The sequence below is a fragment of the Diceros bicornis genome, chromosome 28 (assembly GCF_020826845.1).
Source record: "Diceros bicornis minor isolate mBicDic1 chromosome 28, mDicBic1.mat.cur, whole genome shotgun sequence".
Lineage (NCBI taxonomy): Eukaryota > Metazoa > Chordata > Mammalia > Perissodactyla > Rhinocerotidae > Diceros > Diceros bicornis.
In genome coordinates this window covers 10,337,957-10,626,314 of record NC_080767.1, presented here as the reverse complement: position 1 = coordinate 10,626,314, position 288,358 = coordinate 10,337,957, and the positions used below count along the sequence as shown (strand labels likewise).

Sequence of the window (288,358 nt, the reverse complement as noted above, 5' to 3'; positions counted from 1 at the left end):
CGATGCCAATTTGGAGGAGAGTCCTGGGGCTGCTGGAGCCATTTGCCCAAGCACACAGAAAGCCAGGTGTGCCTGGGAGTTTACAACCCCACAGGGGATGACTGGAGAGTACAGATGTATGAAGGCTCAGCTCTCTCGCTTTGGGGAAAGATAGCATTGAAGCACAATCTGCATTCCCAAGTTCCCCTGCGGTATTGAGCTGACGCTCCCTTCTGCAGCCCTGCCTGAAATTGCACACATGGATGGCTTTGTCCTCCTCCCAGCTCCACTTCCCCCAATGCCTTTCTAGTTTCTCCTGGAAGCACTTCCTTAGTCAGTCACTTACACACAAATCCTCTTTTCAGAGTCTTATTGACAGAGAACAAAATAGGATAAATCCAGTTTCTTAGGAACTGCCACGGATTAAAAGGAAGGAAACCTAAAATAAAAGAGAATGTAAGGATACGCCATGTTCATAGGAGTATTAATGACAATAGCTGAAACTTGGAAGTAACCCATGTCTACAACAGATGAACAGATAAATAAAATGTGGTATACACGTGCAATGGAATATTATTTAGCCTTAAAAAGGAAGGAAATTCTGACATATGCTACAGCATGGATGAACATTGAAGAGTTATGCTGAGTGAAATAAGCCAGACACAAAAAGGCAAATAGTGTATGATTCTACTTCTATGAGGTACTTAGAGTAGTCAAATACACAGAGACAGAAAGTAGAATGTTGGTTGCCAGGGGCTGGGGTGGGGGTTGGGGGAATGGGGAGTTATTGTTTAAGTGGTACAGAGTTTCAGTTTTGCAAGAAGAAAAGAGTTCTTGAGATGGATAGCAGTGATGGTTGCACAACAATATGAATGTATTTAATACCACCGAACTATACACTCAAAAATGGTTATGATGGTCAATTTTACATTATGTGTATTTTATCACAATAAAAAAAAAAGGAAAAAAAGAGAATGTAAGGCTATAGAGCTCATTTGCAGGACATGGGACACTAGACTCGGTGAGAACTACTAAAGGTAGGATACTGTGTGTTGCCTATAGAATACCTCCTGGTGCTGGCTCAGGGAAACAAGCCTACATTCCAGACATCCAAAGAGGGCTATAAAAGGCTGAGAGATTCTAATGGCCCTCCTTGGAATCAATAGGCTTACTAAGCGTGGCTAGGTTAATATAGAGCAAGAGATGCATGATATCAAGATTTCCAGGTGGTGGAATGGAGATCAGACACCAGGAGCTACAAGACAAGACTTTAATAATAGCCAGTGGGAATTTATGAGCCACCCAGAGATAGGCTCCTAGGGATTCGCCTGGGTGTGGGCTCAGTCTGACAGTTGTTACATCTTCTAGGAGAGAGGGCATGCATACAAATCACCCCCCATCACAAGAGGCAAGGCATGATGTACACTGTGAGGAATATGCAAGTTGAATACTATTGAGTAGAAAGAAATTGCTTCCAGATGAGGAGATTTGCAGCAGCTGGGACCACGAGAACAAAAGCATGGAAATGGTGTGTTGCAGGACGTAACCACCTAGAGATTTAGGAGGAGCTGCGAGACAAGTTATAAATGCCATGGTGTATTGATTAAAGCATTTATTGACTCCAGCTAACTCTGGGACTTACTCAAGTGTTACCCACATTTAAATGTCACACACAGACACTCAAGCATTGCAAATGTTCACAAGATACACAAAGTCATTTGTCACACATGCTCATAGGTCACACACCAATTCAAAAGTTTCTGTTCACTGCCTGCTTAGCCAGAGTGCTGGAGGGAGAATTTCAGCAAAGCAGTCAGATTCATTCTCTCATGGAATCTTCCTTCCTCATAAGATTCTGTCTATAGCCTTTTGATCTCAAAGGGAGGGCCCAGTCCAACCTTGGTCTTTCCCTTTTACTCTCATAAAGCACATGCTAATCTACTAGATAGACTTCCAGAAACTCAGAAGGTGATAAAAGCTTCTCCAAAAAGACTAGCTTTTGCTGGTCTGCATAACATTAATAATAACTGTGCACACTTTCTAGCACATACAAACTCAGGACATTAACAAATTCATAAGGTTTTGGTTGAACATAATCCATAACAGAGCCCTGTTTCATAACTTGAAAATAAAAGCTGCAGAGGGAGAAGCTGTTTACACTCAGTTTCCCCAACCAAACCAAACCCTTCTCTCAGGTTGCTCGTCTCAGTGAGCGGCACCACAGTCCACCCAAGTGTCCCCGCAACAGGCTGGATGTCGTCCTTGTCTCTTCCCTATCTCTGTTCACTCACATCCAATTAATTGCCATATCCTGTTATACCTGCCTTACTTATATTTCTCAGTTCTCTCCCCTTCTCTTCATCTTCATTTCCATTGCCCTCGTTCAGGCATGAGCACGGCTTACTGACCACTCTGACAACTTTCTATCTTCTCACATCCATTCTCACCCCCTTCATTTGGTTCTTCATATTACAACCAGAGTAGTCTTTCTAAAGTGCAGAAGTTAAGGATAGATTCCAAATACTTTACATGACAAACATGTAAACCCATTATAAGCGTCCCAACAGGAAACTCATGACACATTCAAACTTGGAAATTGAGAATATAATGAAAAAAATTATTTTCAAAGGAATGGGCAGGATTTAGGAACAGTAGGATAGCCAACTGCCCCAGTGTGACTGGGCCTGAGGGTATCCCAGGACTCAAGACTTCCAGTGCTAAAACCCAGAAAGTCCCAGGCAAACCCAGGATTTGTTTACACTCAGTTATAACCAGGAACCATTACCATCCTAGGTCCGAAGGGGCATGAGAAGGGAGTGGTTACCAGAACCCAGAGAGGAAAGCTGTATGGAGATGGCCACCTCACAAGAGCTGTGGCATTTGGAAGAGGGGTGACACCCAACCTACGGACGCCCAGCAGGAAGGAAGCCAGAAAAATAAAGACCCAAAGCTCACACTTCCATCTCCCATTGGAGCCACCCATTGACCTAACCAGGAGGAAAGAGCAAGAGAGATTACTGGACCTAATTGTATGAGTCAGCCTGGAAAACTAGAGAGATGGCAGCATGAGAAGGATTCAGTCTGATATTTCTGGCTTTGAAGATAGAGGAAGGCGGCCACAATCCAAGGAATACAGGTGGCCTCTAAAAGCTAGAAATGTCAAGAAAATGGATTCTCCCCTGGGACGTCCAAAAAAAATGCAGCCCTGCCAACACCTTGATTTTAGCCCAGCGAGACCCATTTCAAACTTCTGACCTCCAGAACTACAAGAAAATTCATTTGTGCTGTTTTAAGCCACCATGTTTGTGGTAATTTGTTACAGCAGGGATAGGAAACTTAGAGTGCATCTGGTCCAACATCTCAGCCAATACATAAGTTGAACCAGGGCTTTGACTGGTTTGGGAAGTAACTTTGCTAACAGTGTGGAGTTTGTGAAGGTGTGTAACCTGGGAAGTGAGTTCAGCAATAATATTCAGCTCTGTCCTACCTCCAGCATGAGATAGGGAGGAGGAATGACTGAATGAAGGAGAATTGGGTCAAAGACTACTATGAAAGTCTGGTTAAGAGGTCTAGGCTTAAAATAGGATGGAGCCAGCAGGCAAGCTTAAGCCTCATCTATCCAACTGCTTAATTGGTATCTTCACTTGAATATTTTTTAAACCATCTCAATTTTAAAGTACGAAAATTAGAACACTTAATTCTCCACCACATTCACAAAAATCTCTGTTCCTCCAGCAATCTCCCCATCCTATACTTTGCCCCCGGATGGTCAAGACAGCGCTTCAGACTCTCTCTGATTTTTTTCTAAATTCCTGTATCCAATCCCACAGCCTTCTATGTGGGGTATACTTCCAAAATATATCCTGGATCTAGCCACATCTCTCCATCTCCACTGCTGACACCATGGTCCAACTCTAGTCTTTCATCTACATGACTATAATCATCTCCTGACTAGTCTTCCTGCTTCTACTTCTGTCCCCTTAAAATTCAATCTCCACATAATAGCAAGAATGATCATTTAAAATTGGACTCTGCCATTTCCCCATTAAAATACTCTATTGGCTTCTTGTGGTATTTTAAATCCTGTCACTCCCCTGATTAAAATACTTTAGTCACTTCTCATGGCATTTAAAATTAAATACTACAATGTCCTTTGTGACCTGGCCTGTGTCTACCTAAGTTCATCCCGCATTTCCACTGCTCATTTTGCTTGATCACACAGGATTCTGACATTTCCTAGACATCTCTGCACTGGGAATGAACACCTTTAATCCTGTCTCTTCACTGGCTGGCTCCTTCTCATTCTCTTAGGTCTCAGCCTAAACATCATCTCCTTGAAGAAGTCCTCCCTTATCACTCTATCTATCTATTGCTCCCTGCTCCTTTATTATATACAAAAATATTTCTTCTCCAGCACTGATCACAATTTGTACCTATTTGTTTATTGTGTTCCCCACACTAAAAGGTAAGTTCCTTGAGGACAAGTATCATACGTCTTCTTCACTCATTGCATCCCCAGTACCCAACAGTGCCCGATTAGGTGCTGAATAAAGATTTCAAGAGTGAGTGAGTAAATGAAACACAGGCCTGCTACATCTTGTTTCACTTTTGCTCCTAACAACTTGACCATGTGACGTCATTTAAAGTATCATCACTTTATATAAAAGACCTAAGCAAATCTTAGTTATGGCCAAAAACAAATTTGCATTCTGGGGGGAAAAAACTGACACTTTTTTTCCCATGTTGAACTGATCAGTTTAAACAAGGTTAATAAATGCCAGAGAACTGCTCAGAATGGGTACAAGACTCTAACAGACCTTTCCAGGGTCATGTGTTTCTATTGCAGATGGCAATGTAGATAGTTTCACTGAGATATTTTCCAAACTGTTTTATATCCAGGCCTTTTCCTCAACTGCCCTTTTTAATGTCTAGTAGATACAAGGAGACTAAATCAATGGCAACCATTTCTTGAAACTAGGCCGTGGTACTTGATTTTTTCAAAATTATTTTTCTCTTTATTTGAAGTTTTATTTTAGACTCAAAAGAAGATCCAATTTGGATGGTACTTCTTGGCCTGATTTCTTCATTATTCAGTTAAGCTACCTGGATGTGTTAAATGTGTGAAGACTTTAAGAGGATGCAAGCTGCCACTCTTGTTTCTAGGAAATTTGTTCTTTATAGTCTGCATAGTTTATCATCTTTTGTCAACGCTAATTGAGATTAACGACCTGACACTATAGATGCTACTGTTTAATAAAATATGGCTTCTATTAAATACTATTTAGTTATAATTCTGACAATCAAAGTAATACATACTCATTTTAGAAAATTTTCAAAAGGCAGGAAAATTGTTTTTAAAAAGAAAATTTAATCATCTACAAATTCCACCTGCTAATAACCCCATTATTGTGTTTCGTTATGTATCCTTCGAATCTTTTTATCTACACATATACACATTTATTCATTCATTCGTTCAACAAACACTTATTGAGGACCTATCATGTTTCAAAAAGAAGTCTAGATGCTGCTGAACAAGACAGATGAGGTCCATACATTCGTGTGGCTTGCATTCTAGGGTACAGATGACAACACTAACAAATAAGCTGATTTCCATTAGTGACAACAACCATGAAGAACGCAGAACAAGTAATGTGACAGAATGAAGGTCATAAAGGGTGAGGCAGTGAGGGCTGGCAACTTTAGAGAAGGTTAACAGGGAAGAATATTTTCTAAGAAGAAAATATTTGACCTGAGAGCTAAAGAAAAAGGAAGCACCAGTCATGGGAGGCTGTGCAAGGAGAGCCCCCCAGGCAGCGGGAACAGCACACACAAGGGGAGAGTCTCCTTGTTTCTGGTAACTGCCACAGGTAAGTGTGGCTGGGACTAGAGAATAAAAAGACACAGGCAGGGATCTCTCACATTCATACGCATTTGCCCAGCATCCTACACACCTATTTTGTTTATGATGTTTTTGACCTAGAGAATTTAAACTTTTATGTTACCAAATCCACCAGTTCGTTCTTTGTGGCTTCTCCCATTAGAAAGTCTTTTAACTAACCTTCAATCAGAAAAATATTCACGTATCTTTTCTTCAAGTACATTTATTATTTCATTAATACATCCACAGTTGACTACAATACATGACGAGGATTTAAGTGATGTTTTTCCCTAAGTAAATAACTCACGCTCGAGCACACCTTTTTGAATAATCCTTGTTTCTCTGCTAATTTTGATGGCACTATAATCATATACCTATTTCTTATATTGAAGGCTTATGAAGAGACGAGTGACGTGGGTGGAGTGATCTAAACAGTCTTTTAGGACGTTTATTCTGGCAATAGTGAAGAGAGAATTAAATGGTCAAGAGCTTGAAAGGCAGAAGACCGATTGAAAAGCTAGAGTAGTCAACCAGACAAAAGATGCCAAGGGGTTGAGTTAGGGCCATGACACTAAGCATGGAAGAGAAGTCGTGCATAGGAAAACACTGAAGATCTCGAGTAGGCAGAACTCATCAAATGACTGGATGTGTGGCTAAAAAACACAAGGAGGAAGAATCAAAGGTGATTCTGAGTGTAACCCAAAGTGCAGTGCCTCCATATCTTGACTCATGTTGCTTCTTCATACTCAAATGCCCACTCTTACTCATTGTTCAAAACTCAGATTAAATATTAGAACAAGGCAAATCAACCAGTCTTTCTTCTTAGCACGCTAGAAGAAAAATTAAGGAGCCCAACCTATAAATTGAGTCCTACACTGATTTTAAATGTTACTGATCCCATATCCCATCTCCCTACCCCAAACCTTGCTCATCTGGAATTTACCTCAGTGGGCTGACTCATACTTGTTTCCCCTCCGGCTTTCCAATTCTTTACCCCTGCTACTTTTTCTTCAGGGCAACTAATGTGGCTTCCCTCTCTCCCTGACATTGCCTTAGCCTCACCAACAGTAGGAATTCAATTGACCCTTAGGGTTGAGATAAATGCTAAGATGGTTCAGTAATTGTTGGCTATAAGTATTCTTCAAATAACTTGGCCCAAGCCTTTCTTATTCTCCAAACTAACCTCCATAGTACCCTGGTGAATGTCTCTCTGTAGAAATTCCTCCAGCCCAATCACTTAGGTAGAACAGTTCTCCCAGGTATTCCTCCTGGTGGTTTCACAGAGGTGGGAAGCCATCCACCCTCTCTTCTGCCAAGTCAGTTTTTCTAGACAGTCGAAATTATAAAAGATTTGAACATAAATATGAAAACCGTATGCTGCCACCCACTTCTATCTATGGCATTATAGTACATAGGATAATGAAAGTGCTTATCATGTTTACTATAAGAATGTTGTTAAGACAGAAAGGAGACTGGTGGTTGCCAGAGGAGTGGGTATGGGGTTTCCATTTTATGAAAAATTCTGGAACTAGTTAATGGTGGTGAGTGCACAACAATGTAAATGTACTTAATGCCACTGAATTGTACACTTTAAAATGGTAAATTTTGTGCTATGTGTACTTTATCACAATTTTCTTTAAAAATTGTTTGCTTATTTTGTTATTGAGAATGTCATTAACTAGATTTCAAAATGCCCTCTCTATAAATATCCATGGGAAGAATGTCACATCTTATTACCAATATTGTGACTTGCACAATGGACCATAGTTCCCTTTAATGCTGGCCAACAGGAAGGTTTGAGCCCACTTTTGGCCCTTCCCTGGCAAGTGCGTAGGACTTCACAGCTTGTCTTTTCGTACTAAAGTAGTTCCAGGCTCCATTGTACTTTCCTATCTTTATTTTTCCTTTGCTTCATTTTTCATTCCTATTTTCAATTTATTTTATCTTGCTACCCATATGGATCTTTGTAAGATACCTTAAATCATTTTAAGAATCTGCCAGAATATAAATAACCTGAACATCAAAGCATGATGAGATAAAGTGTTTGCTTATTTTGTCTCTCATAATGTGGTCTCTTTTCCTGGCATAAACTCCAGAATAGTCCTTGCATTGAGATCTCCAAGAATTCCTGTTAGACTTGAGACGCATTTTTATTAGATAATTAGCTTCCTCATAGTGAATATCTTCTTTTTCCTGACTTTATTCACACCTGGTATTTTCCTTTGTTAACTGAACACCAACCGTCAAGCACCACATTACAAATGCGTTGACAATGAAGAACTCTCCTTAACTCTGAGTAGCAGCCGCTGCTGAGGAAACAAAGCACACTTACTCTCTGTCAGGTTTTTTACTGCTTTCCATGATTACAAGGAAAAAGAAGCTTAGCAATGCCTTTTTGTCCAAAGTGCAAAAACAATTGCTAGATTTTAGAAAAATAAATAATAGGCAATTATGATGTATATTCTTCTTATTTTTGTGGCAAATTGGGGAGAACATAAGTAGTTCCTCAAAGCAGCAATGCAGCTTTTGCGGGAGGCATCCTTACATAAAACAGAGGCTGATTACAATGGCAGAGAATATTTTTAAATAAAAGTCTCCATGGTTGGTTTGATACAAAGATTGAATAAATGGGTATTTGGAATATACCTGGGATATTAGATGAGATATCAAGGATTTATTGTTGACTGATAATATGGTGGCAATATTAATGAGTTTATTGACTCAACAAATGAGGGTCCATCTGAAAGCCCCCAGTGTCAGTCACCAAGGCCCACTCTGGACCCCAAGAATTTTGGGAGAAGGAGGCAGAAAAAAGTGTAAAGAAAGGACCAGAACCACATACATATACTTTAAACCTTTAAAATGTTTAACTGATCTCTTCTGAATTCTCTCTTAAACCCGAAAGGTAGTGATTAAAGATTAACATCAGCTATATTACCAGGTGTTACCTCATGTTGAAAGAGCATCAAGATTTATAATTGTCAGAAGACACATCGTCGTCCTGTTGGAAGATGTTGGTCTTCTGGTGCAGACACATTCTCATCTGATGCTCACAATAGCCATGTTCAAGCAAATGAGGAAACACTGTCTGAGAAGCAGAATAATTTCTCCACAGTCACACGCAGAGTAAATGGCAAGACCAGCTTCAAAGCAGGATCTATTTGCATTCAGCACCAGAGATCCTAACCATCCCAGCATAGTGCCCACCACCGCTCACCCAGCAACGCTGACAAGATGCTCTCGCACACCTGTGAGGACCACAAACGAAACATTACTGTTGCAAAAGTTAGAAGTTCAAAGAGGCTGTGCTTTTCACTAAGCCATGGGGATTGTGAGTACAGGAAGCAAAAATAAAACCTGGGTTCCTAGCACCCAGTCCATAACTTTTGCACTATAAGACAGGCATGAGTGTGCACACGTGCACACACAAATACAAACGTACACACACACACACATGCATGCACGCGCACACAGAGTAACAGGAACTCAACTTTACAACTGCAGGCTGCTGATGATGCCGGGCAAGAAACGCATCACCTTACACTGAAGAAGCTGTGAAAGCAGAAAAATCAATCTACCATTTTAATAAAAAATGTGAGAAACTGAGAAGATGAGCTATGGTGCAATCGCTCTGGGCGGATCTGGCTGTTTTGCTATTAATCATATCTCTTCCGTGCCGTCAGCAGAACTTTATTCAAGTCTATTCATTGCTTTGTTGGGGCCGCTGCAGAGGCACCGTGACCAAGTGGGATGAGATTATAAAACCACCATTGTATCCTAAGGACCGGGAACTGTGCACGTAATTGCAGTCTTCAAGTGGAAAAGATTAATCCAGGAAAAGATAATCATTTTCTCCAAGACTGGAATATTGAAATTTCCTGACGTGACAACTTACATTCTGGCAATTACATATCTTGGATTTAAGATAAAATCTTATACCATGTCTGGAATCAATCTTCAATCACTGCCTTTCTGTTTTAAGAAAGAATTCAAATAAGATTAGATTAATACCTTATAACTAGGGTCTTAAGTTTTCTTATAGATCTAGTTATTTTTCTTTATCTTTGTCTTCTGCTCCCAAATTAATTTGGGGATATCAGTGACTGCCTCAGAGGCCTTCCTGGCATCTGATACTTAGAGTCATTCTGCTGGTTACTGAGTTACCTACAGGGAATGGGGAGCATTTTCTACAAAGCCTCTTAAATCCACCCACATGAGCCAATTGAATACCTAAAACATCCAAGATCTTGAAGCAAAGGCCTATACATTGGAAGACACTAGTCAAAAAAGAGCAATAATGCCTTCAAGGACCCATCTCCACCAATCCCACTGCAGTACACTCCCCAGGGCCAAGCATCCTCCCTGGGAATGGACGTAGCTGTGGTGCATCCAAATGTTGATGACCCTTCTTGAACAAAGCTTGACTGCCATTAGGTTCCCAACTTTAGGAGCTGTCCAAGGTGGAGGTGTCAAATCTCACCATCAACACAGATAGCATGAATAGGATCCTTTTCCTAAATACCATATTCCTTCCTAAGACAGAGTCATCTGAAGCAGTCCAACGGTTTTCTAGTGCTTAGTGAAGGAAAAACCCGGAACACAAAAACAAAAGGATGCATTTGCTGAGGAGTAGAATATTTTATCTTCTTACTGTCATTCCAATCTTAAACATCATTAACTATTTCGACTCCCGCCCCTTACACTCTGTCCCAAGTTTGAGATAATAATAACAATATTCTTTAAGAAATCTCCTTGTATTGTACAAGTTTGCTCCTCTGATACTTCAGTGGCCCTGGCTGTAGGCTTTTCTAGCCTCTACAAATTTGCTGCACATGCTGTGTTATCCTACTCTGAGCTCAGTCTTCTTTGTGCCCTTTCTTAGCACCATGCTCTCTCTACCCCCTGGAAAGGGTCCTCTTCCTCATTTGTTACCTACCTTCTCCTCAACTGCAGCACCAAAAAGACCTCATGATTCTCTAAGGCCCTAAGCAACCTCACCTTTGGCAATATCGTCCCAGGATAAGACCTGACTAACTACACTTCAGGTCCTCTAGGAGGGCCCATCCCTGGCCCACTGGCCACAACATCTGAGACTTCACTAGTTCTAGATCCCTTCTGGTTTCGCTGTCCACTTTGGTTTCACTGTCAAATCCACTGACTGGTCTAGCCTCAGGGCCAATGTCTTCAGGCTAACTGTTAAATATTTCTGACCTCAAAAACTTGTATAGTATAAGATGAATGTGTCTCCCTGTCAGTCTCTTTTAAGTCAGTTGGGCAGTATTCAAATCTCTAAGCATGCAGATCATGCCATTTATCCCAGTCCTATTGTTTGGGGTACAAAAGAATCTCTTTGGGATAAAGAGTGAGAGAGATTATTCTCTAGAAAACTATCCTTCTTTCTATAGCTCCTCTTTCCCCTTTTCAAAGTATCCATTTACCATATTTAGTATATGGGGGTAAAATTTTGACTTTATATTTAGAACAGGTGAGTGGGGCTCAGAAATAATATTTGCACAGCATAAATTAAATCTTATAATTCCCTCCATCGGCCCCTTCCAAGACATGAATTACATATGCATAGACCAACTGATGAGTTTCTATGCAAGATAGTCATCAATTTTGTACAGATTAGTAAAAGCACATTCATTCGGACCCCATTAATTTGATACTTCTCAGGAAGTAGGACTGCGGTTTAGCTACATTCTGTGGAAAAAATGGCTATCCTAAGCATGTCAAGACAAAGTGATAAGAGGAAAACATAAAGACATCAGTCTTAAATCTCTTCTAACTACATTTTTTTTCAAGAACTCTATAAGTATCAGCATACACATATCACAAAATTCTTCATTCATCAAATCATTGTTGATATTTTGTTTGTGCCACACAGCTGTCCTCAAGGAATTTACAATCTGGTAACTACAAACTATAAGTTCCCTGTTTAGAAATCATTCTTATGATTGGATTTTTAAATTATCTAATACTGGAGGCCTACAAAAGAAAGTCATATATACATAAATTGTGAAGTATAAAAATAAATACCCCGTGATTTCATCACCTAGCCTCAGAACTAGAACATTCCCAGCATCCTCGTATTAACTTGCATGCCCTTCTTATTCCTTCATTTGCCTCTTACCACACCTCCACCAAAAATAACCACTATCCTGAAGTTTGTATTTATCATTCCTTTACTTTTCTTATAGTTTTACTCCATATATAAGTATTCTTAAATACTAAATTAAGTTTTTCTTGTTTATAAACTTTTTAAAAATGTTATTGAGCTGTACAGACTCTTTTGTGACCTGCTTTTGTTCACTCGATATTACGTTTTTAAGATTCATGCATGCTATAGCTGTGTAGCTATGATTTGTTCATCTTCACTACCATATAATGTTCCATTTTATTTGTCTGTTGTCATGGTGATGGACATTTGGGCTGTTTCCAATAATTTTCTATTACAAATAACACTGCTATGAACATCCTTGCATGTATATGGAGTTTATATGCAAGAGTTTCTCTAGAATATACCTAGGAAAAAATGCTGGATGCTGGAGTATATTCAAGTTTACAAGCGAATCCTAAAAATCATTTCAAAAGTGCCTATATCAATTTATACTTTCCTCAGCAAGGTATAATTTTCCATTGATCCATATCCTCTCCAACAGTTAATATTGGCAGATTTGTCTTTTAAATTTTGTCAATGTAGTGAATGTATAATGTCGTACCATTGTGCTTTTAATTTATATTTCCTTTAGTATCAATAAAATTGAGCAAATTATCATATGTTTACTGGCCATTTGGATTCCTTTTGAAGTCTATCCAAGCCTTTTGTTCATTTTATATCAGCTTGTCTGTCTTTTTCTTATTGATGTGTAGGTACTATTTATTTATAAATAAAATCTCAGTGATTTGCAGGTACTCATTCTTTGCAAGTTATATGTATTGCAAATTACATCTCCCGGTTTGTGACTTGTCTTTTCATCCTCTTTATGTTGAATAAAAGTTCTTCATCTTAATGTAATTGAATTTATCAGTCTTTTATTGTTAATTCTTTTTGTGTTTTAAGAAATCATACTCACCTCTGAAACAAAATACATAAGCAATTATTCCACTGATCTATTAAATGTTTGTCCTTACAAATAGTATAATTTAATTTATTTTAAAGTATTCTATTATAAGTATTATAAAGTATTCTATAAGTATTCCTAAGACCACCTGAATCAAAATCACCTAAGTATTTTTAAAATGCTAACTCACAGTCCTTATTTTTTCCTAAATATTTATTGAGTAACTTTTATATGCCAGGTTCTGCTCTAGGCCTGAGGATACAGAAGTAAATAAAACAGACAAAATATCTGTGATATTTTGTGGTTTACCTGACGGGGGAGAAAGAAAATATGCAATAAATGGGTAAAATGCATAGTATGCCTTCTTCTTATCTGTCTTCCTCCTGTTTCTCTATTCTGGGACGCCTAGCTTTTCCAACTCAGGTATGTGACACTGACTGTTCTGCTACGGCAATGATATCTTTGCAGATGCTGTCAGAAAATTTAACCTATGACATATGTTTAGCCTTGATGATTTCATCCTAGGGAGAGCTGCTAGCATAGGGCAATATGTAGGACGCAAGTGAGCTATAAATGCTCACTTCTTCTAACATACAGAGCAAGTTGCTTCAATTAAGTACTTCTCTAAATATGGCAGAAGCCCACCATCTTGTTTGATGTTTGAATACCTGATCATATTAATAAATACACCAAGGCCCTTACTTTTCTCAAAAAAAATAAGCTTTATTCTTATTTGAAAAATCATCTTGCTTTAATGGCAAATTTAGACCCTACACTTTGGATTTACAATAAAAATATTAACCTATTACATCTTTGGATAGCCATAGAAACTGCAGTTTGCGAAAGCTCAAAGTTGGAATCAAGACAGAAAAAAGATCCCATATCTAATATTGCGTAAGGCTTCTGCACAGATTGCCCGTTTACAATCCAGCCCCCATATCCCCCCTTTGTGCTCACCTGCATCTCAGGGGATGACAGCGTGGGAACTAGATCTCCCGAAATCCCTGCAACAGAGTTCTGGGTTAGAGAATGCCAAAGAGGCGTCAGGCGTGCTTAGAAGGTGGGAGGGAGGAAAGTGAAATGTTCCCCAGCTGCAGTGGACGTGGGCCCCCGCACAGGCGGGATTTTATGAACACCTCTACATGTTTCCTCATGAATCTCCTAACTCGGTGCTGCGGGTTTACCAGGTTTCTGCACCATCTGATCCCCTGAAAGCTGGGGGTGAACCTGAGGTCTAGCAACGGCCCTTCTTGACCTTATATACCCTCGGCTCGTGTAATGGTTTTGAAGGCACCTATTTACCTTTACTGAATCTCACTCTTTCTTGAATTACCTAGAGTGGTTTCTGTTTTCTAAACTAAATTCTGAATAATACAACATCCCACTCCACTTCCTTTTGCCTCTTTCTTGATGTCTAATTCCTCAAATCATGATGAATTTGATTGATAGCCTTCAAACACAGAAGAGAAGACACTCCCCCACCCGGATTCCTGAACTGGAGATTGAAACCCCAAAACATCTAACCTTTAAGTAAGCTGATTGGGAGCCCAATAGATCCTTCGAACTATAGAAAAAACAAACATCAACATAAGAATTTACATTTCATTTCACTATTATTGTGGCCATAAAATTTTCAGAATACGTAGGACTTCTGTTCATAAATATGTGTGTGCAAGCACTGAGAAAGATGGCCTTTTTGGGAATTATGTGTTTTAAACATCTGATCAGGTAATTAAATTTACTAAACTTTAAAGGTCACATTTCTACTAAAGGCCAATTTACTGAACATCTGAAATATGCCTTACAATTTAGCACCTGTATTAGTTTGCTGGGGCTGCCGTAACAAAGTACCACAAACTGCGTGGTTAACACAACAGAAATTTGTTGTCTCACAGAAGTCTGAAATCAAGATGTCAGCAGGGCCGTGGTCCCTCTGAAGGGAGGATCGAAGCACTAGAGAAAGATCTGTTCCCAACCTCTCTCCTAGTTTTTGGTGGTTTGCTGGCAATCTTTGTTGTTACTTGGCTTGTAGATCGTCACCCCGATCTCTGCCTTCATCTTCACGTGGTGTTTTCCCTGTGTGTCTCTGTGCCCAAGTTTCCCCTTTTTATAAGAACACCAGTCATACCGGATTAGAGGCCACCTTAATTACCTCATTTTAACTTGATTACCTCTGCAAAGATCCTATTTCCAAATAAGGTCACATTCTGAAGTACTGGGAGTTAGGGCTCCAACATACATTTTTGGGCAGACACAATTCAACCCTTACTGGCATCCTTCAGAACTGTCTCTCAAGGGGCCGGCCCGGTGGCGTAGCGGTTAAGTTCCATGCTGCCAGGGGTTGGCAGGTTCGGATCCTGGGCGCAGACCGACGCACCACTTGTCAAGCCATGCTGTGGCAGCGTCCCACATAAAGTAAAGGAAGATGGGCACTGATGTTAGCCCAAGGCCAATCTTCCTCAGCAAAAAGAGGAGGATTGGTGACAGATGTTAGCTCAGGGCTGATCTTCCTCACCAAAAAAAAAAAAAAAAAGAATTGTCTCTCAATAGTGTCCCCAAGGCAAGATGTAGATATCACCAATCGATTACCAGCCACAGTCTGAATTTAATAAAATTCTAACAATTAAATGCAAGTATAGTTTAGTCCTTTAAATTTTCTTCCCAGTGAAAAGATTCCCAACTCTAGATGACCTAGATCTTTTTTGTTTCATATTGTACATTTAGATCTTTTCTTTAATTATAGAAACAATATATGATCATATAAATTCAAGCCATACAGAAGTGAACAAAGCAAAATGTCTTCTCCAGCCTCCTTCCCTCCCCACCCCAAGTCCCATATTGCAGAGAGGTGCCATTCGGAGTACATTCTTCCAGATCTTTTTAATGTATTTACATATAAAACATTTTCCTTTTTTTTGCTTACCTGAATTTTCTAATGTGTCTGAATGAACACTGATTGCTTACCTAAAAAAGAAAAAATAGAAGCTTCAAAAAAAGGAAATGAAAATTTTATTCCAAGATATCTTAAGTGTATCTCTAGAATTTCAGGGGGAAAGCAAGACAGAAATACCCTTAGTGGGGAGGAAGGCAACTTATTTGTTTGCATATTGCAATAGAAATACCCCTCAAGTTCATTATCAGTTCAGTTACTATTCAATCCAAATAGCGCAGTTCCTGGCACACAATAGCTGCCCAATAAATATTAATTAATAAATTAATTAGACAATAAAGTCATCTCCAGAAGACATCTTTCGGGACTGGAAAGCCTGCATTCGGAATCTGAGGGGGCACAGGTGGTGGTGTCATTGCTTTTTCCAACTAACAGTTGGGAGTTTCAAAGAGAACGGAGGCTATGGGAGATGAAAGGCTGGCTATGCAGATGGTGTCAAAGACGGAAATTTAGATTTCTGGACTACAATCTAAAATACCAAAATGGTAAGCTTTGGGCTAGAGACACAGCACGTGTTAGCAGTACCGGGAAGCATATGTTTGTCCAAAAATGAACTAACCTGATTAAAAGGTCCTGAAAACGGAACAGGAGATTCGGACACTTGTTGAAGCTTTGCCTCAATTAAGCATAATTAAACCAAATCATTGAACCGCCTACATCCTAGTCACTTTTTAAATGACAACACCATGTCTCCAAGCCCTTCTAATGTTAATACTCAATGTATCTCTAAAGAGGGAGGGAGAAAATAAAAAAGCGAGGCATGTATCCACTTACTGAGGAGACCTGGCAGGCGTGACATGGAAGGAATAATGCCCAAGGTACCCAGTGGTATCCACAAGACAATAGTTAAGAATAGATTCAGAAATAATAGTCATAGTCTCAGATGATTATACATCATCATGTACAGTGTGGGTAGAGAACAAAGAAATCTTGATTTTGTTAAAAAAAAAAGACAAATGCAACATTATTGTTGTCCTCAGACTTAATAGGCAGCTGTAAAGAAATTAAACATATTGGTTTACGTAAAGGAAGGAGAGGTAGAATTTTATCGAGTGTAAATAAGACATATATCTGCTCAGAGATTTTTAAATGTGAGGGTGAAAATACCCCAAAGAACATAGGAGTAAGGATAAAAGAAGAGATCAATTCTAATAATTCATTTATCCATTCATTCATTCAACTTGGATGATATCCAAAATAGTTAACACCTAGTCTGGTACAACAAATGAGAAGGTATACTTTGGCCAATCAGAAGAGATACCAGCTGTAAACAAATGGTACAGCGACGTGGAGCACTTGGTGCCTGTGTGTCACTGGCCTGCCATCCATGCATTTAGCAATTGACTACATAAGAACAGTGTGCGTGTGTATGTGTGTGTGTGTGTGTGTGTGTGTGTGTGTAAAAATACATGGAATGCTTTTCACCACATCTTAGGTCCAAATTATTACTAAGAAAATTGTAAGATTATAAATTTTCTCTTCCAAGAAAAAATTTTGGAATTTGCATTTAATTTTAAAACTCATTTTACTATAAATATTTGGCCCAATCCTATGTTTGACTGGTTTCAAATAACCACAAGTTCTTTTGTACCATGTTTTGCTCATTCTTGGGACATTGGAGTAAAACATCCAATAATTTTTTTTTTTGGTGACGAAGATTAGCCCTAAGCTAACATCTGATGCCAATCCTCCTCTTTTTGCTGAGGAAGATTGTCCCTGGGCTAACATCTGTGCCCATTTTCCTCTACTTTATATGGGATGCCACCACAATGTGGCTTGACAAGTGGTGCGTCTGTCTGCGCCCAGGATCCGAACCTTCGAACCCCTGGCTGCTGAAGCGGAGCACGCAAACTTAACCGCTATGCCACCGGGCTGGCCCCCAAACATCCACTGATTTTAAGTGTTTCTCCATGCCTTGTAAATAGGAGGCTGTGTTTCTCTTGCCCTTACACATGAAATCTAACTTAAATAAGTATTAAATTTCAAATAGAAATGTGAAATCAGTGCCCCATTGTTCTCCAGCATTTATCGTTCCTAGGGAGAATTCGGAGCCAGCCAAATTTTTATTCCTTTTCAGGTAAACATTATATGCATTGAGATTTTTCCCTTCATCTGAGTACATTTTGCCAGTAAATATCTGGGTGTGATTCTCTCTTTTTATTTTTTAATTATCTTTTTCATTTTTATAGATTTCTTTCAGGAAACACATCTCCTTTTATGTCTCTGTTATTGCTTCTGTTTCTATTTCTCTATTCTTTCCTTATGTGATTTTCTTTTTCAAAACAGCTATAACTCTTATTAACAAACAGTTTCCTAAAAAATACATATGTATATGTGTGTGTGTTTATATACGTATATGGACATGGATAATATACATATACATGTAAGTTTTAGCCTCAGCCTCTGAGTAAGGCTGTGTTCCTTCTTCCTTTCCCTGGCTCTGCCACAACTTTTCCATTGGCTTCACGTTGTTGTGTGGATGTTGCTGAGGTAGTTGTTGCTGTTGTTTTCACCATCAAATGAGAAGTAGTCTGCCCAAACATCATGTTTGTCAACAGACAGGTTTTTCTTGGATTTCTTTGACTTTGTTCACTATATATTTGGATGCTGATCAAATCCCCTCTCTGGAATCTAAAGTGAAGGGCAGGTTGATGTATTCAGTCATGGCTGATGAATGGTAGATTTGGGATGAGCACACAGCTCTTTTGACTCCATACTTTTTCCCGATGCTACACTCTAAGAAGATGAGTCGAATGTACACTTCATTGTGATGAAGCACTGATGCTGATATTTACAAATGTATGTCTCCATGAGTGCATATGTAAATAAATATATAATTCATAATGACAGTCTATTCTCTAACTACTATCCTATAACAGAGGAGGATTCAAAATAACACTAAAACCAAAGATGAGATACTAAAATATATCGTTACCAGGATGGTGTAAGCAGAGGGCTCAGTACAGCTTATGTAAAGATCAACCCAAAGAGCCTACACAAGAAACTGAAGGACTTCTTTCGTATTCATAATACATGCTTGACAATCCTCCTCGCTTTGGCTTTCTTATTTGCCCTAGAAAAGCCTGGAGAGTTATGTGATTGTAAAAGGAAATGCAGCATGAGGAGTGATTTTGCATTTTATGCCGGCCACTGATTAAGTGATCCAGTTTATGGCAATGTCAACAGTGATTAAGAAAAGTCAGAGATTAGATACTATATAAAAACAAACAGGCTAGGCAAACGAATAAATAGCTTTTAGAACGTGCTGATACTTAATAGTGGCATTTTATAATGAAATTAAAGACTAATTCACCTGTGAATAATGATATTAGTAATTTACAAAAGCATTGCACTGCAGCTCATTTCCTCTATGCCTTCTATGGTCCTTCGGTGGCAAGTCCTTTATGTTATGCATATTTACAGTCTTGACTCTTTGGGGGATCTTTGTCATATAGGATCACCTTGAACTCTTCAACTTTATGAAGAAAAGTCTGAAAGCCACTCATATGATACCATAGCCCTGCTCACTAGAGTCTTGCTAAATATTTAATAAGCAACAAATTGTTAAAAAGGCAATTAGCATGACCTCACAGTCCCTTTAGAAGTTTAAATGAAAGTTTTTGTTTTTTAATTATAGAAAGATAAGTGGATTTTTGTACATGATTCAGTCACCTAACAATCTATCAAAAATTTGCTTCTCAATTCTTGGCAGATTATTTAGCTTATGCTTTTTTAGTTTGAGTAAAAACAAAATAATTCAAAGAAATTACCCCCAAGATGATATAGGCAAAAATCACCTGGATTCAGATACACTGATTTCTTATTATGTTTTACTTATTGTGTTTAATATAAAATATTAATTTAATAATGTCAATTAAAGAAAATTCAGAAAATAAAAAATTATGAAGAAATTATCAGCAGTATTTTCACAATTTAGAAATAATCATGGCTAACATAGACATTTATTCCAGGTAGTCATTCAATAAATTTTTACTGTGACTTTACCATATAACAGATACTGTGCTAAATGCTATAAATACAGCAGTGAGCCCTTGCCCTCCCTGAGCTAACAGTCTGATGAGAAACGAAGACACTTAACAAGTAATTATAAATTTGACCAACAGTTCCATGGTAGTAGTTCTAGATACTTTGGGAGCATTCAAAGATTTATATAGTCTAAGATTTAGAAAAGAGTTCCCCAAAGAACTGATGCTCGCTGCTCCCCCAGCATGTAAGGCCCATACAGGCAGAGATCTGTTCACTGCAGTTCCCAGGACACAGGTGGAAATATTGGATGACAGACAACTTTCCAAATAGATGGGAAAGCTGAAAGATAAAAGGAAAAGGAAAATTACAGGTTAACAAATTTAGTGAAGGGAGGTTCACAGAAGAAGTCTTATTTGAAAACCTCTACCTTCTCTGTGAAGTAGGAGGTATCTTAATCTGCTGGAAATTTAAGAATTGGAAAAAGGAGGTGTCAGAAGTCTGAGGAGAGAAGGGAGAAAGTATGAAACAGGTGTAGATGGCTAGATCTTGAGTTGCTGAGGAAACTGGTGAGTGTAGACCAGCTGAGGTTGGTAACCAAAAATTTATACTGACTTCAATTGGATCAGATTGTGGTTTTCTGCCCACAGGACTAGAAAGGTGAGTACAAGCAAGGCAAAGGCAAATGCTCAGGCTCACACAGTCGGGGTTTTGCCAGATACATTGTAAGGACAAGGGAGAGCAGAGCATAATGTGTTTGTGGTTCATCTGTGGCAGGTAAGAGCAGCTTCCTTCTTTTTGTTACTGAGTAGTATTTGCTTGTATGTATATACTATATTTTGTTTATCCATTGACCAGTTAACAGACATTTGGATTGTTTCCACTTTCAGACTATTACCACTATAAACCACTATATACCACTATAAACATTTGTATACAAACCTTTCCTTGGGTTGCTACATAAGAGTGGAATTGTCAGGACATCCGGAAAATGTATGTTTAAATTTTTAAGAATCTGCAAAACTGTTTTCCAGAATGGCTATACCACTTTCCATTCCCGCTAGTAATATATAAGGGTTTCATTTTCTCCACATTCTTGCCGGTGCTTGATATTGTTGGTCTTTTGGATTATTGCCATTCTAGTGGGTATGCAGTGACATCTCACTGTGGTTTTAATTTGACTTCTCTAATGACATTTTAACATGTATTTTTGGGACATTTTCCTACATTCTTTGCTTTGCTGGGATGGCTCCATTTTTAACTCAGTTTCTAGTTCTAATATCTCGTTAATTAACTCTTGTTTGAAAAGTTCATGTTTTCTTTAATTTAACCTATAGTACAGTATAGGTGCATTTCTGTTTCCTGCTGAAAACTGTTCTCAAAAGTATGTTTTTTTCTCTGCCTCTTTCTGTTTTATTTTCCTTATTTTATCTTTCAGAATCATTTCATAATTTCTGTCAGATTCCATTCTGTTTTGTTTTACTTTATTTCCATCCTCGAGTGAGGATAGCTTTAACTTGAATTGTTATTTACCCTAAAACCATCTGGTTAATTTCTCCCTGAGTCCCTTCCCCGGACACTATTAAATTCCTCTTAAATCCTGACATGAAGGAAAGTTCCCTAATCTAGCAGTCTGAAGAAAGGATCTGGGACTGTGGGCAATCCCAGCAGTTGTCTTCTGGTAACCCCTTCTTTGTTGAGAAGCCATAGCCACCTTCTTGTATTTGATTCTCTGCTCCTTGAACTCAGTATGACTGAGAGAGTCCTTCTTCCTGACGTTACTGCCCCTCATTTTGGGATGACCCCATCTTATTAGTGAGAAGTCATGCCAAGCAAAGCCTGCTACCTGCTGGCTTCCTTTTCGGTGTGACCATATTACTCTTTGAGCCTTATCAGAGCCACTTCCAAATGCTATTGATCTCTAGTGAAAAAAGGAGCTCCAGATGGCATGGCCCTCACTATCGATTCTTCCTTTATCCACAAAATTTATTCATCTTACCAGGATTTTCACTTGAGACACAGTGAGTCTTTTTGGCCTGCAAACTCAGGTGCTTCTCCAGTGAGTAAAAAATTTTTAAAGCAACTTATTTTCCATTTGTCCTGATCTCTTTATATGGCATTTATTCATATTTTTAATACCCTCCCTGTTTTCCATTCCTATCATTTTCCTATCATCTTTACATCTCCATATCCTTTTTTTCTGTATTCCAAGAAAGCATTTCAAAATTGACTTCTGTGTATCTTACACAATTTCCTAAAATCTCTTTTGCCTTGTGTACTCCTAATTCTGATTTTAAATCTGAAGTTATGTTTTTAATTCAGTTAAACTCTAATCCAGGTCTTTATTTCTGAATGCCTTTCAAAAAGCTCTTTTGTTCATCTCAGTGGGCTGTCTCATTATATCATCTTTGACCTTTTACCATAGAGTTGATGAAACGCTAAGAATTTAGTTAATACCATAAACAGATGCTATCAAAATACTTTGTAAATCCTATAGCAAATCTTTACCAAGAAGTTTGTACTTCTGAATTTTTAATGTCTTTGTTTTGCCATCCTATTTTTTTAAGAATCACATATTGGTTTTCTTTTATCTGCTCACACTGGAATTAGAAGAGGTCTACCAAGGCCTAGGCTTTCACTCACTGCCCATCTGGTTGTTGTTGGAATTTCTTCAATCTTATACATGAATGCTGCTTTATACAGCTTTACATCACAGTTCTATGAACCAATGGCAGCTATAGCAAGGATATTTCATGTGTCACTCCTTCCTTGCGTTTGGTTACACAGCTGTGACAGAGGCCAGCTTTCTCTTGCGAGCTTTATGCTTTGCCTGGCCTCTGCACCAGTTACACGGTTTGGCCCTCAGAGGCCTCCTTCCTAGACTTTCTAATCGGTGCAAATGCCCTGCTGTGCTGCCAGCCTTTTGCTTGATTTAGCTACTGCACGGATCCTGGGGCTGCTTTCAAGTGCTGTTGCTCCAAGACAGCTAAAGGGATTCTAAATGGTTTGTTCCCTTTCTATATCCCAGCTCATCCTTTCCTCTCCAAAAAGTGGCATACAAGTGAATTTCTACCAGCTGCTACTGTCTCAGAAAGAGTAATGGTGTCAGCCTTTAGGTTTCCCTCATCTTTAATCCTTTCTTAACTCCCAAAACCTGGAACAATTCGTTTGTTCTAAATTTATTCAGTCCCTAATCTTTATTGGTGGTTACTTATCCCATCCCATCAACAAATCACAGACTCACAGTAGCCCTCTCATGTAATACCATCAAAGCTGACACACACATACAGCACACACATGCACACACACACTCAGAACATACACACAGTTACACACAATTCCTTAAAGTCAAGAACACGATAAAGCTAATATTATCACAATTAATTATCATTGTTCTGGAAATTCAATGCAATTAGGCAGGAAAACAAAACCAGTGGTATAAATATTTGCAAAAATGAGGTCAAAATATGGTTTGGATGTGATAGGTCAACCTGACAAATGCAAGAAAATCAATGGCAAAACTATAGGAATTGATAAGAGTTCATTGAGATCACAATTCGTTGTTGACTGGAACACATCAAAAAACCAGATGAATAGTTTGACTCTCTTTTGACTATTTAAAATAGTGTCTGTGCGTGTGTGCACGTGTGTGTGCGCATGCACGTGTGTGTGCATGTGCATGTGCACGAGTGCATGGAATGAGAATATCAAAATGTCAATAGTGGTTATCTCTTTGGGTGGTAAGATTACAAATTCTTGTTTTTTCCTTATCTGTATTTTCCAAATATTCTAATGTGAACATGCTTTGTTTTTATAACAAAAAGGCAAGTTTTAAAATAGATGAAATGACATAATGAATGCTAACATGCCCTGCTATATTAGTGGCTCCTTTCCTATGACTCACCTTAGTGAATATTTAGGAATGCATTAAGGAAGCCATCCTTGAAATTAAAATTCATGTGAAAATGATTGTTTATTTTTTATAATAGGGCCTTTAACAAAGCACCTCTGAAGAATAAGTCCAACCAGACATAAATACAACCTGAAAAATGAAAATAACAGCAAAGAACTAAAATCCTTCACAAAGACTTTGTAGGTTGGTATATAATGAGATTCAGGTTTTAATAATAGAAAAGAATTTCAATGCCAAATGTGTATATTAATGTTAGGTTGGGATGAAGCGCAAATAGACCAGCAGCTCTGCAGAGTTCTCTCTTCTGTCTTCTAGATTCCGTTTCTCACTTGTCCGTGAATAGCCTGGGAAAATGCACACATCCTGAGGGTTCAACACACGTTTATAAAGATAAATGGCAAAATGACTTTCCAAGGGTCATTCATCTATTTTCCAGGACAGAAGTTAATACTAAGAAAGATACTTGGTGGACAGTTCTCCAAATACAGATTCCATCTTTTTTTTTTTGTCTCTATGTGTTTGTTTATTGTTGTTATTGTCTACTACTTAATGAAGGAAATCATACGGTATTTGACCTTCTCCCTCTGACTTATTTCACTTTGCATAATACCCTCAATGTCCATCCATGTTGTCACAAATGGCTGGATTTCATCGTTTCTTATGGCTGAGTAGTATTCCGTTGTGTATATATACCACATCTTCTTTATCCATTCGTCCCTTGATGGGCACTTAGGTTGCTTCCAAGTCTTGGCTATTGTGAATAATGCTGCAATGAACATAGGGGTGCATGTCAGATTCCATCTTTAAGTTAGCAAATACTTGTCAGATTATACCAAGTGCTCTAAGCATTTATACATACTTTAGCTAATCTAATTTCATAACATCCTAAGAGGTAAATATCTTTTTCCCAGGTTATATACGAGGACACTTAGGCTCTTTAAAGTAAAGGGTCTTGCTCAAAGTGAAGAACAAAGTGAGTAATGCTGTCCCATCTAACAAATGAACAAATAGAGGCGGTTGGGGGAACTTCTGCTGATGCCAGATGAGAGGTTTATTTGATATTAGAATGGAAGTGGTGAGTGTCTTTGCTAAACAAAGCCCAAGAACTAGACATCAGGGCCACAGTGCTTTTCACAAAGTACAAGCCCTGCTTTTTCCTTCATGGTGCTTATGGCCTAGTTGGAAAAACAAGCATTAAGTTGACAATCTTATTAGATTGTCTTATTTTAAAATAGTGAAAAGGAATCTTTTCGGATGACATGCCTACCCAGACTAGGGAAACTAAAGAAAAAATAAACAAGTGGGACTTTATCAGATTAAAGAGCTTTTATAAGACAAATGAAACCAGAATCAAGATGAACAAACAACCAACCAGCTGGGAGAGAATATTTGCAAAACATACATCTGACAAGGGGTTGATCTCCATAATATATAAAGAACTCACACAATTGAACAACAAAAAAACAAACAACCCGATCAAAAAATGGGCAGAGGAAATGAACAGACACTTCTCCAAGGAAGATATACAGATGGCCAATAGGCACATGAAAAGATGCTCAACATCACTAATCATCAGGGAAATGCAAATCAAAACAACACTAAGATACCACCTCACGCCTGTTAGAATGGCTAAAATCACCAACAAATGTTGGCGAGGATGTGGAGAAACAGGAACCCTCATACACAGCTGATGGGAATGCAAATTGGTGCAGCCTCTATGGAAAACGGTATGGAGATTCCTCAAAGAATTAAAAATAGAGATGCCCTATGATCCAGCCATCCCACTACTGGGAATCTATCCAACGCACCTGAAATCAACAATCCAAAGAGGCTTATGCACCCCTATGTTCATTGCAGCATTATTCACCATAGCCAAGAAGTGGAAGCAACCTAAGTGTCCCTCGACTGACGATTGGATTAAGAAAATGTGGTATATATATACAATGGAATACTACTCAGCCATAAAAAAAGACAAAATCGTCCCATTTGCAACAACATGGATGGGCCTGGAGCGTATTATGTTAAGTGAAATAAGCCAGAAAGAGAAAGACAAACACTGTATGATCTCACTCATATGTGAAATATAAACCAACACATGGACAGAGAAAACTGGAGTGTGGTTACCAGGGCAGTGGGGGTGGAGGGTGGGCACAAGGGGTGAAGGGAGTCATATATGTGGTGATGGACAAACAAAAATGTACAACCCAAAATTTCACAATGTTAGAAACCATTAAAACATCAATAAAAAAAAATAGTGAAAAGGATTATAACAGAGAAGCATAGGTGAATAAGTGTTGTCCAGGTGAAGACTGTAGGTGAGATTATTCCAGGCAGATGGCACAGCATATTGGAAGGCTCTGAGGTGGGAAAAAGCCATGATAATCCAAGAGAATGAAAGGGAGCAAGTGGTGTGAGTGAATAGTGACCAAGAGCAAATAGTGGCAACAGATAAGGCTGGAGGGGTAGGCAGGGCCAGATGGATCTTGTAAGGCATGTTAAGGATTATTTTTATCTTTATCCAAGGAGCAAAGTGAAGCCAAAGAGTGGGTTTAAATAAGAGAGCGACACAACAGAATTTCTATTTTTAAACGAACCCACTGCCTACACTGTGGAGAAGAGAATGGAGGGAGGCAAAGGTGAATGTGGTGTGGTGCATAACCCGTGTGTTCTTCACTTCACTTTCCCTCTCAGTTAACAATTCCCAAAAATTCCTTTAGGTTATTTCCCCTGTGACATTCTTCACCTTGTAGTTTGAATGGGATTTCTCTCCCTTAACTCCAAGAGTGAGCCTCCTCAGGGCTGGCCCTGTGGCCTAGTGGTTAAGTTTGGCAAACTCCACTTTGGCAGCCCAGGTTCACGGTTTCGGATCCTGGGTGTGGATCTACACCACTCGTCAGCCATGCTGTGGCAGCAACCCACATACAAAATAGAGGAAGACTGGCACAGACGTCAGCTCAGGGACAATCTTCCTCACACACAAAAAAAAGAGTGAGCCTTCAATAAGCAAAATCCATCCCTCTGACGACATGTAGTGATTGGTTCCAGGAAGGACATGTGACCCAAATTGGGTACATGAGATGAGAGGGGTGTTTTTTAAAGACTACAAAGAAAGAAGCTTTGTCACTATTCTGTGAGAGCTGCTGGGAGAAATGTGTTCTCTTCCCAAAGATCATGAAAAAAGAAGCATGAGGATCTAGGACCTCCTGGCAGCTCCCTTATTTAACAGGGTGATCCAGTTTGAGCAGAAAGGAGAAATTGAAAGATACCGGGATTTTAGTGATGTTGGTGACATTCTCAATCAAGTCTTGCCTGAAGCCAACTCTAACTCTGGCTTTTTCAATTATTTAAATAAAAGCCAACAAGAGTCCTTTGCTGTTTAAGCTGTTTTTTATTATTTGCCACCAAAAGATTCCTTGTGGAAATATCTCGGGAGGCTGTATTCCAGGATAGAGATACCATCAGCATGGGTTAGGGCTGTAGCAGTCAACACAGATGAATGTGATGAATTTGAGATTTATTTAAGAGATATACTCAACAGAATTGGTGACGAGAGGTTTGAGAGAGAAAGAGGTGTCAAGGATGATTGCTAAGTTTCTAGGTGGTAAACAGTGATGATATTTCCTGAATTCAGGACCAATGAAGAGGGAGCAGGCTTCATGTTGGGTTCAGGGTGGGGGAGACAAGCATAGTTTTGCACACATAGAGTCTGAAGATCCTAGGAGCTAGCCAAGTGCAAATGTCAAGAGGCAGATGGACATACAAAACACATAAGAAAGGAGTAATAAAATAGTACTAAATAACAAGTTTTTTCTGCCTCCGTTTCTCACTCTCCTTCAAACAGATGTAAAAGAGCAAGTCTATATAATTTCCTACAGTCAGCCTATTCTCAAGCCTCTAAAATGATAGTCGTAAGAGTGACAAGACAAAAGAGGTCAAGATATTCTTTGTTTAACAAAAGAGACAAAGGAGAGGTTTTCTCATTCTGTAGAAAATGATAGAAATGCTAAGGAAAGTTGGAATTGGATATGAGCCATAACATCTTCAGTGGATGGAGTAGGATCTAGAAGGCAAAAAACCTGAGAACATTAGTAAACTGATGAGTCAGGAGAGAGAAGAGTTTCAGCTAGTAACAATGTGAAGAAGTCTTTCTAGTCCATTAAAATACTATGATGTGTGTGAGATCTGCACATGGCCAGGTGGGGATAAAAATGTACTGTGATGAGCCTTGCTTTGAAGAAATGCCCTTTGTGAATCCTAGGGAAGTAGACACCACATACAATGGAGGAAAAAGATCAAACACCCCAAACTGACAGCCACAGATCCAGTGGTGTCTCCAGTTTGTTTTGTTTTTCTGTTTTTGTACCTGAAGCCAAGATATTTTGATGTGGGAAGTGGGAAGAAATGTATTTGAGTTTTATTGTGATACAATCTTCAAAGCAGCATTTCTGGACCCTGGGCTTTCTCCCTAATAATGCAGTTGATTTAAGGAGTTAAATAATAACTTTTCTATACTCAAGGAAAGAAGGTATTATTTCTGTGGTCAGAAAATATTTAATATTTGGTATTTGATGGAAATAAAATGTTTTGGCAATCTTAATTGTATAAAGTAAGGCAAATTCCCTGTGAAAGAGGAAAAGATATTTATATGAAGCAAAACTTTATATGAAGTTTTTTAAAACTAAAAACAATTAGGGATGAGATTGCAATGGAAAAGAATATGGAAGGAGCAAAGTGCAATGGAGGAATTAAAATCAACTTGGGAGGAAGTTAAGTGCAGAATTGACACTTTAGAAAATGGAATCAATGGTGCAGAAGACAAACTTGAAAATTTTCCACTAATGCAAAGGGTTTTTTCCCCTTTACATTTCAAAGATAAGAAAATTGAAAATATGAGCACATGAGGAAGGCAACCCAAAGAAACTGACTCTGACTAGTATAAGGAAAAGGGAATGATTTCAAAGGATTTCTAGGGGTTCAAAGAATCAAGAAAAGGCTGGAAAACCAGGTCTGGAAACAGATAGGAACCAAGTGAGTTCCAGAGGGTAAAGATACAGGAACTCTGATCCATCCTGTGAACAAAAGAGGTCCAGGGCACAGCCTACCAGAGACTACTACCCATTGGTTCTGTGCCACTCGCTCAAGTTGCAAAGTCCCAGGAAAGAGCATCCAATTGTCTAAGCTTAGACACATGACTTAAGAATAAAACAATATTTCCAAGATCCTTAAATAAGTTCCACTATACTATAAGCTCCTTAAGGGTCAAGACCAAATAACATATACTAACAGTCCCACCATGCTTAAAACATTGGGTTTTTTAAGGCAGCTACTCAATAAATGCTTGTGGAAGGAAGGAATAAATGAAAATCTAAACCATGTGGACACTAAATAGACTATATTTATATCGAGCATCTTTTCACAAAAATTAATGACACAAAATTAAAAATAATTCCTTCAACATTGTCTCCATTCAATCATTCACAAATGCCCATTGCTTTCATTTCTAAGAGACCCTGCAATTCCACTCCTTTCTGTCCATTCTCACTTCCGTGATCTTCATTCAGGCCCTTAGCCTCACTCACTCTAACTATAGCAGTGAGTCCGATGATCGATCCTCAGGTAGGCCTCCACATGGCAACCAAAGTGATGCATTTAAATTTTTTTTTAATGATTTTGTCTGTTCCTGCTTATCGTATGACAACATATCACACACACCTTTTCAGCCTCCATTTGCAATTCCTGAACATTCTCTGCCTTGTCATGCTTCAGTACCTTTGCTTGTCCTGTTCCTCCACTATTCTTAGCCTACTTTCTGCCTACAAAAGACTTATGTACCTGTAAGGCCCAATTGCCTTGAGGTTTATGTTTTACGGGTCTGTATTCCACCGGAACTCTGTGAGCTTTTTAAGGCTGGGAAGTGCGTCTAATTCACTTTCGGATTCTCTCTCATACCTATCATAGTTCCTGGCACATTGTAAATCTCTTGTAGAAGATTTTTAATATCAATTAATTAGCTGATGCAGGTACAGAGTTGTTTTATGATCAGTGCTTCTATGACTTTTCCCAGAGTGTGAGCAAGCTGTGATACTACTAAAATCTCCCACCATTGAAGTGGTGATATCCATAGGGTAGATCTTCAAATAGACAACATTACGTCTGACACAGAATTCTCTTTTTCTCAGTACTCTGGATTTACCTGTCATATAGACACAAACTGATTTTGACCCAGTCGTATAAGATGGTTCGAGTGTTATTCTAAATACAGTGACTTTGTGCAACAGCCACAGACTAATGATTGAAGATACGGAATAACTCACTGGAAAATGACAAATAAAACCCAAGAGAGAAACTGGATTTTATTTGTCTCTGATATTGAGATTCATTTCGTAGGGTTTGTAACTGGAAGTGATAGATATAGTCTTAAAGTCACTCATGCATCCTTATCGGACTCTCTGAGTAACAATTGTCTAAAAGGAGGAGGTGGTGGTTGGCCTCCGTGTACATGCAAATACCGCAGCAGATTTACGGCTTTGACCAAAATCTATCAATATCAAAAACAAGATGTATGGGAGATAGTTCTAGATTTGGAGTGAAACTCCAGAAGTCCTGCTTTGACCGTTATTAGTTGTACAGCCTTGGCTGCAAAACAAACTGTGAGCTTCAGTACCATCTCCTTTATCTATCACACAGGATTATTATGAGAATCAAATAAGTAACAAAAACTAATGTGTCTTATAAACCAGAAAGTGATTATAAAATTTAAAGAAATGAAAAAAATGCCCATTGGCAAAGGTAAGTGAGTAGGTATTTAAGTTCAAAAGTGGCAGGATGGGGGCCGGCCTGGTAGCATAGTGGTTAGGTTCACATGCTCCATTTCAGCAGCCCGTGGTTTGCAAGTTTGGATCCCAGGTGCAGACCTACCCACTGCTCATCAAGCCATGCTGTGGCAGCATCTCATATGCAAAATGGAGGAAGATGGGCCACAGATGTTAGCTCAGGGCCAATCTTGCTCACCAAAAAAAAAAAAGTGGCAGGGTGATCAACTTTTAAAGCAGGTTTGAAGCTCTCAGCAGGGTTTAAAAGTTTGGTATGACAGAGATCTAGGATCTTAAATGAGTGTTTGTTTCCCTTTTGAGCCATTGTCTACCAGCAGCTCACGAAGTTCCATTTTTGTCACATCAGCACAGGCAGGTGGGGACAGTCACTGCCAGGCATCCTTTTCTCACAGGCAGGACAGCAGACCGGTTGGAGCATGCGCTCTGGAGTCAGGTTACCAGGGGTTGGCTCCCAGCTGTTACTCTGCAAACCTTGGCAAGATTCTTCCCCTTGCTGAGGCTTAGTCTCCTCAACCATAAAAAGGGAACCATCCTCTATATTAGTTTCCCATTGCCTCTGTAATAAAAACTACAAATTTAGTGGCTTAAAACAACACAGATTTATTATTTTACAGTTCTGGAGGTCAGAAGTCTAAAGTGGGTCTCACTGAGCTAAAATCAAGAAGTAGGCAGGTTTAGATCCTTCTGGAGATCTAGAAGAGAATCCATTTCCTTGCCTTTTCCAGCTTCTAGAAGCTGCTTGCATTCTCTAGCTTGTGGCCCCCTTCCCTTCATCTTCATAGCCAATAGCAATATCTCTCTAACTCTGCTTATATCCTCACATATCTTTTCCTGACCACAGCAGGGGAGGGTTTTACATGTTTAAGGACCTATGTGATTCGATTGGGCCTGCCCAGATAATCCAGGATGATCTCCTCATCTCAAGGTCATTAATCTCATCACCTCTGCAAAGTCTCTTTTACCGTGTAAGGTAGCATATTCACAGGTTCCAGAGATTAGGACAAGAGCATCTTTGGGGGCCATTATTCAGCCTACCACAGCCTCCCTGGTAGGGTTACAGTAAAGATGAAGTGAGTTAGCATACGTCAATATTTAGAACAGTGCCTGGCATATAGAAAACATTATATTATTAGCTATCGTTGTTGTGACTATTATTATTATTATTATTACTATTATCATTACTATCTGATGTTATCTAATACTATATGATATTACTATCATATTACTGTTATTACTATTATCAGTGTTCAGTCTCGTCTAATAGAGATGTAGGTAATAGAGACGTAGAAGGAGGGAAAACAGGAGGCAAATATAGTTCCAAAACAAGCTGCTACAATGAGTGTTGAATTTGCTCTTAGAAACAAGCAGGCGAGACCCATTGCCGTGCCCCCTCCAGCAATGAGTCGCACGTGCAGCTGGTAATTTTCCAGGCAAACAGAGGAAAGACATTGATTCCTCATGCGGCCTGACACCTGAAAGCAGATGTTGCACAATATCAACTTTCAGGAACCTAACTTGTGCCCAGTGGACCACTTCTTCATATTTTATTTATGCCTTGACTATTTGACTTAATCACTGATGCTCTTCCTCAGGGTAAAGTGTAAAAGAAATAAACATTTATCAAGTACCTACTATAAAGTGGTACTATGTCAGATATTTTACAAACAGTATTTCATAAAGTCTTCACAACACCACTGGGAAGCTGGTTTGTTCCCAGGTTTTAGATGAAAAAACTGAAGTTCCGAGAGGTTAAATAACTTGCCCACAGCCACACAGATTAGTAAGTGGCCAAGCTGTGTTCCCGACGCAGGTCTGTCTTGTCTGCCTGACTGCAATGCTCTTTTCACTGCCCACATCTCCTCATAGACACATGATGTGTGGTAGAGACTCATCTTCCTGAATTCTGCCAGAAAGAAGACAGCAGTGAGTTCGGGGAAGTCAAAGCATCTGGAAGTCAACTTGGCACCTCCAAAACAGGAAGTGGGACCAAATGACCTGTGATATCTCCAAGGGGAAGTTTCTTCATCTCCGCACTATCGACATGTTGGGCCAGATAACTCTGTGTTGCGAGGGGCCATCCTGTGCGTTGCAGGATGTTTATCAGCACCCTTTGCCTCCCACTACCTTTTAGATGCCAGTAGCAGTACCCCCGCCCCAGCTGTCACAACCAAAAATGTCCCCAGACACTGTCAATTGTTCACTAGGGAACAAGATCACCCCCAGCCGAGAAATACCACTCTAGGGCCAACATCTGCAATTTTGAGACAGTCAACACAAGAAAGGAACACAGTTGCTAAATACAAACAGCCTAGGTCAACACTAGTCTGAGACCAATTAAGAACTGAACCTGTAGTGAAAATTAGGAGCTCCGGTTCTGCTCTTCCAGCCTCTCTGCGGGAGAGAGTGAGCTGACTGGCCCAAAGCGAAGCACTGAATCGCAAATGGTGATTGATCCACACAGCAAAACTGTGCTTTATTTATTTTTCTAGTCAAATTAATGTTGGTTGAGCAGACAAATTAATTGGAGAGCTGCTACTTATGGTTCCAGGATTCTCTATTTTTTATAATATTACTTTACAACAAGAATTATTATTCTCTTTATAAATGCTCAGAAGAAAAATATCACCTGTAATCTTAACAACCATATGTGATCACATTTAGCTTTCAGAGGTGGCCTTTTTAGTCTGTAAGAAGCAGTGTTAGTTGTGGTTATTAGCTCAGGCTTCAGAGCAGTTTTTCCCCAACTTTGAATCCCTGTTCTGCCTAGTACCCTTAAGCAAGTTATCTAAGCTTTCTGTGCCTCAGTTTCCTCATCTGTACAATGGGGACAATAATAGTATCTCAAAGAGTTTTGTTAAGGATTAAATAAGTTAATACATGTAAAGCAATATGGACAGTGCCGCACATATAGTATGCACTCCAGAAATATTAACTATTATTATTATACCTACATCAAAAACATCCATTAAAAATACGTATATATTTTTAACCAAAAAAATGTTAATTATGTGGTAGCCTGGTTCTTTTATTGAGTAATGTATCATGGACATCTCCATACCTCTAAATCTTTTTCTACAACATGATTCTAAATAATATGGATGTACCTCATTTAACATAATCTCCTATTTGGGGACATTTAGGACAGTTCCACATTCTGGATATTATAAAGTGTTGCAATTGGGAATGCTTGAACATGCCTCTCATTATTTCCTTCGGAAGAAGTAATGTTGTTGGGATAAAAGGTATATTCACTTTTAAGCCTGTTGGTACCTTTTAGGTCCCAGGATTTATATCATTTGCAATATTTTACATTTGGCTTATTATGAAAGGGGCCTAGGAGACTGTTTCTGAGCAAAGTGGAATAATTAACTCAAGTTAGGGCAGTGTGCTCCTTAGCCACTCTGTACAGCAACATGACGTTGAAATGAAAGATGTGGCGATCTAAGAATCCGATGAAGGTGACTCGCTGGTGGACAAGGGCTGGGTGCCACACCAGCATCTGCAAGCCCAGGCTGCTTGAAGTATCAGCACTCTTCTGACCTAACCAGCTCCAGATGTAAAAGGCATCATCTGATCTGAGTGTCAGGTCAGAATCCTCAGCCTTGAGCTGTGTTGAATTTAGGGAAGTCAGAGCAGCTGCACTGACACACATTTCACAGGCTTTCTCTCTAAATTTATTCCATTCATGGAGAATTCCTCTTGGCAAGGTGTTATGGCCCTTGTGTCAGCAAAACCTTGTATGATTTAGAAGTGTGTTCTTAAAATAGTGAAAGGGCTGAAATGTCTCAGAGGCAGAAAAATTACCTAAGAGGATTCCAGTGGGAGGAACCTTGCCAGAGGGAGCTAAGCACATTGAATCACAGGTGAGGAAGCAACATGACATGGCCATCCCACTCATTAGCCCAACACTCTATGCCTGCCCGTTATTAAAGGGAGAGGCCTTAAAAATGGATCATTAATAAACAAGCGCCTTAATATTGAGAGAAGAAAGATGAAAATCATGGATGCACACACTCCCGAGATTATAGAGGTCTCCGAGATCATCTGTTCTCTCAATGGTCAGCCATTGCTTGAACCTCATTTACAATTGTCCTGACAAGTGAGCCTCAGCCTCTGCTTGGACATCTCCAATAGCAGAGAGCTCGTCACTTGCTGCAGGCCACTATCTCCTTAAGACATCTGTTATAACTAGAAAGTTCATCCTTATGAAGATTCTGAAATCCATCAGCCTAAATAAACAAATAAGTAAATAGATGTTTTTCAAGCATCAATGAGTGATATAGAGTGTTGAAAATGTTATCTTTACAGCTAGCTCCAGAGCCTTTCTTAGGGAGGGAACTAACTTTGTTTAGAAAAATACTCTGAGAAGCCATTTTGGCTGACAAAGATGAGGTGCCAAGGGCTTATAATATAAAGAGAGAGCAAAACCAAACTGTCGTGCCTTACAATTAGTGGAACTTGGAGGCAGGTTGAGCAGTGAAAGGTTGGAAATGGGATTGGAGAAGGGAGAGAGGGAGCAGAACACATCCAGACGCTGGGTCCTGGGGGACAACTGCGGCCAGCTAGAAATTCCCTATGCCTGAAGGTCTTTTAAGAACTATATTCCATTTTAAGCTGATTTCATTTCTACAATACAAAAGATAGGTTGGTATAACACTTTTATAAAGCAATATATAAATTGGCAGTATATATCCAATTTGCTTTAGCCTGATAATCCCAATTTTTGACATCTATCCTGAAGATTCAACTAAATCAAACTGTGGAAATGCAATAAGTTGGAAACAACCTAGATCCTAAAACAGGGATTGTTAAATAAATATGGTAGAGCCCCTTGATGGAGTACTTTGCAACTATTAAATATGATGTTAAAGGTAATTTACGGAAATTGTATGACAGGAAAATGTATGACAAAATGTTTTTTGAAAAAATAAGAAAAACGATCATTCAATAGCCCACTAAGTAAACAAATAAAATGACAAAGTTCTACGCATAGGAAATATTTGGAAGAAATACACCAAAAATGTTAATAATAGTCTTCTGTAAGGGCAATTTCCTCCTATTTTTCTATGTTTTTGAATTTTTTTTAATCGAGGTAACACTGGTTTATAACATTATATAAATTTTGGGTGTACATCATTATACTTGAACTTCTGTATAGACTACATCGTGTTCACGACCAAAAGTCTAGTTTGCATCTGTCACCTTACAAGTGTGCCCCTTTACCTCTTTCACCCTCCCCGCACTTCACTTTCCCTCTGGTAGCCACTAATCTATTCTCTGTATCTATGTGTTTGTTTGTTGTTGTTTTATCTTCCACATACGGGTGAAATAGGACAGTATTTGGCTTTCTCCATCTGACTTATTTCGCTTAGCATAAAACCCTCAAGGTCCATTCACGATGTCACAAATTGCAAGATTTCATTTTCTTTTTTTGTGTGTGTGAGGAAGATTAGACCTGAGCTAACATCCGATGCCAATCCTCCTCTTTTTGCTGAGGAAGATTGGCCCTGGGCTAACATCTATGTCCATCTCCCTGTGCTTTATATGGGATGCTCCCACAGCATGGCTTGACAAGCAGCGTGTCAGGCCAGCCCAGGATCCGAACCTGCGAACCCTGGGCAGCTGCAGCGGAGCGTGCGCACTTAACGGCTCCGCCACTGGGCGGGCCCCAAGATTTCATTTTTTTATAGCTTAGTATCCCCTTGTATACATATATACCAAATCTTCTTTATCTATTCATCCATTGGTGGGCATTTAGGTTGTTTCCAAGTCTTGGCTATTGTGAATAATGCTGCAATGAACATAGGGGTGCATATATCTTTTCAAATTAGTGTTTTCGAGTTCTTTGGATAAATACCCAGAAGTGGAATAGCTGGGTCATGTGATAGTTCTAATCTTAATTTTTGAGAAATCTCCATATTGTTTTCCATTGTGGCTGCACCTGTTTACATTCCACCAGCAGTGTACAAGGGTTCCCTTTTCTCCACATTCTCTCCAACACTGGTTATTGCTTGTCTTTTTAACAATAGCCCTTCTGATGGGCATGAGGTGATATCTCATTGTGGTTTTGATTTGCATTTCTCTAATAATTAGTGGTGTTGAACATCTTTTCATGTGCCTTTTGGCCATGTGTATATCTTTTGGAAAAATGTCTCTTCAGATCCTTTGCCCATTTTTTAATTGGGTTGTTTGTTTTTTTGTTGTCAAGTTATATGAGTTCTTTATAAATTTTGGATATTAACCCCTATCAGATATATGATTTACAAGTATTTTCTCCCAATTGGTAGTTTGTCTTTTCATTTTGTTGATGGCTCCTTTTTGCCATGCAGAAGCTTTCTAGTTTGATGTAGTCCCATTTGTTTATTTTTAATTTTGTTCCTCTTGCCTGAGAAGACATATTCAAAAAGCTACTGCTAAGACTGATGTTGAAGAGCATACTGCCTATGTTGTCTTCTGGGAGTTTTATGGTTTCGGGTCTTACATTTAAGCCTTTAATCCATTTTGAGTTACTTTTTGTGTGTGGTATAAGATAGTGACCTACTTTCATTCTTTTGCATGTGGCTGTCCAGTTTTCCCAACACCATTTATTAAAGAGACTTTCCTTTCTCCATTGTATGTCCTCGGCTCCTTTGTCAAAAATTAGCTGTCCATAGATGTGTGAGTTTATTTCTGGGCTCTCAATTCTGTTCCATTGATCTATGCATATCTTTTTCTGTCAGTACCATGCTGTTTTGGTTGTTATAGCTTTGTAGTATACTTCAAAATCAAGGATTGTGATGCCTCTAACTTTGTTCTTTTGTCTCAGGATTGCTTTGGCTATTTGGGGTCTTTTTTGTTTCATATAAATTTTAGGATTCTCTGTTCTATTTCCATGAAAAATGTCATTGGGATTTCAATAGGGATTGCATTGAATCTATAGATTGTTTTAGGAAGTATGGACATTTTTAACTATGTTAATTCTTCCAAACCACGAGCGTGGAATATCTTTCTATTTCTTTGTATCTTCCTCTCTTTCTTTCAATAATGTTTTATAGTTTTTAATGTACAGGTCTTTCACCTCCTTGGTTAAATTTACTCTAGATATTTTATTCTTCTTGTTTTGATTGTAAATGGGATTGTATTCTTGATTTCTCTTTCTACTATTTCATTCTTAGTATATAGAAATGCAACTGATTTTTGTATGTTGATTTTGTACCCTGCAACTTTACTGTATTCATTTATTATTTCTAATAACTTTTTGGTGGATTCTTTAGGGTTTTCTATATATAAAAGCATGTCATCTGCAAGTGGTGACACTTTTACTTCTTCCTTTCCAATCTGAGTTCCTTTTATTTCTTTTTCTTGCCTAATTGCTCTGGCTAGGACTTCTGATACTATGTTGAATAAGAGTGGCAAAAGTGGGCATCCTCATCTTCTTCCTGTCCTTAGAGGGATGGTTTTCAGTTTTTCATTGTTGAGTATGATGTTAGCTGTGGGTTTGTCACATATGGCCTTTATTATGTTGAAGTACTTTCCTTCTGTACCCATTTTATTCAGAATGCTGAATCTTGTTGAATACTTTCTCTGCATCTATTGAGATGATTATGTGGGTTTTTATCTTCATTTTGTTACTGTGGTATATCACGTTGATTGATTTGCCGACGTTGAACTATCCTTGCATCTCGGATAAATCCCACTTGACTGTGGTGTGTGATGCTTTTAATGTATTGTTGTATTTCATTTCCTAATATTTTTTCAAGGATTCTGCATCTAAAGGCCTGTAATTTTCTTTTTTTGTGTTGTCCTTGTCTGATTTTGGTATCAGGGTAATGGTGGACTGGTAAAATGAATTGAAATCTTCAATTTTTTGGAAGATTTTGAGAAGGATAGGTATTAAATCTTCTTTCAATATTTGGTAGATTTACCCAGGAAGCCATCCAGTCCTGGACTTTTGTTTTTCGAGAGGTTTTTTATTACCGTTTCCATCTCCTTACTAGTAATTGGTCTATTCAGATTCTCTATTTCTTCTTGATTTAGTTTTAGAAATTTTGTATAATTCTAAGACTTTATCCATTTCTTCTAGGTTATCCAATTTGTTAGTGTATAGCTTTTCATACTATTCTCATAATTCTTTGTATTTTTGTGGTATCCATTGTAATTTCTCCTCTTTCGTTTCTGATTTTATTTACTTGAGACTTCTCCCTTTTTTTCTTAGTGAGTCTAGCTAAAGGTTTGTCAATTTTGTCTATCTTTTTCAAAGAACCAGCTCTTAGTTTTATTGATCTTTTCTGTTGTCATTTTAGTCTCTATTTAATTAAATGATATAGAGACTATTTTAATAAAATAGAGACTATCTATTTCCTTCCTTCTACTGATTTTGGCTTCTTTTGTTATTCTTTTTCTAGTTCCTTTAGATGTAATGTTAGGTTGTTTATTTGAGATTTTTCTTGTTTCTTAAGATAAGCTTTTATTGCTAGAACTTCCCTCCTAGTACCGCTTTTGCTGTATCCCATAGATTTTGGTATGTCATATTTTCATTTTCATTTGTCTTCAGGTATTTTTTTCTTTCTCCTTTGATTTCTTTATTGACCCAGTAGTTGCTCAGTAGCATTTTGTTTAATCTCTACATATTTGTAACTTTTTCAGTTTTCTCTTTGTAGTTGATTTCTAATTTTATAGTATTGTGGTCAGAAAAGTTGTTTGATGTTATTTCAATCTTCTTAAATTTATTGAGACTTGTTTTGTGGCCTAACATGTGATCTATTCTTGAGAATGTTCCATGTGCATTCAAAAAGAATGTGCATTCTGCACTTTTTGGATGGAGCGTTCTGTACATGTCTATTAAATTCATCTATTCATTCGTCTACTGTATCATTTAAGGCTGTTTCCTTATTGATCTTCTGACTGGATGATCTATACGTTCACGTAAGTGAGGTGTTAAAATCCCCTACTATTATTGTGTCACTGTCAATTTCTCCTTTTATGTCTGTTCATATTTGCTTTATGTATTTAGGTGCTTCTATGTTGGGTGCATAGATATTTACAAGTGTTGTGTACTCTTATTGGATTGTTCTGTTTATCATTATGTAATGCCCTTCTTTGTCTCTTCTCACAGTTTTTGTTTTACAGTCTATTTTGTCTGTTTTAAGTACTGCTAACCCAGGTTTTTCTAAATTTCCATTTGCATGGAATATCTTTTTCTATCCCCTCACTATCAGTCTGAGTATATTTAGATCTGAAATGTGTCTCTTGTATCCAGCACTTATATGGGTCTTGTTTTTTTATCCACTCAGCCACACTATGTCTTTTGATTGGAGGATTTAGGTCACTTACGTTTAAGGTAATTACTGATAGGTATGTACTTATTGCCATTTTGTTACTTTTTTCTGGATGTTTTTGTAGTTCTCCTCTGTTCCTTTCTTCTTCTCTTCTCTTGTGATTTGATGACTTTCTTTACTGTTATGTTTGGGTTCCTTTCTCTTTATTTTTTTTGTGTGTGTGTGTGAGGAAGATCAGCCCTGAGCTAACATCTGCCAATCCTCCTCTTTTTGCTGAGGAAGACTGGCCCTGGGCTAACATCCATGCCCATCTTCCTCCACTTTATATGGGACGCCGCCACAGTATGGCTTGACAAGCAGTGCATCGGTGCGTGCCCGGGATCTGAACTGGCAAACCCTGGGCTGCTGCAGCGGAGCACATGCACTTAAGTGCCTGTGCCACCGGGCCGGCCCCTTCTTTATTTTTTATGTATTTATTATAGGTTTTTGTTTTGTGATTACCATGAGGTTCATATATAATAACCTACGTATATATCAATCTACATTAGGTTGATGGTCTCTTAAGTTTGATCTCATTCTAAAAGCCCTACGCTTTTACTACCCCCCAAAATTTTATGTTTTTGATGTCATATTTTATCTCTTTTTTTGTATATTCCTTACCCTCTTATTGTATGTATAGATGATTTTAGTACTTCTGTCTTTTGACCTTCATACTAGCTTTATAGGTGATTGATTCACTATCTTTACTGAATATTTGCCTTTACCAGTGATATTTTTTTGATAATTTTCTTATTTCTATTTGTGGCCTTTTCTTTTCCACTTGAAGTCCCTTTATATTTCCTGTAAGGCTAGTTTAGTGGTGATGAACTCCTTTAGTTTTTGCTTGTCTGGAAAACTCTTTATCTCTCCTTCCACTCTGAATGATAACCTTGCCTGGTACAGTATTCTTGGTTACAAGTTTTTTCCTTTCAGCACTTTGAATTTATTATGCCACTCCCTTCTAGCCTGTAAGGTTTCTGCTGAGAAGTCAGCTGATAGCCTTATGGGGTTTTCCTTGTATGTAACTTGTTGCTTTTCTCTTGCAACTTTTTGTGTGTGTGTGTGTGTGAGGAAGATCAGCCCTGAGCTAACATCCATGCCAATCTTTCTCTTTTTGCTGAGGAAGACCAGCCCTAAGCTAACATCTATTGCCAATCCTCCTCCTTTTTTTCCCTTTTTCTCCCCAGAGCCCCAGTAGATAGTTGTATGTCATAGTTGCATATCCTTCTAGTTGCTGTATGTGGGACGCCGCCACAGCATGGCCAGACAAGCAGTACGTCAGTGCGCGCCTGGGATCCGAACCCAGACCGCCAGTAGCGGAGCACACGCACTTAACCGCTAAGCCATGGGGCCGGCCCCCTCTCTTGCAACTTTTAAGTTTCTCTTTTTATCTTTAATTCTTGACACTTTAATTATAATGTGTCTTGGCATAGGCCTCTTTGGGTTCATCTTGTTTGGTACTCTCTGTGCTCTCTGTACCTAGATATCTGTTTCCTTCCTCAGGTTAAGGAAGTTTTCAGCTATTATTTCTTCAAACAAGTTCTCTGCCCCTTTGTCTCTCTCTTCTCCTTCTGGGACACCTATAATATGGATGTTAGTGCACTCAATGTTGTCCCAGAAGTCCCTTAAACTGTCCTTCTTCTTTTTAATTCTCTTTTCTGTTCAGCTTGAGTGATTTCTTCTACTCTTTCATCCAGGTCGCTGATCTGTTCTGTGTCATCTACTCTGCTGTTGATTCCCTCTAGTGAATTTTTCATTTCCATTATTGTATTCTTCAGCTCTGATTGATTCTTTTTCATATTTTCTAATTCATTGTTGAAGTTCTCTCTGTGTTCATCTATTCTTCTCTTGAGTTTAGTGAGCATTCTTATGACCATTAGTTTGTACTCTTCATCAGGTAAGATTGTTCATCTCTGTTTTGTTTAGCTCTTTTTCTGAGGATCTGTCCTGTTCTTTTGTTTGGAACATATTCCCTTGTCTCTTCATTTTACCTACTTCTGTGTGCTTATTTCTATGTATTAGGTAGATCAGCTACATCTCCCGATCTTAGAAATGTGGCCTTATGTGGGAGATGTTTTATGGGCCCCAGTGGCATGCTCCCCTCTTGTCATCCATGCCAAATGCTCAAGGGGTGTCCCCTGTGTGGCCTGCATGTGCTCTTCTGTTGTAGAGGGGCCACTATTACTGCAGATGCATGGGTAGGCTAGGCTGGCCCCCAGTGTGGCTGGTTTTGGGGCCTGGTGGCACGGCTGTTGCTAGCTTGCTCTTGGGTGAGACAGGCCTCAGGTGTGGGCTGGCTATGCGGCCAGGTGGTACACAACTTCCTCAGGTGCACTAGCGGGCAGGGAAGGCCCCCAGAGGAAGCTGGCTGTGTGGCCCAGGGCACACAACTGCCTCAGGTGTGCTGGTGGGTGGGGCAGGTTTCTGGCAGGCTGCACACAACTGTTTCAGGCACATCAGTGGGTGGGGAAGGCCCCTGCACTAGCAGGCTAGAGGGAAGATTCAAAATGGCGCCTGTGAACGTTTGTGTCAACACAGCTGAACTAGGTCACAAACGTGGCTGCTACCAGTGTCTCAATCCCTGGGGTGGAGGGTGGGGTGTCCAAGCCACCTCCTGCCTCTCTGGGATGTGCTACGAGCTTAGTAAGCGAGTCTCTTTTACCAATGGACTATGCACTTTTCTATCTGGCGTTTTTGTGCTGATTTCCATATCTACTGAGTCTATATATGGGCCCTTTAAGAATAGATTTTCCCTTCCTTGGAATTCTATAGTTTTACTGGGCATATTCCCATTGGTTTTCAAAGCCAGGTATTTTGGAGTCCTGTCTCTCTTGTGCTGGATCTAAGGGCCAAGGTACCTAACGTGGAGCTCAAACCTCCTGCTTCTCCAGGAAAAGCTCTGTGTCTTTGAGATCACTCTCAATCATGAAGTGCTGCAGCTAGGGTGTGTTTTTTTCTCAGCAGGACTGAATCTCTGCCTCTTCCACCCCTCTCAGTGTTGTCCCTTGTTGTGAAGGTTCTTTTTATCCAGTTTCCAGGCCTCTCTCAGAGGAAATTGTTCCACAGGTAGTTGTAGGTTTGTTGTGTCCATGGGAGGAGGTGAGCTCAGGATCCTCCTATGCTGCCATCTTCCAAAAACCCCCAACTTTTTGAAATTTTACATAGCAAACATGTTTAACACTTAGAATGGGGAAACCCATACATAATATATTTTTAAACATCAATTTTAAACCTCATTTAAAGTGTCTTCATTGCCGTGGTTCTTTAGCAACTAGATGAGGGAAGCAGTTTCATGGTTATAGAAAAGTAGTCAGTTGTCCTTTCTTTTAGATCCAGCTCTGATTCCTTGGTCAGTTTGTGTCACCTTTCTGAGTGCCTTCTGTGGAACAGGAATAAAGATACCTCTCTGCCTCTTTCACAGGATTGTTGGCATATAATACAATGAATTGGTAAATACGAAAGCCCTCTGCATTGTACATCCTTGTAAAATTATAAAAGATTGTTACTGTTAGATTAGAATCTAGGAGTGGTCACTTCGTTCTTCCATCTTCCAATCCATTCTTCTTTTGCAAATAGCCACTTAATACTATCTAGGAAAATATATTGCATATGGGTCACATTTTTATATAGCACATATTGGGATAAAATTCATCAAGTTCAGTATATTATGTTGAAAACAAAATATACAAAAGGTCCCAAAACCAGTGGTACCATAATTCTCTTTAACAGTGTGTATTCACATGTGGTATGTGTCTGTATGTGATTGTGGGTGTGTGCATATGCTGTGTGTGTGTGTGTGTGGGTGTGGTGTGGTGTAATTGTGTGTGCACATGGATGGTGTGCGTAAGTGTGTGTTTGTGTGAGTATGTGTATACTGAGGAGACCTTGAGAGCCAGAGATGAATTTAGAATTGCTATCATCTTACAAAGAATATGTTTTATTTTCTTTTGTTTTGTTTTGCCTGACTATCCACGGTGAGTCTGGATATTAAAGTAGAAACTTTCAGGACCAAAGATTACAGATTCAAGTTCTAGGGGTGTGAGCCCATCACATGCTGAAGCAGGTCATTCACTGAAACATAATTGCAATGCCTTGATCTGTGAGCAGAATTGAAAATAAGTTCATCTTGGGTGCCTTCCAAAAGTCGGAGGAGGAAGTACTAGGAGACCCACTTATAAGGCAATTTCCTCTCCTCTCCCTAAAAAATCAATATGTACAGTGGGAAGAACATGAGACCTGAGGCAGCAGTTCCAAGTTACATTCCTAGTTTCACTAACTACAAGGCCATCTCTGACCACCAGCTCAGCATGGTGCCACTTTACCCCATTCCACCCTGTTACTTCCCCAAACTCCTGGATCCCACCTGGATCTCCTCTCCCACTGCCAAGCCCTCCCAGCTCACCATCAATTCTTATGACTGGATCCCTCTGCCTCTCAATTCTTACAGCTGTATCCCTCCTAACCCTGGCCTGTACTATTCAAATGAGATCAAGTTTCCAGCCTGGCCCACCTCCCAGTGATTATCCAGGCCACGTCTAAGAAGCCAAGAGTACATTTCCAAATTATTTAACCTCTCTTTGGCCTGAGTTTCAAGGCTAGTGGACTAAATGCCCTCTACTGCCCTTTCTTGATCTAATGTTCCATGGTTTTATCACAACATGATAATAATGATAATAAACATAATAATAACTCCACTTGACATTTGTTTAGTGGGCCAGTTCTTAATTACTCTTTATTCACATTATCTCCTTTCACCTACACAGCAAGTAGATAAACCAGGTGGTATCATCTCCATTCTGCAAATCCATTTTGGAGATTACATGATTTATTTTTCCAGGATGGCGGTACTTAGACTTATATCTTCTAACTCCAACTTCTAAGTTATTTTACCCACAGAATGATAAGATGTAGTAAAGCTCTATTGCTATTTATTCAGAGAGGAAACAAGGGATTTGTGCAATTACAGCAATTCAAAACTTTCAAATATAACTAATGCGACTTTTTCAGATTAGATTCAAATACTTTGGGATATAACAAAGCATTTCAATTCTTGTGAAGCAAACAACATCTCCTGCACAGAACGGAAATTGGAAGGATTTCAATACACTTAACCAAGCTCAAGGGGACTAGAATTTAATACATACCCTAATAGCTTGTCCAAATACAGAGCATCGTGGGTGGGGCCTCATCCTTTCCACAATTGCACAAATCCTTGACATTCTTTTTACTCATGTGTTAGTTTTCCATTATTGCTATATAAGAAATTACCACAAACTTAGTGCCTTAACAACACAAATTTATTCTCTTACAGTTCTATAGGTCAGAAGTCTGACATGGGTCTCACTGGGCTAAAGCAAGGTGTTGGGAGGGCTGGTTGCTTCTGGAGTCTCTAGAGGAGAGTCTATTTCCTTGTCTTTTCTAGCTTCTAGAGGCTGCCCGCATTCCTTGGCTCCTGGCCCCCTCTGTTCATCTTCAAATCCAGCACTGTAGTATGTCTGTGACCCTGCTTCTGTTGTCACATCTTTTTCTCTGACAACAGCAGGAAAATGTTCTCTGCTTTTAAGGACCCATGTGATTAGATTAGACCCACCCACATGATCCAGGATAACGGTCCCATCTCAAGGTCCTTAATTTATTTGTAAAGTTCCTTTTGCCATGAAAGGTAACACATTCAAAGGTTCCAAAGATTAGGATGTAGACGTATTTGGAGGGTCATTATTCTGCCTACCACAATTATTATTTTTCATTAGTTTTAGTAAAAATAACAATAGCTAAAATCTATTGATGTACTTTCTATACGTCAAATACCAATGTAGGAACTTTATATACATTACCACAAATTTTTATAAAAATACCACGAGGTTGGTATCACTATCCCCATTTGTCAGACAGTGAAACTGAGACTCATGGGCTAAGTAACTCTACAAGGTAACCCAGCTAGTCAGCAGGCTCTTAAGCCACTGTAAAGCAACCATATGCAGCAGAAACAGACACTTTTCAATGAAATCATTTACTCTCAGGCCTAAAGCTGTCATGCGGCTAAGCTCAGCTGGAAGCCTCACAAATATCTCTGCAGGAGGGAAACCCTCCCTAGCTACAGAGAGCTCCAGTTTGCAGTCTGAGATTCCTTTGCTGTAGTGTGTTCCATCCACAGCAAAAGGGAAATCTAGAGATTAAGATGGCAAAAGCTTCCTAAGAGAAAAACTCTTCTAAAAACTCTGTAGACTCTTGAGATTTTTGGTGACACATGGCAAATGTGACAGGTTTCCTGGGCATCTGCTAGTACTTGGCATCGTCATACTCCCGAGTCAATTTCTAAATTGTCATTTTTGGCCCACTGAAGCTTTAAATAGTACCTCCTAACAGCCGGGCCAGCTTTTGTAGCTTTCACTTTCTGTTAAGAGCATGTGAGGGTTCACAAGCTATTGAAAATAAATGTCACAAAGTAAATACTTTTATACATTTGGTTTGTTTAAATTGCTTTGAGCACGTTGAGAATGAAGACACATAATCTAAAATTAAATCTTCCAGAATAATGATCCTTCTCCCAAAGTATCCAAAATTTTAGGTACTTGTTTTGCCGCCCAAAACAAGATGCTGGGATAGAAACGCACATGTCCTGTTAATGCCAGGGCCAAAAAGTGAGAGAATAAGAGAAAATAAAATTTCAGAACACTAACAATTATTGAGCATCTTCTGTTTGCCAGGAGTTTTGGAGAACTAATCTCATTGAATCCACACCATAGCTATAGGTAACCCAATTCTACTGGTAAAGATACAAAGCCTTAGAAAAGTTAAGTACTAACAGGTCCAAGGTCACCCTACCGGACAGCTGTGAGACTGGGGTTGTCTGGCCACAGAAAGAATCCACTTCACCATACACCAGACAAAAAAGGCCAGGGTGAAGAGCGTAAGGTAGGAACCAGCCCAGACTCATTTGAAGGCAGCCTGACTTGGAAAATAATATTTATTTGCTTATAGGCTGTGTGGGAAACAGGAAGCATTAAAGCTGATGATAAAAGACAGGCAGGTGCAGCTGATTTACTTCCAGCCACCACAGTCTCAACCTGCCTAACGGGAGTGGTGATAGTAACAACTTGTAATTACACAGCGTTCTTCTCGGGCAAGCTCAGGGCTCTTTACAGACACATTCACATTCGTCTTCCCAACAGCTCTGGAATAGAGGAGACAGCACAGGCACCTTCCTTTTACACAGGGAGAAGCTTACACACTTGTTCAAGGTCATTCAGAGACAGAGAGGCCTGGAGAGATGTAGCCTTGGGATTCTTGTCCAGAGTGCTTACCCATTGGCTATGGGAAAACATATTCAACACCCTAATGAAACATTCGTTTAGTCAGCCTTACTGTACTCTGTAAAATCCCTGTCAAAATGGCCCATACCACTGGAAGCATGAGACAGGAAGGGCCTCTGTATCCTTCATCCCTCCAGACCCCTCCTGGTGGAGAGGGGATCTTTCTTTTGCTAAACAGCACATCTGCATTATTGAAGAAGAATCAGTCTTAACCAGAGAAAGGTTTGATTGAAAGGCCAAATTGATGGTCTACCCCAAGAACCTCAAATCCCGGATCCAGGAAGATCCTCAATCCTTTCCCAGGATGGAATCTAGAATTAGAATTTCTGGCCTTGACTACAAGGAGCAGCAAAGAAAGTAAGACCTCAGGGGAGGGCTAAGAGAGAGAAAAGGAAAGGGAGGGAGACCCTGCAGAGAGGGGACCCTCAAGTGGGACATCCACCCCCAAGGTGAACCATGTGGATGGTAAAACGTTGTTTAGCACAAGCCCTGGACACCCTTGGTGTTTGCAATTGGCTACTGGTATGATTGTGGTTTTATGACGCTTGTATTTGTACATTCTTTCAGATATTTCAGGGATTAATAACAAGGATAGGCAAGATTCAGAACGTGTCTCCTAAAGCACAATACCACACAGCGTAAAAGGAGAAAGAACTCTATCAGTCTTAAACAAAGCTGTGAGTCTTGTTCCAATTACCAGAGTTAAAAAAAAGCTTTCTACTGCACCTCTATAGAAGTCTTCACAATGAAAGATACTCCTCAAGGCACACGGCTTAGCACTGGAGTCTCGGGACGCTAGCTTCTTCAACCACGATCTTGAGCCAACCATTGGGCTGTTCTCAACTCCTAGGGAAGTAGTTCAGTGATATTGTCCCCTCCCTGAGGAAGACACTTTACCATTAGGGAAATTTTGAAAGCTACTACCTGATTTTTAGAAATCCTACAGTCTGAAATGTGAAATCAATGAAAACACTATGTAGTTTTGTTTTGCTTATTGCTCTTAGATTTGAAGCATAAGATCAGGGGCTTGGGATTAATAAAATGGTGGCTACTCCACCCCTTCCCAATTGCTGATTAATAAATCCAAAGGAAAATACAAAAGAAAGGGAAAAATCAGCAATCTGAATTAGAAGAAACCAGGAGAGAAGATTCAAGAAAATTCTGCTACATAGACAATAGATGAAGACAAAATAAAAGAAGGAAAAGAGCATGATCTGTCTAAAAAGAAAGTGACCAGAACCCAAGGAAAAAGTCACAGACTGCCTCCCCACCTGAGCTCGGAGCTGCAGGGGTGGGAAGCAAGAGCCAACCATGGAGTGGTAACTGTGAGGCAAATTCACAGTCGCCTAGGTAATCTCAATTATAACTATAAATACAGATATCATTAATAAAACATTAGAAAATCAAATCTGTCAGGATATTTAAAGAATAATACACCATGATAAAGTAGGATTTATTCCAGCAATGAATGCAATTATGGGCCAATATTAGGAAATCTATAATTCGTCATGTTAATAGGTCAAAGGAGAAAAGCCATCTGATTGCCTCAATAAACGTTTTCTAAAAAGCAATTGATAAACTTTTAAATTTATGACCTAGAATTAGAAGAGTGTTCCTTAATACAATATGGAATTCTATAATTAAATTAATTGGCAACAGAATACTTAAATACAAAACCCTGTGGACATTTTTATTAACATAAAAGAATGAGACAAAAATACCCACCATCACAATTAATATTTTAAAATCCTCTGTTAGTTCTAGGAAATTAAATAAGACCATTAGAATTAAAAAGAAGTATAAATATTAAGAAAGAGGAGGAAATTTTATCCTTACTTGCACATAATAAAATATCTATCTGAAAAAAAAATCCAAGACAATCAATTGAAATAAATATTGGAACTAATATGAGAGCTCAGTAATATGGCTATTTTAAATATATATGTATATTTTAAACAATAAATTTTGTATATATCAGTTACCTTTATTTTCTCCCCAGCTAGAATCCACTTATGTTGAGAAAGCCACCAAAAAGTGAGGGTAAAAGAAAACTAGACACGTGAACATTTCAGGAAATGTAAAGATACCAAAAGAGCACCAGTTCTGTATCTTATAACTTCCAAATGACGATGGCAGGGTTGAGAAAGGTAAGAAACATCTCAAGGATCAACACAAATGGTTACATACAAGTGGAAACAAACAGCATCCCCTTCCCTTTTTGTCAAAATATTCCCAAGTTTCATAGTAAATTGAGTCTTTACCATAGTGTCCCATATCCATGCATCAACCTGCTGATCAGAGCACAACTGTATTTAAACTTGAGTTTATAGATGCCATTCCTAAGTTTGTTCCAGACCCGCAGTCACAAATAGGTCACCTCACTACCAGCCCTTCACAGGTTTCAATGGTAGGCTCCTCTAACCTATATAGCAATGGTTGTCTTCCTCTTCCTAAACCTCTAGGTTTATTCTTTTACTTACTTTTCAAACCCTGGTCCCTCATCAATTCATGAACAAGGAAAATTTTGTCTTACTACTTTTACTTGGGAATTAAAATACGCTACCCACTCACGGTCTGCTCTGTGCATTTATTCATTCATACATTTATCCAACAAATGTCTATCCAGTGCCAACTTGGCTAGGCACTGTTGCTGGTGGCATAACGATGAATAAGTTGGATAAAGTAAAGGCCCTCACAGTGTTTATAGTCTAGTGGGAGATTCAAACAAATTGAGAGGCAATCACGATACACTCAGTAAACATGTGCTAGGGGAAGCACAAGGTGCTGATACAGTAGAAAGTAGGGTCATCCAACCCAGGTTGAGTATGGAGGTGCAGAGAGACCTGAAGAATGAGTAAGAGATGAAAGGCAAAGCATAAGGTGGGGGTGGGGAGTGGAAAGAGCATGCCTCATTTTACTCATTTCTGGCACAAAAGACAGCCATAACTTCACTTAACATTCTCAGACCCAATAGATGAGCTTCTAAGAGTTGGAACAGTTTTAGCTGGTACAGATATCATGTTACATGCAGTGTTTTATAGCTCCTTGGAGATCTCTGACAGCGCTCTAAATAATCCTTGTGGAACTAACAGAAGTTTCAAGTAGATACAATGAATTCTGAGCAGAGTGTTTTTAACAGCCTCTTTCTCCTCTGAGGCTGACACCCCTTTCAAGGGCTGCTGGAGCAATCCTGGTTGTTAGATGACAACCCCCATGGTTACCAAGGATGAGAAAGGCATAGGAAGAAAATACTGTTTCGGTCATCAGTAAATGTTTGAACTCCGCTGGGCCTGACAGCAAAGCCCCAAGGACAAAGATAAATTTTATGATGTAGGCTTTTCCCATCAAGGCTCACGACTAACTAGGTTTTTTAAGGCTCACATCAGGGTCTGCTACCATGGTCCGCGTTTTAAATATGTAGCCTAGAAGAAAGTAGCTTTATAGATTTAGAAAATCTTACTATCTTTTGTCGAGGAGAATCAGAATGTTATAAAGCAAAAATTTTTGCTAATCTCCTAAGAACCAACAATTCTATCTAACTCTAGCTGCTCCTCAGCTACTACAAACACCACTTTATTAATACATTGCTGCTAGCCCCTTCAAATATTGGTTAAATTTTAAATAGGAAAAACATGTTTATTATTGGAAAGTTGTTACTATGATGCCTTCCTAACCTTAAATATTTACATACATTCTGTTGATCCTGAGAGAGAACATGCATTCTGTTCATCCTGAGAGAGAACAAATTCCAACATTCGCTCATATAAATTATGGTAAAATTGGTTTGAAAGCCAATTTTTTTAAACAAAATATATTTATTGATTAAAATGAGACATAATTGTCGACCTCTAGGAATAAGCAATTTCTGTAAATTCCATGACAAGGAGAACATAATTACTTTCCCTCTAAAATCAGGAATAAAATGAGGATGTCTGCTGTTACCCCACGTACTAACATTGTACTAGAGTTTCTAACTGAAGAAGTAACGTTGTCTTTATCCAAAGACAACGTGATTGTCTGTAGAAAATCCTAATGCATCTACAAAAGAAGAAAGAAAGAGAGAGAGCTACTATTAAGTGAATTTATCAAGATCAATATGCAAAAACCAACTGCATTAGTATGTATATGAAATACTGAAGGGTAAATCTGATGAAAGCTGTGTAAGACTTGAATACCGAAAACTACAAAACATTGCGACAGGAAACTAAAATAGATGTAAGTAAATAGAGAGATAAACTGTGTCCATGGATCAAAAGATTCAATATTGTTAAGATACTAATTCTCCCCAAATTGATCTATAGATTTAATGTAATCCAAGTCAAAATTCCAGGAGACTTGTTTGCAGAACTTGACAGGCCAATTATATAATCCATCTGAAAATGCAAATGGCCTTAGAATAGCCAAAACAATTTTTTAAAAGGAACAAAGTTAGAGGACTTACCCTACCTGACTTTAAGACTTATTATAAAGCTACAGTAATCAAGACAGTGTGGTATGGTCACCAAGATAAACAAACAAGTGAAACAGAATAGAGAGTCCAGTAATAAATGCACAGATATATGGTCAGTTGATTTTTTACAAAGATGTAAATACAATCCAGAAAAGAACATATAGACTTAACAAATGGTGCTGGAAAAATATCTATATGAAAAAAATGAACTTCAATCCAGAACTCACAATACAGGCAAATTAACTCAAAATGAACCTAAATGTAAACCTAATACTATGAAATTTGTAGAAGAAAATCTTTGGGTTAAATGAAAATAATTTTGATACAATGCCAAAAGCGTGATCCATAGAAGAAAAAGATGAAAAATTGGACTTTATCAAAGTTAAGGCTTTGGCTCTTCAAAAGACACTGTTAAGAGAAAAAACAAGTCACAGACTGAGAGAAAATATTTGCATATTACATATCCAATAAAGGACTTGTTTCCAGAATACATAAAGAACTCTCAAAACTCAATAATAAGAAAATAATAATAAATCAGCAGAAGATTTGAACAAGCACATCCTCAAAAAAGATAGACAGATGGCAAGTAAACACATGAAAAGATGTTCAATTTCAGTAGTCACTTGGCAAATGAAAATTAAAACTGCAGTGAGATAAGTGCCATACACCTGTTGGAATCACTAAAATTTGAAAGATTGAACATATGAAGTTTTGGCAAAGATATGGTGGAATTAGAACCCTGATAAACTGCTGGTGGGAATGTGAAATGGTACAACCACTTTGGAAAATGCTTTGACAATTTCTTAAAAAGTTAAACATACACCTACTATATGATCCAGCTATTTCATTCCTAAATATTTATCTAAGAAAATGAAAGCATATGTCCACATGAGAACTTGTACACAAACGTTGATAGCAACTTTTTTTGTAATATCTACAAATATTCCTAATGTCCATCAACAGGTAAATAGATAAATTGTTGTAGATCCATACAATGGAATACTACTCAGCAATAAAAAGGAATGAACTATTGATGCAGACCACAACCTGGAAGAATCCCAAAATAATTATGCTGACTGAAATAAGCCAGACAAAAAAGGGTTCATGTATGATTTCATTTACATAAAATTCTAGAAAATTCAAACCAATCTAAAGCGACAGAAATCAATGGTTGCCTTTAAAAGATGAGTTAGGAGAAAGGAATTACACGAGGACAAGAGGAAAGTTTTGGGAGTGATGGATATGTTCATTATCTTGATTGTGTTGCTAGAAATATCATTGGTGGATATATATATCAAAACCCATGAAATTGTACACTTTAAATATGTGCAGTTTATTATATTTAATTATAACTCAGTAAAGCTGTAACAGAAGAACATACATACACATATATATCAAAGTGTTGACAGTGGTTATTTTAGGGTGGCAAAATTAAGACTGATTTTTATTTTATTCTATATACTTCACTTTGTTTCACGACTTATAAATAAACATATCACATTTAAAATCAGAAAAAAAATAGTAACTTTTTCTACTTTATATTGAATTTAAAATCAGAAAAATAGCTTACTGGTTTTGGTCTGTATGCTTTCATTTTTGCATAATTTGTAAACAGTACAAATATACAATTGAATATTCTGATTTTTTCACAAAGCATTGTATTATAATCTTTCTAACATATAACAGATTTTTGGTTATATTTTTTAATAAACCCATAATATTCCCATTGTGTTGCTGGACCACAATTTAGCTAATCATTCTCTTTCATTGGGTGTTTACATTTTCCCCTCTCCTTTTTTTACCCCTCTTGTTGTATAGTTAACTTTTAAAACCACCTTCATGCACATAACTTTTACATTCTTTTAAAATACGTTACCCAATTGTTTGCCCAAAGAGAGGCATCACTTTATATTTCCCTCAGAGATATATGAACGTGTTGCTTTTATCATAATCTTATCAGTATTGCGTGACTTTTTGTTTTGTTATTCTTTGGGTTTTTAGGGGGAGGAAGTGTCTAATTTAATAAGGCACAAAATGAAACATCAATGATTATTAACACGGTTAAGCATTTTCCATGAATTTGTTTACTATCTATATTTTGTCTTGTGTAAATGATATTATCATTGTCTTATTACTACAAGAAAACAGATACAATCAATTATTTCAAAAGGAGGTAAAACAAAGAATGAAAATGCATCTGTATAAAATAAATGAGGGAGGAAATGATATATTTTACTAAAAAGGATTAGTGATGACATCTTTAGGTAGATAGAAGATAACACAACAAACATATCACCTGTCATGAACTTCCTAAATCCAAGAAACACTCTTCTGGGCTAGGGGCAGTGCAAAGTCAAATGCTTCAGAGCTGTGAATAGAGCCAACTTGGGGACGACTGCAGCAAGCCAGTGAGCAAAGCACAATCATCCCTCATAGCTAGTCAATTGTTATCATGTGATAATGTACCATCAGATCTTCTCATTTGTTTTAAAGATGTCTGAATTCTTGATTATAATGTGAACTCTTCCCCATTTTAAAAATAGTGCTAATTAAATAAAGAACAAACTTTAGATATTCCAATAAAACATATCTAGAGACTGTTTTGGACCTGCAGGCTGCCAGGTTTCTACTTCTGGGTTGAGCCTAAGCCTGAACATCTTTCACTTGAGTTCCAACACTGCTCGTGAGCCTCCCCCACTGTGGTGAATTGTCCTCAACAAGAAAGGGACTAAGACTTTCGATGAAGGACATCTGGTTAGTTATGGCATATTGGACACACGTGCTTATCTCTATTCCTTCCTGAAACTCCACTAATGAGAATAAGGAAATAAAGAAGTAGAATTCTACAAGGACTAAGAGAACAGTGGAGAAAACCACAATAATCAAGATAACAGGAAAGAAGACAACACAGATGAGAGTTGCCAACGAAGTTGGGAAAGATGGAAAATAAATGGAGGATTTCTCATAGCTGAGAAAGCTGAATACCAGAACCTGCAATGGAGGGTGAAAGGAGAAGAGAAGCAAACCAATTCATACAACAAGCCCCATAAAAACTTACTAATTGGTGGCACCAAGTATATAAAATTGCATATGAAGTGCAGGAATGAAAATATGAGGATTGGCTGAATGTCTGTACAGGTGCAGTCAGACAGAAAATTAAATCTGTGAAGAAATTATACCAGAGATTCTTCAAACCCGAAGACACTAGACAAAGTGGAAGATGGGGAAGAGGTGCCAGGCTAAAAACAAGGGGCGTAAGTGAAAAGTCTGCATTCTGAATAGCGAGGTTCTCGTCCCACGTCCCCGCATTGCTTAGATCCAAGAGCACTGGAAACCAAGCATATAACCCACAATCTCCAGGCAGAAGTTCACAGAGCCCTGAATAGCCCCAAGAAAAGGCATAGATACTGACATATGAGGATCCTCAGCAAAAGGAATCTAACAACCAGTAATTCTTCACAGAAATCTGCTACACCATTGACCTCAAAAAGTAAATAAATACCTCTAACATAGTATTTCTTATGAAACCCTAGGGTTCTGAAGGTGTCACTAGGGGCTCTGTGAAAGATCATGATTCAAAAAATAATAACAAACATCAGTTATGAACTTCACATGCCTTGTGATAAAATGATGGACAATGACCCAACAGCCTCCTTAGCAATTTAGTAAGAGATCCTCCAGCAGCACACTGTAAGGTAATGTTTATTGCATTAAGACCATTCCCAGTTTTTGACAGGACACAGAAGAGGCTGCTGATAATTGGTGAGTGCTACACTGCCTGGAGGTGACGATGGTAGGCTGATGACATCAGTTTCCCTCCCAAATGACTTTACCCAACCTCTATTCATGGGCTGCTTGTATGAGTAAATAAGTTCTGCTTGTATGATTAAAAAATTAGACGGAAATTTTCATTCTGAAGAATGAATTTTGATGTGCTGTGATTTAATTGCCTCCCAGCCATTTTGCTATTATTTTAAATATTGCAAAATGTGGGTTGTAAAGGTTAGAAATCAATTATATTATGAAGCTTTCGCTTTTTTGTGATATTTTGCATAGTTATTAATTAGGTCTTTCTGTTTTATATTTTACTAGCAGTATATTTTACAAACATGTCTGAAGCCCCAGATGGTTATTTTTGAAGATGAGGCATGAGTTGGAAAAGGAGAATTCTAAACCTAAGCCAATGAGCAATTCCAATAAGATCAGGGATGAAGAATTACAACCTCAAGAGTCATTTCACTGCACTAGTGCAACAGGTGATCCAAAAAAAGTCCCCCCATTCACAGAAAGACAACGAATTTTTTGCTATAGTTTTCAACTTTCAACATGTCTGAGCAAATTTTTCTTATTTAGCAATCATCAAGAGATCATCTCATTTTGGATGAAAATGAAATATATGTGTGCTTATCTCAAATCTGACCTAGACTTGAATATATGTGCAGAAAGAAAGAAGCATAGGTTTCAAATTAGTTAGATAAATTTCATTTTTTATTTTTAGTTTCAAAAATAACTCTTTTATGCCTATATACTCCCCTAAGAGAGATAAGAGAAATCAACACATATTTATAATAATTTGTAATTGCTAAAATTAAAAATTAATCCTGGTCATGAATGCAGTAAGAAAATCTTTTTGCAAAGTCTTGTATAAAGTTGTATCTTACGATCCATTTTATTCATATTGCTTTTGCTCATGGTTGTAAAAGCACTAATAATCAACATTGTCAATAAATTTTCATGTTGTAAATACCATTAATTAAAATAAATTTATAATCTTTTCTGAAATCTACAAAGCCCATATTTAGAAAAATCAACTCCCATGTTGTCTTGAACTAGTTATTGAACAGAATTTTATGTTTGTTTCATGAGTTTTTAAAATTTATTTAAAAAGGGAGAAAGATATTAATTTCAAGAAAAATAAGCTCAGCTTAACTATCTGATTGTTTCAAGAAAGGTTGGATAAATAGCCATTTTTAGTTTAAAATAGGCAGAAAACTATCCTTCCAATACAAGTTATATCACATATCATATCTCATTAGCATTTTATATAGTAGAAATTTGTAATAATACTTTAGGCTACTTGGATAAAGTTTTAAAACTCAAGTAGGCAATGTTTAAAGAAAAAATTCTAAAGTTGCCTCTACCTATATTACTGACTTACAATAGAGTTGATATCCTATACAGGAAAGGGGAACTACTCACAAAGAGTAAGCTAATGTGTTGGACAAAATAAGCAGATCTACAGAAAAATGTTATTCTCTACTCAAAAGAGCATTGGAAATTATTATTAAATTATTATATCAAAATTGTGTTCTCTCAACATTTAAGAAGATGATATATTTCAAATATTTCAATAATTTCAATTCAATATAATTTTCAAAGATTAAGAAAATAATATAAATAGTTGAATGATATTTTTTATTAAGCAAATCATTTTTCAAGCATTCAAACATTTCTGGAGATTCCAGGCTGAACATGCTGGCTGAATTCTACCCAGACAAAGGTCTTATTTGAGCCCTGCTCTAATTTTTTTTTAATTTGAATATTAAGTGGACATTCTAATTAGCCACAAGCCACACAACCACTTTATTGTATTACACAAAATCCATTACACTCAATTACAGTGCCTCAGCCCTGTAAGCATTTGAATTGTTGAACCTTAATTTAAACAAACAAAACAAAACAAAAAGCTATGAGGTAACAAGTATATCCAATCTTTTACAGTGAGTCAAAGGGAAATGAATCTAGAGTGTGACTGGATATATAAGATAAATAAAAGTTACACTCTGTACAAACTCTTCAAAATATATTCAGCATAATCAATGAATATTTATACTCTGTATCTTGGTTAGGGAGAAGGGAACAAGAAAAATCCTACCAGTATGGCCCCATGTTCAAGATACAGAAAACATTGATCATGGTTGGAACTCTGTCTGTATCTGCTCAAGTCATCTACACTTAGAGCTTCAGCATCTCCGTCTGGAAGTAGAGACAAGGGTTACCTTTATTATAGTTGAATTAGGAAAGCTTAGTTTGGAAGAGATGGGAAAGTTCTTTAAAAAGGATACATGAGGGCCGGCCCCGTGGCTTAGTGGTTAAGCGCGTGCGCTCCGCCGCTGGCGGCCCGGGGTTCGGATCCCTGGCGCGAACCAATGCACTGCTTCTCCGGCCATGCCGAGGCCGCGTCCCACATACAGCAACTAGAAGGATGTGCAGCTATGACATACAACTATCTACTGGGGCTTTGGGGGAAAAAATAAATAAATAAATAAAATTAAAAATAAATAAATAAAAATTAAAAAAATAAATAAAATAAAAAGGATACATGAACACTCTTAGTACATATTATAGTCCTAATATTAGTGTATTCAGGAAAATTCAATTAGGTATTAAGACTCTGCTATAGAAAATCCATTTCTCTTTTCTCAATCAAAGGACAATTTTCGAAGGAAAATTACTTTTATCCCTAAATAATCCTTTCAGGTCCCTCTGTCTTGTGACATGTCAGGTCTCAACAGCTTTCAATGTGAGCTCCTCTAGGGTAAGAATTTTTGGTTGTTAGGGGCATTCTGTAGAGCTCCTCAGATACCATAGATGACATTAAGAATTCTTTAAAAAATGTCTTTTTCCAAAATACACTGACACCAGTAGGGTTACAAACCCACAAAACAGAAAAGTTTTAAACGTAGAAAGGAGTAAAAGAAATTTACTACTTTGTAACCACCTGACAACTATTTCCTTTTTCCACTCTCATATTGCTAATGGCAACAAAGAGACTTATCTACTAGTTAATAAACAGGTGAAAAAATACCACCAAGCAACTATTTATTTCCTAGATTTATAAGCTCTGAGCCCATTGGATATGTTGGCAGCACTGGGTACTTCTTGCCACTGATTCTGCTTCAATAAATCCCAAGCAGTTCTAGAATATCAGCATGTCAGGGAGCTAAAACCACTTCCTGTCACATTCATTTGTCATGCTTTTTCTTACCTCCTCAGATGAGGAGACTCTGGAAAAAAGCAACTGGGTTAGAAGATATTGACCTTGCGCAGAGGCTTTCAACGTATATAGTTATTGGTCAAGCAGTAGCAGAGCCGTCAACCCTTCTCAACTCCATGCTGAATTTTAACCTAAAGAAATTCATAGAAAAATATAAAAACAGACATAAAAGTCAAAATTCTTGGCATTTTTTTCAATTTAATTCAAGTATACAAGGGATAAATGCACTGAAAACCTTAGGGCTCGCATTTTAAAAGCTGTCCTAAATTAAGGATGTGGAGAAATTGGAAACTGCATATATTGTTGGTGGGGGGGAATGTAAAATGGTGAGGTCACTTTGGAAAACAGTTTGGCAGCTCTCAAAAGATTAAACTTAGAGCAACTCCAGCAATTCCACCCCTAGGTATATACACAATGGAAATGAAAATGTAAGTCCACACATAAACCTGTATATGAATGTTCATAGCAGCATTATTCATAATTGCCACATAGTGGAGACAAACAAATGTCAATTAACTGATGAATGGGTAAACAAAATGTGATATACACACAATGGAGTACTATTCAACAATAAAAAGAAATAAAGTACTGATATATGCTACAACCTGGACAAACCTTGAAAACATTATGCTCCGTGAAAGAAGGCAGAGGCAAAAGAACACATATTGCATGACTCCACTTATTTGAAATGTCCAGAATAGGCAAATCTATAGAGACAGAAAATAGATTACTGGTTGCCTATGAATGGATGTTGGGACCAAAATGTGGGGGTGACTGTTGCTTTCGGGGGTGATGAAAATGTTCTAAAATAGATCATAGTGATGGCTGCATAACTCTGTGTACTAAAAACCACTTTAAAGTGAATTGTACACTTGAAATGGACGAACTGAATGGTATGTGAATTACATCTCAATAAAGCTGTTACCAAAAAATGAAAAATAAAAAAAATAAAATAAAAGCTGTCTTAGAGTAGGCAGAGATGGAACTCAATTTGACCATGGAGCAAGCTCTATAAAACTGATTTAGTGCTAGGAGAGAGGACTTTGTCTCTGTAGAACAAGTCTTTAACCACTCTTGCAACTTACTTCCAGTTAAAGGGAGAATTCTAAGAAAGGAGTTTAATGTCAGAATATCTGGAATTGTGATGAAATGTACTGGGGCTTTCCAGTAAACTGGGGAAGAATTTGGATAAGAACTTTAGTTTTTGAGAGAGTTTCTTGTTAATTGTTCCATTCTGGAGGGAAAAAACACATGTGTTTCAAGGAATTTATGAAATTAGCAGCTGAATTTGAAGCTACAGATTCTTTGTTCTCATTTTTACTTGCATCAATACAGAATATGAGTTTATGAGTCACATTTACTCGTTAATAGAGCAATGAATTTTCTCTTTAACTATAGATCAAGACACTTTTATAAGCCTACAGCAAAAGAAATCCTCCCACATAGAGAAATCACAAAGCAGAAGGCTGACAGACTGGGCTCCACTGTTCCTGAGCAGGGAGCTTTCCAGACAGTATTAAACAACTACGAAAAGTTCATGTCATGCCTGTCTACTCCATAACACCTTGAAGAATCACAAAAATACCAAATGCTGGGAGCTGGTATTCTTGAAACACGTTTCAAGAATTGGGGGCAACTAAATGATGCAGGCAATCTTCACAGGTGTGAGGGTATTTTGATAAGTCTTACCCCATAGTTTTGGCTAGGAAATCCTCTTTTGTCAAAAGGCTCTGCTTCCCTTTGAGCACCAGTTGGTTATAAAAATAGATTCACCGGGAATAGAATGTAATGGTAAAAGGGAAGCCACTCAACAGTGATGAGATATGATAAAGCAGCTGGTGTGTTCCACTCGGCTCACGAGCTGGGAAGGGACTTCAGAGCTGATTCTGGGAAAAGTTGCCCGCCAACAGCAACAGCATAATATGCTCCACCTACATTATTAAATGTTTTTATAAACCAAATAGATGATGAAGCAAAGTTCTTCTTCATGGAAGAATTGCTGCTAATAACACAAAAGAAATAACAGAATTAGAACAATCACCTTTTATGTAAACCCTAATGAATAGAGGATCTGTGCCTCAATTACCAATGGAAGCTAAAACCATTGAGACAAGTTGATGGTGAACTTTATAACACCCAATCTGGCTTAACCACCTAAATTCGCTAATCAACCTTAAAATACCATGAAAAGTGGAACAACCAGCCACTCTATGCTTCACCACTTGTGAATTATTCCTGCCAAAATAAATGAATCTAAATCTAGTTGAGCCTCTAGATCAGGTTACCAGTCTACGAGAAACATATAAAATTGAGGATGATGTTAAATAACACCGTGAGGATGGAGTCAGCCAACTTAGAAATGAGAAAAGCTCTACAGGAAAAATGTCCCAGTTTCTTTAGAAATAAATAGCATGAAAAAGCAGGGTGGGGAGGCTGCTAGAGATCAAAAGAGACTTCAGAAAGATAGCAAACAAATGCAATGTGTGGGCCTTGTTTGGTTCCTAATTCAAACAAAACAACTATCAAAATTTTGGGGACAAATGTGAAAATTTTCAAAGGGATTGTTTACTATGCAATCTTTGTTAATGCATAGTGGTGTTTTTAAGTCCTTATCTGTTATAAACATACTCAAGTATTTATGGGTGAAATGATATCATGGATTTGCTTTAAATATGTCACCAAAAAATAAAGGTGCAGGGAGGGAATAGATGAAATAAGATTGGCAAAATCTGATAATTGTCGAAGCTGGTTAGTGGGTACATGAAGGTGCATTTTACTATTATACTATTGTGTATATTTGAAATATTCCATAATAAAAAGATTTTTAAAAGAGAGAAAAAGAATTGTTGTGGCAATATGTTCCCTCTGTTTAGTTGTCCTTGACACAACCCGTGGACGGACAGGAAGTTCACAGAGGTGAGAGTGCAAAAAGAGAGGAGACAGAAGCAAGGAGGAGGAAGAAAAACACAACAGCTGGTCACGCAGCTGCAGGTCATTTTGGTCTCCCCAAAAGGAGAAGACTTGAGGGGCTGGCCTGGTGGCCTAGTGGTTGGGTTCATGCACTCCGCTACAGCAGCCCAGGGTTCGCAGGTTCAGATCCCAGGCGCAGACCTACACACCACTTATCAAGCCAGGCTGTGGCAGGTGTCCCACATATAAAGTAGAGGAAGATGGGCATGGATGTTAGCCCAGGGCCAATCGTCCTCAGCAAAAAGAGGAGGATTAGTGACGCATGTTAGCTCAGGGCTAGTCTTCCTCAGCAAAAAAAGGAGAAGACTTGAATTCACCTTTCTGATTGATTCTACCTTTTTTAAGGACAAATAATCTCAGACGAGCCCTTTGGTTAATCAAATGTTCTCACTCATCATTCTTGGGGAAAAAATAACGCAAATACAGAGGTTTAGTTTGAGAAGATACAGTTTCTATTGGTAATACAGATAATTGTAAAAATGTCTTTGCCAGGATTGTGTCTCTAAGGCCCTATTGTTTGTTTTTAGAGTACAATTTCTTTTCTATGCATGGATTTAAATAACACCATTGTTCATCCCATGGAAATAGGTGAGTTCAGGGGTAGGAAAAAGCAGGTGTATTGAGAGTTGCTTGTGTAGATAAGGGTATATGAAACCCCCAGGATGGCAGAAAGACAAGCAGGCATGATCTTCAACTGCTTTAAAAGCCAATTCAACTGGGCTCAGCACAACTCAACCTGGACAGGAAAACTGCCACCTTCCTCTGCTATGCAACGTTACTTAAACCTGAAAATCCCTAAATGCGGTGATGTTGGACTATTGTAATTTGGTATAATTGCCCTGGTGGGAGCCATTGGTCAAGATCGCTTACTTGTAGGATTTCTTTAAAAGGAGTGAATATTCCTGCAGCCAATTGTTCTGAGAAAGAGTAGATTCTGGGGCAGAAAATGAGGATTGAGAAAACAAGCATAGACTAGAGGAAAAGACAAATTCCTTTCTCTCTCTGGAAATTGGATCTGTCCTCCAAAATGTCACCTGCCTTGAGGACACCATCAGGGACTCACCATCATGGATCCAGGTCTATGAGAGCTAAGAAGGTCTTCATGTAGAAGTGGTTTTAGGTTACACATCATGTTCTATACTTCCCTTCCACTGTTCTTGAATCTTCCTTAGAGTTTTGATAACGTTGTGCTCTGGTCTCAGCCATCTGAGGACATACTCTGGGAAGGGCTGTGACCATACTCACGCAAAGAAATAAAAGAAAAGTTGCCAGTTAGGAATTTTACGGTGGCATAAAGCAGAGTGAGCAAAGGCTCACAGAAATCAAAATCACAGAAACCAAAACTCCAAAGCCAGATGGCTTGACACTAGGACAGATTTTTTAGTACAGGTAAGCATCTGGATTTCCAAAGAACCTGGTGAAGACTGTACTGATTGCTGGCAGCCAGTGTGGAAGTAAAAAGACGTTGTAATATAGGGTATTCATGCAAATGTGTTCTCACAAACTGATGAGGCACATAACCAGTTAAAATTATAAAAGGAAACTTTAATTTTAGTTTGGATTTTTAAAAAACCAAAAAAAAAAGCAGTGCATTCAATTGCAAAGAAAAACACGCAGCTGAAGCTCAGACAAAAAAGCTAAAAAAAAAAAAAATGCAAATTAAATTTGTTGGATGTGTGTGTGTATGGGTGTGTGTGTGACACAGAATCACATCAGCCTTCAATATATCCACATCTCTTGACACCAAGGAAATAGAAGAGGATTTTGTTAGACATCAAAATTTGTATCAGATTCTGTTTTTGCTGGTGACCAACTGCTCTGAACATGGTAGTTCCAGTCCATTTGGAGAACTGTGGAGTCCATCAGTTGATGCCTTCAGGCTTCAGGACACGTTAACTTATGATAAATAACAAGTTAAGAATTGAGCTCTTCCAAAATAGGCGATGGTGTGAGCACAAGTGACCAACCTCGCCAGCAGATGCCAATTCAAATGACCCCAGCTCAGCTCTGACTCCACCTTCCCTACTGAGGCCATATTGTGGGGTCTTCTCAGGCATCTGGTCCTAGTCTGCTCTGCATTAGATTGCTTACCCCCATTTCCACAATGCCAGCTGAGAGTCATTTACTTGATAGACTCTAAGACTGAACATTGGTAGGTAGAACTGGGCTTTCTCCCAGCACTCGATTCTCCACCCACCCACCCACCTGCCCTACCCGAGAGGGAAACCCAGTCCTTGTCTCTACTTCATTCCAACATCCTCCACTGTTATCAACACATGCTCAGCCAAGGATAAATTATCCTTTATCGTATCACCTTCTGATTAATTCCCACTCTACTTTTTCCTTGGCCCAAATATTTCTACTGCAGCCCTGTCTAGTTGACTCCAAACAAATCTAACTTCAGTAAAATTACCACCATATACATTTATATGAATCATCAATTGAATCACTTACCAAAAATTTACTGTCCCCTTCTGTGTGCCCAACACCATGGTAGGCCCTAACTACACTTGCCAAAATATACCAGCCACAGGATTTTTTTTAATTTACTCAGTTAATTGAATCATCTTACTTTTTATTTACCGGTTACATATGTTACTTATTATGTCTGGAATTGTTCTAAGTGCTGTTACATAGATTAACTCATTTAATCCAATCAGCTAATATTTACTGATTGCCTTCTGTGTACCTAGGTATTAGACAGTGTAAAAAGAACAGAAAAGTATAATTCCCTAAACTGCAAGACTTTGAAATGTAGTCAAGTAGATGAGACTTCAACACAAAAAAACAACACATCAATCAGTGCCATATAAGTGGTTCAGACAGCAGGTTTTATAGGAGCTTAGGAGAGGGAGAAGATATAACTGACACATGGTAAGTGTGCAATCGATGTTTGATTGAGTTAAATTGAACCAAGGCATTTACTATCGAAAATAACAACAGGTGGAGTGACACAAAAATTTGATAATCTGGAAATGTCCAGGAAAATGCTGAGAGATTACATGCATCTTTTCTCTTAAATAGATTTTCACTTAAAATAATATTAATGTGACATATGATATTGGACAATATCACCACTGCCCATGGGAATCCCTACAGGTGACATATCTGATAATGTGCTGAAAATATGATCATAATTCTAACTTATTCTGTTTTTTGATAGAACATCACTATAGTTGGTGTTTATCTTACAGAGTTTTTCTTAATTTGACCCTTCTGAAAAATATGCTATTATTTGATTAATGAAGTTTCTTCTCTACTGCTAAATTGGTTTTCTTGTTTATTTCAAATAGAAAAAAGAAGCAGAATATGACATTATTCCAAAAGTTCACAATAAAAATTTAAAAAGTAACCTTTGGAGGGAATACTACACAGGAGGTACTACAGACATGAAGAAGTGGCGACAGGACTCTGTCTCACTTCTTTCCCATGACTTTGATTCATAAATCAAGCTGAGCATGCCTAAAACATCACTAACCATTTAGCACACTGGTATGATTTTCAAGGCAAAATCTCAGAACTAAAATATTCATATTAAAATAGCAGGCCCATAAATTGAATCAAAATACTATTAAAATGGGAGGCTCATAATTTAAGATTCTAGGTAGCAACACCAGTATCACACCCTGAATTAGGCCTTGGAATTCCAATTTGCAGTCAGGATGTAAAATAAAAGAAAAGATCTCCCATAAGGAGTAAGAAAGTGTACCTTCTGAGAGAGAAACTAGTAAGAACATAACAAACGTATGAAAGAATAGTGAACTCCCTGGATGAAGTTCTATAATGGATAGGCAGCATGGAGTAGGGAAAAAGACAGTCAGAGAGCCAGGGCACATCCTGGTGTCACCCACAATGAAAGGACCAGGGGCCCTGGACAATTGAGCCACAATGAGGAGGGCTAGATGATACTGTCCATCAAGATCCTTACTACACTTCCTGCTGCGGACTGGCCTCCAAGGAGCCACCAATTTTACTGGACTTCCCCTGAAGTCGCTGCACTGACTCAGCACATGAGGGTTGTCAATCTTCCTGATGGAGGGGTTCTCTTTGAGAGAAATAATTTGAAATGAATAAATAAAATGCAGTTCCTAAATCTGGTTTCCCTGTGTCCAATGCTCTGAGATGTAATAAGAGTGTAACTGCCATTGTTTGTCTGTCCACCCCCACACTGTGGGACCACTTTAATAACGACAATCACAACAGCTAATATCTGTGGAGTTTCTACCACGTGCCAGACACAGTACTAACAGTGTCTGCCCATCCCCAGCAGTGAGAAAACAGCTGTAGATGTACCGATTCCAAGCCCCAAGCACAGTCCCTGGCACATGGCAGATGCTCAATAAACATTTGTGGAATAGGTGAACAAATGAACCCAAGAAACCTAGGGATTTCCTAGCCCCACCTTTCCTGGGGAAAAGGTGATCACAGTGGGAGAGAAAGAGTGTCTGCCCCTGCTTTGTGCTTTACATATAACCGGTTAATGACAAACACATGCCCACATTTCTTGACAGCATCTCGACCTTGGCTCTCTTTAACTTCAACCACTTCCTTGTCCATTAGTTCTAAAACATGCTAAGCATCTCATTCATCTCAGAGTAGAATATTCAGGGTTCCATGCATGACAAATATGTGTAGAATCGAAGGGGTGGTTAAAAAAAGTCAAAGCAAGAATCAAGATTTATCATATAAGAGAAACTTATAAAACCTAAAGTAAAAGACCTTAATTACATCGTGAGAGCACAGCTTCTTCTTCAGCAAGTAAATGAAGACTTGGAAGTGGCTTTAGGTTTACATGTTGCAAAAGCCAAATATGAATGTGAGTACAGAGTCAACTGCCAGTTTCCAAGAAATAGGCACTAATCTGAGTTTGAAACACCCTTTTGGCCAGCAAATCCATGCTGAAAATGAAAAAGGATTTCTCCAGATTTAGCTTTCTTTAGGAGTCATTCTAAGACAAGGGCAAGAAAGAGCCAAAGGGATGACTACAGGAAACCCATTCCAAAAAAGTCCAAACATTCATATATTTATTCACTTAATAGGCACTTTTTGCATGCCATTTCAGTTGGCTCTCCAATGCGAGGGTGGCATTTGAAATATCTTCTCAGGCAATGCCAAAGCCAATGTTGAACATCTTTGGGTGAAAACCACAGGCAGGTAGAGAAAACCCTCCTCCAGCCTCTCATACTTACCTGGAAGTTTGTGCTAAACTAACTCAACCTATCAGAGCAATAACATATCCAAATTTTAAAATGCTCTCCATGTTATAGTAATGTACTGAGTGATATAAGGATGCTTTTGACCATCTAAGAAAGATGTATTCTTATGAAAACTTAGCTAACCTAAGCTTAAAATAACCTGATGGTTTTGGGGGAAAAGATCAAATATACCTTCTCCCACTGCGACCTGAAAAAAATTCCTTGAGAAAAAGAATCTCGTCAGCTTGTTTTCTAATTCCACATCTTAAACTATCTTTAATATGTTTTTAAATGCAAATAGTTCTTTATACCAGAGAATGGCATGAATAAAAATACTGTAAATGCAGTTTCACACACTACAGGCACCATCAAGTATTATACATACTGATGCCATAATACAGATTCTCTCCCACTGGGAAAGAAAGAATGAAGTAGAATATATAACAAAGATTTTATAATTTAATTGTGTTTTCCAAGCAAACTCTACAGATTCCAGTAGCTTAATCTGGCATAATGTACTGGTTTTCTTTTTTTTATTCAATTAGCCTATGATTACGTTAAGTAGATTACTAATACAGCTGAGTAAATGAGGTCCTTTGAAAGGAACTAGTGATTTTAATGCTCCTGGCTAAATAATAAATATCACTAGCGTTAAAGCCTTAAGTATGATCACGTGGCAAGGAAAACAAACGTTCATCAAGGACCGAGCTAGTGGAGAATGGATGGCTCTCCACCACTAATGAAAATCATTTGTTAATATTACAAAACAAAACATGGAAGGTTAACATGGAAATAAATGAATATTTAGAAGCCAATGTTGTGCCAAGTTTTCCAAGAGTGCTAGAGGAGCTGGAAACTCATCTATACAAAGAAAATTATCACAGTTCATACACAAAGTTATTTCTATAAGATTCAAATATTCTCATTTAACATTTAAACACTAGAAAGTCTCCTTTTATAGTTGCATTGAAGTTTCTTATTATCAAAGTGAATGCCAAAAATACAGAAAAAAAAATTAAAGAGGAATTAAAGATTATGGGGATTTCCATTTATGGCAGCATGGTGGATGAGAGTGGATGAACAGCCCTCAGAGTTGAAACAATAACATGTTGGATAAAATTATGAAATATTTTTAAAAATGCAATTCAATTCAAAACTGAGCGGGAAAGAAAGTAAAATACACACAGAGCCCAAAAATGAAGTGACAGCGGGAATCCATGTAGGTAAGCAAACACCAAAGCTGATTTCTACCCTAAGGTTTCTGCTGAACCCTAGGGACCTTAAGCTTCTACTTTGATGGCTGCATGGGTCTCAATGGAGAGAAGATCATTCCTAGGATATACTCAAAATGAGTAAACCAATAAAAAAGTACACATAAAGCTAGAATACCTGTCTCAGATGCAAAAATGAACCCCACTGCATAAAAAGGGATGGCAAAATCTTGCCTGTTTTTACTTTGGCACTAGGTGGAGTGGGGGAGGGGATCCCCTGTTAATTAATAACAAGCTAGTTTGCACATGAGTTTATAGTCCAAATTCACACCATCTGTGAGGACAAAAATCCTCAAGCAGAGAATTTAATTCAAAGGGGCCTCAATTTGGTAATTCTACTAAGCAACTAGCAGAAGCCAACGCTAATCCTGCCTGGGGGAACTCAGCTTCAACCCAGAGCTCAAATATTTCCTAGAGATAGAATTCCAAAGGAAATGAAGAGTCCACAGTGAAAAGAAGTTACTAAACACACAAGGAAAATAAGATAATGAGAGTGAAAAACATGTAACAGATCCCAAACAAGATCTGCCAATGAAATTCTCAGGCACTAAAAATAAAATAACCATGTTTAATATGACTCAAAGAAATAAAAATGAGGCTTGAAAATGAAACAAGAGCTTACAAAGAATAATTAAGCATATGGAATTGGAACCAAGTAGAATTCTAGAAATAGATATTAAAATAAATGAAATTAAAACCTCAATGGAGGGATAAAATAGAGAAGACACAGCTAAAAAAGAGAATTAGGGGACTACAAAATAGATATTTAAAAAATTACCCTAAATGAAATCCAGAGAGATAATGAGATGAAAGTAATGAAACACAGGTTAAAAACATCATCAAGATGGAAACATAGGTTGCTCTTGACCTCAGTCCCCCTCACAGGACCAGCTAGCAACTATCCATAGATAAGACACAATTGGGAAAATCCCAGAGCACTGAGGGTAAGGATGAAACACCCTCAGGAACCAAGAAGGACCACATGAAAAGGGTAAGATGGAGAGGTTACACTTTGAATGCACTGCCCCTCCTCCAAGCCAGCGAGAGGGCCACCCTAGGCCTATGTTTTCTCCAGTGGTTAAAAGAGATCCCAAGGTGGACATTCAGCTTCCCCAGCTTTGTGAGACACTTTCCAGGAGGCCCACTCAGGTCTCACCCCACAGGGATCACTGGGGGAATGTCCTGGGCCCAACCACTGAGGATTAGATAGAGACAGAAAAGGGGTCAAGGCTTATAGCAACCAGCGCTCAGATTGATACTACACAAATACAAAGGAGCATAAGACATTACTGTGCATAATTATATGCCAACAAATTGGACAAGCTAGAAGAAATGGAAAAATTCCTAGAAACATACAACCTACCAAGACTGAATCATGAAGAAATAGAAAATCTGAACAGACCAATAACGAGTAAGGAGATTGAATTAGTAATCAAAAACCTCCCAACAAAGAAAAGCCTAAGACCAGAAGGTTTCACTGGTGAATTCTACCAACCATTCAAAGAAAAATAAATGTCAATCCTTCTCAAACTCTTCCAAAAAGAGTAAGAGGAGGGAACACTCCCAAATTCATTTTATGAGACCAGCATTACCCTGAGAGCAAAGCCAGATAAGGACACTGAAAGAAAAGAAAACTACAGGCCAATACCCCTGATGGATATAGATGCAAAAATTCTCAACAAAATACTAGCAAACTGAATTCAGCAGCACATTAAAAAGATTATAAAATATGATCAAGTGGGTCTCATCCCTGGGATGCAAGGATGATTCAACACACACAAATTAACAAGTGTGCTACATCTCATTAACAGAATAAAAGATAAAAATCAAATGATTATTTCAATAGATGCGGAAAGAGCATTTCACACAATTCAACATCTTTTCATGATAAAAAACAACTCTCAGCAAAGTGACTATAGAAGGATGTACCTCAACATAATAAAGATGATGTATGACAAGCCCACAGCTAACATCATACTCAATGGTGAAAGGTTGAAAGCTTTTCCTCTAAAATCAGGAACAAGACAAGGGTGCCCACTCTCACCACTCCTGTTCAACATAATACTTGAAGTTCTAGCCAGAGCAATCAGGCAAGAAAAAGACATAAAATGTATCCAAATTGGAAAGGAGGAAGTAAAATTGTCTCTATTTGCAGATGATATGATCTTACATATAGAAAACTCTAAAGATTCCACTAAGTCTCCACCATTCTTAGAAATAATAAATGAATTCAGTAAAGTTGTAGGATACAAAAATCAACATACAAAATTCAGTTGTGGGGACCAGCCAGGTGGCCTAGCCGTTAAGTGCGCTTGCTCCACTGCAGCTGCCTGGAGTTCGCTGGTTCGGATTCCAGGCTTGCACAAATGTACTGCTTGTCAGGCCATGCTGTGGTGGTATCCCATATAAAGCAGAGGAAGATGGGCACAATGTTAGCCCAGGGCCAGTCTTCTTCAGCAAAAAGAGGAGGATTGGCATCGGATATTAACTCAGGGCTGATCTTCCTCACACAAAAAAAAAAAAATCAGTTGTGTTTCTTACACTAACAACAAATTATCTGAAAAAAATTAAGAAAACAATCCCATTTACAGTAGCATCAAAAACAATAAAATACTTAGGAATAAATTTAACCAAGAAGGTGAAAGATCTCTACACTGAAATCTATAAGACATAGATGAAAAAAATTGAAGACAGAAATAAATGGAAAGATATCCCATGCTCATAGATCAGAAGAATTAATATTGTTAAAATGTCCATACTACCCAAAGATATCTATAGATTCAATGCAATCCCTATCAAAATTCCAATGGCCATAGATGTGTGGGTTTCTTTCTGGGCTCTGGATTCTGTTCCATTGATCTGTGTGTCTATTTTGGTGCCAGTACCATGTTGTTTTGGTTACCATAGCTTTGTAGTATGTTTTGAAATCAGGGAGTGTGATACCTTCAGCTTTGTTCTTTCTTCTCAGGATTCCTTTGGCTATTTGGGGTCTTTTGTTGTTTCATATAAATTTTAGGATTAGTTGTTCTATTTCTGTGAAAAATGTTGTTAGAACTTTGAAAGGGATTGCATTGAATGTGTAGATTGTTTTAGGAAGTATGGACTATTTAACTATGTTAATTCTTCCAATCCAACAGCACGGAATATCTTTCCATTTCTTTGTGTCTTCAATTTCTTTCAACAATGTTTTATAGTTTTCGGTGTACAGATCTTTCACCTCTTTGGTTAAGTTTATTCCTAGGTATTTTATTCTTTTTGTTGCAATTGTAAATGAGATTGTATTCTTAATTTCTCTTTCTGCTACATCTTTGTTAGTGTACAGAAATGCAACTGATTTTTGTATGTTGGTTTTGTATCCTGCAACTTGACTGTATTCATTTATTATTCGACAAGGGAGCCAAGAACATACAAGGAGAAAGGAAAGTCTCTTCAATAAACGATGTTGGGAAAACTGGTCAGCCACATGCAAAAAAATGAAAGTAGACCCTTACCTTACACCATACACAAAAATTAACTCTTGAGGGTATTATGCTAGGCAAAATAAGTCAGAGGGACAAAGCCAAATACCATATGATCTCACTCATAAGTAGAAGATAAAACAACAATAAACAATCACATAGAAACAGAGATTGGATTGGTAGTTACCAGAGAGGAAGGGGGGAGGGAGGAGGGTGGAAGGGATGATTAGGCACACTTGTGTGGTGATGGATTGTAATTAGTCTCTGGGTGGTGAACATGAAGTAATCTATATAGAAATCGAAATATAATGAAGTACAACTGAAATTTATATAATGTTATAAACCAATGTTACCATGATAAAAAAATCGTTAAAAAAAAATTCCAACAGCATTTTTCACAGAAATAGAAAAAACAGTCCTAAAACTCTTATGGAACCTCAAAAGACCTGGAATAGCTAAAGCAACCTAGAGAAAGAAGAACAAATCTGGAGGCATCAGACTTTCTGATTTCAAACCACATTACAAATCTATAGTAATCAAAACAATATGGTACTGGAATAAAAACAAACACATAGACCAATGGAAGAGAATTGGGAGCCCAGAAATAAACCTATGCATACACTGCCAACTAATATTTGACAAGGGAGCCAAGAATACTCAATGGGGAAGAGATAATCTCCTCAATAAATGGTATTGGGAAAACTGGATAGCCACATGCAAAAGAATGAAACTGGCCCCTACCTTACACCACTCAAAAAAATTTACTCAAAATGGATTAAAGACTTAAATGTAATACCTGAAACCATAAGCTCCTAGAGAAAACATAGAGAAAAAGCTCCTTGACATTGATCTTCATAATGATTTTTTGGATATTAACCCAAAAGCACAAGCAACAAAACCAAAAATCAACAAGTGGGACTACTTCAAACTAAAAAGCTTCTGCACAGCAAAGGAAATCATCAACAAAATGAAAAGACAAACTATGGAATGGGAGAAAATATCTGCAAACCATATATCTGATAAGAGGTTATTTTCCAAAATATATAAGGAACTCATAAACTCAATAGCAAAAAAACAAATAATCCAATTTAAAAATGGGCAAAAGACTTGAATAGATATTTTTCCAAAGAAGATATACAAACGGCCAAGAGGTACAAGAAAAGGCGCTCAACATCATTACTCATCACAGAAGGACAAATCAAAACCACAATGAGATATCACCTCACACCTGTCAGAATTGCTTACAGGAAGTCAGTTAAGGAAGATATTTCTGACATGATAGCAAAACAGAAATCAAAAAGACAAGAGAAAACAAGTATTGGAGAGGACATGGAGAAAAGGGAACACTTACACACTGCTGGTCGGAATGCAAACTGGTATAGCCACTGTGGAAAACAGTATTGAGGTTCCTCAAAAAATTAAAAACACAACTACCATATGATCCAGCAATCCCACTTCTGAGTATATATCTGAAGAAAATTAAATCACTATCTCTAAGATATTATCTGCACTCCCATGTTCATTGCAACATTATTTACGAAAGCCAAGACATGGAAACAACCTAAACTTCTGTCAATAGATGAATGGATTATTCAGCCATATAAAAGAAGGAAATCCTGCTATTTGGGACAACAAAGGTGAACCTTGAAGGCATTATGCTAAGTGAAATAAGTCAGACAGAGAAAGAAATACTGTATGATCTCACTTACACGTGGAATCTATAAAAACTGAACTCACATAAACAGAGAGTAGATTGGTAGTGGCCAGAGACAGTGGGGTGAGTGACATAGGTGAAGATAATCAGAGTACAAACTTCCAGTTATAAGATGAATAAGTTCTGGAGATCTAACGTACGCATGATGACTATACTTAACAATACTGTACTGTATACCTGAAAGTTACTAAGAGAGTATATCTTAAAAGTTTTCTCCACACAAAAAAAGGTAACTATGTGAAGCAATAGATGTGTTAACTAACCTTATTGTGGTAATCACTTTTCAATATATACATATATGAAATCATCACGTTGTACATCTTAAACATACACAATGTTATCTGTCAATTATATCTCAATAAAGTTGGGAAAAAAATACAACAAAGAATCTTTCTAAGAAAATAAAAATAAAAAAGGTTAAGAGCCATGGAGTATAGAGTGAGAGGGTCTAATATATGCCCATTCAGAGTTCCATTTTGGACAGGCAATGGCTGATATTTTTCTAGAATTGATAAAAGACTCCATCTCTCAGATCCAAAAACCCCAGTGTATTCCATGTTCACATACACTCCCAGAATAATATACTCCCAGACACATTACAGTGAAGCTGCAGACCATGAAGAGGGAAAAATAAATTAAATACAGCCAGAAAGGACAAAACACCAACAAAGAAATGATAATTAGAGTGACTACTGACTTTTCAATAACAATAATGGGATACAGAAAATAATTACAATGTGCCAAGAGAAAATAACCACCAATGTCAAATGATATAAAACCAGTAGAACTATCTTTCCAAAACAAAGGAGTTCTTATATAACAAAACTTGTAGTTTACCTTCAAAGAATGAAAGTTTTTAAAAACTCTAAAGGATGTACTTCATTGGAAGGAAGACAATCCCAAGTAGAAAGTCTGAGAAGAAACAGCAAGAAAATATATTGGTAAGTATATAGTTACACCTAAACAAATATTTACTATATAAAATCTAATACATACATATTAAATGACAAAATGTAATTTTAAATCAGTGAGGAGAAATGATGTATTATTCAATAAATGATATTAGGAAAATTGGCCAGATACTAATTAAAAATAAGTAGATTCATATCTTACATCTTACATTTTTAAAATTCCAGAATTATTAAAACTTAAATATAAAACTAAAATGACACAACTATTAAAATGTATGCAAATTTTTGAAAATTTTAACTAGCAAAGATATTTATAACACTATAGCAAAGCAGAAATCACAAAGGAAAATTCTGATTTAATGTTAATTAAAAACTGGCAAAATATAAGAAAGGCAACGTAAAAATGATACTTAGAAAATATTTACAATATAAATGATCAAGAGATAATTTAAGAACTCATACAAATGAAAATGAAAAGGACAATGACCCCATTTTAAAAATGAGCAAAGCAAATGATCAGGCATCTCACAAAAGAGTGAAAGCAAATGCTTAATAAACAGAAAGCAAGAAACTTCCTTATTAATGAAGGCCATGAATATTACAACCATTATGAGCTATCAATTTTGCTTGTGACACGATTAAGATCAAATTGAATAATTCCCATTGTCTACGAAGGTGTGTAGCCACATTTAACAATATGTGTCATATCTTCTGGCTTCATTCCTCAATTTATGGGAATTTAGCCTAAGTAATAAATTGGACAAGAATATAATGATATTACGTAAGGATGTTCATTATAGGGCTGTTTAAAAGAGTAAAAAAATTAAAAATCACTCAACTTGTTTGTGAGTACAAGACTGGTTAAATAAATAAGATAAAACCTGCAGTGGAATATTATACAATCTTTATAAATGTTGGTTCATAAGTTGGTCCCCGTACACAGACGACAAGGAGAAACTAAAGAAAGAGGCAGACCACTCCAGATTGGTAGGTGGCACATTTAATAAGCAAGGGAACTTATGAGGCTTGTCTTGGGCCATTGCAAGGTGAGTAAATCTCCACACCTGCCTGCCAGAATCTTAAAAGTTTATATAGAGGCCTTAACTGAGTTCAGTCACGTCTACCGTCCAGATGGTCTCAACACCACCTTACTCTCTCAAGGCTACATCCTTGAAACACCTCTGGCTATGGGAATGGTGGGTGGAATGTATATTCCAAGGACAGGGGAGGGGATGAGGAGCCTCCAATTGCTCGGATTTAGCTCACAGGTCAATCACTGGTCATGTCCTTTTGATGACCTCCTCCACCAATAAATTGTGATGACAGAAAAAGATGCCAATATAATATTGGTAAATTACTATTATCTTGGAAGTGGGTAAAGCAGGCTAAAAAACTGTAGTTATAGTGTAATGTCAACATGTTTATTTGAAAAATAAATAAAAATACATATAACATATAAATTCATGTAATCTGAGTTACTACTGAAGAATATTTTTGTCATTGTAACTGCACCATCAGAAGATACTCTTATGCAAAACTTTAACTCTAAACCACATTTTTTGACAATGCAATTATGCATAGTTTTATACATTTTAGTTTATACATACATAAATGTATACATTTATACATTATGTTTGATGGCAACTAAGCTGAAAAAATATGCTAATTCTTCCTTCACATCACCTTCACGTGCAAATTACACATCTACTTGATAAATGCATGTTACAAAATTCTGCACGTAAATGATATTTAAGTTTTGATAGTTTCACTGTTTCTTTAGCCATTATACTTCCACAAATTATATACATCTAGAACCTGCACATCTATGCACATCTAGAACCTGCAAAATAAAATTCACAATGTCTGGAATCCAATCAAAGATTACCATGCCTACAAAAAAACAGGAAACTATGATCTATAGTGATGAGAAAAATCTATCGGAACTGACACAAATGTTAGCATTAGTTGACAAAGACATTTGTATAGTTATAACTGTAATCTATAAATTCAAAAAGTTAAGTAGAGACACACAGTATATTTAAAAGACCCAAAGTGAATTTCTAAAGATAACTCTAATGAGTAAAATCAAAATACACTCATGGGATTAATGGAAGAAAAGAAATTGCAGAATAAAAGATTAATGAACTTGAAGAAATAGCAATATCCAACAGGAAAAACAAAGAGAAATTTTTCAATAACATAGCATCAGTGAGCTGTGGGACAAATTCAAGTGGCTTAAGATATGTGTTTTCAGGGGCCCTGAAAAAGAGGGGGAATAAAAACAAGACAAAAAAATATTTGAAAAAATTACAACTGAAATTTTTCAAGTTTGATAAAAACTATCACCCCACAGATCCAAGAGACTCAATGAATTCCAAATAGAAGAAATGAGAACAAAATTACACCAAGGTACATCATAATCAAATTGTAAAAATAAGTAAATAAAAGTGAAAAAGATAAATTTTAAGAGTAGCCAGTAAAAAAAGACACATTATATTTAAAAGAGAGAGAGAGAGAGAGATTACAAAGGTGCACTAGGAAACCCTTGAGGGCGATGGATATGTTCATTATCTTGATTCTGGCTTTGTTTCAAACTGGATTTACATTCACATATAAATGGGTGTCCCAACTGTCAGTTCTCATACTGTGGCAGCTGTGTGTTGCTGTGATACTGAAAGCTATGCCACCAATATTTCAAACACAAACGGGGTCACCCATGGTGGACAGGTTTCAGTGGAGCTTCCAGACTAAGACAGACTAGGAAGAAGGACCTGGCCACCCACTTCTGAAAAAATTGGCCATGGAAACCCTGTGAATCCAGTGGAGCATTGTCTGATAGAGCGCCAGAAGGTGAGAGGATGGCACAAAAAGACAAGGCAGAGTTCCGTTCTGCTCTACATACGGTCGCTAGGAGTTGGAATCAACTCCACAACACTAACAACAAATATCTGGGGGTGCGTGTGTGTTGTGTATTTACATCAAAACTTATCAGATTGTACACTTGAAATATGTGCAGTTTGTTGTATGGCAATGATACCTCCATATCGCTGTTTTTAAAAGGCAGGTCAAAGACAAAAGCATAGGTTTTCACCTTGGTCTCAGATCTCAAGATCCCTTTTCATTTTGTTTGTTTTGCCTTTGCTTCTATGGACAATCTCAAATAATAGAGTCTTCTTGGTAGCGTGGTCTAACAAGAAGAACACGGGATTAGAAATCAGAACCAAATTTTTGTTTTGGCACTGAATATCTGTGTGACCCTGAGCACATTACTCAAACCTTGGACTCTGTTTTTTCATCCAAAAAATGAGGAGGCTGCACTGCATAATCTCTTAAATTTCTTCAGCATCTATGATTTGCTGTGAATCAGATTAGAGGTAACACAGAAAGACTCCTCCCCTCAAAACTGATTCCACAGCAGCAGTAGGACTTGCATCTGGGCACAATTAAATCACTTACCATTCAGATGGATACAGAGAAGCAATGAAAGCAGAAAGAATATTTGGCACTCCATAAGTTTCCATCTGCTGTACGTTCGAAGGTTCCCAGCAAAGGGAAAGTCCTGACCTGTATAGTGGATATCAACTCAGGGAAGCTGTTAAAGCAACAATAACAAAGCAGGCAGCTCCGTCCTGTCATCCTGGGAAAGACACAGACACCTACCCATAGGGCTGGCACAGTGAGGCCCATTTTGAATCACAAATGAGGACTTTGGACTAAACGGTCTGTGAAGCCCCTCCTACTTGCTCCAGCAGTCTGTGATTTGCATTTTTATTGTAGAATGAAGATTAAAATGGAAACAGATGAACACTTTTCACACCCAGTCCCAGTTTCATGAGAAATGTTTCTGCACAAAAATGTTTAATTGCTTTGCAGAAGTCACAAAGATGATTCAATGCCTCTTTCTTCTCCAAATGTATGTAACTATTAATTGTGCTTGTACAATATAGAAAACATGATGTTTGGGGATAATTTGGAAATGAACATGGACAATATTCTCTGAAATAGCTATCACTGTTTCTAAGTCAGCAGGTGCTTGCTGAATCTTGCTATGCTCATTTCCCCTTTTGGCTTTGGCCCTTAAGAATATTTGTATCTTTTTAAAGTGTATTTAAACAAAAAGATGAAGCAATTGTTCCCAAAAATGTCTCTGCAGTTGGTTACTTATATTTATTGGTGGGTGTAGCAGATACTCCCAATAGCCATTCCTGCCTGCCAGTCCCTTACCACTTGCCTGCCTTCATTCAAGTTTGAACACATTCCCAGCCCATTCTTGAAGCTAGGAGTGGCCATATGACACAATTCTAGCCATTGGGACATAAACAGAAGTCAGGTAGCAGCTCCTGGGAACTTTTGCTTACTCTGATGAGGTTTATACATCCCCCATGACCTATCCCAACCCCACAGCATGTTTTTCCTTCCCTGAACACAGGAGCTATGCCTGGACCTGCAACAGCTATCGTGCATCCATAAAATTACTAGTTGACATGCCAAGGGCAGTAGAGGGAAGAGAGAAAAGGCTTAAGTCTCTAATGACATAGTTGAGTCAAAAAGATAAATAAACAACCTATTTGTTTAAGCCTCTGTTAGCCGGGCTGTCCAGTAGCTGCAGCAGAACATATTCCTTATCGATGCAAGCAGGTTTGGGGAAAAGGATTAATTGCCTTTTAGTTTGAGAATATACGTGTAACTTGCAAAACAAATGAACTTGATCCTTGATTGTTTCTTAACATTAAGAACACCGCCATTATTTAACAGGGCTGCTACACATAGTCTTGATTTCCATCAACATCCCAAAGAAGAAATATTAGCAAAATATCACCATCTTTGATAAACAGCATAAGATATTACTCATATATATATATATATCATGATCCAGTTTCTATCATGGTCATAGCTTCTTTCCTATTACCAAAAACCATAGTTAAGTATCTAGCATAAGCGTGTTATCTCCCTCAAAAGTCATGGTGACTGAAATAAGGAGTCTGGGTAAAGGTTAAATGAAGGAGTTCATTGGATAATCAAAGTGAGGAACTGGAGTCCTGCGAAACAGTCCAACAGAGTATTCTGAGGAACTGCTCCGAGGTCTACAGATCTGATGCAGTTTATACTCCCTTTAATGAAGCAGTGTACATGCAGGAAAGGGCTTGCACACCTGATATTCGTACACTTCAAAGACAACATGAACAAGAGCCTTTGGTTATCCATCAAACAAGGCTTGGAATGTCAGTGTTATCAATGTGTGGCGGGAGAGAAGGGCCGGGATCATTACTTTTTTCCCTCAATCTCTAAGAAGTGCAGCTGGGAAATGTGAAGGTGAGGGACTCGTTGTCTCTTCCTGTTGCTGATTCATCCTGCTGGCGTCTCAGTCATGAGACAAGGGGCCGCACGGTCATTTAGACACAGGCTTCCGAGGCCTGTACGGCTGCATGGTTTTTTATTATACTGACTTTGAACCTATGCAGCTAGCTTGCTAGATTCGCCTGTTAGACCAGAGAGAGGGGTCCCAAAGTTTGTTTCCAGTCACAGTCATTTCATTCATTCATTTAATAAATAGTCAAAAGACCCACTATGTATCAGATACTGTCATTTCACATTTTCTCAACTGGTAAGTGCAGGTACTTGCCAATCCTTGGCATCCAACGTGCTTCAAACTCGAAGGATACACATTTTTTATACTTAGGAGAGAATAAAATAGCTATGATTTGTTATGTTATGCTAGCTATACTGAAATCTAGATCAGGGATCAGCAAACTTGTTCTGTAAAAGGCCAGATAGTAAATAGTTTAGGCTTTACATCTATATGGTCTCTGTTGCAACTGCTCAGCTCTGTCCTTGTAGCATGAAAACAGCCATAGACAACATGATTGGGACATGAAAACAGGCAGCAAGCCAGATTTGGCCCACAAGCCACTGCTAAATGAAACCTGTTGATTTGCCCTGAATGCTTCAATCACCTGATTATGCCTTACAGAATAAGCGAATGGAAACTTTCAAAACCTCACTAATGTTTCATGTGTAGTTATAATAAAGTGTTACACAGAATCTCCAATGTGTACTGCTTTACCAATGAGTGATTCTAGATTTCTTAATTCCTCCTTCTATTTATTTGGGGGAAATCAGTCTTGTCGCATAGCAATAGGCAGCATTACCATGAATGCATTATGATCTGAAATCACATTTCCACTGACGACTGATAATCCTCATGGAAGCCGCATCCATAGCACAGGGGAGTACCCCATTCATCTCCATGCTCATCCCTGTTATCTTCCCCCAGAGACCACCCATCACGGCTGTTTTTCTCATGTCACATAAGCACCCTGGCAGGGTAATAAAGGATGGTACTCTTTGGATTGCCTGATTTTAAGTGTCTTCCTTGAGTTTAGTCTGACCACTAGAGATTTACATAGGGTCCTCTTTCATATGGAAGTTAATGGGACATGAGGTTGCAAAAAAATAACAATAATAGCATTAAATAGAAAAAAGTGCTTATCATTCTTGGCAAAGAGGACAAGAAAACATTATTTATAGAGTATTAAAAATGATGGTTCTTGTCGCTGTAGGGCTCAGAAACAAAACTCCAAAGAATGACTTGGCCATTGATGACAATTGCTATTCTTATTAAGATTATCTCCTATGCACATTTGGCAACAATAAATCATATGAATTGTCTTTTTATGATCAAATATCTTCTGATTCCTTCATTTTGCCAGCCAGAAACAGAAACCAGGACATTACGAGAGCCTCAGGCAGCTGCGGCCCACCCACCTTTGTCTCATTCATTCTGACTTATTACCCTTCCTGGGGCTGCAGCCCTTCTTCCAGGACTGGAGCTCTGCCCACATTTCCATTATTTTTGGCTAGTATCCTATTAAATGAAGGTGACTTTGATTTCCAGGCTCAATAAAAAGACTGGAGGATGGCAAGGCGGTGTGGCTAGAGAATGATTTACTGAGAGAATATATTATTAGTAAGGCACTCTGCTAAGCTCTGTATATATTTAATACGTTATCTCATATTACTCCTTTAACCTCTCAACAGTACCCCAGATTGGGTGCTATTATCATCAGTTTATAGGTAAGAAAACTGAGGCTTAGGGAGTTTAAGAGATTTACTCAAGTTCACACTGCTGGTAAGAAGTGGTGCTCCTTCCATTGCACCATACTGCCTCCTGGATTCTGGTTCTTTCCAGCCTCTTCCCCTAGAATCTGAATTTATCGTCAGTTTCTCCAGATGGATATGGGAGGACTTCCGAAAACAGTGATCACTTGGCAGTGGATACTCTGCATTGATTTTGGATTACCTGGAGCTATGCCCACATTTTCCTTCCAGAAGGAACTTGAGACTACAGATCTTCCTCGACTAATGATGGGGTTACATCCCAATAAGCCCATTGTAAATTGAAAATATCATGAGTCAAAAATGCATTTAACATATCTAACCTACCAAACATGATAGCTTAGCCCAGCCTACCTTAAACGTGCTCAGAACACTTACATTAGTGTACAGTTAGGAAAAATCATCTAACACAAAATTTATTTTATAATAAAGTGTTGACTATCTCATGTAATGTATTGAATATTGTACTGCAAGTGAAAACCAGAATGGTTGTACGGGTACAGAATGGTTGTAAGGGTACTGGTTGATTACCCTCATGATGGTGTGGCTGATTGGGAGTTGTGGCTCGCTGTGGTTCGCTGCTGCTGCCCAGCATCACAAGAGAGCAATATACTACATATTGCTAGCCCAGGAAAAGATCAAAATTCAAAATCTGAAGTACAGTTTCTACTGAAGGCACATGACTTTCAAACCATCATGAAGTCAAATCATCCTAAGTTGGGGACCGATGTGTATTGTGTTTGAGCAGCCCAGGTGTTTGCTCCAGGCCAAGCCTCTATCACCGGACAACTTCTCTCCAGCTCCTATCCTGCGCCCTGGTAAACAGATCTCACGCCCTCCCTGACAGCCCAGTATTTCTGGATACCTTGTATACCCAAACCGTGTCTACTCGGGTCACATTTTTTCACTGTAAATCTTTGAATGTTTAAACCTACCAATGAAAAGGAAGGACAGTGTCCCATCTTAAAAAACACTTCAATAATAAATTGTATAATATGAATTTATGCAATTAAATTTTTGTATGAAATGGAACATTCCAATGAAATTATTATTTTTTCATTAATAGTTTTGGAGTTCGAGGTCCTGGAAGGTATAATGGTATGTGCAAAGAGATACATGGAGCTTTTGCTATGTATTTAAATCATGAGACCTAGTCCCAACTCCAAAAGTTTGAATAAATTGGCTAGTGAATTGATACGTACCACAACTGTAAGCGAGTCTTGCTTTATGTTGCATAATGAGGGCATATCAGCTGCAACTCAGTCCGGGCCTATGTCATAGCTGAAATAGTTGAAGGTGTCTTTGATGTCTCTTCACCCCTTCTGTGGTACCTCTCCCTAGACCCTACTACTGTCATGTGTCACCCAGATATGCCCATGAGAACCCCTTAAACTCCAGACCTTTCCCATTCTCATTTTTGTCCCTATCAAAATTATCTGTCTGAGATCTCATTTTCTCAGTCATACTCTCTATTTCCAACCAAAAAAAACAAATCCACGATATATTCTAAGTGCCTTAGTATATCTCCCTTCAAAGGTAACAAATTATCAGTTTGGCTCCCAGGATTGGAGGCTAGAGGACACTGGTCAGAAGGAGGAGAGTTAAGGTAAAGGATTTCAGGTGACCACAAAAGCACAGAAGGTTGGACAGCTTGGAAAACAGCCAAATGATATGGCAGGTACAGATGGCAGCAGTCCAGTACCCAGGGATTCAGATGGCAGCTAATTGACAGGAAAAAAATGACCAGGCAGGTGGCTAATGGCACAGGCCCAGCTACCTAAAGTTAGGTCAGGCACAGGGTCAGAAAGCCAGTAATATTAAGTCTGAGAAATAAGGAAGTCATAGAAACTGAATAATTTTTACCTGAAAAGCCTGGGTTACTGAATCGTTTCCCTCCCCAGCTTTGGCACAGTTTTGTCCAGGTGTGGTTAACCATAAGAGTCTGAGAATGAAAGCGATGTAATAGACTCAGATGATGAGATACTGAACAGCACCTGAGGGGCTAAGGTTAACCAGACCATTGACCAAGCCTCATGAACAAACCTTGATTATCCACCTCCTTCAGGAGAGGGAAGATTTACAGTATAAGGAGAATGGCAATGACTGAATCCATTCTACAGCAAGGGAGAAAAACTCATAGAGATTAATTTTATCTGGGAGTAGAAGGATGGACAGGGAATTGAGAAGCAACAGTCAAGAGAGATTTCACAAAGGAGATGACATTTGAGCTTAATTATGGAGCATAAATAGAACATTATCATAAAGGAAAAAGGACATTGCAATTGGGGGTACAGTGTGAGCAAAGGCAAGGAGGCCTGAAAATATGCATTGTACTTGAGGATTTGTGGGTTGTCTAGTGTGATTACCATATACACAACATGATAGGAAATAGCAAAAACTAAGCTAGACTATGCATATATGTGCGTGTGTGTATATATATGTGTGTATATATATAATGTGTGTACAGACATACAGTCATATATGTATATTTATATATAAATATGCATGTATATACACAAATATATGTAGTTGTTGTTAAACTGTAATCAGATTATGAAGGTCTTTGACTATAACCCCTAGGGAATTGAACTTGACCTTAAGGGAACCCATTCAAAGATTTTCATCAAGCAAAGAGTCATAACCAGTTTTGTAAAATCAGTGGTAAGAATGCAGAGGATGGATTGGAAAGAGAGAGAACCACAGCCCAGAGACCAGACCCATCAAAGGTCAATTGTGACACTCCATGTGAGAGATGACTTGGGCTAGAGCAGGGCAGTGGTCACAGGATGGAGAGGAAAAGGCGGTTTCTGGAGTCTTTGAGGGGTAGAATCAACACAGCTTAATGACCTATTTTACGTGGAGGAAGAGAAACATTGAAACATTCCTAACTATGCAACTGAGGATGGATGAGATGGGAAGGCCGTTAATGAAGACAAAGAAATAAATGAAGATTTGGGGGACAAGACTATAAATTGGATTTAAATTTGAAAAATAGAAAACAAAAAAACCTGGAACATCAGAGTAAGGCTGTGCTCTAGAATTGAGAATCCAGTATATTAGTAATGTTTGAATACTTGGGAATGTACAATATCACCCAGGGAAATGTCTAGGAGAAGGGAGGGAGGAAGAGACAGAACTTGGAGAAGACTAAATTCACCTACGCACAGAAGGATGTGTCCTGACTACAAAGTAACTGTGCAGCCATTTCAGCCAAATGGGTGTTCCCAATCGGGTGATTCTTATACTTGAAGTAGGTGAGGGAGAGGGGGACAGAGCATGCTTAAGCGAGAAGTACTGAGAAGCAGGAACGTTTTTCTGTACTCAAATACACCCACATTGACAGCCAGCCACTCTCGCTATTCAAGTCTCCTTGAAAGAATGAGAAAGCAATAATGGTCTGTGGGGTCCTTTCTAGTCTTTGACTCTGTAGTCCTATAATGCTCTCCTCTTAGAAGCACTTGCTTAACTTCTATGTTGTCTACAGAATCCTGGCCTTTTCATGGGTGATGCTGGACTGGTAATGGCACGGTCACCATCTAAAATGCATCTGAGTTCACGGCAAGCAAGACCACCATTGGCATTATGCAGCAGACCTGGACGACAACTTTCTGGGAACACGCTAGTCCTGTTGTGGCCAAAATACCCCATGCAAATTAAGTTTATATCCATCCTTATTTCCTGGTAACAATTTAGATGTAATTTTTCAGGTCATTCAGCGACATACAGTAAATGACTTCTTCTGTAAGTTACACTGATCAAAAACAAACATCCATGTTAATTAACCTGATTGTGGTAATCATTTCACAAAGTATATGTAAATCAAATCATCACTTTGTACACTTTAAATATATCCAACTTTATTTGTCAGTTATACCTCAGTAAAGCTGGAAAAGAACAAAGAAACAAACATCCAGTTTATTACATGCTTAGAAACCTCAGTAAATAGTAAAGCTGGGATTACAAATGTACCTCACAGGGTTGTTGTGAGGGTCAAATATTTGTGGCAATGTTTTATAAACTTTCAATTACTATATAATTGTTAGTTGTTATTAGTAGTGTCAGACCCCTGGAGTTTATTTAATGATACATAGGATTAAATGGCAAAATGATTTTCATTTCATTTTTACTACAGCTCATAAAAAATAGTAAATGATTAAGACATTAATCCAAAGAAATATGGAACATTTTAACAGACAGAATGTGTATTCTGATGAGCTAGCTGAAAAATATTCATAAAATTGTATGCATTCAATTCAGCACCTACATAAATACAAAGAGAAACTCTAGCCCTTTCATTGTGAATAATGGACTATAGTAAATTAGGCTGCCAACAAGAGCTTAAACAGATGTGTTTCATCTAATCAATAACATCATGTGAATGGCAAAACTATTGAACATCAGTGAATCAAAAAGACATCAATTTCATAGTTCTATTCTTGAAGTAATATTGTATGGGCATTATTTTAGGATAAAATTCTGTCCCAAAATGATTAATCAAAGCTAGATAAAATGCAGAAAAGCATTGTTGTCCCAGATCCGAGGTTTAATAAAGAATCAGCTCATCCTGAGGGAATACATTCTAGTTTCCACATGTCTCTGCAATATTTTACATCTATGCTCAAGAAAACCCTGGGGTGAAGAAAAAGATATGACTGAATGACTGAACATTTTAACAAAACCCTTTAACTCACAGAAGAACGATGAGGAGATTAGATGGTTCAGAAGAAAATCAGAACTACGAAAAGTAAAGAAAAATTTACAGCCAGGGTGAGTAAAGTAAATGCAGGCTCCCACATTTCACAAGAATATACGTGTTCGTAAGGGGAAAAAAATATGTTGACAATGTAATCAACTTCCTATGTATCCCAAGCATTTGAGGGCATCATGGAATGTAATTTTTTGAAAGAAAATTTCTGTTCAAGAAATAAGAATTATCTATAAATGGGGCCTTTGCCTGAAAAGACAGAGACAGGAATCATTTCTACGCTAGAACAAAGCTGCAGGTTTGTACAGTGGTGGTCTATTTGGGAATGCAGACCTAATTCTACTGCTCACAGGGCTTACTGTCTCCAGGAATTTCCAGCCACTTCCTTCTACAGAGGCCCTGGTGTGACACAGGCTGAGTGGGATGGCCATTAACAAGGAAATGTTGGCCCAGGACAAGAATCAATCCCAGCTGTCTTCTTACGTGATCACATGATAATTTTCAAAGCCCAAATATTCTCCTTGATTTGGTGTTATGGCAATTAAGCTCATTTTTCAGTAGCTGAAAATGCATGACTATATATTTACCCCTAAATACTTAAAAAGGAAACAAAAAGCCATATTTCTCAAGAAAAGCAGACTTGGCTTGCCTAGACTATAGATCAAATTAAGTGGAGACCATGAGGCAAATGAGCCCAGATTTGGGACAACAAATTCTGTTGATGGATTTGGCTCCACTAGACTTGGGTACAAACTACACCAAAATAATGGGATTTGGTTCCATGTGAGAACAAAATTATGGAGCTAAAAAAAAATAATAATAGCTCCTTCTCATTACAATCAACTACTAAATGATTCTGCAAGGGAATCCTTGAGTGCAATCCTTGCACTCAAATGAATTAGTTGTATAACTGCTACTCTTTCATTAAAATGATTTAATAGTTCCACAAATGTCATGGTATTAGCATTTTATGCAAAGCTATAAAACAGTAGCAAGTTAAAAAACCAACTGCCTTTAAAAGTCAGCACTTTGGGACTATGTTTATGAGACTACACGGTCACTTTGTGATATGAAATAGCAGCGTCACTAAGATAAATATTGGTTGTTGGCCAGTTTTATTTTGGGCTGGAGGCTATTAAAGGAATGAAGCTGCCGAATTCATCTTTCATTTGGATGGGCTTCAACAACACGTGTACACTGGCTAACTCATCCCAAGATATCTCTCAGGATAAGAGAAGCTTTTTGGAGTATTTCCTTAAGAAATTATTTAATTACATATTTTTACAACGTTTAAACAGCTCCTTTAAGAGCAATCAAAAACATATTTACAGGCAGGTGATAGACATGTCATGGCAAAACAAATGACTTTCAGAAAGACAAAGGGCATATGTGTAGCTGTTGACTCTGTTGACAGTCTATCCCTAGTCCATTGGTCTCTAAATAAATATTAGATGTTTTTCATCCTCAATAGAGTATGGCAGGTGATGTTTATATTTTTTGTTATTGTTTCCAAAATTATTCTTTAAACAAAATTTTGATAAGAATTAGCAACACACTTAGGCAGGATAGTAACCCCCAAGGTTCCACAAGGTTTAAATTATTAATTGGACATTAGCTAATTGCTAAGGTTTAATGATAACATGTGCCTAGTGATATAGTTAGCATTCAGATTAAAAATATAGTTTTGGATTCTCATAATACTGCATGTAAATGGATAAGATTTAAATGGCTAATACACTGTCAATGGTCCTTCGGGAGCTAATGCCACATAAGAGATTGGTTAGCAAAAACAAATGGGGAACAAAGTAAGTCTCCTCTTTTCAGTGCTATTGGCTTTCTTTGCATATTACCTAGGCTACTCTTCAGCTCACATGTTCAATAATATGTATTGCAAAGGAGGCAGCATGATGTAGTGGGAGAAAATTCTATTTGGAATATTAATATTTGGGTTCAAATTCTGGCTTGACCTTGGGAAATTACATAGCTCATCTCTAAAACTAGGAAGCTGGATTGGATGATGTCTAAGATAGTGGATTGGGTGATGTCAGCAAGGAGAGCACCCTGTCATCACAGAACAGTGACAAGCCTCTAGTGGCTTGCCCGACAATTGTCAAGAGAAGTCAGAGGGTATAGGGAAGCTCTGTGTGGCCCCTTAATATGTATCTAATTGAACTGATGTGGAAGTTTCGTCACAATATATTGGAAGCGGACTTTTCTGCCCCCTGTGTGATCTCACTCCAATAATAAGCTAATTTCATTTATTGTCTTAAATTTCTAAATGGTATTTGTCATCACTTTTAAAATTCTATATTCTAGTTACAATTATTAACTGCCACCAATATCTCTGTTCCTTTTCCTTTATTATTAAAATCCCCTCAACTTTACAGGCAGGCAAACTGAAGCAGGAAATGAAGATGCGGTGAGGCGGTGTCAGAACCTAGACAAGTACTCAGGAGACTGGGTCCTAACTCTGTGGGGCCTTTGATTATTACCAGACGCTTTAATTGGAAGTTCCATCGTATCGAGTCTTTCCCGCTATTATATGAATACATTTAATTTTGCTGCCTACATCAAAAATGCAACTATTGAGTAAGCCTGTAGTAAAATGTCTACATGTCTATGCAGACTTTGGGATTCAGAAGGTAGTAGATAACTCCTGATGTCAAAAGTTTACAGTCTGATTAGAGAGGTGACTATAGAAATGAAGAGTCAGCAAAGTGTATGCAGTGGTTCTCGAAATATAGTTTATAAGACTCAATTGAGAAGCTTACTAAGGATGCAGAGTCCCAGGCTCCGTGCCTAGACCCGTGGATTCTAAGACAGTAGATCTGGGCTGGGCTCAGTAATCTGCATCTTTCACAGCACCCACATAGGTGATTCCAACTAACGCACACGGTCAGGGGACCACACATTGAGAAAAACCAGTGGATGGGAGCTCAGGCTCGGGGGTCAACTGGTTTGACTCCCAGCTCGACCACTTTCCAGCTGTGTGACCTGAATTAAGTTACTAAAGTCCTCTGGGCTTTAATGCTCTCGTCCATAAAACGAAGATACTAATAGTACCCATATGAGGTGCTTGTAACATTGGTATCCAGTAAGCACTTAGTAAAAGTTGTTGTTCTTGTTTTTATCATTAATGTTATTATAATACCAGAAACTGACCAAGTGCTGATTGGTCTGACATTGTTCCCAGAATCAATGAGTAAAAAGAGTTCTAGATAAGGGTAGAGAAAGCTCTAAGGAGGAAGAGGAAGTTGAACTAAACCTTAAAATCAATGAAAAGTTTGTATTATCAGAGCAAATAAGAAATTCTGGGTGAGGGAGACGTACTGAGCAAATCATCAAGGAAGGTGGGAATGAGCTGTGTGAGAAGCAGCCCGTGGAGTGAAGGGTCAGGATGGGGAGAAGTGGGAAATAAGCAGCCGGAAGACTGAAGTAGCCCCAGCTTCTTATTTGAAACACCTGTTTTAAGAGGCCGCTACACTAGAGAGAGGCCCCCACAGCAAGAAACAGGATATAAAAAGATCAATTTACAGTAACTCTACTTTTTAGAAAAATAATCCTTTATTTACAAAATACTTTAACACACATAACCTTAATTCGTTGGCTGCCTTCACAGGTTTAAGACACACTTCAATTTACTAAAGATAAATAATTCAACTTTACAATAAACGACTGTGAGCTTTTTTGAAAGCAAGGGACTATTTTAGTCATTTCAGGAACCTCAGACTCTAGCACAAAGCCAGGAACGTAATAGCTCTAAAAACAAATGGTTGCTCAACTAAATAGTTACATATGTATATTGTTACAATATGAAATAGGATATCCGTGAAAAAAGTCTCTTTTCTTTTGAGAGCTGCCACATCCATTTATTGCTCACATTTTCAGCTGAGGCTACTGCTTTGAAAATGCAACCAAATTCATTGCTTTCGTTTATACTGAGTGTCCATAACTATGTAAGCAGCAATAAATTAAATTAAATATTGTACATGTCAATACTCAAGCTGGATAATTCGATTGAAAATACACTGAACTCTCATTTGACTTCATAGGTATCTGAGTAACTTCATTAAATTCATAATTTAGCGGGTGATGAGAAAAGCAGAGTGCACTGAGGTGCTAAGAGCCTGTTTGTTTTTCTTCTCAGGCCTCTGTTTACATGGATCCTTCAGAGGTTTACTCACGGTCGCATCTTGATCCTCCAGGAAACATGCACATCAAACATCTCTAAACCCCCGGAAGGGGAGTATCCCCAAACTGGTTCCCACTGCCCATGAATTTCTTTTCCGATACAGGATATTTCAACTTCTCTTTCTTTATCTTGAGAAAACACTGTTAATAAAGCATATGGGATAGTTCATTTTCTTTTCTTTAACTCCTTGTGTGCTATCTTGAAAATTATGACCATGAGGCACTGAAAACATATGGGCCAGAAGTTCATGAGGGTGTACACACTTCACTGTCACAGAGGCGATCCATGTCCTGCAGACAGAGCTACTTATCACCCAGAAGGCACAAACTAAAAGCAGACCATGGGACTATGTCACTGAGGAATCAGGAACCTAGGCACGAGGAGATGTCCATGCCAGTTATTAAGATAATCATTACAGTCAAAAAGACTTGCCTTAAAAGAACCACAGCAGAAAAATGGGAATTTATCTGAAGTGATACTTTTATATTACTATGCCCACGAAGTAATTACTACTATGAAAATACTGCACTAATACAATTTGTAATCTTTGATGAACTAGAAAATATGTCTTTGCTCCCACTACCATTCACTTGCTGTCTTTGTGAACTGGGAATAAAAGGACCACCTTAAGCTTCACTTCACTAATTTGATTCCGGTTAATGCCCCAAGGGGAGCTATCAGCGTGTCTCTTCCAATTGCCTCCTAGGGAACAAGAGAGAAATATTTGGCCTATTAAAAACAATGGATGCATTTACTTCTGTACTGGACTGATGGGGACCCTGTGCTTCTGTTTACAACTGCCTGGTTCATTCAGCTCTTTGATTACCTTCTATCAGTGTGTTCACAGCCAGGTCAAGCCAATAGTGGGAGACAACTAAATCCACTGAAACAGAGCAGTTTTTATGGTAACACCTGCCTAATGTCCCCCAGTCTATTTTCATGCACATGTAGTTAAAAGTGCTCTATGCCAATAACTCAAACTTCCGTCAACATAGAGTTTGGTGGTGGGGGCTGTGGTTATTGCCTTGGAGTAAGCTCGGCCTGGGTCTGTGTGCCAGCTGATATACTTGGTAGTGGTGGGACCTTCAGCACATTATTCAAACTCTCTGAGCATTATTTTCTCTATCTATAAACAAAGATACTAATACCTCCTGAGAATATTGATATAAAGAATCTAATACTCAGCGTGTACTCAACCAACATTAGTTCATTTATAAACTTTGCTCAAAACTATGTTAAAATAACTATAATTTTGATCATAGGGGACTTAAAGAATGGAAATGAAAACAAGACAATAATGGGTTTAGGATTGTTGGGTTTTAGTTTCACACAAATTAATTTGTCCCATAAGTCAAATGGTAATTAATTGCAACAAATTGATTTCCATCAAGTATAAATACTGCCCTTATATGAGGTTTCTAAAATAACCAAGCTCATAGACTCAGAGACTCGACTGGTGGTTGTCAGGGGCTGGGGGGAGGGGGAAATGGGGACATGTTCAATGGGTATAAAGTTTCAGTTATGCTAGATGAATAAGTCTTAGAGATCTGCTGTAAAACATCGGTGCCTATGGTTAATAATACACTGTTGTGCACTTAAAAAATTTAAGACGGCAGATAATATGTTTAGTGTTTTTACTACAAAAAAAAAAGTTGGGGGGAGGGACATGAGGGACCTTTTGGAAGTGACGGATGTTTATTACCTTGATTGTGGTGATGGTTTCAGGGGTGTATGCATATGTTCAGACTTATCAAATTGTATACATTAAATATGTACAGTTTTTTTGTATATCAATTATACCTCAATAAACCTATTTTAAAAAAGGAAATAGAAACACTTAGAAAGCCTTTACCACAGCAGCTGCTCTCTACCCTAAACTATTTCCTTTCCCTCTACTTGCCTTACCCAATTCTTCCTTCTTGACTCCGCTTGGACATCTCCTTCTCCAGGAAACCATCCCTCGAGGGCTCTCCCTCACGTGCTCCTACAGCACCCTGTTCATACCTCTACGGTTGCACTTAACACTTTCTTATAGTTTAACTCCCTTCCTAAAACCACGTCTTACTTATCCTTGTATCCCTAGCACCTGCCCAGCAGTGTCTGGCACATGGCACGTGGTGACTGACTAAAGAGACACTGGCTTTACAGTCAGGCAGATGGAATCACATTCTGACTCTGCCACTTACCAGTCTGCCTTTCCTAATGCTGTGACTCTGGATACCCTCATTAGTCCTGCCCTCCTATAAAATAAACAGAATGATGACAGAATACCAAGAAAGACAGGACTACATTTGCTTTGGTGTTCAGAGTCACTGCCATTGAAGCACTGTCCTTGAAAGTCACTGCTTTTCAACATAGGCAGGGGCAGAGTGGCACCTCGAACCAGACACTTGTTCTACAAAGAATCAGTTGAGTAGTCTCTCTTGTGAAGGATAAGCATGCACCTTTGCTCTGGCAGAAGAACACAATAGAAACATTTCTGCCTTACCAACTCACACCCCTCATAATACCCGTTGGCAGCTGGGGCCGGTTTCTGGGGAAGAAGGTGGACCAATTTGTACATTGCATTTTCTGAGACAGATGGGTCTGATACCCTCAAACCCTGCTCCCTGATTCAAAGTCAGGAAGACGCATGAGGGTAGACCAGGGTAATTCAGAATAAGGCCCAGCAGAAAGAAAGGCAAAGAAAGGCCTTCTGGAATAAAATTACCTGTGGAAAAGGGGAGTCTAGGTTAGCGATACGGGCTCAAAAAGCCTGTGATTTGGAAGTCACGAGGCCTGGTAATAGCACAACGCATACTGATACTGGAAGTCTCTCAGGACCCAACTATCCTAGCACAATGCTGTGTTTAGAGGACATTTGAGTATGCTAAGGAACACATGAGTATGGACTTACAGACTTAAGTGTGATCTTGGAGCCCAGGTGTGAGGCACCACAGTGGTTTGTACAGGAACCTGGACCTTTATCATATTGCAAAGGGAAACATCAGCATCCATGGGACACTACAGCACCCAGCTGCAACAGCAGTGCCATGAGTTAATACGAAGCAATGACCAGGCTTCCCATTTCCCTCTAATTCTGGCATTAGAAAGAGAAATAACTCTTCCCTTAATCTGAACAAAGGAAGCGTCTGGAGTTCTTGGAAGTTTTTAATGGGGATAAAAGCCTCAAAGCAAACACTGGACATCCTCCTACTAGAATACCTGGGGTCTTAAACAATTAATTTGACAAAATTAAGGTGCTATGACCATATTTATACTCTGAATTAATAAAGTAAGTTATATTGGTTATGCTGATGCAAAGGCAGGATCCACACAGCCCAACTGGAGAAAGGAGCAAGCATTGGCCTGTTGAAGAAGCTGTGCTGACAAGAAACACGCATCAATCTCTCAGCAGCATGAAATTGCCACCTTCCGGCCCCAAACATTTAGTTTATTATCTTCTATGTTAGATTTCCAGATAAGCTGGAAATCCGGGCATGTCCCATTCCTGGTGCCAACGTAAATTATAAAAAAACTTTTTAATAGGGAAAAGTGTATGACATCTTCACACAAGAAACATAGAGGTATTTCAAACTATTATGCAGAGCAAACTAGAGGGAAGGAAGGGCTGACCATCCCCATGACTTCTCTCATGTCTTGGACAAATTTACCTAAGAAGTAAATGGAAGAGAACTCAGTAGAACCTACTGAAAGGGACAAGCAATCAAGGGAGGCGAGGGTGGTGTGTGGGGCCATCATGTGTCACATTTAACTCCCACCTGAGCCTTTGGAAAAAGCCTGGTGCTAGAGACCACATCAAGCAAGGACTCTAGGAGGGGCTTACTCCTCCGGGCTCCTATCTAGGTAGACTGCCATGCTTGATTACCTAAAGGGGCACCACCATGGCTAGCTCATTTTGACAGCAACCCTGCCACACCAGAAGAAGTGACACTGCCCTTGTTGAGCTCTGACTGCCACAATGAACATGGAAATAAACGCTGGTTCTAGCTCCTACTCTGTTCCTACTAGGATGCTAGATCTCCAAACTAGTTGGCAGCCCAAATCTCCAAACAACCTAACCTTTTCCTTTTCTCTTTCTTCTTTATCTGTGCCTGAAATATTCAAACAAGGATCCACATTCCCTTCATCAACCCATTTCAACTACCAGTAGAGGACAGGAACTGACATTCTTCTGTAAGATAAGCAAATGGGGAAAAAAAATCACCAAACATGTAAGGCAATAAAGCAAATCAAATGAAGGAACCAGAACAGGTGCACCCCTTTGAAATATGTGACCACCAGAAATAGGAGAAAATTTTAGACAGTTCTCAAAAGAAGAATTGAGAGAAAAGCACACATACGTGAAACCATTGTAGTTCAGTAGACCATCAGACCCTCAAGAGATCATAGTAGGCTGACATCAGAAGAAGCTAGACAGTAATGAAAACATGTAGTGAAAACACTAGAATGGACAGAATGAGTCACTGATTGGATCCTTCTAAAGATGTAATCAGGATTATAGAAGTCAAGCTCAAAATATTCTTCCACGCATGCAGAAGAAATTAATTCATGGGATAATCCAATGAAAGAAAGGATAAGATATATGGAGAGATGAGGATTGTATCTATAGAAGTCATGTCAGATATAAAAACAGAGAAGACAGAGCAGAAATAACTTTTTAAAATTAGAAGCAAACGTCTTATGATGAAGAATTGATTTTCCAAATCCCAAAGCCTAAGGAGTACCAAGCAAAATTATTTAGACATGACCTAGATAAAACGTTGAACTTAAAGATTAGCTAAAAAAATATGCAAGAATACAATCAGAAATAAAGTGATGTGCAAAAGAGCAAATATCAGATTGGTCATAGCCTTTATCAACTGAATTTTGAAGGAAAAAAGTATATTATATCTACTCAAGTAGTTATCTCCAAAGACAAAAAAGAAAAGAAATTTCAGACATTTAAATATTCTGAAATTAAAACACTTACGTACTCTTCATGAAAAAAACGTCAAAAGTATATACAACTGAAAGATGAAATGAAACCAAAAATTCAAGAAAGGGAAAAATGTGATTATAAAAGAAAGTGGTTAGTGAAATATAGTCTAAATAGTTAACATACACACAAAAAAATTAATGCAAATGTAAAATTACCATTAAGAGGCTATGTGTTGCCCAATGTAAAAATGATAATTGTCTATAATCTGAATTTAAAACCCCCAATTTGCAACAAAAATTGGCAAGTGGGGAGAGGAGGGAGGAAGCGAAGGCACTCTAAGTTTCTCGTTTTCCACAGACAGGAGAGGGCTCAGAAAAGCCAAGGTTGCTCCTCTCCTATCAACTCCAAGTTCAAAGTTATCATGTCAGTGCCTTGAAGTTAGCCATGGGGGAAGCATTTACACCACAGAAATCAGCAAATGCTACAAATAATGTTTTTTTCCCCCAGAGAGCCACTGTTGTCCAGGGTATAGTCAGTAGCACTCCTTTTATTTTTGCGTTTTTGTATTGTAGTAAAACATACATAACATAAAATTTACCATTTTAACCATTTTTAAGCATGCAATTCAGTGGCATTAAGTACATTCACAATGTTAACGCAACCATCATCACCATCATCCATCTCCAGAACTTTTTCACCACCCCAAACTGCGTCTCTGTACCCACCATACAATAACCTCCATTCTCCCTTCCCCCAAACCCCTGTAACCACTATTCTACTTTCTGTCTCTTCTAAAACCTCATGTAAGTGGAATTATACAATATTTGTTCTTTTGCATCTGGTTTATTTCACTTTGCATAATGTTTTCAAGGTTCATCCATGTTATAGCCTGTGCCAGAATTTCCTTCTTTTTAAGGCTGAAAAACATTTCATTATATATATGTATCACTTTTCTTATCCATTCATCCACTGATGGAAGTACATACTTTTTAAAACTTGTTGATAAATAGAAAAAAATGTGTTTCTATAATAAAGATCAGTAGAAACTCTGGACTTCCTGCTAATATGGCATGTGTATTCCTAAGCAGTTACTTGGAAAATAAAAGCTAAGAATGTATCATAACCCACTGTCAGTGAAATGGGTCATACTCCCTCACTGACATATCCAAGGATCCCAGCATGCTGTGCCGGAAGCCATCCCCCACTGAGAGTCTGGGTACAGGAGTTGATAAATGAATGAGCAAACCTGCACTGAGCACCTGTTCAACACCAGGCCCTGTGCTTCGTACAGTCACGTGCATCGTCTCACTAATCCACATGAAATAGAGATGCTCCGCATTAAAATCCTATATGCACTCTTTGAACCAACACAGTGTACATCAGTATTTAAACTTTTTAATGATACAAACGAACTGGCTTCTTCATTAACTTATCTAGCCTAGGTTGGATTGACAACAATCAAGGGGGTATGATATCTAAACTGTTTCTTTGTTCTCACAGTAGAGAAACCAGGATCACAGAGGTAAGTTTACGAAAGAAGAGACTTCCAAGCAATTTCTACAAGCTCAGGATATCATCTCATTTCACAGCAGTACAAGAGAAGAGAGCAATTGTTTCTGCTTTCCAGATAAGGAAAAAGGCTTAAGGTGGTCGAGTGACTTACCAACCCAGCCAAAAGGGCATGAAGTGGAAGGCAATTTCCCCAGGGAGTGAACACCCAGCGTCTGGGGAATCAGCCCACCAGATGGACTGAAAGCTGTGGGCACTAAGCGACTATGGAGCTCCAGGGTTCCCTGGCCTTAAGCAGGAGCTGGGGTGGGATTTTGCCTCCTGAACGTACCTGGCTAGGGATAGGGGATGTCGAGGGGAAGATTCTCAAGGGAGTCAGGCAGCCCTTACACTCCAAGGAGTCCCCTAACTTTGCCCTTTTGTCTTTCAAATCAAACAAACCAGAAAGGTACAAGACAGTGGTTCTTGGCATTGGCTACACATTAGAATCACCAGATCAGCACTTAAAAAGCACTGACACCCAGGCCCACCCAGGCCAATTGCAGCAGACTCTCTGGGAATGCAGCCAGGACTGAGAGCCACTAGAGTAAAGCCACAACTTGCAGTGAGGGACCACAAACTTGCACGCAGGTGCATCAGATATGAAGTGACCATCATTCCAGGGAGTAAAAGGCCAGAGAGGGAATGAACGGGAAAGGGAAAGACACATGGGCGGTTCATAAACTGAGCATCAAAAGGAAAAAGAAAGCCTGCAGGGAACTCCAAGAGCACCACTTCACCCAAGATGAAAGCGGTGATTCACATCTAACATGGAAATTGGCTAAATCCTCCACTGGTTTCATTTCTCCCACTCAGTTCTTTCTGCTGTTTTTGACTTTGTTTTCTCTCTAGAGATGATCGCTGTGGATTGTGCCAAACAAGCTTATTCTGATTGGTTCACTGCTGTTAGACATGTTCTAAGATTACCCAGCCTCGGTGAAACTATTCAGAGGATTCCCCATCCATTCAGAGGTAGCAAACCAATAAAATGTTGGAATATATCATCAGGAGGCTACTGTAACATTACAGTTAATAATACACTGTCTTCCCACAAATGGACTACAAGGACAGAAGCCCTGAACAGCCCCGGAGATGACTGAACTTGAGTTCAGCTGGGTGCCAACGCTGATTAGCCTGGGCAATTTTTTTTCACTTCTCAAAATAAATATACAGCTCAGTTCACTGGAAGGGTGAAACAAAAGAAACAGGTCCTGGTGTGAGCTCCGTGGTCTCCTTGAGAAGGTGGAACAGGAAAGTGAACAAGCGACTACTAGATACTGTGCAAACTCCCTCCTGGACAAGAGAAGGTGCGATGGGAAGTCTGGCCAGACCTAGGCCAGCTGTGTGGCTCTATCTACCCGTGAGGTGTTCCCGGATGAGGCATCTGTTATGGGTTGAATGTGTCTCCCAAAATGATGTTCAAGTCCTAACCCCCAATACCTATGAATGTGACCTTATTTGGAAATAGGGTCTTTGCAGATGATCAAGTTCAGACAAGGTCATTAGGATGGGCCCTATTCCCATATGACTGGTGTCCTTATAAAAAGGGGAAATGTGGACACAGAAACAGACATTTACAGAGGGAAGACAACGCGAAGACACAGGGAGAACATCTCTACAAGCTAAGGACCACCCGAGGCTACCGAAAGCTGGGAGAGAGGCATAGAAGAGACTCTCCCTCACAGCGCTCAGAAGGAACCAGCCCTGCTGACACCTTGATTTCTCACTTCTAGCCTCCAGAACTGTAAAACAATACATTTCTGGTGTTTAAGCCACCAAGTTTGTTGTACTTTGTTATAACAGCCCCAGGAAACAAATACAGCAGCAAAAGAAAGTATTGGTTTAAAACCTGGTGGACCATTCAAAACCAGACCACTAACCTTGAGGCCTAGTTAAAAAGAAGCATTTAAGGTGTAATGTCAAAGAAGGCAGGCACCAGACAGAGCTGTTAGCGCAAGTTAAAGGGGTGGAGGGAACAGGACCAGGAGCAATCTCAAAACCCAAGAGGAGACTAGGTTCACTTCATGAACATGGATTTAGCACCCGCTATAGGCCAGGCGCTGTCCTAGGCACTAGGGATACAAAAGCGAATGGGGAGTTATGGGTCATCTCCCCGACTAGACTTTTGTAACATAGCATGCCAAGATAGCAGTAAGGAGGGTGCTTTGGGATCAAAGAGGTGGGAGATGCTCACAGAGCAACCTGGGATTTGGGAAAGACTTCCTGGAGAATAGGATACCTAAGCTCAATCTTAAAGGATCAGAAATTGGCAGGATGGACCAAAAGATGTCTATTTTAACAAAGAATCTGGGTGCCTCTTGGTACTGTGTTGAGCGTGTCTAATAGAATGTAATTTTTAAAATAAAAAAAGGAAAGAGGCATAACCTTCACACACACACTTGAACATAAAACACCACGAGTGTGGCACCCCCAGAGCTGGAGAGCACCCACAGGAATAACCAGCAAAAGCAGTAGCCACATTACAGAGCAGAGGAACCACAGCCAGTGAGAGCAACCAACCCCAGCATATGGGCACATGAGAGCAGAAGGAGAATAAAACTGCACATGCCACGTGGAAATCAGTTGTATTTGTTCATGACACATGCGAGACACCCCACACCATCGCCGCCTCTGAGAACTACCAGAAAAACAGGGAGGACTTTGCAGTGGCTCATGACAGCAAGGGGAAGCAAGCCAGGGAAACCAGAGGAAAAATAAAAATAATAAGGATCTCTTAGGGTTGTCCTAAGAAATGAAGAAAGAAAAATAATATTTCACAGCAACTGGGATATAGCACCCCAACTCTGCCTATCAATGTTTGGTCCAATCTGCATTTCTGTTTACTTTATCATCTTGTGTTAATTTGTCATCATTATCACTTACCAACATTCATTTCCTAAAAGCAACCTATTTTGGGAATGATGGCTCCGTACCACTAATGAGGCTGATGTAAGGACTCTGACGAGTGGCCATCTCGCACCGCAAGCTGAGCACAGACAGGCGCGGCGCGGACAGCCGTCGTGCTGCGGCGCTCGGCTAATTGGGTCTAATGGAGGAGTTGGAGGTATTCTCCTTATGTTTTCCTAATGATATTAATGTCTTCATGAGGTTAATGAAACCGCTAACACAGGCCAACTGTGAATGGCTTCGTGTATAATACAAAACCGTCTATTCTGAGTCTTATGCAAACACTAGGGATTACTATTGTTATAGTGGTTTTGTCTATTACTGTGTATAACATCAGGGTTCTTTTTTTCTTCTACAGGCCAGAATCGAAGACCACTAAGGACCTGATCTGATTCAGAGATTCCCAGCTTGCCGGGCGGACACCAGCGGGCGGGTGTTTAAGGATATAGCCCTGGCTTGGCCATCTCCTGTATGGTCTCTACTGCCCCCTGCTGGCCTGGAGCGGGAGGAGCAGAGCTCCAGCACCCCCTTGGGAGATGGAAAGCTCCGGAAGACAAGATAAAATATAAACAGCATAAACAGCTATTATTTACTATCACTTACTATAGGCTAATTAAACATTTACAACATTCCTGTGGGGTAGGGCTTGTCGCTGCCATTTTACAGATGAAAAAAACGAGCCTCGAGCAGGAAGCCAAGTTGCCTAAGGATAGAGGGCACGTGAGTGGCAGATCCAGGACGAGGTATGAATCTGTCTGACACACAACTGTTGTTACACTCCCACTGGGAGACACATGAAAAGTACATGTACTTTAAAACCAGACAAACTCGGGTTTTTAATTCCCCAACTTAAGAGCTGTTTAAGGTAAACCTTAAACAAGTTATTAAATTTATTTAAATTCGCCAAGCTTGGTTTCTTCATCAGTAGAATATGAATCACCATCCCTACTTTGGAAGGCTGTCGGAGAGTTAATGATAAAGTAGACAAAGCACAGGACGGAGAATACAGTGGCTGTCCAACACACGGCGGGTGCTCTTTAGGGCCAGAGACAGAAGGTGGATGAGGATCGGCCTTCGTCTGGTCAGTGGTTGCTGCTGTCAGGTTCCCAACAGGTTTGTAACTCACAGTCCAGGCTCAAAAAAACACTAGAATGCTCAGATAATGATGCCAACACATCTGAATAGCTCCTTAACACTTATAACCCACTTTTCTTCATATTTTATTTGATCTTCACAAATATGTACCTATAGATGCATGAATATGCCACAATTAATTGAGGAAACTCACAATATACCCAGCGTTACACTAAGCACCAAAAATACAGGGTTGAATTTCATCTTCATAACAACCCCATAGGTTGGTATTATTATTTTCCCCATTGTCTAGATGAGGAAACTGGGGCTCAGAAAGGTTAAGTAACTTACCCAGAATCACAGTGTGCAAAGTAGCAAAACTAAGACTTGAGCACTGGCCCATGTGACCACAGAGCTCATTTCTCTCAACCACCAGGCTATGCTGCCTTTTTCTGAAGTAGGCAGGGCAAAGGGCTACATTTTCACTATATATGTGAGAACATTCTGACTCATATAATGGTAAGCAACTTGCTCAAGGACTCACAAGTTGTAGTTGGGAAAATTAAGCCTGAATAGTGACTCCTGCAGTCAGGAGTAGGTTCCTCGTCTCTGCAGAAGGTCATAGTGAGGTAAGATGATCACTTTCCAAGTATAACACTTATGAATCAAATAAATTACATGTTTTATTTGCCTCTAAGGTTCTTTTCAAACCTCTGATTCTATAACTCCATTTTTAATGTAGAGGGACTCAAAGTCCTAAGACTAGAATTTTATTAAGATAAATATAAAGCAACATTGGCACAAGAAGGTTGCAGGTGGGACAGCTGGAAAAGAACTTTGTGAAACTAGTCATTGTCCAAAAGCATTCACCTCCAAAGGTAAATGAATAATAATGGGAAAAACCAATTATTCATTGAAACTGGAAGGAAGGAAGGAAAAAAATATTATCTCTTTGCAAATCTCGTGCAGCACTTTCACTATAAATTAAAATCTATGATAAATCACAAATAAATTAGACAGACATCTGCAGCAGAAATTAATTACCAAAGAAAAACTGCACATTTGGGGAATTTTACGAACATGGAAACCACTAAGAGAGATGGCTTTCCATGCAGATTGTTTAATGGATTCATTTCTTATTTAAAATCTTTTAAAGAACCAATGTGATATCTCCCACTCATTAGCTCCTTTTGAATATTAAGGATTTTCTCAGAACTGGATTGTGAGGACAGGTTTCTCCAGCAGTAAATCCAGAAAATGTCATTGTTATAGTGTCAGATACGTAAGGACGCTGCAACACAAGGACTAGAATACCTAACTATAATCTCTCAATAATAAATCTGAGTTTAGTTATAATTATGAAAATCACAAAATCAGAATGGAAAGGAAGACCTTTATAAATATGAACTTTCTCATCTTTAAAGATGGCTTAGGTTTCTATATATATCAAGATCTGCTTTGTATTTAAAATCAACAGTGAGAAGAGTGTAAATAATATACAAATACAAATAAAATAACATTGTATTTGTCAAAAGTTATATATAAAGGGAAACATTTTTTAAATTATTGGATATCTTGCAATTTAAAATAAACCTATGGCTCGTCCTTTCCCTTTATAAAGTGAAAGATAATTTACTGGTCCTGAGTTCCTACTGTTTTATTTTTGTTTTAAATTTATATTTTTCCTTTTACTGTAAATATTTATATTTTTTCAACCAAGACTTTCAAGGTGAGAAAGTATATTAATTGAGGAAAGTTTGCCTTAAACACAGACTTTCCTGCTCTGCAAGGAGAGTCACCCTTTCTGTGACCACAGCATGAAGGAAGATACACTGGACATTCAGCAACGCTGGGCCAGGAAGTTGCCTCATCTCGTAAACCACTCTGGGTCACCACAACAGGACAAGACAGAGAGGTGGCAAGTGTCCAGGAGCTCAGAAGGAAATGTCCCATCTATTGTGAGATGCCTTCACTGTAGGGGATGAGGGGGAGTCATTGCAAACTCCCAGCCTCTCGTCTCCAAACCTGTGCTATCTCCTGACCAACTGAGAGGCATGATTTTATCCTACACACCATGCTCCCTTCACAGCTTATTATCTCTGCTATCTCTTTCCCATTCCTGTAGAGCACATGATGTGTGTAAGACTTCCCTCTATCTCCAACGGTCAGTCTCTCGGCAAAGAAGCAAACATAGCTATTTTTGTTGTTGTCGCTTGAGATGTACAGAAACTGAGAGTTAGGAGGGCTCCTTTAGAAGAGCCAAAGCAGAGCAGGTGCTCTCCACACCTTAGGTTGGACCATGACCCCTGAAGCAGGTGAATGGGCCCGGGTGTCTACATGTCAAGACAAAGCCTTACCTTTCTCCTAGCATGGAAGGTTTCAGAACCCAGCTAGTACAGCAGCTGTCCACTGGGCCAGAGGAAATGTCCAGCCTCAATCTTCACCACGTGTGAGGATAACTTAGACGTTTCAGTGTATACTTTACTCTGGGTGAATAAACTCCTTTCTTCTAGAAAAGACAGCTGGGAAAGATGTTTTTATTTTCAGCAATTCTTAAGGGCAAAAATCAACCCAGGCAGCCTAGAAAGGGAAACCAATAAATCAGACACCAGAGCTAAGCTTTCCTAGTATAGTTACTGTGAACGGGAGGAGAGGCATGGCAGGGATTCACTCGCCCCCTACAAGGTCTCAGACTAGAACATCACTGGAGCCGAGACTGCATTCCACGGCAGGACACTCCAGGCAGACCTGAGCAGACCGTCTTCTGCCTCCGCAGGCAGGAAGTCTAACCCAGGAAGCAAGAGACATCTTTCGATGGCACCTTACTGATCTGTAGTTTATAAAATGGAGTCAGTGCTTTTTTTCCTAATTATATAACATTGTACAAATGTTAATGAGTATTTTTATTATCTGAAACAAATGCAGTAGAACTTAAAAGGGAAATGTGCCAAAGTTTTATGGTGTCCTGGGAAGAAGATTGGACCTGTATTCAGAAGACCTGGGCTCTAACACTGCCATATACTACCAACTTCCCAGGCTCTCTCTGGCTTTGTTTCCTCATCTGTAAAACAAGGTGATTGTAAGAGCTGTGAACTGGCAGCCCTGGGGCTGACTGTTCCACGTTTCCAAAAAAGTTGAATTTAATCATCTTTTTTTGTGTGTGTGATAACACTGGTTTATCACATTGTATAAATTTCAGGTGTACATCATTATACTTCTATTTCTGCATATATTACATCATGTTCACCACCCAAATACTAATTACAACCCATCACCACACACATGTGCCTAATCATCCCTTTGCCCTCCTCCCTCCCCAAGTCCCGTCTGGTAACCACCAATCCAATCTCTGTCTCTCTGTGTTTGTTTGTTGTTGTTTTTATCTTCTACTTATGAGTGAGATCATACGGTATTTGATCTTCTCCCTCTGACTTATTTCACTTTGCATAATACCCTCAGTGTCCATCCATGTTGTCACAGATGGCTGGATTTCATCGTTTCTTGTGGCTGAGTAGTATTCCATTGTGTATATATACCACGTCTTCTTTATCCATTCGTCCCTTGATGGGCACTTAGGTTGCTTCCAAGTCTTGGCTATTGTGAATAACGCTGCAATGAACACAAGGAATCATCTTTAAATGGGGCACATGCTTTCCAGGCAGCCAGAGCCCCATGTCACCTTTGTCTCACACCTGGTCCTCCTTCACACATTTATAATACCTACCTAGCCCTGAAAGCATTTGAGCTTGAAGTTAAAGAATCTCAAAGAGTCTTTCCCAGTCCTTAAAAAAATCTAGTGTTTTGACCCAGGCAGCCACAGCCAACGCTCTCCCGTTGCCTCTCTACTTGTATATCTCAGCTTGAGCAGCGTTTTGAAACTGAAGAAAGAGATAAAGGTAGCCCAGCAGGAGGGAGGAGAAGCACGTGTTAATGGCTGGCACTGTGAAGTGTCATGCCACGTTCTAGAAACGCAAGCAGTTGGGCGTGACTAGACAGATGGGCATGGGGAGGAAGTAAGGGGAATAGACAAATTGAGGTGAGATGCGTAGCAAGAGGCAAATATTGAAAGGAGTTGTGAGCTACACTGAAGAACTTAAACTTTGTCCTGAAAACCAAAGGGAGATGGCAGAAAAAGGGGGCAGGGGGTCATTAAAGGTTTTTAACCTGTTGGATCTCTATTTTAAGCCTCTCTGCTCTGGAGGCTGCGTGGAAGATGGACAACTACTTTCCCCACTAGCAAAAAGTACTTTTCCATCAGTAAAATGAGTTGGTGTAGACCAAGGGGGGGCGGCCACAGTGCTGCATATTAGAAGCTCGTAAAAGTGCTGCTAACTGAGCCATGCGAAAGATTTTTATTTGAGGCGGGGCGGGGCGGGGGGGGGGTGAGGAACTGGTAAGGTATTTTTTAAAGTGTGAGAACCTTAAAGACTCTTCTTGCTCTGCAATTCTATCAACTGTGTCAAAGAAGGTTCCACCCACTGAAGCGAAGCGTGGTAAAAAGCCACTTCCTTTGTTATCTTCAGACCCCGAATCTGGAACAAGGTTTGGAAAGCACCTCCAAACAGTTTATATCACTCTTCTTGAAATTGGTTTTCTTCTCGGGAGTATCAAGTTTCTCCCTGAAAGTGCCTAAGATTATTTCAGAGAATGATTTCAGACTTCTATTTTAGAATTTCACACTGTCAAATCATTTAGATGTGAAAGAATACCAGTACCTCCCAAATAAATGGAAAGCCATATGAAATAAGCAAAACCTAGTCATATCTTATAAAGGATTGTTTTAAATCAATCAGCTAATAAGCATATATATAAAACCTTAGTCTGTGTAATACTTTCCAAAACGAGTCATTCCTGCATGGTAGGTGAGCAGGTTCCCTACTCATTTTCTGCCTGTCTCTTCCCCTAGCCTGAACCTGAGGACATTGGTTTGTTTGCTTGCTTGGTTTTAAAGCTAATATTTCTTGAGCACTTCCTACAAGCCAGGCATTGTGCCAAAGACTTTCCAAATAAATTGGTATTGATCATCATTTTATTAATGAGGAAACCGCAGAGAGGAAAATAACTCGCTGAAGGACACAGCTAGTAAGAAGCAGCGCTGGAATTTGAATCCAAGTTCATGAGCATCACCATCACCCTACACTGTACCCCATTCCTCCCTACTCTCTAATTACACCTTGTCTCCCACCCACACCTCCACACCCCCTACCCTCACCTGTGGAGCAGGATTCCACTTTGAGTTCACGGAAGGGATGTGAGGAGGTACATTAACAGCAAACACACACACACACACAACCTCAGAACACCCGGTCGGCCCTCGCTTCCATCCCTCACACGCTGTCAGTAGGGCGCCCTCTGCTGTTTAAGGTGATGTAGACATGGATTAAGAACAGAGGGCCCGGAAGATGCAGGGGGCCTCCTTACACTGAGGAGGCCTAATCTTGAGACGAATTAGTCCCTTCTTAACAAACTACTGTACCTCCCAATCATAAAGAAAACACTCTTGCTCCATAGGTCAATCCAAAAAAGGCTTTAACCCAAAAAAGCAAGAGACATCAATCTCAGTTTTCAAGATTTTGTCCAAATTCAAGCCAGAATCATTGTAATGGTCCTGAAATTAGTCTCCACCCCTCCAGTTAGACGTTGTTCTTTTCCGATGTTCGCACTGTTCACGTTGAACTGAAGCTCTAACCTTTATGGCTATTGTCTTAAAAGTCTGATTGTGAGAAGAAGCAATGTCTCTTCTCTTATGCATTAATTATAATCATGCTGAACCTGCTGCTGAGAGCACACAGCCCTGGATTCTTTCTTTCTTTACCCAGAAATTATAAAACATTTAGGGACCCCTGGGGCAAGTTCATCATAAAATATTCAGCAACATCTGTGCTATATTATTTACCGACAGACTAGAGCCAGAAAATATGGCGCCTGTACCGCAGGCTGCCCCGCATCACGTGGGCCGTTAGACGGTGGCTGGAAGGCGCTGTGTTACGGTCCTTTGCCTCCAGCACCCCCTTCCTCACGCAGTCTCTCTCCCTAGCACCTCGTAGTCGTGGGGCTACCAGGACAAGCTTAAGAATATTTGTGCTCAGAGTCTCTGCAAGCAAAGCAATTTCTAACAAAGGCTCCCCTGGTCCTCTGGGGGTGGGGTTGTGTCCCTCTCCTCAGGAACTCACGTACGTGTGTCACAGGGGCCAGGTCACAGCCCAAGGAGGGAATCGCCTTCAGGACCTAGAGAACGCCCCCTCCCTGCCTGGAATCTGCGCATGCGCACGCTCCAGGCTCCGCTGCTCCAGAAACTGACAGAATCCCCGGGAAAGGGTAACAGGCTAGAAGTCAAGACACGGGAGTTCTGCCAGGCAAGCAGTCAATAAATGCACAATCCACACCTTCTCTGTGGCAGGAGCAGCGCTAGGCTCTGGCTTCTAGTCCTGCCTCTGCTACCTTGTGACCCTAATACCTCTGTGATCCTCAGTGTGGGTTTCAGGATGGGGACAAGACAGCCACTAGGAAAGCTGTTGTAAACTACACACCTTTCCTATCACCAAATTCTGGTAAACAACTGCCCTTCCCATCCCACTCTGACCCCAATCCCAACTGCATGTTTATTGTGGAAAAAGTTCCTTACAGAATATAGCCCGTCCTCTTCAAGAGCTACTGGATTAGATCTTTTATAAGCAGAGTGACCATACACCCAGTTTGTCCAGGACAGGCCCAGTTTACACCTGTTATCCTGCTATTTGTTTGTTTGTTTGTTTTTTGTGAGGAAGATCAGCCCTGAGCTAACATCCATGCCAATCCTCCTGTTTTTGCTGAGGAAGACTGGCCCTGAGCTAACATCTATTGCCAATCCTCCTCCTTTCTTTTTCCCTTTTTCTCCCCAAAGCCCCAGTAGATAGTTGTATGTCATAGCTGCACATCCTTCTAGGTGCTGTATGTGGGATGCGGCCTCAGCATGGCTGGAGAAGCGGTGCGTCCGTGTGCGCCCAGGATCCGAACCCGGGCCGCCAGTAGCGGAGCGCGCGCTCTTAACTGCTAAGCCACGGGGCCAGCCCCTATCCTGCTATTTTATTAACAACATCCTTTTTCACTCTCAAAAGTGTCCCAGTTTGGGAATGTAAATTCTATGGTCACTTTGTATAAGGTCCCCTCTAGATTTAATGTGACTTTAACACACCCTCACCAAAGATTTCAAGGCTTCTAGAATCTGCCCTACAAAAATCTCTCCAACTATTTTGAGATTCCCAACTGGGATGTCTCATAAGTGTCTCCGCCTTCACACAGCAGCTTCCATTTTTCCTCTTCCCTTACTCTGCCTCCCTGAGGGTGTCCAGTGAGAAGCTGTGTGAAGACCTGTTGCCGTGGTCCCCATGCTTCCCACCACGAAGGGTGCTGCTGGTGAATGCCACCACAATGTCCCTGGCACAGCAGCAACCCGCACTGCCCCCTGGCACTGCCCCAGTTCTGCATAATGGAGAGGAGGATCCCATGTGGTGCTGCACTCAGGCAGAAGGCCTGGGAAGCAACGAGAACCCCGGGCTCCCAACAACTCCCAGAGGGGTTTCCTGCATAACACCTATTCTTTTTTTTTTTTTTTTTTTAGTGAGGAAGATCAGCCCTGAGCTAACATCTGATGCCAATCCTCCACTTTTTGCCGAGGAAGATTGGCCCTGGGCTGACATCTGTGTCCATCTCCCTCTACTTATTATATGGGACGCCACCACAGCATGGCCTCACAAGCGGTGCGTCAGTGCACGTGGGGTCAGAACCTGCGAACCCCGGCGCTGCCAAAGCAGAGCTCGCGCACTTAACCACTTGAGCCACCAGCCGGCCCCATATAACGCCGATTCTTACTGCCCACTGCTCCTGGTACGGAGACCACAGAATGATGGCTACCAGCCAACCTAGGTTACAGGTGTGTTTCTCTGGACCCTCCACACTTGTTGTTAGTTTGTTTTTTATGTTGAGCCAACATTCCAAAATTACAAGATTTCATAGAAAATCATTGATGTGCTAAAAAATTACTTGCGAGAGCTGAATGCTAAATTTTCAACAATTTTGTAAACAGTTGTTAAACAGCGACTATTAAAACTTAAATTATAAACATTCTATTAAAAATAACTAAATCCTATTAAGTAAATAAATAAATTCTATTAAATGAATTCTATTAAAAAGAAAGGCAGTAATTAGATTGTGGGGATGGTACAGTTCAGAAAACAAACTAAAAATTCACTGAACTGTACACTTAAATATATGAAGGGAGAATTTTTTATATGTAAATTATATCTCAATAAAGCTGTGAAAAAATTAAAACTTTAAAGGTAATAAATACTCAAAAGTCATGACTTCTTAATTTTTTTATTACAATTTACTATGATCTATGCTCTTAAAGTCATTTACATCTATGGTATCTGTAGGGTGGAAATACTGTCTAATAGAATGCTATTGTACATCTCTTCCCAGATCCACACTCTGTAACATTCCTTGATGACTTGAAATAAGCCATGATGAGATTGTTGACACCATGGAAATAGGCAAATGTTTCAAATCAAGACTTGGTTTGTTGATTATCTAGACTTAAGAAAGTAATGGAGAAAATGTTCATAATGCAGATTAAATGTAAAAGTGTGTTGTGCCTATAGTCTTTACGTGGTGAATTGCACCAAAAATTGAGGAAATATTCTTCCAGTATTTGAAAACTATCATCCAATTCAGAAAAGAATTCACTCACGTCATGATGAACAAGTGCACTTATAATATGAGTGTTGGTTAATATTTTCATTTACTATAACAAGAGGAAAGTGAAACAAAGATGTATGTCAGAATTACGCTCATAATCAAGCTTATATTCATAGTCTGATTTTGTAACCCTATTGTTGGTGATGGAATTATAAAAACTGAGAGTGGATTTGGTAAAAAATAGCAAGTCACACAGAGTAGGTTAAATTTTATGAGTATTTGCAAATTGTATGCTACTGTATCCTTCGTATCACTAAAATTTATGATACATATTATATATATACATATACATATATATATGTAAATACACACACACACATACTTTTTGTTGTTAAACACCAGCACAGCATTGTATAATACCCCCATTTTCAGGCTTCTCTTGAAAAATCAAATCTGGTAAGATTGTACGCATGCGCCCACCTAGTAACTGGAGTTGGCTGGAGTTGAGGTAATGTCTTATCCTCCTTTAGACAGACACACAGTCTCCAGCTCATGCACAGTCCTCATCAGTTCCTATGGTCTTACGCTCTGCTCCTCACATTTTCATTACCTGCCTGGCTCCTGCAGGCTTCTGAATTTAAGCCCCCTGTTGGAGGCCCTCTCCTGGAGACTCAGACATAAGTCCATAATGCTGACCAGAGAACTAATAACTGAAAAATACAGTACTGACCTCCTGTGGTAGGTTGACTGATGGCCCCCAAAGATGTCCACATCCTAATCCCCAGAACCTGTGAATCTGTTACCTTATGTGGTTAAAGGGGTTTGCAGTTGTGATTAAGTTAAGGATCTTGAGATGGGGAGATTAGCCTAGATTATCTGTGTGGGCTCAATGTAATTACAATGATCTTTATCAGAGGGAAGCAAGAGGATCAGAGTCAGAAGGAGATGTGAGGATAGAGCAGTGGTTGCAATGATGTGCTTTGAAGATGGAGGAAGGTGCCATGAGCCAAGGAATGCAGTTGGCATCTAGAAGCTGGAAAAAGGCAGGGAAACAGATTCTCCTCTGGAGCCTCCAGAAGGAACACAGCCCCCCTGACACTTGGATTTTAGCCCCATAGCCTCATTTCAGATTTCTGACCTCCAGAACTGTAAGATAATAAATTTGTGTTGTTTTAAGCCAGCAAGTTTGTGGTAATTTGTTACAGCAGCAATAAGCAACTAGCATACCTCCCAATTCCCTTCAATAACACATACCCTCCCTCTGGTCAAATTTTCCTCGCTCTTTCCAACCAGCCACATCTCTGCCTAAAGTTTTGTAACCAGGCTCTTTAAATCGAAAACTGTGTTTTCACTTAAAACCTTGACTTCAGTTCTGTGATGAATGGAGGATCAAGGCAGAGCAAGCAGGAAATCCACATTTTGGAAGACTCCCATCCCTCCATCTTATTGTTACATCTGGTACTGTTCACCATACTCTGTTCTCACTTGAAGTGGTGGGATAATTAGAGTAGGTCATTAAAATAAACCCAAACTTCCCCCCAATCTGTCAGTACTTCGTCCTGCCTCTGGCTTTCCCATTTCCAACTCTTTCCTTTTTGCCAACCCAATTTTCATTCTCCATCTCCCCTCCTACTTTGCCTTTCCAGCCCAACTAACTCACCAATCCGGTCTCTTGGCTCTTGATCTTCTGGCTTAGTTTGCTGAACTCCATCTAGCATGCTCATTCCTACCATACTGTATCCATGGCCTAGTAACTCAGAATTAAAACTGCCTTTGGTCCAGCCCTAGAACCTCTCCCCATTTCATGGAAACTGCCCTTACTCCACTGCACTGGAGCTCAGCTCAGCTCTAAAAGAATTCAGATTCTCAAAGATCATGAAAATGGGGGCCGGCCCGGTGGCGCAAGCGGTTAAGTGCGCGCGCTCCGCTGCGGTGGCCCGGGGTTCGCTGGTTCGGATCCCGGGCGCGCACCGACGCACTGCTTGGTAAGCCATGCTGTGGCGGCGTCCCATATAAAGTGGAGGAGGATGGGCACGGATGTTAGCCCAGGGCCGTCTTCCTCAGCAAAAAAAAGGAGGAGGATTGGCGGATGTTAGCTCAGGGCTGATCTCCTCACAAAAAAAAAAAAAAAAAAAAAAAAAGATCATGAAAATGAAGTGCATTGTTGGAATATATCCTCTTTGTTAACAGAAGTATTTGAGAATTCAAATTCATATGACATTTTCCTGTAATAATAACATTATCAGTAACAGTGTACCAGCTGAGTCCATTAAACACATCACTTACCTATAATATAAGTAAGCTGTAGAATTCCCCGGCATTCTGGGCCACAGAGTGAAGAGGAAGAGGTTGCTATACTCCAAGCCAGCTGCGGGTAAAATTCTGAAGTGAGTTTAGTCCTATTTGGTTTCTTTTTCCTTAGTCCCCTCTCTCTACTGCCGTCTTACTTAACTAAATCTCAAATCCCCCACCACCCCAACCACCAGTTGAACTGTAGACTACACTATCTAATTTGGTAGCCACTAGTCACATGTAGCAAATAAGCACTTGAATTTCAAAGACTTGATACAAAAAAAAGAATATAAAATATTTCATTAATACTTTGTACCTTAAGTAGACGTTTAAATGATAATGTTTGGGACCATTAGGTTAAATAAAATACATTATTAAAATTAACTTCACTTTTTTTTTCTTTTTTAATGTGGCTACTAGAAAATTTAAAATTATATACATGGCTCACATTTGTGGCTCACATTATGTTTCTGTTGGATAGCATTGCTCTAGACCCTTGCTATCAAGTGTCCACAGAGAAGCGACTTGAATATCACCCGGAAGCTGTTAGAATGCAGAAGCTCAGGCCCCATCACAGGCCCACTACATTAGAGTCTGCGATTTAACAAGATCCACAGGTGATTCATCTGTACATTAAAATTTGAAAAGCACAGTTCAAGTGTCAGCAAACTTTTTCTTTAAAAGGCCAGATAGTAACTATTTCAGGCTTTGTGGGTCACATAGCCTTGGTCACAACTACTGAACTGTGTCATTGTACTACAGTGTATAAATGAATCAGTGTGGCCATGTTCCAGTGAAACTTTATTTCCAAAAACAGGCCACATAGTTTGCCCATCCCGAGGCTAGACCAGTGGTTTCTCAAAGGTTAGCATTAATGAGCATCACCTGGGGAGCCTGTTAAACCACCGCCCCACCCTCAGAGTTTCTGATTCAGTAGGTTTAGGGAAGAGTCTGAGAATTTGCATTTCAGACAAGTTTTCAGGTGATGCCAATGCTGCTGGACCAGAGACCACAGTTTGAGGACCATGGCTCTAGAGTTATGATTCTCAACTCTGGCTGTATGTTAGAATCATCTAGGGGTCTTTTAAAAAACACCCATGCCTGGGTCTCACTCCAGACCAATCGAATCACAATCTCTAAGGGTGGGGGCTGGTGACGTTGATATTTTTTTAAAAGCTCCCTAGGTGGTTCTCATGTGCAACTCAGTACCTGTACATTACAAAATTACCTGCTATTCCCTAAATGACGATGGCAAGGTGTTAGGAAGACAGAAATGTTAATGATTATTTACAATATCTGTGAAAGACCTACAGCACATTAACACACAAAAGACCTAAGTATTTTACAGAGGGATTTCTTCTTATGGCTCTCAAATTGGTGGAACAGACAGTGTGACTAAGCACAATTTCGAAACTTTTAAGTGAACAGGAAGAAACATAGGCCCTCAGGGTTTGCTTTCCTACACTATTTTCAGTTTCACAAGTAAACAACTCAGCAACAGCAAGTACCAGGACCTGACTCCTAGTTCTGACCTTGCTGATAAACCAGCTGTGTGACCTTGGATAAGTCACTTGAGCCTGTGCTTCCTTGACTATAAAATAAGGAGGGTTTGGCTTCTGTCCCTTCCAGCTCTAAGTGTCTTTGCTTTCTGATTTGCACTTTATGAATAATGAATTCTTACAAACATTTCAAGATTTTTCTTTTTGGCAGCAGCAGTGGGAACTGTGTCAATAGGATCAGGCCAAGAGTGAAGGACACTGCTTATACAGAGATGGCTCGCGTGTGATTTTTGTTTATGTGGTAGCAAATCCTCAGCACCATGTAGCTTGCCAGCTTTGTGGATCACCCTCAGAAGTCAGAATCATTGGCAGAGCCAATATCAGGTGGAGATTCAGCTACTGTGCCAAGTTCTCAGCCACTTTGAATAGTGATATTGGGGCATGAGAAGAGGAGGGGAGTGAATAATCTTAATCATGGACAAAGAGAATAAAAAGGAACTCCTAGGATACAGGAGGCTTTATCCTTGGACTAAGGAAGAATAGAACAGACCCAAGAGAAGTCAACAGAGTTAACTCAGCATTGGTAGGAGAATATATGTCAAATGGGACATGACAGTTGCTGTATACAACAGGGGAGAGAGCAGGGACACTCATGTGAACCAGAAAAAAATAGATTAGAAGGAAAAGAGGTACACATATATAATTGACTTCTTTCATCTATATTTCAGGCCTAACTCACTTGAAAATAGTCCAAATGCCCTTAGAAAGACCAATACATTTACAGTAATATGATCAATTCTGATTCTTTGGGAGCCCCCTCCCAAAGGGGTCCCTGTCACTGGGCAGACAGACTTCGGACGCTAGGAGTCATAATTTCTGTATGGGCTTATAAGGAAGACATTTTTGTTAAAAAAAATGTTACTTCACTAGATGTTCTTTCTACGGACTAGTCTTTTTCTTATGCTCCCATGGGGGCTAGTTTTCTAGTTATGTATTTATCTTTTACTACTCTAATCTCAGTTTAACCATGAATTAATGAAATTGATACAGTGAAAAAGCAAGTGGAATGACCACTAGCAGCAGTCTAGTAAATCCATTTTTTATCAGGAATGGATGCGAATCTGTATAGGGTGAGCCAGTCTCTTTCTTCCCTTGAAGTCCTGCCTGGATTCATAAAATAGAAACTTTCACCAAGGCAACCACCATCTCGAGGAACTTCCGTCAACAATTCTACCCTTTCGTTCTTCGAGAAGAGAGGAGCAACTTATCTGATTGTTAAAATTGGGGTAAAATGCACAGCTCAAACACATCTTTGGCTGAGTCTTGAGAAGCAAATGAGATTCTAAAAACTGAAAAGTTACAAAATTGGGCTGAATATTACTATGCATTCCTGTTACTCAGCAGGGAGGGAATTTGAAAAAGATATGAAAGTGACAATTATTGAAGAAAACAGAAGCATTACTTGTTTATGCTCCAATAAAGTGCATATTTGTGTTTGCATTTCTCCTTGTTAATCTGAAATTTGATAATATATTATACATTAGTCTCCACTTGCTTTTTTCACATAATAATGTATCACTGGAATCCCTCTAGGTCAATATATGTAAATCTGATTCACTCTTTTTAATTTTGGTATAAAAGTTTGTAGTAAAGATTATTATAATTTATCCTACTATTCTCCTATTAATGTTCATTCGGATTGTTTCCAGCTTGGTGTTTTGCCACTATAAACAACATTAAATAAACATCCTTATTTATATATCCTTTAGTACTTGTGCTTTTGTTCCATAGTATAGATTACCAAAAGGGATTACAAGATCAAATGATATGATGTATTTTAAACCTTGATAGATATTGCCAGATGCTTTCCCAAAAAGTTCTAGCAATTCAAATTCCGACCAGCAATGGATGACTACCCATTTTCCATTTTCACCAACACTTAGTGTTCCCCATTTTTACCACACTAAGGGTTTAATTTTTATTTCCCTGAGTATCTTTTCATATATTTACTGGCAATTTGCATTCTTCTTTTTAGGAATTTTCTGTGCATATACTTTGCCCTTTTTTTTAATTAGGTCATTTGCCTTATTATTATCCATTTATAGGAAGTCATTGTTTATTAGATTTGTTAAATTTGTCCATCATAGGTGTTGGAATATTTTTTCCTTTTTGTCTTCTATCTTTTGCTTTCATTTATGTTATGTTTAAACGTACATATTTTTAAGTTTTTCGAGGTTTAATATATCAGCCTCCTATTGCAATTGGGTTTCTTGTCTTGCTTAGGAAGTTCTCCTCACCCAAGTTTATGAAAACACGCTCCTAAATTTCATTACTTTATATTTCTACATTGAAATCTTTAATGTATCAGAAAGGTATATTTTTTGTTGAGGTAAAGTTCTCATATAGAGAAAAGCTCAGATCTTAAGGGTACAATTTGGTGAGCTTTGACAAACATATACACCTATATAAAAAAAAAAAAAACCTCATTGAGATCTAGAACATTCCTGTCACTCCAAAGAGTTTTCATGTGGCTCCTTGCCATCAATTGGCAGACCTCATTGACAACCACAGTTCTGATTTCTATCACATACATTAGTTTTGCCTATTATTGAACATTGTATTAATGGAATCATACAGTGGGAACTCTTTTGTGTCTGTCTTCTTTCAACCATCAGCATAATGATTTTGAGATTTTTTTCTGTGTTATTGTTAAACTGCATTCCCTTGTATGAATATACAAGAGTTTGTTGTTAATGGACATTTGGGTTGTTTCCAGTTTGGGACTCTTATGAATAAAGCTTCCATGAACATTCAGATACACGGCTTTTTGTGGACAGATTGGATACATGTTTCCATTTCTCCCCAGGGAAACACCTAGGAGTGAAATTGATATGTCTTACGTTAGATGAAGATTAAACTTTTTAGGAAACTGCCAAACTGTTTTCCCAGAATGCCTTTACCAGTTGAAAACCCACAAGCAAAATATGGAGTTCCTGTTGCCTCACATCTTCACCAACATTTGGTACAGTCTTTTTAATTTTAGCCATGTTAGCAGGTTTGAAGGGGTTTCTGATTGTGATTTAAATTTACATTTCCTTAATAATTAATAATATTGAGCCCCTTTTCATGTCCTTAGTACCATTTAAATTGGGTTGTCTTTTATTGTTGAGTTGTAGAAGTTCTTTATATGTTCTGGATAGAACCCTTTTATCAGATATATGTACTGTAAATATTCTTTCCCTTGTGGCTTTTCTTTTTATTTTCTTACCAATGTCTTTTGATGACAAGGCATATTTAATTTTAATAGTCTAATTCATCAAATTTTCCATTTATAGTTAGTGCTTCTCATAAGAAATCTATGCCTTATCCAAGTTTACTAAGATAGTCTCCTAAGTTTCCTTCTAGAAACTTTATAATTTTACAATTTAAATATAGGTCAATGATTTCTTTTCAATTAAGTTTTGGTCATTTCTTTTCATATGTTTAACCAATTGTTCCAACACCACTAGACTGAAATCTTTGTGAGGGCAAGACTAGCGCAATCAGAACGAAAAGATGAAAAATAATTGCAATGCCTAGAATTGTCAAAGATAAAGAGAATTAAGGCATTCTTATACAAGCTGGTATATAAATGTAAATCATAAATTGATAACACTTTTCTTCAGAGCAATTTGGCAAAGTATCAAGTTTCTTAAAATATGTATAAACTTTGACCTAGCAATTTAATTTCTAATAATTTATCCTAAGGGAATAACTCACAGACCCAAAGATCTCTGTACAACAATAGTCACAAGATAGAGATAATCTAAATGTCCAAAATCAGGAGATAGATAAAATAAATTATGATTTTTATCATAGAATTTTACACAGCTATTAAAATTTGGTTCATAAATGTTTTACAATTCTATTGATATATATGTAATACATTAAGTAAAACAGAAGTATAAAACATCAAATATCTTTTGACTACATTTTTGCAAAAAGATATAGTAAAAGATTAGAGAGAGATACACCAAACCATCCTACTCTTAAAAGAGTGGTTTACTCCTTGTATCCATTCATTCTTTATAATTCTCTACAAGACTGGGGACTGGGATTGTAGGTAATGCTATTTTTCTTGTCTTTATTTCCTTTTTTCTCTTCAACTAGCATATGTTGCTTTTGTACTAATTAAACAACAGAATAATTTTAAAAGAAAAAAGGGGGAGCTGCCAAACTCAATATATATTTTGGTCATATGTTTCTTTCCAATCAATTTCAAAACAGCTGTATTTCAGTTAATTGCTCCTTCTCTTCTCTTTTCCCTAGTGCAGATACCATGTGGATTCATGGCAGATTTACAATTACTCCTCCTCGCCTCAGCACATCTATTATTTTCATCACAGCTCTGGTAGGTGTGTGTCACATGGGCAGCCGTGGAGAAACAATGAATCAACTCATCAACATTGTCACAGAGTCAAACAGGAAATAAAAGACTAAGCTGGAAAAAAAATCATTTGTAGCAGGTATATCCAGAATTTCAGCTTTCACGTAGAGAGGAAAATTAGGGGGAAATTGTAATTGCATTTCCCGTCTGTGTGTTGGAACAAAGAGAACTTGTCTCCTCACCTACTCCCTCCCACTCCCAAACAATTTGTGCTATCATTTTATATATTTGCTTTGCTTATGCAGATAATAAAAGGGACGTGCTGTTTCTTCTTCTGTTTTCTCTTCTGTGTCAGCAATGTAATTTTAGTCCCATCTGCTGACCCCATTTTACCAGTGCCTAGAACCACAGACTTCTTTCAAACCTTCAGCTAAAAGCACAATTCATTAGGATCTGTTGCCCTCTTCTGAAGTCAATTATTCTGCTGGGAAAAGAGTAGTTTGCTCCTAGCTCCCGTTCACTCTTTAGTCCTCCCTGGGATTGTAGCACATTGGAACTAGGAAAGGTCTTAGAGAATAATAGCTATCTCTTAGAGTGCTCACTATATAAAAGGCACTGAGAGCCAGGCATATATAGTAACATTGAATCCTTACAACTCTGAGGTAGGTTCTATCCTCATTACAAAGATCAAGGAACTGAGGCACAGAGAGGTTTGGTTAAATTGTCCAATGTCACACAAGAATTATTGCAGGATTGGAATGGAGGTTGTCTGGCACCAAAGTCCCCTTAACCTCCATGCTCTCTCTGGGTCATCATCTGTACATCCGGTCCTCTTAGAGACCACCAAGCACCATTCTCACTGTAGAAAAATTAGAAAACAAAGATTACAAAAGCAATACATCATTTATGCATCTGTCTTATTTTTATTTACAGTATTTCTGACATAGAGAACATTTTGCTCTTTATGTACCAAATCCTTCCCTCCTATATTTTATGGCTTCTGTGGTGGTATACTTAGATTTCACACCTCCACATGATACATAGACATAGATGTAGTCACTTATATTTACTTCAGCTCTTCTACATTTATTTACTTATCCTATACCCTATTTACTTCAGTTCTTTTTAAACATATATATCTCTAATGCGGGTGGAATTTATTTTGATGTGTTATAACTTTTTGCCAAATTGTTTAGTCTGCTGTCTAGCAGGATGTGTGATACATTCATCCTTTTTCTCCTGACTTTAAATATAACCTTTATCGCATGAGTCTATTCAGTACTCTTTCTCCTCTTCCATCGATACGTCTCTCATTAGCACTGTTTTTTTCCATATTCTGATTTTTAAAACATTTTAATATTTTATTGGGGAACACCCTTTGAAATTATCACTCTTTTTAAAGATTTCCTCAATATTTGGAAAATAATTGATATCATTTGATATAACTTCTTATTCAAGGATTTGGCATGTTTGTAAGTGTTTTCAAGTCTCCCTTTTATGACCTTTGGAAAGGGTTTCCTTAAAGGAAATATTTTATGGTGTTTTATGGATTATTAAAGTAAACCATTCTCATTAGGTTAAAAATCGTATAATATAAAAAGCATATAGAAGAAAGTGAAAGTCACGCTAGTCTCACTGTCCAGACACAACCACTGCTTTCACTTGGGTGTATATCCTTCCATGCCTCTTTTCTATGCACACACACACACACAGCTGAACTACCTATTTTATACTGTGTGAAATTTATTTTCATTTAATAATATATTGTGTTTCTTTCCATGAAAATTTTTTAAAAGCTACATTTATCTAGGCCCAGTTTCTAAGAAATTAAGTCCTGGTTCTATTACCCAGTGTTCATCTAAGGTATGTATTCCATATCATTGTTGTAAATGCCTTCATTATATTCCATATATGAATGTTCTACACTTTATTTAACCAATCCCCTATGTTGGAGACTGAGATGGCTACCCACTTTTTGCAGCCATATATAACTTTGCAATACATATCCTTTATATTCATCTTTGCAAAGTTCTCCAATTATTTGCTTTGAAGAAATTTGTTAGATGTAGAATCGATGGGTCAACGTGTATACATACTGTTCAGGCTCTTTATAGATATTGCTGGACAATCTTGTGAAAGTTGATTCCAAGTTCTACTCCCAGATAAATATTGAAAGTTCCTGTCTATTCACACTCACATCACAGGATATTAACACTGGGTATTAAGTGTCTTTTAAATCTTTGCCAATCTAATAGGGAAAAGCAAATTTCACCTTAATCATTTCTATCCAGCACATAAAATGTCATGATAGTTAAAGCTTTATTGTAGAAATACTCTTTATCAATAAAATTAAACTTTTTTGATCAAATATTTAAATTGCCTGATAATATTAGAAATTATTTTTATGTACAAAGTATATTTTTGCCTATTTTTCTCATTTCAACTTTAATGTCAATTTTTAATTGTGTGTATCTGTTATAGACAGACACAAGTAATTAGATTATATATATATATATTATGTGTGTGCGAGGAAAATTAGCCCTGAGCTAACATCTGATGCCAATTCTCCTCTTTTTGCTGTGGAAGATTGACCCTGGGCTAACATCTGTGCTCATCTTCCTCTATTCTATGTGGGATGCCTGCCACAACATGGCTTGATAAGTGGTGCCTCGGTTGGGGCCCGGGATCCAAACCTGCGAACCCTGGGCCGCTGAAGCGGAGCGCAGCGAACTTAACCACTACGCCACCAGGCTGACTCCTAGATTATATTTTTGTATGCAATCTGAGAGTCTTAGTCTTTTAACAGGGAGATTTCACCCATTTTTATTTACTATTGTAACTGGCATGTGGCTTTACTAGATTTTCACTAGTGTTTTGGAAGTGTTGCTCTACTCATAGTCCATTAGTTACATTTACATTTCAAAAATATTTTAAACTGACATTTCTCTAGCTATAAGAATCAAAATAAAGGGGCCTGCCTGGTGGCGCAGCAGTTAAGTGTGCACGCTCCGCTCTGGTGGCCAGGGGTTCGCAGGTTCCTATCCCTGGCGCACACCGACACACCACTTGTCAAGCCATGCTGTGGTGGCATCCCATATAAAGTAGAGGAAGATAGGCAGGAATGTTAGCCCAGGGCCAGTCTTCCTCAGCAAAAAAAAGAGGAGGATTGGCATCAGATGTTAGCTCAGGGCTGATCTTCCTCACAAAATAAAAAATCAAAATAAATAACTATATTTAGAGCCCACCATATTTAAAATAAAATAGCATAATTTTACATGCTGCTTACTTTTCTAATCATCTAACTTTCTATTCCTTTTATTTTTCATCGGTTACTATTTTTACCTTAATTATGTTTGTTTTCATGAAAACTATTTTGACATTTGCATTCAGTTTTGTAATCTGATTTGCCGTGCTTAGTATACTCCAGTCTCACTACCAGACTTTCCATGCTGCACAAAGACACCCAGGAAGCCTGGGGCTCATACAAAGCTGGGGTTTATTAAACTTGCTGAGCGGAAAAGAGCGCCACCTTGAGGAAGTCCCAGCAGGATCTCCCAAAGGGAGGAGGTTAGGGAGCCAACTTGCAGGGTTTTAGATGCTGGTGTTAGTCACCAAGTTTCAGGGTGGAAGTAAGAGTGAGCCAGGCAGGAATTGGTCAGAATTTATAACTGGACACATTGCTGGAATAATCAGTAATCCTATCTTTGGAACATAAGTCTGCACGGAGTTACTGTGAAAATAGTCTCTCTGTGGTCTTATCAGTTTGTCTGTGGGTCTGAATGAGCTAATGTTCAAACGATTTGGGCTCAGTCTTGCACTCCATGGTTTCATATAGTTTATCTGTCTTACCAGCCAACATGTTTTTCTGTTTCATTTGTCACTGCAAATTCCCTATTTTTGCTTCATCTATTTGTTGTGTAGAATATGCCTTCAAATATTATTTAAGAAGTAGAATATTTTCTGAGTCCTTGAATACATGAATTTTGCTTTGTTTTTTTCTGTCGACTCCACCACATGTAAGATAGTTTATTGGGGTACAAATTTCTTGGTCACAACCTCTTTCCCTCAAAACTCTGTACATATTGTTCCATCGTTTTCTGACATTTAATGATATAGAAAAAGCTCTGTCAGTGGTTTTTCTTTTTTCTTTCTTTTTTTGGCCTCAATACTTGAGTATTTATTTTCCTTTCATTCAAAAACTTTGTTGGTCTATATTTAAGTGTGGATTTCTTTTTTAGATCTTGTCTGAAATACCAGAGCCCCATTTTATCTATATAAAAAGACATCTTTTCAACCAGGAACATTTATATCAATTATAACTTGGATCATTGTTTCTGTCCTATTTATGTTTCTCCTCAGGAATACCTGTAATTCCTGGGTTTGCTCCTCTATCTCTGTTTTCTACATCTTTCCTCTTTCTAATGTTTCTTTCATCTCTTCCCCTTTTTCTCTATATTCTGTGAGTGTTCCTGGGTTTGTCTCCTCATAACTGTTTCACTTTTTAGTAGTGTTAATTCTGCTCCGACAGCCTCCAAGGCAGTGTGGCACACCACCTAAGAGCACGCCCTCTGGACACCTGGATTCAAAATCTGGGCTTTTCTCTTAATCAACTCCATGACCTTAGGTGAATTTCTGATCTTCTCTGTACTTTGATTTTCTCATTTGTAAAACAGAGATGATAATAGTCACCATCTCATAGAGCTGAATACAATGAGTTAATACATGTAAAGCCCATAGTTGACACTCAAAAACTGTTAGCTATTGTTATCAATTCTGCTATTGCATTTTCTTTTTTTACAATTCTATTTTAATCATATCTATTTTCCTCTTTATTTTATCCTCCTATCTTTTCACCTCAGTCTGCTCTCTAATTATGATTTCCTTTCTCCATTCACAAGTCTTCTTAAATTCTGTGGAGGATATAAAATAACTACCTGAAATCTTCTTCTTAATCCTGCAGTATTTCATTTTCAGAGATGTGCTCTTCTTCTGAGTTTTCAGGATCATATTTACTCTTCCTTGTTTTATAATCTTTTTCCAAGTGTCCCATGTTGAGTTTTGAACTTTTATCTTTAAATGCAGTGAGATTTATTAAATGAAGTATTTGTCAAAAATCAGGTAAGTGGATTTTTCTTGCCCATTTGTTACTTGGACACTGGATCTTTCTTACTCAGATCTCCAGATGGACAGTAGGTTATATTGTAGGCCAGTAGTAGGTTACACCGACTCAATCTTTGCTTCTAACGGTCAGCTCTACTATTCCGAGGTGAGGGGTTTACCTTTCCCCCATGCCTGGGTCTCTGGCATACTGAACCAATCCAATGAATTGAAAACCACTTCCCCCAGCATGCACTGCAACAAGCATCTATCTTCTAGTCTCCTCCCCTAACCATAATGCTTTACCTATTGGAAACAACACAACATCATCGTCATCATTATTGTTATTATCTACATGTCTTGAACACCTACCACGTGCCAATACTGTGTAAGATACTTTATATCTCAGATCCGTACTATAACTCAGCAAGATAAGTATTATTGTCTTCGTATTACAGATGAGGAAACTGAGGCTCAGGAAGAATAAGTCACTTTCCCAAAGCCTCTCAGCTATTAAGTGGAAGAGGTAAGATTCTAACCCAGGTCCATCTGTTCATTCGTTCCTCTATACCAGGCAGTGTGCCCTGCCAGCACCCACCCCCTTCTTCTAACTCTGTTGTTTTCCAGTACCCTTTTGTGTAAATGAATATAAAAAGATAGGGAGGTGGAATTTTGTACTTTTGTCATCTTAAAAATCATTGATTGTGAGGAAAGTAAGACCAGACCCTGAGTCCCTAAGATGGGTCTGATGGTGAATAGGAGGAATCACGGTATTTTTCTATCTTTTTTTTTTCAAATAGGCTCTGTTTCAGAAGATAAAGTATGGGTGTGCCAGAAAGGGAAGATGAGGAGATATTTCTTAACTACCCTCTGTCAATAAGCCTTTTTTCTTTAATCTTCTTGGGTGGTATAATATAGTTTTAGGATTTTCTTTGCGGCTTCATAGGCATTTTAATGCAAAGTTGGGGAAGGCTGTGTCAGAGACTGCTAACCTATTTTAACTATTTTAAACATTGCAATTTTCTATCATTAGGCCCAATTAGGGAGGCTATGAGAGCCACTGAAATATATGGTGCACATTGACCTTCCCACCCATCTTCTACACATGAGCCTATTCCACACAGATTACAGAAACGCTAACCTGGGAAATCACAGAGGTCAAATGGGAGAAGTTTGCTACAGGCACTCAGCCACAATTTTAAAAACACCCCATGCATTAGTTTGAGGTTAATTAGGAGGATGAGTTTTGTCATAAGGCCAAACACTTCTTCTAACCTGAAGGAATGATCATTCAGAGCATATCATTCAAGGTGACAGAGAAGACCTAGTGTCACGCAGTTCTTTTCATAGCTGCTGGTTGTAATTATCCTTATTTTTTCTCATGTTCACTAATTATCCTTATTTATATGGGCTTTTTATAATTTTCTACTTAAGTCAAGGAAATTGAAGAAAAATAAAATAACTAGTACCCATGTTCAGCATTCTTTTTCACATGTGAATATGTTCCCTAGATATTTTTCCTAGAGAAAACATTAATTCAATAAAAAAGAATGCTGAGAGAGCAAAATATGATCCAGGTCGTAAATTACCAGCTCACACTATTAAATGATGAGGATCATTCATTAATGAGCTAAACACAATGGGGAAAAAATGCATTTTATTTATTCCAAATCATTTGATGAAATATCAGAGCTTAGTTAAGTGTAGCCTGAGAAAGAATATTCTCAAAAATTTTTGACTTGATTCTTCAATAACTGAAGCACACTATTTCGTTTCCAGGAGTCGTAAAATCTGTCCTTTATGCTCTTGCTATTAACAGTTTTGTACTTGCAACTACAAGTTACTAAAAATATTGAGGGAATTAGCACAGGGTTGCAACAGGCGCTCAGAGCTGAAATCCTACGCCCAGAAACCACTGTTGTTTTTGAAATCATCCATCATCGCTGAGTCAGTTGTTCGCGTGCATGTCTGCTGGGGAGCAATGATCATTTTGTGCCAAATTTGGCAGGTGTTGTCCTCATATTCCAAAGTAAGGAAAGAAGCTCTCTAAAAATATCTTTCTTCTTTATTCACATGGGCACCATATGATTCTGGGAATGAATGCACTACTACCAATAATAGGGTGTGTACGTATTCGTTTATCTTCTGTACTATTCCTTGTTCCAAAAAATTATTTTTGTTTATCTTATATTTTAGGACAGTGGACCCAACCCAATGCCTGGAACATAGTACTCAACAGAAGCTGAAGGAGTGAATGATTCAGCAGAGCAACTCAGAATCTCTTTCCCAGGAGTTAATATCACAAAACACTCAAAGCCCAAAGAAATTGGCTTGTTTATTTCTAAGCACCAGTACATTTCTTGTACATTTCTATGTGTTTTCAGAATGCTCATCCTTATCTAGATATTCGACAGTAGTTTAAGGAAGCATAGCTTTCCTTGCCAACTTTCCTTCCATAGCCCCTCAGCTTCTGTCCTTCTGAGCTTTCTCCTTTATGCACCTCATTAGGATCCTTCTCACCATCTTTGCTCAAGCCGTTGCCTCCTCCTCAGATGACCTCATTTTCGTTGACAACGATCTAAATCACTTACATCCCAGCTCGGAATTCACCTCTCCTGAGAATCTTTCCCCAGGAGCCTGTCATCCCTCTCCATCTGTCTTCACCCCTCAGCACACACACGCCAGGTGTCCTGTATTTCTAGTCTCCCTTCTCTATAGTTGTTGTCATACTGCTTATGGTGCACATATGTTTTATCTCTCCTTAATTATGAATGCCTTCAGGAAAGCACCTGATCCGTCTTTTGGACACATTCCCTTCCACTCTCCCATAGGTTCAATTTCCCTATGTCATATACAGTAAGAACTCAATGACTGCTTCTCTGTTCAGAGATCACTCTTCACAACGTATCAGCTCAAGCTCAAAGCAGTGTTTTGTTCTTAGCAGTTCTTTGAGCAACCTGTACAGCCCTCCCATCCTCAGCCCTTACCTCTGGCCCTTCATAAACACACGTTCTCTTTGGTCACGAGCTATACTTGGGTGATCTAGTCTAAATGCCGATCTTCTATAAAGCCGTCCTTTCAGGAACTCACAAGTAATTTCACGTCAAAGAAATGTCTACATGTTTTTCTTTCTACGTCTACAGCTTCCTTCTGCCTGTCTAACATAACAATAGACTCTTCAAGGGAAAGGTGTAGCTTCATAAAACCATCTTTACCCTGCGAGCAAAATAAACCTTTGTATTTTATTATTGTACAGAGTAAAAAATCAACCACAGTCCTGCTCCAAGTTCTCAAATGATTATGCTAAAAGAACTCAGGAAGAGCTTTGTGAGGCAGGATAGAGTGCCCAGATTTTCTTCTAGTGCATGGGAAGCCACTGGAGAGGGGCTTTCTTAAGCAGGATCACTCAGGCTGTAGCGTGGAGATGAGCTTGGAGGGGAAGAGAAGGGTCGCAGGAAAAGGCTACAGAGTCATCCCCATGAGGAGGGCTTGAGCCATAACAGTCTTTCCTAAGAGCATATTGGAAAATAACTGTAAAGAAAAATAGGTAGATAATTACAAACAGGAAATCAAATGCATCTTTTTGTAATACAGCCTTGGGAAAAGACAATACAAGTTAAATCAACAAGCACAGAAACCTGGGGCATTCCTGGATTGCTTATGGGTAAGAAAGCTGAGAGATGTGCATACGGATCTAACAAAGCAGGTAAGATTGTCCTGCTGTACCCTGATGTTGGTCTTATGTCACTGCCTTGCATGGGGTTCAGGAGCGTTCCCCATGTACTGGGAAATGTTATCAAGAAGTGCTCCAGGCTGTATGTCAAGATTTCTCCCTGAGCTATACCAAGCTGAGTAGGCTAATTAGAGTCTACCTGAGATTTTCATCTCAAGCATCAGCTCACCGTCCATCCTGAAACCACAGGAGCTGAGCATCTACAAGGACAAGTTCAAGTTCATCTGTAGCCATGAAGCTGTGCTCTCAACATTCTTCAGCCACCTAAGTTAACTACCCAAGATTTGATCCAATATATGTAGGGAAACTATTTTACAATGGTGAGGGGATGGGAAATATTATTATTGATCTCTTCTGTGTCACCTTTGGTAGTTTTTTTTTTTTTATATTTTATATTCACTGTCTCATTTATCTCTTCCATCAAGCCAGAGGGTACTTACGACCATCCCCAATTTATAGAAAAGTAAACTGCAGCCCAGAAAAGGCAGGGACATACAGCCAATGAGTGGCAGGGCCCAGATTTATTTTCAAAGTTCATATTTTAAGGAAGCCAAGTACATAATACAGCTTTGATTTCTCTAAAAGAACGAGAAAAGTTGATGTTTTAAAAAGCAAATAATTGTGCCTTAAAAAGAACTACATGCTTAATGTAAAAAGTTTAAATAATACAGAAATGTTCACACCAACTTCCTGGCAATGCTCAAGCTTCGGATTCACCTAAAGTCTTACTACACTTCTCTGCTGGAATTCCCATTCAGACCCGTCCATGCTCCCTTCTCTTTCTGGTAAGTTCATAAGCATCCTACAATTCTTAGTCCAAATTTCCTTCGAAGACTTCCTTGCTTTCTTCGTCTTGCCCCTCGTCTTCCCCTAGCCAGACAGAAGCACTCCTTTCTCCACCTCCTGTAGATCTTCGCCTACACCTCTGAAAGCATTCCATCTGTAATTTGTTGTATGTGTCTCTCTCCTCCGCTGAATTGTGAGCTCCATGAGGATGGGGACCAAATCTATTCATCTTTATGCCAAGAGCGTAACTGCCATGGCACAATTTGCGGCATAACCTGGCAGCAGGGAAATATATATCATCTCTATTATTCTATAGGATGACAGTATAATACGGCAGTTAGGAGCAGGGACCCTGGAGCCAGACTGCCTGGGTTCAAAACCTAGCTCTGCTCTTCCTAGTTGTAACTTTGGACAAGTTAATTCACCTCCCCATGCTTCAGTTTTCTCATCTGTAAAATGGGGCTAATACTAGCACCCACCTCGTAGCAGGATCATGAGGATTTAATGAGGCAGTATTGGCAAAGAACTTAGAAGAGGAGTACTGGCACTAAATGTTTGTTTAAAAATATTTGTTTGAAAAATAAATGTTCGTCAAGCCCTGTACCTGTGTCACATCATTCAAGAGAGAAGAAACACAGCTCAAATTTGGACTCTCGAGCCTGCTTTTTTCCCTCCAATTGTTTTCACCCAATATTTGTACAGTCAGTGCATATGGACAGTTAATATTGTTCCCTATACTGAAAACAGGCATTTGGTGGCTGGAATTGATTTTAGAGATGACTGAGTTTAAGCTTCTCATTTTATGGGCCAAGAAACCAAGGCGAATTGGCTTTCTGAGGGCATGAGGCTCGTTCATGGCAGAGCTTCATTTGCCAGCCCTGTGCTCTTTCCACACACTCGCAGATAGCACCAGAAAGCTTGAGCGTTCTTAAAATCATTCAGAAAAAAATCAGCAAAACGTGTGAGCGCAGAGCCGATGCTGATGAAGCCGCTGTTCTTATTCAAAACAGACCTCATTATTTTCTGACCAAAGTTGAATTCTACTCCTTCTAGTGAACCACTGTGCCCTTCTCCTTGGACAAAATTACCGTGAATTTCAGAAATGCCTCTAATTGCTTAACGAGTGGAAGAATTACAGAATGTTAAATTGCCTTCGTGTCATCTGGGGAGAATTTCTTCTATTTTATGCCTCCAATGGGAAGGTACAGATGATTGTTACTGTTACAACAAACGTGCGGATATCATGGAATAGACTGCAAATGCACATCCCTTTTTTATTTTTTAGAGTTAAAAGTGACATTGCAGAGACATTTCTCACTTCTGTGGAGGATGCTTCAGGCTACACCTCCACCCTCTGGAGATCAAGTTCAGTCTCTTCTGCCTTCACGGGTACTGCAGTAGGACGTCTTGAGATGCAGTGAAACAGTGAAGTCAAGGCTATGAACCACTCAGTGCATTCACGTTCAAAACCTCACACATGCAGTCTAGTCCTGAAGATACAAACAGAATCAAAACCTGGCCTCTCTTGGGGGGTGATTCCTGCTTCTTTGCCTTCTTCCCTTTGACAAACACGATGTGCGGCTTGGAAAGAGCCATTTTCATAAATGTTTCATTCTCCCCGCTCCAGGCAGAGCATCGCTGGACCACGAATTATGACCAGCTTGGCCGGCAAGCATCTTTCTGTGGGCACATCCTTTCTCATTTGCGGGCACGGTGGCACCTCCAGTGGAATTGACTGGGTGAAAAGAGCTCGACATCAGAAAACACCAGCAGCGTCTGCGTCTGCGGACCAACCCCTTGCTGAGAGTTTATCAGGCAATTTATTTATGTTGTTTTCTCAAAGCCAAGATGAATGGGGTTTTTTTCCTTCCTGCTTGGTTGCAGACATAGGGAAATCCTGCTGCTGCTGACTTCTCCCACTTACGATTCCCCTTTCAAGCACTATTTCTGTTATGCCATATTTGAACAATAAATTATTGTCAATCCTTTTTTAAAATGGTGAACAACTTCTGTGGTTGCTGAGTGATAATATTCATAATTGTTGCCCATCAGGAGAATCTGTTGGTGAGAATTTCCTATTGCAGCTGTAACCACAGCATGGAGGGGCCCAAGGAGAAAACGACATAGTGTAGCCCCAAAGACATCCCCTCTGACAGCCTCATTCATCTCTCCTGGAATTCCTCTCCCCTACACATTCCTACTTCGTAACATAAAACCACCCACGGAAGCCCCTTAATTTATTGCAAGGCCTTCATAGAATACTTCCATAATGCTTAGAAAAGTAGAAGTCGCTGAAGTGGAAAAATGGAGTCATCTTTATAAGAAAACCCCCAATGTGAGGTAAAGCAAATGTGTTAACCTTGCAAGTATTGCGCTCTTGAGCATCTGCTTTTCCCCGAGTCCTCACGCATGGCCCCTTTGCCCACCCAGTCAGCAGCTCACAACCTTCCTCTTTCTTCTTCCCTCCACCCCATCACCAACACGGTCAACTTCTACCTCTAAAATTTTTCCTAAATGTATCCCCTCGTCCCTAAGCCCGTGTCACAGCGTTGATTCAAAACATCATTATTTCTCTACAACAGTAGTTCTCCTGGTTCTCAAAGCAGGGCTCCCAAACCAGTAACACCAGCATCACCTGAGAACTTTTTGGAAATGCAAATTCTTGGGCCCCCCCCAGACCCACTGCATCAGACCAGCAGTCTGTGCTTAACAAGCTCTCTGGGAGGTTCTGATGCCTACTGGTTTGAGTACTACTTTATTCCAAAAGCATCCTAACTTATCTCCCTGCCTCCTACCTTGCCTCCTTCCCTATTAATGTATATTCCTTTAATGACCTTCCTAAATGCAAACATGCTTATGTCAATTCCCCTACTTACAACCCATCAGTGGTTCCCTCTTGCGTTCTACATAAAATCCCAACTTCTTACAACAGCGTGCAAAGCCATCCCTAATCAATAAGTTTCCTCCCCTCTGTTGATACCTGCCCACCACATCCCTAGGATCCAGGGATACCAGACAGCCATGCTGGATGTGCCCGTCAAAGTGCATGCTGCCACCTCAGCTGGGGAAGACTCCGAGAGGTCAAGAAAGGTTTCACAGGGGAAGAATTCCTTGTCTGGGTCTTAAAAGATGGGAGCCACTCCAGGTATATTCCTGGTGGGTACAGAGGTCATTGAGGCATGGCTGTGCACATAGGCCTATCTATTGTTTACGACCCAGTGACTTCTGGGTTCTAGAATCAGAGATGCTCCTGCAAGGGCACAAGCTCATGTCAACAGATATTCCAGTTTGTGGAACAGGAGGCTTGGCACCAAAGGCTCCTTTCAGGCTATGGCTTTCATCCATGAACAATTGTTAGTGATCCCCATACGACAGTAAGAAACAAAGATAAAATATATTTTGGAAGACCTCTTGGGTGACTAGGAACCACTGCAATGTATGGTTATTTTTCAGGAGATTTATTAACAGGCAATCAAGGCTGAGAAACAGGAAGTAAAGCACTATTAACAGCTTTTCAATATGAGTCAGTGCCGGTTGAACGGACTTGGGTAATGGGTAACCTCTCTGTGCCTCAGTTTTCTTATTTCTAAAATGGGGGTAGTAATAGTACTTACCTTATAGAACTGCAGTGACTAGGAAATGAGATTTTGAATGTAGAGTACTTAGCACAGCTTGGCACATAGTAAGCACTCAAAAAATGTAATCATTATTATCACCAATATTGCAATTCTTGATATTTTAAGAGCCTATCAAGGCCACACAGTATGTATTTGGAGAGAAAGTATCTATATGGGACAGAACATGTTTTGGAAATCATGAGAGCATGACAAGTCAAACTGCTTATATCAATTAATTCTTTGTACTTGTACAAAGTACAAATTCTTGTACTTGTACTTTGTACTTGCCCCTCCTATACATTCCAAATAGTAGGTCCATGGAGGTCCTCATTGGTGAAGTTACCCAAGTCCCAAAAAACTTGTTCCAAGAATTTGAGAAGATCATGGGCAGAGCTTACCCTAAGCTTTATACAACTTACCCAAAAATCCCAGCTGTTGAGATGAAGACAGAGGTGGGAATATTATCTGATAAGATCTAGCTCACAAGATGAAACTTCATGTATGGAATTATCTCAACAGCTTAGCTTTCTTTTGACCAATGACAGTATTGTTCATCAGTTTTTGATGATAACTCCCACAACTTGTGGGCTGAGTTGTCACTAGCTCACAAAACTGGAGGTGCTTCAACAAGAGAGAAGGATATTTTTCTCACTTCTATGTTCTAAGTTCCTCTAACACTTGGCGTGGGTGCCTAGTTTGATAAGATGTTTACAGCACAATCAAAATCAAAGAACATCACTCCTATGCTGTTCTGACAGCATATTTTAGGAGCAAATCGTCATAGCAATTAGCCACAGTGGGGATTCTAAGTTTCTCCCAAACTTTCTAAGTTTACTCCATTCATTTTAGAATGTATGTTTCAAACTTTGAAATCGGTGATTCTGCAATTGGGAGACCTAGGTAATGGAAACTGAACTGAAGCCACTAATTCATATAAATGGGGCTATCAACAAGAGAACTCATGATTGTTTGTAGTCAGAGTTATAGGAGCCGTAATGAAAGTGATGACCTGGAGGTAATTTTGTCCCCCTCATTTCTCAGTAACTACTTAGGGGTCTTTGCGTGATTAGCAAATGTTTATTATGAATTCCCATCTAGCCCTAATTGCCTCAAATAACACATTGGCTTCTCAGTAGGATCTGGATTGCCATAAACAAAAAAGTTAGTTAATTATAGCTGAAGGGGCCTGGCTTTGAATGAAGGGGTTTCTAACACGCCTATGCACCTTCTCTATGTCAACGGTAACAACTAACACAGAATGCCAAATCTGTTCTCGATACCATGTTGGATACTTTTATGGACCCTCTCTTTTAATTTTTGCAGCAAACCTACAAGGAGGCTACTATTAACATTAGCACTTTATAAATGAGGAAAGTGAGTTTTAGAGAGAGTTTTAACTTGCCCGAGGTGCAACTTGGTCCGTGTGGGGCAGCAACAGTCAGGCGGATCAATCTGACCCATGGAGCCCATGCTTTGAATCACAGGGCTCTGCTGCCACCATATTGACTCTGAAAGCCTGGGTTTCTGAGCAGGTCCTGGGATATCACAGTTCTTTTCACTGACCATCTTTCTCTCTTTTCTTTAGTTGCTAAGGAAGTCAGGACAAGTTTTCAGTGCTTCCTGGAGAAAGGCCATTTAGCACAGTGGAAAAGGAATGGCTCAGTTCTGATCAGTCAGATACAGGCCCAGATCTCAGCTCCTCCACTTCACCGCCATGTGAACATAGGACAGTGATTTCACCTCTCTGAGCCCTGTTTCCTCATCTAGAAAACAGCAACATAATACCTGCTTAGGGTTATTGTGAGGACAAAATTTATGAATTCATGTATGTTGTCTTGTCAGTAGACTAGCAGTGAGGTGTTTGATGAAAAGATGTCAGCCTTACATAGTGAGTATAGGCATTGTTTCATAAAATGTTTGTCAGGTGCTGTGTGTTTATGCACACGCTACTGGGTCACCACGTAAAACGTGTTTGTCACTGTGAGTTGGGGCCAATGTTTGAAAGACGCTGCTCTAAACCCTCCTCCCTCCTAACCCTTTCCTCTGAGACCTCTGGGGAACCTTTCCACCCTTTTTTGCTCCCCTTGCAATGAGAAGTGGAATCTCCTTTTCCTCAGGATTTGAGCTTTCTGGCAGAGATATTACGAATATACTTATCACAAGAACATAAACTCTTCTTTACTGGCCCTTTCTGATTTGGGGGAAAGAAACGAAGAACTTGTTTACTTCAAAGTGTCCTAAGCTAAGTGGCGGAAATTTAATTCTGATTCTCAAATGCTGCCCCACAGTCATCTCTGGACAGAGAAGAAAGCCCAGCACAGTTCTCTGACCAGGTGGCTTGCTAACAACTCTAAGTATCCAAAAACTGCCCCGAGTGAGTTTGTCTGGTGATTGGGATCAATTACCTCAACCTATTTCTTTCTTGGATTTCCTGTGTTTATCCTATTGTCTCAACCCCTTCTTATCTATTCTTTTACCTTCTCAAATCTTTCTATTCTTCCTTTTAGCCAGATAACTTATTGGAATGCAAAAATGCTAATTTATAACTCTTTATCATGTATTTTTAATGACAATTACACAAAAGCAAGATTCTTCAGTCGATTTGAATTAGCACAACTCTTCAGTAATTGGTCATCAAAACAGTAGTTTTGATAACAGTTGCTCCCACTTTCCATCTGCTACTAATCCATCATCAAAGGTGTTAAGCTTGCATTTCCCAAGTTCAAGAAGCACCCCGACATAGTGACTTATGGGGCTGCCCTTTGATTTGCTAATCATGCAGGCTCATAGTAGAATAGCCGTACGTTCAGAAGGCATCCTCACGGAAGCAAACAGCTCTATTAACAACCTGAAACAGTAACACAGTCATTCTGAGCCAGTAGCACCATTATGTACACAAAACAAGATGAATGGTACAGTACATGAGGCGAAGCAGAATCCCTTCCAATACAGGATGGAAGAGACACCTGATTTACCATGAACGCAGAGACAATTGTCATCCTGTGATATACAGTCATTTTTCTTCACTGCAGACTATGAGGGAATGGTTCACTCATGTTAGCTGGGTTTTTTACTTTTACCATAATAATTATTATTGACAGATTCATTTAGGGTAAGAAATGGTCTTTCAAAAAAAACACTGGGGGATTGCAGCAGAGCCCCGGCTATGGGAGCAGATGTGCATTATAAAGCAATATGTGGCATAATGAGAAAAGCATTCTTCCCTATCCTATTAATTGTTGGCACTACCTGATAATCAAGAATTATTGACCCCTCCCACCCTCCAGCTAGTAGATATTTGTGAATTGTAATGCATCGTGGCCGGAATACAAGCTCCACTCGTGCAATGTTGAGAGCCAGTGCTTCAGTAACATTGCTCTGAACTCTACCTAATCCCTCTGCGTTGCCTATAACACAACTTGTGAATAATACATAAATTCCTTCCAATAGGTTAATGGTTGAGTAAATGATACAACTCAATTGATGAGCTATTGTGTAGGAATTTTAGTTGTTAATTATGAATATGATTTTAAAACATGGAAAATGCTTTAGACAATGAGATTAAATGAAAAGCAGAATGCAAAACTGTCAGAATACTAAGATTACCGATATATAAAAATGCAGTTGGATGTAGAGGAGAAGGAAAAGGCAAGCTGTTGTATTGACAGAGAGGATGATAAGCAATTTCTTTTTCTTTTGAAAATACCCTTTAATGTTCCCATGGTATTCTTATAATAAAAGTTATTTTTAAAATCAAAGCCCACCTCTTATGATAAAGTTAGTTACTTCTTACCATAAAATCCATAAAATTCAACTTGCATGTGATAAACGCTGAAACATTTTTTTTTCAGGTTCAGAAATAGTGTTGGAATCTGCCAAGGAATCAGCTCACATTATTCAATGTCAGGCACATTTACACTCATATGTATTAGTAATTCCTTTGGTTGACTTTTCCTTGCCGTTGTCATGGCAACCATTTCCACTGCCATTAGTACCTCTAGGGCCCAGCCTCACATATTTTTAGGCCGTTTCTCTTCTAACAAAGCAATTAATACTTGTGCCATATCTGTATCCGAAGCCCTGGTGACCTGTTCCATCTCTTGGAACTGCTGAGCATTTGGTTTCCATCCTTTCTGCTTTTGTAGGTGCTTCTGTTTCTCTTTGTGGTATCCACAAGGTAAAATATTGTGCAAATGGACATCTATAATAGCATAACAACTGCTTATGATGTAATGGTAATTTAAAATGTTAATTTTAAAAAACAAGATGTGAATATAATGTGGCTATAACTTTGTAAGAGTGCACTAAACCACAAGCCCCACAAAAACAAGAATCAGGTTTGTCTTATCTATCTTGTATCTATATAATCTACCATGATGTCTATAAATATTTGTTGTATAAGTAAATGAATGGATGGACAGATGAATATATGTAGCAAAAAGAATGGAAAGTAATACACCAAATTTTTAAGAACAGTTGTTTTGGGGAGATAATTTTGTTCTAAGTTGTTCTGTACTTAATTGTGTTTTCCATCTTATTAAAACTTTAAAGACTTTTTGGAGGAGTTGAATTAATCTTCCGAAGCTTGTGCATTTCCTGTGGAGACAATACAGAACAAATCTACACCCATTCTATATAGAACCCTTCAAACAGTTGGGAGTCAGTTCCATTGTTTTTAAGTAGACTTGGTATGACACGAATTCCCAACTCCACATAGGGCTTTATCTCTGTTTTTAAATGTTTTTAAAGTAGATGGGAAAGCTATGTAAAGTCTAGAACTCTGTACACATAGGAGAATTCTGCACACTAAAATTACTTTTATTATTTTATAAATTCTCTTCCTAAAGCATGAGTCAAATTATGCATTAGCTTGAAATGCTCTTTTTCCCTTCCCTCTTGTCAAAATCTTTCAACACCAATTCAAACTCCACATTCTCTGGGCCATGAGGATATGATCAGTGATGAAAATTCTTCTGTAGAATGCTTAAGATTTAAAGCCCTTTTACATTTCCAAATATTCAGGCATTTTAGTTTCTGATATCAAATCAATAAAAAATCAAAACATCTAATATTCATTGGCCTTCTACTTAGGATCTACTGTGAACAAGTCTCATTAACGAGAGACAGCCCTTTTACCCGGCAGAGGTTCATTCAACTCCATCCTGACAGGGAACTCTGTGTGCGTGTGTGTGTAGCATGAGAGTTTAGGTCAGGATTAATGTCGCAGCACTCTGCAGCATGTGTGTATGCGTGTGTTGGTAGATGAGAGAGAGGAGTACACACTGACTAAAAGAAATTTCTGGGATTGTAGAACCATTTGATAACATTTTTTAATAGAGTTCCAAAATTAAAGCTTGGTTCACTGGTGGTGAGGGAAGAAAGAGAGCGTAGCAATTTTCTAGCCTGGTAGACGGGCCAAGAATAGCACGTGAAGGAAAAAATGAATTTCAAAGGACATTTATTTCCACCTTTTAAGGCATACTTGGAAAATTCACCAAAAGATGACATTTTAAAATGTTTCTCTTTTATAATAGTTGCCCAATACTTGCCTTCACCCTGCCAATGAGCACACACAGGAGATAAAACCACCAACCCAGAAAAATACCAACTGTCAGAAGAGAGTGACACATGGCAACCTCAGTTAATTCAGGCACAGAAATGCCTCCACTGAAGCACCGTGCTCTCTTCCCCCCTCCTCCCGTGGCTGACACCTCACAGCCAAACCATTTTCTCTCACCTTGCAATCATCTTTCTGCAGTCTCTTAGAGTATTTATTATATTTCCATTTTTTATGTGTTCAAATTTCCCTCCTCATCAGTAAAGCCCATATATAACACACCCTGCTCCAATCTGTATGAAAATTCACTCAAGCAGTTCTTTCCCAATAAAAGCAGAGTGCACTTTTCCTCACCACGTATTTCACTAATTCCCTCAATAAGCTCTAACACCTATATTTCATCTCCCAATGCCTTTTTCCACTAATTCATTAGAGGGTTGCTAGTTCAAACCATTTCAAGGGTCCAGATAAGTGATTGATGCTGCCTGGTGTTACTCCATCTCTCCAGAAGATTGAACAAAAAGAAATGAGAGTAAATCACATCTGAAAGGAAATTCTGAGACAGAAGGAAAAAGCTTCTTGAGTGTATAAATCAAACAAATCAAGAGTTTCTATGAAGGTTATAGAACACCCATCATCAAAGACCTTTGAAAAGGAGTTAAGCCTTTTTTTTTTTTTTTTTTGGTGAGCAAGATTAGCCCTGAGCTGACATCTGTTGCCAATCCTCCTCTTTTTGCTGAGGAAGATTGGCCCTGGGCTAACATCTGTGCCCATCTTCCTCTACTTTATATGTGAGATGCCTGCCACAGCATGGCTTGATAAGCAGTGCGTAGGTCAGTGCCCAGTATCTGAACCTGCGAACCCCGGGCCAACAAAGCAAATCACACAAACTTAACCACTACACCACCAGGCCGGCCCCAAAAAGGAGTTAAGTCTATTTTTAAATCCCCAACCTCCTTGGAAGAAGAAATCTTGAATGAAAGACCTCTTGATGCCTTTTCCTTCACAAAAATTCTATGATTAACAAATATTACAGCAGCAGATGCTGCTAACTGCCTACCCAATATCCATTCTTCCCTATTCCTGGCAAATAGACTCCTCTCCTGCTGCTAGAGATGGCCTCAGAACCTGGCCAAAGAAATGTAAGCAGAAGTGAGTGGGAGGAGCTTCTGAGGAAGTTTTTCAAAATGGAACCAGACTCAGCTGGCCCCTTTTACCCTTTGCCCTTTGCTGTTTCCCCTTTCTCATTCTTCTGACTGAAAGGCAAACTCAAAGCCTAGAGATGCAGCCACCATCTTGGAAATATGATAAAGGAAGCCACACACAGAACACAGCAGAGAAGGAAGACAGAGGCACCTTGCTAGTACTCTAGCCAGGGATGGCCTCTTCTAGACTTATTGTTATAGGAGAAAAATAAACCCCTTCTTTGGTTAAACCACTGTAATAGGGTTTTCCATTATTGACAGCTAAACCCAAAGCTAACTGATACCATTACACTCCCTCTTTCTTCAAACTGTCTACCTTTGGCTTCTGTGACACCACATTCTCCTGGTTCTCCACCTCTCTCACTGGACTTTCCTCCTCCTAATCCTTTGCTGGATCTTCTCTGTTCAGCCTCCTAGGAGCACTCCAGGGATTAGTCTTGGGCCCTGTGGTAGGCAAAATAATAGCTCCCAAAGTTGTTCACACCCTAAGCCCCGGAACACATGAATATTTTACCTTACATGGCTAAAGGGACTTCACAGATGTGATTAAGGATCTTGACTTGGGGAGATTATCCTGGGTTATCCAAATGGGCCCAATGAAATCACAAAGATCTTTATAAGGGAAAGAGGGAGGCAGGAGAGTCAGAGTCAGAAAAAGCTGTGACGATGGAAAGAGAGGTTGTAGTGATGCACTTTAAATATGGAGGAAGTGGCCACTGCCAATGAAAGCAGGTTCCCTCTAGAAGCTAGAAAAGGTGAGAAAACAGATTCTGCCCTAGAGTCTCCAGAGAGAGCTCAATGCTGCCAACACCTTGATTTCAGCCCAGTGAGACTTGTTTTGGACTTCTGACCTCCAGAACTATAAAATATTAAATTTGTGTTGTTTTAAGCTACTAAGTTTGTAGTAATTTGTTATAGCCTCAATAGGACACTAATACAGACCCCATTCCTTCCTCTATTTGTCTGTTCTTCCTCAGGGACCTCAGGGCACACTGTGGCTTAAGAAACCATCTGTATTCCAAGAGTACCAAATCTTTCTCGGCCAATCTGACCTCTCTCCAGGGTTCCAGGTTTGTTTATCCAAATTACTACTTGTGGGGGGAAAATAGCAAGTAGCAGCACCTTTACAAAATGCAGACTTATCTAAGCCTATTATTGTCCGAATGTGTTACCTGTTGAATTAGTCTGTATCTTTCTGTGTTCCCCATGTGTGATGGGGCAGCATCTGACAACAGTGAAGATGTAATGACAGAGCAGACCACCATCCACCTCATTCATTCATTGTTTCACTCGAATATGGTTATTGACCCAACCTTGAATGCGCCTGTTGCCATGCCTGTCCCAAAGGCAGATAAGGCATGTTCTATCTTGTGCATCTAAGATATCTCAAATTCCACACAACCATTTGGGAACCCCTAATTTCCCTACCTTACCCCACACACCAACATCTCCCCCTTCCCTCCAAAAAACACTCTGCTCCTACCCAGGCTTCCTCATCTCAGCAAACAGCACCATCATCCACCCAGCTGCTCATGCCAAAAACCTAAGAGCTTACCTTGCATTCGTTCCTCTTTTCCTCACTCCACACATGCAGCCTATAAGCAAATCCTATCAAGTCTATCTTGAAAACACACCCCAACACATTTTCTCCCCTCTCCACTGCTTCCTCTACAATCCAAGCCACTGCCATGTTTTACGTGGAATACTGCAACTGCCTCCAACCATCTATTCCCCACACCGCAGCCAGAAGTACATTTTTTAAATGTAAATTAGAACATGTCACTCCCTACTTAAAATCCATCATTGACTTCTCCTAGCGCTTAGAATGAAAGTCAACCTCCTTATGCTGGCTTTCAGAGACTTTCTTGCCTCCTCCTAACTCCCCCTCCTCGTCTCATACCTGGCTTGCCATCTGCCTTCTTTTGAAAATGCTAGTCTCCATTTTGCATTAGGGCTTTTCCACTAGCTTTTCTCCTTGCCTAAAATGCTCTCCCCCTCAACTTTTCTTCTTTCTTTCTAAGCCTTTAGGTCTCAGCTCAAATGTCTCCTCCTCAGCTAGTCTTTCCTAACCACCCTACATAAAATAGCCATCCAATTATTCCCCAAAACATCTCTCTATATTAATTCCTTATTTAATGTATATCCCTATCTATTTTTCCTATTAGTTTATTCTCTTCCCCACCCAGGAGAATGTAAATGTTATGACAGCAGGGGCCTGGTCTTTTCACTGCTGTGGGCCCAGATCTTTGAAGATGGCCTGGCACATTGTGGAGTGAAACTTTTCCCCAAGACCTGTCATGACAGTTGTGGGCTGCTCTCATCTAGTCATTATCACAAGATGTCTTCACTATCATTATTCTTAACAAGTAGCACTATATTTGGTTTCCCTGGTTACTTTTTCTGTCTCCTCTACTGAAGGTGAAAGTCCTTGAAAGTAAGGATTATGAAATTGGTGCAGTAAAGGATATAGTCCAGGCAGTCAATCACCATATTTGAATGAATAAATGAATCAATCAATCAATTAATGAATCCATGAATCAATGAATGAATTAATGAATGAGTAAAAGAAGACAGTAGCTTGCTCTGTCACTGCGGCCTCATTGTATCTTCAGATGTTGCTTCACCACATGTGAGGGGCACATAAAGATACAAATTAAATTAACTGGTAGCAAATTCAGACAAAAATCGACTTAGTAAAGCCTGCGTTCTGTAAGGGGCTGCTTCTGTGACTGTAGTTTTCACCCTGGTCAGTCCAACAGTCAGGTAGGGTCCACCTGAACTAGGTATCAATAGAGAATAACACCTTAAGGATTCTCTGCTTAGCAACGCTATGAAGAGTATAACCGGATTTGAGGGTAATTCCTAAATCCTCATTTTGTAATGAGAACGAGATACGGTTCACTAACTATACTAATATACTAAAAGCCATAAGAAATGTTGAGTGGATTCTGATATCAGTCTCATTTCACCATGGAACTAATAATAAGATAATTGCATTAGTATTTGTACAGCTAACATTTATGGAGAATTTACTAGGCTCTGGAAATTTTGCTAAGAGCTTTGGATAAGGTGGGCTATCATTCTTCTTATTTTACAGATAGCATAACTGAGTTTCAGAAACACAAGGCCACACAGTTGTGATATGGCAGATCCAGGACATAAACGTGGTAACCTGACTCCTGGGCCCACACACTAACCACCGCACTAGCCTGAATTAACCAGCAGGGCCAGGGACTGGCCAGACTTTCTCAGATGATTCCCTCTGGACCCTCTTCTGAATGGCTTGGTCCATGTGGCTCCCATCCCACCAAGCCTGTCCTCTGCTGGGATGTCTGGATGTCTTATGTTTATTTCAGTGCTCTTATTACAAAGACCTGAGTCTCTGCTTACGTACTTATTCAAAGAACTGATTTTATCATATCCTATATCCCTACACATCTGGCTTGGCTTCCTCCCCACAGATTCTGGGTAATGTTGTACACGGCTGCTTGGTGCTAGAGCTCCCTAACTCTCTAGCCTGAGTGCTCTGCAGCTGGCTCTCTTGGCCCTGATGTTCTCCACTCTGTAGCTGTGCTCTGGCAGCAGAAATAACATATTTCAAAGTCTCTTTGACATGAAGAGTATATATCTGCCTGAAGTGAAAAGTTAAAATGACTCCTCCACTGGATAGAAACCTGGAAGGATGACATTCCCTACAAAACACTATTTAACAACCCCACACAAAATGTTTAATTACTTCACGCCCAATTTTGTTTAGGTTATTCTAGAATATTCTAATAGGGAGCAGGGCTTTTCAATCATATTTGGTAGATTCTAAACTGAAAACATTTTAATAAACGAAATCACCAGGTACGTTCATTTCTTCAGGCTTTCCACCCTGCAGCTCACAACAAAAGCATCACCTTTTCTCCAGAAAATACTCCGTTGGCACTTGGGTTACACAGTAATACATCATTCCATAATGCTTTTTTGCTTTGGCATTTGGCCATTTGCCACCAAGAAAGTAAGGACAATAGGGACAAAAGATGGAAACATGTAGTTCTGGCACTTGTTTTTCCTATCAAGAAAATAAAATTAAAAGGCACATGGGCTCTCTACATGATATGTCTTAGCTTTAGGTTCACATTATGGGAATATTCGGAAGAGACTGGGAGAATTCTGGCCAGACTGGAAAGGAAGAGGCACCAAGATAGTCAGTTATCAGTCATGTTTTCAAGAAGATGTCAGCATATTTTTTCAACGCCAAATAAAAAGGCATATGAATAAGGAGTATGTTGAAAAGTTCGAGAAATGCATCCACATTCAACGGCAAAAATCTCCTGCCTCAGTAAAGGCAATAGGTAAACTTCCAAATGGGGGCCATATACCTTTAAGAAAATTAAGGCCCTAAACATTGTAGAAACAGAGCCAATCACAATTATCAAAAATAATTCATGTCTATCTTGCTTAGTGCACAAGACATCACTTATACCCACAAAGAAATATTAGGGCTTCGTGGCACGGCAGCTCCTCATGGCTGTCAGAAGCCAGCTTCCTTATCAGTCCAGCACGAGTGTAATTAAAGACAATAGCCAGAGCAGCTGTACTGAAAAAACAAGCCATTTGTCTTCCCCTTCCCCCACCCCTTCTGCTCACGTAGTTAATCTGAACACAGCATCAGCTCTGTCGTCAAGTCTTCCTCAAAAGGCAGCATAATAAGAAACATATATCTGTTTCCCACTGTGCATTGTGAAGGCTGAAGAAATACTTGCTCTTATCTTGCTATTACACCATATAAAATACAAGTAATCTAGGTCTGGAAATTCAAAAGCTCCTGAGATAGGGCAAGTTTCTGGAGAATAAGAAAAATTATTTTCAGCAATAGAGAGACTCTGGGAAAATGGTTTATACTCAGTGGTGTTCTGGAAAATGTTTAACAACAGGCTTTCCAGGGGGAAAGCCCTGATTTGTAACATTTTCCAATTTCTGTGGAGTAAATACTCCCACCATGGCTGACATCAAGCTACCAATGCGACATCATTGAACACAGAGTTGAGAAGAGATGCACAGTAGGGTGCCTTTATACAGTATTTCCACCACACAGATATTTACGATAGATGTAAATAATCTCAAGAACATAGTAGTAAAATGTAGTAAAATAACTAGGAAGTGGTGAATTTTTAGTATTTGTTAGTTTTTAATGTAATTTATTGAAATTTTATATAATTTTTAATAACAATTATGTTTATTGCCTTGTGGAATTCCTAAAAACAATCACCTCTGGGGCTGGCCCAGTGGCATAGCGGTGAAGTTCAAGCATTCTGCTTCGGCGGCCCAGGTTCGCAGGTTCGGATCCTGGGCGTGGACCTATGCTCCGCCCATCAAACCATGCTAAGGCGGCGTCCCATATAGAAGAGCTACAACTCTACAACTGTGATACACAACTATGTACTGGGGCTTTGGGGAGAAAAAAGAAAAAAAGAGGAAGATTGGCAACAGATGTTAGCGCAGGGCCAATCCTCCTCTTCAAAAAAACAAATCATCTCTTACAAGCCAGTACAAGTTGACTCCAGCCCACCACTAACTATACTATACTCCAATTGCCCTGTTACTAGAAGTAATAAATAGCCTTGTAGGGCCAGCCCCGTGGCTTAGCGGTTAAGTGCGCGCGCTCCGCTGCTGGCAGCCCGGGGTTTGGATCCCGGGTGGGCACCGACGTGCCGCTTCTCCGGCCATGCTGGGTCCGCGTCCCACATACAGCAACTAGAAGGCTGTGCAGCTATGACATACAACTATCTACTGGGGCTTTGGGGGGGTGGAAATAAATAAATAAAATCTTTAAATAAATAAATAAATAAATAGCCTTGTAGTTATAATAGGTGAAATAGAATGCATATTAACAATATTCATTTTTTCAACGATGGAATTTGGTCACTTTTTAAATAATTTTCCCAAGACTACCTTTCCAGAATGATCTCCCTGAAGCCAGAATGAAGAGTAATCCAGGAATATGTTTGTGTTGTTACTAAAACAATGAAAACCTAGGAATTTTTCATAATCATGATTGTTGAGGATGTATTTTGTAACCCTTTCTTCTTCACGTGTATGTAACTAAACGCTTATAGGAAATGTTGGCTGAGGCACCAAGACAATAAATACCACGGTCCAAGTGATGTGCAAAGCTATGCTGAGAACGCACAAAAGAGGTGATCCAAAAACAGGTACACAGACTTCCACTTCTGGGGAGGTGGAGTTGACATACTTTTTCTATCCTTCCCACTAAGTACAACTAAAACCCCTGCACATTATATATAAAACAACAAAAGAAGACTCTGAAAGATGGAGCGAAGATGACAGACCAGCTAGGGAGTCACACAGTGGTGAGTTTCCTGGTTTATCGTTTTGCCTCATAAGTCTCAGAATAGAAGCTGAAGGACGCGCAATGCAGAAATACCAATGGGCGCGGACTAAAAAGCCCCCCAGAGCCTGCACTCTCCAGCTGAAGGACCCTGGGAGGACGGAACTGTGCTGCGTCTTGACTGCACTGATGTCAGTGTCCTGGCTGTGACACTGCACTCGAGTTTTGTAAGATGTTTCCGCTGGGGGAAACTGGGTAAAGGGTACATGGGCTCTCTCTCAATTATTCCTTACCACTGCATGTGAACTTAAAACTATGTCAAAATAAAAAATTTAATAAAACAGTTACATGTCTCCTGCTCCTTCAGCTATATCAGGATACAAAAGGGTCCAAAGTCAGAGATTAGGAGATTTTGGAGAAAGCTGTTGGTGTTCCACGAGGCGCCATCTCCCTCCCGGAGTAGCAAACTACGGAGTGTTTCCCTCATCCCTGCAAATCAACTTAGAGACGCTTTAAGAAGGCCACTTGGAGAGTTTCATATTTGGCCTCTAGCCATGGGGACATACAGACCAACTGTCACCTGAAAAATCTGAAGGGCAAGAAACCAGCTAGGTAGTGGCTTTGATAGAAAAGCAAATGAGAGGCAGCCACTTGGGGCAGCCTACATTCCCGGAGTTTGTGGACCAAAGGGATGTGATTGTGTCCTGTGGACCAGATGGGACCATGCACAGGAGAGCTAGCAGGAGTCTTCTCAGATGTTGTCCAAGAGAGTCCTGGAGGAGAAGAAAGCCCTCAGCAGGAAGAAGCCTGGATACTGTTGAGTTCTTAAGAGATGAGGGAGCTTTCTTAAGCCGCTATTCAGAATACAAATGCCCGTGGCAAGGGAATGGTGCCTGCTCTCTTCTGAGGGATCAAAAAAGAAGTCAGCAACATAAAGAAGGAGGAACAGAAGCCCCAGGTGGGGAAAAAACATGCAGCAGCCAATGCTGTAAAACGTTCACACGTGGAGTTTTCTTGTGTTGCCTCAACATGGCAAACATTCATTAGTGGTTCTCAAACTGGGCAATCCTGAGGACTGCTGAAAATGGGGACTTATAGGTCATTCCATTTTTAATCATTACATAAACAGGTCAGGGTCTTCATGACTGAAATGTACTTTGAAAGTGTTTTTTATTTAACATAATCACAATACAAACAGCAAGAGTAATTTCGTTGAACTAAACAATTGAATTAAACAATTCAATGGAATCATTTTTTCCCCTAAACATATTCTCTGATGTGGCAATTTTCTATGAGAAGGCACACATTTTTAGGTCTCTCTCTTTCCTCCTCTATCCTCCTCACACATCTGCTCTGAACCCCACTCCCATGCCGTTCTCCTCCCCAAAGAGAAGGAATTCTAATTCTAAGCTGTATTCCAGGGCACAGATCATACCACATCTGCTAGGGGAGCACCAGGCGTAACAGGGTCAGCATATGAGTGTGCTTCCTCTCTTCTTCCTCTTGGTTATGTGATGCTGAAGTGATGAGCTGACCCATCTCCTGGCCATGCACTCTCAGGACGATAAAATGATTCTCAAGAAATCTTAAGGGGAACAAAAGGAGGTTGTAGAAAATTTTACTATAGTATGATAATATCTTATTTCTTTCTCATGTTCTCTATTCCATCCTTTTTTTAAAAAGCATCTTAACATACTTTTTGATTTTGTACCCTATAACTGTATCATTCAAATTCTTGACATTCTAATTCTGCTACTTGTTTCTGGTGACTCTTACTCAAAGTAGATTGTTTCCATGTGTGTTGTGTTCTTTTTGATTATGAGCTCATGTTTAGTGGTGCCTCTAATTTGAAAACGAACTGTATAATGAGGGTGTTCCCACCATTTACTCATTCAACAAACATTAACTAATATGCCAGGTGGACCTATGATAGTTTCTACCCATAAGGAGCTTTAGAGTTATGTCTGCCTGTGCTGGTTGGGGCAAATAGTCAATCCTAGTCATAAGAATAATAGCTAACATTTATTGAGCAATCATTGGGTGCCAAGTATTTGACATGCATCACTTCACTTAATCCTCAACAACCCTCTAAGAGAAATACTATTATTATCCCCATTTATAGATGAGAAAAGCTGAGGTTTGTAGAGAGGTTGATAGCTTTCCCACAGTCACTTCACTAGTACGCTGTAGAACCAGAATTTAAAATCATGCCATCCTGACTCCAGCACCCAAACTCTTACCCACCAGGCTATATTACAGTTACACAGAAATTTCAAAGCACTCAGGTCAAAGCAAAGGTAACAACATCATGCCAACCAAGAGAGGGACTAGACTGAGATCCAGAGGTTCCTCATTCATTTGGACATAAAATATGGGCTGAGAGTAAATAACCCGCTGCAGAAACCGACCTCAGGGAAGACACGTCCAGGGTCTGGTCTGATGCCAGGTTTAATTCCAAGTTTCACAAAATAGGGAGGCTGAGGCTGCTGCTTCCCATGCCCCCATCGGCACAGGCTCAGGAGCTGGAACAGTCCCGGGCCTCCAGGAGTCCAGCTGCAGGTGAGGGAGAAAATAAAGTTGGGGAATCTGGGGTAGGGGCAGACGTGAAAGCACAGATGTCAGCGTTGTTACTCCCAAGTTTACCGACACGCTGAAGTCCACCATCTAGTACACGCTCTTTGTTAGGATGAAGAAATCAGGATTTTCACAATATGCTGTGGTATTTGCAAATGCCACCGCATTTGTCTGGAGGACACAGATCTGTAAAATTTATGTTTTCTGGATTTTAAGCAGGAGACAACTTCAGAAGAAGATTTGTCGAGTTGAAAGCATGAGAAGCTAAGGGCAAAGAGCTCCTGAATGGTACTTTTAGTCGTTAAGTAGGTAGATGATCAGCACCAACAAATATCAAGGATGCTTGTGCCCACTTATTAGCAGATGCAACTTCTTCTAAAGAAAAGATATTTTCAACAACTCAGACTAAATGGGATACAGTAAAATTCTTACATCTGAATAGAATATGTTATACAGCCTTGAAAATCTCATTTTAACTGTTTATACCACTGCCATCTATAAAAGTTCTACCTAGAACAATTAGAAAAAAAAACTGCAAATGTTCTTTAATAATAACCCATGCTCTGAAGTATTATGGAAATATGCATTATGGAATTATTAAACTATCGGATTCTTGACTGAGGCTGATTAATCTCAGGAGAACACCGGACAAGGTGTTAATGAAGCCATGGCCTGGGGTCAGTTCTTATGAAGGCTATTCAGGGTCACTGTGTTTCATGACTTCCATCTGATGGCTCACCCCAGTTGGTGGCAAAGGGGACAAAGCAAGACAGAGGAAGGAAATAGCCCTACTGATAGCAGACGAGTGGCACTGCCTTAACGTGTAAAGGAAAACATATTATTAGGTCCTGGCTGACATTTAATAGGTAATTCACTCAAATGACTTATCATTTCATACCCTGTAATTTGATGTGATTCTCCTTTTAATAGCACTCTGAACAGATGCACATTTCCCTCTTACATTCAAAAATCACAGCAAATTCTCTCTAGCAGTACAGCTCTTCTGAAGGTTGAGGAATGAGAAGGTGAGCATCTAGGGAACCACACAGACCTCTGGCCTTAGCTGCCTGTCCTGTCATCACTCTGCCTGCACCTGCCCTTTTCACCTCTATGAGCCCATTTCACCCCCACGTCGGTCTTTGCTTGTTTTCCTTTCCATTGTAGAGCTACCATCACCTGGACTATTCCTCAGGGAACCTCTCCCTTTGTGCTGTGGTAGAGGACTCAGTTTCCCTGGCTGTCCCCTTCCCTTGGGTGTGATCTCCCAAAGTGAGCACAAGCAGCATTCTTGAGGGTGTTGCTTTATCACTGGGGAAACAAACAGGAGTTAGTTAGCCACAGTAACAAATACATGTAAGTTACAAACTGATAAGCCTCCTGAGGGCCCCTAGTAATTGTCCTCTGGGTGGCACAGTTCTGGGGATAGAGAAGACTCAACATATGTTTCCAGAAAAAAGAAACGCACTACCATTTAGTAGCTTACGGTATATTTTTACAATGTAAAACCCAAGCTGCCTTAAGAAACAGAGAAGGTGAGGGTGTGGGGAGGGGCCCGGTTGTATATTTATATGAAATGATCTCCAAGATATATTAAATGAAAGCTAAGTGTAGAACAGATACATTTTGTATAAAAAAAAAAAAGAGAGAGAGAGATATGTAGATAAGTGTATTTACTTGTAAATGACTAAAATACCCCTAAAATGCTATGTTAGAAACACATAACACAGATTGCCTCCATGGAAGGAACTTGGGGGGCTGGGGGACCCTTGGCAAGAAGACTTCTCTCTATAGTCCCTTTGATATCTCTTGAAGTTCTATTCTTTCTTCTCTCAGGAAAGAATTTACAAGTGAATGTACTCACCACTCACAAGACATAAATAGATACACGATAGAAAGTCAGATTTTAAAGTTGAGAATCTGCAGAGATCATCCACTTTTCCGGCGTGAAAAAGATGGCCCTTCTCCCTTTCTCTCACTGTCACCCGTCTTCACCCAACCATCCATTAAAAGATTGTTCTGAAGTTTAAATGCATTTTTGAAGTATAAGAAAAATACGGTAGACTCTAAGTAACTACTTCTCTTCTCTTCCCCATTCCTTCCTCCCACCCTACCCCCACTTCACACAGAGCCTTCCTCTTCCTAAAAATAAATTTCAAAGAAGGCTCTTGAGGGATGGTTAATACCCTGTTGATTGTTAAGTTTAGCTTTAAAACATTTTTAAGAGACTTTGTGGAAACACATCCTTTATTCTCATGGCTTTTCATCTTTCTATGAGTCCCACCAGTAATACTTAACCAGTTACCTAAAGTTTAAACTTTCTCTGAGGATTCAGTTGAAGGCCTTGCAAGTCTTCTTTCACAGGATAAAAGACAACAGTCTCCTGCACGTAATGTCCTCCTTCCATCAAGCATTTTTCAAAAGAAAACAACATCCTCAAGTTTAGTAAGAACAATTTGATTCCAAGGAAAATCAATTGGTCCTCAAGTTTTGTTGCAGCCTGAATAAGCAAAAAGTGATCTGCATTGTTAGTCTAATAGGAAAAATTAGAACTCAGCTCTGCCATGAAGAATGTAGCAAGAGCCTAATATCTTCCATTTCTGCAGAGCTGGAATTGAAAAAAGAATAGTAGACCAAATAAAGGTACCACATTAAAATATTTGTCAACTGTGTGGTAACCCATATTACCGTTAACAACTATTTGCTCCCTACCCTGCAAGAGAATCACACATCTTCGTGGTTTGCCATGACTCCCGCAGGTAGAGTGCATCTCCCTGCCCATTGTCAGACTTGGCCATGGACTTCATTGGTCAATGAATGTCAGCAGAAATGATAGTGTGCTCCCTCCAAGCAGGAGCTAATTTAAGAGGCCTGCTCCTGCTTTTCAATCTCTGCCTGAAGAACAGCATATCCTAGATGGGATGCTCCATTAGCCTGGATTCCAAAATGAAGACTCACGGAAAAGAGTCATATGGAACAGAGCCCCAGCCCCAGCTGCAACCACAGGCAACCTCCAGCAATGGGGGAGAGCGTCAGCCCATCCACAGGGGACATGTGATGAGATGAAGAAATAAATCTTTGCTGTTATTTGCCACTGAGATTTGGGGGTTGCTTTTTATCACAGATTAGATGATTAATGCAACAGACAAATCATGATGCACTCATCTCAAGAATGGGGAAACTAGGTCCTAGGAAAACGGGAAAAGAAATTAACATTTATAGAACATATGCTGTAGGCCAACTACTGTTCTAGGAGTTTTAATGAAATTTCCCACCAACTGATGCCTGAAATAACCTCTCAAGTCTCATCTAGAAAAAGAGAAGCTAAGGTTCTATGACCTCTAAGTAAGTTTCCAGAGCCGGCATTCTGTATGCATTCTTTACTGGAGCCTTTCATAAAAATAAGATTCACTACCTAACCTACAGTCACCACATTTTTAAGGAAGTGGATATCTGACCCAGGTTAATCTCTATGTTTTTTTCATAATATGACTGATGGTTTAAATATACCAAGAATTATGAGTACCATTTCCAGAGAAGACTGTCTTTCAGTTCACTAATGTTTGAAACTTTTTATTTCAGAGAATAAATTCATTTTCATTTCCTATTTTCTCCTACTTAATATTACCCAACTACCAAAAATCTTGGAATTCTTCCATTTTTAAGGGCAATCTTCAATTAAAATTTAGCTTCCTCTTCTATTGTCATGAATTTCATTAAGATGCCTATAAATGTAACAATATTAATGTGAATCTAATAATTTGTCTTTTCCAAAAGTTTATAAGTGATAATAGAGATATCATGAAAAAATTTCAAGTCATCAGAGTCTAGTATTATTAAAGATCAATACCGTCACCATTAATGACAAATAGGCATTGTTCTGGTAAGGGAAATACAACTGGAATTTGATAAATGGATTTTAAATAAAGAAGAGCAGAAATAATCTTTCCGGGCTGAAAGAAAGCTTTTAAAGTCAGGCAAAGTCAAATGTAATATTCTGAAGCAAAATTCTCCTGTGCCTCATTTGATCTGTAGAAAGATACCATATACATCTTCTAGTGACGTTAATATTTTTAACCATTCTATTCGACATTTTAACTATATACTTATTGGATAGAACAAGAAATCTATAAGTGTGCCAATCTTTTTAATTCTAGGCAAAGAATAATAAGGTGTTGGACCAGAATTAGAAACATGGTATTAGAAAAAATATAGAGGCTATTTTGTTTTCAAAGTGCATCATTACAATTCAATGCTATAAATACTCACATGTGCACTGTTATATCTCTATATGAAATAAAGGCACAGTCTGGAAAATAAAAAAGGTAAGTTTAGATGAGGGGATTATGGGTGATGGCTTGGTTTACATATCTTTTATTATTGTTATAATAATATTTTTTGTGTGTGTGAGGAAGATCAGCCCTGAGCTAACATCTGCCAATCCTCTTCTTTTTACTGAGGAAGACTGGCCGTGGGCTAACATCCATGCCCATCTTCTTCCACTTTATATGGGACGCTGCCACAGCATGGCTTGCCAAGCAGTGCGTCAGTGCATGCCCAGGATCCGAACCGGCGAACCCCGGGCCGCCGCAGCGGAGCGCGCACACTTAACTGCCTGTGCCACCAGGCCAGCCCCATAATAATATTTTTAAACAATTACAAATAAATTCTGCTACTAGTATCTTATTACATATACTACTTTTAATGTCCTATTTAGATATGTTAATTTTAATAAATCTAAGCAATTCATGCTCTTTTCAGAAAACATATATATCGCAAGAGAGTAAAAAAAGAAAACAAAAGCATCCATGACCCTACAAAAATTCTAAATTCTCTGAGTCTTTTGTCTCTGCATATTTATATAAATAGAGAAAAAAAATGGAGTTCCACTTCCAGCAATGGATGATGCATAGTTTTAGAATAATCCTCCTATTGAGAACAACTATAAGATGGGCACAATGTTTTAAAATATATGTTTGGAATATACATTGGCCTCAAAGAACTACCAAGGCAGTGACAAGTTGTGGGACCAAGATTTCAGAGAGGAGGGAAACCAAAAGAGGTAATTCCAGAATTTAGGGCACTTTTCTTCTCAAGGCAAATTGCCAATTCTGAAAATGAAAATGACATGAGAGGCTGAGAAGGTGAGCACAATTTTTTTTATTCTTGAAGGACTAAGGGAATAAAAATTTAGTTCAAGGCACCACAAGGAGGAGGGGCTCTGGTAAACACCCTGCGCTTCAGTGAGCTCTGAAAGAGAGTTCGGTGGACTAGAAACAGAATAGCCCTCATGAGAACAGAAGCTCAGATCTGAATCTGGTCCCAGTTTCTGACGGGAGTAAGTTCATCTGTCCAGATGAGCTGTCTACAAGAGCCAAAGGAAATCTTCCCTGGAGGAAGAAAACATCATCCAGAGTCTCAAATTAGCTCTAACATTTTTCATAAACAATACCTGGCACTCAATCAAAAACAAAACAAAACAAAAAAACAGGCATATAAGAAGAATTATCTGAAAATCAAGAAAAAAACATAACAGAAACAAACTCATAAGTGATACAAATATCGGGGTGTCAAAGATAGATAGATAGTTGATTATGTTCAATCAACTAAACGAGAAGATGGAGAATTTCAGCAAAGAACTGGAAAGCAGAAAATAAATCAAATGGGAAAACCTAGAAGTGAAAAATAAAACAATGTAAATTGACAATAGATGGACTTTAATAGGCAATTATGTACAACTGAAGAGACAATTAGTGAAGTAAAACATCAGAAGAAAATTCATGGGCTGGGCATGAGGAATCAAAATGAAAAAATAGAGAAATGAACATAAAAGACACATGGGATATGATGAAAGTGTCCAAGAATAAGACAGGAGAAACAATATTTGAAGAAATACTGGCAAAATTTTTCCCCAAAATTACAAAAACACCAAGAAGTGCTACAAACTCCAAAAAGAGTAAATACAAAGAAAACTACACCTAAGCACATCATGGTCAAACTGTTGAAAAATAAAGACAAAGAGAAAATCTTAAAGTCGACCAGAGGAGGGCCAGCCCCGGTAGCCTAGTGGTTAAGGTGGGCGTGCTTAATCTTCTTACATTAAGAGGCCCAGGTTTGTGTCCCGGGCACAGATCTACACCACTTGCCTGTCAGTGGCCATACTGTGGTGGCAGCTCACATACAAAAAGAGGAAGATTGGTAACGGATGTTAGCTTAGGGCGAATCTTCCTCAGGGGAAAAAAAAAGTCAACCAGAGGAAAAGAGATATATTTACTTTAAAAGAACAACACGGTTTTACATCAGCTGATTTCTCAACAGGAAAGAAGAAAAGCAAGTGGACAATGGAATGATATCTCAAAGTTCTAAAAGAAAACACCTCCCAACACAGAATTCTATATCCACCAAAAATATCCTTCAAAGTTTAAAATGAAATACGTTTAATACAAAAACTGAGAGGACTTGTGATCAGCACAAATACACTAATGGAAATACAAACGGCAGTTCATCAAGAGAAGGAGACTAATCCAAGAAAGAAGCACCTAAATGCAGGACGGAATGCAGACCAACGGAAAAGGTAAAGTATGTCAGTGTATCTAAGTGAATACTGACTACAAAATAATACTAATAATGTCACATGGAGTTTAAAACATATCGTTATTATCCTTGACATTTAGCACATAAGGCAGGGGGGCAGTGGTACTCTACCATCTTTGCATTATCCAGAACTAGTAAAAGTAGTAATATATATAATACTTTAATAAGTATTTGATTAATCAAAAAGAAGACAAGACAGAACATAGACAAGGAGGACAAATAAGTATTAAGATGAAATACATCAGGGCCGGCCCCGTGGCTTGGCGGTTAAGCACGTGTGCTCCGCTGCTGGCGACCCAGGTTCGGATCCCGGGCGCACACCGACGCACTGCTTCTCCAGCCATGCTGAGGCCGTGTCCCACATACAGCAACTAGAAGGATACGCAGCTATGACATACAACTATCTACTGGGGCTTTGGGGGGAAAATAAATAAATAAATAAAATTTAAAAAAAAAAAGATGAAATACATCAATAATACGTTGACTGTGAGTAGATGAAATACATAATTAAAAGGAAAGGTTGTCAGACTGTCAGATTAAAAACAACTCAATCACATAGAAAAGATACACCATAAATAAGTGAGGTTGAAAGTAAAAGGATGGAAAATTATATATGCCATGCAAACACCAATCAAAATCAAGCTGGCATATCTTCACTCCTATAAGACAAAGCAGACTTTAAGGCAAAGAATCATTCCTAGCGAGACATAAAGAGGGACATTTTATGATGATAAAAAACTAGATCTAAAGGGAATATACAATGTCTAAATTTGTATTATGAATCTAAGAACATTACCTCAAAATATATAAAGCAAAAAGCGGGCAGAAATAAAAGAAGAAATAGAAAAATCCACATCATGGTTAGAGACTTTAACACAATCTTCTAACGGATAGGAAAAGCAAATATACCATCAGCAAGGATAAAGATTTGAACAAGATTAACAAATGACCTAACTGACAGATATAGAACAGTGTGCCCAACTAGTATCAAACACACATTCTTTTCAAATACCACAGAATATTTACCAAATTGTCCAAAATCTGAGACAAAAATCAAGGTTCAAGAAATTTCAGAAGATTTAAATAATACAGGTTATATCCTGACTAACCACAGTGGAATTAGGCTAATAATTAATACCAAAAAGATAACCAAAAAATCCCCTTATGTTTAGAAATTAACCAATACCCTTCTAAATAGCTCATCAGTTAAAGAAGATCATGAAACTGAAAAATATTTGAAGTGAATGACAACAATTTTTTGAAAACTACATATCCATTTTTTGCATATGAAGAACTAAAGCCACACTTAGAAGGACATTTAATGGCCTTAAATGTGCACATTAGAAAAATGAGACAGTCTAAAAATCTGTTCTCTCAACTCTCATCTTAAGAAGTTAGAAAAAGAAAAGAACATAAAATTAAACCCATAGAAACTGAAGAGAGGAAAAAATAAAGATCAGATCAGAAATTAATTAAATAAAAAACAACCACGTGAGAGAATCAACAAAGCAAAAATTTGGTTCCTTGAAAGGCCTAATAATATTAACAAACACTCAAGACAAAGAAAAAAGGCCAACAACAGAAATAGAGACATCAAATATGTCTACAGATATTAAAATATAGTAAGTGTATATTATTAACAACTGTATGTCAATAAATGTAAAATGATAAATTAAATAGACTAATTCCTAGAAAAACATACCTTAGCAAAAGTATCAGAAAATCTGAGTAGTCTTATATCTATTAGAGAAGTTGAATGATGCTTTTTTATATAGCGATATATTGTAAACATTTCTTTATGTCGTTAAATATACTTGTTCTGTGATAGAGGATATTTACTATAGTAGTTAATTAAGATTGGGGTTTCATTTAAGCTTTACTAATTCTTAACCATGTGATTTTTGATAAATTATATAACCTCTTTATGTCATAATTTTTTTTAAATACTGACCTCATAGGTGGGATATTACGGTAACTTAGTACAATGTCTTGGATCTAGTAAATGTTTGATGAGGATAGCAACGAGGATGTTTAATGACTACATAGTAGCCTATTTTCCCATCTTATAAATGCTACAAGAAACTCCTTATTTATCTACCTTTACACATATCCCTAATTTCCTCAGGATAAAATCCTGGAAGTGACATTGATGGATCAAAAGAGATTCACGATGCCTGGGGCCCGAATGTCCTTCAGAAAAGCCAGATCAGCTTACGCCTCCACAAACAGTATAAAAATGCTCATTTTCCTATATCCTCGTCCATCTGGATATTGTCCTTTTATATTTTTGCCAACTTGGTAGGACACAGTGGCAGGACAGCATTATATTGATTTTGCATTTTATTTATTATGTAGTAAATATGAACATTTATTAGATCTACTGGCTTCGGTAATTGTCTGTTCATACATCGCCTTTTCATATCTTGTACCAGAGCAGAAGAGAGTGAGGAGAACTGGTGCAAATCACAAAACCCTGGTGGTCAAGTGTCCCGAAGCAAATATCTATTGGTTCCCAAACCGGTCCCCATCCACGAAGGGCAAGGAGAGACTGAAGAAAAGGGCAGACCTCTCCAGATCGGTAGGTGGCAGGTGTAGTAACAAGCAAGAGAACTTACAAGGCTTGTCTTGGGTGGCCACTAGACAAATAGATCTCTGCACCTGCCCACCAGTATCTCAAGAGTTTATATAGAGGCCTTAACTGGGTTCAGTCACATACTCAGTCCAGACGATCTCAACGCCTTACTCTCTCAAGGCAGCATCCTTGAAGCAGCTCCTAGTGTTTGAGTGGTGGGCAGAAAGCACATACGAGGACCGGGCAGGGAGGAGCCTCCGATTGTCTGGGTCCAGCTCCAGGGTCAACCAGCAGTCATGTCCTCTCCATTACCTTTTCCAACAACACTATCTGAAAAATTTTTAGCTAGACTTCCCTTCCTGGGAACCTAAGAATTATTTGCGCATGAGCCTTCTTGACAGCCCTTCTTTCATCCATTTTTCTTGTGGGATATTTGTATTTGTTCCTATTGATTTGTAAGAGCTCTTTATAGAGTTTATGGTTTACCTTTTAATTCTGCTTAGGTTTATTTACTTTCATTCTCATTTAATAATGAAAGTATTAGGCCATGGATTTGTCTCTGAAGTTTTGGTCATATCCTACGGGTTCTTACAGGGAGTTTTCTCATTATTGTCTTCTCAGTTTTTGCATCTGAAATTTATTTTCGGAGTATCTGGATTTAGGACATAAATACATAAGAGAAAACAAAATTGGGATGGCACAATTACCAACTCATATTATCTGTTAGGTTTTTGTTGTTGTTGTTTTGGGGTTTTTTGCTGAGAAAGATTTGCCCTGAGCTAATATCTGTTGCCAATCTTCCTCTATTTTGTATGTAGGTCACAGCCACAGCATGGCCGCCAACGAGTGGTGTAGGTCCACGCCTGGGATCTGAACCCAGGCTGCCAAAGTGGAGTATGCCAAACTTAACAACTAGGCCATGGGTCAGCCCTGTTAGGTTTTGATTCTTTAATAATTATAGAATATTAAACAAAGCACATAAAACCATACCATGAAGATATTCTCAACTAGAGTAGTTGGGTTTTTTAGAATTCAAAGGTTAAAAAAAAATATGGGAGCAGGAAGAGAAGATAAATTCTGAAAGGCAAAAGTTATACATATTCACTGTCGGAAGTTGTCTGTAGTTGAAATGATATTGCACCCATTATCAAGTGTTTTAACATATCAGATGTAACCTATAATGCATAGCTCTCAGAAAATGAGACAATTCCAATGCCAGGCTGTGGACAGACACCAGCTGTAGTTGAGTCTTTAGTGACCTCAAGTGAAAAGCATGTCACCACAACAAACTTCTCTGGGGTCTGTTTTACTGGAACTAAAAATTACTTCCATGATTAACAATGTATGCAGCATTGTTTATACTGTAGCAGTGACAGTTTAGAAATTGTTGATGTTTCTGAAAGAGCCATCTGATAAGAGATTTTGAAATTATTTGAATTGAGAACAGCCCATAGCCTCTTGTCAAATTAAGATCCTATTAAATGTCTAGAGAGATAGGGCATGAGGAAGCCCAGAACAGGGCCCGTAGGAATGTGAAATTTAATGAACTGATGCCAAGGTGCTGACTGAACCAAGGTATTTACTAAACTTTTACATTGCACCTTTTCAGGTGTAAGCTACTTGTAAAATCTGTGCAATATATGAGAAAGACAGGCAACCTTAATTTTGCTTAATCATATTTGTCAGTGTTTGTCAAAAAGATTAAATTGTGCCCCATCTAACGAGATGCAGTAAAATGGGCTATGAGAGCTTGGAAACGCAAAGTAACAAAAGACAAAATATACAACTGCAAAAGGGACATTGATTCTAGCCTCCATTTTGGCACAAGTGACCCTGTTCCCATCAAGATACAACTATAAGAATCTGAGGCACTGGCTTTTCTCAGATTCCACAGACATAGAGGATTTCTTGACATCAGCATTTCCCAGACTGACTTCCCATAGAATCCTTATAGCTCAGCATACATTTAACATTGGTCTGGGAAGCACTTTTTGGAATATATTTTGTAAAAGAATATTAATTGGCATGCATACAATACACTGCCAAGTAGTGCCACACTATTTACATTATTATATAATTTTATATGTAATATATAAATATTTATATGTAATATATAAAATTACACAATAACATAAGTATTACCATCTTATACATAGTGTGGCACTACTTGTCAGTATATTGTATGCGTGCCAATAAATATTCTTTATTATTCTATTATTTTATATAGAAATAACATATTTATTCTATATATTTACATAAATATTTATTATATATAATATATATTTATAAATATGTTAAGTATATTTATATAGTATATATTTTGTTATTATATATACATATATAGTTGATCTTCATTATTCTTGGATTCCATATTTGTAAATTTGTCTATTTGCTAAAATTTATTTGTAACCCCAAAATCAATTTGCAGGGCACTTTTGTGTTCATTTACTGACATTCAAAAAGCGGGGACAATTTGGAGTTGCCCAACGCTCACGTTCTCAGCTGAGGTTGAATAAGGCAACATTCTGCCTTCTTGTTTCAGCTCTCATATTGTAAACGAATGTCCTCTTTGTGGTTTATTTAGTGCCATGTTTTTCACATTTTTGTGCTTTTTGTGGTGCTTTCACAGGGCCCCCCAGTGCAGTGCTCAACTGTCATCTCGTGTTCCTCAGTGCCTGAAGGCTGTGATGTGCCTGACGGACAAAAGACAAGTGTTAGATAAGCTTTGTTCAGACATGAGTGATAGTGCTGCTAGCCATGAGTTCAACATTAATAAATCAACAATGATATTAAATAAAGTGTCTTTAAATAGAAACACACATAAAACAAGGTTATATATTGATCAGTTGACAAAAATGTTGTGACCAGAAGCTCACAGGAACATAACCCAATATTTCCCCTAGGAGCAATGACACAGTATTCGCTAATACAGTGTTCGAGGCAACTTTATAGAATATAACTACCAGCAAATAACAAGAATGGATTATATATATAAATGAGTCAGAGAAAGTTTAGGGATTTTAATTTTTTAAGCTGGAGAAATGAGCCTTATTCCTACCTTATTCAGATAAAAGCCATCTCTGGTAGCCATTCATTTCTTCAATCAACGACCATATGTCGAGTTCTATGTGTTGGGTATAAAGTGGTAGCAAACACAGACACTGTCCCAAGTTTCTGGAAGTTTGTAGTCTAGCAGGGAAGGGCCACCATTCGCATATGTTGTATAACACACAACCTGAGTGGGGAACACAGACGTAGCCAAATAATCACATTAATGAATTAATAATCACAAACTTGGATAAGTGGTCTGTAGGAAAAGAACATCACTCTCTAACAAAGAAGCTGCCCAACTTAGATGGAAAGTGAGGAGTGGGGAAGATATTCCAATCAGAAAACACGGCCTGGCAAAGGCTTGTAGCAGGAAGGAGTGTGACATTCTGTAGAAACTGAGAGAAGAACATTGTGCCTGAAGCAAAAGAAAGAAAGGAAACATGGTCCAAAATAAACCTGGAGAGTCAGGCAGGGGGTGAATCACCCAGCGCCTTACAAGCCAAGCTAAAAAATGTTGGTTTTATTCTGACTGCAAGGGGAAACCACTAATGAGGGGTAATTACATTATTTACCTTAAAATGATCAGTCTGGCTACAGTGTAGAGAAGGCAGAGAGGGTGGTCAGAGTCAATGTGGGGAAAGGAAACTATCATAACCTCCCTCAAGTGTCCCTTACAGTATAATTACAGTTTGTAATTTATAATTAACAAATACATAGCTATCAATGTGCAGATCGGACCTTACACAGAGGCAAGAATGATGAGAAAAATCAGCATGGCCATCATCAAAAGAGTTTGATATCTCTTCTTCTAAAATTTATAAATTATAGGAATACTGTGACTTCTTTTCTTTTCAAATATGTATCTGAATTTCCTTTCAGATGCATACCTCATCTTCTTTACTCTGACTTCCCTCATCTTTCAAAAGGAGCAGGTATTTGTGTCTCCATTCAAATGTATACCTTAGGGGCCGGCCCGGTGCCTTAGCGGTTGGGTGCGCGCGCTCCGCTGCTGGCGGCCCGGGTTCGGATCCCGGGCGCGCACCGACGCACTGCTTCTCCGGCCATGCTGAGGCCGTGTCCCACATGCAGCAACTGGAAGGATGTGCAGCTGTGACATGCAACTGTCTACTGGGGCTTTGGTGGGGAAAAAATAAATAAATAAAATCTTTGGAAAAAAAAAAAAAACAAATGTATACCTTATCTTGTTTGTCACTATCCCCCATTGTCACAAAGTCTGCTTAGGTCACTCTTTGAATGTACACTATCAGTATTCTTAGGAATACAAAGACTTCCCTCCTCTATGGATCCCAAAGCCATTTCTGGAAAGGATGGAGGTGTCGAGGAATCTTGAGTTATCCCCACGAATTAAAGGTAACCTGGAAACTCATGATTTAAGACATCTAGCTTTTGGCTGTGGATGGCCCCCTCACTTTTTCCTGTTTCAAGACTTTTAAATAAATGGTAAAAGTTGTATTTCAAAAGAGGACGTGAGGGAGGAAAGGGGAAGACGGGGAGAAGCTGGAACAGAAGAAGAAAGGAAAAGAGGAGAAGGCATCTCCTACCCAGATGACCTCATCTGGTCCTCATTCGACCAATGATTGCAAACAGACACTTGCAAGACACGCAGGGAAATCGGAATGTAGACTGTGTGTTAGATGATATGGGGACATTTTGTTAGGTGTGATAATGCCATGGTGGTATGAAAGGATACATATATTTAACAGTCCTTATCCCAATTAGAGATGTGTACTAAAGCAGTTATGGGTAAAATGATATGATGTCCAGGATTTGCTTTATAATACTCCAGAAAAGAGATAAGATAAATGAAATGTGATTGACAGAATGTTAATAATTGTTGAGGCTGGGTGACAGGACACAGGGATTCATTCTACTTTTTTCTTAATTTTGGTATGTTCTTGAAAGCTGAAGCAAAGGAGACAGAAGCCAATTTGCAGTGGGCCAAGGAGTGACAGGCAGAAACTTTGTGTTTTTGCTATCTCAAAGTCTTCACTACATTTTTATTAAATACTAGGCCTTGTTTTAACTGGGATTCGGGAAATTACGAGAGTGAATTGCGTTCGTAGTTGGGAGGAGATATAATGCAGCCTCATTTCTCATGAGACGATGGTCCAGGAACCACAGGGGGCAGCCATAGCACAGCCCACAGAGGTCCCTGGGGAAGCATCAAGCACTAGCCAGGAACCCTGCAATCGCGAAGGGCTAGACAAAAGTGATAAGCAACAACCAAGATGGATTTGTGAACTTGTAATGACTCCTTTGAAGCCCCAGAAATGACATAGGGAAGTGAATTTGGTAGATGTACGCAGTTCCAGTGTTAGCAGGGTGAGTGCGCAGACTCTATACTTGGGCTTCAAAGGGAAAGGTTATGCCTTGAGGCTGGACAACTGGGGAGCAAAGAACACGTGCACACACAGACACACATACAAAGAAACAGCAACACTTACAAAGCGCTTACCTTGAGCCGCGCATTGTTCTAAGCTCTTTACACACACTCATTTCATCTGCATTTAAACTACTGTCAGCAGATATTATTATTTACAAATGCAGGAACTGAAGGACAAAGAAATTCTGTAATTTTCCCAATCCAGCTAGTGAGTAGAAGAGCTGGAATGCTAACCCAGGTGATCTGACTCCAAAATCCACGATCTTAACCTCTATTCTATACTGCCCCTCACAACACCACACACCAACACACACAACACAATCTCTCTCTCTCTCAGGGAAAACAACCAGATGGACATTCACTAGTAAGTTTGTGGGTGAATTTTTTTCCTTTGCACCTTTTTTAGGTTTTAAGAGTTTAATACATATTACTTACATCTTTATTTTTTTAATCCATAAATAAATATATTTTTTAAGAGAGGCCCTTCCTTCTTAAAAAGTCCTCAAAATATTATGTGAGATTTTGCCTAGATCAAGTGACAGAAAAAGTCCCTTCTGGAAGCATTTTTGATTCATGCTCATGAAAGTGTGTTCCCAAAGAATAGAAAAGGCCTATGAGGTAGAAAACATGATGGTTAACGTGCGAAAACATCAGGAAAACTCTCACATGTGGTCGGAGACTTCTTGCCACTACAGTAGAGAGACAGAATGAACAGAGTATGGTGAATTGCAAAAATGGCCACAAATTTTTCTACCCCATTAGCCACACTCCTTTTGCAGTGGGACTTTGTAGCTCTTCCCATCAAGACATGGAGTCTATTCTGGGGATCTAATGTACAGCATGGTGACTATAGTTAATAGTACTGTATTGTGTACTTGAAAGTTGCTAGCTAAGAGAGTAGATCTTAAAAGTTCTCACCAGGGCCGGCCCCATGGCTTAGCGGTTAAGTGCGCGCACTCCGCCACTGGTGGACCGGCTTCAGATCCCGGGCGCCCACTGATGCACCACTTCTCCGGACATGCTGAGGCCGCATCCCACATATAGCAACTAGAAGGATGTGCGACTATGACATACAACTATCTACTGGGGCTTTGGGGGAAAAAAAAAAGGAGGAGGGTTGGCAATAGAGGTTAGCTCCGAGCCGGTCTTCCTCAACAAAAACAGAGGAGGATTAGCACGGATGTTAGCAAAGGGCTGATCTTCCTCACACACCAAAAAAAAAAAAAAAAGTTCTCACCATAAAAAAAATAACTATGTGAGGTGATGGATGTGTTAACTAACCTTATTGTGGTCATCTTTCCTCAATATATATATATATGAAATCATCATGTTGGCATACACCTTAAACTTACACCATGCTATATATCAATTACATCTCAAAAAAGCTCAGAGGCAAAAAAAGAGTGAAGTCAATTTGTCCATCACCTGGAATTCGGGTTGGCCATAGACCTTGATTTGGCCGATGATACACTGACAAATACAACACAAGCAGAGACCTGAAAAACACTTGTTCCCTGGGGCTTGCCTTCTTGCTGCCCTTAAAAGCTGGAGATACCACGTAAATGAACCCAAGCTAGCCTGCTAGAAGACGAGAAGCCAAGCAGAAAAAACCATGGCTCTCTAGCTCCCAGCCTTCCAACCACCAAACATGTGAATGAGGCCCACCAGCTGACAAAAGCTGCATGAGAGAGCTGGCCTGGACCAGAAGAACTGTACCACTGACCCAAAGAATTGTGAGCCAATAAAACAGTTGTTTTAAGCCATTAATTTTGGAGTGGTTTGTTACATATCAAAAGCTAACTGATACAGATTTACATTTAAGCAAAGTATGCTAAGGTGTATATATATGTTGCTTCCAAGAACTACATATCTACATTAAAGAAGCAGAACAAATGAAGTCTCTTTCTTAAAAATTCATTTTTTCTTTAGAAATTGTTTGTTTGCCTTTTAAGAATAGGAAAAAACTACCCCCTCAGCTTCAAATAAAGAATCATTATGTTTAGATGTGACCCACAATTATAGACCCAAAGAACATAAAGAAAGGGGAGAGACTACCACCTTCCTTAGTCGGAACAGCCCCATGGTAGTCCCCTCCAAGAGCTTGGCAGGAGGCTGTAGGCAAACCCCCGGGTCATCTGCCCCTAATCACCAAAGGAGCAATTCTACCTTCAGGGGCTTAGGTCCAGTGGGGCAACAGAAGACCTTGCTTCTTGACAGAAAGCAGGAAGCAGTGCGAGTAATATGTGGGTATCACTCGGCATTGCATTTAACAGAAAATAAAGGACTCTGATGCTTCGTGTCCTGAAATATCCATTTCGAGGCAAACAAGAAGACTTAAAAGTATGGTTTGGTCCAGAGTGGAAAGGCAACCCCAAGTTCAGCAGAACCAGACACCTGGCCTTAGGAAGAAGCATGGAAGTGATCACATGTAGGATGTTCTAAGGATGTCTGCCCACCCTGATGTCAGGAGAGTTATGGAACTTGACCACAGACCATCACCCGAGCAGGTAACAAGAAGGGAAGAAACACCGAAAGAGAAATGAAAACCATCCAAAATACTTGTTACATCTCTATTTTACCTTGAACCAGCACTGAGCCAGACAAATAACAACATAGTATTAGAAGGGCAGATTTGCTGTGGGAAATAAAAGATATGGGAACCACTCATTCTGCAGATAGCTGCAAAACTCCTAGTGTGACAACCAATGACCATTATCCATGGACATTTCTCTTCTTTTTCATGGTCAATAAGACTTTCTCACAAGTCAAATGCCACTCTACTCCATTTCATTTTCCCTCTGTTCATACTGCAATAGGGAAAGGAGCATGGCCATTGGATAAAGATAACATTTTTATCTCTTCTTTAGTGTCACTCCCTCTGAGGATATTTCTGAACTATGCAATTTTTAAATGTTACCTGTTTAAAAATATGAAGCACATAGGGTTTTTTAGAAGGATATAAATAGAATAAGTTATGGAAAATATACACAGTCCTGTCAAAACAGAATAGCCCTTATGAATTACACTCTTCAGATCTTCTCCTTCCTTGATCTCCCCTATGGTCACACGGTGGACCTTGTCTTGTCCTGAAACAGTAGTCACTAATTTAGACCATAACTTCCTAGTCTTCTGACCACATCAGACCACATCAGTCTTCTGACCAGTCCATTGGCCCCTCCCTCTCCTCCCAGCCCATCACATTTCAAAACTATTGGTTCTATATTTTGTTCATTCCTCACATTTCCCTGACTAAATTCTAGTTCTGGATACATCCAACCAGCCACCTTCTCCCCGCATATTCCTGAGCTTCTGACCATACTAGAGAAAAATCCCACAAGGTTTCTCTGGACAGCTTGCTCTCCCACTCTGAGCTATCACTACTTACACCTTAGACATTTTCCCACTCTCTTCAAACCTCCAATCTCCCTTCTAACCTCCTCACTCCCCAGATAATCTCACCTCCAAACACACAGAGAAAAGACACCTTCAGGTGGGAAGTCCCTCAACAATGCTTTCCTCCTTCCCTCCTATTATAATTAGGACTCTCTCCTGTCTAAAAACGATCCCTCCCACCTGTGTTCTGGATCCCATCCCCCATCATCTTAGGGCCTTCTACCTAGTAATTCACAGACCCTTCTACAGGGCCTTCTACGTAGTAATTCACAGATGGAAAGTGAATTACTTCCCATCTCCAACTCCACTTCCCTTCTCACTCTTTCCTGCTCATTCCTGCAGGTCAGCATTGTTTTAATGTCCAAGTCTTTCTCTGCCATCTTACCAAAAAGAAAAAAAGTCGTCTTCTCTCTCCACTCCTGCTCCATCTATCCCATTCTCTTTTCTCACCTTCACAGAGAGTTCTCCAGAGAGTTACATACATAACTATTTCTGTTCCTCGCTACTCACACATTACAATCTGGATTGTACCCCTACCTGAAATGGTATCACTAAGATCAACTACGATCACCATGTCGCAAAATCCAGGGGAAATGGGGACCCAGGAAAATCTCCAGAAGAAGGTTAAATTGATCACCTCGCCATGATTGTCATTTTCCCTTAGACAAAACTGTAATGTATAGAAATTATAGAAACTGTCACCTTAGATAAAAATCTAACAAAAAATAGTTTGCAATCACATTTATGGATACTAATGACAAAAATTTAGCAAAGTTAAATTTTAAAAATAGATTAAAGAAATTTTGTAATACATAAAGCTTGCTAAAGTAAGCCTCAGAAAATTTGTTTTGGTTTGGTTTAGTTTTTTGGTGAAGTTATTTGCTGAAGAAGATTTGCCCTGAGCTAACATCTGTTGCCAATCTCCCTCTTTTTGCTTGAGGAAGATTTGCCCTGAGCTAACATCTGTGCCAATCTTCCTCTATTTTTTATGTGGGTTGCCGCCACAGCATGGCTGTGGTGGTGTAGGTCCACACCCAGGAACCAAACCCAGGTTGCCGAAGCGGAGTATGCTGAACTTAACCACTAGCCCTAGTTTTTTTTAATATATCTTATTTTTTCATAGCAGTTTTAGGTTCACAGCAAAAATGAGTAGAAATTATAGAGAGTTCTCATAAACCCCCTTATCCTCACACATGTACAATCTCTCCCACTATCATCATGCCCTACCAGGGTGGTACTTTTTTTTTTACCATCGATGAACCTACATTGACACATCATTATCACCCAGAGTCCACAGTTTACATTACAGCTGTAATGTAAAGTAATGTAACATATATTGTACACTCTATGGGTTTAACAAATGTATAATGACATGTATTCATTATTGTAGTATCATACAAAATAGTTTCACTGCCTTAAAAACCTCTGTGCACCACCTATTTATCCCTCCCTTCCCCCAACCCCTCACAACCATTGCTCTTTTTACTGTCTCCATAGTTTTCCTTTCTACAGAATGTCATATAATCAGAATCATATAGTCTGTAGCCTTTCAGATTGGCTTCTCTCACTTAGTAATATGCATTTAAGGTCCCTCTGTGTCTTTTCATGGCTTGACAGCTGATTTCTTTTTAGTGCTAACAACATTTACTGTCTGTATGTACCAGTTTATTTACCCATTCACCTACTAAAGGACATCTTGGTTGCTTCCAAGTTTTGGCAATTATGAATAAAGCTGCTATAAACATTGTGCTCAGGTTTTTGTGTGGACGTGTTTTCAGTTCCTTTGAGTCAATAACAAGGAGAGCAATTTTTGGATCACATGATAAGAGTATGTTTAGTTTTGTTAGAAACTGCCAAAGTGTCTTCCAAAGTGGCTGTCCCATTTTGCTTTTCCACCAGGAATGAATGAGAGTTCCTGTTCCTCCAGGATAGTTTGTTTTTATAGAAAATAATTCTATACGCATTACCCCACACCCTCCCTTTTTCTCCTAACACAAAGCATGGACATCTCATTAGTCAGTGACGAAGATCAAATTCCTTTGTTTTAATATTTGTGTGTGTGTGTGTGTATATATATGTATAATTTTACATAGGATAGCATATGCGTTATTTTTTCAAATTCTGGCTCTTTCGTTTTACCGTGAGCAAATTAAAACCTCAATGCCTCAGCTTTCTCATCTGTAAAATAAAGATAATTTTGTGAGAGTTTATTGAGTTAAAGTATATAGTGTGTTTATAACTATACGAGGCATACTAAACACTAGTAAATGTTATAATTATAGGGGGAAATTGCTAGACATTGTGATGGACCAACGAGATTCCAGATTCTATCACCTTTTCATTGTCACTGAGCTATTTTATAACTCTGTAAGTTTTAGAAGATGGGGAATCATATAAATTATTCTTGTCCATAAAAATGCACATTCTTCGTGTCTAGTGGAATATAATTGATCACTGCCTCATGTGTTGCATATAGTTTTGCATCTATTTGTAAATTCATTCCAGCCTTCCTAATTTGCCTATACAATGTGTGGTTCTGCACATTTCCCTTTGAGCCAATTGTAACATCTTACCGGTTCTCTCATTAACTAATAAGTTAAATAAAATCTTTGACACGTGCTCATTTTATATTTGTATGAGTCAAGATTCCATATTTTTTAAAGTATCCTTCAACACTATAATTATAGTATTTTTTCAAGAAAAATTGAGTCAAACATCAAGATATTCTCACACACACAGGGGCGCAGATATATACATAAAATATAGAACACACATAACTTCATTGTTAAAAGTGCTTGAAGAAACCAGCACACTGAAGCATAAATCAACATTAAGAACTCTAGAGCAGGGCCGGCCCTGTGGCTTAGCAGTTAAGTGCATGCGCTCCGCTACTGGCGGCCCGGGTTCGGATCCCGGGCGTGCACCAACGCACCGCTTCTCCAACGCACCGCTTCTCCGGCCATGCTGAGGCCGCGTCCCACATACAGCAACTAGGAGGATGTGCAACTATGACATACAACTATCTACTGGGGTTTTGGGGGGAAAAAAAAAAGGAGGAGGGCTGGCAATAGAGGTTAGCTCAAAGCCGGTCTTCCTGAGCAAAAAGGGATTAGCATGGATGTTAGCTCAGGGCTGATCTTCCTCACAAAAAAAAAAAAAAAAGAACTCTAGAGCAGCAAAGAACTGAAGTTAAACTGAAACTCTGTAAATATAAATCATATAAATAATTATGGCTAGAGGCTGCAAATAGGAAAAAAAGAATGTTTTGAAAGTAACATAAAATATTTTTAAAATAAATATAACTACAATAACCTGGAGAGGATTCTGAGAAGATGTGATGCAAGTATACGACTCTGACAGCCTCCCATGCCCAACTGCCTTCTTAGGTGGATGGGAAATCCTATTCCGTAATTACATTGGAATATAAAGAAGGATTTCCCCTACATGCCTGAAAAACTCTCTGCAGAAAAAGTACAGTTGAGAGGAGGGTGCACAGCCTACCTGCTCTGTTCTCCACCAACATTCATATGCTGAGCATTTTCCCTGCTGGCAGCTCCTTTCTGCAGGTGTTGCCAAAAACAGACCTTCCCACCAGGCCACAGCAACCATCCGCTTAAACTAAGGGGATCTAACAGGGGCCGGTTAATCTCTTATCTGTGTATGCACAAAAATAATTAGTTTGGTTCTGATTTGCCTGTTTCTGAAAGTACAAGAACATTAAGAATCTGTAAGGAATATACACTATCTTTACCCAAAATGCTTTCTCAAGAAGAGAATCTGCAGAAAATGTATTTGTTTAAAACTTGCAAAATGGGCTGGCCCCATGGCTTAGCAGTTAGGTGCACGCGCTCCGCTGCTGGCGGCCCGGGGTTCAGATCCCGGGCGCGCACCGACGCACCGCTTCTCTGGCTATGCTGAGGCCGCGTCCCACATACAGCGACTAGAAGGATGTGCAACTATGACATACAACTATCTACTGGGGCTTTGGGGGGAAAATAAATAAATAAAATTTTTAAAAAATTAAAAAAAAAAAACTTGCAAAATGAATTAACGTGATTCTGACTCAGCAATATCTGAGCACTTACAAACTCATAAATAAGCCACACCATCCACACCAAGAATATTTCTTGAATGAAAGGCAAGTAGCTACAGGGCCATTGGTGAGTATCTTGACAAATCAAGTAATTAGTATAAGAGCGACTTATTAGTCCTGCTGTGGGAAAGCATGCTAAGAAACTACAAGGAATTTACATCATGTATGCCCATATTTTCCACCCAAAAAGATATAGCACACTTAATTGTATAATTCCTGAAATGAATCAATAAATATAATTCTGCCTTATACAGGTACAACTCTAAGAAATGTCAAGGAATCCGTATCATTTCCACTCAGAATGTTTGCTTCTTGGAAAGAAAGACAGGTCTTTTCCCCAAAAGGTAACCAGATATTATTTCCCCAAAATATGCTAACCCAATATTATGGCTTCTAAAAGGTTTACATCCCTCTAGACCACATGTCCCCAAGTTTTGTCTTCAAGTCCTGGATAGTAAATATTTTTGGCTTTGCAGACCAAATGGTCTCTGTCACAACGATTCATAGTTGTGCAAAAGATTGACAACATCAACAAATAGTCACGGCTGTGTCCCAATTACATTTATTTACAAAAACAGGTGGAGAGCCAGATTTGGCTGGAGGGACGTAGTTTGCTGACCCCTTGCTCTAGACCTCTCCTCTAGAACTCACAGTTAATGCAAAACCAAGTGTGAGGAGACAGGCAGTAAATACTACCCCCACCCACTATGTCCCTATTTCCCAGAGCTCAGAGTTCTGTGCTCTCCCTAAGACTGTTTTCTAAACAGCACAGTAGCCCCTTGGGCAAGAAGAAAATCTCTCCTTTGTCTTGCTTGTTAGTATTCTAGATTGTTCCTCAGAGTCAATGAAGAAGTGAAGACACAGAGGACATTTTCAGAGAAACCTTCTGTAATGTGTGACTCAATCTCACTTCAAAGGGATCCTCTTCTGGCTCAGAGAAGGGCATTTTAACCTGAAGCACCACTTCCTTCTCCAAGGAAATTAAGTACCAGAGTGGCTTAGTCTGCCATCTTGTGGCTAATTGGAGTATGGGAACGGAAATCGTTGGACCTACACAACTGGAACAAGGGGGAATGCCTGCTTTGTAACATGTGCAACATACTGGGGCTATACAAGGAATCAAAAAGTCAGGCCCTTGTCCTCAAGGAGCTTACAACCTGTAGGAGAGAAGATAGATATTAATCCAAAAACTTGCACAAAGATAAGTAAAATCACAACCATGAAAAACGGTCTGAAGGAGATTTACGGTGCTCTGAAAGTGAATAAAAGGGATTCGACCTAGGCAGGGAAGGTGGAGAAAGCTTCCCTGTGGATGACATGATTAAATTGAGGCCTGAATGTGAGTAGGAACTTACCAGGTGAAAAAGTGAGGGAAGATAATTTCAGAGAAAGGGAATAGCGTCCATAAAAACGCTGCCGCAGGAGGAAAGCAAGGGGAAATCTGGTATGAGATAAGGCCAGGAAGGTACAGAGGGGCCAGGTGGTGCAGGGCCTCAGAAACCATGAAAATAGATGGGGGGAGGGGGGTGGTCTTTATCCTACAAGCAGAGTGAAACCATAAAATGGTTTTAAGATGTGACAGAATCAGATTTACATGTCAAAAAGAGCACACTGTGTATCAGTCATGGTCCAATCAGGAGACAGAAACTACACAGCAATTTGGGAAAGTTTAATATCAAGAATTATTAACTATTTAACAGGAGATTGGAGTAACAGGGGACTGGCCTGTAAGAAATAAAGAGAACTCTAAAAATATAGGCATAGCAGATATAAGGAGCAGCCACTCCTTACGGAAGAGCCTCTGGCTCCAGGGCTGAGACCCAGACCTTGTTGGAGAGGGAACCAGCCATGGCTCCCTGGATAGCAGAGGAGTTGCAGTGGTGGGACTTGCTGAAAATCCCCCCTCTAGGGCGCTGGGGAAGCCATTCAAAGGCAGGGAACTCTCTGGAGGCACTCTGCTATGAAACCACCGAAAAGGGACACCACGAGAAGCATCTGGCGCTGGGTGCTGCTGGCTGCGGTACACTACAAGAGCTGGGCTCAGGAACCCGGTGCTGGAGAGGCCGGGAACCGGCAAAGCCGTTCACTCTGCAGGAGCCTGCGGAGAAGTGCGCCCCAACTGGGAACGACCGAGTTCCTCCTCCGGTGTCTCTCCAGCGCCCTCTACTGACAAAGTTTAGCATCATGCAGCTGACAAAGGAAAAATATTTAAAGGACCCAGCAATGCACAATGGATTTGAAGCTGAGAGGCCCTAAATTGACAACCAGCACACATTGGCCTCTACACGCAGAGCCTTCCAGAAGAGGGGCAAGAGTGGACACAATTAGGTCAAGAGTAGACCAGTTAGGAGGTCCTTAAGTGGTCTAGGAGAGAGAGGAGAAAGTGGTAATAACTTATAAGGTGCTGGACAAAATATACTAGCAAGTTCCCTATGGGAAGGACACCAAATGGCATAGTTTATGTTCCTTTGCTCACTGGACTTGCAGAAGAGCTGCCATGGAAGGCATGGCTAAGAGAGCAAGGAGGGTCAGCTGTCACGGGTCTTAAGATAAGGGATTGGCAGCACCAGCTGTGCTGAGTCAATTCTTTCTATACAAAAGGCACAAGAGTAGTATTGCTCCCAAAAGACAGACAAGTACCTCATGTGTAGTCAAAGTCACAGCCATCCATGCAAATACTACCACAGCCAGGCTTGCAAGAGCAGGACTTTGGGTCTAAAAAGTTGCTAGAGGAAAGTGAGCATCACCTGTGACAAACCATCACTCTTTTTTTTTTTTTTTTTTGCTGAGGAAGATTCACCCTGAGCTAACATCTGTGCCAATCTTCCTCTATTTTGTATATGGGTTGCCACCACAGCATGGCTGACAAGTGGTATATGTCCACGCTGGGATCCAAGCCCACAAAGCTAGCCCACTGAAACGGAGCTTGCCGACTTTAACCACTACGCCGTGGGCAGGTCCCATCACTCCTATTTTTAAAAAGCTTTTAAATGAACAGCCTTTAAAATAAAAATAAGACACAGCCAGCAAGCCTGGACTTCTGGTGCTTCATAGAGGCCTTCAATTTACCCACTGTCTCAAGATCATCAGGGTGCAAGGTTCAGGTGAGGGGGATAAAGAGCCGCAGCTTGTCTGTAAGGAGCCACCCCTCATATCTCCAAAACATTAACATTGCCAGGTGGTAGAACTTGAGTACCAACCGAGAAGCCAAGGTTGAAGTAAATTTGTCAACAACTAAAATTCACGACTTAAACACAAAAACGAACAAGAGTTTACCAATGGCTCCTTCTGGGTGGTGGGACTGAAGATGGGCAGAGAAGTAGGGCAGGTGACTATCGCTTTTTTAATAAACTCTTCTATGTGGTTTGATATTTTTTTTAATCAGGCTTGAAGTGAAGGTGCAAAGAAGCTTTCAAATGGATAAGAGAAAGCTGTTATATCATTATGACACTGAACTGGAATTTTAATTACTCAAAGATTACTCTTGGGTCTGAAAGTGACTCGAGGACTTTTTATTATCTGAGATGACTAAAGAAGTTACAGGATATGCCTGAGCGAGTCAGTGGGGAAAGACCACAGGCTCCCTCTGCTGGCACCCCTTTGAATTCAGCTCCCTCAATATAATGGCACCCATAGGAAGTACGCTGAGAAAGAACTGCTTAGAACTGAGCTCTGCTTATTGGGTGGAACCAGGATTTGGACAAGCCTGAATCTAGGGGTAGCCTTGGTTTCCGCAATGGAGTTGAGCAAGCTCTTTTGTTCCATGAAGGTTTTGCTTGCTTCTCTAAGTGGATTTTGATACCCCTGCAGTGTCAAACCAGAATTCTTCCTGTTTGGGAGGCATGAATTGATATTTCAAAATGAGTAGTGAACCAGACCATCCTGGTGCATTTGCAAAGCAGGATATGGCTAAAAACATCTTGAATCCATCATCTTGCCCATAAAGAAGATATGAAACAGTAAGCGTAGAGACGGGAAGAGGGTTGGATGGAGGATTCCCTTGGAGAGCCCTGCTGATCCTCCAACCAAAGGTGGTGGGTGTGCGAGGCCTGCCTCTAGCTTCAAGCTTAGGAAAGGGGGTCTGTGCAGGACCAGAGAGCTTGCGGTTCCCGAGCAGCAGTGGATTGCCGTCTGACTCCCACCTGGGAAATCTGGAGAACAGTGGTGCCTTCCAGGTGTGGCAAGTTCTCGGGGCTGAATCTTTTTCTTGTGGAGCACTCTCAGAGTGCCTCTCCTCTAGCAAGCCTCTAACAACACCCCCTCAACTTCTGCACCTTAAAGGTACAGCCCTAGCCCCCTTCTGCTGAGGTCTCCTCACCTCTGGGAGAAGGCCGTCTTAAGGCGAGTTCTTCTGCCAAGTGCCCACCACGCCAGCTATCACAGACCCACTTGGCCAAGCAAAACTCACTCATCACTACCCTTCTGTCATTATACCTATGACTTATTCCTAAATCGAATTCGACCCTTGGGAAAGAAACTGTGCTTGTCTCACCCGCAGCTTTGAATTAACAGTTTGGCCGCCAGCCATAAATAACAGCACAGTTCAAGGAGGGAGTATTGGTACTTCGACTGTAAAGAAAACAAAATATATTTTTAATTTCCGGTGTGCTTTAGTGGGGCTGCAAAATATTCCATCATATGTACACAACTATATTTTAATTAGCAAATTCCCTATTGGTAGACATTTTGCGACCAACCTTTTTTTTTTACTAACACAAATTCTTAGAAATCAAATTGCAGAGTCACATAAGACTCCACTCACGTGCAAAACTGGGATTCTAACGGACCCAGGAGGGAAACGCCAGGCCTCGGCGCCTGCGCACTGGAGCCGGCTCGCGCACCGTCGCGCCTGCAGTGCGCATGCGTCACCTAGTCAGCACTCTTCACGTCCATCTTCCCCGCTCCAGTACGCATCCTTCAGGAAATGCGGTCTTCACTCCTCCTCCTTCCTTGCGGAACCTGTTTCAAGATGGTTAGAGGTGGCTTCTAGAACCGCCGAGCCCTGGGTAGCACGCCCCTCCACGACCAGCCCTCCCGGAAGCGTGCTCTCACCCGCCTACCTGGGGACTGGGCGGGGCTCCGGGGAGGGAGGGAGCCTATCAGAGCCGAGGCCCCGCCCCCCCGCAGTCCTGCTGCGGACTGGTGGCGTGGTGTTCTACTTGAAGATTTGTTGTGAGGGTTAAAGAAAGTACTTAAAGTTCCAGATGCTTCAAGAGGATAAAGTGTGGCTATTGTTACCCGCCTCCATGTCTAGTCATCTTCCTTCCGGTGGCAGTAGTAGTGTGGGGTGGGAGTAGTAGTGTGGCTCTACCTCTCCAAGATTAATCTTGTGCGTTCAGTGTTCCACCTTGTCAAGAACTTCTAAGCAGTTGCCGCTTCTGTGGCCATCATTTGATCCCTTGCTAACTGGAACTTCTCCTCAGCCCGTCTCCGCCATCATTTATACACAAATGTGCTCCTGTTCTCTTGACGTCCCTCTCTTCTTCATCCCTCCCACCCCATCTACTTCACTGGAATCTGGCTTCTTCCCCCCACCCCCACTAAAACTGCTCCCAGCAAGGTTTTCAGTGGCCGTGTCATTCAATCCAGTGGACACGTTTCCGTACTGCGTTCTCTACGGCACCTGGCACATCTCCCCGCAGTCTGTCTAACCCCTCTGCCGCTGCCTCGGGTACCTGCTCACGCTCCTCGTTTTCCTACCGCTGATTACTCTATCTCCCGCGAGCTCGTCTTCCCAGCCCTGCCCCCCGCTGCTGGTTCCCAGGTCACACTAGTCCTCTGTTCCTTTCACTCTCCACACGTCCATGGGTCAGCTTTCATGTATTGTCCTGGTGGACCAGTGACTCCCAAGCCCGTACCTCTAGCCCAGATCTGTCTTCTGAGCTTCAGACTCTGAATTCAGACCACAAGAAACTCAAGACTTAGCACCTCCAAAACTTATCTTTTCCAGCAAACCCGCTTCAACTTCTCTGCATTGTCTTTCTCCTGTGCTCCTCATCTCCGTGGATGGCATCGTGTGCGGTCTCAAGCCAGAAATCGGGGAGCCACCTTCGACTCCTCCGTCTCCCTCACGCCCCCTTGTGGGTCGACTCCCCTAGGAAACAGACACTGAGACTTGTGTGCAGGAGGTTTGTTGGGGGGAGAGTGCTCTCAGGACCCGCACTGTGAGGGCGGAGGGAGGGAGGATGGGGGGAGAGGGATGATTGAACAGCTGATGCAGATGCAGCAGTGGCCTCAGCCAATCCTATGGCGAGCTCTGGACGTGGGATGACCCTTCAGAACTGTTCCACACTGAGGCAAGGGGTGGAACACATAGCTCCCAATTAACCTGTCACTGGTTGTGGGCTGCTCCCAGGAGGGGGCATGACCTTGGGTGAGGTGACTTTCTTTGCTGAGGGCTGTTTCTGGAGAGGGACTCAGCTGACCGGCATCAGCTGTCTAAACTCCCAGCGTCTGGAGGAGGAATGCCTGGTCTTAAAGAAGAACCTGGGCATCACTCCACAGTCCCCACGACATTTCTTTTTTTTTTTTAAAGATTTTATTTATTTATTTATTTTTCCCCCAAAGCCCCAGTAGATAGTTGTATGTCATAGCTGCACATCCTTCTAGTTGCTGTACGTGGGACGCGGCCTCATCATGGCCGGAGAAGCGGTGCGTCGGTGGGCGCCCGGGATCCGAACCCGGGCCGCCAGCAGCGGAGCGCGCGCACTTAACCGCTAAGCCACGGGGCCGGCCCCCCACAACATTTTTATACTCAGTCAGTCACCAAGTGTTTTACCGATTTCTACATTTTAATTTTCAAATGAAATCCCTCCCCTCTTCAGACAACTCTCTTTACTATTCAAAAAATGAGAGTGTGTATGCACCAGGCACTGTGGCAGGGACAGAGCGATGGGTCGCACACACAGCACCAGCTTTCAAGATGCTTACAGTCTAGTTGGAGGGCGAATAATCATCCAAATGTACACTTTGAAACTATAAATGTTGTGAGGAACAATTAAAACTGCAGAATGCGATGAGATCATATAACAAGGGAGGCTTGCCCAGTGGGCAGTGGAGTGGAGGCAGGGAAAGCTTCCCTGAAGAAGTGTCATTTGAGTCAGAATCTGAAAATGAGTGGGCTTTAATCAGGTGTGTGCTTGGATGGTGGAGTGGGGTGGGGTGGGGTGGGAGGTGTGGACAGGCTGAGGGAACTGCCTATGCAAAGGTCCTGAGACAGGTGGGACAGGACATTGGAGGACCTGAAAGAAGGCTAGCGTGTCTGGAATGCAGAAACTGAGGGGGAAGAGGAGTAAGAGATGAGGCAGGCAGGAGCCAGATCCTGCAGAGCCCTTTTTCCCTAAAAGTAATGAAAGCCAATTAACAGTTTAAGTCTCTATGTAGCATAAATGATATACCTTAGTTAAGCAGAAAATTCAACCACCCTGAATCAATGCAGATAAAATGGATCATATAGATATACAAATGTTTAAAAGCTAAATTCTGCTAACGTTAAGTGCTGGGGGAAAAACCTTTTTTAATGCAGATATTATTAGTACTACAATAGCCTGCTTCTTTATCTCTAATGGCTACTTGTGGTTCCTCTAAACAATAATACCTAGCTGTTACTGACTGCTTATTAAATGCTAGCATGTTAGGTGTTTTGCATAAATTACTTGTCTTAATAAAACATCTTTACCAAGAGGGTACTATTTAGAAATTGAGATACAGAGAGTGCAACTTGCCCAAGTTCTTGCAGTCGGTAAATGACAGAGTAAGACGTGAAGCCAGATGTCTAATGATAAAGCTAACGCTCCTGACTGCTACACTGAAATACCCCACCTCGGCTTTGGGAAACACCCAACCTCGCCTGACTTTGAGCATTTCCACACTGCCTTGAACTTCCTCCCATCATGCCCTACTCATCAGATCAGATGCCTTTTGTAAATCAGGGCCAACCCGACTCAAAGCCAGGTTTGGAACACACACACCCCAAGACACCACACAACAAACAACAGGCTACCTTTTGTGGGCCACCCCTAGAACCAAGCAAGTTCTCCTGGTTGCTCCCACCTGGTCCTGACTTATTCTCCTCTTACCAGACCATGATTTCGATGCTCCAATCTGCTGGCAGCTAAACCCACCAGTTTTAATGGTATTTGCTAGAGAAAGGCAAACTTACCTGAATATAATCCAAAACAAAAAACGGAGGCAAACCTACTGTAATCTTCTCCTAATAACATGAGGATTGTTCTATCTACCCCATTTGTGATGTTAAAGCTTGCCCCGCTATTCCTAATCAAGAGCTGATGTGTTCCAAACTGCAGGTTTATAAACAATTATGAAAATATCCACTAGATGTCAGTCTTAAGCTGCAGTGGGGTTTCCTGGGCCGTGGAGGAGTAAGCTAGTAAGGAGCAAGCACGGAACGGAAAACGTTTGGAGTTTGGGGGATTTCCTTGGCAGTGTGAACTAAGACAGGAACTGTAGTTAGCTTTCCGTATGAACACAGTGGTTGGATTTTTCAGCAAGTATGGATAACTAGATCAGTAAATTAGATCATGTTACTCTGCTCAACAAGATGCAATGTGTCCTCAGAGTAAAAACCAAAGACCTTACCCCAGTCTGTAACACCCCGCTCCTCCCCCTCCTCTTCCATCCTCGCCCACGTCAGCCACACTGAAACACACCGGAAGCTTCTTTCCCAGAAATGCCTGCCTAGTTGACTCCCATTAGATTCAGGACGTTGTGGCCTCCTCAGAGAGGCCTTCCTGGACACCCTTTCTCAAATGGCACCCAGCCTGCACCAACACACCCATAATGCCCCACTCCCTTACCCTGACTTACAGTGTTCTTCCTAACAGTAATCACCACCTGACATATTCTATCTATTTTCTTACTTATTCTTAGTCTCTCTCTGGAATGTCAGCTCTCTGAAAGCAGGGACTTTGTCTTGTTCACTGCCTCATTCTCAGAGCCTAGAACAGCACCAGGCTTATAGGAAGTGCTCAATATATACCAAATAAATAAATGACCCCAATTCAAAGATCTTCAGAGAATACGTCATAGTTCAAAGAGTCGTTTGTTTTCATTCAGTAGATACTTATTAAATACCTAATATAAAGTAGACATTGAATTATGGGAGGTACAAGAGACATTATCTTATTGAGGAGAAACACAGTTAAGTCTCTTGCCCTTAACTCATAGAATCGCAGAGAGGACGCCAGCACAATATTATAAAAGGTTTTAGAAAAAGAACTATATGAATGAATGACAATCATGGCTGCCTGTTGTGAAAAACTATAGAACAACAAAAAGACGATGCACACATTCATCTCTATGCAACTTCATTTACTACCGTGCCTTCAAATAGAAAATTGTTCAATTCTTCAAACTTTTCCAGAAGGAGATGTCTCTGCAGAGTGGGAGGCTTTCCTTGTAGATAACCCAGTTCCCTGCCCCTACGCTTGAAATCTGTTTTCTTTTGCTTTCTCCTGACAACAGAGCCCACCCAGTTACCCTTCCCCAGATCCTCCTCATGCACTATTTAAAGGGGTTCCTGGTTTTGATCTCTAATTTCGCAATTGAGAGAGTTGGTTTTTTGCCTAGAAGACTCATGATTAAATTTCATGATTTCCATGTTCTCCCTATTCCTACACCTCGTGCCCCTGGGGGCAAAATGTAATAATTATTGTCGTTTCAGCACAAAATTTGAGAGCAAGTCAAGAAAAATAATCCACCATATGCATATGGCCTGGCTTCCATCGAACCATAGGAATAAATTACAGGCTCCTTTGGACTCTAATCAATTACTTCCCCTCTTTCCAGCCCCTCTACCCTCACAGATGCTGTCATTCTGCAGAGCGAAAAAAAAGAGAGAAAAGAGAAATGCTTACGCAGATTATCACCGGAAGGTGATTATTTTTTAAGAATAGGGGAGAATAACTAGTAAATCTTAAGTGATTTTTTTTTCTCCAACAGTTTGCCTGTAATGCTGGTAATTTCTTTTTATGTGAGAAAGATGTATGAGTTTCAACCAGAGAATATTTTGGTGCCTTTCCTCATGGATCTACAACCTATGGTTTCTTTGGATATTTTCTCTCCTGTGGAAGAAAATTGAGTCCTATTTCGTTACAGTTGGCAAGTATATGAATGTTTCCCTCTGAAATCTTTTCCATTGCTTTGAACTAGAGCCAAGCACATCCCATGCATAAGCCTGTTAATTTATTTCTTCTCCTTATGGAAATATTCCAGATACATGTAGCCACTTGAAAGGTGCTAATACAATTAAAGTGACAAACTCATTTCAATGGATTTTATTTTACCCTAAAACAACGTATCTACAGAACCACGGCTTGTTGAGAATTTCAAGCTTATTCAGATAAAAGGCCTAATGAGACTCTGATAAGTTATGAGTGTTAGCCCATGAGCTAGATGATCAGGATAGCTTGGCTGCTTTACAATATTATGCCGTGGGCTAACTTCAGCCAGGAGTAATAACCTTAACAGACTCACAGCAAGAAATTCAACCAAACCCTCCAGACTGTGGTGTTCACTGTAGTTATAAATTTAAGCTTAGAACAATATTTAGTGTATCTCTTATCTTAAAATGAATGATAGCAGGGAGATATGGAAACCAGACAGTGTTTGAGGATAGAGAATTCTTGCTCTTTCAAAGGTAAGGACAGTCACAGACCAATCAGGAGAACATTCTTCTTGAAATGAGAGCCCGAGAATTGTTCAGAATACCTTAATTTAGAAGTTAGCCAACTTCTTTACCCACTCGCTCCTTTCAAGGAGATCTTTATCCACTCCTTCCTTCAAAGTCACACTGCCTGCATTTTCTCATGAAAGCCCACAATTTCACTTATCTATACTTCATCTAACAAGTGTGTTTCTCCAGCCGTCTCCTCTGGGCTGTGATCTATAACACTCAACTTGCCTACCCTCCACTTGGTGCTCTCAATTAGCACCTCAATTCAATGAGTCCAAAACAGGTCTCAGAGGAGTAGCAGCTACCCTCACTGGGCTACATTTAAGTCTGCACATTAGGCCTCAACGGCACAAACCAGGCTGTGGCTTCAAATTGGCCCTGCGTGCAAGTGTAGTAGGTTTTCTGGCCCAGGGGCTCCAGCCTCTCTGCCTCCTGTCGGCTTGCTACCTGCCCACCTGAGCTGGGTTACTCAGAGGGGAGCCTCCATTCCCGCTGCTCCCCCTTGCTGAGGCAGGTGTGTGGGCTTCACTGCTGGCTGATAAAATGGACTCTGCTTCTGCTCCACAGACCTTGCTCTTTCTACTGTCGCACCAGAGCACGCAGGTCCCCAGGGAGACAGGAGGGTCTAGCTCCTGTCTTAGGTCTAAACCCCATTCTCCAACAGAATTTACCAGATGCTCTACATTTGGGGGATTTATTGGACATTCGCCCCACCTGTAATAAAGATGATGCTTTGGTCTCCATTTTGCTGGCAATCCTTATATGAAGTCTTCCATCAGCCAGAACCTTGGAGAAGAGGAATGGGTTACATCAAACCCCACCTTGAACCTCTAATATATTTGTGACGCCATGACTCACATCTAATGCGACAGACACCAACGGATGAAATTTGAAACCAAAGTGCCCATGATGAGATCAAGGCTCTTGCTGCAAACATGGCAGCTGATGTGAGCAGCTACATGAAGCCTGGCAACTGGCCCCGGCCAACAGAACAGGTTACAGCAGCTTTTACTGTGCTGTCAGCTGGAATAAAAGCACAGCTTTGGCTGGAATCCTCAGGTGCCAAACAACAACTGAGATTTTTTAAAAAATCCATTCTGGACGCCAGCCGGTGGCGCAGCGGTTAAGTGTGCGCGCTCCGCTGTGGCGGCCGGGGGTTCACAGGTTCGGATCCCGTGCGTGCACCGATGCACTGCTTGTCAGGCCATGCTGTGGCGGCGTCCCATATAAAGTGGAGGAAGATGGGCATGGATGTGAGCCCAGAGCCAATATTCCTCAGCAAAAAGAGAATTGGTGACAGATGTTAGGTCAGGGCTAATCTTCCTCACAGGAAAAAAAAAAAAACATTCTGGGAATCAGGAGTAGCTTTTCTTTGGACTACACAATAAGCAAGCAGAAACCTGGCCTTGAGTAAAGATGTAGATGGAAGAGAAGCTCTCACAACGGCCTTAGACCTGAAAGGCAATTCTGCTTCTCAAGGACTTGGAGTCCTGGTGGAGAGGGCAAGGTGCTTGCTTGGGCCAGGAAAGGATCACTTCAAATCAGGCTTTTCTTTAGGCCTAGGTGATGGCCACAGCGGCTAGACCAGGCAGACCTCTAGTGTGGGAGCTTCTGGAGTACAGGCGTGGCTCCCGTTTCTCAGGCTGTGCCGGGGGACTAGCAACCAAGGCCGTCAGAGCAGAGTAAGAGGGGCATCATTAGAGTGCTGTCTTAGAATCCTGGACGGAATACCATATTTCCCATCTCGGTGAATGGCATAACCTCTTGCCCAAGCCAGACACTTGGCTATCATTTGCTCCCCATCACAACCCACGTCCAAGTTTACCCCGCTCACAGCTCTGTTAAGGCTTTAGGTCAGGTACTGTCCTCTCACCTGGAAAAATGCAAGGGCCTACTAACTGATCTCTCTTGCCTCTGGTGTGTTAACAGAGCATCCTTTTGAAAATGTCAATCATGGTACTCTCCGGCTTAAAATCCCTCAATGGCTCTTCATGGCCTTTGACATAAAACCCAAAACACCTTCACAAAACCTCTCTAGCTGGATCTTGCCTTGAGTTCTTTCTATATAATTTAGCTGACTCTTGACTGGTCTTCAAATGCCAACTTGATCTCATTTTCTCTAACTTTTCCTGACAGCCCCTCTCCAGCTTGTTAGATGCTCTTCCTCTATGCTCCCATCATCCTTTCTTAAACCTGAGGCTCCCATCACATTGTGCAAGGATGCTGAGTTCCGTGTCTATCTCCTCCACCAGGGGAAAAGTGCCTTAAGCGCAGGGACCGTGTCTTTCATCAATGGATTCACGATACCTAACGATGGCTCTCCAAGTGCTGGTGACTCAAAGATGAGTAAAATATAGTTCCTGCCCTTCAGAAGCACAGTCTAGTCTAGAAGACAGTTATACAAATAAACTAGAATACAAGGCAAGTGCTATGATGTATGATCAAAATTCTATATAAATATCTTCCGTCTCTACAGTTCCATCATCTTATGCACAGCACTAGTCACATTGCTGCATTTTTGCTTGACTGTCTCCCACAACACTGTGAGCCCCAGATAAGGACTGGGAAAGGGGAGGGGAGGTGGGGTCAAGAACTGTGTTCTATTCATCTTTGAATCCTCAGTGCCTCACACAGAATCTGGCATATAAAAATGCGATGTATATTGAACATATGGAGTAATTATAATCATGCCCCTCCTAGGGGGTGGGAGGTGACCAAGAATAGCTAAAACAAGGAAATTGACATTATCACTAAACTTAAAAGTCATCTCCCAGAATGAAAGGGAAAGGTGGTATTCCAGGGAGACAAACCACACGAGCAAAGGCATCAAGTGGCAGGGCAGTCTGGGAGGGCCCTGGACAGGCACAGCTGATCTTAGGAAGATGCCCCAGTACATTCAAAGCCTGAGAATATTCTGCCACTCCCTTCTACCGGGGGATGCCACTCCCTTCTATCAGGGATGGTAGGATGTCCTGAGACTTACAGTAAAGAGGTAGTTATCCTAGATCTCCTGTCCACTTAAATATACTGAGGGATTCTCACCTGATAAGGACAGCTATAAATCTTCAGACATCACATAACTCAGAGGTGCTCACAAGAATGACACACAAAATTCAGCATGGGGGCTTCTTCATTTTTCATTCACTACAGACCAGGTACCAGCATGCCCCAAATTCAAATAGAATTGAGGACGAGACCATAGGGGTCATTCCCCCTAATCTTGACTCAAATATGTCAGAGCAATTTATTTGGGGATCGTAACCTGTCATCTTTTTAGCAGGTTTCAATAAAAGAAGCTATAGAAAACATGTCTCAGAAGAAAAAAAGGCCCAGGAATTTCATGTACGGGAACTGCACAGTTAACAGTGATCCTGTTGAATGTTTTACGTAACATGACCCATGCTTTCAGCTGACCGAATCACAACGAACTTCAGGCCTTGTTCTAAACCAAACCCTTACAAGTGCATGGAAGGCAAAGAATGAAGTCAAAATGAAAATACTGTATTTTGGTTTGTATTTTTAATTTATGAAATCTTGCTCAAGGGGGTTCATACACACCACAAGTACAATCTCAGCAAGCTGAATTTTCATGTGCTTCTTGTCACTATTTCACACTTGGCCTGTTTCTCTAACATATGAGCCAGAACCATGCCATTGTCAACTCTCAAAGGAAAGCCCTGGATCACCATGTGCAGGAGGCAGAAGTGCACTTCCCTACTCTACCCTGTCCACTCTGTAGAAGAGCTTGAATGGGCTCCATGCCCTCGGTGTCTATGGATGTTGCATTGTTCTGCCTCATAGAAAGAAAAGGGGATAAATCCTAATGGTTTTATTTGAATAAATTGTTTAAAATCTAACATGTATAATTCCAAAAACATAAAAGAGTAAAGTAAGCAGAAAATCTAGTCTGTGTTGTCTGCAACTTTTAAAATAAGGAATGTTGACTAAAATATTCCTTGCATTAAGTGGGGATGTGTGATTTTGCAGCCCATTACAAATACATTCTTCGCATCAAGAAAACAGAATGAAAGAAGAAAAAATTATGAATGCAGAATTGAGGAATGTCCTCACTATGGGAGAAATGTCAAGAGACAGAAACAACATGGAGAGAAAAATCCTAGTACCAAGAAAGCATACAAGGTAACAATGAACCTCGAAGGACGTGAAATTGTCTTAGTGTTTCTGGGTTTGCACAAAGTCCACCATGATGAAGAGCCAGGTTATAACTCCTTCCTCATCAAAATTCAAATATATCTATATGGGAAATGTTCTATAATATGTCAAGTCTTGTTATATAATGGGTCAGTAAGCAAACAGTCATTACAAAAATTCCTTGATAGTAATACTTGCAGGAAAACATTTTAGCCCAATTGATAGTTACTCCATATAGGGCTAGAAAAAAAGAAAAAGCTTATAAGTTCTTTACATTCTTCTTAACCTAGAAACATATCTATTATAAGAAGGCTTACATCAAATTCATGCCATGGTGTTTGCATTCATTATTAGTAAAAATACTTACAAATAGGACACTGACATCAAACTTTATAATAATGTCTTCTTTAAATTCAAATTTATTGTGGCTTTAAGCAAATACATGATTAGGCATTCAAGCTCTTTCTAAACTATAATAACATTTTTCAAGTTATTTTTTTAAGTATTGTTCAATGTTGTATACAGTTTAGTTTTCAATATAAAAAGATAATGAGATGAGCATATTGATGATTTTATACATTCATTCAGATGAACAGGAAATGATGCTGAATCAAATTCCCAAATCCAAACATCCGGGTAACAAGTCAAATATTTTAAAGTTGGGGGGGGGGAGGGTGTGTGTGTGTGTGTGTGTGTGTGTGTGTGTGTATTACAACTACTACATGAACATCCAAAACTGATCTGAAAGCTGACTGTTGTCCAAACTCTTCCAATTCAACGATCCCATCATTTCTGCCCTATTTACAAACCGAGAAGATTCAAACACACCCGAAGTGCAGAGCCAGTGTGAACATCTCTCTCTTTCTTTAGCAATAGTACCTACTTCTGGACTGGCTGGATCTAAAGCTAACAGGTAAGCGGAAGCTGGCTTCTTCTGAAAGCAGCTATGATGAACTCCTATGAACAGTTTTGGACAGACACGCCCTGAGGGGAAAACCGAAATATCTGAGGTCATTTCATAACCCACTGCACCAGGGCTGACTTCAGAGAGGCCTCTTGAAGACATGACCACAGTTTTATGCTTCACACTGGTCAAGCGTTGCTCTAGTCCACCATAGAGCTAATCAAAGAAAACTAGAAATGGATTTTCCAAGAAACATGTTAAGACCCAGCTCAAACCCAAGGTCTGGTTTTAGTTTTTGATGGAAAAGAGGTCACTCAAACATTTATTTTTCACTCCCAATTCTGTGAAGAAGTTTCTGAAGACCAACTTTAGTTTCTGTCCAACCTAGGTCCTCACCACTTGGCACTCAGGGCTTTTTCAGAAGGTGTAGTTATTTCGATTCTGTTTTTGAGGAATCAGGGGGGCTTATTTTACCCCAATATGATTTGTGTTCCCCCAGAAGGTATAATGTTTCCTTTGATCTTCACAACAGTCCTCTGAGATAGGCAGGACAGGCAAACCCTCTCCATTTTATGGATGAGTTTACTAGCAGACAGCTTGCCAAGTGGCTTGTTATAAGTAAACCTGTGATGCCAGGACCAAATGTTCAAGTCCAGAACTTCAATTTTTTAATGCAAAAGCATCAAAAAAGGGTGTGATTGCTAATTACTAACAAGTCTACTGATTTGAACATAAGGATGATATAACCCACGAGTTATTCCCCTAAGAGGTTGGCCACCACATTAATCTAGACCAAAAGTGAGAGTTCACTTGCAAATGACGGCCACAAATTTGCTCTTCATTTGTTTTAGACCTCCAAACACCTAAATGACCCTTGCTAGGAAACTGTTTTTCTGGGGCAAGAGAAAGGAACTTAAAGATCCACAGCTGCCATGAGAGTGACAGAGAAAACGCTGCTAGGATCTTATAAGTCCGGGGTGGGAAAAAGAACTCCCAAGGATGTTACAAGGAAATATATATAATATTTGTATTAAGATTTTAAACATAAGAAATGAAATAGCCATACCATTACGTTTTCCTAAATGGCCTATAAACGAAATGACTATACTATTTAAACTAGAACTGTGTGATTAAGGAGATTTATATTTAAAATATACTTAATTCCTCTTTATGATGACTGCTTTAAATCCAGCAAAAGAGATTCGTCATCCTCTACTTTCACCTGGGGTTTAAAAGTGACTTTTAAAGGCTCAGGGGTCAGGATCTCCCCTCCTTCGCGAGGAGGACACCCCGCCCTGGCCTCCTCGCGGTCTGTTTCACTGAGCTCGTCAGTGTAGAGCTCACTGATGGGGCCCAGAGCCTCGCTCCTGGCGATGATGTCCACACCCATCTCCCTGACCTCTGCGGGGCCTTCGGCCACAGTTTGGTCTTTAGCTTTCCGAAGGCCACGCATCTTAAAAGCTTCCCTCGAGGGAGCTGCACTAGAAATCGATTTCTTAAATCTTTCCCCTGACTGTTTCAGTCTCTCTCCTGACTGCCTCAGCCTCTCTCCTGACTGCCTTAGCCTCTCTCTCCTCTCCGGGGTCACTATTCTAGTTCTAATTCTGTTCACTTTCTTGTCAAAATTCTGCCGTGTCTTCTGCATGTTTTCTTTGGAAAATGCCTTTTTGATATTATCGATGCGCTCCTTGCCTGACTTTCTAAGCCTAGCAGATCTGCTTTCTTCAATATAATATTCTTCATCCGAAGACAGCTCGATTGGGGGATCAAAGACATCGTCCTCCTCCTCTTGATTCACGGTCAGGTTTCTGTCTTTAACAATAGACAGGGATGTTGGACACCGAAGCTTCTCCTGAAGGAGAGATAAAGGAAGCGTGTTAGAGATCAGCTCTTTGACCTTCTGGCCACGCCTTTTGAATCTCCTCCACAGGCTGCGTATCCTCTCCCCACTCCTTAAATGTGGGTATTTTTTCATGTTTCTCTCTCCTTGGCCCTTTCATCTTCATCTCCAAAGCTCATCCTGAGCAGCCTGATCCACTCCTACGCTTTCAGATCCACTTGTAATAAACTCACAAATATTTTCTCTTTACCTCCTCCCTTCTCCTAAGATGAAGACACACTTTTAAATAATAGACAGACTTCTCCACCTAAATGTAACACGGCATCTCAAACTTAACATGTCCAAATGTCCTGATGTCAGGGCGCATCCATGACCCTCTCCACAGCTGCTTCTTTCCCTGTCCCCCTCAGCACTGACACCCATCCAGGTGCCACCCAGCTAGAGACCTCAGAATCATCGTCCCAAATATTTCCTCTCCTTCTGATCCCACGTCTAACCAGTCACCAAGTGCTGTCGATAACACTGCTTAATAGACTCCTCAGTTCCCTCCTCTTTCCTCCTTGCCTCTACCAATGTCATAATTCAGGTCCTTGTCATCTGAGGCCTGAACTTGTGCAATACCTCCACCTCCAAAACATCACCTAAGTATTTCCTGAGAAATACTTCTAAATAGCTCTGATCCTTTCTCTACTTCAACACTTTGGGGTGCTGACCAATAATCAAAGGATAGAGTTCAAACTCTTTTTTTTTTTGAGAAAGACTGGCCCTCAGCTAACATCTGTTGCCAATCTTCCTCTTTTTGCTTGAGGGAGATTGTCACTGAGCTAACACCTCTGCCCATCTTCCTCTATTTTGTATATGGGATGCCGCCACAGCATGGCTTGATGAGTGGTGCGTAGGTCCACGCCCAGGATCCGAACCCACAAACCCCGGGCTGCTGAAGAGGAGTGCACAAACCTAACTACTACACCACCAGGCCAGCCCCTAGAGTTCAAATTCTTGAGTATGATTAGAAGGTTCCTCAGTTTGAGCTAAACCTACTTCCCCACTCCTCCAGCCCAGCAACACACAACCACTCTCTCAATTCCTCAAACATGTGATGTTCTCATCCTTCCACATCATCTTTGTATATGTGATTCTTGCTACCTTATATGCCCCTTCACCTCTTCAGCTTTGTGAACAAAATCTTTCTTCAAGAATTGATTCAAATGTCCCCAGCTTCCCCAAGAGGCTAATTCTGTCTCCAATATACACCAAAATGACAGAGCTCTATTTATAGCATTTACCACAGTTTGAACTGAATTGGAACTCTACTTATTTATAAATGTCTCCCTGAGGCCTTCACTGAATGATAGGTTCCAGGAAAGCAGAGATGTGTCTTATTTATGTTTTGTGCCCAGCATCTATCAGAGTGCCTTGTACATAGCAGGTATACTCAATAAACAACTGCTGGATCAAATAAGAGGCTCATACCTTCGCCCAACAAACAGTTACTAAGCATCTACCATGCACCATCAATGTTCTAGGAACTGAGAACCTCCTGTGAAGAAAACAGAGTAAAAGAGCTTATTTTCTTGGAGAGAGAGAAATAAACAAGTTAAATATGTAGTCTGTTGGATGGTGATAAGTACAAGAGCCAAAAATACAGCAGTAAAGAGGGACATACAGTGACTGGGGAGGATGCTTGCAAAGGCCTCACCAGTAAGGTGGCATCCCAGCCTAGACCTGAAGGTAATGCGTGTATTTGGGAGGAAAGGAGAAATAGCAAAGAGGGCAGTGTGGCTGGAGCAGAGTGATCAAGGGGCAAGAAGAGGGGGAGAGAGGGTAAGAGAGGTAGCAGGAAGGCCAGATCATGTAGGGCTCTGTGTCCAGTAATAAGGACAGTGGCTCTTATTCTCACTGTGAGAGGAAGCCTTTAAAAAAGTTTTGAGGAGAATAGTGACATGATTTGACCCATGTTGTAAAAGGACCACTCTGCTGAAAATAGGCTATGGGGGCAAGATAAGAAGCAGGGAGAAGAGCTGGAGACCACTGAGATTAGTCAGGTGAGAGATGGATCAGGGTGTTGGCAGAGGTGGTGGTGGGAAGTGGTCTGATTCCCGATCGACTCTGAAGATAGGATTAGATGCTAGATTTGGATGTGGAGTGTGACAGAGTATCCAGGATAATTCTCAAGTACATGGCCTAAGCAAATGAAGGATACATTTGCCATTAACTGAGATGGGGAAGAGAGAAGGAGGAAGAGACTGGAGGGGAAGGATGGGATCTGAACATGTTGACTTTGAGATGCCCACTGGACATCCAAAGAAGCAGAGATGTCGAGTAGGCAGCTGAGTATATAAGTCTGAAATTTAGAAGAGAGGTCTGGACTAGAGATATAAATTTAGGAATCATTAATTTCAAGATGAAATTAAATATCATGAGACCAGATGAGAGAGATCACCAAGAAATTGAGTGAATGGGTCTATACTCCATTATTCAAAACTCCTTGGGGCCAAGGTGTGTTTCAGAATTCAGAATATTTCATATTTGGGGAAAATATGATATATTACATAAGATTCCCAGTGAGATCTTGGGAAGAAACATGTTTGTGGGAAGAAACATCTTTGTGGCAAAAAAACACGAATATTCACCCTAAGGTGGGATAAAGAGTATAAACAGCCTCGTGCTATTTCAAGTCAGGTTTTGCAATCAAATGAGTTCAGGTCAGGCTAGGTCTTGCTGTCAAATAAGTTACAAACAAAAATTTTATTTTTAGACACGTGAAAAGATGTTCAACATCACTAATAATTATGGAAATGCAAATCAAAACTACAATGAGATATCACCTTACACCTGTTAGAATGGCTATAATTACCAAGACAAAAAATAAGAAATGTTGGAGAGGATGTGGAGAAAAGGGAACCCTCATACACTGCTGATGAGAATGCAAACTGGTGCAGCCACTATGGAAAACAGTATCCTGGAGATGTCTCAAAAAATTAAAATAGACATACCATACAACAGAGCTATCCCACTCCTGGGTATTTATCCAAATAACTTGAAATCAACAACTGAAAGAGATTTATGCATCCCTATGTTCACTGCATTATTCACAATAGCCAAGATGTGGAAACAGCCCAAGTGCCCAACAACTGATGAATGGATAAAGAAGAGGTGGTATATTTATACAATGGAATACTATTCAGCCATAAAAAAAGACAAAATTGTCCCATTTGCAACAACATAGATGGACCTTGAGAGTATTATGGTAAGCGAAATAAGCCAGAGAAAGACAAACACTGCATGATTTTACTCATGTGTGGAAGATAAACAAACACCCGGACAAAGAGAACAGATTAGTGGTCACCAGAGGGGAAGGGGGCGGGGGAGTGGTCATAAGGCATAACGGGGCACATATATATGGTGACTGACAATAATGTACACCAGAGATTTCACAAAGTTATAAACTATTATGACCTCAATAAAAATGATAAAATAAAAAATTTATTTTTAGAAACTTTTGGATTTTGGTGTTATAAATAGATAAATGGATTTCGGACCTGTGGATAAGGAAGAGTGGAGAAAGAACCAAAAAGGAGAAATATCAGCCAGTGAGGCAAGAAGAAATCCAAGAAAGAGCAGCACCCCTAGAAGCCAAGGGGAAAGAAGTTTCAAGAAAAGAGAGAGGGGCGCCGGCCCAGTGGCGCAAGCCGTTAAGTGCGTGCACACCACTGTGGCAGCCAGGGGTTCGCCGGTTCGGATCCCGGGCGCGCACCAATGCACCACTTGTCCGGCCATGCTGTGGCGGCGTCCCGTATAGAGTGGAGGAAGATGGGCAGGGATGTTAGCCCAGGGCCAGTCTTCCTCAGCAAAAAGAGGATTGGCAGATGTTAGCTCAGGGCCGATCTTCCTCACAAAACAAAAAAAAAAGGAGAGAGGGATCAACTACGTCAAATGTGTCAAAAGGATGAGGATGAGAACTGGATTGGGGAACATGGCAGACACTAGTGACCTTGAGAACCTGAAACACAGATGCTAAAGGAACTCAACTCACTATTTAGGGATTATTTCTAAAACTAAACAGGCAACACTTAAAAGATCATGAGATTTTTTTAACTGAATCTCTAAGTTAAAATTTCTAAAAGAAACTGTGCTCCTACTTGAGATCCAGATTAAACCTGTTCAATCAAAAAAATTTAATAAATATGTAAGAAATACATTTACACATATTCTAAAAGCTATCAGCCTGACAGTCAAGAAGATATCCCTGGAACCTTATTTCTTTGGATACTTATTTAAAATTAAATTCTTTGGCTACAGGAGTGGAGAGTCTAGGAGCTAAAAAAAGGCAGGGTGGGTGTCTCATAGCTCTCTGATGAATCAGTCAGAAGCAGCAAAGTTATTCCTCTCCTTTCCTGACACCTGCTACAGGGAGTAGCTTCATCAACACTTGAGTGGGCTGGTATGGCCTGAGAAGGTATAATTAGAAAAGGAAGGAGCCAAAGAATAATTACTGCTTGGTAGGGGGGAAAACTCCTCACAATCCTGCTGTGAAGAAATCAGATATAGCCTAACTCAGGAATCACAAACCCACTTTCAATTGCACAACAAATTATACAAAACCAAGCTGAAAAACAAAACAAAACAGAGGTAGAGTCAGAGAAAGTACTCATTATGTGGATCTATTTATTGCAACTCCTATGAGTCAGAGATACCATGAGTTACTGGTGAATATACTGTTATAATAATTGAAGATTATAGGATTGAACCATAGGTAATTTCCAAATACAATTATTATATATCTTTTTATGTAAAAGTCCAGGTAAAAAGATGATTTTTATAACAAAATGAGTACTTTGGGTCAGAGTAAAGCGGCTTTGATTATCAGAGTAATATAACTAGTGGAATTTGGAATATATCAAAGTATGGGACTTATCATTAGGGAATGGCCGAGTATCTCATTTGTTAACCACAGGCACGTGTTTAGTAAGCAAAATGGTCAGAAGATATGGTAAGACTCCTGGCTTGCACGGTGAGAAGGTCATCAAGGTGAAGGTATGTTCAAAGAAAAATCATAACTGTATGAGAAATAGCAGATGATTTTTTTTTAATGTCAGTGTCCAGGATTAGCTGAAAGCTCAGCCATACACAACTGCGGGTGACAAAACAGCAACACACACTTGTTACCAAAAGACGCATCCAGCGAAAACTTTTTGAGGAAAAACCCAAATGGAAATGAAAGTATACTAAAGCTGAATTACTCAGCTTCAAGTTAATTTTAGTGGAAGGGAGAATCTCAATATAACCACTTACACATATTAACTCCGAAAATGAATTGTAAGAACTAATTTTAACTGCTGAGGATAACCATGTGAATATCGTATATGGTGTTCTGACATCTAATGAATCATCAAAGCCAAGTTCTACGTCCATTGTTATCTGCCTTTGTCTTTTCTCTACAAGTTCTCCTATTTTTATAAAAGATAACCACCGCTTATTTACAAACTGCTGCTTACTCTGAACAACTGAAATTCACAGAATCTTCATCGCATTCTGTCTTACAAGGAAAGAGATCTGACCTAAACTAGTGCCTCTCAGTTGCTTTTTCATACTATCTTCTATTCGTTTAAGTAATAATAGGGGCTCAAAGAAAAAAAACACCAAGTTTCAGGGAATAAACAAGTGAATATAGAAACATCTTAACTTTAAAGAAAAGAATTATGTCAATAGACAAACCAGAGTCAATTAGAACTTTTCAGAAACTTCTTTGTGCTAGCCTTCATAAATCCTGACTGGCACCTGGTCCACTCTTTGCACAAGGTTCTCAGGAGGAATGCTGGATACCAAGACTGTTTCCTGGCATGTCCCATGCAAGTGGAGGGTGAGATATACCCATCACTGCCAATGCCCTTGGAAAGTGAATTCAAGAATGGATACTACACTCTCCAATACCCAATCTAGATCCCATTACATACACTAACACTGCGACTGGCCTCTGAGAGGAATGTGAGTGATTTTTTTTTCCCCACCTTTTTAAGTCTAGAATAGGACTTCCAAGGACCTGGAAGGAAAGGGAAATAGTAAAGGACTTCAAATGGCCTAGTACAATCTGTCTACCTTGGAAATAAGCAACTCTTCTCTCTCCTCCCTATTCCTAAATAACCAACAGGCGCTTAAAAACAGATCCAAAATACCACTGTGCCATCTCAGTGTAACTTTATCAGTTAACAGAGGGCTGTGGAGAACTGACTAACGTGTAGAGAATGCTATGGGCAGTTATGGCCTACAGCCCTAGTATCTTACACATATCTGCCCACCTAATCCAAGTGCGTTCCTATTTCATTTTGTTTTTATTCTTCTAGGTTTTTTCCCTATGCATATGGGCATTCATCCACTTTAAAAATACAGTGCGATAACACTGTATATATGCACCAGTGAACATCCCTGCATACATTACTGATTTGATACTTAGAACAAATCTCTGACATGAAATTTTTGGGCCAAAAGGTTTGTGAATTTTTAAGGTTCTTAAATACATACCAACAAAACTGCCTTCCATAAAATTAATTCTACCAACTTATAATTCCACCAGCAGAATACTGAAGTACTTGTTTTTTTCTACCCTTAAACTCTGAGTATGTTTTAGTAACTGCAAATACTTAAATAGGTGAAAGTGGAATTCTGCTCATTTATTCTGTCTTTTGTGAACTGTCTGCTAATGACTTTCCTGTTTTCCCACCAATAGAGGAGAGTTCAACATTTTCCTTTCCATTTGGAAGAGTTTTAAAATATACTATATAGATATGCTTTTGCCATGGGTATGTTCCTATTTCAAAAAATATGAGTGTCAAGCACAGATTAATATAGGAACTTAGCCCGATACACAATGCCACACAAAACCTATTATATTAAATCACTAAGTAAAAAGACCTTGTAATCAAATATAACAAATCACTTATGTGACTCCTACATTTGTATAACTATAATAATAAAAAAATAAGAACAATTGCCTGATTCATTAAGAAATAGCGTTTTTCTTATTATTATGACTCACATGTAAATATTCCAATAGACAGATTATATTCCAAAAAGTTTACATTTTACAGTTTAGGGCTTTCCTGGCTCTCTATTATAAGGAAAAAAAACACATTGTGGGGCTACTGGTCCTGCTTCCTTTCTCATACAACAAAGAGGTGTTTTAAATTAGAGGCTCCTTAGGTTTCTTCCAGTTCTAACATTCTAAGGTCTAAGGGCATCATGCTAATACGTCTAATACACCAAAAGAGCTTTACCTATATTAAGTTTCAAAGGCAAGAAATAGCCTCAGCTATGCTCCACAGTTCATATTACACAAAATGGTTGAGAAGCTCAAAATACTGTTAGTACATTAGTTAACATAGAAATGGTCTTATCCTGAGATCTCTGCTGATACAGAATTCCACTACATGAATATGTACAATAGTTATGAGGCAACACTGGAAACCTCTGATAGGACCTGTTGGCCATTAAAGGATGTGAGAGATCGCAGTAATCGAGCTAAACGTGAGTGCAAGCTTACCTGGAATATTACCACGCGAAATTTGTTTTTCTTCATTATTTCCTCTTGCCTAGATTCAACCTTTTTAACATGAGTTTGTTGCCTCTCCACCCGGGCCTTCACATCTTTAATGTGAGCACTGACTTTTCGGGTTTTCTCAAACAACTTGTTAATAAGATAGCTTGTATTGCTGTGTGACTGTGAAAGCTTCAATAGGTCAATCTGGACGGATTTTATGGCATTTTCCATCTCCCTGTGTCTCTCTTCTATCCTCTTCTGGCTCGCCTGCACACTGTCCACGATGGTGGCAACTTTGTCCAGCACAGTCACGATGGTAAAAGCAGCGTCTTGGTCTTCATCCTCTGTAACGCTCGACAGGCGATTCCGGTGGATTTTATCAGCATTTGAAGCAGACCCATTATGTTCCATTTTATTTATTTCTCAGTGAAAGATGTCCTACCAAAGTCAGTTCTGGCACTTAGAGCAAAACAGGCAACGGGGTTGTTGAAAGTATTGGAAACCCCACCCCTGGAGACTGGTCAAGTATTTGTAACTACAAATACCCATACGTGACCGCTCTGCAATATGAGCCCTTGCAAAGCACCGGGGACTGTTCCAAGCATGCTTGCTGACTGACTAAGGGACTCAAATAAGGCCGGGTGGACACAAGAGGAGAGCTTCTTAAAAAAAGCTTCGCTGACGCCACCATGTTACTAATATTAAGCCTAGAAGCCGAATGACCAAAAAAGCAAACTCCAAATGCTGGAGGAAGCTTTTGCCTTTAGATCATTTCAAGTAGTATTTGTAAAAACAAAGCGGCATTTTGAACTGAAATGTGCTTTTGCTATTAATTTCACATATTAAATGTACTGATATATCAATATCAAAGAATATAGTAAATAAACACACCAAAACAGAGGCCATATAGTGAAAACATTATATTATAACATGCTTTTCCAAACCAAATATTAAAATTAATATTTAATTTTGAACATATTCTTGAATTCTACATGCATACTTCTGGATATCTAAACTACACGTTAAACAGCTGAATACATTCTACTCACACTTCAGATCCTTAAACACCAACAATCTATTAATACAGCTATTCTACAGGACAATTTTGGATAGAGGTCTTAGATAATTTTTAAGCTCACTTTAAGAGCACCAATCATTAACAATCATTTTTGCATTTTATTCACAAACACTAATACAATTTGTTTATGTTAAAACACATATTTTCTTTAAAAATGAATGTGTATTAAAGTAGTTTAACTGATAGAGTAGGCTTTATTCCAATCTGTTTGTTAAACAGACTATTCTCACAATATCTAAATCTACTTTTCAGTGATCAGTTCCATCATTGCTACCAGATACTTTTCCAAATTATCAGAATTATTTTTTCAAAGAGAGGAATAACCAAATTCCAGTCCATACATCTTGTAAATATTTTACATCTAACACACACAGCTTTACAGTTCATGCGATAGGCAGTGTCTAAAAAATCAGTTACTAAATCTCAAAAACATTTAAATGTCTATTTAAACACAGTGTCTCCTAGATTTTTTCCTTTTTGTAAGAAAAGTAATCTGTAAACATCTTTACCTTTAGTTCATGCTTGGTCATTTGCTGTGGTCATTGTGGAAGAAGTAGGTATGACTTTATAACCATTTGTGAAGTGGTCCGTCTTTGCAAAAATATTACATTCCATGGGTAAAGAGCAAGTCTTAGAATTACCATGTGGTACAAATTTGTGAAATCAATTTCTGTATTTAAAAACATAAAACACAGACTACTGAACAGTCCAAAACTGTTGTAGCTAATATTCTAAATACGAGCCAACAGTACTACACTAAAAATGTCCAAAAATAAGGCCTCTGAAATAAATATTTCCATTCTTTAAAAAAAGACATAATAAATGTACATCACATGGTCAGTGTACATATAAAAGTCACCATCTTAAACCATTCTGGATGACGTATCTGAAGTAAAATGACCTAGGTTTTGCTTCTGTCGTCGTCCTCTGTTGTTTTTAGGGCATTTTCTGTTGAGTTAAAAAAAAAGAGAGAGAGAAGAAAAATGTCATTTTGTTTGGAATACTTCAAATGTTTCCAAAGTAATACACATTTCACACATATGGCCATATTGCATGCAACCATCCGATGGGGAAACAGGACGCTATTTGACGCAAGACAAGGTGAGGATCAACATGTCAAACTGCTCTCTTCCCTACAAAGCTGAGAGGTGACAGGGTTAGATATACGATGCAGGTATGAACACAGCAAAACTCATTCCTGGGGTCTCTCCTGCTGCATGTGCATCCCCCCAAGAGCAATGCCTGCTCTTCCTCTGGCCTGGTGACTCCCCAGCCACAGTGATAGGAGAAAGGATCCTGCCCTATGTACTTTACCTGAGCATTACTGACACCCCCAAAATGACAAGAAAGCTTAGGTGAAGGAGAAATCAGGAAGACGTGAGCCTATTAACCTCAGATATGAATACACAGGAAATGCCTAGTGATTTTAGACAATGACTCAAAAGAAGTCATTCTACACCCTCCTTGGGCAAACCACAAAACCCAGTAAAGAATAGCCATGCTGGGTATAAGGGATATTCATAGACTCTGCTCTCATTCTATTGTGCATGTTTCTCCATGGTGGTATGAATCTCACTGTGTCGTAACTGCTCTTCCCTGCCCCCAGAGTGCAAATGTATGAGCTCTTCCTATGCACAAGGTGCTGTGCTATGCGACACAGAATAAAGGGACTGGGATGAATTCCAGTAATTTTGAGTTTGGGCTCTGTTGATAACTGGTTGTGCAACCTCCTTTTCCTATATATAAAATATTAAATTAAGAGTTGGACTAACTTCTAAAGATCTCTGCCAGCAAAGAATTTATAACCTAGTGGAAAGAAAGTCTTGCAACAATGGGTATTCCTACTCTAAATTTCCATATTTTCATTCAATTTCAAAACACTTCTGTTTTACATATTGCTTTTTACAAATTTTATCTCACTAATCCTCATAAAAACACGTTGAGGTAGACAGTGCTGGAATCATCTCAATTTCATAAACGGGGAAAACAGTTGACAGGTCAAGCAACCCTCCTTAACATGTCACTAAGTCACCATGACCTTGGAAAAGTTCCAACTTCCTGGGGCCATGGGTTTTTTCATTTATAAAAATAAGGGTGTTTGGCTAGGATGATGTTCAAGGTCCCTACCAATCTGTTACTCTATGAGTCTAAAAGCATGAAAGAAGATTCCAAGCGTAAAAAAAGAAAATTTTTCCTCATGCAGTCTTGATAAGCGGGTCAGTGGGAACACCCTTTTAAAGGAAGATTCCTCCCATGTAACAGCCACCATAGGGGAGTGACGTCAGCATCATGGCGGAGTGAGCTCTCCCCTTAAATGCTCCACCCTAAGATACAACTAAAAGGACATTCATATACCAACAGAGGATGTTCAGACAACACAAGAGACATCTGAGAGACCCACACAGCCAAACATCTGAAGGTGGAGGTGCTGGACCCTCTGGAGGAAGTGGAAGGAGGTAAAGAGAACTCCTCTCTATCCCCAATGGCAGCAACTCCAGGTCCGTGTGGCTCTCAGAGAGAGGGGGAGGGGCAGCCCTCCGAGGGAAAGCCGTTGCTCTCCAAGTTTCCTCACAGCCAGTGGGAAACTCCCATACAGAGGTGACCGAACTGTTGCAAGGGTGCCCTGGCACCCCAGGAGAGCAGACAGCCAGGAAGAGCGAGAAGCCCCCAGGATTGGGCGGGTGGAATAAAGCGCCCCTCCCCCCGCCCTGCGCTCCAGCACAGCCGATGGGCAAGAGTGCCCGTGGATCACAGTGGGCTCAGAATACACAGCTCTTGACCCCCACCGACTGACAGCAGGTGGAAGCTGTGACCAGATATTATCACTATGAGGAAAAATTAATCCACACCCTCAAACAGTATGCAAAAATATATTAAATCTCCAGACCAGAAGGAAAATGACAAGCACCCAGAATCAATCCTGAAGGCACAGAAATTTATAACCTAAATGACAGAATTCAAAATAGCTATCATAAAAAAGCTCAACGAATTACAACAAAATACAGATAGACAGTTCACTGAAATCAAGAATTTCTTCACAAAAGAATTGAAACAATAAAGAAAAAACAATCAGAAATATTGGAGATGTAAAACACAATGGAAGAGATAAAGCAAAATCCGGGATCTTTAAAGAACAGAGCTGACAATATGGAGGAAATAATTAGCAAGCTAGAGGACAGCAATGCAGAAATGCTCCAGATGGAGGAGGAGAGAGAACTAAGACTAAAAAGAAATGAAGATATTCTCTGAGAAATATCCCACTCAATTAGGAAATGCAACATAAGGATTATAGGTATTCCAGAGGGAGAAGACAGGGGAAAAGGAGCAGAGAGCTTATTCAAAGAAATAATAGCTGAGAACTTCCCAAACCTGGGGAAGGAGTTGGAAATACAAGTGAATGAAGTCAATAGATCTCCTAACCATATAAACATAAAAAGACCCTCTCCAAGGCATATAGTAGTAAAGCTGGCAAAAGTCAACAACAAAGAAAAAATACTAAGGGCAGCAAGACAAAACAACATAACACACAAAGGAACTCCTATCAGGCTCTCAGTGGATTTCTCAGCAGAACTCGTACAGGCTAGGAGAGACTGGAATGATATATTCAAAATTCTGAAAGACAAAAACTTTCATCCAAGAATACTCTATCCAGCGAAAATATCCTTCAGATATGATGGAGAAAAAAAACTTTCCCAGACAAACAAAAGCTAAGGGAATTCATCGCAATAAGACCCCCACTACTAGAAATGCTCAAGAAAGCCCTCATACCTGAAAAAAAGAGAGAAAGGGGATACAAAGCCTTGAGCAAGGAAAAAAACAGGTAGACAAAATCAGAAAAATTGCAGCTTTCTATCAGAACTGGTTAGCAAACACTTAATCATAACATCAAAGATAAAGAGAAAGAAAACACCAAAAACAAATATAACCCTTGTCACTTTAACCACAAACTCACAACACAAGATGGAATAAGTTGTGACAATAGTAACTTAGAAGGGGAAGAGGAAAGGGATGGAATCGACTTAGTCTAAGGAAATAAGAGCCCATCAGAAAATGGACCATCTCATCTATGAGATTTTTTATACAAACCTTATGGTAACCACTAAACAAATAATCAGAATAGAGATACATATGACAAAAGAGGAAACTAAGAAAACCATCATAGAGAACTACTAAACTGAATTGGTAGTCCAAAATACATGGGATGAGAAACAAAGGAAATGCAGAAGAAATGGATAATGAGCAATAAAATAGTAGCATTAAGCCCTCATATATCAAGAATCACTCTAAATGTAAATGGATTGAAATCTCCAATCAAAAGACACAGAGTGGCAGAATGGATTAAAAAGCAAGACCCAAGAATATGATGCCTCCAGGAAACACATCTCAGCTCTAAAGACAAACACAGGCTCAGAGTGAAAGGATGGAAGACAATAATCCAAGCTAATGGCAAACAAAACAAAGCAAGTGTTGCCATACTTATATAGATAAAGTAGACTTCAAGATAAAACAGATAATGAGAGACAAATTGGGGCAATATATAATGATAAACAGGACACTCCACCGAAAAGACGTATCACTTATAAATATATAGGCATCCAACATAGGAGCACCAAGGTACATAAAGCAACTATTAACAAACCTAAAAGGAGATATTAACAACAACACAATAACAGGGAACCTTAACACCCCACTTACATCAATGGATAGATCATCCAGACAGAAAGTCAATAAGGAAACAGTGGACTTAAGTGAAAAACTAGACCAGATGGACTTAATAGATAAATATAGAACACTCCATCCAAAATCAGCAGAATACACATTCTTCTCAAACACACATGGAACATTCTCAAGGATAGACTATATGTTGGGAAACAAGGCAAGCCTTTATAAATTTAAGAAGATTGAAATCATAACAAGCATCTTTTCTGACCACAATGCTATGAAACTAGAAATCAACTACAAGAAAAAAACTGGGAAAGTGACAAAAATGTGGAGACTAAACAATATGCTACTGAACAACCAATGGATCATTGAAGAAATTAGAGGAGAAATCAAAAAATATCTGGAGACAAATGAAAATGAAAATACACCATACCAACTCATATGGGATACAGCAAAAGCAGTCCTGAGACGGAAATTCACAGCAATGCAGGCCCACCTTAACAAACAAGAAAAATTCTAAATAAGCGATCTACACCTAACAGAATTAAAAAAAGAAGAACAAACAAAGCCCGAAGTCAGCACAAGGAGGGAAATAATAAAAATCAGAGCAGAAATAAATGAAATTGAAATACAAAAACAGTAAAAAGGATCAATGAAACAAAGAGCTGGTTCTCTGAGAAGGTAAACAGAATTGACAAACTCTTAGCCAGACTCACTAAGAAAAAAAGAGAGAAAGCTCAAATAAATAAAATTAGAAATGAAAGAACAGAAAACAGATACCACAGAAACACAAAGGATTTTGAGAGAATACTATGAAAAACTACATGCCAACAAATTAGACAATCTAGAAGAAATAGATAAATTCTTAGACTCATACAACCTCCCAAAACTGAATCAAGAAGACAAGTAAACAAAGTGAAATAGTAATCAAAAACCTCTAAAAATTAAAAGTCCAGGACCAGATGGCTTCTCTGGAGAATTTTACCAAACATTCAAAGAAGATTTAATACCTATCCTTCTCAAACTATTCCAAAAAATAGAGGAAGATGGAACACTTCCTAACACATTCTACAAGGCCAACATCACCCTGATACCACAGCCAGACAAGGAGAGTACAAAGAAGGAAAATTACAGGCCAATATCCCTGATGAACACAGATGCAAAAATCCTCAACAAAATATTGGCAGACCTATTACAGCAATACCTTGAAAAGATCATACACCATGATCAAGTGGGATTTTATAATGGCCACCATGAGACAAGTGAACAGCTGTCCCATAATGAACTGTGTGGGAGAGGCACTCCTTAAAAATTCAGTGGAGATAAGACCAAGCACATAATTATAATATTCTAAATCCGAGAGCAAGACATCTAGGGCAGAAAATACCACAATAAAAAGACAGGCCTCAAGGAAAGATCTATGATAAATTCAACGAGATGACCCTTCAGTCATGGAGACAGTGGGCAGTGAAGACACCATAACACAGTTAAAAACTGTGAAGGTAGCAAACAGATTTGGGGTATAAACGGGAAGGTACAAACTTGAAAACTACCTGCCAGGTCATTTTAATTTAGTAGTTGAGGATCATAGCATACTGAGAACAGAAGCACAGAGCTGGAGAAAAGGCTGGACTGGGATTTATAAAAGGGCTTAACTATCAGCATGACCCTGGGCGAGGCACTTCCCATCCCAGGGCTTCAGTTTCGTCATTTCTCTAGAATGAAGGCGTTGAAATCCAACTTGCTTTCCATTGACTCTAACACTCTCTGATCTTCTTAAAGATGGAACTGTCACCGGGCCTCAAAATCTTCCCTTATCTTGACCTTACTTCTTTCACCTTCCAAATCATTTATTACTCCACTCCTGCTTTCCTCTAATAATGCCCTAAATGGTCTCCTCCCACCTCACACTTTCTCTCCTCCAATGAAGTTTGTAGATGACACTCAGATTAATGCTCTGAAAAAATGGTTCATACCAAGTTCCTCTCCTGCTCAAAACCCTGAACTGCTACAAAATCAAGTTTGAACCTTGCTCCCATGCAATGACCACACTTGGCAAATATATTTCCTAGGATGACTCTTCTCTTGGTTTGGGAATCCAGCGGCACTGAAAGCAAATCCAGGCACTTCCACTTACTGGTTGATGACCACAGGCAAATTACTTAACCTCTGAGCCTATATTAAATGGCCACAGGCAGCCTTGTTGTTACACTTTTTTTCTATCTTTTCTTTCTACTATCGTTATTTTTTATGTCATATGTCCCTTCTTTAATCTACTGCCCAATTTTATACTCAGTAGTCTTGCCTAAGGGCAGATCATCTGTTCTATGGAATAAAGTCCACTGACTTTAGTGACTGAATTTTATGAAAAATATCTGTTACTCAGAGAACGTTTTTTATCATTGCTAGATTTATCATTTAAGCTCCAGATGGCTGAGACTACTGAAAGTCTGGCTTCTAGCCAGACCTTGTATAGAAGAGCCATAAATCCATTATTGCCTGCCAATATCTGTACTTGATATGCTCCAATCCTCTGCCCAGAATAATGCAGAAAAGTATAGCGATGATGCTTATGGGACTTCTGAACCAAACCTTAAAGGAGGTAGGAAGAGGGAAGCAAGAAGAAAAGACATAAGACTAGGAAGCATCAAGACAATATGAACTTGATTTGCTTTGACTTTTCTCAGGTCCAGTTGTGACATATATTTCCACTCAGCTTGGAAAACACCCATTTTATGCCAACTGCACTCCAAATATGTCCTTTAATTTGGAGTTTATTTATGGTAAAGTCCAATGGTTTTAGTTATGACAGAGAATTTTAAAGCCTAGTATTTATGACCATATTCCAGAAAATGATCTAACATTAAGACAACACTATAATAAGAAAAGCAGTTTTCTTTAACCTCTGATTTATTCCTTTCTTATTATATTTACTATGGATAAAGTATATTCTTAGGGGAAAAAACACCTTATAGTTCTGCAAGGCTTAAAAAATTTCTGCATGGGTCTTCCATGCATATGCAGACCATTCTAAAAATTCTGCTACTACCATTATCGTCCCTGAATGCAGTGTTAGAACTAGCACACAGTTCCAGGAGTCCCTAAATTCCTTTATGCCATTGAATATTCTCATGCTCCCTCTGCCTGCAGCCCAGATATACTTGTAATCCTGGGGATGAGTTCTTGCCCATATTCTAAAGAAGCAAGATAGGGAGAGGTCAGACCCACATGGAAACATCAGTGAATTGATCCTAGGATTTTTTTCCTAACAGACCAGTGAACTTAAAGCCCCTATCATTTTGAGTGTGCTTCAAAGTTCTTCTTTTTTTTTTCTTGAGGAAGACTGCCCTGAGCTAACATCTGTAGCCAATCTTCCTGTTTTTTTTTTCCGTTTTTCTCCCCAAAGCCCCCAGTACACAGTTGTATATCCTAGTTGTAGGTCCTTCTAGTTCTTCTATGTGGGACACTGCCCCAGCATGGCTTGATGAGTAGTGAGTAGGTCCACGCCCAGGATCCAAACCGGTGAACCCCAGGCCGCTGAAGCGGAACGAGGTGAACCCAGCCGCTGCACCACCGGGCCAGCCCCAAGGTTCTTCTTTAATTTAACAGCTACCCACCTCTAATTTAAAGTTGGTATTGCTTAGGTCACGACCCACCTTGTTATGCACATGACAATTGCTACTATGATGGCGATCTGCACAGCTCCGATAATGGCTGCAATAAGAACGTGGGTGAGCTTTTGCCTACTTGGCACTACATAGAGAATACTAAAGTCTGTCTTTTCACAGTGCTGTCCAGTGTAACCAGATTCACATCTGAAAAGGGAAAAAAAAGGATTACTATGAGAATTACAAATCTCAATAACTCCAGGTTTTAAAATTAAAAGATACAGAGAATGATAAATTTAAATAACAGTAGAAAATCAGGTAGTTTCCCACCATTTGGAAAAAAACTGCCATTTGTCTATGTCCTTACATGCTTTTCAATACGCCTATTTTACATAGCGCTTCTTTCACCTACCCTTATATCACATTAATCTTAAAGTTGCTAAATAGTCTTTATTACCTTCATTCAAAAACAGATGTCTAATTTCCGTTCAGTAGCTACAATACAGCTAACTTATCTACTCCTTGCTCTAAGACATATCAGCTATTTTCCAGTTTTCACAATTATAAATTAGGTGTGGTGAACATCTTTGTGAATGTGCACTTTTCTATATTTAGTGTTATTCCTTAGGCTAGACACTTGGAAATAAGAGTTTTGAATAAATAGGTATAAACATTTACAGTTCTTTAACATAGCACCCAACCATATTCAAGACACTTTTCAGTGCACATAACATAATCACTTAAGACGCAGGCGGGAGATGAACATAAGTTATTAATGACAGAAACAGAGCCAAGCACTCAAGTAGGTGCTAATCTTAGAAATTATCTAATTCCAATTAAAAGTAAATAAAAAGTCACAACATCATCTGATGATAATAATTTGACAGGGGAAAACATTTAAGATATTTAACAGAAAATTCACATTTTTTAGCTGACAGAAGTGAAATGTATAAACTAGCCAGCCTCCAGTTGAAACTGATTAATAAAACATCTGAAGTGTAAAGATCGTGTATTTATTAATGTCCCACACTTCATTACAAAAAAAAAAAAGATTTTTTTTAATAAAGCACATATAACAACAACAACAAAGAAACCTGGGAGAATGAAACAGGGGAAGCCGGGGTTGATGTGAGTCCACCAATCCCGTCCCTGAGGTTCCTAGACACCTGCCAGTAGGTTTCACATTGGGCTCTAAGCTTCCTAGCAGACAAAAAAAAAAGAGTAGTGAGGTAGATCTATAGGTCATGGAACAGAACTGAGAGCCCAGATATAAACCCACACATCTCTGGTCAACTGATTTTCAACAAGGGTGCTGAGACAATTCAATGGGAAAAGAACAGTCTCTTCAACAAATGGTGCTGGGACAACTGGATATCTACATGCAAAAGAAGGAAGTTGGACCTCTTCCTCACAACATACACAAAAATTAAGTCAAAATGGATCACAGACCTAAATGAAAGCACTAAAATTATAAAACTCTCAGGGGAAAGAAAAGGAGTAAATGTTCATGACCTTAGATTAGGCAATGATTTCTTAGATATGACACCAAAAGCACAAGGAACAACAACAAGCGAGATAAACTGGACTACATCAAAACTAAAATCTTTTGTACTTAAAGACACTATCAAGAGAAGGAAAAGATAAACCCACAGAACAGGAGAAAATTTTTGCAAATTACATATCTGATAAGAGACGTGTATTTAAAATATATAAAGAATTATTACAACTTATTAACAAAAGGCAAAAAAAATTACAAAATGGGCAAAAGATCTGAACAGACATTTCTCTAAATAAGATATACAGATGGCCATTAGCACATGAAAAGATGCTCAACGTCATTAGTCATCAGGAAAACGCAAAGCAAAACCACAATAAGATACCACTTCATACCCAAGAGGATGGCCAGAATCAACAAGTCAGATAATGCCAAGTGATGGCAACGGTACAGTAGGGAATGTAAAAATGGTGCAGCCACTTTGGAAAACAGTCTGGCAGTTCCCCAAAACATTAAACATAGAGTTACCATTTGGCTCAGCAATTTCACTCCTAGACATTTACCTATGTGAAATTAAAACATATGTCCACACAAAAACTTGCAAATGATTGTTCACGGAAGCATTATTCATAATAGGCAAAAAGTGGAAACAATCCAAATATCCATCAACTGATTAAGTGGATTAAAAAATGTGGTATTATCCATTTGATGGAATATTATTCAGCTATAAAACGGAACAAAGTACTGATACACACTACATGTGGATAAACCTTGAAAACCTTATGCTAAGCTAAAGAAGCCAGACCCAAAAGACCACATATTATATGAGTCCACTTGAATGAAATGTCCAAAATAGGTAAATCTTTAGAGGCAGAAAATAGATTAGTGGTTGTCTAGGGCCTAGAAGGATGGAGAGATTTGAGAGTAATAGCTAAAGGGCCTGCAGCTTCTTCTGGGGATGATAAAATGTTTTAATATTGATTGTGGTGATTGCACAACTCTGTGACTAGACTAAAATCCACTGGATTGTGAAAAAAAGAATGAAAGAAAAGAAAGTGGTAAGATCATAGACACAAAATACAGTCTCCATAAAATAAAATCAAACCAGTTATTCAAAAGAACCAGTTACTATTGTTATTAAATTCAAGGAACTTTATCTCATTGGTCCTCACTTGAAGAGGGCACCTTCTGATATAGAGATCATCCTCCTCAACAATACAGCTGCAATAAATTCAACAATATAATGAATTAACACAGGATTTTTTAAATGATATCTTTCATTGTAGGCTAATGGCCAAAAGTCAAAGCTTAGTAAAATGAAAACACTTCCATAGGGACCTATAAAAATGTCCTAGATATGCAGCTCTCTGACAGTGAAGCTTAATCCAAAGAGTAATATCAGAATATCAAAAAGAATGTATATGCCATATATGGTTCAGGCAGTCTTCCCTGGATATGATTTTCTGCAACTGAGTTTTGGGTTATACTCTCCAAATATCTGGAGTATTAACTTCTAGGTTATTACTTCTTCTGTTATTGATTAAAGGCAGATCCAGGCATTTGGTCCCCTACCTTCTATTCTTTCATCCCATGCACCCCCCATAGTAATGTCACTTCCTCCCTGGTCCTCATGTGCTGACTCTCACGCTCATCCACGTTTACTGACACGTTTATGGAGCACCTGACATGTGCCAGGTGCTAGTGGCATTTGGGGTACCTCAGTGGGCAAAACAGATGAAGATCCCTGGCCTGTTTGCCCCCTAGTCAAGGGAGGGAGTGTCAACAAACATAAGTAAATCAAATGGTTATGTTAGAAGGTGACATGTACTACATAAAAAGAGACAGAGAGAATTAAGGGAAATTACGAGTGCCAGGTACAGGCGAGGAAGGGAGGACTGCAATTTTAAATAAGGCAATCAGGGTTGGTTTCATTAAGAAAGTGACATGTGAGTAAAGATGTGAAGTAAGTGAAGGAGTCTGCCACGTGGACAACTGGGAGAGCATATCAGCTCCATGCTCTCAGCACGTGGTGCGTCCAAGGAACAGAAGTGTGTCTGGAGCGGGGTGGGCAAGCGGAAGAAAAGCAAGGGACCAAGACAGAGAGGTGAAGGGGCCAAACGGTGCAGGGCGATCTGCACTCAGTCAGGAGGAGGAGCCGCTGGAAGAGTTTTAGCAGAGGAATGATATGAACTGATGTTTATTTTAAAAGGTTCACTCCGGCTGCTGTGCTGAATATGGACTGTAAGATACAATCAGGGAGGCTGCTGCAACGCCAGAGAGAAAAAATAGTGGCCTGGACCAGGAACAGCCGTGGCAATAGTGAGAAGTAATCAAATTCTGAATATATTCTGAAACAAAGCTAACAGGATTTCCCAACTGACTGGATAAGAGCATCAGAGAGAGAGAGAAGTCAAGGACGCATCCGAGGTGTTCTGTCTGAGCAAATGAAAAGATGGAGCTGGCATCAACTGAGAGAGAGAAGGCTGCAGGTGGGGCAAGTTTAGGAGAGGGGAGGCAGATAAGGAGATCAGCTTAGGTCCTACTGAGTTGAGGCGTCAGAATCCACGTGAAGATATCAACGAAGGAGAGGGATCTATGAGTTTCAGGCTGAAGAGAGAGGTCTGGGATTTACGTAAATTAGGAGTTATCAGCGTATGTCAGATAAAGCCCTGAGACGGGATGGGATCACTAACAAAGAGGACCAGGACTAGACCCTGGTGCATGCCCACATGGACACGTCAGGGAGCAAAAGAGGAACCAGCCAAGAGGACTGAAAGGAACGGCCAGTGAAGTAGGAGAAAACCAAGAAGAGAGTGTAATCCCGAAGCCAGGTGAGGAATGCTTACCCCACAAAAGAAGTGATCAACCAACCATGTCAAATGCTATTGATCGTTCAAAAGTAATTTAAGACTAAGAATTGACCACTGAATTTAACCACAAGAACCGTCTCAGTGGAGTGTTGGGGGCAAAGGCTTATTGGAGTGGGTTCAAGAGAGACAGGAAGTGAGGAACTGGTGACAGACCATAGACAACTCTTTCAAGTTCTCCTACCAAGGACAGTAGCTGGTGCAAGTGAGAACCAGGGGTTTTTTTCCAAAATAGAAGAAATAAAAATGTATGTATGAATATATATAAAATATACTTATACAAAGATATATGACATGGAGAAAAAGAGAGAATTGCTGGTAGAGAGTGAAAGTCTATATAAGTTCTCTTCACATTGCTTCAATTTTCTCAGTGAACTTGGAAACAAGATCATCAGCCAAGAGTGAGGACAAGAGGAGGTACTGACAATCTGAAGCGAGAGGTGAAGGCATAGAGCAGTCATCTGGGAAAGAGGAGAATGAATGGACTACAGTTACAGAATGACTGCCTGGCAGTGTGAAAGGCCCATGCAGAGTATAAACATCAGTGAGACTAATTAACTTGGTGGTGTGCCTTTCAACAACAGCCATGTTCAGCTGCATGGGTGTAGGCATGCAGTAGGTGGGGAGTCAGAACGAACCAGTATGACAGTTTTGTCACGTGAGTATGATGAAGCAAAAGGACTACAGTGATTGTCCATGGAATTTAAGCTGAGTAGGGAGCTGATGAGGACGTGCAGGGGGTGAGGGACACTGAAAAGGAGACAGGGTCAATAGGAGGCCTAATGGGGTGGAAGGACTGCTGGGTAGGAAGCAGAAGGGATATGCTAGAAATGGAATGATTCCCAAATGTATGTCTTCAACCTGCCATCTGTCTCATGAGTTCTAAAACCAAAATATATCCAGTAGCCTACTAGACATCCATAAGTGGATACCCCACAGGCACCTGAGACCAAGAATATTAAACTGAATACCTCATTTCCCTCTAAATCTCTTCCCTCTTCCCATTGTATTTCTCCACTCAATTCTGCCTTAGCCAAAAACCCAGGAGACTCTTGACTCGTCCTTCCCACCACCCTCCACCAACCCCCACGTTCCTATCCTCATACGCAGCTGGTCACCAAAACCTATGGACTCAACCACCTTATTTTTTCTCTGCAATTCAGCTACTTATCTCAGTCTCACTACAACTCCTCTACTTAAGTTCAGACTCCCACTTCTTACTAATATACAGTCTCCTAATCCATTTCCCACAAAGCCACCAGAGTGGCTTTCAGTTCTGATCACATCTTTGTTACTTAAATCCTTAAATGGCTTCTTGCTGCCTTAAAAATAAAGGACAAGCTCTGGGATGGCAGAAATGTTCCTGTAAGACCTGTCCCTCCTCCCATAATGTCCCCTACACCCCCCTTCACATTGAAGTGCCTTGTCTGAAGTCCCAAATCATCTTGTGTGTATCTATGTATGACAGCATTTTTCAAATTATAACTGCTTATTATTTGTCAGTCTTTTCCATCAGATTGTATGTTTTTTTTTTTTTTTTTTTTGTGAGGAGGACCAGCCCTGAGTTAACATCCAATGCCAATCCTCCTCTTTTTGCTGAGGAAGACTGGCCCTGGGCTAACATCCATGCCCATCTTCCTCTACTTTATATGGGACGCCGCCACACCATGGCTTAACAAGCGGTGCATCGGTGCGCACCCGGGATCCGAACCGGCGAACCCCGGGCCGCCGCAGCGGAACGTGCGCACTTAACCGCTTGCGCCACCGGGCTGGCCCCCAGATTGTATGTTTTTTTAAAGGCAAGATCCATGAGAGATCCCAGTGCCAGATAAAATTTGGTACAAAGTAAGAAATAATTAAGTAAACAAACAAATTAATTGTGGGATAATGCTAGAAGATTTTAACCTAATAGTAGGACTATGGCTAAAGGTTGTTCACCCTTGCCTGTTTACTGCCACCCAAACACACTCACCTACTACGGAGGTGCATGTGACGTTATGGCCTAATGATATGACATTGAAATACACAGACAGAAGAAAAAACATCAACTGCTTTTCAGGGTTTATAAGTGTACAGAAAAGAGATTCTTCAGCATTTAAGAAACACCTCTGCTCTAGAGAAGAGGGAAAAGTTGATAATCATCATGTCATTCAAAACACATTTACTGAGTAGATACTGGGCTAGGTCCTATGCAAGGTACTAGGAAGACAGCGGTGAACAAAACTGAGTCCCCACCTAAAAATATCAATTGCTATTTATTAAATACATACTGTGCACCAGGTGCACTAAGCGCTCTACATATATTATCTCCTCTAATTTTAACAACACTCAGAGGTAGGCACTATTATTATTACAATTTTAGAAATGAGAAAAATGAGGTCTAAAAATTTTAAGTAACTTCCAAAGACCATAGCTGATCACTGGCCAATCTGGTGTATCTGATTCCAAAGCCTTTAACCACTGCACAATTCAATCCTCTTACTGTCAATTACGAAAATACTACAAAGTGACCTGATATCACTTCATTATCAGGACATCATCCTCTCTCACCCCTCACGTAGGTATCTTGAAAGATGCCCCATCCTAAGAGAACAACACGATCTGAACTTCTATCAAGATATGTATGCCACTGTGAGACAAATGAGCAATTCACTGTATGATTTTGTTTTAAAACTGGCCTAATATAATGTTACATGTCGATTAATTTTACTGGCTTGTTCTCTTTTGTACAGCTGTATTTTTTAAATGTTCGGGAAAAAGAGGGGTGAGGGGTAGCTAGCTCCTTCAAAGACAAGGAGAACTTTCAATCAGGAAAAAGCCAAAAGCTTAAATTTAATAAAGAATTACTTAACCATTAACAGTTTATAGTGCTTTGTTTTGTCTTTTAATAGGAGAGGAGGAAAAAGAAAGAGTCCGAGAGGGAAGCTAAAGGAGTAGAGGGACCAGGAGACGTGATTTCCAATAGCTTTCTTTTACTTCTTAGAGAGAAAGATTCACTGGCTTCTAGGTTGATAGCACAAAAGAAAAGTATAATATTTGTCCATGTTTTGATGTTTTGACTAACAAAGGGAAAAAAGGATTCTGGCAACCTGTGGGAGGCAGGAATGAGCAGAATGAGAGCAATCTCCCCTTGTCTACAGAAACATTACCTGGCTACCTAGACCAATCTGAGGTAGAGGATGAGGTCCCAGCAGCAGCAGCACAAGTGTTATCAGTAGACAGACACAGACCAACGTCTGTGACATTGGGGAACTCTGGGTCCACAGAGCTGAGGATTAACGTATTAGTGTTGAGTATCAGGAAATTAGGTTGAGTATCAGGAAATCTGAGCTTTAGTTTTGTCCCAGCTCTATTTCTAACTTGCTGCTGATCCTGAACAAGTCACACAGCCTCTCTGGACTCAGAGAGGGAAGATTTACACCCTTTCCATTTCCATCTCTCACATCACACCTGGTTCTAACATCCCCTTCCCCTTATTTTTAGAAATCTACTTTAGTATATATTTTGAGTTACATGTTCTCTGTTCTTAACACATTCTTTAGTCCTTCAACCACCTTGTGACAGATCGCCTAAAAACCAAAATAGTGTTGGAATATAGCACATTTATTTTTTATATTAAAAAATACATAACATTATATTGAAAATGGTCAGCCCATAATCTCAAACCTCTAATACAACATTTGATTTTGTTTTTGCATATTACTTGCCAATTTTTTTCCAAATGATGCCGCTAATTTGTTTTTTTACCTCTCTACAGCAAATAAATATTACTTTCTGATAATATTTAGTACACACATTTCATTGCCCTCTATAGAGCAGTGACCACCGATGGAAAAATTTCTCACCTCTGATCTGGAGGTACTGACTTACCTACAGGAAGCCTTCTGAGTAGAATAGATGAATTCACATTTTCCATGGATGCAATAACCATTGAGGTTTTCAGGGCAAGGCATGTGGTTTCCAATATAAACATCTTCTCTTTGATCACTAGCATCTTAAAAGAACATAAACCAGGTGAATAAACAGTGAAAAGCAAACTGAAAAACATGGACTTTTCAGAGGTTCTGTGACAACAAATAAATTCACCCCTTACTGGGTAATTTGGAAAGGAAATTTATCAGATGGTGGGTGGGTAAGAACCAAGGTCCCATTATGCCACAAACAACCTGTTTGTTTAGATTCAAAGTATTTGAAAATATCTGCAGGATGTGACCACTACAAGCTACTTTGTTTAAAAACAATCTGCTCAAAGAAACTAATTATCTTTGCTAAAGAAATAAATGCTATTTCTAAAAGAAAGCTCACCTCTGTGACAGAGAGATGGTATATATAGCATTGGCTTTTGGAGAATTAATTTACTCTAATCACTCACCTGAGGGCTATGAAATTGAGGCCAAAGAACACTGGAATGGCAGAGAGCAAGTTATGGGATTCTGAAATTTTAGGGTGAAAGGTTTATTTTTGGAATGAAAACTATTGATTTTTTTCCAAATGAAAATAGCTTTGGCTGTTCTTTCTCTAGTTTTTCTTAGTAAATGCTATTGTAAAAAATTCAAATAACACAGAAAACAAATAAAGAATAAATGTAAAATCCCCTGAGATCCCTCTATCCAAAGAGAACCATTGTAAACATGTTGATGAACATCTGTTCAGACTTAGGTATATTGATTTGAACTGAACCGAGCTGAAGTAAAGAAAATGGAAGTGTAGTGAGTAATTCCACTGTCAGAAATAGGAAGAGAGTCAGGAAGGAAAGATAGAAGAGCAGGAAAGATGAAGACGTGGGGACCCAGTCTTCAAAATCAAATACATTCATTCATTCTCTCTCTATCCCTATTTCTCTCTCTCTCATATACTTACATACCCACATACTCATTCACATACCCACACATTTTGTAATGGATTTTCGTACTTTTTTTCCTGGCATATACACTAATACATTAATCCTCAGCTCTATGGACCCAGAGTTCCCCAATGTCTACAGGCCTGTCCACACATAGGAAAAATTCCCAGGCTTCCTGCCGTTTCTATCTTACAGTTCCAGCTTGCAGATTCTGTGCATTATTTAGCTGTGTGACCTTGAGCATACTACCCTCTCTAAGACTGAGATTTCCTAACTGTGAAATCAGGATCATAATAGGACCTACACTTCATGCAGTTTTGAGAGGATTATGCGAGATAATTAATGCATGTAAGAGACTAAAGCAACCAGCTATCTATATAGCACATCACGTAACAGCAAAGGCTTATCTCCCCAAAATATAAAGAAAGGTGTTAACAAATTTGAAGAATGTTAATGGAAATACATTAAGAAGGAACGAAATAGGAGGCTGTGTGTGTATATATATATACACACACACGTGTATGGGAAGGGGAAGAGCATGGGGGAAGTGGGAATAGAGGCACCCAGTGTGAAAAAACTGAGAACTAAAAACGTAGATTATCTGGAGATCAAAATTTACATATAAAAGGAAAAAATTTTAATGATTACTAAGCTCAATGATAGGATAACTAAAGCAGAGAGATCATGTCATCTCTCAAAGACCAAACTGATGCCATTTTACCTCAAAATTTATGTATTTACATTGTACTAATTTATGCCTAGAAAGAGAAGTGAACAAGAAGTGAAGAAATCCAACATATAAGTCCTCAATTTTAAGGAGATTTTTGCTATTTTGCGACCTTGGTCACATCACTTCTTCTCTCTAAGGGAGGTGAAGGAGATCAGCACTGTCCAAGAGAAGTATAATATGAGACATATATGTAATTTCTTTTTCTAGTAGCTATATTTTATGTGTGTGTGTGAGGAAGATTAGCCCTGAGCTAATGTCCGTTGCCAATCTTCCTCTTTTTGCTGAGGAAGATTGGCCCTGGGCAAACATCCGTGCCCATCTTCCTCTACTTTATATGGGACGCCGCCACAGCACTGCTTGACAAGTGGTGCGTTGGTCTCTGCCGGGACCCGACCCTGTGAACCCCAGGCTGCCGAAGCGGAGCGTGTGCACTTAACCGCTACGCCACCAGGCCAGCCCCTCTAGTAGCTATATTTTTATAAAAGTAAAAAGAAATAGGGAAATTAACTTTAATCATATTTAAAATTTAATCATATAAATTATAAATTTAATCATATAATTTTAATAATATATTTTATTTAACCCTCATCTCTACAATGAAACTGTGAGCTCCTTGAGAATCTGTTTGTATTATTCATTTCTTTATAATTCTAACATTTAGAATGTAGCACTTTCCTTGCTATGGTTTCAAACTAAAAATGCTATTCTACATTCACAATCAAGCCATAAGTGACTTGAGGAATGCAACTGTCTCCCACAGCACTCATTACCCCGCGACTTCTCCAAACATGACACTTTTGTGGTAATGATACACCATGAGAGTATAATAACGGGACTATGGAGACTGAGGTTATGTGACAACCTATAATAATAAAGTCCTATAATGTGCACAACAACAGGACTGCCTAGGTCTAGAGACCTGGTGGTAATATACTACTCTTCCATATGAAAAGGCCTATAAACAACAGGAAATTGCAAGAATAATGCAGAGCTGAAAGCTCTCAGAGAATTCAGCTACATGACAGCAATAAGAAAAAGTTAACTAAATTAAGAACAGAGTTTTGAGAAATTAATAGACAAAATATGGCACCAACAGTGTTTACTGAATGAATTAATGAAAGAATATGGTATCAAGCTCCAGACATAGCAAAGCCATATAAAACATGGACATGTCTAACAAGACTGAAGTCTGTGGCTGTCACAGAGTCCAAATTCAGCATTCTGCTCAATGCCAACACTATTCATTCCATTACACTTACACACCATTTCTGTGTATAGCCATATGCTCAGCTAAGCTAAGAAGATACAAAGAAAAAGTATACACGGTTCCTGCCCTTCAGATGCTTATAATCAATTTAGAGAATCAACATATATACACAAAAAGCTGAACAATACAAGGGAAGGGGTCCCCCATGACAGTTTACAATTAAATGCCAAAAGAAGGTCTTACAATACTAGGTGCTATAGAAGTTCAAGTTCAAAGGAGAAATCACTGTAGGCAAAACTACTCAGGGAAGGTTTCATAGAAAGGGTAGAACTCAAGTTAGGTCTCAAAGCATAGATAGATTTAGATAGACGAATGGTGGAAATCAAAAGGAAGGTATGACACACATATCATTCTCAAGAACAAGGAGTAGATGAACCTACCAAGAGCTGTATATTCAGACTGGGGAAGGGTCTAAGTCAAAGTTGGAAATAAAAGCTGAAATCAGATTACGGAAAAATTTTAACTCCAGGTGAGAAACGTTTTCTTAATAATACAGACTAGGAAGACACTGAAGACCTCCTAGTCAGAGAGCAACACAATGAGAGCCATGTTTTACATAAAAAAATTAATTGACAGTGGTTGCCCAGGGCAGATGGTTATGAGGAATAGGAAATGACTGCTAAGGGGTGTGAGGTTTCTTTTCGGGTAATGAAAATGGTTTAAAATTAGATTATAATGTGATGCTTGTACAACTCTGTAAATATACTAAAAAAACATTGACTTGCACACTTTAAACAGGTGAACTTAATGGTATGTAAACTATAAATCAAAAAGCTATTTAAAAAATTAATTGGATACCAGTATGCAAGATACAGGGGCAGGGGAACCAGGAGGACCAGGTGACTACACAATTCAAACTTGTGGCAACAAAAAGCCAAGCTAGAGCTCAGCAGTACGAATAGATACTAGAGATACACAAAAAAGAAATAGGGCTTGAAGGTGCTTAGAAAGTAAATGAGCTCACAAACTCCCTGGAGGCCAGTGGTCTGATGAAGGAATCCCTTTAGTTATAACACCAAGATCTTGTTTCTACTCTAACACTTCCAGAGGTAAAGAACTCAAGATAATATAGTTAATTCCAATATTATCAAATTTTCCTTATGTTGAATGACATCTTTCTTTAACTTTGTATAGATTTCCCCAAGTCTGTTCACCCCTAACCCACTGCCCACCAACTTTTTAAGGTCAAACTTCCCCAGTCCCCATCCTTTAGAAAGTTCGAAACAACCCTCTTTAAGAGTGGCACCCAGAACTAAGCCCAGTACATTTAAGCATTTAGTAGACAGAAGTGTTCTCTTTATTGAAGATGCTCTTCATACAGAATTACGTAAAATGGCTCTATTCCAAAAGAGATATACAAATGGTCAACAAACACAAGAAAAGGTGCTCAATATCACTAAGCATTAGGGAAATGCAAATCAAAACTACAAGATAGCACACCTCATCCCTATTAGGATGACTACTATCCAAAAACCAGAAAATAACAAGTGTTGGTGAGGATCTGGAGAAACTGGAACCCTTGTGCACTGCTGATATGAATGTATAATGATACGGGTGCTGTGAAAAACAGTATGGTGGTTCCTCAAAAAAATTAAAAATAAAATTACCATATGATCCAGTAATTCCACTTCTGGGTATATTCCCAAAAGAACTGAAAGCAGAATCTCAACGAGACAGCTATACATCCATGTTCATAGCAGCATTATTCACAATAACTAAAACATGAAAACAACCCGTTCATCAAAGGATGAACGGACAAATAAAATGTGGTATATACATACAATGGAATATTATTCAGCCTTAAAAAGAAAGGAAATTCTGACATTTGCTACAACATGGATGAAGCTTGAGGACATTACGTTAATTGAAATAAGCCAGGAAATTAAGTAAAGCAAGCAAGCAAGGGGGCAGAAGAGAATTCTGGAATAGTTGTGATACAAGAGAAAGAGCACCAGAGTCTAGGTAAGAAAGTCTGAATTCTAGTCCTTCTCTGCCATTCTACATGAGCCACAAGATCTCACCATTTCAGCTTCTTCATCTGCCAAATGAGAACAACACGGTTGTGATGAGGATTAAATAACAACACAAATCTGTGAAAGCACCTGCCACATAAGAGGGCACTCAATTAATCATTGTTGAACGGATGACTATCCTACTGATGTTACTCATGAATCATATTATACATGTTGTCGAGAAGTGGACCTCTGAGCACACCCAGGCTACCAACAATGACACTAGAAAAGAAAAGCAATAACGATCACCATAATAACATCAATAATGAACTCAGCGATAAAGCATTTAATATTCAGAGTAATCCCAGGCAGTAGATATTACTGCCCCCACTTTATAGATGTGATCATTGAGGCTCAGAGAAATCAGGCCACACAGCCTTTAAGTGTAGAGCAAGCCTGACTCCACACAGTATCATGCCACCAAGCTCCCTGGGAGATGTGCAGGGAATGGATAAAAATGGAATGTCCAAGCACTCGCTCTGTAGGCAAAGTAAATTAGATCACTTCAAAAAGGAAAGATAAAAAGGCTTTAAAGATGTAATAAAGCATGTTTTCAGAAACCACAGCAGAGATGTAGCCTCCACACAGCAAGAACTGGGCACAGAATGGTCCTGTCTAAACAATGCCCTCAGGCAAGTGGTGACAGGCTCCAGGAACAACAGCTGCAGTGCCAGTGTCTGAACAATGTTTGTGTGTGTGCAATATAAAGAGTATACTTGGTCACCCAGTCGCTCCCTCCCCCACAGAAGCATTCAGAAATAAATCCACCACCAGCAGCAGTGTTTTCAAACACAAAGGAGTATGGTTCTAAGTGATGACGTTATAAGAAAACCCAGTGCCAGATGGCTCATCTGCAAAGGCATGTTCCACTGGCTATCTGTCCTGCTCCATCAATGTACAACCGAAATAAAGCACGAGGAGTTGCTATTAACAACCAAGAAGGTCAACTGCTGAGGCCACAACAACGACATCAATACCACATCAGTAACTCTAGGGTTCATTATTTAACAGTTAAAAAACTCAATATACTCTTTCTTGCTTCCCCTATACCACCCTGCACCCCAAGTTTCATCACTAACGTATCCCTCCACGCATCCTTCCCTAACCCCAGTCTCCTTGGACCCCATCAAAGAAGTATCTATCTAGGTATAAACGCCTACCTACCCTCCAACACCTCCCACTCTGTCATTCTAACCCCACTGTTCTCCACACCAACCCTTCTTTTCCTAACTGCTCCACTCTGCCCAGCGAGACACCTTTTCTAATGTGAATAAACTCACCCACTACCTCAGCTATTCCCTTAGAAAGTACTCCTTTCATCTCCCGGATGTACCAAGACCACATCACCTCCTACATCCCCTTTCCTTCCACCCTCCCCTGCCGTGCTTACCACTGTCACCTCCAGATCAGCGTTCCACTCTCGTCTCCCAACAACCCTCCTCTCTTAGGGGTCTGTGCCATCCACCTACACGGCCTTCTAACCATCCTCATCACGACTCTACCACGCTCCACAACACCTACTCTCAGACTTCCTTCAATGATTTTAGCACCTGGCTCACAGCCTTACCTTTTGATGAAGCAAATTTATCAAGATCATTTTAAAAAGGGCACATCAAAAGAGCTGTATTAAAATCAATAAACAACAGCCACCAAGTAATGGCAACAACAATACTGACACCTCGGTGTCTCTGGCATCCCTGGGCAGCAGGAGTAGAGACTACAGAGAGAATGAGGTCAAAGACGGGGTGAAGGCTGGCTGGGGTGAAGCTCAGGAACGAAGCGAGAATGTCCTGGTAATAAAAAGGTGTTACGGTTAGACTTTAGGCTGAAAATAAAAACGGCCACATTAAAATGTCATACGCCACAAAGGAACTTCCTGGGTAGAGGGAAATGTTCTAGATTGTGATATGGTGTAGTGTACATGGGGTGTATCCATCTGTCAAAATTGATAGCTAACATTTGTGCATTTCAGTGCATGTAAATTACAGCTCAAAAAGACATCTGTAAAATAAGAATAATGACAATCAAGTGGGTGGAGGTATACAGACAAAACAAGAATGACAGAATGCTGACAGCCACTGAAGGTGAGTATTAGGTACATGAGGGTTCATTATACTATTCTGCTTACATGTTTAAAATTTCCTACGATCAAGTTTTTTAAATGTCACATACCCATCTCCCACACACTCACGCTCAACCATCATATCCTTTATGACTTCAACATCTAAAACAAAGCTTCTAACACTGCAATTTCACTATTTACCAAAAGTTTTCCAACAGCCCAAGGAAAGCACTAATTCAGCCACCATGCTGGACATTCAAACACAAGCACTCGTCTCCAACAGCTCAACTTCAAAATATCTTCTTACTGAGCACCATTTTCCAGTTTTTCTAGCTTCCTGCTGATGCCGTGTTCCTGCTTTTCACTTTGTAGCCTCCATCCCTAGCTCCCTGCCGACCTACCTAGTCTTGGTTGTGTACTGGGGACACAACTATTTACTAAGGGCCTCCTATAAATGCTTGTGAGAACAAAAAATGAAAGCAAATGGGGTAAAAATACAAAATAGAGTTACCTTTGACCTCTATTCCTCACTATTAGAGGAACTTCTTAACTCCTTCACAATTTGGATTTCATCTATATAACTCTATAGAAACTCCATAATTCAAGACTACCAATGATCCCCTTGTCTTCAAATTCAATGCTCATCCTCTAATACCTTTATGCAGTATTTTAAACTACTAGCCAACCTTTCCCTTTTGGCTTCTGTGCTACTGTACTCTTCTTAGTTTTTTCCTCTGGATCCTCCTTCTGCTTCATCCTAAATTGGGCCTCCTGTCCTTTCTAAATAACAGTGCTGTCCACTGGAACCTTATGCACCTCTGGATATGCTCTATATCTGTGCTGTTCATTATGGTAGCCACTGGTCACATGTGGCTATCGAACCCTTGAAATAGGGATAGTATGATTGCGAAACAAAATCTTTAATTTTATTTAATTTTAATGAATTTAAATTTAAATAGCCACATGTAGCCAGTGTATACTGTACTAGACAATGCAGCTTCTATAGTCTCGCTCACTCATTCCCTGACCTCAGCTATCACCTCTCTATCCAAGGACTGGCTCACAAATTTATGCTAAACAAAGCCACCTGCATGAGTTCCACAAGCAACACGAACTCCAAAATAAAATTAATCACCTCCACCATCAACTCCTCCCTTACCTTACACCTTTCCCCTCCCAATATCCTTAGTTCTATAAATAGAATCCATCATCCAAGTCATCTGAGCTTGAACTCTCTATCCCTCATATCTAAACAGAAGTCTATTCCTTTTGAGTCTACCTAACTGATCTCCCTGCCTCCAGTCCAACATATATAATAAGCACAATGTTCCTGCCAGGTATCATTCATTCAACTGGTTAACTACATAGCCTTGCCTTTTTCAAATATATTAATGACTCCCCACTACCTGCAAATAAAGTTTAAATTCTCCAGGATAACAGAGCAATCAAGACACTACACGATCTGGCCCCAAGACTATCTTTCTAGTCTTGCCTTCCACTTCTACCTGTTAAGGCCCCTACTCCCCAGCCAAAAAAGGATTCCTTACCATTCTCCAACACATCCTACTGTAATGTTTGCATTCACACTTCTGCTCATGCTCTCTCATCCTCCTTAAATATCCTTTTGACCTCTGTTCAAATCTTAACTGTCCTTCAAGGTTCAGCTCAAATTCCACCTCTTCCAGGAAGTTTCTCAGATCCTCACTATCTCCCACCAGATAGTAATCTCTTCTTTTCTTAATTCCCACTGCACTTTTTCACCACAATACATTTATGACAATAACCAATTTCTACTTTGTTAGAAGTAGAAATTATATCACAGGCTCTTTAAAAATGGATGTCACATATTATATCTTTCCTTCCACCAATAGTGTCTGGTGAAATAACCAGTATAAAGTAGGCACATAATAAATTATATTTACTGATTACGATAACTTGCGTTACAGATCAATTCTTACATGTAAAGAATTTTCAGTATGTCAAAAGTGGCCTAGTCACTAAATTATCCCTGAGATTTTATCAAAGGCAGACAAGTATTTTGGGCGTACACAATTCCCCAAATTGCCGTAAGTATGAGCTTATACCTACTGAAAAATATCCTTCCTATTTTGGTCAGGTACTGTCAGTACAGAGAACAAAACTGGGGCTGATCTATTATATCTCCTATGGGAATACAGGAGATTTCCTATTTTAAATATAGCACTTTAATCAACATAGGCAACTAATATTTCAAGGGCTAATAGATTATAATGGATTCAGGTTTGACATAATTCAAGTGAGGGAAATAACAAATTATTCAATGATAATATAGCTACCCCTTATTGAGCACATATGAGTATATCAGATACTGTTCTAAGCACTTGACATGTATCTCATTTAATTTTTATGAAACCCTATGAGATAGGTACCATTATTATTCTCATTTTACATGTTTTTTAGAAATTAGGCATAAAAGGTAGATCACATATCTAAAAAAATTGTCCATTAGTATAACCAAACAAATGGGTCGATGATGCATGGCTGAAAGAGCAATTATATAGAAGTCCTGTTCTAGGAGTCCCAAGATGTAGACCTGCTTCAGTTCACTAGATATAACCTCATTGAGCCTCGATGTTCCCACTGGTCCTCGCCCCTCAGAGTAATGAAACAACAGATATGAAGATGAGAAGTGAAAGAGCATGGGACTTGAGGTCAAGAGACCTGGAATCCAATCTCTGCTCCGGCCTTTACTACAGGTAAGACTTGTACAAATGAATCCTACAGCTTCTTTGAGCTGCATCCATTCTTTTGACAAGTATGGAGCACCTAAGTATGTGCAGACATCCTGCAAAGTGTTACAAACAGAAAAGGGAACATGACAGATAGAGTCTCCTGTCCTCACAGAACTCATAGTCTAGACAGGGATACAGATGAGAAAAAAGACAATTACAATTACAGTAGGTTATGGGATGGGGGGGTTCATAAGAGAGGCTCCTAACCTAGATTTAAGGGTCAAGGAATGCTTCCAGGAAATAACTTCTAAGCTGAGACTGACAGGATGAATATTAGGCAAAGAAGAGTTCCAGGCAGAGGGAATAAGGTTCAAAGACCTAGGCACAGAGGGCAACTGTTAATAGTAGATTCTAGAGAAGTAAAGACGATTTTAAAAGCATATATGAGGGATCTTTCTGTATAATTTCTTACAACTGCATGTGAATCTACAATTGTCTCAATAAAAATCTCAATTTAAAAAAAGCCTATGTGAGGGGGCAGCCCGGTGGCGCAGCAGTTAAGTGCGCGCGCTCCACTTCAGCAGCCCAAGGGTTCACAGGTTCGGATCCTGGCGCACACCGACGCACCACTTGTCAGGCCATGCTGTGGCGGCATCTCATATAAAGTAGAGGAAGATGGGCAAGGATGTTAGCCCAGGGCCAATCTTCCTCGGCAAAAAGAGGAGGATTGGCATCGGATGTTAGCTCAGGGCTGATCTTCCTCACAAAAAAAAAAAAAAAACCTATGTGAGAGTAGTCTATAAACTGATGTACATTGCTACAGAGAGCAAAGCTGGAAGGGTTGTTATAACAGAAATAGAACAGCTAGTTACCATATTTCAGTAGTTGGCCAAAATTTGGAAAATCATGATTCAGTACCTTTCACATCTGGTCGATATTGCAGTCCATCATCTTTCTTTCCCAACAAACTAGTGTCATCTGTGTCTATAAGAGAAAACAGTTTTCAAATCAAGATACATTTGATGTTTAAGTCACACCATGAACCTCCCAATCCAAAGCTTCCCAACTCTCTGTCCACTTATCCTGCTCATATTTTCCACCATTCTCTCGATCTATTGTGCCATTTCTATCTCAGGCCTCAAGGCATCCCAGATATACATGCACTTTGCATGATGAACAGTCTAATTTAATTTAGACTTCAGTGCAAATGTCATCTCCTTACAAAGGCTTCCCTGTGCTTACTAAAACAGCACATACCCTGAAGAGAAGGGATTAATCCTTTCTCCAAGGGAAAATGGTCTCAAGATTTACCTTCTCCTACCACTGTTTCCCTGGAAACGTATCAGATTAAGATAAATGTGGAATCTCAGCTGTGTTATCAGACAAAATTTGCCATAAAAATGACCCGACTGATGAATTGTATTTGGGCTGGGAAGACTGTAAATGAACCATAAGTACCTGTTGGGAAGCACAAGCTTTGGCTTCCTAATACATAGTCGGGGAGGAAAGAGAAGGTATAGCTGGGCGTGAATGGAAATACTAAGGGGAAACACCAAGATAAAAGTGAAGGACAACTACTCCAAAGATTCTAAATCTGCATGAATTTCAATTAACAAAATTCTCAAGCTTGACCAACTGCTCTGAATTTGAAATCCCATGTAGTAGCATTCAACAACGCACCAGTCCTTCAGAAAAGACACTAGTTCTCTAAGCTACTCTTTCAATCTAAGCTCTAAATGCCACCCCATGAAAGATAAACAAACCATATTACTTCTTCAAGATTAAAGCTAAGTGGACTATCTACCTACAAGGGGTCCCTATAGCAAACGGTTTCCTCTACCATGCCCAAACCTGACCCCACCTGGGAATCCTCTGATGAGCTTCTTGAGTATTCTTTGGTAGCTTAGACCAGAGGTACTGCAATCAGTTGCAGAGTACTTCACAAATAATTTGTTACCAATATAAAGTACCAAACTTTGGCTTACAACTTTTTCCCTTAACTCAGATAAAAACATATCCCTTTAAAAAGTCCAAAAAAAGGAGAGGGGATGGAGGGACGGTGGTGAGACCTAGTAAGCAGGAAAGATGCACAATCCTAGTCCATGAGAATGCGCCTGGCCCTTCTGTGTTACTAGGAAATAATACACTATCCTAGCCCATGTGTGCATCACTGAAGAAGAAGGTTGAGAACCTCTGCCTTTAATTACCGGGAGTTCTAGTAAGGATGGAAAACAAAAACTCATTCTTAATTGGTATCATGGCTTCTAAACTATGATAAAAAGCAAGAAGGGCAAAAGAATTTTTAAACTGCAGGTAATAATTTTTCCTTACATTCTATAACTTCACACCACAATCTCTAACGTACATAAAATGTAGGGGCAAAAACTACAGGGAGAATGTGAAGACAAAGTAAACTATTATGCTCTAGAAAAAAAGATTAAGAAATATATGGCAATACTTATAGTTTTACTATAATTAAAATAAGTTGACTAATTCTTAAACAGCTATAACCATTACAAATTTGAGACAACCTTTAAGAACTATAAATTTATCTACGAGTCCACATTAGGATCAGCTTAGTAACTAAATAAACAACCAAGAAGCAGGGTTTGTGATGAAAATGAAAAAAAAAAAATCTAAATTAGTAACAGAACAAAGAAATTCTAAAATATATAGTAATAAAAAAACAATAAAGCATCAAAAATTTCTCATTTTACAAATTTGGAACACTACCCAAATGTACATATAATATTAAAGATATGTCTCTGGATGAGTAGAATCGATTTTACCTGTGCAATGACCAAGATGCCTTATATCAATTTGTTCTTGCTTTATACAAGATGCTTCTCGAACAAAACAGGGATTGTTATAGGAACTCCCATCAGAAGCACACACAGGATTAAAACTGTATCCACTGCAATCTATATTACATACACATCTGTTGGAAAAGACAAAAATTATCTAAATTTTACAACAGAAGTATTTCACAATGCTGCAATAGCAAAAAAGAGCAATCCTTTCTGTTTTTCTGCTTTCTGTAACAGAAGTCAATACATTGTTTTAAGTCACTGATAAAAGTTTAAGCAAAGTGAACACTCAGCTAACAATTTCCTTCAGTGAGAATTCAGAGATAATTTCAACCAGATATTATTAATACAATGGTTTCTCTAGAATTTTCATATCTAGATACAATAATCAAGAGATGTCAAATGTCAATAACATTAATTACAAATCAACATGGGATAGTGGAAAGGACATAGAATTATTGAGTCAAAAGTCATGAATCTAAATCCTAGCCCAACTTATTACCAGATGTATGCCCAAATTCTTCCTCTAAGTCTCTGTTTACTCATCTATAAAACAGAGGTAATAATATACCTACCTCACCAAATAATTGGGAAGATTAAAAAACATAATAGGCATAAAACACATAAAATGGAAACCCTCAAAAGTGTTTTCTAGCTACACGCCTACTTGCATAACTGAGTGTCCAATGAACGCTGAGACTGCATTATAGAAAAGGGCAAGGAAGGCCAAGGCATAGTCATTCCTCAAGAACAGTAAAATCTAATTAGACACATAAAAATATAAAAAACAGAGACTCTCCTATTTCTACCAACATGGTAGACTCAGAACCTATACTAATCCTCCTGCTGAAAACAACAAAATAACTGGATAAAGTACTTTAAAACATTTTCTTAAATGCATTCATAAGTTGGCAAAAAAGCAAGGAATATTCAGAACAAAAATTAAATGAAGTCAGGAACAGAGAAAGGTCAATTGAGCTTGCTAAAGTTGATTTGACCTTAAAGGAATTAGCCAAACTGGGTAAATTCAATTATCAACTTTTTTGGCTTTGCAGGCCTCTGGTAACGGGAGACAAAGAATACTGATCTACCTAAGGTGAAGAGTCTAGAGACCCTAGAAAGTTGGCACCTCAAAAAGCTACAGCCCTCAACATGAGAGTAAACTACAGATGAGCTGCCATATTCCAAGAGGACTGCTTAAAGAGAAAAGAAAAATGCTGCCCTGAGCCATGGCATTGAAGAAAGGGAAGAAAAACACCTCCCCTGAGAATCAAAACCACAAGCCAGCCCTCACATGGGTAATTACAACTTAAAATACTACTTGTGTGTTCTGAAAAACTTTAAGCCCAGAATTTATTTTAAGAGTCAAGGATTGCAAGAGGCCCTGGGCAACTGACAGAAGCAAATGCAATCTCCTCTGGAGAAACCCAACTTTGTTATCCTAGACCTCAAACGTTTTCCAAGAAACAGTTCTGAGAAAAATAAGCAGATCACACACACAGACACACACACACCCACAACAAACAAGGAAATACAACACCATGAGCAGAGCAAGCCTATTGGAAAAAGAACCAAACAGAACTTCTAGTAAATAAAGACTGTATTATTAGAAATGAAAAATTCAATGGGCAGATTTAATGTCAGATTAGATAAACTAAAGGTAAATTAGCGAATTGGAAGACAGGTCAGAGGAAATGACCCAGACACAGTAGAGAGTCAAAGAGACAGAACATATGAAAAAAAATGTTAAGAGACATGGAAGACAGTCACACGATCTAATAATCTGACTGGAGTTCCAGAAGGAGTTAAATGGCAAGGACAATATTCTCAGCAATTTCTGGTCAAACTTTCTAAAACTAAAAAAAGATACTGATCTAAAAATCCAAGAAGCCTAATAAATTCCACACAGGATTATTAAAAAGGAATCTAGACACTGAAATATCACAGTGGGATTCTATAACAACAACAACAAAATATTTTAAAAGCAGACAGAAAGAAGAGAAAGATTACCTTCAAAGAAGCAAGAATAAGAGGGACGACTGTCATCAAAAGCAATACTGAAGCCAAATTGCTTATTTATAGCCAAAAGACAGTGAAATAATACCTGCAACGTGCTGAGATAAAATAGAATTCTATATAAACAGGAGTATCTTTCATGAAGGTAAAATAAAAGTAATTTGGAAGAAGTAAAAAACTTAGTGAGTGTATCACCTGCTGACTGTCAGTGAAGCAAATTATAAAGGCAGTAGGAAAATGATCCTATAAGGAAGATCTGAGACGAAAACACAAATGAAGAACAAAAGTGTAAATCTGTAGATAATATTGACAAAATACTGACTATATAAGACAACAACAATGCTCTGTACAGTTAAATTTTTTTAAGACAGGACATTAAAATGTATTATAATGATAGCATACAAATTGGGAGGGACTGAAATTACAACGTTCTAAGAAGAACAGAGATATTGATGAACATTAAAATGTTGATAAGTGATAAGCTGAATATGCATGTTAAAACTGCTAAGGTTACCAATGAAAGAACGAGCATCTATAACACTGAAATTAATAGAGGAAAAAAATCCAAAAGAAGGCAAGAAAGGAAAAAAAACAAAGGGAAGGCAGATAAAAGTACAAAATAAGATAACAGAAAAAAAATCAAACTACATCAGTATTTATAACACATTTACATGAAGTAAATTTTCCAGTCAAAAAACAAAGATAGGTTGGATAAAAATACAAAAGCTGGCTATATGCTGCTTATGAGATACATGTTAAGATGTAATGATACAGGTAGTCACAGGGGCTAGGGGGAAGGGGGAATGGCAAGTTATTGTTTAATACATATAGAGTTTCAGTTCTACAAGATGAAGAGTTTTTGGAGATGGATAGTGATGATGGTAGTACAACATTATGAATGTATTTAACACCACTGAACAGTATACTTAAAAACACTTAAGATGGTAAATTATGTTATGTGTATTTTACCACAATAAAAGAAATTGGAAAAAAATTTAATGATACAAAAAGTTGTATCATTAGCCACTTAACCGTGGCTTAGCGGTTAAGTGCACGCGCTCCACTGCTGGCGGCCCGGGTTCGGATCCCGGGTGCGCACCGACACACCGCTTCTCCGGCCATGCTGAGGCTGCGTCCCACATACAGCAACTAGAAGGATGTGCAGCTATGACATACAACTATCTACTGGGGCTTTGGGGGAAAAATAAATAAATAAATAAATAAATAAATAAATAGAAAGGATAGTGAGAGATATACCATACCTGGAATGGAAGAAACCTGGTATGGCTATATCTAATATCAGACATAAGAGAGACTTTAGGGCAAAAAGGATTATGAGAAGGAAAGAAGGTCCCTTTATAATAATAAAAAATTTTATTAACCAGGAAGATATAATAATTCTAAGCATTTTAAGATAGGCTCAAAATCTATAAAGCAAAAGTTGATAAAACCACAATGAGAAACAGCCAAATCTACCATAGTAGATTTTAACATGCCCCTCTCTGTAACTCATATATCAAGCAGACAAAATATCAGTAAAACTGAAGATATTTACAAGTGAAATGACATGATGCTGGGATTTGCTTTCAAATACTTCCCCAAAAAAGGTGGGGAGGGAAGAACAGACAAAACAAAATTAGACTTTTTATACTAACTGAAGCTGAGTGATGGGTATATGGGGATAGGTCGACTTTATTTTTTTCTCCTTTTCTATATGTTTGAAGACTTCCTTAATTCCTAGTGAATTAAATACCTTAATGTGAAAGGCAAAACTACAAGACTTAGACAATCAAACATAAGAGACTGATAAATTTAACTCTGAAATAAAGAATGTCCCATAAAGAGAATAAAAAGACAAGCTACAAACAAAAAAATAACATAGCCCATATAGCCAACAAATAGTTTCCAGAATACATAAATAAAAATCAACTTGAAAAAAAAAACATAATTTGGAAGCATATAAGAACAATATATGTGAAAAGATGTTCAACCTGTTCAATAATCAGGAAAATGCAAATTTAAACCACACTGAGACACCATCACATTCATTAAATAGTCAAAAATTGACAGTAAGTACAATACCACATGTTGGCAAGCATGAGGAGCAAAGGGAATTCTCATCCTCTGCTCGGGGGAGAACTTACTGGTACAACCACTTTGGAAATCAGGCCCTACCAGGAAAAGCTAGACTTGTACATGCCCAACAATTTCACTACTAAATAAAGCCCTTGAAAATCTCTTATACCTGTACACCAGGAGACCTGAGTAAGAATGTTCACAGCAGCATTACTCATGAGAACAAAAGACTGGAAACAACCCAAATGTCCATCAACAGCAAAACGGACTGTAAGAGGACGTGGTATAGTCAAACAACTGAGTTCAACAAGCAGTGACACTGAATGCACTACAGCTATGTTCATTAACATGAATGAAATCTCAAACACATAATGCTGAGCAAAAGAAGGTACACATAGTATGATTCCATTTATACAAAATTCAAAATCAACCAAAAGTCAAATAATATATTATCAAGGGATTTATCATATGTGGTAAAACTATAAAGAAAGCAAGGAATGATTTCCACACAATGCAGTATGGCAGGTGGGCGAGAGAAAGACGCAATGGGGGAGAGGCTCTGAAGTCTCAACAACATCCCGTTTCTTGGCTTGGCAGGTAGGATTCACAATTTGTTTCATTTTCGTGCATGAAACCAAATGTGTAAGTTTTCATACACTTTTGAATATATGCTCTATTTCACAATTTAAAAATGAAGGCGGGGCTGGCCCGGTGGCACAAGCGGTTAAGTGCGTGTGCTCCGCTGCGGCGGCCCAGGGTTCACCGGTTCGGATCCCGGGCGTGCATCAACACACCACTTGTTAAGCCACACTGTGGCGGCGCCCCATATCAAGTAGAGGAAGATGGGCATGGATGTTAGCCCAGGGCCAGTCTTCCTCAGCAAAAAAGAGGAGGATTGGCATTGGACGTTAGCTCAGGGCTGATCTTCCTCACAAAAAAAAAATTTTAATTAAAAAAATAAAAATGAAGGAACCAGAAAAAAATTATAAATGCATAAGAAGAATATATATTAGGTCAAAAATGGCTTTTATATTTTTTAAGGGATGGGAGGGGGTAAAAAAGAATATGTGACAGACACCATATGTGGCCTGCAAAGCACAAAATATTTACCATCTGGTCCCTTACAGAAAAACTTTGCCAATCTCAGGTTTAAGGGATAAAAGTGGGCAAAACTGGGATGGCAATAAAATAGAAATGGTGGCTAAGGGAAGAAATTATTACAGAACTGTTTCAGAAATAAGACAAGGCTCAGCAAGCAAGGGAAGATACCGTACCAGTCCAGGAAGCAGAGACAAGTGATTCAGCAGCGGGCGCTGCAGCTCGACCAGGAACCACCCTGATCAAGTGCATGATCAAGTCAGCACTCCTCAGCAGGATGGTGCTGACCACAAATAAGACTGAGCACACTGAAAACAAACATTGCTACTGTTTTCAACAGCACGTGAGGAAAGAAAACCAAATTACCATCTCAAGGAAAGTCCAGCTCAGTGAAAACAAAGAGCAGAGGAGGAAAACATTAGACTCCAGAGCAATGATGACAGTGACTACATGTGTTTGCAGACTGGCAACAGGCAGCACTGAAGTGGAAGGAAATCACTTCAGTACGCCAAACTCAAAAACATTTAACAACCATTCACTCTGTACCTACCGTGCAGGTGTTAGTCACATTTGCCTCATTTAATCCTGACAACAACAAATTATGAATCAGAAAACTAAATATGAAGGAAGTTAAAAAGCCCAAGATCACAAAACTAATGAGTGGCTGGGACAGTGTTCTCTCCACTCATTATAGCTGCTACATAAGATAGATACCTTAGCATGGAGAGTGACAAACGAAAGGAGGTAAGTAGTTATTTTCCACATTATGTCATGAAAAATCTTTTCACTAAACTGGCCTCACTCTTCTCTCAAACACGCCAGGAAGACTCTGCCTTAGGGCTTTCCCTCTTCCTGGAGCACTTTTCCCTCAGACATCACCTAGCTGGATCCCTCATTTCCTTCAAATTCTTTTCTCAAATCTTAAAAAAATGGCCAAAAATTAAATCACAAAGCATCAATTTAAGAAGTTAGAAAAAGAACAATGGAATAAATCCAATGAAAATAAAAAAGAAGGGAAAAAGGTAGATGATATAGACATGGATATGGGTATAGATATACAGAGGCGACATAGATACAGATACACAGATATATAGAGATAGAGAGATACAGAGATAGAGAAATATAGATATAGATTGATATAGAGATACATAGAGATATATAGATATATAGAGGTAGAGATAGAGATATGGAGATATAGATATAGAGATATAGATAGCAACACATAGATATAGATATATAGACAGAGATAGAGATATATAAAGACATAGATATATAGAGATAGATATATATATAGATATAAAGATATAGATATATAAATCTATATATAAATATATAGAGATATATAGATATATACAGATATAGACATATAGATATATATGTATACATACATAGAGATATATCTATGTATGTAGATATAGAGATATATCTCAGCCAAAATAGAAAACGAAGTTACAATAGAGAAGATCAATAAAGCCAAAAGTTGGTCCTTTGAAGACTTTCAAATCAACAAGGCAAGATGAATAGAGAAACAGAAAAAGAATGAGAGAGAAAAAAACAATACCAGAAATGAAAAAAGACTATAGATCAATGAGGATTATGGTTTAAAAGATAATAAAAGGTTATTATAAACAACTTTACGCAGCAAGTTTGAAAACTCAGGTGAAATGAATACTTAAAAACATACTAACTATCAAATCTGACCAAAAAGGAAATAGCAGCTGAGTGGTACTACAGTCATTAAAGAAATTAAATCAGTTGTTTAAAAAAAAAAAATCCCTCAAAGAAAGCATGAGACCGAGGTGTTTTTTAAAAAGAAAATTCACAAACATATTAATGCTAATCATTCAATAAAAAGATAATTCTATTTTTATACAAAGTCATCCAGATAACAGAAAGAACACTCCCTAATTCATGTTATAAGGCCACGTAACCTTAAAAAAAAAAGTAACAGATAATAACTCATTAAATAAAATGAATAGAAGAAAATCTCATCCTTACAGCAGATAGAATATCAACAACGCACAGCACAAAAAGATACTGTAATCATAAAACAATAGGATGCTGTAAAAAAGGAGCAGTATGAGAACAAAAATGAGTCCTTTGAAATTAAGAGTTACAGCAGAAATGAGAAATTCAAAAATGGCCTGGAAGACAAAGTTGGAGAAATCTCTCAGAAAGTACAGCAAACTTTTTTTTTTAAATAGAAAATAGGAAAGAAAAGAAAATTAAAGGACTAGTCCAGGATGTCCAACATCCAAATAACAGAAGTACCAGAAATAACAGAAGTACCAGAAATAGCAAAGAGAAAAAAGAAATCATCAAAAAACTAATTGAAGAAAATTTCTCTAATTAGAAGTCACTAAGTTTCTAGGAGAGGGCATAACACTGAAATGTCATTGCCCTAGGGACCAAAAGAAGATTCTACGTGCTTCAAAGAGAAAAGGCACATCAAGAGTCAGGAATCAGAATGGCTTCAGACTTCAACAGCACCGGAAGACAGGAGACAACAGAGAAAGGCTTTCACAATCCTGAGGGAAAATGATCTCCCACCTAGAATTACGCACCTGCCAAGTTATAAATCAAGCAGTAGATGTAGGATACAAACACTTTCAAACATAAGGTCTCAAAAGTTTTTTACATCTTGTACCCTTTCTCAAGAAGCTACTGAAAGACACACTAATGGGAGAATAAAACCAAGAAGTTAAACGCAAGAAATACAAGAAACAGAGTATCCTATACAGGAGAGAAGTAAAGGAATTTCTAGGATGATACGTGTGGTATAACAAAAAACATACAGCCACGTGTCACATAAGGACATTTCGGTCAACAATGGATCACACATACGACAGTGGCTCCATAAGACCAGTACCATACAGCCTAGGTGTGTAGTAGGCTATACCATCTAGGTTTGTGTAAGTACACTCTGTGATGTTTGCACAACGAGGACATTGCCTACAGAGGCATCCTCAAGCATCCTCATCGTTAAGTGACACATGGTCGTATTTGGTCTTTGTCCCCTATTCCTGGCACAGAGCTCCTAAAACGCTTGGAACTGAGTGATAAAAGAGTCTTTTGTATGCTAATGAGATGACTCAAAGCACTTTTCTGAGTTCTGTGAGTCACTGTAGCAAATTACCAAACCAGAGGGGAGGTCATGGGAACCTCCAAATTAGTAGTATGCTGGGCAGATGTGCGGGCAACCTCATTTGCAGCTGGTGTCTAAAGTGAGAGCAGTGTTTTGGGTCTGAGCCCTTTACCTGTGGGGTCTATGCTAACTCCAAGTAGATAGTGTCAGAATTGTACTGAACTGTAGGACACCCAGCTGATACAGGAGAATTGGAGAATTGACTGTTGTTGAATAAGATAAGTGATTGAAGGAAGATCCCAGGAAAACAGCTGTATACAAGATGCAAAGGGCAACCAGTCCACACTGAAATAGTTTCACTCTGTAGACAGTCATGTCACTGGCTGCCATTACCAGGATGCCTACTGCTACTGTGCCTTCTTTTCAGCCAGAGGAGAGAATGCCCAAGTGAGCCTGGTCCAGATTCTGATCTGTACAGGGCTTGTCTTGACCATATGGTGATGAAGTTCCTGCTCTCCCTTCCATGTCTTACTGCCTGGACCAAACGCCCACACTCACTTAACTGACATACTCCCAAGAGCTGGAGGTCAGCTATGGTGAGATCAGAAGTAGATCCACTCTCTGACAACATTTCTGCCAGTCATCCGTATCTGGTGACACTAGAACCCTGCCAGATGTCTCAACTGCAATGAGCCCTGTGTTCCCCATGACTCACTCATGGGCTTGCCCACTGACTCCCCCAGAAGAGAATCTTGTAAACTCCCTGGGAAGCCAAAAGCCCAACTTCGACCCAGACACTGTTCACTGTGCCTTCATCTAACAGCGGCACTACTGCCCCTTCCTGCCCAGCTGGGTTAATGCTCAGTACTGGTAATATGGCCATATTCTATTTTCACCCTAGGTGTCAGGTACCTAGGTGTAGCATTCTTTAAGTCACATGTGTATGTTTTAAACAATTCTGTATGTAATGTACATTTTATGACAAAAGTTTTAAATAAGCATAAAACAGTATTACAGTGTGCTGCTACCAGTTTAAAAAAAGGAAAGAAAGAATATATGTACATATTTCTTGAACATGCATAAAATATCTCTGGGAGATTAAATAAGAAACATCACAGTGACTGCCTCTAGTGAAGATGGCTGGGTAGCTGGGGAAGAGGGTTGGGAAACAGACCTTTTACTGTTAAGCCTTTTAAAGCTTTTGAATTTCTAACACTGTGAATTTCAAAGTCATGAATGCATACATACATAAATAAATAAATGAATAAATCCAATGACTTCCATGATTTAGCGCTATGATTTTGGCAAATTGCAACTGAGTCTTTAAAGTAGGGATAATATCTCATAACACTGGTGACAGAATCAAATAAGCTTTTGTAAAAAGCCCTTTGAAACCATCAAATACTATGTACATCTGAAAGGTATTATGATCAATATTTTTGAAAAATATCTATCCTTTCCCTTCCTTTCTCCTTATTCTACACAGAAAGCGTCATTCCTTCTCCATACGGTAAGTTTATTTAGCAGTCAGGAAAACACTGGCTTAAACTAATTCATGTGAAGTTATGTTAGATTTAACAAACACCTAACGAAGCCTGCAACGAGTTCAGACAATTCTAGTCTTTTTCACACATATAAATCCTCACAACGACCCTGTGTGCAGTTCTGAGTGAATAATAAAGCCCTAGTGTGAACTGCCACAAGTTCAACAAGGACCTATAGAGGGACCCTAAGGGACCCAGCCAGGCCAGTTTAGCCAATACAGAAACCAGCAAGACAAAGCCCTGTCCTCAGGGAGCCCACCGCCTGCTAGCAATCCCAACAGCATACCAAGTGCTCTGCAGAGGCTGGTGCTCAAGACCACGGAGAAACAGAATAAGGTCACCTAGCTCACAGGGACTGTGGAAGACAGAGGGAGGCTTCCAGGAAGAGGTGCCCACTTGTCACCTAACTCCCACTTCACCTAAGTCTAGAGGAAGAGTAGGAGCTAAACCAGCAGACAAGCAGGGAGGGGACTCCAGGTGAGAGAATAATAGAGGCAAAGCAGCAGAGGGTAACAGAGCATTCAGAAAACTGCCCGAGGTCATGGGGATGTGGAGTTTTGCATTTTAACAACAAACCTCTCAAAAGAGACCTTTACTGGCAGCTGTGAAGATCTACTGGAAGGTATTTCTAGACAAAGGAGCCTGTCATTGCTAACACTGTTTATTATTTATTCTTTATTATTTATTATATAACATTGTTATACTTTTATTTGTATAAAATAATGTTTTAATAGAGTTTATTTCCCGTTAACAGAAGAAAAAGGACAGCATACAATTATTTTCCCATGATAATCTAAGGGGCCATGGAAGGAATTTATTAAACCTAACTAGTTTTAAAAATCTAGTATTCTACATATCCAGAGTAAGGCAATGTTAAATGACGAAAATTATTGTCATCTCCAATTACGAGGAAATAAGAAGAGAAGGGTAGATAATGGTAGAAAAGTACTTGTTTGGTTCTTTTTTTTAAAAGTATACGTGGCTTCCAGAAAGGAGGACATAATGGAGGACACAGATGTATAGCATTACTTTCTCAAAAACAAGGAAACAGATTTCATTGCACGTTCTGAGGGAGGGACTCATCAGACTGTGATGCCGGCCAGCAATCTGTGTCAGAACAAAATGATGCCACAAATGACAAAGATGCTCAGCAGGTGGACTAACTGCTTATCGATGCTGTCTGTCATACTGCACACCTACACGATCCTCTGAGCAACTCGGAGATCTTACATCACTCAGGGAAAAAATGGAAACAGCATCTCCAAAGAGACTGACACCAAAGAGGCAGAAGAGCAAGGACGATTTCCATAAAGCATATGGCAGACAAAGTTCAAAGGAACAATTTGAGGATTTTCATAACTCATCTGTATTGTCATTATGCCTGATGATTCTACAGACTCCTCAAACCATTCACGGGGGGGATTTAGGTGAAGTATTCAAAAGGCACTAATGTGAAGGAGTTCAATGATTATTTGGACCCCCGTCCAGACAAACAGCTGATGGCTATCTTATAGCAATAACTTCAGCCTTGAACAGATTAGAAATACTGTCCAGAAAAAAAGTGGGTGTGGTTGCTAAGAACATGGTTTAAGAAATATAATTTCCTGTAAAGCAGGTACTGTTTCCAAGTTTTAAGACTTAAGTCTATCCACTGTACTTCATAACGGTCACTATGAAACTGAAAACTCATCTATGTGGGAGTCAAATTTCTTAGAAGCTCTACTACCTTAGACCCAGGTGTAAATTCAAAAGGTAAGCGTTAAAGAAGACAGCCATCACAAACCCATGCAAAGCCCACAGTGTCACTGGAGAGAGACAGTGTACTTCAAGAAGGAAGGAAAAACCCTCTCAGAGACAAAAATAATTCAAATTATAAAAAATTAAAACAGCCACTAAGCAGAAAAGATAAAATACATGCAATAAATAAAAGTTCATGCACTTCACTCAGAAGAACCTATTTACTTTGATTTTACATTTAGAATTTATTCCTATATTAGGTACAGTTCCTACAAGCATATTGTTTCCTATTCCAGGGAAGCAGAGAAGCAAATTAAAAGTTGGGGTCATCTACAGTCGGGCTCATTGACAAGGCAGACTGACAGCACCCAGAAGCAGCAGCTAGGAGCTAGACACGGGAGAAGAAAAATTATTTTTAAACAACAGATATAAGAACCCAAATCTCAAAGCAGAACAGAGCCTTAAGTGTAGAGGTGAAACAATTGCCAGTGAACATCAGTGGCCTCTGAGGACATCATGGTATTACATACATGTGTGCACAACACAATGGATAAATCCCTTATCATAAGACCTGTGTTCTGGATCTGCTGCTTAATCGTAAGCTATTCAGAGCTTTCTGAGCTCTGTTTCTTTTTTTTTTTTTTTTATAATTTTATTTATTTATTTATTTGTTTTCCCCCAAAGCCCCAGTAGATAGTTGTATGTCATAGTTGCACATCCTTCTAGTTGCTGTATGTGGGACGCGGCCTCAGCATGGCCGGAGAAGCGGTGCGTCAGTGCGTGCCCGGGATCCGAACCCGGGCCACCATCAGTGGAGCGCGCGCACCCAACCACTAAGCCACGGGGCCGGCCCTCTGAGCTCTGTTTCACCTGTAATATCAGGATAATACTTCCTTAACTTAGCCACCAGACAGAACTGCCATAAAGAGCTGAAAAAATTTATGTAACAATGTGTGAAAGCTGTAATACACCATACAATATAACACTAAGAATACGTTAAAATATGTTCTGCATACTCTGTTTAAGAAGACAATATATTTAAATCAGTTTCCACTTAAATGGCTAAATAAAAAATTAACACTTCTCTTAATAGCAGAAAATTAACTTACATGATACCAACTTATCTCCCCAAAATGCCAGGTTTTTTTTTTAACTATCAGCAAAAAAATAAGAAAGAGCTTTAAAGCCAGGGAAAGATTTTAGCTGCCCTTTGGAAACTAGAGAGGTTATACAGCATTTCTTCTAATGGGAAAGACATTTCAAAATGAGAAAAGACGAAATATTTTTTAAATGAACATCTATACCTAAAAATAACATGAAATATAATATCTATTATATTAAGAGCAATGTTTTTCAAACTGTAGGTCATTATCACTAGTGAATTATAAAGTCAATTTAGTGGGTTAGCACCAGCATTTTTTAAGAAAATAAGATAGAAAATATTAGACTATATTGCATTTAATAAAGGTAAGTATTATTTCGTAGAATTTTGTTTTACTTAATATGTATTATCACCACGTGTATACGTACACGAGTGCTGGGTCACAGCATAAATGTATTTCTTACATGGAGTTGTAGTCAAAAACGCCTGAAAGTCACTGATATGAAAACCAATAAATAGGCTCTAGATGCTCTAGATGGCAGCTAAGGAGCAAACAAAGAATTTAAAAGCAGCTAGTTCTCAGAATGACCAGGAGACAAGGAAGTAAAGAAATCATAGCCGGGTCCAGGCTGAAGAAGAGGGCACTGTTTTTTAACAAGTCATCAACCAGCAGTCCTTAAAGTAGGAAAAAGACAGCATTCCTTCTAGGAATAAAAAAGGCAAATACAGGAAGGCAGATGCTAACAAAAATGCTGTACTGGAACCTAGGAGAATCCATCCCATAAAACCCTCTGACTTTAGTCCTCAATTTTCTCATCTGTAAAGTCAAAGGATTAGACCAGAAGATAAATTTTAAGATCCTACTCAACTTTAACATTCTCTGATTCTGGTCAAGTTTATAATTAAGTCAAGACATGAGTATTTGGTTTGTAACTAAGACCTTTTGTTTTTAATAACTAAAATTTTATCTTTTAATAAGAAAATTATATAACACCTTAAAAAATAATAGGTTTTTATATAAAAATCAAGGCTTAATGGCTAATGTCATATTTCAGCATCTCTCAGTTTTCCATTATGGAGAAGGTCTAGTTGGCTGGATCAAAATTACCCTTAGACAAACATGTTACTATTCACCTGGTGGCAACCATGAAAAGCATATAGAACGTGCCTTGGAGGAGTTAAGTAACCTCCACATAGCTTTCTTGGTACCATGGCCCATTTAAAAGTTAAAAAAAAATTACAATAACCACTGAGATATGTTTAAATTGTTAAATTCAACTGCCATGAGTAATAAGTGTTTTATAGACTAAAAGATTAGATGTTCCTAAAATTTCCTTGTCTCCTTTCGTAGTAGGATCGACCATTTTAGCTTGATCACTTATTTTCTGGGTAAAGGTGCCAATTGCTTCCTTAATGTTTTCCTATCACTGCATCACTTTCCTGGCCTGGACCTGGCTGCCTGTCCCAGACTACGTGCTCCTTAGCCAGCTCCTCAGCGTGCCTGCTCCTTACACTGGTAAGCCTTTCCCTGGTCTCTGCCCACTTCCTTATGCTTAGAGCCTGTATCTGCAAGAACAGTGGTACAAGCTCTCAAATAAAAGAGATGCACACAAAATCAATTTAGTACACACAACAGAGTTGCTCTGATTGGGCAGAGGCTACATATAATATCATGAGGAGGTGCTCAGAGAAAGACGTGTATTTTACCATACAGATGTCCTATTTCAGGTCGCTTCTGGGACTAGATGGAATCTGTCCTACGTCCAAGCAAAAGGTCTCCATCTCTTTCAATTAAGGGATGACAAATGACAGCAGAAAAATGTATAAAATAGGACTGAATAGAGGTACTGTCAAAGGAATAAAAACAGATCAATAGGCCAAGCCAATCAATCACTGATAGCTATTGTGACACTCAATACTATTGTGACACTCAATACTATTATAGAAAAAACACTGAAAATAACTAAATCTCTACAAAAATACACACACACAGTTGTTCTATCACGCCATATCATTAATACAAAGCAAGAGAAGAGAGCATAACGTCTATTATCTGTTCTCTCTGCAAGTCCATATTGCTCATCATTTCTCTCAGTCCACGGCTACTTTGGAAAACACGTTCTTCCAAATCAAACCACTCTCACTGAAATGGACGGACACATGTCAACCCAAGTAACCAATGTGCAGGAACAGAGCAAATTCAGGTTTTGCTGAATTCACTTCTTACTGAACTTACTTGTCTTTTGCCAATTCTCACCTAATTTAAATATATACCAAGTAAATTATCAGACATAACTTTTACAAAGTGCCATCCAAATAGCTGATTTTGAACCATAATACTGAAAATGGTGTGATTCTGATTTCTAAAACTCACTTTGGGCATTAATGCTAATTAAACCCTGTTCTGTGAAAGGCAGTGAAATATGCATTTAAGGGCCGAATAAAACGTGGGACTGGAAAATACACACGAGTAAGGAAGAAAGCACAAATCTCTATAAAATAAATGTTTTAAAATATGTATTAAGGGGAAATTGAGGAAGTGAAGATCCATTTGTGGTATAAGGTCCTGAAGTCAGCACTAAAGCTTTTAGAATCAACTATGCAAAAAGCGAGCACCACAGGGAAATGCAAGAAGGTTGAGACTGAGAATAAACAAACAGGAACCTGATGAAAGGACGAAACAAACACGACTGTGTTGATGATGTCTGTATTGTTACCATTCCACCAAACAACACCGTTTCTTACAGGGAGTGAACGGAAAATTGGACAGACAATGCTGTCCAACTACAACCCACCTCGGTGTGACACTTTTTTTTTTCCCCTGGTGAGGAAGATTGGCCCTGAGCTAACATCTGTACCAGTCTTCCTCTATTTTGTATGTGGGATGCCACCACAGCATGGCTTGATGAGCGTGTAGGTCCGTGCCCGGGATCCGAACCTGCAAACCCTGGGCCACCGAAGCGGAGTACGTGAAGTTAACCACTATGCCAGCGGGCTGGCCCCCCTACAACCCACCTTAGTGAAGGCTGAACATGAGTGAGAAAATAAAACAATATAATGTCAGTCTGTCAACTGGGATTTCTAGAAATAATTTTTACTTACTATACCCTAAAATTTTGAAATCGTTTCAGATTTTTCTTAATACATCAAAACATATGAAAAGTTTTTGTGTAAAAATGCAAGTTAAGAAAAAGAGAAACTTTATTATTGATCCTAGTTGAAAGGATAACAGTAAGATAACTCAGAATAAGAGTACTTCTGATGAATAAAATTAGCACTTGGTATAAAACATATAAAACCATCAATGAAAAAAAAAGCAGAGGTAAAACCAAAATAACTATAAATGGGTTTTCATTCTAAAATTTACATAAACTGACTTAAATAGCTACAGTATTATAGTCAACTTAAGAGAAAAGTCAATACACTAGCATTAAACAAAAAATACAGAAGGCACACACAAAATATACAGAAGGAGCTGAAATGAAACCCTTCTACAAAATAATAATGCTGATGACTAACCTCCAAATCAGTTTACCTCTTTCCATCAATCAACTCACCCAACATTTTCTGCATCTTCATCACACTCAGCTTTGTATTTGCAAGGTCCACACTTGGAGTGTTTTCTGTGAACTTCTGCCCCCGACCCTTCCTCTTCTGTTTAAAAAGAAAAGTTAAATTTTCAACCAAACGTTGGAATCCTTTCCAGATTTGCTTCATGTTTTCAGCAGTCATTATCCTATTTCTGGGGAAAACGTACCCAAGCTCTTGAAAATAATCTCTTCCAAAATATATCAATGCTTGAGCCCAAAAATGTTGCAAATACTGAGTACAAAACATTCTGTGACGAAAAACAAGCGTTGGTGCTAGCAAAATAATCCCTTAACCTATACACAAAGGAACAATATAGTACATTTGATAATTAATTGCCTTTAAAAGAATTACCATATAACACTAAATAAGAGGGAAAAAAATGAGCAATAAATTTAGTCCAGTGATTACCTTGCTGAAATAGCCTGTGCAAGGCTGGTTAGCAAAAAAGTGATTAAATACAGTCAAGTATAACCATCACCTTTTCCTCATGTCAGTTCACACCTGCCTTTCTAACCACATAACAACGAATTCCAGAGTTAAAAAAAAATATTTATCTCCAACTTTTAAAAAGGAAGAGGTCTCTTTACGAAGTACTTGCCCCTTTTTCTACTTTGCCAAAATACCCAGAATGCAGAAGTGTGTGGCTCTCCTACCATCCAGGACAAAAAGCAGTGCACACCACCAGCCCCAACTCAGCTCACAGCCCATATGTGAGGGGACCCTACATTTCTGGGTCTCAACTAGAGTGGATCCTATCCTGATAGTCTCAACCTGGGCAGGGAGATCAGTTCTGAGGCCAATTTAGAGATTACAGTTTACTCAAGGGATTTCTCATGCTGGTTTGGGAAGGAACACCTCACGCAGGGGATGGCAATCAGTAAAGAGGGTGTTAAAAGAAAAGTACGCAGACCTAATATGCCTGTTTGGTAATACTTGCAAACTTTCAATTCTTGGTGTCTGCCTGCACTTTAAGTAGAAATTCTCCCCAAACTCTCATGAATACTCCCAGATTCCGGGATAATAATCCTAAGTATTTCTGAGCCCTCATAAACATCATGAGATCTAGAAATCACACAACTACCATGAGCTCACTCAAGTCTGTGTATTAATCTGAGAAAACCACTTAGCCTTTCTAACTCATACTCCTTACAAAACTGTCAACCTACAGCCTCAGAGCAAGACATCCAGTATGTTACATAAGCAAGTCTTGAGATCAACTTCCACTTCTTTCATATAGGAACAATGACAGTTTCCTAACTGAATATCTGACCACAGGGGCTGGACCACATGATCTCTTAAAATCCTTTCCAGCTTTAAGATCTAGAATTTATGATCTGATCCTTCACACACGATCATGAAGCTTCTTCCTGCACATGTCCATTTAAATCAAATTCTATTGTTGGGCAGCTTTAATATCTCCAGCCCTCACCTCCTGTCCCTGCTGAAACTGTCATCCCTGAACTTCTTCCTCAGGACAGTTCTATTCTCCAGGCCACCTTTAAAGTCCCTTCCAACTCTGAAATTTTAGGATTCTAACAAATGTGGAAGTCTGGAGTAAGGTTTCAGACCGTGTTGACAGGATCATAACTATGGTCTTCATTTGTGTAAGTGTGTAAGTAAGAATTCTACCAGAGTGAGTTTTCTTTTAGTGAATCCCCATCACACCTCAAACATTATTTTGCAAACAGTGGATACTCACCAAGGATTACAGCCTCATTAGACCATGAAATAGATGAGTCATTCTCAATTCTGATAATTTAGAGGAAACTGTTATATGCTATTACCAAATATTAGGTTTTAAAGAGCAGAAATAATTAATAGATTTGTAAAATAAAATCAAAACATAAACAGGAAAATTACAATGGCTTACATTAAAGCCTAGATTCCAGTTGAGTTGTTCTGCAAGTCTTCTCTTTGCTGTGCACAACTCACAGCAGAGTTTTGTTTTTGTTTTTTTTTTTTGTGAGGAAGATCAGCCCTGTGCTAACATCTGCCAATCCTCCTCTTTTTTTTTGCTGAGGAAGGCTGGCCCTGGGCTAACATACGTGCCCATCTTTCTCCACTTTATATGACGCCGCCACAGCACGGCTTGCCAAGTGGTGCGTCCGTGTGCACCCAGGATCCAAACTGGCAAACCCAGGGCCGCTGCAGCAGAGCACGCGCACTTAACCGCTTGCACCACCGGGCGGCCCCACACAGCAGAGTTTTTAAACTCTGTACTTTAAAAATTCCTTATGAGCAAAAATTTGTAAGCAAGGGGTGGGAGAGAGTTACAAATATTCTGGTCCAAGCCAAAATCACTTGTGGGGATGATCCTAAGGAGAAGGCACTTTGGTGCAACCTCAATTTAACAGGAGCTACATTTCCCCTTTGTCTGACAACAAACCTTTAGTGAAAAATAACTGCATGAAACAAAGGAAGCCTAGGGCGAAAGGGGATAGAGGGGTTGGGAGTGATGGCTAAGGGGTGCAGGGTTTCTTTCTGGGATAATGAAAATGTTCTAAAATTGACTGTGGTGATGAATGCACAACTCTGTAATACACTAAAAGCCACTGAATTGTGCATTTTAAATGAGCAAATTGTATGGTACGTGAATTTTATCTCAATAAAGCTGTTAAAAAAAAGTGAAAGAAAACAAATGTCTTTTAAGGGATACTTGAAACTTACCTCCTTCTCCAGATCCAGAGCCATTATCTGAGAAGAAAAGCAAAGAACAAAATAATATGAACACTTTTCCAGGAAATTTCATCTTATCAAACTAAAATTTCTTATCAAAAATCTAATTGTGATATCAATTCTCATGTAGCCCTTCTCTCATTTTTCTATGGCTAACAGTTTATTCTTATATACCTATTTTGTGCCTTTCTCCAAATATAAATACCTTGACACATCATGCATCTTTGTAGCCCATTCAGGAAATATCCAGGTGCCTTGCACAGAGTAAAGACCAACAAACACTGTAAATAGCTACACAGAAATAATTTTATCAACTCACTTAAAAGGCAGAAGAAAATTTTAATTTTGTTAAAGCTTGAGAGGAATAATGAATAAGCTGCTTTTATTAGAAAGAGATGAAAAGAGCTTTGGGTCTTGCTCCAAAAATCTTCTTAATGAAATCTGTGGATAAAGGCCAAAAGGTAAAAAAAGCCCCAAGGTTTAGAAGGAAAGAAGCTCAGGTTGAGGTTTTTGTATTACTGATGAAATTAAATTCCCCTAGGAAACCTAATCTGAAGGAATCTCACCAAGGTGTACGTGGACACTTGTTACTAGTGACATTAAAGAGTCTCCCTCGAAGTTATCAGCAAGAAGACAGCCTACAATGTAATTAATGTAAAATATTTATTTTGTCACCCTGAAAGAACCAACATATGGTGCAGAGCATGATGAAAGGAGCAGGAACATGTCATGTCATCAGCGTGGAGCAGGAAAAAAGCAGAGATGGCAAGTGAAGAACGTGACACTTCATCCAGCACTTTCTAAACGAGAGGATGTCCTAGAAAAGCCACTCTGGTTCTTCAAATAGTTCTCTAGAGGGGGAGACAATGCCCTTAACAATATTGCTCCCTTCCCTTCAAACTCCTTCAGAGAATAACCAAATTCCCAGATAGGGCAGAAACAGGAGCAACTGGAAAAATACATATTTTATGCAGTACGCATTGCAAAATCTTCATGAGATTTTATAGCAAGTCTTAAATTGCATTCATTTTTGATTAATCAACCATGTAAATTACATCTTCTCTGAGCAAGTAAGGAGGAAAAGAAAGAGTGGAAAAAAGAGAAGGAAGAAGGGAACTTAATTTAAAATTGTTTTTATGACCAAAATTTTCTTAGGAAAACACTCCCTTTTTCCTCCTAGTCCACATACATTGACTGAGTACTTACTGTGTGCTAGGCAACATGGTAAGTGCTAGGAATAAACTGATAAATGAGACAGTCCCAGTGCATGAGATACTTACTCCCAATCTTTTTTCAACCCATGTCCAATTTTAATAAACATTATATCTCATGCCTTCCTTTAGTATCATTTAGAATTCCAAAATAAATATTGTAACTACTCTGATAATGAGGCTGAGTTCTTCTTGTAGATTATATTTTCACTGTACACATGCCTTCACCCACCCACACAACTTCACCCTAACCCTGGGATTATGATATACCTCCCTAGGCAGGGCATACTGCCTTCCTGTTGAGGAATGACTGATCTGGCTGGAGACAGATGTGTCAGATAAAAGAAATAAAGCATGATATATACATAGAGATATGCACAAAGCATGAACAAACTCTGCCAGGAGATGCCACAGAAGAAAGATTTCACAGAGGAGAAAAGGCTTAAGCTCAATCTTAAAGCATAATAAAAGAGTTTTCAAATAAGCAAAAGAGAATGTTATTTCTAGCACAGGGAATAGGACCAATAAAAGACCAAATGATATGAACAACACTGGCCCACCCAGCAAATAGCATGATCAGTACAGCACCTTATAGTTCAGCTCATTCAAACCTTATTTAACAAACCCAGGAGATTATCATCCACTTATTATATCCACTTAGGTAGCTGGAGCTCAGAGCCACTAAGGGACTTGTCCGAGGTCACACTGTAAAGAAGAGCCGGAGCAACTTTACAAGCCAGGTCTTCTAACTCTAGTACAGTGCCCTTTCCAACCTACCACTCTGCCTTCCAATGTTTAACATGCACTGCCTACCCAAGCAGTTGGTGTCTTAAACACAAACTCCTCATAAATGATGCATAATAAATCTGGGATCGTAAAGAAATCCATATTCCTTTTTAGTTTCTAAATCAAGTCTGTGAAACGCAATGTACTTAAAGAATTATATAAGAACCACACCAAATGATAGTCTATTTGCCTAAGAACATAATAATATCACTAAGCACCTAATTATCTAGCGTATGGAAAAGAATGTGGCCTTGCCCAAAGAGAGGTCTGACCTTTGCCCTCAGCTTCTGGAAGGTAATCTGCGTCATACCTGATAGAAGTGTCTTGTTTAGGGAAGGTACTCACCACATCAGATCTTAGGGTGGGGCCGGCTACACTCAACAGTCTCAGGGTGGGGGCTGGCCACACCAGAAATACCAACCATGTAATTCAGAGTGGGGGCTTTGAGTCATGTGGTGTTAATGGACCTGGAGTTTGAGATCAACCACATAGACAATCAATCAATTATGCTTATGTAATAGAGCCCCAGTAAAAACTCTCAACACAGGTACTGAAATACATAAAGAAAGGAAATGGAGAACATCATATAATAATAGTCTCCACCTTTACCATTAACCTTCATACAATAATTCTAATTACAATACTCACCTGCATCCCTGCCCCCAAATATAAACACAAGCAAGAAATTAATATTAATGCCTTCCAAAATTCACCACCACCAATTCAGGAAGGAAAAGAGAAGGAAGGAAATACAAATAACTGGAGGGAGGTGGGTGACAAGGGTCAGTAGACAGAAAAGAGAAGATAGAAAAAGAAAAGAGCTTGGAAAGAGACACATCCTAGGAGGCCACTAATGGCTTTCTATGGATACTCCCCACCTCTTCCCCCCAAAAAACAAAAATCAACAAAATGGATCCCATATCATTTCCCACCCCAAATGTTACTCTGTCTAATATTCAAACCATAAGGCCAAAGATATGCAAAGTCCTGACAAAAAAGGCACTAAGCATTAAAAATGTACTGAGAAGTAACATAGTCAATACAAGACCACCTGGCGTTAAAAAGCAACAACCTGAAACAGGGGCATAAAAGACCTCCCCACTCCCCACACAATCACCACTGATCCATACAGCAGTTTGGCAAATACACCTCCGACTGGACACTTCCTTTGAGAAAATATGGCAGAACCATTTCTAACATTTATTCAGAAGAACATCACACATACCGGAGTAGCACGCTCCTCTTGCTACTACTGTTATCTCTTTCTGGTGCTTACAAGCAGCTCTTCTGAGAAAGCATTCATTTTGATAAGTGTCCCCATTTGATCCACAGACGGGAATGTAATTCGTATGGCACTGTGAAAAAAACAAAAATAAATTCAGAACTAGGCATGAATATTAATAGTTTATTTCATATTCAAGAATGCACACCACAGTATTATGACACACTTCTACTACAAAAGAGGTTGGTCTTTTATCTGGTTTAAAAAAGGAAGAGTTATGCTACTTTCTCATACCTTTTGCAAAGGAGAATGAAAATCCTTATCCTATCTATTTCACCTGCTTGCTATCAAGATCCAGTGAGAGAATATAAAAAGAAAGTCTTGGCTATGTTTGTAACAAGCATTCATGCTGTAATATCATTTTATTATTATCAAAATTTGTTTATTCAATACATCTAGTATGCAGAGTCCCAAGGTAAATGCTATAGAACTATAGACACAAAGAAATACATGGTATCTGTTCTCAGAGACCTTGTTAGAGAGGAAAATAGAAAAAAAGATATACACATAGTAAAGCTAGACCATGTACTAAAGACAATAAGTATAATATATAATACCTATTACAGTAAGCTGTAGTATTCAAGAAAAGCCTCCTCAGAGAAAGTGGAATGTGAACTGGACCTTGAAGGATGAGTAGAAGTAAGACAGATGAAGAAGAAAAAAAGTGATACAAGTTTGAGAAATGACACTGAAATTGTACGTTTAAAAAACTTTTAAACTTCTATATGTTCAAAAATATCATAAAGGACTAAAGTTTTAAAATCTGGAGAAAATATTATAACAATATGACGCACAAGTTATCATCATTACTAAAAAAGAGATAATACAAATTAATGAAAAATGGACAAAAGACAAATTTACAGACAAAATACAAATGGCCAATTACAGTCATGCATCACTTAACAATGGGGATACATTCTGAGAAATGTGTTGCTAGGCAATTTTGTCCTAGTCTGAACACCATAGCGTGTACTTACACGAACCTAGATGGTATAACCTATTACACACCTAGGCTCTATGGTACTAATCTTATGGGACCACCATGGTATATTCGCTCTGTTGACCAAAATGTGGTGAGCATACCAACATACCTGTTATGGTAATCTAAACTGGTTCAACCTTTTGAGAACATAATTTAACAGTACAGTCGGCTCTCCACTACCACGGGTTCCGCGTCCAAGGCTTCCACGTCCTCAGGTTCAACCAACAGCAGATCTAAAGACCTATGATAGTTGCATCTGTACTGAACATGCAGACACTTTTTTTCTTGTCGTTATTCCCTAAACAATACAGTACAACAACTATTTACATTGTATTAGGTATTATAAGTAATCTAGAGATGCTTTAAAGTATATAGGAGGATGTGTGTCCATTATATGCAAATGCTATGCCATTTTACATTGAGCATCCGTGGATTTTCATATCCAAGGGGGTCCTGGAACTCACCCCTGGGGATACCAAGGGACGGCTATACATTTCAAGCGTCCTGAAAAAGGAATGCAGTTTTTGATCCAGAATTACACATTTAGGGATCTATCTGAAGGAAACTTGTAGACGAAAACTATTACAGCCATTTCAAACAGAAATTTAATAATACTAAAAATGTAGAAGCAACCTAAAAATCCAACAAGGCAATGTTTAACTAAAGCGTGTTTTATCTGTTCAAGGAATTAATATTGCAGTCATTGAGAATATCTTTTAAAAGAATACTAGGTGACAGGAAAAGATATAACATTAGGTGAAAAGCAGGCAATAATACCACATACATAACTTCTGAGAATTTTGTGCCATTTTAAAATATATTATCTAGTCCACAAAATTGAATGAAACTTTTTAAAATATAATACAAAATAAAAATACAACAAGAAAGTAAATTACATAAATCTATCTCAATTATTTAGAAAAAATAAATATTCATAAAGTAAATCCTGGAAGAAAACATCAATAAATTTTTCACGTTCCTTGTCATCATGGTTTTTTATTTCCATGTTTATGATTTTCTTTATTTCTCAATTTTTCTGCAATGAACAAGATTTACTTTTATCATTTATTTACTTTCAAAAAGTGGTCGATTTACTTCATGAACCGTAAATATGGCATGCTACCACATGTCAAGCACTGGTAAAAAAATCTGTCATAAAATATTTTATAACCAACTTGAATTGCTATACATTGTCAGCAGACTCCTACATCAACTTTAATTAAAATTAAAATTTTACCTTAGGAAGCTTTCCTATATTCCTCCAATTTTTCATGGATCACATTCTTTTATTCTCTTTCTCTAAAATGTACACAATAACTTGCATAATGTCTGCACGAGTCAATATGTTTCTTTGCAATTATACACTGCATAATTAGCAAAGGAGCCCTAAACTCCAAGATGTCAAGTGCTAAGTTTACAGGCTTTTCAACTCAACTCTTCCCTCACACACACTTAATGAATTTCTAAGGTAGTGCTCTCAAAGGTGCTCATATCGCCCCCTAGGGATGGGTGCCCCTATGGAGGCATTTTTGGTTGTCACAATGATAAAAGGACATTACTGTCATTTAACAGATGGATGATGTTAGATGTCCTGCAAAGGAAAGGACAGTCCACACAACAAAGACTAACATGCCATACAATTTCTGAATGCTTCTCTAGCCATTTACCTAAGAACTATGGTAAGACTTACCATACACAAACAAGGCTGCTCTGTTATAACTTATCCTAATATTAGTTTTTATTCTAGCATCCACCATACCTCTGTTTTTTTATTTTCAAGTATCTCTGGTATGAAATTGCTGCTGATCTTTTTTTTAAATCCAAAGGTTCATTACAAGTAGGCAGAAGCATCTGACTACTGTACTGTCTTCTAATGTAATCAAGCCAAAGCATTTACATTTTGAAATACTTATTTTACTATAAATTACTTTTATTTCTCCTTTACATTGCAATTATACATCATATTGACTTCTTTAACTATGTGTTTATGTAAGTTACATCATCTATGAATTTCATTTAAGAATAGTGAAGAAATGGAATATAAATTATTGGTTATAAAAAAGGGTCATTAAGTCTGATAGAGATGAGAATCTCTAGGGTAATAGCAAACTTTATTGAAGAGTTTCTATCTAGTAAACACCGGCTACAATTTTAAATGTCCTGTCTAACTTAAATATCATAACAATCCTGCGAAGCACACGACTGAGTGCTTAGAGCTAGGGCTCTGAATTCAAATGTAGAGTTCAAATCCTGGGTCCACCATCCACGTGACTATGGGCTAGCACCAGACCCAGCTATAAAATGGTAATTATAATAATATCTACCTAATAAAGTTATTATGAGGATTAAATAGGAGAAATCCATCCTCAGCATCTATATCTGGCCATGGTAAATTCTCAATAAATATTAGCTGGTTTTACTCTTGCTATTATCATTTCTGAGTCTTAAGTAGTTGACCCAGGTCATAACTAATAAGTGGAAGACCCATGATTCCTCACAAGTGATGTACTCTAACCACTCCACACTCAAATTATTCAGCAGGGTCTCACTCTAGGTCACTTGGTGGTAGTAAGCAGGGGGCTAAACCAGTGCATGCAATGTCCCTGAAATTCAACCTAACAAGCACATAACTAGGAGTGAGCATGAGACCGGAAAAGTAGACCAGTCTGCTTCCAGGGGTCTCTCTTGGGGGCCTCTCATTATGCTATGGGCAAATTAAGGGATTTGGGCGATTTTAACAACATGCAACTTCTGACTTAGACACTGACTCTAACCTAAGGTCTGCCTCCTCTATTACCACCCTTGCTGGGGGAAAAAACTCTCCCCTATACCTTCTCTTGGGCTGGATGAATGTGATCTGAAGTAGTTTAGAAAGGTGCGGCAGTGTACAACTCTGGAGCCACATCCATTCAAGCATTTATTATGTACCTATTGTGTGTCAGGAACTGTGCTGGAAACAATAAATAAGAAAAATAATAACAAGGTTGTGATAGTTAATTTTATGTGTCAACCTGACCGGGCACCAGGGACCCCAGATTAAACATTATTTCTGGATGTGTCTGTCAGGGTGTTTCTGGATGAGATCAGCATTTGAATCAGTAGACTGAGTAAGTGCCCTCCCCAATGTGGGTAGGACCATCCAATCCACTGAGGGGCTGAATAAAACAAAAAGGTGGAAGAAGTCAGAATTCGCTTTCTCTGCCTGACTGTGGAGCTGGGACATTGGTCTTCCCCTGGTTCTCAGGCCTTCAGACTTGGACTGGAACTATGCCATGGGCTTTCCCAGGCCTCCAGCTTGCAGACAGTAGATCATGGGACTTCTCAGGCTCCATAATCAAGTGAATCAATTCCTTACAATAAATCTCTCCTCTCCCTCTGTATATGTATATACATACATATATACATATATATATACATACACACACACACACATATACACATACACAACCTATTGGTTTTGCTTCTCTGACTTTTATACAAAGGTCTAAGTAGAGGGCATGACACCGAACGAGAGTAGACACTGAAAAATTCAGGAAGAAAGACACATAGTCCAGAGAACTCCAGAGAGAGGAAGAGAACAGAAGAAAGAAAACAGGGAAAAGTCATAGGCACTCCTCTTTGTATACTACCTAAGTTTTAATGGAAAGATGTAATATTGATCATTTTTCTTTGTAAAAAATTAATAAAAGTAGCTTTGTTTAGATAATATGGCAAGATATAACAGCTCTTATTAGCAGACTGAAAAAAACAAAAAATCCTGTTATTATCTGTTAAAATGTGTTTAAATTATACCCCAGAAAGCTTATATTAACACTGAAAGCATGCAGAGTCATAAGCAAGTTTTTTAAATGAATTGAAAGATATTGCTAAAGCATTCAGCAGAGAGGTGTTTAATGGGCATGTGAGATCACTGTTCTTCAACTGGCAAGAACTAACTTGAATAGATAGATGAGCTTACAAGAAGGCAGAGTGGTCAAAGGAAGTTTCACTCAGCAGCAGGATCAAATCAGGCTGTAAGCCCTTAGGCAGTTTGCTCCTAGGAGGCAAGCAACTTGCCTTTAAACATCTTTATACCCCCAGCATCCAGCCAGGACCTAGCACAAAGCACCAGATAAACATCTCCTGATCTCAACTCCTAACTTATTTCCCTTTCCTGCTGCCACAAGGTAAGAAGGCAAGGGATTCAGACAGATCATGAGAGGATTTTCTAGCTGTTCAAGGACGTTAAAATGGTAAAAAGAGCTATTTATTTACAATCTTAGAGTTGTAGGGAAAGACTTTCAATTAATGAGAAGCAGAATTGTAAAGACAAAGATAAATAAAAATGATATGAAAATTTAAAACTTCTTTATATCAAAAAATATAAACAAAATGAAAATGAAAATCACACTAGGATAACTCCTTTAAAATAACAGACGATGTCTCTGAGAACAGCAATTGGTAGATTGGAGTGGAAGGAAGACATTTTTTCATTATGTTATCTATCTTCTCATATATCGCTCAAGCTGTTTACTATGGGTATTTGGTACTCTTAAAAAACATATAAAAGCAGTACCTACATCATAGGTTCTCATGAGAGTTTATGAGTTATATAAACTTTTATATATGTATATATATATATAAAATGTTTAGAACCATTAATATAAAATGCTCAGCATAGTAAGCAATATGTAAGTACTCAAATAGTGTATTATACATAGTGTATACACATACATACACATATACATACATATGTCTTTGCAAATCAACACAAGGGAAAAAGAAAATACTCCAAAAAATGGGCAAAGAATATGAAATATTAATTCACAAAAAAGATCAATAAATATATGGCACATTTTCAATCTCTCTAGTAATCAAATGAAAACTAAAAAATTTTTTTTGCCTTTCACACTTACAAAATTTAAAGGAAATGACAAAATCCACTACCAAGAGGCTGAGGGGAAACAAGCAGTCTGACACACTGCCATTGGTGAGAATGTTAATCTGCACATGAGCATACCACTGGCCCAAAAATTCACATCAAGGAGTTTAACCTAAGGAAATACTGGAAGACAGCTGGAAGAGGGAACAGCCCCAGTCTTCCTGATACAGGGTGACTAAAACATCAATAAAAATCTGCAATATTTCTGGCTTGAAGAACCAAAGAACAGAGTTCAGGGCAACTAGAGCCACCAGAAAGAGAGAGAAAAACTCAGACAGGAGAGAGAGTCAGAAGGGAGTCCCAGATTCTGTGTATAAACTCAGACCAAATCTCTGGCTGACTCCAGGACCACTCATGGGGCAGACTCCAAGTAGCCCAGCTAAGGCTAAAAGAAATGGACTGATATTGGTGTTGCTGCCCACAACACAGAAGACGGAGCCTGCAGTTTGAGTTCAGTCAATACTCTTCAGAGGAACACAACATAACAAAACATAAAATTCACAATGTGTAGGATAAATTCAAAATTACTGTAATACAAAGAAACAGGGAAACTCGATCCACTCTCAAATGAAAAGACAATCAACAGAGATGATCCCTGAGATGTCTCAGATGTTGAAATCAGCAGACAAATAGCTTAAAGGAAAATACGCTTGTAATGAATGAAAAGTCAGGAAATTTCAGCCAATAGAAACTACAAATTCTAGAAATAAAATAACCGAAAGTAAAAACTCATCAGATGGGCAGAATGAAGATGATAGAAGAAAGGATTAGTGAACCTGAAGATAGATCAATAAAAATTATCCAATGTGAAGAACACAAAGAAGTAAAAGTTAACGAGGACTTGGTTACACTATGTACACCAGCACCCTCTTTTAAGGAAAGAAGCTCACTTTGGTGGTTATCTCCTTTAAGAAGGTCTGGGGAGCACACAGGGCAACCAGACACAACACACTGGCCAGACCACTGCAAGAGTAACCATGTACGTGTGGGTGCAAGGCTAGCCAAGCCATGTGGAAGGTGGCTATTGTGAACAAATAGTGGATTGTAAAGTCCTTTTTGACCACGAAGAACCTCTCTAGCTGCATAATAGTATGCCCCTCTACCCCTCCTCCTTTACTTAAACTCTCCACTTCTTTTAAAGAAAATAAACAACATGATAGTTTATAGTTTTCAAACAGATTTCACATGTAAGCTCTCCTGCTGGTTTTGATTCTCATTATAACATCATCAGAAAGAGTAAGAATATGCCTTCTCGTTTCAGATGGATCATACAGAAACTTGCCTGAGGTTATAGTGTTACTGGAAAAACTGACTCTCCTATGCTTTTATCCTTGATCTCTGTACCTTTTCCTCCCCTTAAAATCCAAAATGGTGGGTACCACTAGAAGAAGATCTTGAGTGAAAAAAATTCTAGTTTCTTCTCTATCTCATCTCAAATCTCGAATCATGCACCATCTTGTGAGAAACATTCTGAAGGCAAATTATAATTTAAGCAGAGAAAACAAACAAAAAGGAAGAACTGAATGTAAGTCTTTTCACTTTCCTTCTTTAACTTGTTTCTTTAGACAACAGAATCACAACTAAAACAGTACCTGAAAAGCAAAGGTATCCACACACTTAATTTAAGGTTCCCCTTCCTAGTCCATCTCTAACTTTGACCTACCCTGAGGCACAAAGTCGGTCATGTTCTTTGGCCTAAAAAAGATGGGAGAGCAGTAAATAAGAATGAAACGAAAAGAGACAGACTAGAAAGAGAAGGAAAGGGAAAAAAAAGCCAACATTTTAAGTAAGAGACTCTACTGCAACCTGTACCTTATCTCCTGTCAGTGACAATTACATCTTACATTTGAATAGAACTTTAATATTTTTTTCAAAGCATTTTCACATCTATTATTGCCAGTCTGTCTTCTTAATTCAAGGAAAGAAGCATGGAAGGTACAAATAATAGCGCCTCATCAGACAAAAATGTCAGTGGGCTGTGAACCCAACTTCCTTATGGGGTTCAAGGTGTTTTAAGCTTTTTAATTGAAGAATGTAGAATTATAAAATATGGAAAATGTAAAATTTTCCAAAATAGGTTTGGTTTCCTCACCTGAAATTGACATGCACATTTCAAACCATCTCCATCTTCTTTACAGACGCCTCCATATTTACATGATGATTCATCACAAACTCTTACATCAGACTCTCTCACATTTAATTCTGTAAAAGAGGAAAAGTTGTTTCATTCATATACGTCTTTTTGTATCCAAATGTACACATATAAATAAAAAAATCCTTAAAGTGTGTTGATCACCTCATTCACAAGTATAATAATAACATACAAAAACCAAGTTCTACAGGACACAAAATGTTCAGGATTACCCAAAGAGAATCTTGCATAATAATGTGCCCAAAAGTAACCCAAACCAAAATTAAACTCAAAATTTTAGGGTTTCACATAATTTCTAAAAGTAAATCTAAAGAATTTTCCTGTCTGGCCTGCCAAGAGCTTAAGACAGTCTTCTTACTATTGTCCTAATATTTTAGATTATTTTTCTAGTTTAGATGAAGTGACTTTTACAGATAAAAAATAAAAATAACTAAAAGGAATCTTAATTCTTTAGATACCCAAAATAAATTTTGGGTGATCATTATTCACTCTAGACAAACTACTTTAACTGTAATTACAATTAAAAAGAATTATAAAGAAAACTTGAATTTCATACAATAGATATATATGGAGCATTTATGTGCACAAAATTAAAGAGATTCAAAATCCTACTAGACTTAAAATTTTTAAATGACTATTTGATTTTATTCTACCATAGGATGCAAAACCAATCAACAATACTAGCATTCTGTGGTCATTCTGCTCCTGCTCCAAGACTGCCAGTCTTGCTCTGGAACTATCAAATTAAGCTTTCTAGAAAACCTAATAAATTGCTTCAAGGTTAGTGCTACGTAAAGCTGCCAATAATGTGGAATTGGGTGAAAACCACTACATAGCAATTTTTATACCCTCCCTATTGGGAATGAGAAATACAACAACAAATGCAGTAACGCAAACAATAAACAAATGACTGTTTAAAAAACCCATCCCAGTGTAGTGGTGAACACATGAGTCTGGGAGCAGAGAGGCCTAAGTTAGCTTCTGACTCAGTCGCTCAATAGCTGAGAGACTCTGGGAAGAGCACAAGGTCTCCCGCAACTCTAGATCAAGATGAGGTCTTGCAAACAGATCTTGGAGAATACTTCTCCAGCATCCTCCATCCCTGGTTGTTTTCCATTTCTAGATTTCAAAGCAGGACTCGGTGGACTCAGTCAAGCAGATTCTACATCCAGTGACATCTGTCCTGGTGACATTTCATTGCCTCTCTCTGCCCCATTTGTTCTCACTGCTCTGCAATGGTGTTTTGGGTCTCCTACTCCTAGCTGACCCTCAGAGGAGCTGGCAGTCAAATACCTAAATACCCAAAGAGTTGATAGTCAACAGTGCTTATGTGAGTAACCAATCAGAATTAAGCACTGCACCAGAGTAAGCATACATCTACGTAACTATGGCTTACCAAAAAAAATTTTTTTGCTTTCCTTATGTGGATCTCAGTTGCACAGAACTGGATTTCTATAAAGTTCAAGCATGCATGTAAATTTTTTTTAAAAAACACATGAGCAGAAACTTAAAACAACAGGAAACTAATAGAGCTATCTTGTTCTGTTTCACAAACTATTCCAGGCACAGATGAACATCGTTTAATTTCTTTCACCTTGGCTATGGAGGCTTTATGTTCTTGGTTCTCCTCATCTCCCAATTTTCGCTCTTTCTTCCTTTTCCCCCTTAACCATTTGCATTAGCTCTTGAGGCTCAATCCTAAGTGTGGGGTTTGCTTTTTTTCTATCTAATTCCTACTGGGAACTTGCACAAGGTCGTTCCAATTACTGTCTAATGTACATTTTGAAACCCAAGGAAGATAACTAAATATTTAAAAAGAACTGCTGTGGAAAAGAGGATAAGAATGTATAATATCTTTGCTCACCCATGGGCTTAACCAATTTTAGGGGCCATAGAAATAATAATAATTGGGAGGCGGAGTCAAGATGGCGGCGCAGGCAGACTCTGAACTCACCTCCTCCCGTGGACACAGCCAATTTACAACTACTCGTGGAAAAATTACCCCTGAGACAGAACTGAAAACTGCATAAGAGGAACTCCTGCAACAACGGACAATCCTAACTGAGGTGGAAGAGGCAGAGACTCCCTTCTGGAGAGGAAAAACGCCGCCTTCACAAGCCGCCAGCTTCACGGCCGCGGGGAGCAGCTCACAGGTACGCAGCCTCCCTGGAGGCGCGGGGTCCTGAGCCGGGGAGCGCCCCCGCTGTGGGCATTTTGTGGACCCAGCACAATCGAGACCAGCGGCATAATATCTGACTTTGCCTGCTACTAAAACACTGGGGAGTACCCCCAGAAAATCCGGTTCACAAAGAAACTAAAACTGGCTCTTAAAGGGCCCGCGCGCAAACTCACCCGTTTCAGAAAGCATCCTAAAATCACCAGAAAGAAAGGTGCACAGTGCTGTGGTGAAAAGAGACTCACCTAATAGGCCCTGAGTGCATCTCGGTGAGGAGTGAGACCTCTCCAGGGACTGGGACATTGGCGGGGGCCATTGTTATGGCCTGGTGTGGGCGTGCTGACACAGACGCCATTGGAGTTCTCCCTGAGGCCTGCTAGCCCAGGGTCTGCCCCACCCGCTAGAGCACCGATTTAATCCAGATCAAAAACATAAAAGGAGGGAGGAGGGGAGTTAAGAGTACAGCTTTCAGACAGAGGTCAAACTAAAGTGACCATCAATTCTGCATAGAAGAAGAAAGGAACAGAGAAGGACTACCAAAACACTGAGAAAAAAAAAAAGTTAAAAAATGGCAGTAAGTACATACTTATCAATAGCTACTTTAAACATCAATGGACTAAATGCTCCAATTAAAAGACATAGGGTGGCTGACTGGATAAAAAAACAAGACCCATATATATGCTGCATACAAGAGACAGACTTCAGACCTAAAGACACTCACAAACTGAAAGTGAAGGGATGGAAAAAGATACTCCACGCACATGGCAATGAAAAGAAAGCTGGGGTAGCAGTACTCATATCAGACAAAATAGACTTTAAAACAAAAACTGTAAAAAGAGACAAAGAAGGGCATTACATAATGATCAAGGGAACAATCCAACAAGAGGATATAACACTTGTAAATACCTACGCACCCAATGTAGGTGCACCTAAATATATAAAGCAATTATTAACAGACATAAAAAGAGAAATAGACAGTAACACAATAATAGTAGAGGACTTTAACACTCCACTTACACCAACGGATAGATCATCCAAACAGAAGATCAATAAGGAAACATTGGCCTTAAACGACACACTAGAACAGATGGACCTAGTAGATATATACAGAGCATTCCATCCAAAAACCGAAGAATACACGTTCTTTTCAAATGCACATGGAACATTCTCCAAGACTGATCACATATTAGGCCACAAAACAAGTCTCCATAAATTTAAGAAGACTGAAATAATACCAAGGATCTTTTCTGACCACAACGGTATGAAACTAGAAATCAACTATAGGAAGAAAATCAGAAAAGCCACAAGTATGTGGAGATTAAACAAAATGCTACTGAACAACGACTGGGTTAACGAAGAAATCAAAGAAGAAATCAAAAAATACCTGGAGACAAATGAAAATGAAAATACAACATGCCAGATTTTATGGGATACAGCAAAAGCAGTTCTGACGGGGAAGTTTATAGCAATACAGGCCTATCTCAACAAACAAGAAAAATCTCAAATAAACAATCTAACAACGCACCTAAAGGAACTGGAAAAAGAAGAACAAACCAAGCCCAAAATCAGTAGAAGAAGGGAAATAATAAAAATCAGAGCAGAAATAAATGAAATAGAGACCAAAAAAACAATAGAAAAAATTAATAAAACCAATAGCTGGTTCTTTGAAAAGATCAACAAAATTGACAAATCTTTAGCTAGACTCACCAAGAAAAAAAGAGAGAAGGCACAAATAAGTAAAATCAGAAATGAAAGAGGAGAGGTTACACCAGACACCTCGGAAATACAAAAGATTATAAGAGAATACTATGAAAAGCTATATGCCAACCAATTCGACAATCTGGAAGAAATGGATAAATTCTTAGAATCATACAACCTTCCAAAACTGGATCAAGAAGAAGTAGGGAACTTGAATAGACCAATCACCAGTAAGGAGATCGAAACAGTAATCACAAACCTCCCCCAAAATAAAAGTCCAGGACCAGACGGCTTCCCTGGGGAATTCTACCAAACATTCAAAGAAGACTTAATACCTATCCTTCTCAAACTCTTCCAAAAAATTGAGGAGGGGGGGAAGCTCCCTAACTCATTCTACGAATCCGACATTACCCTGATACCAAAACCAGACAAGGACAACACAAAAAAAGAAAACTAGAAGCCAATATCACTGATGAACATCGATGCAAAAATCCTCAACAAAATATTAGCAAATCGCATACAACAATATGTTAAAAAGATTATACACCATGAATAAGTGGGATTTATTCCAAGGATGCAGGGATGGTTTAACATTTGCAAATCAATCAATGTAATACACCACATTAATAAAATGAAGAATAAAAATCACATGATCATCTCAACAGATGCAGAGAAAGCACTTGACAAGATACAGCATCCATTTATGATAAAAACTCTGAATAAAATGGGTATAGAAGGAAAGTATCTCAACATAATAAGGACCATATATGAGAAACCCACAGCTAATATCATCCTCAATGGTGAAAAACTGAAAGCCATCCCTCTAAGAACAGGAACCAGAAAAGGATGCCCACTGTCACCACTCCTATTTAACATAGTACTGGCAGTCCTAGCCAGAGCAATCAGGCAAGAGAAAGAAATAAAAGGGATCCAAATTGGAAAGGAAGAAGTGAAACTGTCACTATTTGAAGATGACATGATTTTATATATAGAAAACCCTAAAGAATCCACCAGAAAACTTTTAGAAGTAATAAACGAATATGGTAAAGTTGCAGGATACAAAATCAACATACAAAAATCAGTTGCATTTCTGTACACTAACAACGAAGTAGCAGAAAGAGAAATTAAGAATACTATCCCATTTTCAATTGCAACAAAAAGAATAAAATACCTAGGAATAAACTTAACAAAAGAGGTGAAAGATCTGTACACCGAAAACTATAAAACATTTCTGAAAGAAATTGAAGAAGACATAAAGTAATGGAAAGATATTCCGTGCTCTTGGATTGGAAGAATTAACATAGTTAAGATGTCCATACTTCCTAAAGCCATCTATAGATTCAATGCAATCCCTGTCAAAGTTCCAACAACATTTTTCACAGAAATAGAACAAAGAATCCTAAAATTTATATGGAACAACAAAAGACCCCGAATAGCTAAAGGAATCCTGAGAAAAAAGAACAAAGCTGGAGGTATCACACTCCCTGATTTCAAAATATACTACAAAGCTATAGTAACCAAAACAGCATGGTACTGGCACAAAAACAGACACACAGATCAATGGAATAGAATCGAAAGCCCAGAAATAAACCCACACATCTATGGACAGCTAATCTTTGACAAAGGAGCCAAGAACATACAATGGGGAAAAGAAAGTCTCTTCAACAAATGGTGTTGGGAAAACTGGATAGCCACATGCAAAAAAATGAAAGTAGACCCTTACCTTACACCATACACAAAAATTAACTCCAAATGGATTAAAGACTTGAATGTAAGGCCTGAAACTGTGAAACTTCTAGAAGAAAACATAGGCAGTACGCTCTTCCACCTCTTTGACATCGGTCTTAGCAACAGCTTTTCAAACACCACGTCTGACCGGGCAAGAGAAACAATAGAAAAAATAAACAAATGGGACTACATCAAACTAAAAAGCTTCTGCACAGCAAAGGAAACCATCAACAAAACGAAAAGACAACCTAACAATTGGGAGAAGATATTTGCAAACCATACTTCTGATAAGGGCTTAATCTCCAAAATATATAAAGAACTCATGCATCTCAACAACAAAAAAACTACCAACCCAATTAAAAAATGGGCAAAAGACCTGAACAGACATTTCTCCAAAGAAGATATACAGATGGCCAACAGACACATGAAAAGATGTTCAAAATCACTAACTATCAGGGAAATGCAAGTCAAAACTACAATGAGATATCACCTCATGCCCGTCAGAATGGCTATAATTAACAAGACAGGAAACAACATGTGTTGGAGAGGATGTGGAGAGAAGGGAACTCTCATACACTGCTGGTGGGAGTGCAAACTGGTGCAGCCACTATGGAAAACAGTATGGAGATTCCTCAAAAAATCAAGGATAGAACTACCATATGATCCAACTATTCCACTATTGGGTATTTATCCAAAGAACTTGAAAACACCAGTTTGTAAAGGTACATGCACCCCTGTGTTCATTGCGGCGTTATTCGCAATAGCCAAGACTTGGAAGCAACCTAAGTGCCCATCAAGGGACGAATAGATAAAGAAGCTGTGGTATATATACACAATGGAATACTACTCAGCCATAAGAAACGATGAAATCCAGCCATTTGTGACAACATGGATGGACATTGAGGGTATAATGCAAAGTGAAATAAGTCAGAGGGAGAAGGTCAAATACCGTATGATTTCCTTCATTAAGTAGTAGATAATAACAACAACAAACAAACACATAGGGACAGAGATTGGATTGGTGGTTACCAGAAGGGAAGGGGGGAGGGAGGAGGGTGAAAGGGATAATTCGGTACATGTGTGTGGTGATGGGTTGTAATTAGTATTTTGGTGGTGAACATGATGTAATCTATGCAGAAATAGAAGTACAATGATGTACGCCTGAAATTTTTACAATGTCATAAACCAATGTTACTGCAATAAACAAAAAATTTAAAAAAAAAAAATAATAATAATAATTGGACAACTTCAGAAATAAAATTTAATGCATTTCCCTTTTTTCTTTTCTTTCTAGCCTTAAAGTCCACACTGGGCTCCAATACAATCAGACATATAAAACAATAATGAGTAAAATCTCTATTTTGTCCACGGATCAAGATCATGCTCTGAGCTATGACTTGCTACCTTGGCTTCAGATTTTTTGAGTTTACTGTAATGTTTTACCTGCTGTATTTCAAAAGTACAGTCGGATTCAATCCAGAACCTAAACCATCCCTGCCACTTAAGATTCACACATGTCCGGAGACCTAGGGTTGTTCAGGTATCTGTTTGCACAAGAGACTAAGAGACGTGTGGGGAGAATCATCATCCTTACTGAAGTGAGGCAGAAAAGCTTGGCCCAATAAACAAGGCCTTGGACAGGAGCGATCCCAAGTGGGGGGTGGGGTGGCATGGGGGGGGGTCTATCACTTGGACTACTCCCCCAACCCAGCCCCAAAGGGTCATCATGACAGAGACAGAGGCTACACTGAGACTAAAGAATAGTTTGCACTAAAAATGCTCTGAAGCAACAAGATATAATAATGGCGGGGGGGGGGGGGGGACTAGGACATGTCAACAGCCCCAGGATATCAAGATCACACCTGGCAGGATAGCATGGCCAAGGAGATCATAGCGTCAGGCATGCAGGTACACCTCTGATATCTAGGGGAGACTGCAGGGACAGCAAACATCACAGGAAGAAAAAGACGAGCCACCTGGCAGTGGCCAGAATACATGAGTGAGCCCACATGAAATACCCCTTTGGTGACTCCAAGAATGAACTTAGGGGGAGGCATTCTGGGGAGCCAGAGGTCCTACATTAATAGGTAAGGGTAAAAGTCATGAAATGTTGATTACACTGGTCATCAGTCAGGTTTTATTTTATGCCTATCCTGCTATCAAATCCATGCTATTTCACGTGTGTTAATGTGTTAAGATTACTTAGTTGATCAGGAAGCAATTAAGTATCTACTGTGTACCTAATACTATGCTAAGAATTTGCTGTGGGACACACAGAAAAACATAACAGGGAGCTTCTGATCTTGCTAGCATATGGAACAATTAGTGACGAATTCAGTATCGTCTATAATTAAGGGAAAAATCGTATTATACAGGGTATGATTGCTCTAGGAGTGTCAAGAAGTAGGAGATAAAAATGGATTTGAAGCCTAGGGTGCAGTGTCAAAGGTGGCAAGACTTGCACTGACCTTGAAAAATTAATAAGATGTTCTCTTCTGATTATAAAACTAATAGGATCATTATACAGAATTCAGAAAAAACATTTAAAAATAAAGACTGCTTTAAGCGCCCACAACATGTGAGTCATAGCAAAAGAGAGAGAAAAGAGAATGTTCTTACCTAGGAAAACAATGTAAGTGAAAGTAGAGACACAAATAATTTGATAATACACATAAACATTAATATCAGTGGTTCCCAAACCATGTTCCTTAGGAAAACTGGCGTCCTGAACTAGACTGTCCCTTCATTGAAATCAAATTAAGAATTTCATTTTCTCATTTTCAAGGGAAAAAAGTCAGTAGAAAGATTTTCTCATTTTAAGAGTTTTTTCACTTATATTTCTTAAACTTTCAATATCTGATACCACTCCCTTGCTATCCACAAAACTAATGTTCAACAATAAGCGGAGAACATCAATAGAAAAATTCCAACAGTGTTTTATGAGAACAAAAGATCACAAATGTCACAAGCTCATGAATGCACATTTTAAATTGCTTTGTTCCTGTGGCAGTCACTGCTAATTGCCTATTGTGGATCTACTCTCCCCTTCTTCCTCAGTAAAGGAACCTCAATTTTGTTCACGGAAACAAGGTACTCAGCTCAATAATCTCTATTTCCCAGACTCCCTTGCTCTGTTCATATACAAGCACTGTCCCTTCCTCTTGCATTCTTCCATTCTTTTTCCTGCCTGGAGAGTAAACCCCTTGCCTAAGGTTGTAGCAGCTACCTTACATGCATGAAGATGAAAGTGACAAGCTAAAGGTGGTAGACCAGAAAGACAAGAGCAAGAGTGCAGAAAGAGAGGAGAATTATGGAATTACCACACCTACCCTGGATTTCATCCCTCCAGACTTACTGTTATAAGAAATAAACACATAAATAAATAAAGTCCTTATCATTTAAGCCACTATTGGTCAGGTCATTGATACATGTGGTTAAACACAATCCTGATATAATGACTGCATGTAAACTTAATGGATAAATAATTTTGTCCTACACCATAGTACACATGATAAAATTAATTTATCAAGATCATCATGACTTCTTGATGCTTTGAGTCCTCACAAATTTGAGAAACACTGCCTTAGCTCCAACTCAGGACAGAAGGAATTCTATTTTGGGATCATCTTCTGAATGTTATTTTTTTTTTCAAGTATTCTGTATAGTACCAAGCATCAAGAGTGTATCCTACTACCTGTAGATGTTGATGATTACACACCTGCCTTCCTGAGCCCAAAATGGAAATTCAGCAAAATGGATGAGCCATTACTAAGGTCCTCAAAAATCAATGCTTCAAACACAAATATTTTACACAAAGAAGCACTCAGAAGAATGCCTCAAAACAAAAATATTTTTGCTCTGGTTGCAAATCTGTCCATCACACAATTCTCTAAATGTAAAACGTGTCTCAAATTTTCATTAACATTTCAAAGCTGGGAAACAATACACACTAGGGGAAAAAACTCTACTTACTATGAACCTGAGCTGCCAAAATCCCCAACTTTTGGCAGCACTAACTAGGTTCAGGCTGCAGTTCAAAACGAGACCCACTAGCCCTCTAGAATGATATGACTTTTCTACCACCCTTCCATTAAACAAAAGGTAGTTCTTGGAATCTTATGAGTTAGCTAACACAGAGAGCCAAAAGTGAATAAATTTTGCAAGATGTTACACGAGAATTCAGGGCTTCTCAATCTCGGCACTATTGACATTTTGGGTTAGATAATTCTTTGCTGTGGGGGCTATCCTGTGCACTGCAGGATGTTTAGCACATCTCTGGCCTCTACCCACTAAATGTCAGAAGCACCACCCCAGCAGTAACAACCAAATATGTCTTCAGACATTATCAAATGTCCCCTGGGGAGCAAAGCCAGCCCACCTCCAGCTGAGAACCACTATAAAAGATGAAACCAAAGGCCTTATGTTTAGTTCTCCAACACAATCACTATAATGAAAACGAGTCAAATAAGCAGCAGTCTCCAAGATCTCTGCACATCACCATGGCTATTTTTCATTTCAATAGAGGGAGCTAAATATATTGCCTCCAAGTTTATGTCAAGTCCTGGCTCAGAGTGGGTGTCCCTCCTTTAATAATGCAATAATGCCTTAACCTCCCGGAAGCCTGGCTTCCTCCCACTTCCTATCAAAACTCTTTTCTTCAAGGTCAATATGATCTCTATTCTAAAGATCTCATAGCTTTTTTCTCAGTCTTCCAACTCTTTTCTTGACCTTTCTACACCAGTTGATACTCCTGGCTTCCCCTTCCAACCTAATAATCTTGATTATCTCCCCAACTCCTGACATCTTCTCACTGACTCATTCCTTTTTCCTTCTCCTACTGCCCAGTCAATGTCCACAGCACTCTCAGAACTTATCTCCAACTTAATCAACTCTCCAGATTAACCAAAGTGTGCTATTCTCTGTAAAACATACCAACCAATGCCCACGGCACAATGAATCCTCAAGGCTAGTAGATCAGTCTCCAGGACACTCACGAGTATTTTAGCTCCAACCACGGGAGCTGCTTTTGTGCTTCAAGAGTCAGTTACATATGTAATCCAGCCTATGTACACCAACTGTATTTTTATTGTAATTATGTGGTTTCAACATTTCATAAGAGTGAAAATAAATTTTGTTTCTATGAAAACAAAATTGGGTGTTATGGAAAGACTTAAGAAAGGCGAGTTGCTTTTAAAAAATCACTGTTGCATTAGGCGTAGGCAAGATGAAAACCTAGAACTCTGCAGCCACAAATCTATAAGTTCCTTTTTAAAGAGATTAAAACTGGAATTTGTAATCAGTGCATAATGAATGTGTTTATTCAAGAAAGGGGAAACTCCAACTACTCTCAGAGAAAAATTCTGGGCCCTCTTTCAAAATATTGTTTCATAAATACATATTTATGTTTTTAAGTTAAAATTCTACATGCATTTATGAATCGTTTTGTGACTCCTCACTTTAAATAATTGATTAACCAACTAACTACCAAAATCTTAAGGCACAAAAACAAGAGGACTCCTACTATACATAAAAATGTTCTGTCCTCAGCCATCCATTCTGTCACCTCGCGTTGTTTCTTCTCTCGCAGCATTCTCATCCACTCTCACCACTTCAGTCCTCAAACCTGGTCTTCCCCAACCTTGTTAAAGCCATCTCTCCTGCTTTTGCCCATGCTATTTTCAGTCTTCCAAGCACTGCTGGGGAAAGTCCTATAAATTAATGCTTTCTAAGTACTTATCAACATGTAGAAATCCCCATAGGGACATGTTCAAACTTTTTACCTTGTTCTTAAGAAGAAAATTTCAATGGGTTTATATGCATTGCCTAGATGTTAATAGTATTTGGGAAAATCTTCCCTTTTTGAGAAAAGCACACCAATCCAACCTGACAGGACCCCTGCTGGATGGTTTCACTCCCAAAACAAGCCCAGCTTGTTCCTGACCCCATACCCAACTGTCTATGAGACAGTTCCACAATCACCACATTGAACACAGTGGAAATACTTAAAATATTTAAACATTTAAAATATCCCACACCAGGAAATGGTGTGGTACAGCCATGGAATACTATACAGCTATTTTAAAGGTTATATGTATTATGTGGCAATATGGAAATATGCTGATGAATGTCAACTGAAAAAGCAGAAGACAAAACTACACACATGCACTATGATTATGTATAAAAAACACAAAGCATAGGAAAATCCAGCCAGGCATAAACAAAAGTGGAAACAAGGACTGTGTTTATACCAGTGGAACACTGAATGATTTTTTCCTCTTTTGAAGCTTCTATACTGGTTATATTTCATGGGGAAAAAAACTGAATGTGATTTCAAACACAACCCCATATGCTATATAATGAACAAAGCCTTAGCATCAAGGGCCAGGTTCACATGCTAGTTCTTCACCTTTTAGAAAAATAACACCTTCTCTAGATATTGTAATGATCAGGTAAGATACGTACTAAACGCAACAGTGCCTAGAACAAGTAGGTATACAACAAAGATGCACGTCCTCTCCTTCCCCAGACCAATCTGAGGGACACCTTTTATGACACCAATCACTGAAAATACACTGCAGCGTGAAATCAAATGATAGATTTAGTTAAGTGGTGACTTTAATCCCAGAAAATGAGATGAACTTTAGTCCCAGAAAATGAGATAAATTCTCTTCAACTTGTTTACTAAATTAACCATATTACATTAGTTATCTTCAACTATAAAGATACAAGGGGGAAGATAAACTGTACTCAACACTTCATGATACAAAACCAAAAGCAGTTTACATTAATATTAAAAAAGCATTAACAGAAGAGATGACTAAAACTTCTCTAAGCTATATTTAACAAAAGAAATTTCACATATGCCACACAATTATCTGACTCCAGTATTTTTCATCCCATTCTACATACTCCTGCCAAACTATCCTTTGTTAAACACCACTTTTGAGTGTGTCAATCCTCCACCCAACACCTACAATCCTTCCCTGCTGTCTCCTTCAGTTCTAAATGCTTCTGTGTCAGGAGCTTCAGGCAAGGTGATGGGGAGGACAATCTACTGCAGGATCACAAAGAAAAAAACACCTAGTTCCCAAGTATTAAAAGTACCCAGGGTAGGGCCGGCCTGGTGGTGCAGTGGTTAAGTTCAGCATGCTCCACTTTGGCAACCCGGGGTTCGCAGGTTTGGATCCTGGGCGCAGACCTATACCACTCATCAAGCTATGCTGTGTCGGCAACCCACAAACAAAATGGAGGAAGATGGGCAGGGATGTTAGCTCAGGGCCACTCTTCCTCAAGCAAAAAGGGAAGGACTCGCAACAGGTGTTAGCTCAGGGCCAATCTTCCTCACCAAAAAAAAAAAAGAAAGAAAGAAAGAAAAGTACCCAGGGTCCTTCTAGTCCAGTCCTAACCAAAGATCTTGAACAGCAATTCTCTCTCCCTTCCTATTTATGACTAGCTTGGCAAACCCGTGTTTCCCTCTCACAGTTCCATAAACTGAATCTGTTATATGGCAGCTATTAAAAAGAATGAAGAGGGGCCGGCCCGGTGGCGCAAGCGGTTAAGTGCGCGCGCTCCGCTGCGGCGGCCCGGGGTTCGCTGGTTCGGATCCCGGGCGCGCACCGACGCACTGCTTGGTAAGCCATGCTGTGGCGGCGTCCCATATAAAGTGGAGGAAGATGGGCACCGATGTTAGCCCAGGGCCATCTTCCTCAGCCAAAAAAAAAAAAAAAAAAGAGGAGGATTGGCGGATGTTAGCTCAGGGCTGATCTCCTCACAAAAAAAAAAAAAAAAAAAAAAAGAATGAAGAATCTCCACATTTCCTGACATGATACAGTAAGTTTTTTTAAAAGGCAGACTTTAAAAATGTATGACACAAACTATTTTTCAATGCCTATAAAAAAGTATGAAAGGTGTATACACCAAAATATGAACCAGAGTTATTTCTTAGTGGAATTTGAACTTTCTTCTTCATTCTGTAATTTTCTGAATTGAGTTTTACAATGAACTTGTATTACTTTTAAAATCAGATAAAACAATTACATGCTACAACATGTTAAGAATCTTGAAAATATTATGTTAAGTGAAAGAAGCCAGGCACAAAAGGCCACATATTGTTATGACTCCATATATATGAAATGTCCAGAAGAAGTAAATCCATAAAGACACAAAGTCTCTCTGTGGTTGCCAGCGGATAGGGGCAGATGCATATTGGGACTGACTGTTAATAGGTATGGAAATTCTTTTTGGGTGATAAAAACGTTCTGTAATTAGATAGTAGATACTGTTGATGGTTGCACAACATACTAAATATATTAAAAACAAATGAGGGGCCGACCCAGTGGCATAGTGGTTAAGTTCGCATGCTCCGCTTCGAGGCCTGGAGTTCACAGGTTCGGATCCCAGGCGCAGACCTACGCATCACTTATCAAGTCATGCTTTGGCAGGCGTCCCACATACATAAAAAGTAGAGGAAGATGGGCACGGATGTTAGCCCAGGGCCAATCTTCCTCAGCAAAAAGAGGAGGATTGGCAACAGATGTTAGCTCAGGGCTGATCTTCCTCACAAAAATAAATTGATTAATTAAATAGATAAATAGATAAATAACAAATGAATTGTATACTTTAAAACGGTGAATTTTATGTTATGTGCATTATATCTCAATAAAAAATAAAAATAATTTAAAAAATCAGATAAAACAATCACTAAATTTTGAGTAAAAAAAAGGAACAAAAAAATGAACAGGGATTTGGTGTTTAAGAGGGAGACCCTAGAACCAGACCGCCTAGATCAATAGCCTGGCTCTGTCACTTATCAGCTACGTGACCTTAGTAATTTCCCACTCTGTGTCTCCATTCCCTCATCTGTAAAATGGGGACAATAACAGTACCCACCTCATAACGTTGACAGAGGATTAAATAAAGACATGGAAAGCACTCAGAGCAGTGCATGACACATCAGAAGTGCTATAGGAAGTGTTAACTATTATTTTTGTTATTAACAGCCCTGCTGGAGAAGGTGTGGAAAAATGAGCACTCAAACCAACTGTGAGAGTATAAACTGGCAGAACCTCTCATGGAATAATGTGGTAGTACATACTGAAATTTTAATTGTCTTTATCCTTTAATCCAACAATTCTATTTCTAGGAACTTATGATAGGGATAGAATTTAAAAAATACAAAAATGTATATACAAGATTGTTAAATCAGCATTTATAAAAAATGCTGTTATAAAAACAGCAAAGTGGAAAACAACCTAAGCGTCCATCTGTTGGGAATTAAATAAATCACTGATGAAATACTATGCAGCCATTAAAGTGTATGGTAGAAACATATATATTGATACAGGAAGACCAAGATCCACTGTGAAGTGAAATAGAGAGTTATACTCCAGTTTATATTTTACAAGATACACATGTTTACGTATGTATTTTAAGATTTTGCAAGTACATTCAGCACACTTCCTCCATCAAAATTTTTAAAATATCAATAAATAAATATAAACACAAGAATATCACCCGTTAGCTCTACTTCTAACCACTACTCCTTAGTGTCTGCAAAGCTAAGAGGATAGGAGGTAGCCAGAATCCAGGGAAGTCATCCACAAAGACAAAAATGTACAAAATAACCTGCAAGTTGGCACTGGAGAACTTGATATTAACTATTTTAAAAGAGAATTTAAAAAGGACTTCACAAAACTCTGGTGTATTAGAAAGAGGTCCACGGGCCAGCCCCGTGGCTTAGCGGTTAAGTGCGCGCGCTCCCCTGCTAGCGGCCCGGGTTCGGATCCCGGGCACGCACAGACGCGCCGCTTCTCCGGCCATGCTGAGGCCACGTCCTACATACAGCAACTAGAGGGATGTGCAGCTATGACATACAACTATCTACTGGGGCTTTGGGGGGAAAAAAATAAATAAATAAAATCTTAAAAAAAAAAAAAGAAAGAAAGAGGTCCAGACTTAAAGTTCTAATTATTTGATTAAGTAACTATATGATCTTGGCCAAGCACTAAATCTCTCTGAGAAGTCCCGGTCCCCTGGAGTAAAAATGGGTATAATAATCCCTCATAGGATAGCAAGGATTGAAAAGAGATCTTTACAAGAGAGCAATGGATAAAAGATACTTCTCATCTTTGGGTGAAACAACCAAAACCAAAGCTTTTTTTAAAAAGACACAACCACAACTTTAAACCCCAGCAAACTGTTGTAAAATAGTTAAGAATTAAAAAAAAAAAAAAAGCTAGGTCTAATTAAATGGAGAAGATATTTGCAAACCATACATCTGATAAGGGCTTAATCTCCAAAATATATAAAGAACTCATGCATCTCAACAACAACAAAACTACCAACCCAATTAAAAAATGGGCAAAAGACCTGAACAGACATTTCTCCAAAGAAGATATACAGATGGCCAACAGACACATGAAAAGATGTTCAAAATTACTATCAGGGAAATGCAAATCAAAACTACAATGAGATATCACCTCACGCCCATCAGAATGGCTATAATTAACAAGACAGGAAACAACATGTGTTGGAGAGGATGTGGAGAGAAGGGAACTCTCATACACTGCTGGTGAGAGTGCAAACTGGTGCGGCCACTATGGAAAACAGTATGGAGATTCCTCAAAAAAGCAAGGATAGAACTACCATATGATCCAGCTATTCCACTGTTGGGTATTTATCCAAAGAACTTGAAAACACCAATTTGCAAAGGTACATGCACCCCTGTGTTCATTGCAGTGTTATTCACAATAGCCAAGACTTGGAAGCAACCTAAGTGCCCATCAAGGGACGAATGGATAAAGAAGATGTGGTATATATACACAATGGAATACTACTCAGCCATAAGAAACGATGAAATCCAGCCATTTGTGACAACGTGGATGGACATTGAGGGTATAATGCAAAGTGAAATAAGTCAGAGGGAGAAGATCAAATACCGTATGATTTCCTTCATTAAGTAGTAGATAATAACAACAATAAACAAACACATAGGGACAGAGATTGGATTGGCGGTTACCAGAGGGGAAGGGGGGAGGGAGGAGGGTGAAAGGGATAATTCAGTACATGTGTGTGGTGATGGGTTGTAATTAGTATTTTGGTGGTGAACATGATGTAATCTATGCAGAAATAGAAGTACAATGATGTACACCTGAAATTTTTACAATGTCATAAACCAATGTTACTGCAATAAACAAAAAATTTAAAAAAAAATGGTAATTTGGAAGCACTTATGGTCTGAACTTGAAGGAAACAATAATAACAAACACAAATGCATCACCTAAAAATATCTCAAATGACTTTAAGAGAAAAAAACTGTGAAAAATGAACACAGGACACTAAACAAAGACTGAGCTGAATTGTGAACAATACAGAATCTAAATGTATCAATTAGGCTATAAACAACAGAACTGATACAGAAATATCAGCAGTTTAGATTCACTGGCAAAACAATATTAGATGAAAGCTGACAAGGCAAAATAAACTGAATTTAAAAATCCCAAAAGGAGACCTAATCTGTGAACAATAGTGGCTCCAGGTTAAACAGAAAATGCCAAAGCAAACACTAATATCAAGAAAAAAGTTCAAAATTTTTCTGGTATAAAATGAAATAATTTCAAGCATAAATATTAAAATATTACAGAGGAGAATGGAAATGGTCACAGATTTCTTCTTTATGCTTTCCCATATTCCTCAAATTTTTTACATCGAAACAATACTGCTTTTATAACAAAGAAAAAAGGTGGGGGGGTTCTTTTTTTTTTAAACCACAGAAAAGAAAGACTCAGAATATGTGCACAAAAATGGGAGAAATGGAGTTATGGCTGAAAACATAATATATCTGCCAAAGTTTCTGAAAGCAGAAGAATCTGTTAAGAACTTTAGAACCTGAAATGATTTTTCAAAACATGATGAAACAACTGAGCTATGAAAAATATATGACACTTGTAAAAAAGAAATATACTCAAACAGTAACAAAAGATTAACAGCAAATCATCTAATAAACTAAAAGCAAACACTGAGGGAATTTTAAGATTTAAACATAGAATTTCAAAGCACATGAGAAGAGAGTTATGCCAACTCCTAAATGCCTCGATTCTCCCATGAGAGAAGCTAACAGGGGAATAGTAGGAACAATGAAAATAGTGCTGTTAAAACAGTGTTTCTAACAGTGAAAAAAAGGAGGGCAAAGGAGGAAGGGGGTAAGGGACTTGACATTACCTTCCAATCCAGCTTAAAAGAAATTGAGAATTTAAATTCCATGAAAGAAACCACATATATAGGGAAAACGAGGGCAAAAACATGAACTTAAAAGAAGACGGTTGGTTATAATAAAAAAGGACAATAACAAGTATCGGCCAGGATGTGGAGAAAGCGGAACTTCATACACTGCTGGTGAAAATGTGAAATGGTACAGCCACTTTGGAAAACAGTTTGGCAGTTCCTTAAAATGTTCAATATAGAGTTACCATGTGACCCAGCAATTCTACTCCTAGGTGTCAACCCAAGAGAAGTGAAAACGTATGTCCACACAAAAACTTGTACATGAATGTTCACAGGAGCATTATTCATAACAACCAAAAAGTGGAAACATCCCAAATGCCCATCAGCTGAGGAATGGATAAACAAAATGTGGTCCCCACGCAATGGAATATTACTCAACCATAAAAAGGAAAGAAATTCTGATACATGCTACAACATGGATGAATCTTGAAAACATTATGCTAAGTGAAAGAAGCCGCTCACAAAAGGCTAGAAACCATTTATATGAAATGTCCAGAATAAGAAAATATACAGGAAAAGACAGTGGATTAGTGGTTGCCTAGGGCCGGGAGAGTGGGGTTTGGCGAGTGACTACTAAAGAATATGAAGTTTCTTTTTGGGAGGACGAAAATGTTCTAAAATTGATTGTGATGGTTGCACAACCTTGTGGTTCTATTAAAAAATAGTGGATTGTACCCTCATACACAGCTGGTGGGAATGCAAATTGGTGCAGCCTCTATGGAAAACGGTATGGAGATTCCTCAAAGAATTAAAAATAGAGATGCCCTATGATCCAGCCATCCCACTACTGGGAATCTATCCAACGCACCTGAAATCAACAATCCAAAGAGGCTTATGCACCCCTATGTTCATTGCAGCATTATTCACCATAGCCAAGAAGTGGAAGCAACCTAAGTGTCCCTCGACTGACGATTGGATTAAGAAAATGTGGTATATATATACAATGGAATACTACTCAGCCATAAAAAAAGACAAAATCATCCCATTTGCAACAACATGGATGGGCCTGGAGCGTATTATGTTAAGTGAAATAAGCCAGAAAGAGAAAGACAAACACTGTATGATCTCACTCATATGTGGAATATAAACCAACACATGGACAGAGAAAACTGGACTGTGGTTACCTGGGAAGTGGGGGTGGGGGGTGGGCACAAGGAGTGAAGGGAGTCATATATGGGGTGATGGACAAACAAAAATGTACAACCCAAAATTTCACAATGTTAGAAACCATTAAAATATCAATAAAAAAAAAAAAAAAGAAAAGAAAAAAAAAATAGTGGATTGTACACTTTAAAAAATGATGCTGATGGAGGGTAGCACAAATATCTAATCACTTCATTTAATGTAAATGAATGAACACCTATAAAGCAGAATGGTCTAAATCTGTGTTAGGAAACACACCCCAACACTTAAAACCTAAAAGACAAACACAAATCCAGGAAAGGAAGAGAATCACTGTGACTGCAGGAGATACTTTAAACCCACCCCACACAAAAATAAAAGTACAACAAAAAGCAAAACAAAATTCAAAGTATATGTCCCAAAAAGAATAACAAAAATATAAGAAAAACTGAAAAACTGTGGAATGTAATTGGAGGCTTCAATATTTCACTGACAGGAGATGACAAAACAAAGAATTAAAAGTAGAGAACTGACATAAAGCATTAATTAAACCATTCCCCTTGGGAGAGGCCAACCTGACAAAGTCAGGTTCAGAAAAAAAAGATACAGATAGATAAATAGCTAGGTAGGTAGATAGATATAGAAAAAGACTATGATAAGACAAATGTGGTAAAATCTTAACAACTGGGAAATCTGGGTATACTACTATAACTTTTCCCTAAGTTTGAAATTAATACAAAATTTTAAAAAATTTTAAGTAAAATTAATAGTTATGTAATAGGGGACTGAGAAGCCAAGGAAATGATACTGTCTTTTCTGGGGTATGAGAATCTTTCACAAAATTTGTTCTCATACTACGACACGGAGATGTGTTAGTTTTAACACAAAAAGCTAGAAATTCTAAGACAAATTCTTAGATCATCATGCAAAACCACAAAACAAACTATCTGTAACATATCTAAATTCATAGGTTTTATAAGAATGACAAGAGGAATTTTATCAGAAATGCCTGTAGTGGTGAGGAAAAAGAAACAAATGATCTGTTTCCACCTAAGGAACTTAGAGAAAAAAAGAGAAAGTTGAAAAAGGAGAAGTACTAAAACTAAGATATAAAATTAATACAGTAAAGGAAAAATAGATATGATAAAAACATCACTAGCGAGCATGTCAAGGAAAATGGTATAATCAGAGACAGCAGGGTAGCCTTCAATACGAAGAGGTAGGAGGTGGATTCAAGGAAAGGGTTGAGAAGGAAAGAAATGAATACAGTGGAAACTGCAAGGCGTACAGGCAGGAGGGGTGCTCAGGCAGGAAGGGTGGGACACCAAAGAAATAAGGATTCGCATCCAACTTGGTGATTATAACAGGAATGAGGGAAGCAATATACACCAATTTGACTCTCCTCCAGACAGGCTCTCCATCCCAAATTAAAAGCACCACAATTCACCCACCTCCCACAGCAGGAGATTCAGAAGCTAAGGGAGAAACACATCAATGAAAGGCTAGCTGGGTGGGGACTGGCAGAGTGAAGAGCTCACGGCCCACTGGACAGCTCGGGCTGATTCCTGCCTTGTAGAAAGGAGAGCCCAATGTTGCCAATACTTCTCAGTTTAGAAGTGAAGACCACAATCCAGATTTTAAGTGAAACCTCCAGATTTTTAATGGTTAATAACCAATGCAATTTTTTAAAACACTGTGCAGACCAAACCAGTCCTCTCAGTTCTCTATCACCATGCTCCCAGTCTTCCCTTCTCCCTTTAACCTTCACCAATTCCAGACTTTGCTTTCTAAAACCACAATGTCACTCAAATCCTTGAAAAGTTTCCCTTTGCTGGGGCCAGCCCAGTGGTGTAGCAGTTAAGTTTGTGTGCTCTGCTTCAGCAGCCCAGGGTTCTCAGGCCCGGATCCCGGGTGCGGACCTACAGACCGCTTGTCAAGCCATGCTGTGGTGGCATCCCACATACAAAGCAGAGGAAGATGGGCACAGATGTTAGCCCAGGGCCAGTCTTCCTCAGCAGAAAGAGGAGGACTGGCAACAGAAATTAGCTCAGGGCTAATCTTCCTCACTAAAAAAAAAAAAAAGTTTCCCTTTGTCTTCAGAGCAAGTGCCAAACCTCCAGCTCAACCTCCAAGGCCTGCCACTAATGTGGTGGCAACGCGTGACTCATCTCCTGCCGTAATCCCCACATCCCAGTATCCCAAAATACTCCCTTCACTGCCCCATCTTTGTGCCTTTTCTAATGCCATTCCTTCGGCCTAGACCACCCTTCCCAACTCTCCTCAGTTTCTCTGTTCATTCAGTCATGAATTAATTCCACAAATAAATTTGTAAGGAGCCCCTAATTTTGTTCCAGACACTGTTCTAGGCACAGTCAACAGAGCAGTGAACAAAATGACAAAAATCTCTGCCCCCGGGGAGCTACAAAGAGGAAACAGATAATAAGCAACAAGTGCAGTAGGTCACGCAGGAAAAGGCGCTATGGAGCAGGAAAAAAGCATAAAGGAAGATTAGGGTGGGAGGGGGCCAGAAGGGACTGAAAGCAGACAAGGCCGCAATTTTAAGGCATCATTTTGAAAGTGCCGAAGACCTAAAGGAGCTGGAGATCAATAACTGGGACAAGAAGGTTTCAGGCAAAAGGAACATCAACAGCAAAGGCCTCAGGCAAAAGCGTGCCTGGTGTTTTCAGCTGACATTCTCCTCTGCCTGCAGAGCCCAGCCGAGTGCCACTTACTCAAGGAAACCGTCTTTGATTCCTACAAATCAGAATTATTCATTCCCTCAACACTATTCCTATATCTTCCTTAGGGCATCTTGTACAGTGCAAACCCTCTTTTTCAAACATGTAAAAGTGATCGCTGATCAATTAATCCAAAAAGCCAGGAAATCGTTTAAAAATGATACACACATATTTTACACATCTTTAACTTCCAAACATATAAATGTACATTCTTTTCCGATGTAGCTCCAAGACCTTTTCTTTGAGTATGGGTCTGCCAAATGCAGTTCTCCACTTTCTTGGATAAACCACCATAATCCATTATCTACAGTGTCCATTTTCCTTTCCTATAAAGTAGAATGAGGACTTAAAAACACTTGCAGAGTTTTCTAGGAGCAGAATCCTCTATAGAATTATAAGGTTTCCCCAATCTATTTCAGTTGTCTTGACCATAATCTAATTCATTGCAAGATAATTTTTTCAGCCTCTTGACTTTATCAAGTCTTCCCAAAGTATTTTATAAAAACAATTCTTTCTGCAGTCATATTTCATCAATTTGAGTAACATTTATTATTTTGTACTCACAAGGACACTAGTATAAGTAAGTTTGAGAACAAACAACTGACTCTTGCTAAGCAGAGAAATCAAATGATACACAGGCAAACTAGAGCTAACCTATCAGTTTGAGCATCTGTGTGCTGTGAGAATTGGTTAGTATGGTTGACTAAGGGAATATTTAATCCAGAATGTTAAAATCAAGCCCAGCAAAAGATCTGAATAGACATTTCTCCAAACAAGCTATACAAATAGCCAATAAGTACACGAAAATGTGCTCAATATCATTAGTCATTAGGGAAATGCAAATCAAAACCACAGTGATACACAACTTCACATCCACTAGGATGACTATAATCAAAAAGACAATACCAAATGTTGGAGAGGATGTGGAGAAATTGGAACTCTCATACATTACTGGTGAAAATGTAAAATGGTGCAGCTGCTTTGGAAAACAGTTTGGCAGTTTCTTAAAATGTTAAACATAGAGTTACCATGTGACCCAGCAATTCTACTCCTGGGTATAAACCCAAGGGAACTGAAAACATAAGACCACACAAAAACTTGTACATGAATGTTCATAGAGCATTATTCATAATAGCCAAAAAGCAGAACAATCCAAATGTCCATTAAGTGACGAATGGATAAACAAAATGTGGTGTGTATACACACACACACACACACACACACACACACACACAGTGGAATATTACTCAACCATAAAAAGGAATGAAGTTCTGACACATGCCACAACATGGAAGAACCTTGAAAACACTGTGCTAAGTTAAACAAGCCAATCATAAAAGGCCACATGTTACATGATTCCAATTATATGCAATGTCCAAAATAGGCAAATCCATAGAGACAGAAAGTAGATTAATAGTGGCCACAGATTGGGGGTGGGGGGGGGAGAGGAACATATAATGACTCTTAATAGGTATAGAGTTTCTTTTTGGAGTGATGAAAATGTTCTGGATTAGATAGTGGTGATACTTGTACAACTTTGTGACTATATTAAACATCACTTAAGTGTATACCTTAAAAAAATTCCAGTGCTGTCAGTGTTCAATAAGTGCTTATTAATGGTGGCAGGGAGCCGAGATGCATTAAATAGATGTTTCCTTATATATACTTATATGAGGCTAACCAACCACCTCTGTTAGAATATAAGGTCCTTGAAGGCAGCGATGGCCTCTCATATATCTCCCTTAATATCTAGGATATTAGATTACACTAAGCAGGTATTCAATCAAGGTTCACTAAATAAATTAATAAATACCCACATATTCCATACCAGGGATCTAGAAGTGTCCTGATCAAGATACCACAAATTAAGGAAAACTTTTTATTCCCCAAAATCCTCAACTGCCACTAACAAGTCATTTCTCTTAATCTGAAGTTTATATCATCCATTCACCATACGTACCACCAAATTACAAACCAGAGAATCCACTTCTAACTTCCGTGACATTTTTAAAACCTAGTTCAAATTCTCCACCTTATGTATATCACCAAATGTCACTTTCTGTTTTTCTACCACTTTAACCACATTCCCTAAGACAGAAATGTCTCACACATTTAGCCTCATTTGTTCTTCTCAAACACCCCAGAGCCAAAAAGAACTATCATCATCTTCATGTTACAAATGAGAAAAAATGCCATGTCTAAGGTCAAGGTTTCTTGGGTTCAAAGTTCATCTTTCTTCACATAAATCATGCATATCCAAACTTTTTTCTCTTTGGATGAATAGGGAACTTTCTGATACATTAGATTTTAAAAGAATAAGTACAAATAAAAAGATATAAAATCAAAGCAATAAGTATAAAGTCTAGAATGAGAGCTGAGGCAAGAGGACAATAAAAAAAGGCTTGCCTAGAACAAGAAGAGATAAAGTAAACAGGGCCAACCATGGTGGCCTAGGGGTTAAGTTCGGCTCTTTCCACTTCCGTGGCGCAGGTTTGGTTCCCAGGCATGGACCTACGCCACTCGTCAGTGAGTGGCCATGCTGTCGCAGTGGGTCACATACAAAAAAAGAGGAAGACTGGCAACAGATGTTAGCTCAGGGCAAATCTTCCTCAGCAAGAAAAAAAAAAGAGAGAGATAAACAAAGGATCCACTACTTAGGAAAGACGTAATATCAAGAGATGACAGTGACAAATGCAGACCCATTCAGCTTCTTCTTGGCTTTTGTAATCTTCATCAAGGAGCATGATCTTAAAACTGGGAACTCTGATAAAAGGGAGCTAACATCCAAGGTATGTGGCATGGAGAGTGGACAGTAACAGAATACAGAACTGATTCAAAAGAATTTGCTTTCTGATCCAAACATATCATATTCCATGATACTGAAAAAACTTTTAGATCTGACTGCTGATTATCTAAGCTATCTTGACAAGGTGCCAGAAACCAGAAATGAAAGAATGCATTCTCAATTTTCAAAAAAACGGAAACGCAAATCCAGAAAAACATCTATGGGTAAACTTGCTACGTATCCCCCGAAAAATTCTAGAACGGGTAAATAAGTTGTTGAACATGATAAAAAGAAAAAGCCACCATAGGTTTCTTATTAAGGCAGGATATACAGCACTTGCTTTTTGATAGGATTACTAAAATGGAAAAAGGGAGGATGGTACAAACATATACATAACTGATTCTAATGAGACAATGTGACAGAATCTTTTAATGATAGGCTGGTGAACAAAACAGGAAAACTGAACAGCAAAAGCTCGAAAATCTGTTAAACTTTACTAAGAGGATGCATAGCTGGTTGAACATCTAGTTGATTAATGTATCAGCATTAACCAATTTGGAAGGAAGTCTCCAGTAAAATATCAGAGTTCCATCCTCTTCTACGATATAGACAACTTCTATTAATTTAATAAAGCCATAGACCTGCTCTTCACATTTGCAAGGGCCATAAAGCTGTGAGTGACCCAACGCACAGCCTGACAGAATCAAACTCCAGAAAGGTCAGAGCAGGCTGAAATGATGGTCCAAAACCCAAAATGAAAATCAACAGGGAGTTAAGGCCAGCATTTAGACTTTAAAACTCAAATATACGAAGGAGTAAACTTCAGTTTCTGTGGGAAATAGCTGGGTAATGAAAGCTACTCAAAAATCTACACACAATCTCAAGATGCATTAATAGACAAATACGTCCAGGCTGGATTACTTTAGTTCTCTAATTAATCAACTTAAAAAAGTATTTTTCCCCATATGAATCATTCCCAGATCTTCATCCTAGTTATAACAAGAACCTACAAACTTCATTTAGCTAAACTTCCAGCTTTAGACCCAGAATTATTCAAGTGTATTCTTAGTATTATAAAACATTTTATTTGATGAGCCTAATTTATTGACATTTATATTGATATATCAATATATCCTTGAAAGAAGGTTCACATATTATTAAACCCAAGTCTCTCTCTTTTTTTTTTTTAAAGATTTTATTTATTTACTTTTTTCCCCCCAAAGCCCCAGTAGATAGTTGTATGTCATAGCTGCACATCCCTCCAGTTGCTGCATGTGGGACACAGCCTCAGCATGGCCGGAGAAGCGGCACGTCAGTGCGCGCCCGGGATCCGAACCCGGGCCGCCAGCAGCGGAGCGCGCGCACTCAACCGCCAAGCCACGGGGCCGGCCCCCAAGTCTCTCTTTTAATAAAGAGGAAACTAAGAAAAATTAAGTAACCTGCTCCCAATAACACAGCTGCTTAGCAAGGGCTACGATCCCCACTCAGACCCTTTTCCCACACCATGTGGTTTCCCAGTCCTCTATGTCCTTTCTTAAAACTTGTACTATGCACTAAAGAGTTAGAAGAAATACACAAAAACATCCATCAAAACACACTATATTTTGCTAAGGACAAATCAGCTTAGCAAGAACAAATAACCACAGCACATTAGCCCGTAAAATATTTGGACATGGTCTGATCACTTACAAGTTTGATAACCAATATTTGTTACAAAAAGGCACTCTAATATATAAGTGGTTTTTATTCTTAACCATTAGTGTGTGATTATTTATTAAAGCATTATCCCATATCCCACTTAACATTAGAAAAAATAAAGTAAAAGTTATTACATGGATGGAAAAGCTTTTAATGGACATGCCATTGTTTACTGTGCTCAAAATCCCTCCCCCATCATAAAACATATCATTATGAAAATTATTAAAAGATTTTAGACCTTCTAACCTAAACGGCAGGCCAAAAGTTGTCTACATTTAGAGTACTATAAGCATATAAGCATCTGTGCTGAGGCCCTCTTGCTCCCTCCTCACTCCCCCAGAAACAATGCCCCCCTTCAACAGCCCAAAGGTACAAGGGTTGTCTGGCAGGCAGGCCAATGGATCCCCTGTGGCCTGATGTCCATCCTCCCTTCCCCTCCCCCTCTCCCTACCACCCCACGCCTCTTCTCCCACCCTCTGGGTTTCAAGAAGACAAGTGGAGAATTGATAAAGGGCAAGTCAGCAAGGCTGTGGCTTATGATCACTAGCATCGGCTAGGCCAGCTCCAGGAGGACCCATCCACCCCTAAATGAGACCTGGATGCCCTCCTTGCCCCAGGGCTCCTCTGGGACCCCTTTTGAAAGGAAGAGGGAACTTTACTGCCCAGATACCCTCCTCCCCAGTCTCATCCATTAGAGCCCCAGCAAGCTCTTTGTTTCCAACAGCTGTGGGGGGGCAGACGGCCTTAGAGAGGGGAAAGGTCACTCTCCTGCTCCCGTTGCTGCCAACCTCCAGGCTCTCCCGCAAAACATACAAACACACGCACAGGATCATTCCCTCGGAACCGGTTCCCACTTTCCACACCACCTTAATAACCCAGGGGCACACTTGACTACACGGAGGCACTCCCTGAGACCCAATTACCTCCTCCTATTACCCAAACCCTATACAAGATGACTCCCTCGCACCCTCCCTCTGAACAGACACCAAGGGGCTCTCCCCGACCCTCCCTCCTTCCTCCTCAATGCATATATCCCAGGACACATGCCTGAGCCTCATGCACAACACACAAAAACACAGAGTCACTTCCTGGGCCCCAAGACTTTTCCCTGCTCGTACCCACAGATCCGGGGTCACTTCAAGCCCCTAGTGCCCACCTCTGAACCCAAAGGACATACAAACACACACACACACACACAGAGTCACACTACATCGGCAAGCCCCGTCCTCCGGGCCACCCGTTCCCTTTACCCACACGACCCCTCCGAGACCCCAGTGCCCTAAGGAAGAACCTCCCCAGCACATGGTCATTCCCCTGGCCCTCAAGCCCCTCACCGTCACACACACACACACACACACACACACACACATACACACACACACAATCCCTGCCTGGGGCCGCCCTCCCTCCCCTGAGCCTTCACAACACAAACACGCGGTTCCGCGTGCACACCCACGACCACACCGGGAGCCCCGGCCGGCTGCCTCCGCCTCGCCGGAGCCGGCCTCCCCCCTCCCCGCACGCCGGGCCGCTGTCGCCCGGCACTCGACTCACACGGACGCAGGCACGGCCACTCCTCGTCCCCACCGCCGGTCCGCCAGCCCGCACGGCCGCTCGCGCCCTGCCCTCCGCCCCTGCTCACCCCGGGCCCCGCTCCCCGGGACCCCACGCCGGGGCCTCTCCCAGCACGGCCGCGCGGCCCGGGAGAGGGCGGCGGCGGAAGGAGGGGCCGCAGGGCGGGCTCCGGCCGGTCTTACCTGAGCAGTTGATGCTCTTGCCTTTGCCGCCGGGACAGTCCCCGCCGCCGCCCCCCGGGGGCTGGCTGGACGCGCGGCTCCCGGGCAGGGAGAAGGCGAAGAGCAGAAGCACCGACGTGTAGCAGCAGAAGGCGAGCGGGGGCGCGGCCGGCAGCCGGAGCGGCGCCTCAGCGGCCGCGGCGCCCATGGCTGGCGCCCCTGGACAGCGGGAAGCGCAGGGAGCCGCAGGCCCCGGGCATCCAGCCGCGCGCCGGAGCCCCGCCGCTGCTCGGCGCCTCCTAGCAGCCGCGCCGCATCCCCGTCCCCCGCAGCGCCCGCCAGGCCCGGGCCCGCCGCGCTCGGGACGGAGGCTGAGGGTCGCGGGCGCGCGGGGTGCGCGTGAGGGGCGAGCCCGCGTGGGGGAGACCGAGGCTGGGGGAGCGAGCGGGCGCGCGCGCGGCGGGCGGGGGTCGCGGGGCGGGCGCGGGCAGGCCCGGCCCCTCACTCTCTTCCTCGCCTTCCCTTTGTGTCCGCGGCCGTCGCCACCGCGTCACAAAGACCCCGGCCCGCCCGGTGAGGGGCGCGTGACAGAGCCGCCGGCGGGAGGGGTGGCCGCGACCCCGCCCCGCGCACACCCCCGGCGCCCGCGCCGCCAGCCCCGCCCCCGCCCGCGGCCGGCGCCGCCTCCAGGGGAGCTATTGTTCCTGCGGCGGGGCGGGAGCGCGGAGGCCGGGGGTCGCGGCCGCCCCTCGGTCCAGCCGCGGTGGGCTGGCGGGCGCCGAGGATGCTCCGCAGACCTTACCCTAACAGACACATCTGCCGCCCTTTGTAAGCGTTTCTCAAGCATTTCCTTCGCCCAGCAGCCGGGCTGAAAAAGAAGGGCAGGTGGTCTATTACATATCTATCTTCTAGGTGAAGAAACTGAACCGCCGAGAGGTGAAGGTGACTTGTCCAAGGTCATATATGAAGAAATGTGCAGGACCAGAAGTGGAACCCAAGTTCTGACTCCATCTATGCAGTTTTAGAGATGGGGTTAAATGGCTAAATATCTAGGATCCTTACTCCCACCCCATTCCCACATACACCAACTGAATTTAAAATAGTGTTTGAAAAATTCTATATTGCGCTCTCCCACTAATAATAGCTAATATTTAGAGAGGGCTTGCTATGTACAAGACCTGGATGAAGCTCTTTACGTGCATTTTCTCCAATTATTTTTTACAGCCCTACAAAGGAGTTTTCATTCTCATCTCCATTCCACAGATGAGAAAGTTGGGACCCAGAGAGGTAGAGCGATCTGACTCCCAGTCCAGTGCACTTCCTGTCACATTACGCTAAGTGAGACCCAGCCATGGGCAGTAAGATTATGGACTGAATTGTTTGAAAGTCCTCTGCCTTTTTCATTCTGTTATGCTGCCTCTCACCTCAGAAAGAATTTTTAAATCTTATTGAAAAACTGATCGAGTTGACTCGCAAAGTTTTTTAAATGTTGGAAAAGCCACCACAAGCAAAGTCATATTAGGGAAAATATTTTCAATGTAAATAAGAGACAATATATTTAATATAAAGAAGTAATATAACTCAAGAAGAAAAAGTTGACATAATAGAAAAATAGGAAGCTTACGTCTGATTCGCATAAAATACAGACCATAAATACATGGAAAGATATTTAAACCCACTAGTACTAAAATGCAGATTAAAACCATAAGATTTTTTTTCTTGTTGATGGTTAACAATAGTTAAAAGAATTGACAAAACCTAGCACTATTAATTTACACATTTGGGGAGGGCAATTAGACTATGTATCAAAAACCTTTAAAATATGTTTACCCTTTAATCCAGCAATTCCACATATTGGAATTTATCCTAAAGAAATAATTGGACAAGCACACAAAAATGTATATATGGATGTTCATCATAGCGTTTTTATAATAGTAAATATAATCAAATGTCTATCCATGAGAAATAAAAAGTATGGTGCCTCTTTGAACAATGGCGTATTATGCAGCTTTAATGATGATTAGGTTAGTTTTTACTGACATGGAAAAAAAGCAGGATACTCATGAGTATGTATAAGAAAATCTTATGTTTCTAAAATATATGTGTGTGTACACATCCATAGGAAAAAAAGTCAAGAAGAATATACAACAATATATTAACGGTGATTATCTCTGAAAGGTGGGCTTATGAGTAATAAGTACTTGTCTTTTATATTTTTCTGTATTGTCTGAATTTTTCCAATGAAAATTTTTATTGTTATAATTTAAAGAGCTATTTTCTTTTAAATTATACTTTCATCATGCTTTTTATATAAATTCACATTTTTAACATTTTATTAAGATTTGCCGCAACCTCTAAACTGTTAGCAGTGGCGTGGCAATTATTACAAGTAAAATTCAAACTTTTGCTGAATCAGGTGTGAACCAAGTTTCCTGACTGCCAAGCGACAGCAGAAGGCTCTTTCTCAGACCACTCCTTCAACAGCGTCTCTGCTAAGCTTGACCTCCCACGTGCTTCTTTCCTGCCCTACGTCGTCGCTCTCCCAGCCCCAGTATTCTGCCTTTCATTTTCATTTGACTGCTAACCACAGCCCAGGAAGAAATACTAACAGGAGACAACTCTTAAATAAAAAGCAAAAACCCTGTGGCCATAAATCACAAATTAATTTATATCTGCATCTTTTTCCAAATGAGGTAAGAAAAATTCAACACAGATTTCTCAAAAGTTTTCAAATTGAAAAGGTTTCTACTTCAGAAACGAGATTTCCCTGACTTCAATCATCTAATTTCAGAGAGGAAAAAAGATCTTAGTAGTCCTCTAATACAACCCCCATCACAAAATAGCAAAAAAATATGGGACTCACTACATAAAACCACCCAGAGAGTTTTAAAAGAATGCAGATTTCTGAACACCACTCCAGACATTCTGGGAGAAACTCAAGTATGCCTTATTTATGTTAAAGTTCTCTAAGTAACTCAGATGCACTGCCAGTTTGGAAACCCCTGGCCTAAGCTTGATCAGTTAGTTATTGCTCTGTAACAAACAGTCACAAAATCTCAGCAGCGTGCCACAATAACCCTCACAGGTCTGGGAGTTGACTAATCTAGGCTAGGCTTGGCTGAATGGCACTGCTTCAAGCTGCAGGTCCAGCTGGGCTTGGCTCCTGTGTGCAGGCTGAGCTCTGATCTTCTCCAGTATTATTCATTTGGGGGCCCTGGCTGAAAGGGCAGCAGCTCCCCAGGGGTATCTCTTCTTACGAGGATGACAGTGGTGCAAGGGGCCTGCCCAACTGCGCAAGCACTTTTCACACCCCTGCTTGTATGTCTGCTAGCATCCCACTGGCTAAAGCAAGTCTCATAGCTGAGCCCAAAGAGAAGGGGTAGGGAAGTCTATCCTTATGGATGCGAGTGAGAGAAAGCAAATATGGAATGACTATTTTTGAACAATAATCTATCAGAAATCCTATAGTTGAACATTATTATTTATGCTGTCAGAAGATTTTCAGTTCCAAGTAACAGAAAACCCAACCCAAATTAACTTAGAAAGAGATTTATTGGGGCTGGCCAGGTTGCATAGTGGTTAAGTTCGCACCCTCTGCTTCGGCGGCCCAGGGTTCATGGGTTCGGATCCCAGGCGTGGACCTATGCACTATCAAGCCATGCTGTGGCAGGCATCCCACATATAAAGTGGAGGAAGATGGGCACATATGTTAGCCCAGGGCCAATCTTCCTCAGCAAACAGAGGAGGATTGGCAACAGATATTAGTTCGGGGCTAATCTTCCTCACAAAAAAAAAAAAAAAAAAGAGAGAGAGATTTATTGGATCAGCTTTTAAAAAAAAAGAGCCAGAGGTAGTGGCCTCTCCTATGAGTTGGTTTTTGTCCTCAATGAAGCCTCGCTCATGGAAAACATTGCATCCCTTCAAGAAATCTTTATGAGCATCCACTGAGTGCTAGGCACCACAGTAGCCTGTAGGGGCAGGAGATAATTGTGCCCCGCTGTCTAGAGGGGGAGACATCTGAAAATTAACAGTTACAACTCAGTGTGATAAACACTAAATAGAAATGAAGCATGTGTGTGTTTGGGGGGGGGGACATAGGAATAAATGGCAAATCCTCCTCCACACTCCCAGCCCAGCCAAAATTCTGGCTTTTCTGGACCTCCTGCTGGAGGATCTAGCTGCATAATGAAGCCCTGATAAACGGTAATGAGACAATTTGGGGCTGACAAATTGGCCCTGGTAGGAGAGAGTCACAGCGCTTGAGCTCAGTCCAGACACACTGGAATGATTTGTGGTGCAGCACTGGTGCAAGCCTGGGATTGACCTCCGGCCCAATTTGAGAAATTGGACCCTGCTTCCTTGAGAGAATGGGTCTTTAAAAAAAGTGGAAAGAGTGCACAAAGTCATTCATTCATTCATTAAGTTTGTACTGAAGGCCTACTCCTAGTCCCTGAAAATGCAATGGTGAGTACAACAGACTTGGTCCTCATCCTTAGGAAGTTTACAGTCAAATATTAAACAATTATACAAATAGAGTAAAATTACAACAATGTTGATAAATGCTATGAAGGGGAAGGTCAGAGGTTTACCTCTTAGAGTGACACTTGTGCTAAGATCAGAAGAGTAAGTAGACAACCAAGCGAAGAGGGAGTGTTCCAGGCAGAGGGAACATCATGAGCACAGGCCCTGTGAGTACAAGGGTCTGAATGCTGGCCAGTGTAGAAAGACAGAGCAAGGTCAGCTTGTTTTAAACTTCCTTCATTGATTCAACAAATACTTCCTGAGCACATACTATGATCTTTGCTCTGTTCTAGATGCAGAGAAACAGCAGTGAACAAAACAAAGTCCCTACTTCTCATACAACTTATAGTCTAGTAGGGGAGACCCCACCACGATAATATTGGTGGGAGAGAATCATTGTTGGATGGAGCCATACCTGTAGTAACTATAATTCACTGAAGACCTGCTACATCCCAGGTACTGCCAGGCACTTCCTATTTGTTGTCTCTAATCTTCCCACCCACCCTGTTGGTAGGTATTATTTCCATTTTATAGATGAGGAAACTGAGGCTCATGAGGTTGTGACCTACCCAAACCACAAAGCTAGGAAATTAGTCACCTGGCTCCATCTGACTTCAAAGCCCCACCACATCACTAGCATGAGCAGGTGGAGAAGCATCATCGCCTGATACAAGATGGAGCAAATATTGGCACCACTAAGACTGCAGCCACCAAGGAGTGTGCACAAGCCATCCTGAGACCCCTGCCAGCCTCTCAAGAGACTTTTGTTGGGACTTCTTGGGATTACCTGCAGGGATTATTGTGATTACATTGTTTGTAATTACCATTCTGGTTGAAGCACTATTATTGTTACCCCCCTCCCCTTAACAGTCCTCAATTACATAGATGGGCAGAAGCCAAGGAGGCAAGGGTTACAGATATCTGAACAAAAAGTGCAGTGGGAATACAGAGAGGTAGCCTCCCTCTGCCTGGAGGAAAACAGACTTCACCACTATAATTCTGTCAATTTGAAAGGCTTCTCACCCAAACAGTCCCAGTGAGTGGGTAGAGAGACTGAAGAGGCATCCCTGGGTTTTTCTGCAGGTCTTCTTCTCATTCAATTGTTCAATATTGCTCTGAATACAGAATTAAGATTTTTTTCTCCATCTTTCAGCAAATGGAATTTTTCAGCTGTAATTCAAAAATTTCTCCCAGGGTTTAACTCGTAGAGGATTGTACCAAAGAAATAGCTTCTCTGACCAAGACAATCACACATAAATGATAGTAAGAGGTATAGCATAGTAACTAAGAGTGTCAGCTCTGGAACCAAACCATCTGGTTTTGCATCTTAATTCTGCCACTTGCTAGCTTAACGACCTTGGGCAAGTTACTTAACTTCTCTATGCCACAGTTTCATAATCCATAACGTGGAGATAAAATTTTTATTTACTTCGTAGGGTTGTTGTAAGGATAAAATGGGTTTGTATAGGTAAAGTGCTTAGAACCATGCTCAGTACATTGTAAGTATTCAATAAATAATTAGTTAGAAGTAGTAGTGGCATAGTAAGCAAATAAATGTTAGCTATTTTTAGGGGCAATAGCCATGAACTGCGTTTATATACTAGGCTAAGAGCTCCACATGTATTATCTAATGTAATGCTCCCAAAAACCTAATAGGGAAGGTGTTATTATTATCCTCATTCTATAGATGAGAAAACTGAGGTTTGGAGAGGTTAAGTAATTTGCCCAAGGTTACACAGCTAGTGGGCAGCAGGACTGGGACTCAAATCGACATCTGTCTGACGCCAAAGCCTATGGTCTAAATCAAAATCCAAAGAGTTCAAGTCAGCAGTCAAAGAGCTCATCTGAGCTGGCTGGCTACTGGA

The 288,358-nt window shown here is 39.4% G+C and overlaps 3 protein-coding genes and 1 long non-coding RNA gene across 6 annotated transcripts; 1 reads left to right on the top strand and 3 right to left on the bottom strand.

The window, feature by feature from the left end:
* Positions 1-124,891: 124,891 nt before the first annotated feature.
* On the bottom strand, positions 124,892-173,289 carry LOC131393164 (uncharacterized). Of its 2 annotated transcripts, none has more exons than XR_009215881.1 (3): positions 173,245-173,289; positions 158,600-158,776; positions 124,892-126,100 (listed from the first exon to the last, which is right to left on the bottom strand). It is a non-coding gene; the product is annotated as an uncharacterized LOC131393164 (long non-coding RNA). The 2 variants fall into 2 exon arrangements; XR_009215880.1 differs by lacking the exon at positions 124,892-126,100 and adding an exon at positions 157,893-158,234.
* Positions 173,290-184,006: 10,717 nt separating this feature from the next.
* CAVIN4 (caveolae associated protein 4) lies at positions 184,007-194,451 on the bottom strand. The gene is made up of 2 exons (XM_058523659.1): positions 193,612-194,451; positions 184,007-186,083 (listed from the first exon to the last, which is right to left on the bottom strand). The coding sequence occupies exons 1-2, from the start codon at positions 194,017-194,019 to the stop codon at positions 185,400-185,402; spliced, it is 1,092 nt and encodes a 363-aa protein (XP_058379642.1). The 5' UTR covers positions 194,020-194,451; the 3' UTR covers positions 184,007-185,399.
* A 62-nt stretch (positions 194,452-194,513) lies between these two features.
* On the bottom strand, positions 194,514-282,522 carry TMEFF1 (transmembrane protein with EGF like and two follistatin like domains 1). 2 transcript variants are annotated; one of them, XM_058523656.1, is made up of 10 exons: positions 281,994-282,522; positions 253,950-254,059; positions 245,898-246,027; positions 242,667-242,693; positions 239,966-240,062; positions 223,733-223,881; positions 221,862-221,927; positions 211,189-211,312; positions 203,005-203,163; positions 194,514-195,634 (listed from the first exon to the last, which is right to left on the bottom strand). In XM_058523656.1, the coding sequence occupies exons 1-10, from the start codon at positions 282,178-282,180 to the stop codon at positions 195,550-195,552; spliced, it is 1,134 nt and encodes a 377-aa protein (XP_058379639.1). In that variant the 5' UTR covers positions 282,181-282,522; the 3' UTR covers positions 194,514-195,549. The 2 variants fall into 2 exon arrangements, with proteins under 2 accessions (XP_058379639.1, XP_058379640.1); XM_058523657.1 differs by lacking the exon at positions 281,994-282,522 and adding an exon at positions 256,431-256,503.
* Positions 282,179-282,844, top strand: LOC131393780 (proline-rich protein HaeIII subfamily 1-like). The gene has a single exon (XM_058524815.1). The coding sequence runs from the start codon at positions 282,179-282,181 to the stop codon at positions 282,842-282,844; it is 666 nt and encodes a 221-aa protein (XP_058380798.1).
* Positions 282,845-288,358: the final 5,514 nt, after the last annotated feature.

Coding starts and splice junctions, on each gene's coding strand:
- TMEFF1 (XM_058523656.1), bottom strand. CDS start 282,180: ATGGGCGCCGCGGCCGCTGAGGCGCCGCTCCGGCTGCCGGCCGCGCCC. Junction 211,313..221,861: donor ATATCGACCAGATGTGAAAG/GTACTGAATCAT, acceptor TGTTCTTTTAAG/ATGCTAGTGATCAAAGAGAA. Junction 203,164..211,188: donor ACTCAGAAGGCTTCCTGTAG/GTAAGTCAGTAC, acceptor TTCCCTTTTCAG/ATGTGAATCTGGTTACACTG.
- CAVIN4 (XM_058523659.1), bottom strand. CDS start 194,019: ATGGAACATAATGGGTCTGCTTCAAATGCTGATAAAATCCACCGGAAT. Junction 186,084..193,611: donor TTCGCGTGGTAATATTCCAG/GTAAGCTTGCAC, acceptor TCTCTCCTTCAG/GAGAAGCTTCGGTGTCCAAC.
- LOC131393780 (XM_058524815.1), top strand. CDS start 282,179: ATGGCTGGCGCCCCTGGACAGCGGGAAGCGCAGGGAGCCGCAGGCCCC.